Source organism: Phocoena sinus, chromosome 12, assembly GCF_008692025.1.
Source record: "Phocoena sinus isolate mPhoSin1 chromosome 12, mPhoSin1.pri, whole genome shotgun sequence".
NCBI lineage: Eukaryota > Metazoa > Chordata > Mammalia > Artiodactyla > Phocoenidae > Phocoena > Phocoena sinus.
In genome coordinates this window covers 53653079-53941436 of record NC_045774.1, presented here as the reverse complement: position 1 = coordinate 53941436, position 288358 = coordinate 53653079, and the positions used below count along the sequence as shown (strand labels likewise).

The window sequence follows — 288358 nt, the reverse complement described above, 5'->3', positions numbered from 1 at the left end:
AAGACAGCTTCTTCAATAAACGGTGTTGGGAAAACTGGGCAACTACATGCAAAAGAATCAAACTAGACCACTTTCCTACACCATATAAAAAAAAAACTAAAAATGGATTATAGACTTAAATGTAAGACCTGAAATCATAAAAATCCTAGAAGAAAACATAGGCAGTATGCTCTTTGACATAGGTCTTAGCAATGTTTTAAAAAATCTGTCTCCTTAGGCAAGAGCAGCAGAAGCAAAAATAAACAAATGGCACTGCATCAAACTGAAAAGCTTTTGCACAGCAAAGGAAACCATCAACAAAACAAAAAGGCAACCTACTGAATGGGAGAAGATATTTGCAAATAATATGCCCTGTAAGGATTTCGTATTCAAAATATATAAAGAAGTCATACAGTTCAATATAAAAACCCAAATAATCCAATTTAAAAATGGGCAGAAGAGGACTTCCCTGGTGGCGCAGTGGTTGAGAGTCTGCCTGCCAATGCAGGGGAAACGGGTTCATGCCCCGGTCCGGGAGGATCCCACATGCCGCAGAGCAGCTGGGCCCGTGAGCCATGGTCGCTGAGCCTGCGCGTCCGGAGCCTGTGCTCCGCAATGGGAGAGGCCACAAGAGTGAGAGGCCCGCGTACCGCAAAAAAAAAAAAAAAAAAAAAAGGGCAGAAGAGCTGAATAGACATTTTTCTAAAGAAGACATACAGATGGCCAACAGGCACATGAAAAGATGCTCAACATCACTAATCATAAGAAAAATGCAAATCAAAACCACAATGAGATATCACCTCACACCTAATAGAATAGCTATTATCAAAAGAAAAGAAATCACAAATGTTGGCAAGATTGTGGAGAAAAGGGCACCCTCATGCATTGTTGGAGGGATATAAGTAGGTACAGCCACTATGAAAGGCAGTGTGGAGGTTTCTCAAAAAATTAAAAATAGAACTACCATATGATCCTGAAGTTTCAGTTCTGGGTATTTATCTGAAGAAAACGAAAACAGTGATTTGAAAAGTTATATGCACCCCCAATGTTCACTGCAGCATTATTTATTACATACAGTAGCCAAGATGTGAAAGAAACCTAAGTGTCCATAGATAGATGAATAAATAAAGAAGATGTGAGATATATATATGTATATATATATATATATATATATATATATATACACACAATGGAATATTACTCAGCCATAAAAAGAATGAAATCCTGCCATTGCAACAACATGGATAGACCTGGAGGATATTATGCTAAGTGAAATAAGTCAGAAAGAGAAAAACAAATGCCATATGATTTCACTAATATATGGGGGAAGAAAACAAAACAAACAGAAAACATAAATAGACTCATAGATACAGGTAACAGGCTGGTGGTTTCCAGATTGAAGGGGGTAGAGGGTTGGGCAAAATAGATGAAGAGGATGAGAGGTACAGACACTCAGCTATAAAATAAATAAGACCTGGGGATATAATATACAGCATAGGCAATACAGTCAATAATACTGTACTAACTTTGTATGGTGACAGATGATAACTAGACTTATCATGGTGATCATTTTGTAATGCATGAAAATATCGAATCACTATGCTATACACCTGAAACTAACATAATATTGTAAGTCATTTATACTTCAATAAAAAAATAAATAAAAATAAAAAGTACTTGAAGTGTCTTCAAAGATAAAAGATAGATATGAGAAGTATCTAAATTATCTAAGAAGTTGTATTAAATTTACGTTGGCAATGCTGAATTCACTTTTTAATTTTTTAATTAACTATGGAATACATCAAAAATTTTATAAAATATTTGTCATCCCTGAGAACTTAAAAAATTCTGTTATGAAATATACACAAAAATTAAGAGAAAGATATGATGAAATCCTATACCTACCACCCAACTCCATCAATTATCAACACATGGTCAGTCTTGTTTCATGTAATCCTTATGTACACCATTATTTCAAAGGAAGTTAGAGTTCATATCATTTCATCCATAAATACTTAAAAATGTACTTCTAAAAGATAAGGACTTGTTTTAAACTTAATACCAAGGTCATATCTAAAATTAATAATATTTCTTTAGTATCATTAAGTATTTACCTAGAGCCCTTTATAACAAATATAGTTGCTGCTGTGGTTATCTATTGCTGTGCAACAAACTACCCCAAAACCTAGAGGCTTTAAAGGAGAACCCATTATTCTCTCTCATGTAGGAAGGTTTTTAGTCATTAAGTCAATTTCTTTGGGAGGGTTCAGATATTTCATTTCTTCTTGAGTTAGTTTTGGTAAGTTTTAATTTTCTAGGAATTTGTCTATTTCATCTAAGTTTTAAAATTAACTCTCATAGAATTGTTCATATCTTTTTATAATGTCTATAGTATCTGTAGTTATGTTTACTTTTTCATTTCTAATATTGTTTATTTGTACCTCTTCTCTTTTTTTCTTTATTAGTTTCATTAGAGGCCTGTCAATTTTATTAATCATCTCAAAGGACCACATTTTGTTAATTTTCACTATTGTAAGTTTGTTTCCTGATTTTTAATTTCTGCTTTTATCTTTATTATTTCTTATCTCCATCTCTCTTTGGATTTATTTTGCTGTTCTTTTCCTAATTTCTTAAACTGGAATTCTTTGTTCAATAATGTGTAGCCTTTTTTCACTCCTAATCTGTGCAACAAAAGCTGTATATCTCTCTAATTATTGTTTTAGCTGCATGCCAAAAGCTTTGATATGTAGAATTTTCATTATTGTTTAGTTCTAAATTTCTAATTTCTTAATTTCTGTTATAATTTCTTCTTTGAATAATTGATTCTTTAGAAGTATAGTTCTTTATTTTCAACTATGGGATATTTCTGGTTATTATTTTGTTGTTGGTTTCTAAGCTATGTGGTCTGTCTAATACCATTCCTTTGAAATTTGTTGAGATTTATGGACTAGTATGGGGTTATTTTTTATTACACTTTTTTTTCTTCTTTCACGCATTGGCAATTGTCTTTGCCATCCCCTGGGAGATAGGGGTTATTCTAGTTCATCCTTCCATTGAGAGTGTACACTTTGGGTCCTAGCTCTGCTGTCTGTTCAGGCCCTGGGTTTTATCTCCTCTACCCCAGCCCCAGCAGGCTGTGCATATCAAAGCTCCTGTTCATCCAATTCAGTGCCTGCCCTCAAGATGGAAGCAACATCAGTGTTCTCTCCTCCCTGCATGCTCTGCTTTTTTTTTTTTTTTATTGAAGCATGGTTGATTTACAATGTTGTGTTAATTTCTGCTGTACAGCAAAGTGAGTCAGTTATACATATATATACATTCTTCTTTATATTCTTTTCCATTATGGTATATCCCAGGACATTAAATATAGTTCACTGTACTACACAGTAAGACCTTGTTGTCCATCTATTCTATTCCCTTTTAGTTTTTGACCTGAGTATTCCTTACAGTCTATTCTAACCAGTTTGTCAATGCATTTAAGAAGATTTAAAAAAAATAAATATTATCCATCACTTTTCATTAGTTGTGAACCTAGCCTGCATACATCCATCAGCAGACGCCTATACTGACATCTTATTTGACTACTGTTGAATTCCTGTAACATGTAGTAAGTAACATGTTCAAAGAGGTCAAGGCTTGGACATTTCTTGACGCAATCACTAGAAATACTGTTAGGGAAAAATTTAACAGGATAGGTAGAGCGAATGTTCACAAGTATTAACCAAACATCGAATAAAAAAATACACACTGAAAAGAGAAAAATGATGTATTTTTAAGTTCCATTCAGAGTCCTCAAAACTACAGCCAATAAATCTGAATAATTCTGAAATGACCCTCATATGTTTGCTAAAACGATACATAGGAGTGTTCATAGCAGCATCTCTCCTGTCAAAAACTGAAGAAAAAACAGCAAATACCTATCAATGGTAGGATAGATAAATAAGTTGTGGAATGCTTTATAGCAATGAGAATGAACAAACTACAGCCCCATGCAACTATATATACGAATTTCATAAATATAGTGTTGAATGAGAGAAGCTCAATACAATAATATATAAATTTGTATGATTCTATTTATATAAAGTTCAAAAACAGACCAAACGAATCTATTGAGTTATAATTCAAGGTGGTTGTTACCTTTGAGAGAAAATTAGTGAAAGGGATGGGCACACGAGGACTTCTAAAGATCTAGTCATGTTCAATTTCTTAATCTGAAAGCTTGTTACATAGGTGTGCTCATTTTGTGAAAATTAGTTGAAATGTACACTTTTCATGTATGCATTTTCTGTATAGATACATCAATAAAATTTTACATTACAAAAAATCCAAAGTGAGAGATAAAAGCCATGAATTTATTTAAGAAATGAAACATCCACCTGATGCTGCTTTTGATTTTTTACAAAAGGATTGTGCTAGTAAAGTGTTAACATAATGACATTGTAGCTGTTTAATGACTTCTGGAAAGCTGGGGACCTTGATCTTGAGAAGTAAGAATAGGAAAAATGGAGATATTTTTCTTCTAAGTGTAGGAAAACACTGCTTTCCCCAGACTGAGTTATACTGTAGAATTGTGACGAGTTTTTCCTTTTTTTTTTCTGTTAAAAATTTTTTTTATTGAAGTATAGTTAATCTTCAATGTTGTGTTAGTTTCAGGTGTACAGCAAAGTGATTCAGTTATTTATACATATATATATATATATAAATACACACACATATCCATGTTCTTTTTCAGATTCTTTTCCATTGTAGGTTATTACAAGATATTGACTATAGTTCCCTGTGCTATACAGTTTTAGAGTGGTTATGTTTACTGATCACCTGCAAATTCTTGGAAATTTAAAAATCTGTTCTTGTGAGCTAGTACAGAAAGGCTCCAGCACAGAAATCCCTTTTCTACCCCTGAGCAGCTTTGTGTGACCTTAAAGAAATTACTTTACTTATGGAGCTTTAGTTTTCTCATCTCAAATATAGTGAGAATATATTAGGCTATTGAAAGGATAAAATATTTATGACCATGCCCAACAGATGGTTAGATCTCTTAGATGGTTAGATGGTTAGGGCTCTTCTTAGTACATCAGAGATCTGAGCCATGTATTAATCTTCTTCTTTGACAGTTGTCCTCATTCTATACTCTAAGCCTGTTTCTTCAGGTGTAGAAAGAGAATACATGCCTAGCACTCTGACACCTGGTAAGTAATCTTTTGATTATTAATAATATTATTAGAATATTGTCAAATAGCAAGTTTGGTTCTAGTTGTCTTTCTTAATTTCTGCAGTGACTTATCATCTGAGTGCAGTTATTTCTGTGGGAACCCTAAATTATTCCTCTGTGTCTACCACAAAGAAAAATCTAAGTGGCTTCCATTTTCTGCCCTTGCCCTCTCTGTAAAATCTTCTTTGCCACCAGTAAAGCATCATTATCTTACTAAGAAATGCAGTGGGTCATTTCATTCTAGATCTATGGTTTGCCTTGAGCTAGAGAAATATTCCAAGTTCTCTAAGGAAGAATTTCAGCTCAGCTTACTTGCCAAAACTTGTCAGTAGATTCGTGGATTCTTTACGAGCAGAATCTTGGTTCCTCACTTTACTTTGTGCCCTAAATTTAAACATAGATTATCACTTATTCTGTTGTTTGTCAGGATTCCTACATTTTTCATGTTAACCTCATTTTCTGCATTGTAGTTTTCCATTCTGAGATGGAGATAAATCATATTGTCCCAACCTGTTTGTAGTGTATTAATCATCCAGTTCTCTTCAATGGGCTTTTCACATGGTTGCCCATTTTACATCTGTTCATTCCTTTCTTTTTTTAGTTTTAATTTTTTTAACATCTTTATTGGAGTATAACTGCTTTACAATGGTTTAGTTTCTGCTTTATAACAAAGTGAATCAGCTATACATATACATATGTTCCCATATCTCTTCCCTCTTGCATCTCCCTTCCTCCCACCCTCCCTATCCCACCTCTCTAGGTGGTCACAAAGCACTGAGCTGATCTCCCTGTGCTATGCGGCTGATTCCCACTAGCTATCTATTTTGCATTTGGTATTGTATATATGTCCATGCCACTCTCTCACTTTGTCCCATCTTACCCTTCCCCCTCCCCATATCCTCAAGTCCATTCTCTAGTAGGTCTGTGTCTTTATTCCCATCTTGCCCTGAGGTTCTTCATGACCATTTTGTTTGTTTTTTAGATTCCATATATATATGTTAGCATACGGTATTTGTCTTTCTCTTTCTGACTTACTTCACTCTTTATGTCAGACTCTAGGTCCATCCACCTCACTACAAATAACTCAATTCCGTTTCTTTTTATGGCTGAGTAATATTCCATTGTATATATGTGCCACATCTTCTTTATCCATTCATCTGTCGATGGACACTTAGGTAGCTTCCATGTCCTGGCTATTGTAAATAGAGCTGCAATGAACATTGTGGTACGTGACTCTTTTTGAATTATGGTTTTGTCAGGGTATATGCCCAGTAGTGGGATTGCTGGGTCATATGGTAGTTTTATTTTTCGTTTTTTAAGGAACCTCCATACTGTTCTCCATAGTGGCTGTATCAATTTACATTCCTACCAACAGTGCAAGAGGGTTCCCTTTTCTCCACACCCTCTCCAGGATTTATTGTTTCTAGATTTTTTGATGATGGCCATTCTGACCAGTGTGAGATGATATCTCATTGTAGTTTTGGTTTGCATTTCTCTAATGATTAATGATGTTGAGCAATCTTTCATGTGCTTCTTGGCCATCTGCATGTCTTCTTTGGAGAAATGTCTATTTAGGTCTTCTGCCTATTTTTGGATTGGGTTGTTTGTTTCTTTTTGATATTGAGCTGCATGAGCTGCTTGTAAATTTTGGAGATTAATCCTCTGTCAGTTGCTTCATTTGCAAATACTTTCTCCCATTCTGAGGGTTGTCTTTTCATCTTGTTTATGGTTTCCTTTGCTCTGCAAAAGCTTTGAAGTTTCATTAGGTCCCATTTGTTTCCTTTTGGTTTTATTTCCATTTCTCTAGGAGGTGAGTCAAAAAGATCTTACTGTGATTTATGTCACAGAGTGTTCTGCCTGTGTTTTTCTCTAAGGGTTTGATAGTGTCTGGCCTTACATTTAGGTCTGTAATCCATTTTGAGTTTATTTTTGTGTATGTTGTTAGGGAGTGTTCTGATTTCATTCTTTTACATGTACCTGTCCAGTTTTCCCAGCACCACTTATTGAAGAGGCTGTCTTTTCTCCACTCTATATTCTTGCCTCCTTTATCAAAGATAAGGTGACCGTATGTGCGTGGGTTTATCTCTGGGCTTTCTATCCTGTCCCATTGATCTATATTTCTGTTTTTGTGCCAGTGCCATACTGTCATGATTACTGTAGCTTTGTAGTATAGTCTGAAGTCAGGGAGCCTGATTCCTCCAGCTCCGTTTTTCTTTCTCAAGATTGCTTTGGCTATTCGGGGTCTTCTGTGTTTCCATACAAATTGTGAAATTTTTTGTTCTAGTTCTGTTAAAAATGCCAGTGGTAGTTTGATAGGGATTGCATTGAATCTGTAGATTGCTTTGGGTAGTATAGTCATTTTCACAATGTTGATTCTTCCAATCCAAGAACATGGTATATCTCTCCATCTATTTGTATCATCTTTAATTTCTTTCATCAGGTCTTTTGTCTCCTTAGGTCGGTTTGTTCCTAGGTAGTTTACTCTTTTTGTTGCAATGGTAAATGGGAGTGTTTTCTTAATTTGACTTTCAGATTCTTCATCATTAGTATATAGGAATGCAAGAGATTTCTGTGCATTAATTTTGTATCCTGCTACTTTACCAAATTCATTGATTACGTTCATTCCTTTCTCATACAAGATGCACAGCCTACTTTTATTTCTATTTCTTTATAAAATCTGATGTAAAATAGTGTATTTTTCCCCAGTACATTTCCATTGGTTGAAGATTTATCAGAAATTATTTGACTCCATAAGTTCTATTTACATTATTTCTTTGCATTTCATGGTATTTTCACCTCCCAAACCCCTAAAGGAAAGCAGCACCAGCAATGACCTCTCAAACTGATTTTCTCAAGTCTTCCTTCTTAGAGCTTAGGCAGGTCTCACATTTCTTCAGGGCAGAGATTACCTGTTTTATTTATCATCTAATTCGTAGGTAAACCTAGTGATTCTTTTGCTATGGTAGGATATAGAGAGGAATTTATTTGCAAGGCAAATAAGAAAATACTGAACTTTTATACTCTTAAGACTGGACGTTGGAAGAAACTTATTCTTCAAAAATATATATCTTTTCTGAAGACTCAGCTATTCCTGAAGTGAACATAAATTATAATTTTTACTTTAAAAGTAGAGTGAAGATAAAAAAAAACATTACTAAAGTCTTGTATATACATTCTGCTACTGCCAATTACATTACTTTAGTCATATGATAGTAACCATGACATCATCGGTATAATCTAGTATTCCTTTGCATTTGGGGTTATGTTTTGACAGTGACCTCTATCATTTTTGAAAAGATAGATAAAAAATTGCTGCATTTTCCCCCACAAGCATTTGAAGGCGATTACTGGTATATTTCAACACATATTGGTATATATGTTGTCATTGAAGTAGACGGTGAAATTAGAAAACTAACTTTCAAGTGCTCCCAAACAGTATATCTGTGTTTCACATGGCTGGGATTCTTAATTTTCTCTGCTCTTTCTCTTTCCCTGGTTCTCCAACTTTCCTCTTAAATGTCAGTGTTCCCAGGGTTCCATCTTTGGTCCTTTTTCTTCTCATGTTATACACTCTGCCGTGCCTACAATCATCACCACCACCCACACTCCTCAACTCCCACATTTCCATCTCCATCTCACTTCTAAGCCTCCCTTTCTCTATCTTCAACTGCTGGCTAGCCCTGGAAGATGTTTCCCCTTGGATCTCAGTATCCAGGAATGGGTGGTTCTCGGAAGCCACCGACTTGCTTTTAACTTAGGGTCTCAATGAAACGTGTGCTCGATTGTGTTTCTCTCTGTTTTGCCACTAGGAAGCTCAGGGCAGATCTGGTGGCCTATCCGTAGTTGTTGTTTAGGGTCTGCCTTTTACTTTTTGTGTATTAACCTCACCTCTGTCTTAATTCTCTTCACCTCAATTTTTCACCTAGTTATTTTTATCCTGCTATAATGTATGTATTTATATAGCCTTGGTTTGGAATAGTCAAGGTAAAGTAATATGATGTGATTATATATATAAATATATCCTTTCTGAATATCTCCACCTTGATGGTCCATGTGGGTATAACAATGTCAACATGTTAGAAATATATACTCCTCCTAACATTCTCTGTCATGAACTAATCCAACTAGTTTCCCAAACTAGCAGTAATCCCCCAACTTAATCTTTTTTTTTTTTTGTGGTACGTGGGCCTCTCACTGTTGTGGCCTCTCCCGTTGTGGAGCACAGGCTCCAGACGCGCAGGCTCAGCGGCCATGGCCCACGGGCGCAGCCACTCCGCGTCATGTGGGATCTTCCCGGAACGGGGCACGAACCCGTGTCCCCTGCATCGGCAGGCGGACTCTCAACCACTGCGCCACCATGGAAGCCCCCAACTTAATCTTTGACTCTTTCTCTCTTTCCCATCATCACCTCCAATTAGTCACCAAAGGCTCCCAATTTATCAAGAGATTTCCTCTTCATCCCCACAGTCACTGTCCGACTGGACTATTGCAATGGTTTCTTGCCACTCCAGTTTGTTCTGTGTTCTGCTCCCAGAACAACCTTCCTAAAATATATATCAGATCCTATTAGCGCCCTATTTAAAACCCTTCACTGTGTCCCCATGGCCCATAAGATAAATTCCAAACCACTTTGTATGATGAACAAGGCCCTTCATGATTTGAACAGTGAACTCTTTCCTCTCCATAGTGGGAGCTTATTCTCCTTTCTAGAGGTCCACGACTCTCTGTGTCACCATTTGATCCATGTTGGATTCCCCTGGAAGCAGACTCTGAGACACATAGAATTGGAGTGCAGGAGTTTGACCAGGCCATGGTCTTGGGATTACCAAGATAAGAAGGGAAAAAAGCAGAAAGGGGCTGAGAGACAAGTCGGGCTGTGACAAGTGATATGCTGGAGCCAGCTTGCGTGGAAATCGGCAGATGCTGTAAATCAGGGCTTTCCCTCCTCCCCCCAGAGAACCCGCTTACCAGCTCACCTCTGGTTGCAGTGCAATTGCAAAAGGCCTCGGCTGAACCCACAAAGTGTTTGAAAGCTGGGAAGGCCCTTCAGGGTTGTCCTAAACTTGAGGTGAGGGAGCTGGGCATCTATACCCCTCTGTTATCAGTCACTGGATGTGGACTTTCTCTGGAAGGGGACATGACCTTGGGAAAACTCTCTTCAGCTGAGGCAGTTCCGAAAGAGGGCTGACAGCTGAAGGCTGTCTGTAGGCACCTCCCCGGCAGCTGGAGCAGCAAGTCCTTCAAGAGAAGCTTGCCACAAGTTCCCTACGGCCTCCGCATTTGCAGCTCTCTGAGCACCACTGGCTCTGCTGGGTGGGGAGGCAGGTGGCAGAGCGAGGCTCACGTTTAAGATTGGCCTTTGGCTCTCATAGCCTGGCAGCTGTAACAGGTAGAGGAGTCTTTTGACAAAGTCGATGGAGCCCCTGGTTTTCTCTCCAACCTTTGAATTAGGAATTTAAGAATTATGGATTGTCTCCTTCCTTTATTAAGCTATCCACCCCCCAAAGTCCTTTAGTTCATCAGCTTCTTCATGTTCTTTTACGGCAGTGGTTCTCAACTGGGGACAGGTTTGCCATCCAAAATTATACCACAAAGTTGGTCTGGTGAGGACACTGCCACTGGCACCCTGAACGTTGACCTGTACACCTTGCGTCTTGGACAGGGTGCTCCATCTCTGGCGCTGAGTAGCTGCGGCCCCTTAGCACTGGGTGCTGCTGACACTGCTGTGGTGTTCAAGAAAATCTCCTTGCTTGTCCTGCTCCTCTCTGTCCCCTGTTTCAAGGTCTGGAGCCGGTATATCGAACCTTTGAGGCCTGAGATGTTAACTGCAAATGATGCTGTGACAGTGGGTATCTGGCAGCTTCAGCTTGGATGGTGGGAGGTGGCCTTTACCTGTGGTCAAAACTCACCAGGAGGGCAATTTCCCAGACAGAGAAAGTGTGTAGATGCTGGAGAGCAAACTCCCGACTTTTAGGTGAAAAAGGTGTTAATTCCTCCTGACATTTGCATCTATTTCAGGCCATTTTATCATAAACATCTCCAACAGCAAAACACTTGGATGTGTATAGCTCTCTGTATTTTTCCAGTGCATTACCTCAGGTTAATTTGTAGGTTTCTGACCCTGCCATAACTGCTGTTTACTTGATTACACACACACACACTCCTACCTTGGTATGATAGCCTGATTATTATAATTACTTTCTCAGTATAAAAATAGGTGTATGTCCTCTGAAGATCTTACCTTTGTTATTCAAATTCATTTCATCATGTGTTCGCAGTGCCAGAATAAACAATGCTGGAAACAATTTCCTAATGAAGTAAAGCTAGACAGCGTGACTTTTCATTTCTGTCTTTGATTAATTGTGTGCTCGTCTCCTCTTTTATGCAAGATAAATCCACATGTAAAGCTGTATCGAGGCAGAAAAACAAAGTCTCTTTTTTAAGAGTTCTTAGTTCTAGTGTGACTTTTTTTTTTTTTCTTATTGTCACTTGATGGATCTTTTCATTCACCTTTTCTGACAACATCCAAGATGAAAAGTTCTGTGCTTCATAGATGAGCTGATGATCCCCTGACAGGGCTCTGCAAAAGTTTCTGGTTAGCCTGTCGCATAAAATACCAGTATTGTCTGGAAGACTCAGAGATTGCCAGTGCAGTAGGGCAATTTCTTAAAGTAAATTTAATGAGACATTCTAAAGGAAGGATCCAGAGGCAGGTCCATTTTGACTTTCACATAAAGACTAGGGGCAGCCAATTTGCCTGTCACTGTTGGAGATGTTTAGGGATGTTGGTAAGAGCTCATTTTACAAGTTAGCATACCCAAACATAAGATTGCTGCTTAAGGTGTCTCTCCATACTGTCATCTGTCATCATTCCGGGTTTATAGGTGGAGAAACTGACTAGGAAAAGCAGACCACAGACTCAGAATTAAAAGTCAAATATGAAAACAAATGATCAAATAAAAACCCAAGGCTCTTCCAGTGCAGGAAGGAAGGAGGGGAATCCTTCCCAGTCAGAGGCGGGCTGTCATAATCCCCAGTTTCTTAACTCATCAGAATGGTACACTTTTTTTGTCTCTTTTTTTTTTAAATAAACTTTTAATTTTAGAATAGTTTTAAATTTACAGAAAAATTGGAAAGACAATACAGAGAGTTCCTATTTGCCCCACCCCTGGTTTCCCCTGTTGTTAACATCTTATATTAGTATGGTACATTTGTCACAGTTAATGAGCCAGTACTGATATATTATTATTAACTAAAGTCCATATAGTTTATTCAGATTTCCTTAGTTTTTTAAAAAATATAATTGATGTATACGATTATATTCGTTTCAGGCATACAACATAATGATTTGATATTTGATATACTGCAAAACAGTCACAATGAGTTTAGTTAACATCCATCACCATACATTTTTTTCTTGTGGCGAGAACGTTTAAGATCTACTTTTTAGCAGCTGTCAAATATACAGTACAGTATTCTTCACTATAGTCACAACACTGTACACTACATCCCCATGACTTACTATTTTATAACCAGATGGTTGTGCCTTTAGACCCCCTTCACCCATTTCACCATTCCCCCCCGCTGCCCCTTGCAACCACCAGTCTGTTCTCTGTATCTCTGAACTTGTTTGTTTTTTCCAGATTCCACGAGGGAGATCATTTGGTGTTTGTCTCTGTCTATTTCACTTAGCATAATGCCCTCAAGGTCCATCCATATTGTCACAAATGGTAGGATTTCCTTCTTTTTTAATGGCTGAATAATATTCCATTGCGTGTGTGTATTATATTTTCTTTATCCATTCATCCATCAGTTGACACTTAGGGTGTTTCCATGTCTTGGCTATTTTAAATACTGCTGCAGTGAGTATGGGGGCATGTATATCTTTTCCAGTTAGTATTTTCATTTTCTTCACATAAATATGCAAAAGTGGAATTTCTGGATCATATAGTAGTTCTGTTTTGAATTTTTAGCTTGATTTAGTCCTACTGGTTTATTTTTGCTTTTGTTATCTTTGCTTTTGGTTTCAAATCCAAAAAAAATCATTGCCAAGACTGATGTCAAGTAGCTTACTGCCTATGTTTTCTGGTTTCAGGTCTTAATTTTTGTGTACAGTATAAGATAGTGGTCCAGTTTCATTCTTTTGTGTGTGCCTGTCCAGTTTTCCAACACCATTGTATATTCTTGGCTCCTTTGTCATAAATTAATTGACCATGTATGCATGAGTTTATTTCTGGGCTTTTTATTCTGTTCTACTCATCTATGTGTCTGTTTTTTTATGCTAATACTGTAATGTTTTGATTACTATAGCATTGTAATATAGTTTGAAATCAGGGAGTATGATGCCTCCAGCTTTGTTTTTCTTTCTCAAGATTGCTTTGACTATTCAGAGTTTTTTGTGGTTCATTACAAATTTTAGGATTGTTTATATTTCTGTGAAAAATGCCATTGGAATTTTGGCAGGAATTGCATTGAATCTGTAGATTGCTTTGGGTAGTATGGACATTTTAACAACTTAATTCTTTTAATTATGCTTTTTGTATTATGTATGAAACAAATCATCACACTCTAATTCATGTACATTGTCTCCCATGAAGAAATGTAAAGCAGGGTCAGAGGATAGAGTGACAGGGGCCATTCTAGGTAGGGCGATCAGGAAAGGGCTCTCTGAGGAAGTGAGGTGAGACCTCTATGAAGATCTGGGAGAGAAAATACCAAGCAGAGGGAAGAGAGGGCAGAAGCAGTTTATTTCTGAATGTAGCATATGTGATTCTTAGCAGCTATGGTCCAGTCAGGTTTGGATTATGGATTCTCCAAATAATTGAACATAACATATAATCAGACTATAGCTGCACGTGCCCACGCGCACTCACGCGCACACACACGTGCATGCAGGCACACTCCTCTGTCAAGATGCCAACAAGTAACACGAATTAGCTAAATGGTTCTCAAACTCTAATATAAGTGAGAGTCACCTGGGAATCCAGGTGAAAATGAAAAGTGAACACTGCAGGACGGCTGGCAGGCTGCCAGGCATTCGGTTCGCTCTCACTTTTCCTTGTAGTCATCAGGCTTCAACTTTCTCTGAGCTTAGTTTTAACTTTTTCAGTAAAGGATAGTTTGCTGCTGTGGATCCAGGAAGCAGAGGGTTATCACGAAAAGAGCAAAGGGTCTCTTCCAGCTGGAAAGAGCAGATGAAGTCATTGGAACAATTTCTCCACTGAAGAAAACTACAAAATCTGGATGAAACTTTTTAAAAATGTTAAAGCATCATAGAGATAAATGATTGTAAGGATTTACTAGGCCAGATTTTTGGAGAGGAAAGTGGAGCCTCTTCAACTCTCAGTCTTCTGTCCTCAGTCTGGAAGAAACCACTAAAAATGATCTTATGACAGCAGCGAGATGGTGGGAAGGAGTATCAAAAATTTGAGTCTAGTACCTACCAGCATTAGAAGCTGCTGACCCCCTCCCCCAGGCCCCGGGTTGGGACTGCAAAGGGCTACACCATGGAAGTGCAGCTATACATGGCAGTCCATAGACTACTAGCAGCCTCGGGGGCTGGCAGAAGTGCTTTCTGGAGGAACAAAACATCACTGTAGGTCCAAAGTAGTTTTGTAACTATTTTTTTTTAACACAGTGCCCTGCAAGACACAAAACAAACCAAAATCATGGTCAATCCAACCATCTGGACATTTTTATACTGATGATACTTGGGTGCATCTAATCAGAATTCAGCAGCTGACTGTTAATAGAGTAGGAACTACTAAGATTACTACATTGTATTACAAGTCAAAACAGGAACTGGTCAAACAAATAAATTTTGTCCAATGGACGGTAACTTGACAATGAAAAAGAACTATTTTTTCATGCAAAAACATGGATGACTCTCAGAAAGATTAAGCTGAGCAAGAGAAGGCAGTCAGGTACTGTACCTACGTGTGGTGCCATTTATACGGCATTCTAGATAATGCAAAAATAACCTATAGTGGCAGAAATCAGATTACTGGTCACCTGGCGCCAGGGGGAAGGGGGGACTAAATGCAAAAGGGCATGAGGAATATTTTGGGGTGATGGAAATGTTTTATATCTTGATTGTGGTGATTGTCACATGAGTGTATGTGTTTGTCAAACTCATCAAATTTTACACTTAAAATGGATGCATTTTATTTTATGTAAATTATACCTTAACAAAGTTGATTTGGAAAAGATATTAAGTCCATCTCCCCTAAAACTTTTATTCTGTGTACTTTTCTCATCTAAACAATTCCAAGACTCATTTAATATAACGATGATTATTGCAATATTTGTTAAAAATGTGCTCTTATTGACTATGTGTGGTAGTACACCCAATAATGATAATAATATTATTAGCCTTATTTTATTAAACTGTTCCTCACGTTATTTAGTAAATGTCTTCTTTAGGATCTGCCTGATATGAGTATCCACACCTAAACATATGCTCCTGAAAGCCTTCCAACAAAACTTTCTCATTGGTTTACGTTTCTTGCTAAGAAACAATAGAGAGATGTGATAAGTTTCATAATTTTAATACACTATGAAATATACAAATGTATATTTAAATGTGCATTAAAGGAGTCGGGCAGATTGGTGAATGTTGATTTCCATTCAGCATTGGTTGGTTATTATTACAAATGGTAACTTATTGAACGTTAAGTTCTTTTTCTTATTACAGCTAGGATTAGAATTACATTAACAAAATAGGACTAATAAGGGAAAAAAATGGATAGTAAAAGCCCAAATTAAAGTATTTATATTATGAATCTCATAGTAAGAAATAAAGTATGAAACAAACTTGGCATTTCTGAGACGTCTTGGGAATCACAATCCATGCTAGCTGATTCTCTCGCTCCTGTTAACAAGCCAGTCACCTTCTGCACTCAGATTGAGAAAGTCATTATTTTTCTTTGCGGGCTGTAATTCTGCTAATGCTGGTGCTCTTGTTATAGCAGTCCTGTAACTCAGTTGGCTAGGATGGATTTATAGACTCTGGGTCTTTACTGATAACCTTTACTGACCTTGTAAGATTCACAGATCCTTATTATGGCAGAAGTCCAAAGTGCTTCATGAATCAAAATGTTTTGGCACAAACATGTGATTCTGAGTACACTAGACTGAAAAGAGCTTGCCATGCAATGAGAGACCACGCTACTTAAACCAACAATTTTCCTTGAAAAGCCCGGTGTTAAATACGCACATGAATGTTTGTTCTCCAGCAGGGCACATCTAGCTCCCTACTCGGCATCCTTTGTACTCCAAGGAAATTAAGGCATGGCTTGAATTGTGATGATGCCTGAGTCAACACAAAAAACACTAACTTTTATACATATCTGTGTTGACATAAATTGAGATCCTTTCCAGCTCTCATAGCAAAATTGAATCCCTGCATAAGAGAATTGTATGCAATGAGATGTAATCCCTTAAATATTTTACCGAGGGTTTCTTAGCATTCATTTAGGAGAATTATGTTTGGGGAATGTGAATATGTCAGTGAAGAAAATAATGTTATAAAACCCAGAGAAGCAGCTTTTTATTGGCATTCATAAAACCAAATCCTTATTTCTTGGAAGACCAAAGCTAATGATGACATTCCCTATAGTAACTTCATCAGTTAGTTCATAAATTTCCTTGAGTGTCCACCCATGGTATTGCAAAGCCTGTTTTATATACTCTGGAGCCCTAGGAGAGGAAACACTGGAGGAGGTGTTTTGCCCTCAAGTTATGTAAATTTTAATTAGTATTAAATGAGAAACATAAAAGAACACAATGTGTGTGTATACACACATATCTACATTATCTATCTATCTATCTATCTTCATCATCATCTATCTTCTGCAGCTAAAAACAGAGATTAACTAGGGGTGGTGGTTGTGTTTGGGACAACGGGGAAGTAAGTGCAATTAACACAATAAAAAAAAAAATCTCAGGCTTCCCTGGTGGTGCAGTGGTTAAGAATCTGCCTGCCAGTGCAGGGGACACGGCTTCGATCCCTGGTCCGGGAAGATCCCACATGCCGCGGAGCAACTAAGCCCATGTGCCACAACTGCTGAGCCTGCGCTCTAGAGCCCGCGAGCCACAACTACTGAGCCCGCACGCTCTAGGGCCTCCGTGCTGCAGCTACCGAGCCCGCGTGCCTAGAGCCAGTGCTCTGCAACAAGAGAAGCCACCGCAATGAGAAGCCCGTGCACCACAACGAAGAGTAGCCCCCGCTCGTCGCAACTAGAGAAAGTCTGTGTGCAGCAACGAAAACCCAACACAGCCAAAAAAAAAATTAAAAAAAAAAAAAAAAAAATCTCTGCTAGTACTGCCATAGTCGTCTCCTTCTTCCTTTTTAAATAAGGGGCTTAATTTGATCCTGTGTTAGACATTGACAGGTAACTCCTCCTGCAACAAGAATATAGAAAGAACTTGTTATATGTGAGTCCCAAAGGGCTCACATGGATCTTCAGTATTCCCCACCAAACTTTTAATTTTAGAAGAACCATAGTCTGAAGTTGACATAAGCAAAAGAATTTAGGATATCTTTTAGTGTACTTGTTCGTTTTTGTCAAGGCCCGTTACCAGTCAGGGTCTGAGGACCAAGCTGATATCCCAAGGAGGGCCCTCTGGCACTTGGTACTCGCCGTCTGTCTTCATAGGGCCATCTTACAGGAGACTTGTAACCCTTCTCTGCCTCCTAGTCCTCATCAGGAATATCCCAGGCCATCTGTACATGTCTCCAGAATCTTGAACCTTGAAAAAATAGGACTGAGGTCTCAATCTTTTCCCTCCAGAAGACTTCTTATCTCCTATGAAAATAACCACCTCTTTTAAAAAAACTTCAGGCCCACGGAAAAGAATATAAAAAAGAATGTATATATGTGATAACTTGAGTATATGTGTGTATAACTTTGCTGTACAGCAGAAATTAACACAGCATTGTAAATCAACTACACTTCAATTAAAAAAAAAAAAAAAAACCGTCAAGCCCCATGTAATAATAGCAGTGGAGAGGTCTATTACATGAAGATACCTGCATACTCACCAGACCCTTACCAAACCAGAGACATGTTAAATCTGCTCATCTAGATCCCCTCCACCTCGCTCAAACAGGGAGTATAACTCAGGGAAGTAGAGGATCAAAATTTAAAGCTGCCTGCTACATATTTTACCTGAAAAAAAAATTAACTAAGATATGCACTCAAGCGCATATATATTCTCATTTACCATTAAAATACTCTTTAAAAATTTGTTTACTCTCTCAAATATGTAAGTAAAATTGACAGCTTAGGAAAGGCCCTATGTTTACTCTGTGGTTTTGCCTAAATCCTCATCCATTGTCAATGTGAGTATAAATACTTAAGTTTGAAGAACATGGAAGTGATCATTGACTTGCAAAAAGTACAGAGCAAGTGCTTTAGAAACTCATAGGAGGAAAAAGTAATTTCTGTTTGGAGAATATTCAAGGTAAACTTGATGGAAAAGTTTTCTTTTTTTTTTGGCTGCGTTGGGTCTTTGTTGTTGCGTGCAGGCTTTCTCTAGTTGCAATGAGCGGGAGCTACTCTTCATTGCAGTGCGCGGTCTTCTCATTGTGGTGGCTTCTCTTGTTGCAGGGCACCGGCTCTAGGCGCGCGGGCTTCAGTAGTTGCAGCACACAGGCGCGGTAGCTATGGCACTCAGGCCCTAGAGCGTGCGGGCTCAGTAGTTGTGGCTCGCGGGCACTAGAGCGCAGGCTCAGTAGTTGTGGCTCACGGGCTTAGTTGCTCTGCGGCATGTGGGATCTTCCTGGACCAGGGATCGAACCTGTCCCCTACATTGGCAGACAGATTCTCAACCATTGCGCCACCAGGGAAGTCCGATGGAGGAGTTATTTTCCATCGTGGCATCAATGGCATAGACTTGAGCCAGCCACGCACACATATGTTTGATCTGTGTAATGCTTTTCCCTTCCCAATCCTTCTGCATACGTTTCAAGATGGCAGCTTGAGTTTTCAAAGAAGGTCAAGGGATGGATATGAAGAAGGGTGAGTTGTTGAAAAAGAGCAAGTTGTATTTGTAGAATCGGAGACTGTTTGGGCTGAATTATGTCAGGTTTATGATGTCAGGTTAAAGGAGGGGTGACTCTCAGATGTCAAGGGCACAGATGATAGAAACTCTCCTATCACGCGAGTCTCTGTGAGAAGAAAGACCCTTTCTCCCACCACAGAAATCAGAGTGCAGACCTTCTTTCTGCTTGCTTTCATAACGAGAATACAATATCTGCTTATCTCTCTTGTGATATTGTCAGCAATTGATAGGTATAAAATAATGGGTCCATTATTTTATAAGAGATTGTGAAATGGTGATATTCTAGTTCTATAATTTCTTCATCATGTTTTAATTTACATAATGTCATTTTTTGTGCTTCTTCATCCATTTGGTTACCCTATGAATTAACTTTGCTCCCTGGAAGGCAAAGCTTGAGGCAAAGTTTGCATGCTGGAGTTTTATTGGGAGATGCAATTCCAGGACAGCACAATTGAAGGAGAAAGGGAAGTGAGGCAGGAAAAACAACTGCAAAGTGGCATGTTCTAGAGCTGGCATAGCCTCACAAAAATACATGACTGGTTGTTTGATCACATAGGACGTCTGCCAGAGAGCAGTGTGAAGCACTACATCTTGGAACAGTCCATAGGGGAGAAAGGGAGGCAAACCTATCTGCTGATGGTTTCCCAAATCCTGTCTCTCGCTGGTCAGAGTTCAAAGTTCACTTCAAGGGGCGTTAGCTCCTCTAGCCTTCCAGGCTGACCTATCAGACTGCCCAAGGCAGTGTTTGGGGAAGCCAGATGCCATACACTAATGTTTAACACAGTATCTGGGTCCAGAAGCAGTGGGAGGAGCCAGCCTCTTTATGCCCATCCCCTCAAGTTGGACCTGGGCATCAGAGCTGCTGCTGCCCCCACAGCAGCAGGCATGACAGCTGCCGTGCTCAGAGCCCAGCTCTTATCTCAGGGGAGGCTGAGACAGTTAGCGGTGTTAGGAGAGCATGCAACAGTGGTAGTAGTGGGGACGTCCACCGAAGAAGTGGCCAAATCTCAGGGGCAGGTGGGCTGTGCACATACGGGGAGGTGCGTGAACTCAGTTTTGTATGCTCTGAGGCCTACTTCATACAAACAAGGCAGAATAAATGCTTGAAGTTTTCCTTTTCAAATCATTTTTAGAGTAGTGACTTGGTTCCGTAGATCCTCCAAGGGTGATCAGTGAGGATTGCACATTTTGTTTTGGTTTTTAGGAGGGTGGGCATATTATTACAAATCCACGGATTTTTAAAAAACTGAGTTGATTTACTTCAATCCATTGAGAGTTCCTTTGCTTTCCCGTGTGACCAGGTATCTTGTGCATTTCCTGCCTCAGACCTGGAATCAGCCGTGCCTGCAAGGAGCCCCGGTTCATATTTGTGGGAATAATATTCAGAGCCACACTCTGGACACTAAGGATAAAGTAGCAGAATATGGAAGGTAAATATAAGTGTTAGGAAAATTTTATTAAATAAAAAGCGTCAAAAAATAGAAAAATTAGATTCTCAACAGGAAAACTAAATTTTTGACAAATGCAAGTAATGGAAATGTATGTATATTTCAAATCTAGAGGAAAATTCAAAATTTTACTTCAGTGACTTGGCAGACTCCTATTTAAAGACTCATTAAGGAAAACCTTTCATTCAGTTAATCAAACAAACATTATTTGGGTACTTTCTGTTGCAAATTTTTGAATGCTCATAGGTTTTTAAAAACTGCACCTTGTCCTGAGAATGGAAGCTTGAAACTAGCCAGGGACCTGTGTATGTACATTTTACAAAGGAAGCTCTCTTAAATATAATGGTTAAGTATAAATGGGACCAGGGAGAATGGGGTGGGGGGAGCAGAGAGAATTAATTTATTTAGGAAACATCCATTTACCTTCTATGTGCTAAGCTCTGCCATTGAGAATTCAAAGGTGAATTTAAATATAAGATTTAGCCCTTTAGGTATTTCCAGATAATTTGAAACTAAAAGAAGAAAATAACTAATTAAAATACCATGTTCTAACTAGTAACTGAGCTACTAACTTCCATAGACTGAGAGGGAGAGACCTACAGCCAAGACAGAGTTGGGGGAAAGCTTCTAGGAGCAAGAAGCATTAAACTTGGGCTTGAAGAATGACTTCGCCAGATAGAGAAAGGTTGTGGAAAAAGAACATTCAGGCTGTAGAAAAAAGCATGTGCAAAGCCAAAGAGGTGGGTAAGGGAATGGTCCCAATGGAATGGCAAGATGTTCTGTGTGTCAAAAACAGAAGAGAATGTGGAGTAAGCCTGCAATGAAGAGAGCAGAGGGAATTGAGTCTGGAGTTGTATATAAATAGTCAGATCGAGAACGGGTTATACATCATGCTAAGCATTTGAACTGTTTAGTTAATTACACAAGTTTGTGTGAGATGTATCATTTCAGAATACAGTTTTGTCATCTCCTTCATAGATAAGATGTTGACCTTAAAACAAGTTTCAAGCTTACCTGGAGAGAGCAAAGACCACAGTGTTCTGAGCATGCCAGCGGGCATTGGGAGGACAGGGGCTCAGGTTGAGGGTATGGGGAATGTAGGTGGGAGGTGGCTGCTCAGACAGCCAGGAGGGTCCCAGAGCGCCTTACTGTAGCTCTAATTTCATGACTGCAATTCCTCTCGACTTCCAGTCTTGACCCCGTAGTGACTTTTCATTAGTCACTTTTCTTTCTTTCTTCGTTCCTGACTTTGCTGATGATTTTCGAGTGGCTGAATCCTCTAAGGACAGGGATCTCTAGTTAGTAGTGGGAACTATCTTTGGGTCCTGCACTCTCACCTGGTAGATTCTAAGTTAATAAGAGTGCAGGGTCCTGACAGGGTTTATACATTGATCTATTTGGGGATAGGAACTTCCATGGGAGTTTGAAATAGGGTCTGACAAATGAGACCCTGTGGATAGTGTCACACTACTTGTATTAGGATAAATCTAAACTTCTGTAATAAAGACACTCCACAATACCATGACTTTAATAGCGATAGTAATGATAATAACAATAATAAAATTTCTTTCTCTCTCTCACTAGTAGTTTCAAAGTGAGTGTCGTAGGTCAGTGGGATCACTGTTCTCAAGTGAGGACCCAGGTTCCTTCCAAGTCATGGCTCTGCCATCTCTTGGCCAGTGTGCCTCAGACTTTAATGTGCATATGAGTTCCCTGGGGATCTTGTTAAAATGAAGATTCCATTTCAGTAGGTCTGGCGTGGGACCTGAGATTCTAAGTTTCTAACAGTTCCTAGATGATGCAATGCTGCTGTTCCCTGACCATACTGGAGTAGCCAGACCCTAGGGTGTTATCATTGTCTGCGTGGTCAACGCTGAGTCACTGCCACAGTCAGGGTCTAACCTGCCCTGAAAAGGAGATGCGGGGGGAGGGTGGAGGCTCCCTTGATGACCTGGAGGTGGCACACAGCACTTCTGCTCACGTTTCCTGGATAAAATCTTAGTTACGTGGCCACACCTAATGGCAAGGATGTCTTGGAAATGTAACCTTGCTGGGCAGCCATGTACCCAGCCACAGTTCTTACTTCTGGAGAGCGGGAAGCAGATGTTGGCAGACAACTCCCAGTCCCTGCCACATTCCGCTATCTAAAGTCCCCTCGTGCACCTCTCAGAGGCTTCTGGTGGTCGCCCAGTAACGTGAGGTGTACTCAGGGAAGTGTCCGTGATGCTTTCCAGACAGCACTTCACAGCATTCTTTCCTCCGGCACATTCTTGAGATATCCTGCTCTCGGAATTTCCTGGGTACAGAGGTTCTCTTTCTACCTTCATGACTTTGGAAGTGAACAAGATGACCAAATTATACCTCTTCAAGATCTACTTGTTTAAGGCTTCCTGTTTTTGTGAGGATAAATTGATGCTTCAAACCCAGTATCACACATTATACCAGCAAAGACGATCTTGCTGGGCTGGATCAACTGCGCTGCAGGCTTTCCCATCTGATGAGTGAGATACGATAATAAATGAGTGGAGGCCACTGGCGAGATGCATAGGCAGCCTCAGAGTGAATCATAACCACAGTACATTTATAATAAAGCCCCAGTTCATATGCAAGCAGACAGCAACATTAGATGGTCAAATAGCTCAAGGATACTGAACGAAGAACTTACCGTTCATGAGTGATAATATTTGCCCTTCTGTTTTTTTGTTTTTTTTTTTTTTTTCAGTACGCGGGCCTCTCACTGTTGTGGCCTCTCCCGTTGCGGAGCACAGGCTCCGGACGCGCAGGCTCAGCGGCCATGGCCCACAGGCCCAGCCGCTCCGCGGCATGTGGGATCTTCCCGGACCGGGGCACGAACCCGTGTCCCCTGCATCGGCAGGCGGACTCTCAACCACTGCGCCACCAGGGAAGCCCTGCCCTTCTGTTTTTAGTTACCTGATTGAAAAGTATCTGGCTTATTCACTGAAAGAAATTTTTGCTTCCTGACACTCATCTCAATATTCAAGCAAGTGAAATAGAATTAACTGTTTTAGCCGAAAGGCTAGAAGGGCAAAGAATGATTGAGTAAGCACTCCGTAGCTGCTTTACCGTGTCCTTAATAAGCGGCCTTAATAAATGTGTAGGAAGAGATACTAAGCTGCCTCTCTGAAAAAAAAAAAAATTTAAATGTGTATATTCTCCCCTCAAAACACAGGCCTAGAGAACAATGAGCCCTTAGTTGAATTTTCTCCTCAGCATGACATTCCTCTGTTATCGTTCATTGAAATGAAAAATTCCAAAGTGAGGAAAAAAATACCCGAAATATTATTCTCGAAATCAAATAAGGCTACCATGTCCTTCCATTAGCCCCAAGAGTTGCTTCCAATTATTGTAAGCAGATTTTCTCATTGGTGCTTTTTAGAGAAACAATATTTGAATTTCAGGAGGAGAGCTGAGCATTGAATCATGTTATATACATGCTCAAGACGGTAGCAGCAGTCCAGAAGAGAAGGAAGAATTCTCCCTGGATTCTGAGTCAAAATATAAAGATTTAAACCCTAGCCGTCTAGTTTTCAAATAATCGTGATAATGATGAAAATAGTGATGACAAAGGTGATGATGATGATGATAGCCAGCATCTGTGGAGTGCTGACTGCAAACATGGCACTGTTCCAACGCTTTCCATGTATTAACTCACTTAATCCTCGTAAAAACTCTTTGAGGCAGGTCGTATTATAATCCCCACTTTACAGTTGAGAAAAATGAGGCACAGAGATGCTAAATAATCTCCCGCGGTCACACAGCTACTGTAGCAGACACGGTTCACCCAAGATCTGTTTCTTCTTTCTGGGCACGTAGCCAGCTGACATTTCCCAGCCTCTTTGCAGGAAGATTGGCCACTGGACCAAGTACCAGCTGATGGAGTATGAGTGATGTGTGCCATTTCTAGACTAAAGCTTTTTAGAAGCAGGAGTGCCCCCTCCATGCTCTTTTACCATTTGCCTCCTGGATGACGACTATGCTGAGGCACTGGGGGTTGGCAGAGCCAAAAGTAGAAGGGGACCGAATCACTCCCACCAGTCAGGAACACCCTCCTTGGAGCATCGCAGAGACGAAAAACAAGCTTTTACTCTGTCTGAATCATTACACCTTTGAGCGTCTACTTGTTACTACAATATAGTCAGCCCCAGTTAACACCCCAAAAAGTGGTGGAATCTGGATTTGAATCCAGGCAGGCTGGCTGCATCATCGCCCTTGGTTAAATCACTTAACTTCTTAATTTGAAAAATGGGAATGCTTGTTGCAACCTGTCTCTCTTAGCTTCTGAGCTAGTGTCCTGCAGTCTCCAGTAGAAGACTGAGTTCTGTGTAGCTCCTGAGGAAATCTGGGACAGAGTCAGCAGTACCCTAGGCAAGGTGTTCTGCTTGGTTTTGGTTAATAGTCTACCCAGGATCAAGCCTTGTCATAGCTAGGGCCAGGATACTCTTTCTGTGGACCTTAGTCGTCAGCTGGGCTTCTGTAGGCTCCATGAGGCTCTTTCTGTTGTGCACCATCTCCAGATGAGATGTCTTCTGGTCCAGAGCAGACCCAGTCCATCTCTTCTCTGCAATGTGCGCTGTGGCTCTCCCTCTAGGGGGTTTGCCTTTTAACAATGCCAGTTCTCCGAATTCCAGTCCCTCTTACTGTAGCCTGTTTCTATTTCCCACCTGTCTGCCACGGAGATCCCAGTGTGACATAAACCAACTTGCCTAACTTTTCACCCTGATAGTATATGCCCTGCCTTGCCTGACAGAGTTATTGTAAGGATGAATTTAAGTGTATAAAATTGTGTTTCAAACGTGTGGTATAAAATTAGGTATTATTATTAACATGTTTAAATCTTTAATTATCAAGTGAAATAAGCAATTTTATTTTGTTCAACTAGATATTAGTTGAAGAAATGGCCTAAATATTTTTTAAACAATAGTTAAAATTTTTTTATTGAAGTATAGTTGATTTACAATATTACATTAGTTTCAGGTATATAGCATAGTGATTCGGTATATTTACAGATTATACTCCATTAAAAGTTATTACAGGGTTTCCCTGGTGGTGCAGTGGTTGAGAGTCAGCCTGCCGATGCAGGGGACACGCGTTCGTGCCCCGGTCCAGGAAGATCCCACATGCCGCGGAGCGGCTGGGCCTGTGAGCCACGGCCGCTGAGCCTGTGCGTCCGGAGCCTGTGCTCCGCAATGGGAGAGGCCACAACAGTGAGAGGCCCGCGTACCGCAAAAAACAAAAACAACAACAACAAAAAAAACCAAAAAAACCAAACAAACAAAAAAAGTTATTACAAGACAATAGCTATAATTCCCTGTGCTATACAATATGCCCTTGTTATTTATCTATTTTATACATAGTAGTTTGTATCTCTTAATCTCATGCCCCTGATTTGCCCCCCACCCCTTTCCTCTCCCCTTTAGTAACCACTAGTTTGTTTTCTATACCTGTAAGTCTCTTTCTGTTTTGCATATACATTCATTTGTATTATGTTTTAGATTCCACATATAAGTAATATCATACAGTATTTGTCTTTATCTGACTTACTTCACTAAGCATAATATTCTCTAGGTCCATCCATGTTGCCACAAATGGCAGGATTTCATTCTTTTTATGACTAGTATTCCATTGTACATGTAGACCACGTCTTCTTTATCCATTCATCTGTTTTTTGTTTTTGTTTTTGTTGGCCATGCTGCACGGCTTGTGGAATCTTAGTTCCCTGACTAGGGATTGAACCCCAGGCCCTCAGCAGTGAGAGTGCAGAGTCCTAATCACTGTACCGCCAGGGGATTCCCTCTCCATTCATCTGTTGATAGGCATTTGAGTTGCTTCCATGTCTTGGCTATTGAAACTAGTCCTGCCATGAACACTGGGGTGCATGTATCTTTTTGAATTCATGTTTTTTTTTTTTTTTCCCCAAATATATACCCAAGGAGTGGGATTGCTGGACCATAGTTCTATTTTTAGTTTTTTTAAGGAACCTCCATACTGTTTTCCATAGTGGCTGCACCAATTTACATTCCCACCAACAGTATACAAGGGTTCTCTTTTCTCCATATCCTCTTCAACATTTGTTATTTGTACACTGTTGGGGTTTTTTTTTTGGTTTTTGGGGGGTTTTTTTGCGATACGCGGGCTTCTCACTGTTGTGGCCTCTACCGTTGCGGAGCACAGGCTCCGGACGCGCAGGCTCAGCGGCCATGGCTCATGGGCCCAGCCGCTCCGTGGCATGTGGGATCCTCCTGGACCGGGGCACGAACCCACATCCCCCGCATCGGCAGGCGGACTCCCGACCACTGCGCCACCAGGGAAGCCCTGTAGACTGTTTGATGGTAGCCATTCTAGCCAGTGTGAGGTGATACCTCATTGTGGTTTTGATTTGCATTTCTCTAATAATTGGCCATGTTGAGCATCTTTTCATATGCCTGTTAGCCATCTGTATGTCTTCTTTGGAAGAATGTCTATTCAGGTCTTCTGTCTTTTTTTAAAATAAATTTATTTATTCATTTAATTTTGGCTGCGTTGGATCTTCGTTGCTGCACACAGGCTTTCTCTAGTTGTGGTGAGCAGGGGCTACTCTTCCTTGCGGTGCAAGGGCTTCTCATTGTGGTGGCTTCTCTTGTTGTGGGGCACAGGCTCTAGACACGTGGGCTTCAGTAGTTGTGGTGCATGGGCTTAGTTGCTCCGCAGCATGTGGGATCTTCCCGGACCAGGGCTCAAACCCGTGTCCCCTACACTGGCAGGCGGATTCTTTACCACTGTGCCACCAGGGAAGCCCTTCTGCCGTTTTTTGATTGGGTTGTTTGGGTTTTTTTGATATTGAGTAGTATGAACTGTTTGTATATTTTGGATATTAACCCCTTGTTGGTCATGTCATTTGCAAATATTTTCTCCCATTCAGTAGGTTGTCTTCTCATTGTGTCAGTGGTTTCCTTTGCTGTGCAAAAGCTTTTAAGTTTAATTAGGTCCCATTTGTTTATTTTTCCTTTTATTTCTTTTTCCTTAGGAGACAGATCCAAAAAAATACTGCTATGATTTATATCAAAGAGTGTTCTTCCTGTGTTTTCTTCTAGGAGTTTTATGGTTTTGGGTCTACATTTAGATCTTTAAACCATTTTGATTTGTTTTTTATATGGTGTGAGAAAATGTTCTAATCTCATTATTTTATGTATAGCTGTCCAGTTTTCCTAGCACCACTTCTTGAAGAGACTGTCTTTTCTCCATTGTATATTCTTGCCTTCTTTGTCATAGATTAATTAACCATAAGTGCATGGGTTTATTTCTGGGCTCTCTATTCTGTTCCATTGATGTATGTGTCTATTTTTGTGCCAGTACCATGCTGTTTTATTTACTGTAGCTTTGTAGTATAGTGTGAAGTCTGGGAGAGTTATACCTTCAGCTTCTGCATCCCAAGGTGAAGTCTTTCCCTTGGTCCTTGCAGCCCCAGATCCAGTGCCATGCAGTGGTGTAGAATGAGCTGGGCTTGAGTGTTTGCTCATCTTGGGCTAGGGTGCACATTGAGGTGGTTGCAGAAAACCTGGCAGCTGCTGGGGTGGACCTCTCTCCATCCTGCACTGGGGGCAAGTCAGCACCTGTGCACTCCTCACAGGAGTCCAGGCTTCTCCAACCTTTCTGTCTGTCACAGTGGTCCTCTTAGCAGCCAAGGGGGTTTGTCTCCTCTGCATAGGACTCTAGGACTGGTATGCCCAGTCTGTGGCTTGACCTGCTCACACCTGAGGATGGGTGTCCACCAGTGCAATCTCCCTTTTCCTCTGAGTCCCCTCCCAGAGGCACAGGTCCCAACCTCATCATTTTTCTTCCCTTCCTACCTGATAATGTGTATATCTTTTTTACAGCCTTGGTTGTACAGGAGTCCTTCTGCTAGTTTCCAGTTAGTATTCAGTGAGAATTGTTCCACATGTAGATGTGTTTTTGATATGTTTGTGGGGGAGGTAGAGCTCCGTGTCCTCTTACTCCACCATCTTGATCTCCACCTCTAGTTTTTAGAATTTGATTTTGCAGGTAAAATTATTCACAATAGGCTATGTGTTGTAAGAGAGTTTTAGAAAAAATTAGAGTGAAAAATGAAGGTGGTGTTGGAGAATGGAAGTAATTACCAAAGATCACAATTGAGAAGTGTTAATAGCTGCAAATAATACATTCATTAGCAATTCTTAATGGCAAAGACTGCTGGTTCCTTTGTGGTTTCTTTTATGCTGAATTATGGCACTGAAGAAAACTGTTAATTTCAAAAGGCCTTCTCATATAGCCTTCTCAGCGCTGACCTGTAACTTTTATTTGCTCACCTTTGGCAGATGCTGTCCCAGGGCGTCACAAGCTCTGCCCATGGAGATGAAGTATTTCTATAATATTTATTTTAGTTGTTGAAGAGAAGGCTCTCTTCCAGATCCAGTCACCCTGATCGATTTCAAGGAATCAGGTTTCAGCTTCCAGGCAAAGCAAATTCAGAATAAATGAAATAAAAGCAGCAGGATGTAGAAGACATTTTTATTTGCTTGAGTCAGTACCCAATACATTATATATACTATATATTTGTGTGTGTGTATATATGTATAAAACAATTTTAGATTTATGGAAAATTGCAAATGTAGAACAGAGAGCTCTTATACTCTTCAGCAGCTTCTCCTAATATTAACGTCTTATATAGCCACAATATATTTGTCAAACTAAGAAAGTAACACTGGAATACCATTAACTAAAGGCTTTATTCAGATTTCATTAGCTTTCCCACTATTATCCTTTTTCTGGTCCAGGGTCCTATCCAAGATATCACACTGCCTGTAGTTGTAATGTCTCCTTAAGTAGTTGTAATGTTTCCTTAATCTCCTCTGGCATGTGACAGTTTCTTAGTCATCCTTTGCGTTTCATGACCTTGATAATTTTAAAGAGTACTGGTCAGATATTATTTGTAGATCGTCCCTCAATTTTTTGTTTGTCTGATACTTTTTCATCACTAGACTGGGGTTAGGGGTTTGGAGGACAAATACTACAGAAGCAAAGTGCCATTCTCATCACATCACATCAAGGAGTGTATATGATGAACTTGACTTATATCTGGTGATGTTAACCTTGATCATCTTGAGGCAGGAGATAGATGGGCTCCAGGCTAGACATTTACAACTGGCCTCCTGTTCACACTTCCTGGGGTGAGAAGAAGATGGACTCCAGGCTGGACAGTCATTACCAGCCCCCTGTTTACATTTCCTGAGGCAAGAATCAAACAGGCTCTGGACTATGTATTTATGACCGGACTCCTGTCTATATTTTGAGATCTGTACTTCGATATAAGAAACAACAACAGGAATAGGGTAGATAACCAGACACTGGACACATTAATGGCAGGGACAGAGAGGGGCTAAACCCTGTTAAAAGGTCAAGAGGTCATACATTTCCCATCCTTGGGGCAAGGGAAACACTGCACATGTGCAGAAAGGTTCCTTGGGGGTCAAAAAGGAGGGGGGCACCCCCCCATAATATGTGATGCTAAGGCCATACCACAGGCCTCTGGGCTGGAATCCATCTTGGAAAAAACGTTGTGCACGTATGCTGGGGAGGGCCCTAGGGCAGGTCAGGTGTGGAAAAGGAAACCAGACAATTGGCCAAAGGTAAACAAAGACCCGGAAGAACTGCCCTATATAAAGGGCTTCACCGCTTCTTTACTGCACTCCTCCTCATCAGGGGGGATGCCCACACCCTTTCTCTCCGTGTGCATCTCTGCCTTGCTTCTCTTGTAACTAAACAAACTGTTTCTCTGTGTGCTCTCCCACTTGTTGTTGTGCTATGTCTCTAATAATAAACTTTGTACCTCTTTTTACAGTTCTTGCCTCCCTGAGAAATGCATTTTTCATTGGGGGCCAGAGCCAGGGGGTGTGGTGGTTAGGATTCCTGGTTTTCATCCAGGCTACCCAGGTTCAATGCCTGGGCAGAGAATTAAGATCTCGCTTCACTCACTGCTGCCTCTCCGAGATCAGTCTGGCCAAAGTACTGTTTGCTAGGTTGCTCCTCTGTAAAGTAACTCTCCCCACCTTGCCCTAGTCTATCCTTTGGAAGCAGGCTGCTAAATCAGGGAGGAAAGGACACCTGCTTGAGGATGGAATATCTACATAAATTATTTGTAATTATTTGTAAGGGGGATTTGTCTCTTCTCCCACATTTATTCCTTCAATCATTTATTTATACCAGTAGGGACTTGTGGATTATAATCCACATTATTATAATCCAATGCTGTATTATTTCTTTCATTGCTCAAATTGTTCCAGCTTTGTCCATTGGGAGCTGTCAGGTTTACTCTTGAATCCCTTTGACATTCCCTGTCTTTTTTACTTTTATTTATTTATTTTTTTTGAGCAACTCCATCTTTTCTGGCACTAAAAGAATCATCCCAGCTTATCTTGTATTTTCACATGCCCTACAACCAGCCATTTATTCAAGAAGCTCTGCTGTCTTTTACTGGAGGATCATATCTTGCATTTAATACTAGTCTGGAAGTTTTAGCAGTGTTCTCTGTGCAGAAAACTTTGGCACAAAGTGGACCGACCTTGGGCCCAGACTGAAAATTAAAGTACAGTATTATCGGGACTTCTCTGGTGGTCCAGTGGTTAAGAATCCACCTTCCAATGCAGGGGACGCAGGTTCGATCCCTGGTCGGGGAACTAAGATCCCACATGCTGCGGTGCAACTAAGCCCGCGTGCTCCAACTACTGAGCTCGCGTGCCTCAACGAGAGAGAGAAAACCCGCAAGCCACAACTAGAGAGAAGCCTGCACGCAGCAAAGAAAGATCCTGCATGCCTCAACGGAGATCCCGTGTGCTGCAGCTAAGGCCCGATGCAGCCAAAAAATAAACAAAATAACTAAATAATGAATAAATCTTTAAAATAAAGAAAAAATAAAGTACAGTACTATCAAGTGACCCTACAAGGGACTTCTGAACATGGATCCAGAAGATTGGATATCATGGGTGAGGTGACAGGGATACCTGTTCTTGGCCTTTCAGATTTAATGCAGAGAAAATTGAATCCTTTTGCCCGGTCTCTCAACAGGAATTGGGATGCCTAAGTCAAATATATCTATATGCCTTTGTCGTTGTGATCTATGATTGTTAGTCTTCCAGAATTCACCTTAATGCCTCTATTGCCAACAGTTGTTTCACTTAGAAATCTCTTTGCTCAGTCGTAAATAGTTGTTGGAAGTTGTTGTCTATGGATGTTATAAACAAAAAATAGACTGGAGATGTCCTTTGCAGATTGTGTATTAGAGAAAAGTTGAGTAATAGTGAATTGTCTTTTAGTAGCAGAGAGATGATACTGAAGAAAAATTGCTGACTGGTATTAATAAGTAAATGACTTTGGTCAGAATGTTCCTTAAAAAAAGCCAAACTTACCACTTTTGTAGCAGGATAACCTACTGATTTTTATGCTTTATTCATACTGTTGTAGAAGGTTCGAAGAATCAAAGACTAATTCCCACTCACCCTCCCCTGATATTGTGATATGATAAGAAATATACATTAGGTCTTTGTGCTCAGTCCCAGGCACAGAGCTCCTAAAACCCTTGGAATTTCCTGAGTGATACGGCGAGAAGAGTGTCTTTTGTTATTTATAATAAGCCCCTTTCAACCACACCAGAGTTTATGCTAATGAGGTGGCTCCTGGAGGGTGACAGCTGGTCGTCAGAGATGCCAAGCAGGCTGTTGGAGAGATAGAACTTTCCGTCCCATCCCCTGACCGCTCAGGAGGGGAGAGGAGCCAGAGACTGACTGAATCACCAGTGGCCAAGGATTTAATCAATCATGCCTATGTGATGAGACTCCCACTGAAAACCTAAAGGACGGGGTTTGGAGAGCGTGCAGCTCCATGAACACATCCACGTGCTGAGAGGTTGACACAACGCACCTTCACAAGGATGGAGGCTTCTGAGCTCAGGACCCCTTCTGGAGCTCACCTTGTGTACCTCTTATCTTAGCTGTTCATCCATATATCCTTTATAATAAACTAGTAATAGTAAGCAGAGTGTTCCCTTGAGTTCTGTGAGCCATTATATGAAATTATTGAGCCTGAGGAGGAGGCTGTGGGAACCCCTGACTTGTAGCCGAGGTGGTCAGAAGTACCAGAGGACTAAGACTGGTGATTGGCATCTGAACTGGGGCCACTCTTGTGGGACTGAGCCCCCGACATGTAGGGTCTGATGCTAACTCCAGACGGTTGGTGTCAGAATTTAGTTACATTGTAGGACATCCAGTTGGTGTCCAGAGAGTTGGAGAATTGGTTGGTGTGGGTAAGACAAAACAAAAACAAAACTCACACATTCGGTATCAGAGTGTTGTGAGTAAAGAAACAGTTTTTCTTTAATCCCCCATTCTTCTCTCTACTTATTTAACACATACACATACACATGTACACACACACACACACACACACACACACACACACACACACATTCTCACCCCCATTTATTAGATATTAGATCTTTGCTCTTGTTCTCTGGCATCTGTAGCCCCTGGAAGGGATGAACGGTTATTAGGGACTCAAGACCAAACTCTGAGGAGCAGGGATTTCATCTAATTGTCTGAAATGGGGAGGGAGGGTATTCCCTTCAAGAAAGAAGAGGCTGGGATGGAATCTCTAGAAACTATATTTTTCTGGAGTTGTCTGAACTTTGGCACAGGGAGTGGGAGGGAGGGAGTGGAATGTCCATCTCTCATCTCGTGGACGGCAGGAAGCACCACTGAGAGTGACACCACCGAAAAGCGCCTGGGCCACAGGATAAGAAGCAGTAGTGAAATCGCAGCCGCCACAGAATGAGAGCTTCTTTCAGGGCTCTTTCATAATTCTAGGGAGAGCAAGGAAGCTCAAAAACGACAACATATATCAGCCTTGGTGAATGATGGATGTGGACCAGAATCGCTTTGATAAGAAAAGTGAGGAAAAATTATGTCATCTGAACTGTAAGAATGGCTATCATGACTCACAGGGTTCAGCCCATAGTTGTGCTCACGACTGTGATTTACTACAGCAAAAGGATATCAAGCACAATCCGCAAAGTGAAAAAGCGCATGAGGCAAATCCTGGGAGACCAGGTGCGAGCTTCCAAGGGTCCTCCCCAGTGGCACCAAATAGCATGTGCTTCGTTCTCCCAGCAGTGGGTTGAGACAGCACATGGGAAATGTTGCAAACCAGGGAAGCTCACTAGAGACTCAGTGTCCAGGGTTTTTAATGGGGACACTCTCTGCCTGGCAGATACTCAAATCCAGACTCCCAGAAGGAACGTATGTGTTCATCATAGACCACATTGTTTGTACAAATCGTTTAGACACGGTGAGACACTCACTGTTATTAACTGATAAAGTTAATGGTGGGAACCCTCCTGAAATCTAACTTTCCCAAACAGCAGCCAAGGGCCAGCTTTGTAAGCAGACCTTTCAAAAGGTATCATCAGGTCTGCTACATGAACTCTTCTCTGCACAGCATAGTTTTAGATTCTGTTTAGGTAGGACAAGTTGATAGAAGACCCTTCCTTCAAAATGTATGGATACCATTGGTGGTTTTGACTGGCCCTTTGTCTCACTTGTACCCACAGGATTTTTAATTTATGGAGGTCACTGAGTGACAACACAGAGAGGCTAATGCCATTGAAAGAAGAATTTTTAGGGAATTCCCTGGTGGTCCAGCGGTTAGGACTCAGTGCTTTCACTGCCTTGGGCCCGGGGTCTATCCCTGGTCGGGGAACTAAGATCCTGCAAGCCACGTGGTACAGCCTAAATAAATAAATAAATTTAAAAAAAGAAAGAAGGAAGAATTTTTACAGTTCCCAAGAGAAGGGGGCAGAGGGGCATGCCATTCCATGCAGGGCCACATGGAGAAGTACCAGGTCTGGTCAGGAGGCAGGAAGAGTGAAAAGAAAGCATGGCCCAGAGCTTTTTTTGTGTTTCCTACAGGAAAGGCATGGCAGGGTGGGCACAACAGCTTAGGATTAGCTAGTTTGGGTAATGTCAGTGGGCTCTGGGCTCTGGGTTGGTCTCCGGTTTTCTGGTACCTGGTCCTGGATTGATTTAGAGAAGGGGAAATCTTGGCTTGGTGTATCAGTTAGATAAAGGTGGTTGTTGGGGATATGGACTTGGGATTGGTTGGTTTGTATATGAAAGGCATGTTTGCAGGTGAGTTATTCATTATCTCTAGGAATTAGCTAACCCTAGGAGGGAACATTCTCTCCCCAGCCAGCAAGCCCCCTAAGATGTCAAAACATCATAAAATTAAAAAAAAAAAAACATGATTAACTACACCCTTATTCCAAGTTCTTACTCACACAACAACCATGAGATCATTTACAGTTAGCCCCATCTATCTCTATTGATCAAGTTTCCACAAATAGGCAGACCAAAAGCATTGTTGGTACAGTTTGTGACAACTGGGACTTGTCACAGACTCTTAAGGAAAATGATTTATGAACATCCAAGGAAATGTTCTAGGAACATTTGAGAAGATTGTTGGCAAGAGAGAAACAGAGACATTCTAACTGGGTAGAAGATCTATTTTATGAGAATGGGAAAGTCATATGTGAATACTGATTAACTGTTTGGTTTGCATGAACCGGAGTATAGATTGAGATAAATCCAGATGAGTTGGGGCTGGGGGGAGGGGGTTGTCACTGGTTGTTCTTAGATGTGTGAATTGAGAAGCAACTGGAAATTACCTTTTGAGTTGGAAGATGAAGTGTTCAAAATCGTATGTGAGAAAGAGGAGTCTGAAGGTGAGGTATTGAGAATGATTAAAGAAGCCTAGGGGTAGCTTGTAGGTGGGAAGGTCAGTAACGAGGCTTATAGGGAAACAAGCCAGGAACAAATAGGGGCTGGATGTTAAGAATAAAGAAAAGGTAGACAAATCCTCCAGTCTTGGCAATGTAAAGGCTGGATGACAAGATGGAAACAACCCAAGTGTCCATCAGCAGATGAATGAATAAACAAAATGTGGTATATACATACAGTGGAATATTATTCAGCCATAAAAAGAATGAAAGTCCGATAAATACTACAACATGAATACAACTTGAAGACATCATGCTAAGAAATAAACCAGACACACAAAGGACAAATGGCGTATGATACCACTTCCATGAGGTAACTAGAATAGGCAAATTCCTGGAGACACAAAGCAGAATAGTGGTTACCATGGGGCTGGTGGAGCGGAGGGAAAGGGGAGTTATTTTTAATGGATACAGAGTTTCTGTTGGGATGGTTAAAAAGTTCTGGAGAGAGATAGTGGTAATGGTTATACAACATGTGAATATACTTAATGACACTGAATTGTACACTTAAAAATGCTTAAAATGGTAAATTTTAGGTTATGTATATTTTACCACGTTAAAAAAAAGAAAAGAAAAAAAAGAAGCGCAATGGAATGAATGGCATTTGAAGAGTGACTCTTGAGATGAGAAGCACAGGGAACAAAATGGGTCGTGGTAACTCTGCGAGACTTGGGAATTTGATGGTTGGTAGAGCTGATACCCGGGTCATAGACTCTGTATCCATATGGATCTATCAGCTTTCTCTAGTGCCTGGGCACTGAATGCCCCATTACGCCTGTGTGAATGAGTACTGTGTGAATGAGTGGTTTGGGTCCAACGAAGATGGGAGGGAGTACTGATAGAACAATGTAACTTTATCAGAGCTACTGAAAAATAAAATAAATGCCTTATGACAGTGAATCAGGAGATTGGTCTGTGTGTGTGTGTGTGTGTGTGTGTGTGTGTGTGTGTGTGTGTGCACGCACGTCTGTCTAACAGAAATACTACCATTTATGGTAGTAATAAAACCACGGGGTATCACTTGAAGAACAATAAATCAAAGGACTGGCTGTTTTTTTGGAAAGAGCTCTAGATCAGCCATCCAGATCTGTGAGTGCTAGTTTCTCTCTCTGTCTTAACTGCTTGACCTTGGACAAGTCACTTGCCCTCTCTGAATTTCAGTTTCCTAAATTGTCCTTCATTTCCATCCAAAATAAGGAAGTTATTCACTTTATTTATATTTTTTAGTAGCTATTATTAAAAATTTTCATTTATACTGTTAATTCGGTCTAAAACTAATCAGAATCTCCACCTTTGGGGTTGGCACTGTTGATAGCCAACCCAAAGGCTTATTTTCGTATCTTACTTGTCATAGAGTTTGGCTCCCACTAAGCTGTTGAAAATACTAGATGCTTACTCTGCCAGCCTACCTCCCATCAAGAACATGAGCACGTGACCGAATTCTTGCCATGGGACTGAAGGGAATCCTGCTGTGTGGGAAAGGTTTCCTACCTGGAAACAAGAGACATGTGAAGAGCAATGTTGCTATCCCTCATCCATGCCACTCTTCTTCAGTCAGATACTGTTACCTCTGCAGCAGCCATCCTACAATCCTGAAGAGACAAGTTGAAGCAAGTCAATACCCTGAGGACTGCAAATGGAAATTTGGAAAGAGTCTGGATCCTTGGAGTCACCCTTGAGCTACTGAAAATAACCTGGGACTGTCTTCCTTGGAACTTCTTGTAATGATCCCCTTTATTTAAGCCACTTTGGGTTGGATATTATGCTTTTTCCAGAAAGTATTCTACATGATACAATCTACTTCCTGAAAAATATAAGAACCTTATAAAATGGAAGCTGTTCAAATAACGACTTCAATACAGCCCCATTAAGTCTACCAATCTGCTCCTCTGTGTACCCACTCCCTGCTTCCCATCTGTTACAGTGGATGAGCTGTCCTTGCTCCTGTAGAAAGACTACCCCTTCATCTGTATATGGATCCCATCCTCTTCTGCTTACTCAAGGACATCAGTCTCTTTCCTCATTGTCAATTTTTTCCTCTCTTCTAGGTTATTCCTGTCGACATACAAATATCTCCCATTCAAAACAAAAACGAAACAAAACACAACAACCACCTGCTTGACTCTGTCTCCCAGGACAGTCTCTACTCCATTTCCTTACTTACCATTACGCCAGCATTCTTTGAAATATTTCTCTATACTTCACATTCTCCACTTACGCTCCTCTCTTGAGACCACTCCATTCAGGCTTTTGTCTCTGCCACTCTTCAGAGGGACTTACCAAAGTCACCAAAGACCTCTGTGTTACCAAATCCAATGGCCAGTTTCTCAGTTCACGTGTTTTTTTTTGTGGTACTGTTTTGTTTTTTGTGGTACGCGGGCCTCTCACTGTTGTGGCCTCTCCCGTTGCGGAGCACAGGCTCCGGACGCGCAGGCTCAGCGGCCATGGCTCACGGGCCCAGCCGCTCCACAGCATGTGGGATCTTCCCGGACCGGGGCACGAACCCGTGTCCCCTGCATCGGCAGGCGGACTCTCAACCACTGTGCCACCAGGGAAGCCCCAGTTCACGTGTTTTTTAACCCAGCAGGAGCATTTGATACAATTGTCTCTCTTTGAAAGATTTTATTCACTTTTGGCTTTCATGGTTTTCTTCTCTTTTGTTTGTCTTCCTACATCCTGGGACTCCTCCTCAATCTCCTTTGAGGGTTCTTTTCAACTTCACGACCACTAAATGTTGGAGGGCTCAGGGCTCAGTCTTCAAAACTCTTCTGCTTCTATCTATATCCCCCAAGCGATTTTATTTAATTACACATATACTACAACTACATATCTCAACTCAGAAAGACAGCTCAGTATACCCAACTGTCTAGTAGACATTTAGGTTTGGTTGTCTAAAGGTCATTTCAAATTTAACATTGTTTAATACTATACTCTTTATTTTCCTCTTAAAAATGCTTTTTTCCATTCCTTTTCCATTTCAGTAAATGGTCTGGCCAAAATCTGAGAGTCATCCTTGACGCTTTTTAAATTATTTATTTATTTATTTATTTATTTGCGGTATGCGGGCCTCTCACTGTTGTGGCCTCTCCTGTTGCGGAGCACAGGCTCCGGATGTGCAGGCTCAGCGACCATGGCTCACGGGCCCAGCGGCTCCGCGGCATGTGGGATCTTCCCGGACCGGGGCACGAACCCGTGTCCCCTGCATCGGCAGGCGGACTCTCAGCCACTGCACCACCAGGGAATCCCTTGACACTTTTTTTTTAAAAGAAAAGCAATATCCAATCAATCAGCAAATGCCTCTTGGTTCCACTTCTTCTGCTACCATCTTTGTCCAATCTACTATCAATTCTCACCCATATTATTGCAACAGATTCTAAGTCAGTTAAGATTGAATCTGTCTGTGAGCAAGTTGTTCACAAAAGTACTCCTTTCTTGGACTAGGATTGTTCAGGTAGTAAAGGGTACTTAATGCCGAATCAGCTGGATGTAAGATCTCTTTCCCAGCATAATCACAATAAGGATTTTTTTTAAGCCTGTCACTAGGAAAGTTTTCTTTTTCTTTTCTTTTGTTATTGAAGTGCAGTTGACCTACAGTGTTGTGTTAGACAACAAGGATTTTTTTTTTGGCGGGGGGGCTGCGCTGTGAGGCTTGTGGGTTCTTACTTCCCCAACCAGGGATTGAACCCAGGCCAAGGCAGTGAAAGCGCGGAGTCCTAACCGCTGGACCGCCAGGGAATTCCCCAACAAGGATTTTTGATTGCTTCTCTTTCCTAACTCTATTCTTCTTTCTCACCTTTGTGAAATAAGGGAAAGAAATGCTAGGCCTACTCCTCATTTTTCCTGAAGGACTGTGCCTAATTCTTAACCTTGCTTCACCAGGACAGGACTGTGACCTCCCATTTTTCTTTCCAGGTATACAGTGCTACAAAGGGTGCTGCTGAAAAAGGTCTTGGTTTGACCCTGCTATTTCCCACCTTTAATAAACCCTAGGGGAGCTGAAATTGCAGGGAGCAGCAGGCAGTCATAGCCTGACCCTTGCTTGGCCCCTCTCAGAGCTGAATACTGTGGCACTCATTAAATATTCAGCAATCTATTCCCAGTTTAAAACAAAAAGAGGTGATGTTTTCAAACCATCTAGTGGGTCTGCATTACAACTGACGAATGACTTTCCTGCTCATTAAACATTTAGGCTCTTCCTTGGCTTGGTGCGTCTGCCTGTAATCCTGACAGCAGATAGAGTACAGCCATGTAGACTCCTTCTTAATGCAGGAAAACTCCTGTCGTATTCTTATTGATGATTTTTGGCAAAGATGACAGGAAGGAGGATGGAAACATCAGGAAGATAAATAAGTCCTCTAGGGCTTCCCTGGTGGTGCAGTGGTTGAGAGTCCGCCTGCCGATGCGGGGGACATGGGTTTGTGCCGCGGTCCGGGAAGATCCCACATGCTGTGGAGCGGCTGGGCCCGTGAGCCATGGCCGCTGAGCCTGCGCGTCCGGAGCCTGTGCTCCGCAACGGGAGAGGCCACAACAGTGAGAGGCCCGCGTACCGCAAGAAAAAAAAAAAAAAGTCCTCTAAATCCCAGAAAGTTGGCACGTGTTCTCAAGAAACAAGTGTTAGAGCTATTTAATATGTAGGTCATTTGATAATCGCATTATTACCATTTATTTCACTTTTGAAAGGCATCTTCTCTCTCTGTAATCTTGATGAAAGCATGAGGGACTTCTAAGAGCTTCGATAAAACCATTCATATGCTTACGCTAATACTCATAATGATGACCTAAAAGACACTAAAAATTTAAGCTCTTCTGGTACCTTCAACTTGCTCCTTTGCATTTGGAGCTGTTTGGCCCTCCTAAATTTTACCATCATTCTTTGAAGATTATTATTTTGTCGTATAATTATTTTAAGAGCCTATCTGTGATTTTAGTTGTAAACTGCTGCTTTTGTAGCATGTATTCAACGTCCCCAAAGAAATGCTAGGTGCGCTGGGATTTCAAAGAGCCTGTATTCCCTCTGAACTAGTTATATAATAATGAAAATAGTAACTGCTGTATATTTGTGAATTGCTTTAAAATTGTGCTCACAACTTTTTTTTAATTTATGAGACAACTTTGCATTTCTTCTTCCACCCCTAAAACCAATGAAAATTTAAAAGATGTTAAAGTATGAAGGAACTCATGTTAAATGTAAGGTCTCAAATTATTTTGTTTCTTTTTCACTTTCTTTCCCTTCCATCAACTTTTTCTTGCACTATAGCCTCTTCCTCACGATCCCGTAGAGCCAGCTTCAAAAAGGCTTTGTGCGTATATCAAACTCAAATGGAGTTTGAGCTCCATTGTTTGCTCAAACTCTACCTTGGAGAGGGGGTTTCTTTATTGGTTTAATGCAGTTTGTTATAGAAGGCATTTCATGGGATAACTCAGCTTTGGCCTAATTTTTCTGCTTTCTGCTGATTCTTTTTTTTTTTTTGCGGTACGCGGGCCTCTCACTGTTGTGGCCTCTCCCGTTGCGGAGCACAGGCTCCAGACGCGCAGGCTCAGCGGCCACGGCTCACGGGCCCAGCCGCTCCGCGGCATGTGGGATCTTCCCAGACCGGGGCACGAACCCGTGTCCCCTGCATCGGCAGGCGGACTCTCAACCACTGCGCCACCAGGGAAGCCCTCTGCTGATTCTTAAATATCATTTAGTAATGACATTTTCAGGCTGAACCTGATCTCAGAGGTTTTCTAATCTAACTTCCCTATTTTATAGATGTGAATCTGAGGTCTAAATAGGCGACGTGCACTGCCTGGGGATTGTTTCAAGTACTTCTTAATTTTCTCAATCTATTCTCTGTCCCATGGGATAAGAGTTTCTTATTTGTCCTCAGCTCCCTGGCCTTTATGAAGCTCCACTTTACTCCACTTACCATGACCTTTTCAAGGGCATGCCTTTCTGGGTTGTACATGTCTTTCTCCCCTTCCATGGTATCTCTCCAGCTCCATCCCTTTGTGTCTGGTGTGGGCCGGTGGGGGATGGAAGTTTGATCCTTGACAACCAGATCTTGTCATCTGCCTTAAACAAATTTATTAAACCGAGAAGAAATCATGTATAAACAATTCCCCACTTCCTCTGATGGTAGAGTAAAGAAATGTTTTCTGAGTCTCTGTCCTTATTTCACTGAGCTGGTGACGATTTTCCATCCATCAAATCTCCATACCTTGTTCTGGTGAGCCACATAAAACTAACACACAGAAATTTGGTGCTAAGAAATTGCCTAGTTTGTTTTGTTCTGCTTCCTTCAGTTAATGTCCAAAGTCACCATTTAGATGCTATCCTTTCTACTTCAGTTTTATGCCACAGATTTTATTTTTCATGTTCTTTCTATTTAAAGCCTGTGGCAAGAATTTTCACTGGCCCAGCTCCCATGCATACATCTTCAATGAAGTTCCATTTCTCCACTTTCTTTCATGGTCTTTTATTCTGCTTTGTTGACTCTTGCTTTACATTCTCTGGGTTATAGGATCCGAATGGCAAACCAGAACACCAAAGTATTCTTTTGCATGGAGACATAAAACACCCAGAATCAGCATCCTCTTCCCTGGACAGGGCTGGCTAACCCTCTTGGCGTGCCTTTTCTAGACTTTGGGCCGAACAACAGTTTCCTAAGCATGGTACTCCTCACTGTCAGATTATGGTTCAGTGGAGTAAAGTACATTGGCCACATTCCAGGCCCAGAATTGTGCCCTGGTCACTGTGATAGGGCATTGCCAGCTCCCAGCACATGATGTGAAACAAGAGACCCTTAGGTATTTGTTTAAGTGGATCTATTTTAATTTCCAAGGACTCAGAAAAAAATTTCCCAGTGATATTAGGGTTGCTTATTCTATCTTTTGCTTGATTTCTCCTATTTTTTTTATTAGCTTCCCTCTGAAGGGGCCTTTTCTAGTTCTTGACTCCCTCGTCTCCTCCTTTAAAGAATTTACCCCAAGCTTATCAAATACAACAACGATTTCTGGATCTAATATTTACGAATGTCAGTGGTCTTTGGTGCTTAATATCCTCCTTCTTTACTTTTACAGCTAACTCTTGCCAGCTCTCCTCGCTCCATTGTGCTCGTCTTTTGGTCACTGCTTTGTGGGGACCCCTCTCTACCTTCCATCTGGATGAATTCTGGGGAGAAGGAGTGTGGTCTCAAGTTTCACAGCACAACAGTAACCCTACCTGCCGCTCATCTGGTTTCCAAAGCACGTGTCCTCTCTCAGTCAGCAACGTAGAATAACACAGAGAACGTCAGCAGATTCCAATGCTAGCCATTGCCGTCTCTTCCTGGCCCCTGTCCACCATCCAGCTTCTAACAGAGCTTGGCGTAGAGAAGGGCCATTTAGTCTGAGGGCCTTGCTAGCACTTTAGCCTCCTCCACTTGATCAGAAGCCAATGGACTTGAACCATGATGGTTTGGTTCGAGGTGGTTTTATTAGTGGTCATAAGGAGAACTCAGTTTCATGGAGGCCACTTCTGCCTTGGCTGTAAGACTTTAAGGGCTTTTTCCAGCACATGACTCACTGTCACGTAGATGAGGTCCGTGTGAGGAGTATCCTTTAGGATGCACTATTAGCACTTCCATGGCATTTAGTTTTCCATTGTTTCACAGCTAGTTATGTAGTTGCTCAGCTCCCCTCTCTGCTCCCTCACTAGACTGTAAATTCCTGGCATGCGCCCCTGAATTACTCATCTCTGCATTGCCTACAGCCTTGTGCCTAGAAGGAGTTGAATAAAGTATCCGTATAGGGCGTTTCACAAAATATTTCCTAGAACTGTGATTGAGAATGTGCAGAATCTTTTAGGGGTGGTGATGAATTGTCAGGGTAGCAAAAGACCTTCCTGCAGCTGTCAGAGGTTTGAAAATCTGTTCTGAAGTTCTTACAGCAAGGGATGCATCGTCATTTGAAATAGTATTTAAAGGAAAGGAGCCTATGTGCTTTGATCCAGTTGTCTTGGGGTGTACACATGACCAAAGAGCAGGGGTTGATGTGGTAAAACAAAAAGCCACATGGCTTTCTTTACCCTCAACTCACCCTTTTCCCTCCGTGTTTTCCCCCCAGGTTCCCAGTTTAAGCTAGTCTTCTTAGGGAGGCTTTTCAGCCCTGTTTAGTCAGGAGAAAGGAAATGTGAAATGGAGAGAGAAACTGTCACAGGGAGAGGTGTGGCTTTCTGAGGAAAGTGTGTGTACTCTGAAAAAATTAAAGTGCAGATTTGCATTTTCTGACCAGAAATATCTGGTTTGCCTTGAGGGAGGATTAGGAGTGCACAGCAGGGATACAAAGAGGAAGATTCAATATCCAGCCTTTGACATCTAGAGCAGGACTTCTGGGTCTGCAGAATAACATTTGTTTTGAAAGGCAATCATTGTGGTGAATTTCTTTAGCACCTACCAAGAGCCGTCTTGTGGACTAGATCATAAGAAAAGGCAGGGGTGGAGAGGAGTCAATGTGTGACATAGGGTAGGAGGCACGAGTAAAAGAGGAAGGGGAGGGCTTCCCTGGTGGCGCAGTGGTTGGGAGTCCGCCTGCCGATGCAGGGGACACAGGTTCGTGCCCTGGTCTGGGACGATCCCACGTGCCGCGGAGCGGCTGGGCCCGTGAGCCATGGCCGCTGAGCCTGCGCGTCCGGAGCCTGTGCTCCGCAATGGGAGAGGCCACAATAGTGAGAGGCCTGCGTACTGCAAAAAAAAAAGAGGAAGGGGAAGATAGAGAGAGAGGAAGCAGGCAGTGAGACACATGTGTCCCAACCACCCCCTCTTCGAGCTGATGTCCAGGAGCCACGGTAAATAGGTGGACACAAAAGCAAAGACAAAACAAAGGGCTTTGTGCTCTGCACCCCTTTGGGTCCCCAGGAGGCTGGCAAGATCCCCTGGTTGGCACTTCCTCCACGGTGCAGCCCTGAAGGAGAAGTTGGCTTGATGGATGGGCCCAGGGCAGCTCCCAGCTCTTCATGGCCTGCAAGAGGTGTGCAGGGAGCCTGAGGTCCTAAGTGGCCCACTGAAGAATTCAGAGATTCTGGGAGGACAGAGCCTAGGGTCAGGATGAAGAAGCTGCAGAGTAAGGGGGGAAGTGGCCAGCATGCTGAAGCCAGGGGGTGGGTGACAGAATGCTGTCCCCAGTTGTCCTGCTGAGCCTCAGCTGTCACCAGTGGAGGGCACGAGCGGGACATTACTGTGTCACAGAGGCCCAGACCCCAGGAGGAGGCTGGAGAGAGACCAGCTAGAGGAAGACCGTCATTAGTCAGGGAAGGCATTCGCCTGTTGAATCCATGTGTATATTGAGCTAAACAGTATTTTTATTTTATGGCTGAAGAAGCCGTAGCTCCTGAAGTTTAGGGTCATTTCCCCCAGTTCGTCCAGGGCCCGGCAGACTCAGGACTAAACTCAGGGCTCAGCTCCCGCAGTTCATGCAGGTGCTCAACATCGCTTTCTCTGCTCCTTGGAAGCGTTTTATGTTTTCTGGTTTCTCCTCTTAGATGCCTTATTTAATTTTGAAAGATGCCCAGAGTTCTTCCAAGATCCACACTCCAAACAAATAAAATGCAGTGTGGTTTGGTGCTGTGGTAATGACTCAGTCCATTACCTTTTCATAAAAATGCTGTCATCATCCCAAGTGAAAAATTCCACACAGGATAAAAGTGGCTACCGGAGAAACTTCTGATTAATTCTCCCAGTTGATTTTATGACTTGCCCATTTGAAGCTTATTGGGTTTACATTTTAGACTGCAAACTCAAAAGGAGATAGTTAAACATAGCAGAATACTGAATTTTCAAGGCATCACACTTCATGCATTTTCCATTTTTCTGTGTTTCGCGTACGGCCAGAGTCTGATAAAGCTGTATCTCAGTACCTATATTTTCCTCATTAACCAAAAGAGAAAATATTACCCAAAGATACTCCATTCCTTAATCAAGGTTTTGTCATAGTTTACGTCAAGTTTTTCTTGCACGTTAAAAGATGTATACTTTTGTCACAAGAAAAAACTAACAAAGGAAGAGTTGGTGAAGGAATTAGCACTCTGCCTGGAAGGAGGCACATTCTGTGTGGTTCTGACTCAACTTAGGGAACTGGGTGGTTACAGCCCATCACAGGCCGATACAGACCACCTCTTGGCTTCCTGTCTCCTCTCTCTCTGCCAGCATTTCCCCACCACCACCAAGTTCAACTGCAAAACCCTTCCAGAAGTGGAGGGAGGTACATGTAGACTATAAAAACAGTCCAACTAAATGCCACTCCTCTTATTTTGTTATGAGATAAAATATGTGCTCACATTATATATTTAATCGGACTTTGTCCCATTGGTATAATATGTATTTTGCTTAAAAATGAGGTTAGGGATTACTGTTGGGAATGATGCTGGGGCTTACATAAGTCTGATATAGGGTTTTGGAATGTCTCAATCCGTTTAAAAGTATAGTAAACTTGATATAAATAATTACTTGCTTGGGTTTTTGAAATTGCTCAATTTTTATTTAAATTAGAAAATCTTTGGAATGACTAAAAAGACATTATTTAGTACTGGAACTGACCGTCTTTGTCTTTCAAACCTCAGGTGCCAACATGACACATAGTTGGCACCTAGGGTGCCACAGCCAGGCACTCTGCCCAGCCAGAGTTTTAAAATATGGGGACCAAAGCTTGGTACATGCCTTTGCTGGACACTAGCAGTGGTTGGGATCTTTAAAATAGGACAATAAGACTTCATATCATGACCTCAAAAGGGTTATATCTATACCGCTAGGGAGTTCAATTTAATGAGTCTTAGGAAATAAAATGATCACCTTTTAAAGTAAGAATTACAACATCCTTGTAATATGTACAAATCTGACAGAAGTTGGACTACGCCAGAAGTTCTTATTTGGCAGACTTTTTAATTTAGAGTAATTTAAAATAAATTTAGGTGCATTTAATAATTACAGCAGGATTGCAAGAGCATTACAGAAATTTAGAAATTAGAGAAAATTTTTCTTGTAGCTCCCCCTAAGAACGAGTGTCATTTTGGTCCTCAGCTGACCTCCTATCTGGATCACCTGGGAAGCTTGTTACAGTGCAAATCCCAGGTTCCTCCTCTGAGTCAGAATCTCTGTGGGTAGGAGCCTGTGGATTTGTATTTTTAACAAGCTCCCCACTGGATTCTGATCTGCAGCTAGGAGATTAACTTGTTCAGCTACCCAGGGGATCATTTTATCTGCAGTTCATCCAGAGGACCCATTCCAGGCTTTGCTACTCAGATCATCTCTGCTTTAGGGCAGTGGGAAGCCACGAAAGGCCCAAAGCAGGAGGTGACCTGATCTTATTTGCTTTTGAAAGCTCACTCTGGAGTTAGTGAGTAGATAGAATTTGAGAGGATCAAGACTTGGAGTCAGGGAGACAAATTAGGAAACATGGTGAGAATGGAGAGAAGCGGACACAGCTGAGGCCGTATTTAGAAGATAGAATTGGTAGAACCTGGAGATGACTGGCTTTATGAAGGTAATATCAAGACCTCTTGCAGGTTTAGGAAACAGAAAAGAGCTATTCTTTGAGATAGGACACGCAAGAATCTTATTTGTATATATCTTTTATTATAATTTGTCTCAAATACTTTTCTGAAAGGTGGCATTTAAATATGTATTTTAATTTAGGTAAAATATAACTGTCATTAAATTATAAGGTAATCTTCAAGATGGAGAAGTGGTTAACTTTACAATGGAGAAACCAGGTAGACACCACCTTAACCAAGCCATCCAAATGAATGTCACCAGGAATAAGACATATCCACACCATGTACCCCCGATATCATGCACTGAGAAGTTACAGCATCATATCTGGGGCATTCTTGCCAAAAATGCATAACTTCACTCTATGAGAAAAGATCAGACAAACTAAAAATGAGGGACATTCTACAAATAACTGGCCAGTCCTTTTCCAAGGTGTCAAGGTGATTGAAAGGCAAGGAAAAACTGAGGCACTCTCAGGCCAAAGGAGACTAAGGGGACATGACAACTAAATACAATGTGAGACTGGGGCGGAAAAAAAGACATTTAGTGGAAACACTGACAAAATTTAAATAGGGTGTGTAGGTTGGTTAATAGTACTATAATCAGTGATTGTTTCCAGGTTTTGATAATTGTACTGATTATGGAAGATGATAACATTAGGAAAATCTGGAGGAAGGACATATGGGTTCTCCCTGTACCATTTTAGCAATTTTTCTGTGCATCTAAATTACAAATAGAAAAAAATTACAGGCAACATTTATTTTTGCAATAATTTTAAACTATTAGTAAAATATACTTTTTCTCAAAGTTAGGCAGCTTCTGGGATAAAAGGCACTGGTGCTTGAGACTGTATATAAGGTGGCCAGTATCTATGTGAATTAATTCTGGTTCCTGTGTGTCTAATAATTTTCCTTCACCAGTTTGGACCGGTTCAGGCTGCAAAACCTCTGTATAGTTGACCCTTGAACAACGTTGGGGTGAAGGGCATCGACAATCCGCCCAGTTGAAAATCCACGTATAACTTATAGTTGCCCTGCCGGATACATTGTTCCTTGGTTTCCAAAGTGCCACACCTGTGGATTCAACAGATTGTTGTAGTACTGTAGTATTTATTGAAAAAATATCTGGGTACAAGTGGACCCATGCACTTCCAACCTATTTTGTTCAAGGATCAATTGTATTTTTACCTCCTTGATCATTGCTCTCAGCTGAGCCTCTACACCTCGTGGGATTGGGGCGGGGATAAACTCCATGACAGGTGACGCTGAGTAGCAGCACTCCTGGGCTGAGACCCAGGAGCAAGAGTGAGAGGTAGGCAAACTCTGCAATATCTGTTACCTAATTTCCCTTCTGGAATCGTCCCTTCCCAGAACCTACCACCATATTCTGACCATTCTCTCCCTTGCCAAGTAAACCTGAAACCCACTTCCACCCACATGCAGGCACAGCCTTGCTGTTCACTAGGAAATAGCAAAATCAACTCAGAAGTTCAGGTGTTAACAACTGACGAAGCCCCTCCCACTCACCTTCCCTCCCCAAGACATTCCCATTTAACAGTTCTCTAGGAGGAGTTAGACGGAATTTTACGCTGAGGCAAAACCAGAGCGGTGGCAGAGCTGGGGAGTTCCTGGTGTCCCTGGAGTTATCAGGTATGTGCAACTTCTGGGGATTGAGGTTGAGGGTAAACCCAGCGCTCTGGAAAAGACCATTTGCGGGCCTGGCAGCTGAATGTCCTGGGAGAGGTAACAGGGTGTTACTTGTGTAAACTTCCATCATTGCCCCCAGAATTTTGGGTTATGTTTTGATGCTGATCTTGCTTTCAGGTTAACCTCAGTTTGACTCCCTCTTCAAAGTGACTGTAAGCTCTTGCCGTTGATACTTATCAAACCCTTTAATACTTCGGGACCAGAGAACAGTAATATATTTTCATTGTCCACTAAATGCAAATCACTTTCTAAATCACATATGACCACGTAGGTGGTTTGTTTACAATTCGTAAGGTTGGTTGGCATTAATAACTCCCATAAATGGCCACCAAGACACTTTCTCTTGAACAATAGAGAAAACGATAGCTTTCTCAGGCGTTCACCCAGCATTGAACAGAGCCTGCGTGCCTTTGTGTCTGTCTGCCTTCAGCTGCTGCAGAAATGAGTCTGCAGGAGGCCCTGAGTTCCTGAGGGAAGTGGATTCAGGGCATGATTCGCAAGACATGGTGTCAGCAGTCTGATCTACAGAACCAGGCTCAGTAGAGGGGAGAGGGACAGCTCTGCCTTGTGGGGTGAACTCTGCCATAAGGACCCTGCTCAAAACCGTCTTCCTCCTCCTCGGCCAAACCTGATGAACAAGCTTTAATTTCAGTTGCTCCCATCACCTGCCTTTCCTACGTGACCTTGCAGTCCTCCAGGTGGCTATCCCTGATAGTGCTCATCCAGAGGTTCATTTGTTCCTTTTTTTTTTTTTTTTTTTTTTTTTTTTTGCGTTACACGGGCCTCTCACTGTTGCGGCCTCTCCCGTTGCGGAGCACAGGCTCCGGACGCGCATGCTCAGCGGCCATGGCTCACGGGCCCAGCCGCTCCGCGGCATGTGGGATCTTCCCGGACCGGGGCACGAACCCGTGTCCCCTGCATCTTTGTAAGTTTACTGGGCTGTGCAACCATTACTGTAATACAGTTTTAGAACATTTTCATCACCCCAATAAGATCCTTCATACCCAATTAGTTATGCCCCATTTCCACTCCCAACTAGAGGCAACCTCTTACCTATGTTCTCCTGTCTTTATAGTTTTGCCTAGTCTGGACACACCATGCAGGACGTGGTCGTCTATGTCTGGCTTCTTTCACTTCGCATAATGTTTCTGAGGTTCATCCGTGAGGTCGCAGGTCAGAGTTATTTTTGTGATGGTGGGTTCCCGCTGCCCCAACCCCCAAATTCCTTAAAGATGCTTAGACCACCTGTCCTTCTGTGGTCCTCCTGCTTCTGTTCATGCCCCCTGCAGTCAGCATTCCACGTGGTTGTTGGATCTGACCCTGTTCTTTCCCTGCTCAGCACCTCGGATGGCCTCACCTGCGCTGAACCATCTAGTCTACTCCAGTCTGTCCTGCCAGGTTCAGGCCTTTGTTCAAATGCTAATTCCCTTAAGTCCTTGCTGAACTCCTTGACTAAAATGGCATCCTTTGTCATGGCCTGTTCACTTGCCCCGCTCTGTTTCTTCAGTTTATTCTTGAAATATATTTTCTGCTTAGTATCTTTATTTTAATTAAAACATTATTTTATGTTGGAGTATACTTGATTTACAGTGTTGTGTTAGTTTCAGGTGTACAGCAAAGTGATTCAGTTATATATATATCCATTCTTTTTCAGATTCTTTTTCCACATAAGTTATTACAGAGTATTGAGTAGGTCGTTGTTGATTATCTATTTTATATATAGCAGTGTGTATATGTTACTTCCAACTCCTAATTTATCCACCCTGCACATTTCTGTTTTGGTAACCATAAGTTTGTTTTGTTAGTCTGTGAATCAGTTTCTGTTTTGTCAATAAGTTTGTTTGTATCATTCTTTTAGATTCCACATAGACGTGATATCATATGATGTTTGTCTTTCTCTGACTTACTGCACTTAATATGATAATCTCCATGTTGTTGCAAATGGCATTATTTCATTCTTTTTTATGGCTGAGTAATATCCCATTGTATATATGTACCACTTCTTTATCCATTCATCTGTCGATGGACACTTAGGTTGCTTCTATGTCTTGGCTATTGTAAACAGTGCTGCAATGAATATTGGAGTGCATGTATCTTTTTGAATTATGTTTTTTTTCTGGGTATATGTGCAGGAGTGCGATTGCTGGTCCATACAGTAGTTCTATTTTTAGTTTTCTAAGGAGCCTCCATACTGTTCCGCATAATGGTTGTACCAGTTTACATTCCCACCAACAGTACAGGAGGGATCCCTTTCTCCACACCCTCTCCAGCATTTATTTGTAGACTTTTTTTTCCTAACATATTTATTGGAGTATAATTGCTTTACAGTGGTGTGTGAGTTTCTGCTTTATAACAAAGTGAATCAGCTATACATATGCATATATCCCCATATCTCCTCCCTCTTGCGTCTCCCTCCCACCCTCCCTATCCCACCTCACTAGGTGTTCACAAAGCACCGAGCTCATCTCCCTATGTTATGCACCTGCATCCCACTAGCTGTCTATTTCACATTTGGTAGTGTATGTATATGCATGCCACTCTCTCACATCGTCCCAGCTTACCCTTCCCCCTCCCAGTATCCTCAAGTCCATTCTCTACATCTGTGTCTTTATTCCTGTCCTACCCCCAGGTTCTTCAGAACAATTTTTTTTTTAGATTCCATATATATGTGTTAGCATATGGTATTTGTTTTTCTCTTTCTGACTACACTCTGTATGACAGACTCGATGTCCATCCACCTCACTACAAATAACTCAATTTCATTTCTTTTTATGGCTGAGTAATATTCCATTGTATATATGTGCCACATCTTCTTTTTTTTTTTTTTTTTTTTTTTTTGTGTGTGTGTGTGCGGTGCGCGGGCCTCTCACTGTTGTGGCCTCTCCCGTTGCGGAGCACAGGCTCTGGATGCACAGGCTCAGCGGCCACGGCTCACGGACCCAGCCGCTCCACGGCATATGGGATCTTCCCGGGCCGGGGCACGAACCCGTGTCCCCTGCATTGGCAGGCAGACTCCCAACAACTGTGCCACCAGGGAAACCCTTGTTTCTTCTTTATCCATTCATCTGTCAATGAACACTTAGGTTGATTCCATGTCCTGGCTATTGTAAATAGAGCTGCAGTGAACACTGTGGTACATGACTCTTTTTGAATTATGGTTTTCTCGGGGTATATGCCCAGTAGTGGGATTGCTGGGTTGTATGGTAGTTCTATTTTTAGTTTATTAATGAACCTCCATACTGTTCTCCATAGTGGCTGTATCAATTTACATTCCCACCAACAGTGCAAGAGGGTTCCCTTTTCTCCACACCCTCTCCAGCATTTATTGTTTCTAGATTTTTTGAAGATGGCCATTCTGATTGGTGTGAGATGATATCTCATTGTAGTTTTGATTTGCATTTCTCTAATGATTAGTGATGTTGAGCATTCTTGTATGTGTTTGTTGGCAGTCTGCATATCTTCTTTGGAGAAATGTCTGTTTAGGTCTTCTGCCCATTTTTGGATTGGGTTGTTTGTTTTTTTTGATATTGAGCTGCATGAGCTGCTTGTAACTTTTGGAGATTAATCCTGTCAGTTGCTTCATTTGCAAATACTTTCTCCCATTCTGAGGGTTGTCTTTTCATCTTGTTTATGGTTTCCTTTGATGTGCAAAAGCTTTTAAGTTTCATTAGGTCCCATTTATTTGTTTTTATTTCCATTTCTCTAGGAGGTGGGTCAAAAAGGATCTTGCTGTAATTTATATCATAGGGTGTTCTGCCTATGTTTTCCTCTGAGAGTTTTATAGTGTCTGGGCATACATTTAGGTTTTTAATCCATTTTGAGTTTATTTTTGTGTTTGCTGTTAGGGAGTGTTCTAATTTCATTCTTTTACATGTAGCTGTCCAGTTTTCCCAGCACCACTTATTGAAGAGGCTGTCTTTTCTCCATTGTATATTCTTGCCTCCATTATCAAAAATAAGGTGTCAAAGATGATATATGTGTGTGGGTTTATCTCTGGGCTTTCTATCCTGTTCCATTGATCTATATTTCTGTTTTTGTGCCAGTACCATACTGCCTTGATTACTGTAGCTTTGTAGTAACCAGGCGCCTGCTTACTCCAGCTCCGTTTTTCTTTCTCAAGATTGCTTTGGCTATTCAGGGTCTTTTGTGTTTCCATACAAATTGTGAAATTTTTTTTCTAGTTCTGGGAAAAATGCCATTGGTGGTTTGATAGGGATGGCATTGAATGTGTAGATTGCTTTGGGTAGTATAGTCATTTTCACAGTGTTGATTCTTCCAATCCAAGAACATGGTATATCTCTCCATGTGTTTGTATCATGTTTAATTTCTTTCATCAGCGTCTTATAGTTTTCTGCATACAGGTCTTTTGTCTCCTTAGGTAGGTTTATTCCTAGGTATTTTATTCTTTTTGTCGCAATGGTAAATGGGAGTGTTTCCTTAATTTCTCTTTCAGATTTTTCATCATTAGTGTATAGGAATGCAAGAGATTTCTGTGCATTAATTTTATATCCTGCTACTTTACCAAATTCATTGATTAGCTGTAGTAGTTTTCTGGTAGCATCTTTGGGTTCTCTAGGTATAGTATTATGTCATCTGCAAACAGTGACAGCTGTACTTCTTCTTTTCCAATTTGGATTCCTTTTATTTCTTTTTCTTCTCTGATTGCTGTGACTAAAACTTCCAAAACGATGTTGAATAATAGTGTTGAGAGTGGACACCATTGTTTTTTTTCCTGGTCTGAGTGGAAATGGTTTCAGAGTTTCACCATTGAGAACGATGTTGTCTGTGGGTTTCTCATATATGGCCTTTTTTATGTTGAGGTAATTTCCCTCTATGCCTGCTTTCTGGAGGGTTTTTATTGTAAATAGGTGTTGAATTTTGTCAAAAGCTTTTTCTGCATCTTTTGAGATGATTATATGGTTTTTCTTCTTTAATTATTTAATGTGGTATATCACATTGATTGATTTGCATATGTTGAAGAATCCTTGCATTCCTGGGATAAACCCCACTTGATCATGGTGTATGATCCTTTTAGCGTGCTGTTGGATTCTGTTTGCTAGTATTCTGTTGAGGATTTTTGCATCTATGTTCATCAGTGATATTGGCCTGTAGTTTTCTTTCTTTGTGACATCCTTGTCTGGTTTTGCTATCAGGGTGATGGTGGCCTCGTAGAATGAGTTTGGGAGTGTTCCTCCCTCTGCTGTATTTTGGAAGAGTTTGAGAAGGATAGGTGTCAGCTCTTCTCTAAATGTTTGATAGAATTCGCCTGTGAAGCCATCTGGTCCTGGGCTCTTTTTTTGGTGGAAGATTTTTAATCACAGTCTCAATATCAGTGCTTGTGATTGGTCTGTTTATATTTTCTATTTCTTCCTGGTTCAGTGTCAGAAGACTGTGCTTTTTAAAGAATTTGTCCATTTCTTCCAGGTTGTCCATTTTATTGGCATAGAGTTGCTTGTAGTAATCTCTCATGATCCTTTGTATTTCTGCAGTGTCAGTTGTTACTTCTTTTTCATTTCTAATTCTATTGATTTGCGTCTTCTCCCTTTTCTCTTGATGAGTCTGGCTAATGGTTTATCAATTTTGTTTATTTTCTCAAAGAACCAGCTTTTAGTTTTATTGATCTTTGCTATTGTTTTCTTCATTTCTTTTTCATTTATTTCTGATCTGATCTTTATGATTTCTTTCCTTCTGCTAACTTTGGGTTTTTTTTGTTCTCCTTTCTCTAATTGCTTTAGGTGTAAGTTCCGGTTGTTTATTTGAGATGTTTCTTGTTTCCTGAGGCAGGATTGTATAGCTATAAACTTCCCTCTTAGAACTGCTCTTGCTGCATCCCAAAGGTTTTGGGTCATCGTGTTTTCATTGTGATTTGTTTCTAGGTATTTTTTGACTTCCTCTTTGATTTCTTCAGTGATCTCTTGGTTATTTAGTAGTGTATTGTTTAGCCTCCATGTGTTTGTATTTTTTACAGATTTTTTTTCCATAATTGATACCTAGGCTAATATTGTAGTGGTTGGAAAAGATACTTGATACGATTTCAGTTTTCTTAAGTTTACCAAGGCTTGATTTGTAACTCAAGATATGATCTATCCTGGAGGATGTTCCGTGAGCACTTGAGAAAAAAGTGTATTCTGTTGTTTTTGGATGGAATGTCCTATAAATATCAATTAAGTTCATCTTGTTTAATGTGTCATTCAAAGCTTGTGTTTCCTTATTTATTTTCATTTTGGATGATCTGTCCATTGGTGAAAGTGGGGTGTTTAAGTCCCCTACTATGATTGTGTTACTGTCGATTTCCCCTTTTATGGCTGTTAGCATTTGCCTTATGTATTGAGGTGCTGCTATGTTGGGTGCATAAATATTTACAATTGTTGTATCTTCTTGGATTCACCTTTGATCATTAGGTAGTGTCCTTCTTTGTCTCTTGGAATAGTCTTTATTTTAAAGTCCATTTTGTGTGATATGAGAATTGGTACTCCAGCTTTCTTTGATTTCCATTTGCATGGAATATCTTTTTCCATCCCCTCACTTTCAGTCTATATGTGTCCCTAGGTCTGAAGTGGGTCTCTTGTAGACAGCATATATATGGGTCTTGTTTTTGTATCCATTCAGCCAGTCTATGTCTTTTGGTTGGAGCAGTTAATCCATTTACATTTAAGGTAATTATTGATATGTATGTCCCTATTACCATTTTCTTAATTCTTTTGGGTTTGTTATCATAGGTCTTTTCCTTCTCTTGTGTATCCTGCCTAGAGATTTCCTTTAGCATTTGTTGTAAAGCTGTTTTGGTGGTGCTGATTTCTCTTAGCTTTTGCTTGTCTGTAAAGCTTTTAATTTCTCTGTCAAATCTGAATGAGATCCTTGCTGGGTAGAGCAATCTTGGTTGCGGGTTCTGCCCTTTCATCCCTTTAAATATGTCCTGCTACACCCTTCTGACTTGCAGAGTTTCTGCTGAAAGATCAGCTCTTACTTTATGGGGATTCCCTTGTATGTTATTTGTTGCTTTTCCCTTGCTGCTTTTAATATTTTTTTCTTTATGTTTAATTTTTGATAGTTTGATTAATATATGTCTTGGCGTGTTTCTCCTTGGATTTCTCCTGTATGGGACTCTCTGCACTTCCTGGACTTGATTGGCTATTTCCTTTCCCATGTTAGGGAAGTTTTCAACTATATTCTCTTCAAATATTTTCTCAGTCCCTTTCTTTTTCTCTTCTGGGACCCCTATAATTCGAATGTTGGTGCATTTAATGTTGTCCCAGAGGTCTCTGAGACTGTCCTTAATTCTTTTCATTCTTTTTTCTTTATTCTGCTCCTTAGTAATTATTTCCACTGTTTTATCTTCCAGGTCACTTGTCTGTTCTTCTGCCTCAGTTGTTCTGCCATTGATTCCTAGAGAATTTTTAATTTCATTTATTGTGTTGTTCATCATTGTTTGTTTGCTCTTCAGTTCTTCTAGGTCCTTGGTAAACGTTTCTTGTAGTTTCTCTGTTCTATTTCCAAGATTTTGGATCATCTTTACTATCATTACTCTGAATTCTTTTTCAGGTAGACTGCCTATTTCCTCTTCATTTGTTTGGTCTGCTGGGTTTTTACCTTGCTCCTTCATCTGCTGTGTGTTTCTGTGTCTTCTCATTTTGCTTATCTTACTGTGTTTGGGGTCTCCTTTTCGCAGGTTGCAGGTTCATAATTCCTGTTGTTTTTGGTGTCTGCCCCCAGTGGCTATGGTTGGTTCAGTGGGTTGTGTAGGCTTCCTGGTGGAGGGGACTGGTGCCTGTGTTCTGGAGGATGAGGCTGGATCTTGTCTTTCTGGTGGGCAGGACCATGTCCAGTGGTGTGTTTTGGGGTGTCTGCAACCTTATTATGATTTTAGGCAGTGTCTCTGCTAATGGGTGGGGTTGTGTTCCTGACTTGCTAGTTGTTTGGCATAGGATGTCCAGCATGTAGCTTGCTGGTCATTGAGTGGAGCTTGTTCTTAGCATTGAGATGGAGATCTCTTGGAGAGCTTTCACTGTTTGATATTACATGGAGCCGGGAGGTCTCTGGTGGACCAATTTCTTGAACTCGGCTCTCCCACCTCAGAGGCACAGGCCTGACACCTGGCCGAAGCACCAAGACCCTGTCAGCCACACGGCTCAGAAGAAAAGGGAGAAAAAAAAAAAAAGAAAGAAAAAGTTATTAAAATAAAAAAAAATCGTTAAAAATAAAAAGATTAAAACGTAATAAAAGAGAGAAAGAAAGAAATAAGAGAGCAACCAAATCAAAAAACAAATCCACCGATAGCAAGCACTAAAAACTATACAGAAAACAAATAAACATAAAATGGACAGACAGAACCCTAGGAGAAATGGTAAAGCAGTGCTATACAGACAAAAATCATACAAAGAAGCATACACATACACACTCAAAAAAAGAGAAAAAGGAAAAAATATATATCTATACATTAAAAAAAGAGAGCAACCAAATTAATAAATCTACCAATGATAATAAACTCTAAATACTAAACTAAGATAAACATAAGATCAGAAACAAATTAGATGCAGAGAGCAGACCCCAAGTCTACAGTTCCCAAAGTCCACTGCCTCAATTTTGGGATGATTTGTTGTCTATTCAGGTATTCCAGAGATTCAGGGTACATCAAGTTGATTGTGGAGCTTTAATCCGCTGCTTCTGAGGCTGCTGGGATAGATTTCCCTTTCTCTTCTTTGTTCGCACAGCTCCTGGGGTTCAGCTTCGGATTGGCCCCACCTCTACGTGTAGGTCGCCTGAGGGCGTCTGTTCTTCACTCAGACAGGATGGGGTTAAAGGAGCCGCTGATTCGGGGGCTCTGCCTCAGTCAGGGCGGGGTGGGGTGGGAGGGAGGGGCACGGAGTGTGGGGCGAGCCTGCAGCGGCAGAGGCCAGCGTGACGTTGCACCAGCCTGAGGCCCGCCGTGCGTTCTTCTGGGAGAGTTGTCCCTGGATCCCGGAACCCTGGCAGTGGTGGGCTGCACAGGCTCCCGGGAGGGGATGTGTGGATAGTGACCTGTGCTTGCACACAGGCTTCTTGGGGGCTGCAGCAGCAGCCTTAGTGTTTCATGCCCGTCTCTGGGGCCTGAGCTATAGCTGCGGCTCGCGCCTGTCTCTGGAGCTTGTTTAGGCAGTGCTCTGAATCCTCTCATGCACCCCGAAACAATGTTGTCTTGCCTCTTAGGCAGGTCCAGATTTTTTCCCCGACTCCCTCCCGGCTAGCTGTGGTGCACTAGCCCCCTTCAGGCTGTGTTCACGCAGCCAACCCCAGTCCTCTCCCTGGGCTCTGACCTCCCAAGCCTGAGCCTCAGCTCCCAGCCCCCACCTGCCCCAGCAGATGAGCAGACAGGCCTCCCGGGCTGGTGAGTGCTGGTCGGCACTGATCCTCTGTGCAGGAATCTCTCTGCTTTGCCCTCTGCAGCCCTATTGCTGTGCTATCCTCTGTGGCTCTGAAGCTTCTCCCCCGCCACCCCCCCGCCATCTCCTCCAGTGAAGGGACTTCCTAGTGTGTGGAAACTTTTCCTCCTTCACAGCTCCCTCCCAGAGGTGCAGGTCCCGTCCCTATTTTTTTGTCTGTCTTTTCTTTTGCCGTACCCAGGTACGTGTGGGAGTTTCCTGACTTTGGGGATGTCTGAGGTCTTCTGCCAGCATTCAGTAGGTGTTCTGTAGGAGTTGTTCCACATGTAGATGTATTTCTGATGTATTTGTGGGGAGGAAGGTGATCTCCACATCTTACTCCTCCGCTATCTGGAAGGTCTCCCTGTTTGTACACTTTTTGATGATGGCCATTCTCACTGGTGTGAGGTCATAACCTCATTGTAGTTTTGATTTACATTTCTGATAATTAGTGATGTTGAGCAATTTTCATATGCTTTTTGGCCATCTGTATGTCTTCTTTGGAGAAGTGTCTATTTAGATCTTCCACCCATTTTTTGATTGAGTTGTTTGGTTTTTTGATATTGAATTGCATGAGTTGTTTGTATATTTTGGAAATCAAGCCGTTGTCAGTTGCATCGTTTGCAAATATTGTCTCCCATTCTGTAGGTTGACTTTTAGTTTTGTTTATGGTTTCCTTTGCTGTGCAAAAGCTTTTAAGTTTCATTAGGTCCCATTTATTTATTTTTGTTTTTATTTTCATTAGGAGGTGGCTCCAAAGAGATAATGCTGCTATTTATGTCGGAGAGTGTTCTGCCTATGTTTTCCTCTAACAGTTTTATAATATTCAGTCTTACATTTAGATCTTTAACCTTTTTTGAGTTTATTTTTGTGTATGGTGTTAGGGAGTGTTCTAATTTCATTCTTTTACATGTAGCTGTCCAGTTTTCCCAGCACCACTTATTGAAGAGACTGTCTTTTCTCCACTGTATATTCTTGCCTTCTTTGTCATAGATCAGTTGACCATAGGTGCGTGAGTTTAGCTCTGGAGTTTCTATCCTGTTCCATTGACCTATATTCCTGTTTTTGTGCCACTACCATACTGTTTTGATTACTGTAGATTTGTAATATAGAGTGAAGTCAGGGAGCCTGATTACTCCAGCTGCATTTTTCTTTTTCAAGATTGGTTGACTATTCGGGGTCTTTTGTGTTCCCATATAAATGGTAAAATTTTTTTGTTCCAGTGTGTGAAAAATGCCATTGGTAGTTTGATAGGGATTGCATTGAACCTATATATTGCTTTGGGTAGTATAGTCATTTTCACAATATTGAGTATTCTGATCCAAGAACATGGTATATCTATCCATCTGTTTGTGTCATCTTCAATTTCTTTCATCAGGGTCTTATAGTTTTCTGAGTCCAGGTCTTTTGCTTCCTTAGGTATGTTTATTCCTAGGTATTTTATTCTCTTTGATGCAATGGTAAATGGGATTGTTTCCTTAATTTCTCTTTCTGATCTTTCATTTTTAGGGTATAGGAATGCAAGAGATTTTCTGTGTATTAATTTTGTATATTGCAACTTTACTGAATTCATTGATGAGCTCTAGTAGTTTTCTGGTAGCATCTTGAGGATTTTGTATGTATAGTATCATATCATCTGTAAAAGGTGATAGTTTTACTTCTTCCTTTCCAATTTGGATTCCTTTTATTTCTTTTTCTTCTCTAATTACTGTGGCTAGGACTTCCAAAACTATGTTGAATGAAAGTGGTGATGGGACTTCCCTGGTGGCTCAGTGGTTAAGAACCCACCTGCCAATACAGGGGACACGGGTTTGCACCCTGGTCCAGGAAGATTCCACATGCCATGGAGCAGCTAAGCCCATGAACCACAACTACTGAACCTGTGCTCTAGCGCCTGTGAGCCACAACTACTGAGCCCGCACCACAACTACTGAAGCCCGCATGCCTAGAGCCTGTGCTGTGTAACAAGAGAAACCGCCACAATGAGCCTGCACACCACAACAAAGAGTAGTCCCCGCTTGCCACAACTGGAGAAAGTCTGCGTGCAGTAACAAAGACCCAACGCAGCCAAAAAACCCCCAAAAAGATGGTGAGAGTGGACACCCTTGTCTTGTTCCTGATCTTTAGAGGAAATACTTTCAGCTTTTCACCATTGAGAATGATGTTGGCTGTGGGTTTGTCATATATGGCCTTTATTATGTTGAGGTATGTTCCCTCTATGCCCACTTTCTGGAGAGTTTTTATCATAAATTGGTGTTGAACTTTGTCAAAAGCTTTTCATACATCTATTGAGATGATCATATGGTTTTTATTCTTTACTTTGCTAATGTGGTGTATTACACTGATTGGTTTACGGATATTGAAAAATCCTTGCATCCCTGGGGTAAATCTCACTTGATCATGGTGTATGGTCCTTTTAATGTATTTTTGGATTTGGTTTGCTAGTAGTTTTTGAGGATTTTTGCATCTATGTTCCTCAGTGATATTGGCCTGTAATTTTCTTTTTTTTGTGGTATCTTTGTCTGCTTTTGGTATCAGGGTGATAGTGGCCTCATAGAATGAGTTTGGGAGTGTTCCTTCCTCTGCAGTTATTATTTTTTTTTTAAATAAATTTATTTATTTACTTATTTTTGGCTGCATTGGGTCTTCGTTGCTGCATGCAGGCTTTCTCTAGTTGCGGCGAGCACGGGCTACTCTTTGTTGTAGTGCACAGGCTTCTCGCTGTGGTGGCTTCTCTTGTTGCAGAGCATGGGCTCTGGAGAGCAGGCTCGGTAGTTGTGGTGCACAGGCTTAGTTGCTCCGCGGCATGTGGGATCTTCCCGGATCAGGGCTCAAACACGTGTCTCCTGCATTGGCAGGTGGATTCTTAACCACTGTGCCACCAGGGGAGCCCCCCTCTGCAGTTTTTTAGAAGAGTTTCAGAAGGATATGTGTTAGCTCTTCTCTAAATGTTTGATAAATATCACCTGTGAAGCCATCTGGTCCTGGACTTGTTTGTTGGAAGTTTTTATTTTTAAAAAATTTTTCCAATTTTTTTTAAATAATCAATTTTATTTGTTTATTTTTGGCTGTGTTGGGTCTTCATTGCTGCCCGCGGGCTTTCTCTAATTGTGTTGAGTGGGGGCTACTCTTTGTTGAGGTGCATGGGCTTCTCATTGTGGTGGCTTCTCTTGTTGCAGAGCATGGGCTCTAGGTGTGCAGGCTTCAGTAATTGTGGCATGTAGGCTCGGTAGTTGTGGCTCATGGGCTCTAGAGTGCAGGCTCAGATATTTGTGGCACACGGGCTTAGTTGCTTCACAGCATGTGGGATCTTCCTGGACCAGGGCTTGAACCCGTGTACCCTGAATTGGCCGGTGGATTGTTAACCACTGCACCACCAGGGAAGTCCCTGTTGGAAGTTCTTAAATCACAGTTTCAATTTCAGTACTTGTGATTGGTCTCTTCATGTTTTCTATTTCTTCCTGGTTTAGTCTTGGAAGGATGTATGTTTCTAAGAATTTGTCCAGGGTTGCTTGTAGTAGTCTCTTACGATGCTTTTTATTTCTGTGGTGTCAGTTGTAACTTCTCCTTTTTCATCTCTGACTTTATTGATTTGAGCCCTCTCCCTTTTTTTCTTGATGAGCCTGGATAAAGGTTTGTGAATTTTGTTTATCTTTTCAAAGAACCAGCTTTTAGTTTCACTTATCTTTTCGATTGTTTTCTGCATCTCTATTTCATTTATTTCCACTCTGATCTTTATGATTTCTTTCCTTCTACTAACTTTGGGTTTTGTTTGCTCTTCTTTCTCTAGTTTCTTTAGGTATAGGGTTAGCTTGTTTCTTTGAGATTTTTCTTGTTTCCTGAGATAATATTGTATTGCTGTAAACTTCCTTACTAGAACTGCTTTTGCTGTGTCCCGTAGATTTTGGATCATCACGTTTCATTTTCATTTGTCTCTAGGTATTTTTTTGATTTTCTCTTTGATTTCTTTGGTGATCCATTGGTTGTTTAGTAGTAGTATTGTTTTAGTCTCCACGTGTTTGTGTTTTTTACATTCTTTTTCCTGTAATTTATTTCTAACCTCATAGTGTTTTGGTCCGAAAAGATCCTTGATATGATTTCAGTTTTCTTAAATTTACTGAGGCTTGATTTGTGACCCAATATTTGATCTGTCCTGGAGAATGTTCCGTGTCCACTTAAGAAGGATATGTATTCTGCTGCTTTGGGAATGTATGCTCTATAAATATCAATTAAGTCCATCTGGCTTAATATGTCATTTAAGGCCTGTGTTTCCTTATTGATTTTTCTGTCTGATGTGTCCATTGGTGAAAGCAGGTTGTTAAAGTGCCCCACTATCATTGTGTTACTGTCAGTTTCCCCTTTTATGGCTGTTAGGAGCACCTCAGTACATAAGGCAAACACTGTGTTGGGTGCATATATATTTGGTGAGCATCTTTATGATTGTATCTTTGAACTCTTTACTAGGTAAATTTTCACTTACCTCTGTTTCATTCAGGGTTTTTCTGAGGTTTTATCTTGTTCTTTTGTTTGGAACATATTCCTTTTGTTTATTCATTTTCCTTGACAGTCTGTGTTATTTTTCTATGCATTAGCTGAAACAGTCACCTCTCCCAGTCTTAAAGAAGCAGCCTTGTGTAGGAGGTGAACCTTATTGTTCCACCCTGCTCTAGCTCTTGGTTGTCTCAAATCTTTGTGATTGTTCAAGTAGCCTGCTTTATTCTTAGTGGCTTCTGGTAGCTGAGGGTGTGCAAAGACCTGTTGGTGTCCCAAAAAGGGTGGATCTCAGTCAGCACCTAGGTGCAGGCTAATTGAAAGCTAGGCCCTCAGGCAGCAGCTTTTCAAATGTGCAAACATAGCTCTTTCAGGGGCAGATGGGCATTTCTGTCTGCTCTCTTTGCACTGAGCCCTGAGGTAACAGCTAGTTAAGTTTCTTTGTTTGCAGCTGTCCCATTAACACAAGAACACAAGCCCCATGAACACAGGCCTTGCTGGCCACCAGACTCAGGCTATCAAGGGATGTAGCACAGCCACAAAAGTTGGGGCACCACACGTATACACAAGCTCTTTTCCTGGAGATGCTGGTGATGTCGGGCAGGACAGAGGGGGAGTGTGAGGATGACACCCACTGGCCTCCGTGATCTCTGGAGAGGATTATAATCAGCCCTTAGATGTGTTTAGTTAGGAGTCCGCTTCTCAGGCCACAGCTATGAAGATAAGCTAATAGGTCTCTTTCACAGGAAGTCTGGGGGTGCATTTCCGTCTGCTGTCTCTGTGCTGTGCCCTGGGGTGGTTAGCCAGTTAAGAACTGTTTGTCCATTTGCTACAGCCCTACAGGACCCACTGGCCACTAGAGCCACGTGATCAGTGGGTGTCACAGAAACCAGGGCACTAGGTGTGTGCACAGGGTCTTTCTGGGAGATATTAGTGACCTGGGGTGAGGTGGAGGGAGAGTGCGAATATGGCCCCACCAGCCTCTGTGGACTTTGGAGGGTGTTTCCGTAGGCTTCTAGATGTGTGTTCAGTTAGAATCTTGCCCCTCGGGCCAAAGCTTTAAGATGAGCAGGTAGGTGTCTTTCACAGAAAGACTGGGCACTTTTCAGGCAGAGGACTCTCTGCTGGACCCTGGGGGGTAGCCAGATGAGTCTGCGTGAGCCCTTTTAAGAACTGTTTTTTGGGTGGTTAAATTGACTGAAGGTGGTCAAAGGTACAGACTTCCAGTTATAAATAAGTTCTGGGAGTGTAATGTACAGTATGGTGACTATAGTTAATAATACTGTATTGTATATTTGAAACTTAGTAGATCTTTTTTATTTTTTAAATTTTAAAAAATATTTATTTTATTTTTTTGGCTGAGTTGGGTCTTTGTTGAGGCACGCAGGTTTTCTCTCTAGTTGTGGCGTGTGGGCTCCAGGGAGCGTGGGCTCTGTAGTTTGTGGCACGTGGGCTCTCTCGTTGAGGCGCAAGAGCTCAGTAGTTGTGGCCCCAGGGCTTAGTTGCCCCGCGGCATGTGGGATCTTAGTTCCCCGACCAGGGATTGAACCTGTGTCCCCTAAATTGGAAGGCGGATTCTTTACCACTAGACCACCAGGGAAGTCCCTATGTAGATCTTTAAAAAATTTTTTAAATTATTTAATTGAAGTATCATTGATTTACAATGTCGTGTTAGTTTCAGGTGTACAGAACAGTGATTCAGTTATACATACATACATATACATGTTCCTTTTCAGATTCTTTTCCCTTATAGCTTATTGAAAAATATTGAGTAGAGTTCCCTGTGCTATTCAGTAGGTCCTTGTTGTTTATCTATTTTATATATAGTAGTGTGTATATGTTAATCCCAACCTCCTAATTTATCCCTCTCTCCCCTCCCCTCCCTCCCCTTTGATAACAGTAAGTTTGTTTTTTATGTCTGGAAATCTCTTTCTGTTTTGTAAATAAGTTCATCTGTATCTTTTTTTCCTTTCTAAGATTCCATGTATAAGTGATATTATGTGGTATTTATCTCTGTCTGGCTTACTTCACTGTCTGGCTTATGGTAATCTCTAGGTCAATCCATGTTGCTGCAAATGGCATTCTTTGTGGTTTAGTAACATTCCTGTGTGTGTGTGTGTGTGTGTGTGTGTGTGTGTGTGTGTGTATACACATCTTTATCCATTCATCTGTCAGACATTTAGGTTGCTTCCATGTCTTGGCTATTGTAAATAGTGCTCCTGTGAACATTGGGGTGCATGTGTCTTTTCAAATTAGAGTTTTTGTCTTTTCTGGATATATGCCCAGGAGTGGGATTGTAGGATCATATGGTAGCTCTATTTTTAGTTTAAGGAACCTCCATACTGTTTTCCATAGTAGCTGCACCAATTTACATTCCCACCAACAGTGTAGGAGGGTTCCCTTTTCTCCACACCCTCTCCAGCATTTATTATTTGTAGACTTTTTGATGATGGCCATTCTGACTGGTGTGAGGTATTTTTTAATATATTAAACTTTTCTTTAAATTAAAAACGTGACTAGAGAGAAAAAACAAAACAAATTAAAAAAATTGTTTCTTTGCTATATCTTGGTGGGTCTCATGGATGCAAGCTAAATATTTTGGAGGCTCGTCTCTTAGATGCAAGTCTTAAAAGCTGGCGTGCCAGATGTGAAGTCCAAACCCTTTGCTCCTCATGGAGAAGCTCGGAGTTGTGGGTTCCCGCCTGACTGTGGGTGGCTGTGTCAGGGGTGGGGTGTATCGTGAGATTGTGTCTCAGCCTCTTCTACCCGGTTCCATGTGGGTTTCTTCTCTTTCACCTCATGTGTAGGAGTTGCTCATCTAGTTTTTGGGTTTCTTTCAAAGCGCATTGTTCTGTATGCAGCTGTCAATTAGCTGTGTCCATGAGAGGAGGTAAGTTCAGGACCCTCCTAGTCGCCATCTTGAATGGGAAGCCACTTGCTTTTTTGTCTTACTAGACTAGTGGGTAAGAGTGCCGTCTCCAGGGTCCTGCTGCCAGGGTTAACTGCCCTGCCTGCTTATTTCCCAGCTGGTGAACTTGGGCCTTTGCCAAATGGGGATAAGGGTAGCACATGGTTTATAAGGTTGCTTGAGGACAAACATATCCACACACACAGAAAGCTTAGAGCACAGGGGACCGAGGACATAGTTTATCGCCTGTTTCCTCCCCCTGGAGTCTCAACTTCATCAGGGCAGGACTTTTTCTCTTTGCACTCCCAGCCCCTAGCATATGAATGGATGCAAAATACAGCTAAATGGTCCTTATTCATTGGCCTCAGCCCTCATCCCACCGGCCTTCCTGACTACCCCCTTATAGTCTGACCTTCTCTTTTTTTTTTACAGCCCCCCTTACACCTTTCCAGTCTGGCCTTAACTCATCTTTGAGGCTCTGTAAGCCTTCTGGGCACTGGCTATGCAACCTGCCCAGGGAAATCCCTGAGGCTGGTAAAATTATCTGATAAATATGGAGAATTTGGTGACAGACTTTCTTAGCTGAAATGTAACCTTTCATACTGGCAGCACCATTTGGGTGTAACTGCCTAAGCTTTAGTGGGAGTATTATGAAACATGACTAATTGCAAAGTTTTACAATATTCCAGGTGTGTACATATTAAACATCATAAATGTGACTTTATCTTACTAAGGGAGCAAACGCTCTGTGGCGTGTTTGCAAGGCCCTGTGACAAGGCAGACCACCTGGCCACCATATGAAGCTTTTTTCCTCAGAACACCAGAGAGCAACGTAAGACAGAGCAGAGGGGCAGAGCACAGGATACAGAGGAGGGTGGCATCTAGTAAGAAAGACACTCTGACATCTGGGGAGGAGCCCAACCTCTAAGTCATCCAATGATTAAGGTGTGAAAAAGCTACCTTCAGTCTGTGCGCTCAGTTGTCCAGCTAAAATCTCGATATGAAAATTAGCTTGGGAAAGAAAACTCCCAATTGGAGTCCAATTATATGCTAGGCGCGTGTAAGTATATTAGCTTGTTTATTCCTCATAATCACCAGTTACTAATTGACAGTTGGGATTTGAACCTGGTCCTGATTTCTCTTGAAGCTGAGACTCTACACACTGTACTTCCACTTTCTGCTGCTAAGTAGAAAACCTCAGTGGGAAAGTGTAGCCGGATTCCGTGCAAACTTGCAAATGCTCTGGACTGAATGGGTACAACTCAGCTGTCTGCACCTTAAATGACCCAGCTGGTCTAGGATAAAGGCTGCCTTTGCCTTATCTATACAAATACATTTTTTTTCCTTCCTGTCATGCTGGTCAGCAGTTACATGGCAGTTAGCTAGTGTTAGCATCTCTCCAGGTAGATGGTGATGATGTCAACCCCTGCATGCACTGCTAGCTAGTGGCATACTTTTTCTCCAGGGATTGGGTGGAGGGGCTCATAATGAATCCTATGTTCAATGACAGCTGCATTATATACAGTGCTTATTTAAACAGAGATAGAAAACATAACTGTAGAAAAGCCAAACCATGTATCCACCTTTCAACTGAGCTTGTATGTAGTGATAAGCTGGACAGAAAATAGTGTGTCTAACTTTAGACTACAATTTGAGAGGTAGAGATCTCAAGAGAAGCACAAACATGTATGATTTGGAAAATAGCACTTACCTGGAAAAGAACAAGCTATTAGATTAATGAAGTAATCTTCTAATTTTTTTTTTTTTTTTTTTTTTTTGTGGTACGCAGGCCTCTCGCTCTTGTGGCCTCTCCCGTTGCGGAGCACAGGCTCCGGACGCGCAGGCTCAGCGGCCATGGCTCACGGGCCCAGCCGCTCTGCAGCATGTGGGATCTTTCCTGACCGCCGTGCCACCAGGGAAACCCTTAAACTAATTTTTTTAAGGTTAAAATACTTTATACAAAATAGTAATTTTTGTGATATCTCATGAAGCAAGACAAAGCAGCAGCTGTTTTTTTCTCATAAATTAGATCACCACCTCCCAAACTGATACCCAAAGGAATAGTATTTCATGAAATGTTAAACCAAATGCCTTAATTTTTTTTTTTTCTTATGGACAAGTTTGAGGAATGATATATTTTCAGGCTGGGGAGACACACTTTTTAAAGTATGACTATTTTTATTTCCAGGAAGTGGTCTATGGGGGGAAGAACTGCTTGGCAAATGCTGAAATTTCTAATCGTAAGATAAATTTGGAGAGTTCACTCATGTGGTCTCTTAGTTTTAGAATCCCAGGTACTCTGATTTCCACAAATACTTTGTAACCAAATGGACAGACAGACAAATAGGTGAATAATCTGAAGCTTCGGGTCCACTGATTTTTAGGAGGCATCCAAACCGAAAGAGCCCCGGACGATATGACCAGCTGGCTGAGTGGTTAATATGTAAGACAGTAAGCCACCCCTAATAGCTTCCTCACCATAAACAAGGGAGCTAGATGGACGTACTCCGCCTCCGTGCAGCGCTTACAGTCTATGACTTCATTGCTTATTCCCATAGACAAATGACAGGACGCAGTGCAGGATGACTGCGCTTCTGGGGTTGCTCCTCAACACAAAGGAACCAGAAATAAAGCCTCTCATTCTTAAATAACATTTATTATTGTGGCAAAGAAGTCTCTTTCAGGAGAACAAGTCTCACATTTATGTAATGGTGTATTGGTTATAGTTATAGAAGCAAATTTCACTGAGGTGCTCTATATGAAGTATGCCTGACCATGACTCTGAATCCAGCAATCTAATATTCACAACGTGTTGGCTGCCATTAGCTATTTATCCGAACATGCCTTTTGTTCCTTTTAAAATATGTGCCTGCACAGGGTGGGAAAAAGAAACGCCAAGGGCCTGCTAAAAAGGAGAAGCCTAGAAAAGATAAAATCCCCACGGCAGTTCTGTTCAGCTGCAGTCCGCGAGTGCAGGAACAGTGTTCGTGTGGGGAGGCATTACGCCCAGTGGTTTCTCGGTTTTAACGGTGTGGGAGCCCTTGAGGCTTTCCGCGGCCGTCGGAGGCAGTGGGAAATGCCATTTACTGAATCCAGTCAATGTTCAGGCAGCGCGCTATGAACGCAAACATGTCTGACACTTCTTCTATTACTTTGGCCGTGGGCTTCCCAGCCCCGTGGCCCGCCTTGGTGTCCACGTGGATAAGCAGGGGATTGTTCTGCTTCCGACTGCGGCCCACCAGGTACTGAAGGGTGGCAATGAACTTCAGGGAATGAAGCGGGACCACGCGGTCGTCATGGTCCGCAGTGAGGAGAAGCATGGACGGGTACTGGATGTCGTCTGCCTCTGGTAGCTTCACGTTGTGCAGTGGAGAGTATCTGAAAGGCAAAGGCACTTTCATGAGGCCGGATATCAAAATGAGAGTTGTGTGTCCACTAGGATAATCACGGGGACCGGTGGGCACAGTGACTTGCGTCATCTACCCGCCTACCGTCACCAGCAGTGAGGACTGCAGCCAACTGGTCCATGGGTGACCACTGCAGACTAAGTTACATCACCTCACCGTTTGGGCTGTGACTGGCCAGGGCTATTGGAAGCTGGGGAGCTGTGTCGTTTATTTCGCTCCCACTTTGGAAGCCTGTGTAAGAAAGAAACAGGGCTGTTGAAACAACCCAAAGTATGTGCCTACTGACTGTCTTGAGGTGAATATTTTCATATTCTTCAGACTGACTTTTTCACTGCTACAAAGTGGACTGACTGTCCCTTTGTATTCTACATGGAAAGATTTTAATTGAGGTATAGTAGATTTACAATATTAGTTTCAGGTGATTCAATATTTTTATAGATTATACTCCATTTAAAGTTATTATAAAATATTGGCTATATTCTCTGTGCTGTACAACATATCCTTGTTGCTTCTTTTTTTTTTTTTTTTTTTTTTTGTGGTACGCGGGCCTCTCACTGCTGTGGCCTCTCCCATTGCGGCGCACAGGTTCTGGACGCGCAGGCTCAGCGGCCATGGCTCACGGGCCCAGCCGCTCCGCGGCATGTGGGATCTTCCCGGACCGGGGCACGAACCCGTGTCCCCTGCATCGGCAGGCGGACTCTCAACCACTGCACCACCAGGGAAGCCCTGATTGTTCTTTTAAATCACTGATTGTGAATAGAATGGGTGCAAGCCTTTCTTTTGTTGAAGAACTTGAAATCCAGTGTACAGCAGCTTTTTGCCTGTTTAGTATCTATAAAACCTTTATTCTGAGCTCAGCTTGGCAGTCTTAGGAAGACCACGTGTCCCCTCTGGGCCTAGCTTCCTGTCTGAAACCAGGGAACCTAAGCCGCTGACCCCCTGCTGGCTCACAGTCCAGCAGAAAGAAACTGACTTTGGCCAATGGTGAGAAAGTTAGTGGAGGAGACACCTTCTGAAGCACAAGATAAGTTTCCAGTTAACAAAAAGGTTTTTAAGAACATAAGTACAATCAAATTAAACAGCGATTGATTAATAGTTAAGCCATCTCTGGATACTTTTTCTTTACGTTTTAGTCCATATGGGTGTCATGTTTTCCAAAGTGTTCAGTATTAATGAATTAAACTATTTTAGTCGAGTTTTATTTTGGAGGGTAAATAGGCAAAAATAGTAAAATTTCTACTCAGTTAACCAAGCTAAGACTAAAACCTTCTGGGGTTTAGTCTCCTAATAGATAAGATGGGGGTACCAATGGGTCTGTTTTCTGCTCTCATTGCAGAGCATTTCTGGATCAACCCCAGTCCTCCAGATAAGGGTTAGTTCTATGGGAAAACAAGTCTGGAAACTGCCTACTAATAATGCCTCTCCCCACCTCAAGGTTCATGTGCCGCATTTATACATTCAAGACTGAGAAGTTCTGTAGAAAAAAAGTCTGTTAGGCTTTATTTTTCCCAGCCATTCACAAACTTGGAAATTTAAATTTTGGGGGTCGTGGGGGGACCCCTTCAATATATTGGATTGAGCTCTCTGTTCACTGGGAGTAGCAAGTAAGAGGAAAATACAGCTCTGTGGGTGCTAGGTTAAAAAATTAAAGTCTGAAATAGGAATATCACACACATCTTGAGAGAAAAAATATTTAGAACTCTTTTTTTGCTTTCAAATTAATTTTAGAAGTATCAGGTTCCAGCAAATATTTTTGCCTTCAATATACAATTAACTCAGTATTTTCAACTGAGTTTAAATGGGACTTATCCTCCCCAAGTGCATATTTTCTTAAAGGTAATTGGAACTATGGCTTCTTCAAATATTCAGCTTTCACCAGGATGTGTCAGTGAGGCTACCTGTGTATTTTAAAAGCTAAACTTTCCCCCTCCTACAGGACAGAATTGAATAGTTTAAAAGTATTCAATTAAAAAAATTCAAGTCATTTTAGCTGAATTTCTAAGTGGAGAGCTAACCATACAAAGCACATCAAATGAAGGAAAAAAACCTGACTTGAGAAATTACTGTATCAAAATACAGTGGGGAGAGGGGACATAGGCTGCTGGTGCTATTCCAAGAGTAATTCCTAAATACTGCTGGTAAAAATCCAAAAACCCCTACATGTGGGAAGCAAAGAGTGAAGAGCCAAAAAAGAATGTAGCCTGCAGTCTGGAGAATCTAAATGTTTGCCATTTTCTCACTGTTTTCGCCAAAGTGTTGAGGGATACGAATATTTCAGTAATGCAACTTGTAGTTTCAAATATATGTGGTAATACTGAGAGCACAAAAAAAGTTTAACTTTTCTTGCATATATTCCTTTTTTCTTTCTTTTTTTGTGGTACGCGAGCCTCTCACTGTTGTGGTCTCTCCCGTTGCGGAGCACAGGCTCCGGATGCGCAGGCTCAGCGGCCATGGCTCTCGGGCCCAGCCGCTCTGCGGCATGTGGGATCTTCCTGGACCGGGGCACGAACCCGTGTCCCCTGCATCGGCAGGCGGACTCTCAACCACTGTGCCACCAGGGAAGCCCTTTATCTCTTAATTTAGAAAAAGAAATCCCATATATATGTAAGTTATAATGACTTTTTTTTTAAATTATTTTTTAATTGCTGCATTAACAAATTACCACAAATTTGGCAGCTTTTAAAAACAACATGGATTTCTTATCTCACAGTTCTATAAGTCAGAAGTCTAGCTTGGCTCAACTGGGTTCTCTGGCTCTCAAGGCTGAAATCAAAGTGTTGGCTAGCTGGGCACTTATCCAGAAGTTCTAGAAAAAAATCTACTTCCAGACTCATTCCAGCTGTTGGCAGAATGCATTCAGTTCCATGTGGCTGTAGGACTGAGGTCCTTGTTTCTTTGACGGTTGTTGGTTGGGGTTGATCTCAGGTCGAACAGCCCCCCTTCCTTCAGTTTCAAAGCCAGCAATGGTGGCTTTAGTCCTCCTGCCCTCCTCATGCGTCCAATCTCTCTCATCTCCCTTTCTGCTGCATCCCCAACTCCCACCAGAGAAAATGCTCTGCCTTTAAGGGTTTGTCATTAGATTGGGCCCACTCGATAATCCAGGATAATCTCCTTATCCTGGTCAGCTGATTAGTAACCTTAATTTAATCCGCAAAGTCCCTTCACAGAAGTACCTAGATTAGTGGTTGACCGAAGAACCAGGGGACAGGAATCCTGGAGGACCACCTTTAAAATTTTGCCCATCACATCTTTGTAGTTTGTTGTTTTTGTTAAAGACCAGGTCAAAACCAGGAAGACAGGTATTCCCACCACTTGCCCTACTTTTGCAGTAAATTACACGCAAATATGAGACATTGAAGGGCATGGAGTCAAACGTTTATCCTTTTGACTATGTTCAGTATTCTGGTATCAAATTGTTAGCAACACAAATATGTCATATGAATTAAAACCTTACTTGATGAGCCATTCAAAGTGTTGTTTGTTGTCTGAGCACCCATAATCAGTGGTCCAGGCGTGACCAATAGTGTATTTATGGAACTTCAGCATGTCCATTACTCCAACTTGGGCAATGACACAACCAAAGAGGTCAGGACGCTGATTTGCACATGCAGCTAAAAATCAAGATAGAAAAGGGAGGTGGTCCATCATTAAACATCTATGTAATAAGCAAAACCAAAACATAACAAAACAATACTTAAATGCTTTCAGAACCCTGGTTGTCTTTTTTCCAAGAGCACAGAAAGAAACCATCAGAAATCACTTGCCCAACAGCCCACAAGCTTTTCCTCCTCCTTCCAACATATCGGAGGGGTGGGTATTGTCATCAGTAGTAGAGATTTACTCCTCAAAGTGAATCTCAATGGGAGAACACATGAAAACCTCTAGGGCTTTCTGTAAAACCTGTGTCCCCTCCTCCCATCCCCAGCTGCTTTCACAGGTAATGCAGGAGGTTAACGAACTTGTTCAGGATCTGAAAACTAGCCTGTGATATCGTGACACAATAAGAAATACCTGTTTATTCTTTGTCCCCAGTTCCTAGAACAGATCTCCTAAAACTCTTGGAATTTCCTGAGTGACAAGGTGAGAGGAATGTCTCTCTTAATTCATAACTAACCCCTTTCAACCGTCTCTGAGTCCATGCTAATGAGATGGGTCTTGGTGGGTCCCCAGATAGCTTCAGGATGGGGGCTGGCTGCCCAAGGAACCAACCATGTGATTAGAGGATTGGATCTTCTGGTCCCACCCCTGACCTCTGGGCAGAGGAGAGGGGGTGGAGATCAAGTTAGTGATTAATGGCTACTTATTTAATCAATCTTGCCTGCATAATAGACCTTCCATAACATCCACCAAACAATGAAATTTGGAGCTTCTAGGGTGGTGAACACAGGGAGGTGCTGGGATGGTGGTGTGCTAACAGGGAGTATGGAGGCTCTGCATGCACCGCCCATACCTTATCCTATACATCTCTTCCATCTGACTGTTGCTGAGTTCTATCCCTTATAACAAACTGGTAAATGTAAGGAAAGAGGAGGGGGACATGGGAACCCCCAATTTATAGCTGTGAGTCAGAAGTATGGGAGGTCCAGAACTTGTGGTTGGTGTCTGCAGTGGGGGCAGTCCTATGGGACTGAGCCCTCACCCTTTTGGGTCTGTGCTAACTCTGGGTAGTGTCAGAACTGCACTGAATTGTAAGACACCCAGTTGGTGTATGGAGAGTTGGAGAATTGGTTGGCGTGGTATGCCCCCCTTCCCACATTTGGCATCAGAAATGTTGTGAGCAGAAACGGCTCATACAGCCCAAAGCAGAATAGCGCCTAAAACCCAGCTCAGAGCTCTAACCGATGTTAACACACCTGCTTGTCCTGTTGTAAGAATATTCTTCTTTGTACACTTAAAAACTTATTTTTTGGAAAATTCAATAAATGTTTATTGAACACCTGCCGTGTGCCTGGCACTACGCCTGGGCATATGTCAGTGAATAATTTAGTGGGAAAGATAAAGAAGTGAACAGGCAATTATAGTGTGGCAGTCACTACTGTTGAGAAAATACGGGTGCTATGGAAGTAGGGCGTAGGCCAGAGTACGGAAGTTGGGGAGGCTTTGGGAGGAAGTAAGATCAAAGCTGGCACGACTAGGAGTCAGTCAAGGGATGTGAACTTCTGCTGCCTCTGAAGACAAACTGTTCCCACCCCAGCTCTGATTTCGGTGCTTATTCATGACACTGAAACCTGAGTCCCACCCCTGCAGATCCTTTCCTCCCACTCAGAGGTGGGAGGTGCAGGAATCTGGAAACTGTTCTTTTTAATAAGCATCTCGGCATCCTGATGGAGGAACTCCATCTCTGAAGGTCCCTTAAAGGACTTAGTTTGTTAAAAGGCATAAATGAATTCCTGAATATAAAACTCCAAAAATAAAATGGAGTTTTATTGGATGAACCAGTAAGTTACAACACAATTCTCCCACTACTGAAATCGGATGGTATTTTCAACGTCCTTTCCCATTAAAAATTTTAGATTCACCCTTAGTTCTTCTTTTTTTAACACTTCATATTTAATTCATATGCAAATTCAGTTGGCTCAAATTCAAAATATGCCCAGAATCAGACCACTTCTCACTACTTCCATCGCCACACCCAAGTCCAAGCCACCATTTTCTCTCCCTGGGACAGAAGCCACCTACCTGGGCTCCTGCTTTTCTGCCCTTGCCTCCCCTTCTGTCTACCCTAACACAGTAACGGGATCAATGCATGATCCCGATTTAAAAAAAACATGTCAAATCATGACACTCCTCTGCTCAAAACTCCCCCAAAGGCTCTCATTTCACAGAGTAAACCATGCTCTCTGCACGGGCCACGAGGACCTGCCTGCTCTGGCCTCCCCCCACCCCTAACCGCTCCCATCTCTCTCCTCTGCTCTCTGTGCCCAGCCACAGACATGGGCCTCCGGGGCCCATTGCTGGCCTGGGGCATATTGTCTGCCTCCTCTGACTGGAACAAAAGCTCCAAGAAGGCAGAGCTGTTGTCTCTTTCGTTTGCTGACATATGCCCAGTATCTGGAAAAATGCCCAGCACTTCTTGGTGCTCTATAAATATGTGTCGAGTGAACAAATCAAATCTGTAGTTATTCGGTATTTAAGAATATTATCCATCTCCTTTCTCAATTTCTTTCCACAAGCCACACGACTTGTGGAATCTTAGTGCCCCGACCAGAGCAGGGATGGAACCCAGGCCCCTGGCAGTGGAAGTGCAGAGTCCTAACCACTGGACTCCATTTCTTTCTTTCTTCTTTTTTTAAATTGAAGTATACCTGACTTAAAACTGACTTAAAACTTATTAGTCTCAGGTGTAAATCAGTGATTCGGTATTTTTATACATCACAAAGTGATCACCATGATAAGTCTATTTACCATCTGTCATCACACAAAATTATTAAATATTATTGACTATATTCCCTATGTTATCTGTACATTATATCTCTGTGATATATATATATGTGTATATATATATATTTTTTGTGGTACGCGGGCCTCTCACTGCTGTGGCCTCTCCCGTTGCGGAGCACAGGCTCTGGATGCGTAGGCTCAGCGACCATGGCTCACAGGCCCACCTGCTCCGCGGCATGTGGGACCTTCCGGGACCGGGGCACGAACCCGTGTCCCCTGCATCGGCAGGCGGACTCTCAACCACTGCGCCACCAGGGAAGCCCTGTGATATTTTTTTAACAGAGTTTGGACCTCTCAATCACCCTCATCTGTTTCACTCATCTCCCCACCCCACTCCCCTCTGGCAACCACTAGTTTGTTTTCTGTATCTATGAGTCTGTTTATGTTTGTTCAATTGTTTTGTTTCTTAGATTCCTCATATAAGCGAAATCATATGGTATCTGTCTTTCTCTGTCTGACTTACTTCACTTAGCAAAACACCCTCTAGGTCCATTCGTGTTCTTGCAAATGGCAAGATTTCATTCTTTTTTTATATGGCTGAGTAATATTCTACTGTATGTATTATTATACACCTCCTTTATCCATTAATTTATCAATAGACACTTAGGTTGCTTTCATATCTTAGCAACTGTGAATAATGCTGCAGTGGACATAGGGGTACCTACCTTTTTGAATTAGTGGTTTTGATTTCTTTGGGAAAAAACTCAGAAGTTGAATTGATGAATCATACAGTAGTTCTATTTTTCACTTTTAAGGAAACTTCATACTGCTTTCCATAGTGGCTGTAACCAATTTATATTCCCACCAGTGCATGAGGGTTCCCTTTCATCTGCATCCTTGTCAACACTTGTTATTTGATGTCCTTTTGATACTAGGCATACTGACAGGTGTGAGGTGGTATCACTGTGGTTTTGATTTGCATTTCCTTGATGATTAGTGATGTTCAGCATATTTTCATGTGTCTATTGGCCATGTGTATGTCCCCTCTGGAAAAATGTCTATTCAGGTCCTCTGCTCATTTCTTTTTTTTGGGGGGTATGTGGGCCTCTCACTGTTGTGACCTCTCCCGTTGCAGAGCACAGGCTCCGGACGCTCAGGCTCAACGGCCATGGCTCACGGGCCCAGCCGCTCCGTGGCATGTGGGATCCTCCCGGACCAGGGCACGAACCCGTGTCCCCTGCAATGGCAGGCGGACTCTCAACCACTGCGCCACCAGCGAAGCCCTCATTTTTTAGTTGCGTTTGTTTTTGATGTTGAGTTGTATGGGTTCTTTGGATACTTTGGACATGAACCTCTTATCAGATAGATTGTTTGTAAATACCTTCTCACATTCAGTAGGTTGTCTTTTAATTTTGTTGATAGTTTTCTTCACTGTGCAGAAGCTTTTTAGGTTGTTATAGTCCCATTTGTTTTTTGCTTTTGTTTCCCTTGCCTGAGGAGACATACCCAAGAGAAGTTTGTGAAGACCAATGTCAAAGAGTGTACTGTGTTTTCTTAGGGTTTTATGGTTTCAGTTCTTACAGTTAAATATTTTTTTGAGTTTATTTTCACATATGATGTGAGAAAGCAGTACAGTTTGACTCTTTTGCATGGAGCTGTCCAGGTTTCCCAACACCATTTACTGAAGAGGCTGTCTTTTCCCCACTGTATATTCTTCCTTCCTCTGTTTTAGACTGACCATGTATGTGTGGGTTTATTTTTGGGTTCTCTATTCTGTTGCATTGATCTATATGTCTGTTTTTGTGCCAGTACCATACTATTTCGGTTACTAGAGTTTGTAGTATAGTTTGAAATCAATGAGCATGATACCTCCAGCTTTGTTCTTCTTTCTCAAGACTGTTTTGGCTATTTGGGGTCTTTTGTGTTTCCAAATAAATTTTAGAATTGTTTGTTCTAGTTCTGTGAAAAATGCCATTGGTATTTTGATAGGGACTGCACTGAATCTTGTACATTGCCTTGGGTAGTAGGGTGATTTTAACAATATTAATTCTTCAAATCCATGAGCATGGCACCATCTTTTAATTTGTGTCATCTTCAATTTCATCAGTGTCTTACAGTTTCCATTGTACAGGTCTTCCACCTCCTTGGTGAGATTTATTCCTAGGTATTTTATTCTTTTTGATACAATTTTAAATGGGATTGTTTTCTTAATTTCTCCTTCTGATAGTTTAAGGTACAGAAATCCAGATTTCCGTATATTAATTTTGTATGCTGCAACTTTACTGAATTCATTTATTAGTTCTTTGGTGGCATCTTTAGGATTTTCTATACATAGTATGTCATCTGCAAACAGTGGCAGTTTTACTTCTTTTCCAATTTGAATTCCTTTTATTTCTTTTTCTTGTCTGATTGCTGGGGCTAAGACTCCCAATACAATGTTAATAGAAGTGGTGAGAGTGAGCGTCCTTGTCTTGTTCCTCACCTTAGAGGAAATGCTTTTGGCTTTTCACTGTTGAGTATGATGTTAGTGGTGGGCTTGTCATACACGGCGTTTCTTATGTTGAGGTATGTCCCTCTATACCCACTTTGCTAGGAGTTTTTAATCACAAATGGATGTTGAATTTTGTCAAAAGCTTTTTCCACATCTATTGATATGACCATATGGTTTTTATTCTTCAATTTGTTAATGTGGCTTATCACACTGATTGACTTACAGATATTGAACCATCCTTATATCCCTGGGATAAATCCTACTTGATCGTAGTGTATGATCCTTTTAATGTGCTGTCGAATTTGGTTTGCTAATACGTTGAAGATTTTAACATCTGTGTTCACCAGTGATAATGGCCTGTAATTTCCTTTTTTTGTGATGTCTTTGTCTGGTTTTTGTATCAGGGTGATGCTGCTGGCCTTGTAAAGTGAGTTCAAATGTGCTCCTTTCTCTTCAGTTTTCCAGGAGAGTTTGAGAAGATATGTGTTAGCTCTTCTCTAAATGTTCCGTAGAATTCATCTGTGAAGACATCTGGTCCTGGACTTTTCGTTTGCTGGGAGTTTTTTTTTTTTTTTTTTAATATTACTGATTCAACTTCATTACTGGTAATTGGTCTGTTCATACATTCTATTTCTGCCTGATTCAGTCTTGGGAGATTGTAAGTTTCTAGGAATTTATCCATTTCTTCTAGATTGTCCACTTTATTCTGTATAATTAGTCACAGTAATCTCGTATGATCCTTTGCATTTTTGTGGTGTTTGATGTAACTTCTTCTTTTTCATTTCTGATTTTCTTTGGGCCCTCTCTCTGTTTTTCTTGGTGAGTCTGGTAAAAGGTTTATCTTTTTATCTTCTCAAACAACCAGCTCTTAGTTTTATCGATCTTTTCTATTGTTTTTTAGTCTCTATTATTGCTCTGATCTTTATTATTTTAATTACTTTAGGTGTTAGGTTAGATTGAGATTTTTCTTGTTTCCTGAGGCAGGCTTATAATGCTATAAACTTCCCTCTTAGAACTCCTTTGGCTGCATCCCATTGATTTTGGATCATTTTTTCCATTTTCATTTGTCTCCAGGTATTTTAAAATTTCCTCTTTAACAGTGACCCCCCCACCCCGTTGTTTAGTAGCATATTGTTTAGCCTCCATGTGTTTGTTTTTTGCAGTTTTTTTTCTTGTAGTTGGTGTCTAATCTCATACTGTTGTGGTTGGAAAAGATGCTTGATGTGATTTTAATCTTCTTAAATTTAGTCAGACGTGTTTTGTGGCTTAGCATGCTCTATCCCGGAGAATGTTCCATGTGCACCTGAAAAGGATGTGTATTCTGCTGCTTTTGGGTGGAATGTTCTTGAAGTCCATCTGATCTAATGTGTCATTTAAAGCCAGTATTTCCTTAATGATTTTCTGTCTGGAATATCTATCCACTAATGTAAGTAGAGTTATTAAAGTTCCCTGTTATTGTTTTACTCTTGACTTCTCCCTTATGTCTGTCAATATTTGCCGTGTACATTTAGGTGCTCCTATGTTGGGTGCATAAATAACTTTAAAATTTTTATTTTATATTATAGTTGATTTACAGTGTTAGTCCCAGGTGTACAGCAAAGTGATTCATTTATACATATACATATATCCATTCTTTTTCAGATTGTTTTCCCATATAAGTTATTACAGAATATGAGTAGAGTTTCCTGTGCTATACATTAGGTCCTTGTTGATTATCTATTTTACATATAGTAGTGTGTATTTGTTAATCCCAAACTTCTAATTTATCCCTGCCACCACACACCTTTCCCCTCTGGTAACCATAAGTTTGATTTTGAGATCTGTGAATCTGCTTCTGTTTTGTAAACAAGTTCATTTGTATCATTTTTGGGGGGTTCCACATATGAGTGATATCATATTGATATTTGTCTGACTTACTGCACTGACAATCTGTAGGTCCATCCATGTTGCTGCAAATGGCATTATTTCATTCTTTTTTTATGGATGAGTAATATTCCATTGTATATATGTACCACATCGTCTTTATCCATTCCTCTGTGGATGGACAACTAGGTTGCTTCTGTGCTTTGGCTATTGTAAGTAGTGCCACAGTGAACACTGGGGTGCATGTATCTCTTCGAAGTATGGTTCTCTCCAGACATATGCCCAGGAGTGTAATTGCTGGATCATATCATAGTTCTATTTTAGTTTTTTAAGGAACCTCCATACTGATCTCCATGGTGGTTGTACAATTTATATTCCCACCAACAGTGTAGGAGGGTTCCCTTTTCTCCTGGGTGCATAAATATTTATGAATGTTATATCCTCTTCTTGTATTGACCCCTTTATCATATGTAATGCTCTTCTTTGTCTTTTGTTACAAACTTTGTCTAAGTCTCTTTTGTCTGAGTATTGCTACCCCAGCTTCCTTTTTGTTTCCATTTGCATAGAATATCCTTTTCCATCCCCTTACTTTCAGTTTGTGTCTGTCTTTGGATCTGAAGTGAGTCTCTTGTAGGCAGCATATAGTTGGGTCTTATTTTATTATCCATTCAGCCATTCTATCTTTTGATTGGACCATTTGGTCCATTTACGTTTAAATTAATTGTTGATAGGTATGTACTTACTACCATTAAAAAAAACTGTTTTATGTAGTTTTTGTAGTTCTTTTTTGTTCCTTCTTTTTTGCTCTCTTCCCTTGTGATGTAGTGACTATATTTAGTGTTATGTTTGGATTACTTTCTCTTTTTTACTTGTGTATCTACTATTGATTTTTGGGTTTGGTTATCAGGAGGCTCATACATAACCACCTATATATCTTTGCGATTAAGATGATGATCTCTTAAGTTTGAACGCTTTCTAATAATCTTGCATTTATATTCCCCCTGCCATATTTAATGTTTTGATGTCATATTTTAAAACTTTTTGTTTTGTGTATCAACTTAACTACTGTTGTGAATATAGATGATTTTACTACTTTGTCTTTTAAACTTCTTACTGACTTTGTAAGTAGCTGATCTACTATCTTTAGGTTTACCTTTACTAATGAGTTTTTTTTCCTTTCATAATTTTCATCTTTCTGGTTGTGGTCTTTTTTTTTCCACTGAGAGAAGGCCTTTTAACATTGCTTCTAGAGCCAGGGAAGTTCCTTTATAAGTAACTAGTTGCTTTTCTCTTGCTCTTTTTAAGAGTCTCTGTGTCTGGGTGTGGACCTCTTTGGGTTCATCTTATTTGGGACTCTCTGTGTTTCCTCAACCTAGATGTTTGTTTCCTTTCCCAGGTTAGGGAAGTTTTCAGCTGTTTATTCAGATAAGTTCTCTGCCCCTCTCTCTGTTCTCCTTCTTGGTCCCCTAAAATGTGAATATTAGTCTGCTTAATGTTGTCTCAGAGGTCTCTTAAGCATCCTCATTTTTTAGAATTGTTTTTTCTGTTCAGCTTGGATGATTTTCACTATTCTGTTTTCCAGGTCTCTGATCCATTCCTCTGTATCATCTAATCTATTGTTGATTCCTACTAGTACATTTCTTCTTTCAGTTATTGTATTCTTCACCTCTTTTTGGCTCTTCTTTATATTTTCTTTCTGTTAAATGTCTCATTGTCTTCATCCATTCTTCTCCTGAGTTTGTTGAGCATCTTTGTAATCATTACCTGAACTCTTTACTGGATAAGATTACTTATCTCCACTTTGCTTAGTTCTTTTTCTGGGGTTTTATCTTGCTCCTTAGTTTAAGACATAGTTCTGTCGTCTAATTTTGCCTAATTCTCTGTGTTTATTTCTGTGTATTAGGTAGGTTGGTTATGTTTTCTGAGCTTGGATAAGTATCCTTAATATAGGTGATATCCTGTAGGGCCCAGCAGCAGACTTCCCTCTGGTGACCAGAGTTACATGCTCTAGGGGTGCCTCCTATGTAGGCTGCACGGGCCCTTGTGTTGTGGCAGGGCCAACTACTTTGGGCATGCTGACAGGCAAGGTCTGATCTCTGCATGACCAGAGCTGGTGCCAGTCTGCTGGTGGTGGAGTGCTAACAGCCAGAGAGAGGATCCAGAATGGTGCCTGTCAGCACCAGTGTCCCTGTGGTAGAACGAGTTCCCCAAAATGTCTGCCACCAGCACCTGTGTCCCCAGTAGGAGTCCCAGTTGCCTCCTGCCCCTCCGGGAGGCTCTTCAAGGTTAGCAAGGGAATCTGACCAGGCTCCTTTCAAATGACTGCCTCTGTGCCAGGACTCAGAGCATGTGAGATTTTGTGTGCACCCTTTGAGAGTGGAGTCTCTCTTTCCCACAGCCCTCTGGCTCTCATCAAAGTAAGCCCCGCTGGCCTTCAGAGCCAGATGTTCTAGGGGCTCATTTTCCTGGTGTAGGACCTCTGGACTGGGGAGGCTGATGTGGGTCTCAAACCCCTCTCTCCTTGGGAAGGAACTCAGCGATTGTGATTATCCTCCCGTTTGTGGTTTGCCTGCCCGAGGTTGTGGGTCTACCCCTCCTTACCCATCTCATTGTGGTTCCTTCTTTATATCTTTGGTTGTGGAGAATCTTTTCTATTAGCCTTCAGGTTGTTCTCATACATAGCTGTTCTGTAAATAGTTGTAATTTGGGTGTGCCCGTGGAAGGAGGTGAGCTCAGGGGTTTTCCTACTTTGCCATCTCGGCCACATCTCTACCCTTTCCAAATTTAAACAAATTATTTGGACATATATATATTTTACCTCCCTGGGAAAATGTTTTTTCCAAGACTATATTCCATTGGGGTAAAGAAGTAATAAGGACAGGAATTCAGGTTTTGACACAAGTCAGTAAATTTCAAAGACAAGGAAACAGAGTGAATGTGACAAGATCCCCTGACAACAGTGGATTGAAAGCTAAAAATGGTCACATGTGCTTTTTAGGTTGAGTCTATTTGTGCTCTTCTCCATTTGTACAATGGCCCCTCATCCTAATGACACTGGATGTAGGACCCAGCAAGCAAAGTTCAGGACCACTATAAATGTTCATTACAATGTTAAGTACTGTTGAGAGACGAAAAGAAAAGTAAAAATTCATTAACTGCCAAAAATGAGGAAAATCCACTTAGAGGCAGTGCCACATAGAGATTAAAAGAGTAGAATCTAAAGCCACGGTGCTAAGCATCAATCCCAGCACTACCATCACACTAGCAAGCTACTCAACCTCTCAGTGCCCCAGTGTCCTCCTCTGTAAAATGGGGATAATACCTGTCCCCATCTCCCAGGCCATGTGCATGTCAAGGGCTCAGCACTGAGCCTGGCAAGGTGCTCAGCAAGGGTGAACATTACTGTGAACTATTTCATGACTATGAAGCTGTGGATCCATCTTTGCATGTACCTCATTTTCCTTCATGACTTATTTCTCTGAACCCACAGCATCTAGCATCCCATGGCATAGGTATTCAGCAAGTGTTTAGTGGTGATCACAGCTTACAAGTTCTGGGTAACACAGTCAGAGGTGTGTTATTAGGCTCAGTCATGTGCTGACTGAACCCTAGAGACCTGTGGGTCCAGTCTGTGGGGAGCGGGAGAGGGAAGGGTAAGAATTGCGGTCCAGTCCGATAGAGCTCAGAACAGGGAGGAGGAAGGGCTTTTCAGGCTATGATGAGTTGAGTCAGTAGTTGTGTCTTCAAATGTCATTAATTAGATGCCCAAATACAAATGGGTTTTGCTTTTTCTGTACCACTGCTCCCATCCATGAGCCAAAGTATCTGAAAACTCCAAGAGTTAACTAGTAAAGTACAATGAATAAAAAACCCAGTTCTCACCTACTAAGAGGCCCCCATTTGAACCTCCATTAATAGTCAGCCTCTTGGGAGACGTGTAACCTTCCTTGATAAGATATTCAGCAGCACACTGGAAGTCATCAAAGCAGTTTTGTTTGTTGGCCAAGATACCACCTACAATGTGCCAAAGTGAAAGACAGTTAATTAACAAAAGAGAAAAAAAAATCACATTTTAACCTAAGGGGAATTCAAATGATGATAGGGCATAGTTTCAACTACTGATCAACTTAAACACAATGGACTACCACTACATTTAGAAAAATGCCTCAATTTAAATTTTGTTACGCATTGTGGAGATCCATCATCAGTACCACAACTGCTAATCCATATGGTGCCTTTGTATTTTTCAAAAAAGGCAAATGCCCCAAAGGGAAGAGATGATCTGTTACGACGTCAGACGACCATGAGAATGAAAATGTGAAAGCATGTCAACAAAAAGAACCTGTGTCTTGGGAGGAGCTGGACTCAAAACTGACCCAAGACCCAGAGCAGAGTCCAGTCCTCGAGTTCCACACAGCATGTTACAATGGGGATGAGTGCACTGCCCCCTCCCTGGGAAGATGAAAGTGCTCTGCGCGGACTTCCCTGGTGGTGCAGTGGTTAAGAATCTGCCTGCCAGTTCAGGGGACACGGGTTCGATCCCTGGCCCAGGAAGATCCCACATGCTGCAGAGCAACTAAGCCCGTGCTCCACAACTACTGAGCTTGCGCTCTAGAGCCCAAGCCACAACTACTGAAGTCTGCGCTCCGCGACAAGAGAAGCCACCGCAATGAGCAGCCCGCACACCGCCACGAAGAGTAGCCCCTGCTCACCAGAACTAGAGAAAAGCCCGTGCGCAGCAACGAAGACTCAACGCAGCCAAAAATAAAATTAATTAATAAAAAAAAAAGGAAGTGCTCTGTGCAGAGAGGTGCACTTCTCACCCCTCCTCTCTGCCGGAGTCTGAGGTGGGGACGTGATTACGAGAAGGGAGCTCTCTGACTTTGCCCACGGGTACTTAATGAACTTAGGTAAATTAGGTGGGGACGAGGTGCTGCACAGAGCAGCCCATTAGTTTCTCTAAGCTTGAAGAGGATCTCAAGCATCTCCTCAGAGAATCTGGGCTCTCTCATCTAGAAGCCATTCCAGTGTAGAGCCAAACAAAGAAACTACTTAAAGAGGGGAACATTTGTAAGGCCTTGTAAAAGTAAAGGCCAAAAGTCAAAGTCATGCCCGCAAAGGAACAGATGTCTGAAATAACTGCCGATGAAATGAACAAAAAGCAGACATAGATCTAATTAGATATTTGAGATTAACCATTTTTGCAGAAATTCAATTAAAGATGAAGCAGCGCTACTGAAGAAACTTTTTCATATCAAAACATGTCATTAAGATTTTAATAAGAAAGTATTGGTGAATTAAGATGGCTAGGATTACTTCGTTTCCAGGAATAATAATATTTTGAAGAGCATTACATTTTAAACTCAATTAACAGAATGAAATCTAGATTTATCGAGGTTCAGTATGCTAGGGTCTAACTAGAAAAGTTCCATTTCAGGCCCTTTCACTGCCTAAATTAGGAGAAAGTTTATGATCAGTCTAAACAGAGGTAATCAACTTTTAGCTTCCTACCCCCCAAGACTTCTGGATAATAACTTGGTTATAATTAATACAGAGATGAGAGAGATGACCAAGACCAAGGGCACTCTTCCCTACCAGAGCATGGTGGACACCTGAGGACCAGAGGAATTCTATGGCGAAGAACTTGGGTTCTTTGAGGAGAAGGCCGCTGGGTCAGGAGTCCGTGCAGGTGGGTGTTTAAGTGTGTACATTAAACATTTTTAACCAGGAAATTGGGTGAGTCAAGGGGTCCAGACTTAGCATATGGATTTGGGATGTACATCCAACATAAGGTGTGTAGAGAGTTTACTTTTATTCCCCCTTTCTTAGTCATCTCTTACTATCACAGTAAGATATCACTATGATTTTAGTGTAATTAAACTCTAATATCAGGTCCAGGTCAAAATTATACAATGAATTCTATGCTGTTTCAAATACAGTGACAATCAATAAAGCCTCCAAGGATGACACCGGCAGCAGCTGGCCCAACGACGGCTGGCAGGCTGGGGGCCCACGTGTTCATTAGGGACACTCACTCTCGCTAAGATGCTCAAATAGTTTGCTGTCTGACATCAGTCCTTGGGGTGCATGCTGAAGACCGAGGATTTAGGCTTGGGCCTTTCCTGCCTCCCGACATCTAACAGGTGCTTATGAAAAAAGCTCTTTACAGATCTACCCTCATCTTTGCTGATCTGATCGATGCAGAAAACCAGAGCCTTGGCCTTAGGAGGTAGAGAAGAACAAGTGGGTGTACGGATCCCAAGGGTGGTCTCGGATGCTCCTGCTGTGGGAGAAGAGCCTCCTCGCCACGTGCTGCTGGCCAAGCCTGAGCCCTGGGGGCCGCCCTCGTGCCCGCAGACTGTCTTACACAGGACGCCTGATGTTGAGAGGGGAGAAGCAGGGAGCCGGTGGGAGTGAAGGGGCTTCCCACACCCTCCTCCCACAAACACAGGAATAAGGTAAGGGAAGAATATCTTCTTCAAGTTATTGGTTAGTCTATGCATTCCAGATACACAAAAGCCTGGGAGACGGGGTGTGCTCCATATAGAGAGAAAAGGAAGAGATGGGGCTTTAAAAATAAAGATTGCCGTAATTTTTTTTTAAAGAATGATAATCTGGGGAATAAAGTTGAATATAGGACCAGTTTCCTCAATCAACTAGAATACATGCTTCAGGAGGCCAGAGAACAGGGAAACCGTTAAAACCAGAAAAGAAAAATGACTGTGTTCTTGTGTTTATCTAGCACGTGCAGGTTTTATTAGGGTCCCAGCAGCAACACTAGGAGGATGCTATTTCTTAGCAACGTTGGGAAGATCAGAGAAAACAAGCAAAAGATGCCCGAACTGGGACTAGGAAAGCTCTGTTTTGGAGTGCTCTTTTCTTTTAAGAGAAAATGGCCTGTTTTTGCAGTCTGTTTTGAGATAGCCAGTAATGCTAAACAGTAAAAGCCAGGCTAACAGGAGAAGGAGACACAATAAATACCAAAAGTATCCCCCAGACTCACTTCTGACAGTGATAAATAAAAATGTACCCTATACATTGCTAAAAAAAAAAACAAAAAAACAAAAAAACCTGATTATGGTATGTAGGAGATGCATCTGAAAGAGGTATCCTTCATTAAAACAGACTGCAAAGGAAAATAAACTGAAAAGACTGAGCTGTTTAAATTGAAAGGGGGAATGGTGTCTGCAATGTGTTTGGAAGCATCCTTTTCTGCCCCTAATCCCCTCGGCTTGGGCTATGCCATATTTGCGTTTCTGCAGAGAAAATACCTCACCTTTATGCCACGTCTCTCCGTACTCCCCACCTCCTCTGATGTTGGCCACTGCAAGGACACCACCCATGTGTCTCACAAAGATGAGCCTGGACACACTGAGAAATGGTAAAAACAGTTAACCTGCCACTACCTGTGCCCAGTGAGGGCCGCTGTCCTCCTCCACCACACCCGCACCTGCCCACATAGCCCTGAAGATGCTCCGCACGTGCTGTCATCTACATGGAAGCCCAGTACTTTTACATTGCTCGGTTTAAGTGAAATGTTATAACTTCTGACTAGTGAGTAACTGCAAAGCTCGTACATTTTCAGGAGCATTCAGTATACCTCATTTTAAACAACTGTCTTGGCAACCAAAATACTGCCACCCACGTGACACAGCCCTGGTATGAATGGTGCTGTGCTTGTTACACACCCGGTAAAAGCCCCTGCTACCATCTCTCCCAGTATCTCTCTCCAAATTGTTCAAGTTGGAAAAGAGAAAGTTCCTTCTGAAATATGGAAAAAAGGAAGTTCCTTCTGAAATATGAATTTTAAACAGATTTTACAGAAATTTAGACGTCGAAACTAGGTGTGAGAGAGGTAGAGGAGATCAGGCACACAGACCAGAAAATAAGAATGGAGTGCCCAGGGCTAGAGAATGTTTTCTAGAAATAAACAGAAGAAACTATAGCACAAAGCTTCTTTAGAAAGTTTGGCTTTTATGTTTCTTCCTTCTCGTTCCACTCTGACCCTAACAGTACTGAGTGAGGTTATTTTTCCGTTTGCTGTTAACTAAAATTAATTTTGCTTTGAGAACTATGTCTGAAATTTATTCACTCTTCCTTTTAGTAACTGGGGAAACTGTGGGCTTCTGCAACCTGAGGCTCAAGATGGTCTGGCTGCTGATTTCCTGGATGTTGAAGATCGGAGGAAAGGAGAGTTTGAGGTAGGTAATCAGACCATACACCCATGTGGTCCTCTCTTCAACATTTTTCCTATACCTCGGATGGTCTCTACTGAAACTACCAGCATATCCACTGGTTCAGGGACGAAAATGGTGTAAGGACACTTCCTTACTCGTCTCACTTCTCAACACAGAGCAGGCTTAACGAATACTCGTTGCACAAATGAACAAAGGTAAGATCTGCTCAGGAATCAGTGTTGTTTTGATCCAGGTTCCCCTGTGGGGGCCAAGGGGATGGGGCTCCGGTGCAGAGGCAGTAGACCAGTCTCTGGTTTCTCCTCACTGTCTGGAGAAGATCAGATGCACGCTGAAGTTCCGAGGTGCCACGCTTACCTGTAGTTGGGTGTGATAGATATGTTGAAGCCGCCGTAGCCATATAGGAAAGCGGGATGAGAGGCATCCAATTTTATGCCCTTTTTATGCACGATGAACATTGGAATCTTTGTACCATCCTTGCTAGGGTAGAAAATCTAGAACAAAAGAAAGCAGAACAGCTAGATTTAGCATTCCTGAGTAAACACTTGCATGCTTTTACATGGGAAAAAGACAGGTAGTAAATGCTTCAAGCTGTTGAGTAGCACAGTGAAAATCCAGTACCACTAAGGGGCTAGTTGATGGTGAAGCATATTTCACTTTTTATGGAGACAGTGTGGAGTAGTGAATACAGGGAGACTTGACTTTGAATACTTCTTCCACTCTCAGAAGCTAGGTGACCCCTGGCAAGTCTGTCCTCACTCAGCTTTAGTTTTTTTTTTTGTTTGTTTGTTTTTTGTGGTACGCGGGCCTCTCACTGTTGTGGCCTCTCCCGCTGCGGAGCACAGACTCCGGACGCGCAGGCTCAGCGGCCATGGCTCACGGGCCCAGCCGCTCCGCGGCATGTGGGATCTTCCCAGACCGGGGCACGAACCCGTGTCCCCTGCATCGGCAGGCGGACTCTCAACCACTGCGCCACCAGGGAAGCCCCTCAGCTTTAGTTCTTTATCCCTAAAATGTGGCCACCGTGCCCACCTCTTAGGGTCTCCACGAGGCCCATATAAGAGAACAGGCATTCAGTTCTCTGCTCCCGAGCACCCCTCCCAGCAGCGGAAACTCAGATCTGGCTCTTCTGCCAAACAATCCAATCTAGGAAGACTTTTTCTAGGAAAGGCATTTCATATTCAACTTCCTCTCTAAATGTAAAGACACTCAATCCCTCTTCATTTTCCTAGGTTCAACTATTAATTAAATGTTAGCAACAACAAAACGTATCTTAGCTTTAGAGAGTAGATAAGGAGTAACATAGAAATCCTATTGTTTCTGATTAAACAAAGACATTTTCTCCAGGATTGATAATTAAGGCTCATCAAACCTTCCTGAATCTGGTAAGTTCAGTTCACATTTCTAGATTCATTACTTTTTGGATAAAAGGAATAAGAGAAAAAGGATTAGAAAGAGAACATGAAATGTTATTCAAACGGTAAGCCACAGAATAAGCACCAAGTCACCCAAAGCTGATAATGGCTTCTTCCAGACAATCTGTAAATAGCTTTCTCTGGTCAAACGTGGTATCTTTTTTTTTTTTTTTTTTTTTGTGGTACGCGGGCCTCTCACTGTTGTGGCCGCTCCCATTGCGGAGCACAGGCTCCGGACGCACAGGCTCAGCAGCCATGGTTCACAGGCCTAGCCGCTCCGCGGCATGTGGGATCTTCCCGGACCGGGGCACGAACCCGTGTCCCCTGCATCGGCAGGCGGACTCTCAACCACTGCGCCACCAGGGAAGCCCCAAACGTGGTATCTTTATCCCAAATGACACCTGGAAAGTGCCCCAGCTTAGAAATGTCTTGCTGACCTCACACGTCAGTCAGGGACATAAACCTCTCCAGGTAGTGTGACTCGGAGCCATATTCTATCCAAAGCTTTTTAAGGTAGCAGTTCTATCGTGGAAAGTGTCCACAGAGTCCTTGGGAATCAACAGTGGGGGGCGGGCAGGGGAGAGTGGGGAGGCGAGGCAGATTTGGAGAAAGGCACTACATGGCCATCATTAATGCCTGCGAGTCTGGTCGTTTTTTGAAACCTCCCAAGGAACAGTATAACAAGCATTTGCTTCTGACTTGGAGAGAAATACTGAGATACATGTAAAGTTGGCTGTTTAGGAATTATGGAGAATACATGGCAGAGTTCAAAGTTATCAGAGGAGACAGGGTAAATTAGTTAAAGTTATTTAGTGCCGGTTAGGAGCCACTAATAGAGAGTAACTGTGCGGGCGGTACAAGCAAATGCAGAGTAAGAGGTACAGGCGACGGCTGGGGCTAATGAGCTAAAACCCAGGCCCTCAGGTAGGCGCGTTCTAACCACAGAGGAGACAGCGTAGGGGCGGCTGGGCAGGGGAGCAAACTGTCTCACACGATTCTGCCCTAACTGAATCATCTGCTTAAAAAATAGCGTCCCCCCCCTCCGCCACCTCCCGACTTCCCACCTATCCTCAAATCCCAGCCCCGGCACCTAATCCCTCTCCAGCCCGGCTGAGCCCTCCTCAGGCAACTCCCCTTCTGCGTCCTACTCTTCACCCGGTCAGCTGGACTGGTGCACTTCTGTCCCTACTAAGCTGACCCTCAGAGCCTTCTGTTTGCAAAGTGCTCTGTCTTCTTGCTTCGGGGCAACGTGGCTTCCTCCTCTGGCACTGCTTTGCTTGCTACCACCACCTGTAGGATTTCCAGTGCCTGCACCTCGGTCTGCAATGCTCCCATCTGGCTCCAGGACAGAGAGGTATCCTTGTGGAATACAGTCAAAAAAGCACAAAGGCCCCCTTATGCCCATAGCTGCAAAAATATACCCAAGTTTTAAGTTGGTACAGTTGAGATGTTAAAATAACAACACCGTGAACGCTGTCCGGCAGTGAAAGGGCACTGTGAGCATGACTACAATAGGATCATCTTCAGGACAACTCCTTAAAAGAAGGCTATTTCAGACTTGAAAATAAACATACACACGTAACATATATAAAGACTTTATCAAATCTCCATATATACGCACAGAGCCGTGTTTACGCCACTTCCATCGATCGAGTGGCAACTGATGGCAATAAACCTTAACCTGCCCGCAACAGCAGGGCAGACTGACTCCTGGGTCTTTTGATACCTATGGAAGGAATCCATGTGGACAGTTTGGAAACAGACATTAAGAACAGCCCAGCTAGTTCCCACTATGCTCTTTCCATTCCTTTGACTTTGCTGAAACTGATTTCCTCTTGAAGCCACTTCTTCAAGACTTTTCTTTGAGAGGCTTGTGGGTAAGTTTCTTTCTAGATTGCCTGGTAAGGAAGAAAGGTCAGCACACCCGTTCTTTCCACTTGCTTCCCAAACCTGGCCAAACCAAAAAGCTCCACTTCATCGTCTACACGAGTGCTTCTTGAACCTTATGGGTTGGGCCTAAGCATCTGTGATAAACATGTTAACGATGCAGTTTCCTAGGCTTCATTCCCAGAAATTCCGATCCCACAAGTAGGAGGTGGATGACCAAACCTTCAGATTTAGCACATCTCCTAGCTGTTTCCATTGTTTTCCATTTTCTTCCATTCCCAACACCACCCACCTGCATCCCCTACTCTTTGTATCTGGCCTTTCCTATCTTCATGGGGGTCACCTGCTTGGAGTTCTGGAAAAGCCTTCTGCCAACTTCACTCGCCCTCTGAACCCCAGAGAAAGAAGGATCATTCATTTCTTACTAAGTCCACTACTACCACACTCTTCTGATTACCACAAACTTTTTCTTTTTGTATTGTCTCCCTTTCCTTGGCGTACAAACAGACTCAAATTTCTCCTATCCTACATAACAACAACAACGCCCCAAATCTTTTGTACCGCCACGCCTGTCCCTCAAACTAAATTTCCACCTCCTGCTTCCTTCCCGATCAAACATATCCACAGTTACCTACACCCAGAGCTCACACTTGCCTGCCTCGTTCAGTCCTATCCTCACCACTGCCCTTTCAAAGGGCAGTGATGAATTTTCTTGTCTTTGCCCCTCCATCCCTACCTCTACCCTGGTGGTATAGATCCTTCCAAACTTTTCCGCATGCTTATAGAGACACATCTGTTTACACGTATTCACATACACAGGTTATTATTAAAAGGCAATACACAGAATCAGGCCAATATTGGGATAAAACTTAGTCGGCTTCTCCCCACTCAGCTACTTAATGTGGAATTCCTTCCAGGTAAAGATACCCAGATTTACCTCATTTAACAAAGTGGCTGCCTCATACTTCATCGTATGAAAGTACACAAACTTTTTTTTTTTTTTTTTTGCGGTACGCGGGCCTCTCACTGTTGTGGCCTCTCCCGCCGTGGAGCACAGGCTCCGGATGCGCAGGCCCAGCGGCCATGGCTCACGGGCCCAGCCGCTCTGCGGCACGTGGGATCCTTCCGGACCGGGGCACGAACCCATGTCCCCTGCATCGGCAGGCGGACTCTCAACCACTGCGCCACCAGGGAAGCCCGAAAGTACACAAACTTAACTATTTGCTCACCAAAGGCTATTCAGACTACTCTTTTTCTGTTATCAACAATGACTGATGGAATAAATCCCTTTTACACAAATCTTATATACTCATGCCATGATTTCTGTAGGATATGTTCTTAGACATGAGATTGCTAAATCAAAGTGTATGTGCATTTAAAAATTCAACAGAGGCGTTAGAGCCAAGATGGCAGAATAGGAGGATGTGGAGTTCACCTCTCCCCACAAGTACATCAAGAACACATCTACAAATGAAACGATTCTCACAGAGCACCTGCTGAACACTAGCAGAGGACCTCAGACACCTAAAAGGACAAGAAAAATCCCCACACAACTGGGTAGGATGAAAGAAAAAAAAGAGGAAACGGGATGTGACCTGCACCCCTGGCGGGAGGGAACTATAGGAGAGGAAAGGTTCCTGCACTCAGGGAAGCCCCCTCCCCGGTGGCAGGGGGATCAGCTGGGACAGAGAGGGAGCTTCTGGGATTCGGAGGAGTGCAGGAAGCAGTCTGTGGCAGGCAAGACAGAGTAAGACCCACGTGGATGGTCCGTACTGTACAGATGGCCAAAAAGCACATGAAAAGATGCTCAACATCACTAATTATTAGAGAAATGCAAATCAAAACTACAATGAGGTATCCACCTCATTGGTAGGAATGTAAATTGGTACAACCATCATGGAGAACAGTATGGAGGTTCCTTAAAAAACTAAAAACAGAGCTACCATATGACCCAGTAATCCCACTCCTGGGCATATATCTGGAGAAAACCATAATTCGAAAAGATACGTGCACCCCAGAATTCACTGCAACACTATTTACAATAGCTAGGACATGGAAGCAACTTAAGTGCCCATCGACAGAGGAATGGATAAAGAAGATGTGCCACATATATACAATAGAATACTACTCAGCCATAAAAACGAATGAAATAATGCCATCTGCAGCAACACGGATGGACCAAGAGATTGTCACACTGAGTGAAAGCAGACAGAGAAGGACAAATGTCATGCTATTGCTTATATGTGAAATCTAAAAAAACGGTACAAATGAACTTATTTATAAATAAAAGTAGAGTTACAGATGTAGAAAACAATCTTATGGTTACGGGGGGGGGGAACAGGGAGGAGGGATGAATTGGGAGATTGGGAATGACCTATACACACTACTATATATAAAATAGATAATGAATAAGGACCTAGTGTCTAGCACAGGGAACCACTCAATACTATGTAATGACATATGGGAAAGTCTAAAAAAGAGTGGTTATATGTATAACTGATTCACTGTGCTACACAGCAGAAAGTAATGTAACACTGTAAATCAACTATACTCCAATAAAAAAATTCAATAGATTCTGACAAATAATTCTCTAAAAATGGTGTATCAACTTAAGCTCCTAATGACAGTATTACCTCAGTGTCAGTTTCTTATTAGCAGTGGGTATTAAGATGGATTTTAATTTCTGCCAGTGTCATAGGCAAACATTACCACCTCACCAGTTTTAAGACTCAGTTTTTAAATTAGCCAAGATTTTCATCTGTTAATTGGTCATTTTATATCTCTTCCTCAGAAAACAAAGTGTGCCCACGCTTTCAGTGTGTTTTACCTTTCTGATTAGTTAACAGAAACGCTTCTTACATTAAGGACACTTACCTTTCTTTCTGTCATGTATTTTGTTTGTATTGCCTCCCAGCCTGTTTTTAAACTTTCTTTTGTGGTATCTTGAATATATTTACATAGCACGTATACAGATAGGACTCCCTCACCCCAAGTTGTAAAAATATTTGTCTATATTTTCATTTTGAATTTTTACATTTATGGTTATCCAAATGAAGTTTCTTTTTACATATGATCTGGTATCTAACTACTTTTCCCCAAATAGCCAACTATTATACACCATTTACTAAAGAATAATTCTTTTTCCCATTTTTCAGAAATGCCATTTTTGAATTGGTTTCTTCCCAGGCCTCATCTGTTTCGATCCCCATCTCGCAGCTGCTTCTTTGGCTTCCTGGGTGCAGTATTTCTCTAATTCTCTTTCAACCTTCCTAATTGATCCATTACTAGCTCTTCTTCCTGCTGCCAAATGCTACTGTTTTGCAGTTTTCTATACTTGGTCTTCTCTTTTCTCTCTGCAAATGCCCCATTTGCCATCTCAGAGAGTTCCAATAAACTACTCCGTGCTAAGGACCTTCACGCCCACATTTGCAGGTCCCTGTTGAGGGGCTGGTTAGAAAGCCCCTCAGGTTGCTCCACTCTGAGGGCTGTGATGTCACACGGTGGGTGGCCCGTCTACATCTGCAAGCCAACGTGCTCTAGGTGTACCTTGTACAGGCTCCCTGACTTCACTCTCTCCTCAGCCACCCAACTGCCAACTCTCAGAGTCACATCTTGTGCCAAGGACCCCACGCCCAGGCATCACTCGGCCACTTCAATTCTCAGGCCTCTCCTCGCGCATGTGTGCTGGTGACCCTGCTCAGGACTCTCTGCCACACTAGCCTCAAACCCACCTGGTCTCCCTGACTCCTCTCACTGGCTAAAGTGAAGCGGTGGTAGGAGCAGTGGCGCCTCAAACTATTATTAGTAACACACAACAACCATAATATATTTTATCTATTTATATGATACGGAAGCCGTTACTGCTTGATGAGGAGGCGACTGCTGAAGCTTGAACCCATGGGCTGTTTTCAATAGTTTATTGCTACACCACCACCCAGGTTCAAGCTAAAAAGCAAAAAGACTTTTCGCCCTCATAATTGTGACCAATTGAGAGCGAGCTGACAATATACATCCGTTCATTTTGAGTGTCCACTGTAGGCACAGACCTTTGATGGGATGCCAAAGCCTTTATTGGGACCCTTAACCGACATGACAACAAAGTGCTCCCATGGGATCCAGCAGGCACCCACTTGAGTAACAGAAAAAGTCTGTCCGTCACCTAGGTCCAACAGCTCATCATGTGAGGCTGACGGGCCCCGTCTACCCCATTCCCGTCAGCAGCAGAGCAAACGGTCCGTGCGATAGGTCCAGTCCAACCAGGAGCCTGTGACACCAGTGTCACCACCAGGTCTTTCCCCCGGCACGCCTGTCCACCTTCACCGACACAAGCACCACTGAAGAATTTAAGACAGCGCGTCTTTGGAAGCACCCGTGAGACCACATGAGAGGGACTATTTTATCGTGTTTTGATATGGAACCTTCATCAGGGACACCACAGATGAAAAATAAACATCACAACGGCGATTCAAAGCCTCAGTTAGTTCTAGACATTAGTAAGCCAACCAGAGATTGATCAAACACTGACTTTAGAATGTTTCCTGCCTTAATTCCGTGTTCCTCCCCTTTAAAACTTAGGTACTTCATTTTGTAGACTCTCACAGCAGCATAACAATGTGAGTCCACATTCAGCACAACAAGGCGATCAGGAAGCACACCCTCTGGGAAGCCCACGCTGTATCTCCAGAGAGGACAGAGATGGGTATTTTCAAGTAGTTGTGAGACTGTTCCACCTGGGAAAGAAAGCTGGTGTCAGCTCTTTCTCAGCCCTGGGGAATCAAGATGATCATCCCAAATTCTGGGTATTTAAAATGTTTCAGGGATTTCCCTGGTGGCCCAGTGGTTAAGAATCTGCCTGCCAATGCAGGGGACATGGGTTCGAGTCCTGGTCTGGGAAGAACCCACATGCCGTGGAGCAACTAAGCCCGTGCGCCACAACTACTGAGCATGTGCTCTAGAGCCTGCGAGCCACGACTACAGAGCCCACGTGCCGCAAATACTGAAGCCCACGCACCTAGAGACCATGCTCTGCAAGAAGACAAGCCACTGCAATGAGAAGCCTGCGAACCGCAACAGCATAGCCCCCGCTCGCTGCAACTAGAGAAAGCCCGTGTGCAGCAATGAAGACCCAATGCGCAAAAAATAAAAATAAAGATACAAGGAGAGAATGTCACTCTGGGACCTCACCTAGCTGGTCACCCTCTCTTATTTTAGAAACGAGAAACCCAAGATCCATAAAGGTAACTGCCAGGTAACACTGCTAGCTTACATAAAATTAACACCAAGCCCCTGGTCCAGAGTTTTTTCTACCCTATTAGAAAGTGATTCACTTCAAGCTGTTACTTCCTTGTAAGCATCTTTACTGGGTGTAATTATGCAAAATTTTGCAAACGTTAGAAACTTTGACATAGATTTAATATATTCTCCCCACCCCCACCCCAAGACAATGATCACTGGCCTCTAGGGCATCCAGGGCACAAGTATTCTGGCCAAGATACTACGCTTTCTTCTTCGCTTTTTTGTTTTCGTTACCCTCTTGAAAAGGAGACTCATTCAAGCATGTCAAAAGCCATATTCCGGATACAGGAGTTATTACTTATCATTATTTCTTAAAGCAGAATGGGTCTGCTTAGAAAGATGATCCTTCTCTAAACAGTCATCAGTGTTTCCACCTCGAGGACAGATTATTAAAAGAATAATAAAAATCCCACTATATCCTGCCATGCCATTCTACTAAAAAAATTCAGTTTCAATAGTATTCTTAAAAGGCACCATTCACTTCAGAAATGAAACAAAAAATGCTTGAGAGAATCATAAGAAAAACTAACCCCAACTTGATAAGTAATCAGTTTAAAGCAGCTTCTAATTTTGCACATTTAAGACCATTATTCTAACAAATGACTGACAGATAAGAGCTCACCGATCCCTGATCTGCATCCTTTAAATTAAAAAACTCTTGAGGAAAAGAGAGAAAAGGTTTATGTAAGTCCAAAATGACCATCCCTATCGTCCGCGTGACTGTGCCGAGGCATCACCAAATATCAAGTGGTCTTTCTCTGGATATGCTTGTATATCTGTATGCACGTCCAGCTGATCTGTATGCATGTTCAGCTGTCATGTGAACCTGGCTTCATACAGATGAAATAAAAACGTCTTCCTTTATGGGCTTCCCTGGTGGCGCAGTGGTTGAGAGTCCGCCTGCCGATGCAGGGGACACGGGCTCGTGCCCCCGTCCGCGAAGATCCCACATGCCGCGGAGCGGCTGGGCCCGTGAGCCATGGCCGCTGAGCCTGCGCGTCCGAAGCCTGTGCTCCGCAACGGGAGAGGCCACAACAGTGAGAGGCCTGTGTACCGCAAAAAAAAAAAAAAAATCTTCCTTTAAAGGAAAAAGAGGAGCAAGTGAACATAACAAACCAAGGGAACATTACTGTCCTTCGAGAGAATGACATCAGTTATGAAAAGATCAGCTCTCTCTGCTGAAATGATTACTTCTCTGGAGATAATAATACATTTAGTAATAAAATCAATTTTGCTAACACATTTGAACATGTGAGACCATTTAAGTTCCCCAAACAAACAATCTTCAGCCCCACAGTTAATCTGATTCAGACTTGGTGCTCTCTGAGGCAAACGCCAGGACTCTCGTTATCACGGGTAACGGGATGTGCTCATCCACGCAAGGTGAAGAAAAATGGTAAGGGCAAGCCCTTTGCAGAGAGGAATGTCTGGTGAGGGCGACTCCTGCCTAATTTTAGAGCCTGACGGGTTGAAAGGAGAATGTTCATAAAGGGCGCTGAGCTTCCCTTCCCATCAGACTTGACAGAGCCCCTTGTGTGGCCTGTGCTAAGGATGGCAGACACATGTGACGAGGAGCAGAACTGCTCAGAAATTCCGTGCTCAATGCAAACAAGGAACAGGACATTCCATCACCCACAGAACTGGGCAGAAGGCAACCTCTGTGCCCCCATTAGCTCGTAAAACAAGTATACGAAGAACTTCGGGAGGCGCTGCACATTTCTGAGCTGTGCTTACGTTAAAAATACTAGCCTGTTTCACATACAAGGAAGGTTGTAACCCTATCTCTTTTCTAGACTTTTAACTTTGGAGGAGTGGGGGAGAGTTTAAGGGTCACCTTTGGGCAGAAAATATAAAGGGAAGTGTTTATTTCAGATTGTTTTAGTCTGCTTTCCAAAGGATGGCTGGACAGTTCTGTAACACTGGAGATTTAAAAAACTCCTGTGGGGCACCTCAATGACAGCAAAGTCGGTCTATTTAAAAAATCTGTTTTAATTTTTGGGACATTTCTTGAGCACCAACGATGTGCTAAGTGCTATATGCATAGTCTCTGCAGAAATGCACTGGCTCTCAAAGGCTCAGCCATCTGTTCTTTGGAATAATAAACCTATTCCCGGTCTCAAACTGTGCAGCAAGAAGTGAAATAGAAAGTGGAAGGTTCTGAACATGAGGAAAGAAAGCCAGTGGTACAGACACAAGTGGAACATGGCACTTTGATGAGTTTTTAGAGTTTAGAGGTATTCATGTATTTTAAGGTAGAAAGACATAAGGGGCTGTGATGAATAAATTATGACTTGATTGTGAAACATAAAAGCCACCGTCAGTTCCACTGCCCCGATTTCCTTGTGGTCAAGGCAAACACACAATCAGACATTTTCATAAAAGTGAAGGACCTACTTACTATATGCAGAGGTTCAGAGAAAGCAGTTTTTGTTTCTTAACAGGCATTGTTTCTGAGGTGCTCTCTAAGAATGCATACAGTGCCCCGTAATGAGGCTCCCCACAGTGGGCTTTGAGGCTGCACGTGGAATGCACGTGTGTCTGTTTTGTTCTTCATGAAAACAGCATGACGAGTCCAACCTCAGGTCACTATGAGCCCTGCACTGTGTGCATTCAGGAAACATTTGTGTATGGATTTATTTGTTGACTGAATAAATGAGTTAGAATTACATATTAAACACTCTCTTTCCGATCCCACAAATTCCTATACACCAGCCAGCCTCGGTTCCTGAGGCTCAGAGTCATCTTGGATGCCTCTCACATGTCATCTTATCTAGCCCTGCCTATCCACATGGTGGCCTTGTCTCCTAACAGGACTCTTGCTTCCAATCTTTGGATACTTGTTACCAGATTAATCTCCCCGCAATCAAAAAAAACATCTTCCTTTTAATCTAGGTCATTCCCCTACTGAAAACATGCAATGCCTCCCCATTTTCTACAAAATGAAGTCCACGTTTGAGACCAGCAATTGAGACTCTACTCTCCGCCTTCAACATCTGTGAATCCTTCCCAACTACCTTCTCCAGTGAAACTGCCATTTCACATCTCCAGACCCTGGCTCCCATGTCACATGCCTGAATAAAGTATGACTGAAAAGAAAAATCATCGGCCCTTAGGAATGCACTTGTTTGACCCCCATCTACTCCTACCCAATGCAGGCATCCCCAGAGCTACATCTCAGGCAGGTTCAACCTTTGCTTGGATATTTCTAGTAATGAGAAAGAAATTTACAACAAGACAAATGGCAGGTCATTTCATTTCGGAACTTCCCTAATTGTTACAAAGTTCTTTTTTACCTGAAAAAGTCAAAGTAACTGAAAATACAGAGAACAAAAGTTATCCAAGGCTCTGGAGACAGAACCTAGTAATAGTAAATTCCTATATAAGTTAACTATCGACTAAAGTTTCCATACATTTAAAAACAAATATTAAAATGCCTGCCAGTTAGTTTCTATGTTTTTCACAATAGAGTTTTCCTTAGTCCTTACTTTGGTCACAATATACAGTATTTATTTTACTTGATTTGTTTAAAACACTTACATAGTTTTTCCCATGTACCAAATACTACTCTAAGAGCGTTATAAATATTCCCTCATTTTAATTCACACTTTATACCATGAATACTGCCATTTTTTAGGGAAGTCACTTTGACACAGAAAAGTAACTAGTCCAAAACATATATCTCTTAAGTGAGAGTCAGGATTTGAACCTGGGCTGTCTGACTCCAGAATCCATGCTGTTAGCCCCTGTAAACAAGGGATCAGCAAATCCTCTGGCCCCTCCCCCAGGGGCTCCTCTTGAACCCTCAATGGCACAACTATTGCACCATCATGCATCTCCCTCTTGGGGCCGTGCATCAATTTACATCTATACCTAATACAGTGCCCAGAGGACAGTAGGCACTTAGAAAATGAATGCTGGACAAATGCAGAAGTGAATGCTCAAACTGGACCCCATGCTTCAATCAAACATAAGAAAAAGTATTTTAAGTGGCAGTTCATTAAAAGAAATCCTCAACAAAATATTACCAAACCAAATCCAACAATATATTGAATTGGAATTTATTCTAGGGATGCAAGGATGGTTCAACACCCACAAATCAGTCAACGTGATATACCACATTAACAAAATGAAGGGTTAAAAATCTTATGCAGAAAAAGCACTTGACAAAATTCAACATGTATTTATGATAAAAACTCTCAACAAAGCAGGTATAGAGGGAACATACCTCAACATAATAAAGGCTATATACGATAAGCCTAGAGCTAACAACATACTCAATGGGGAAAAGCTGAAAGCCCTTCTCTAAGGTCAGGAACAAGACAAGGATATCCTCTCTTGCCACTAATTACTCACCACAGTATTGCAAGTCCTAGCCTGAGCAATTAGGCAAGAAAAAGGAGTAAGTATCCATATTGGAAAGGAAGAAGTAAAACTGTCACTATTTGCAGAAGACACGATATCATATATATAAAAACCCTAAAGACTCCACCAAAACATTGTTAGAACTAATCCACAAGTTCAGTAAAGTGGCAGGATACAAAATCAGTATGCAAAAATCGGTTGCATTTCTTTACACTAATAATGAACTATGAGAAAGAGAAATTAAAATAGTCCCACTTATAATTGCATCAAAAAGAATACAAGACATAGGAATAAATTTAACCAAGGAGATGAAAGACCTATATATTGAAAACTACAGGACATTAATGAAAGAAATTGAAGAAGACACAAATAAATGGAAAGACATCCCATGCTCATGGATTGGAAGAATTAATATTGTTAAAATATCCATATTTCCCAAAGCAATATAGAGATTCAATGCAATCCTTATCAAAATTGCAATGGTATTTTTCACAGAAATAGAAAAAAAAATCCTAAAATTTGTATGGATCCACAAAAGACCCTGAACAGCCAAAGCAACCTTGTGAAAGAACAAAGCTGGAGGCAATCATGTGTCCGGATTTCAAACTATGTTATAAACCAAGAGTAATCAAAACACTATGGTACTGGCACGAAAACAGACACATAGATCAGTGTAACAGGATAGGGAACCCGGAAATAAACTCATGCTCATATGGTCAACTAATTTACAACAAAGGAACCAAGAATATACAATAGGGAAAGGACAGTCTCTTCAATAAATGGTGTTGGGAGAACTGGACAGCCACACGCAGAAAAATGAAAATGGACCACTATCTTACACTATACACCAGAATTAACTCAAAATAGATTAAAGACTTGACCATAACACCTGAAACCATAAGACTCCTAGAAGAAAACATAGATGGTAAGTTTCTTGACATGGGTCTTGATGATTTTTTGAATCTGACACCAAGAGCAAAAGGAACAAAAGCAAAAATAAATAAGTGGGACTACATCAAACCAAAAAACTTCTGCAGAGCAAAGGAAACCTTCAATAAAGTGAAAAGGCAACCTACTGAATAGGGGAAAATAATCGCAAATCATGCATCTGGTAAGGGGCTACTCTCCAAAATATATAAAGAACTCATACAACTCAATAGCAAAGACCAAATAATCCAATTAAAAAATGGGCAAAAGATCTGGATAGATATTTTTTCAGAGAAGACATACAGATGGCCAACAGGTACATGAAAAGATGCTCAACACCATTAATCACCAGGGAAATGAAAATCAAAACAATGAGACAGGGCTCCCCTGGTGGCGCAGTGGTTGAGAATCTGCCTGCCAATGCAGGGGACACGGGTTCGAGCCCTGGTCTGGGAAGATCCCACATGCCGCGGAGCAACTAGGCCCGTGAGCCACAACTACTGAGCCTGCGCGTCTGGAGCCTGTGCTCCGCAACAAGAGAGGCCGCAACAGTGAGAGGCCCGCGCACTGCGACGAAGAGTAGCCCACGCTCGCCACAACTAGGGAAAGCCCTCGCACAGAAACGAAGACCCAACACACCCAAAAATAAATAAATAAATTTATAAAACAAAAAACAATGAGATATCACTTTACCTGTTAAAATGGCTATTATCAAAAAGACATGAAGTAACAAGTGTTGGCAAGAATGTGGAGAAAAGGAAACTCTTGTGCACTGTCGGTGGGAGTGTAAATTGGTGCAGCCACTATGGAAAATGGTGATGGAGGTTCCTCAAAAGATATTAAAAATAGAACCACCACATGATCTAGCCATTCCACTTCTGGGTATTTATCTGAAGAAAGTGAAAACACTAATTTAAAAAGATATATGTACCCCTATGTTTATTGCAGCAGTATTTAAAATAGCCAAGATATGGAAACAACTAAGTGTCCATCAATAGACAAATGGATCAAAAAAATTGTGATACACACACACACACACACACACACACACACACACAGGAATATTACTCAGCCATAAAAAGGAATGAATCCTGCCACTTGCCACAACGTGGATGGACCTGGAGGGCATTGTGCTGAGTGAGATTGAGTCAGACAGAGAAAGGCACATACCATATGCTCTCTCTTATATGCGGAATCTAAGAAAACGAAACAAAAACAAAAACTAAGCTCATAGATTCAGAGGACAGAGTGGTGGCTGCCAGAGGTGGGGGGTGGGAGAAATGGGTGAACTATTTTGTTTTTAGTTTAAATAAATTGAATAAAATTTTTTTAAATCCATACAAACACAGCCATCTAGAGTCTGGCAACACAGTGCTTGTAAGCTGAAAAGTAAAAAAAATATAAATTAACTCTGGTTGAGGTACCTAAGAGGCTGTATAAGCATGGATAAGGGATCCCAAACTTCCAACTTATTACTAATGAAAAATATTTAACATCTGACATTTTCCTGTGTGTAGCTGTTAATCTATTAATTTAGCAGTGCCACGGTGGATGAGCTTTATGGCTCTTGCACTGTTTGGTTCTGGTAATTGACTCATGAGATTGCAACTGCATCATAAACACCCAATAAGAACGCTCGAAGGGCTTCCCTGGTGGCGCAGTGGTTGAGAGTCCGCCTGCCGATGCAGGGGACAGGGGTTCGTGCCCTAGGCCAGGAGGATCCCACGTGCCGCGGAGCGGCTGGGCCCGTGAGCCATGGCCGCTGAGCCTGCGCTCCGCAACGGGAGAGGCCACAGCAGTGAGAGGCCCGCGTACCGCAAAAAAAAAAAAAAAAAAAAAGAATGCTTGAAATCCATTTCAAATCCTCATTAACTCACAACCTACATCAGACCACTTATTTATTTTATTGCACTAGAAAAATTAAATAACCAATGTTGAAAAGAGAAACTCTAGCCAGACTGTTCAGTAACAGAACAGAAGAGAACTTTGCAGCTTAACCATTTGTGGCTGGCTGTTATGCATTCTTAAGAGTGTGAACTATTAAAGAGAGACAGATGTTAAAAGAGGAGAAAGGGGAGCGGTGTTTCTGCAATCAAGCAGTTCGCAGCCGTGGGGTGGGGGATGGAATAACCTGCACAAAGCCAAGGGTGGCCCCGAATCAAGGACAGCATTGGCAAAAGCCTCCGAACCAGGAAGCTGGCACAACTGTCCAAGTACCACTTTTCATTTGTACCTCCAAGGGGAAACTGAGATGCAGCAAAACACTGCGAGAAGCAAATGCACACAAAATAATTTTGTTGTAGAAAAATGAATGACTGGAATACCGAAAAGGTGAATTTGCAAGTAAAATTCAGAGGCACAAAGACATTCATGTGGGTTTCTGTTGGACACATCCAATGCTGCTATTACCCTCTGATCTACTTCTACCTAGAGTCTCTCAGACAATACAAATGCAAACCATCAAAACAGACCCCTCAGGTGAGTAAGAGGCAAAACAAGAAACCCACCATAGATGATTTCATGTTGCTTAAAAAAACAATCATTAGGAAGCTCATGAGCACACAGTGCATTTCACTCCCCCACTGGGACGCATGGGGCCAGAAGTAGACTCCTGCTGGCGAGGGCAGGCTGCAAAGAGATGGTCCGTTAGAAGGGACAGAACAGAGGCTTAGAGGAGCATCACAAACAGCTACTGGGAGGCAACTCACCGGGGGGCGGAAAAGAGAACGGGGGGCGGGGGGGGGGGGGGGGATGAAGGCAAATCACAAAGTTCAGAAATCCTACTGTGATTCTTCTTTGCTTTCTGTTCTAAGCTTGGCTGTGTGAATGTTTTATATTTGTGCAGTAGAATAACAGTAGCAAAAATCTCATCAATGAAACCATATATAATTTTTTTTGATGGCTACGAAATGCCTCCCACTACCTTGTCTACCCCCGCACTATCATGGACGGACGATCTTGTCTATTCATTTAAAAATGTTTTAAAATGTGGAAATAATATACTTTTGATTACACACACACACCTTTTTATTATCACCTGTAATCAAGGCAGCGTTAAGGCAGTGAAGATCAAATTCTAAGAAAAATGAAAGCTTAAGATGAATAATCGAATCATGTTCATGGAAGATCTAGAAAAGAACATTGTGCTGTAGTGATGATAGATGGCATTCAGGATGGTGGACGGAGAACATCTGATGCTTATGAAGCATCAAGGCTGTGTGTGCAGAAAAGCTGGCTACAAAGCCAGCGTGCTGAGTTCCAAAGGTTTTATTTAGCGAGTTTTGTGTAATACCTCTACTGCCTAGGAATTAACACACAAAGCCCAGGACTGTAAGGAGACCCCCCCACCTCACTCCATTAAAGCGGCCAGGCTCACAGGCTCCACTCACAGCCTTTTCAGTCCACTGCTGCCAGACTTTGGCTGGCTGCTCTCACCACCAAATGCTCACGGGCAATCCCAACACTGCCCAACCCACAGCCGCTGTGACTTCCCTGCAAGACCATGGAATTTCTTGGAACAAGAGGTTCCAAGTCCTTGGAACTTCTCCCCCGCTGATGCAAGCTTTCCTGGTTCCTCTTCCCCACCTCTTCAACCCTCCTGTCCCTTAAACCTTGAAGCTCCCTTGAGGCTTTGTTCCTCTTGCCCCTTCTATGCACACCACTGAGGTGCTCAAGCTGTGCCCATGGGTTCATTCACCACCACCCCTGCCACTCCTCATGACTCTGCCTGACTCCTGACCCTAATTCTCTGAGTACCTGGCAGATGCCCCATGTATATCTGGCACAGGTCCTTTCAAGGGCTCCCCACTGTATACAGGGTAAAAACCTCACCCCGTTTGGGTGTACACTAGACCCTTAGGGTTTGGACCCGTCTCCCTTTCCAGGCCCATCTCTTGCCACTAGGCTCCAGCTGTGGTGCTGAGGACACCTCTGCTGTATAGGAGCTCTCCTCCCTCCAGCGCCCTTCCCCGTCTGCCCAGAGCTCCTTTCCAGGAAGCCCTTCTTCCCAGGAACAGTCTTAGATGCTCCTCTTCCTCTGGGGTCCCGTAAGACCTGTGATCAACTGAAAGCAAACTGCTAAAAATCTTTGATTATATCCCCATTTCCCTAGTAAACTCTATCCTCCCTTATGTTCCCAGCACTGCCAGATACAAGGTAGTTGCTTAATAAATGTTTGTGAAACAATTATTTTTATTTACTTAAGCAATCTTTTCACCCAGTCATTCCTAGATACTCACTGGAATTCCTCACTTGAAAATTCCATTTTATTTAAATCAGTATTAATTAGTAAAACTGACTTAGGCATCCTTTGGCTTCTCTCTTGGGCACAGGGTCTTCTGGGGCCTCACATAGACTAACACAGTGTGGAAAGACCTTATAAAAAACCATATACACAAATCAATAAAGATGTTGAAAAGTGAGAAGGAAAGTGAAACTGAATGCATGAAAATAAGAGGCTGCTTTCGAAAACAGTTAGATTTCCAAAATCTGGGAAAAGTAATAAAAAAAAACCAAAGTAATGGTCACAGACTCTCATAACACACAACAAGGAATGAATGGGTCAACTGAATTTACATGTTAGTGGAACTGCTTTTTTTATTGCTCAACTTGTCTAAAAGATTTGCAAACATTTGTAAGCAGGTAACAACAACAATAAATGTGTGCAAGGAAAATATAAAGAAAAATTTACTTTGATGCTCTAAAAGGGAGAAGTCGTGCTATTTCCTACTTTTGTCAGCCCACGACCCAAAATAGTCTTAAAGATTAGATCACGCAGAAAATTTCACAGCAGTTCAAATGGTGGTAAACATTCATTTTCTGACATTATTTGTTGGTTTTGAATGGACAGAACCAATTATCAGAACAGAGGGAGATGGTCTGACACAGAAATTTTACAGAAAGGAAACGGTCCATTTGTATAGGTTTCTGGCAATGATAACTAGACAATGTAACACTGCTTCATCTATTGTGGCCTCTCTCATTCATTTGTTAAGTATTTATACGTATCTACTCTGGGCTCTGGGGACATAGCGGTGGGCAAAAACCACTCTCTAAAGGGAAGAGGAATGAACACATAAACAGATGAGAAGATAATGTCAGCTAGGGATAAGTGCAGTGGGGAAGCAATAAAGCTGGATGTGGGACTGGGATGCAGAGGGCTGCTCTCTCACACAGGATGGAGAGAGACAGGGTCTCTCATCCGTGCAGTGAGAGTGAGTGAAGGGGTGGGCGAGGGGGGCGGCAGACATTCCAGGCAGAGTGGGGAGAGGAGGGGATGCTGGGGGGCGGGGAGTGTGAGTGCGTACATGCAAACAAAGTGGGGCGGCCACTCTGTAGCTGAGTGGACGAGGGGGAGAGGGCAGGGGCCAGACCGTGCGGGTCCGTGGGCATTTCTCAAGGCTGGTCAAATAAGGGATGTGCTATTTAATAAGAAGCCACACTAGCCTATGAAACAACGGCAAACAGTCACTGCCTTTTGACCACCCATCTCAGAACTGGCTGCCCTACCTGCTCACACTGACCCCAGCCAGGAGCCTGCCCGCTACTGTATCAATAACAACATCAGTCGTTCACCCAAGCTGACATCGCCCCAAACCCTCAATACTGTGGGCTACAGAGGACTGTAACTCACCGACATCACCCCAAGGCAAGACTCTGGCTAGATCACACGTGTATTCTCCCATTGATGGAAGAGTGCCACATTAGGGGCAGTCAAGCAGAGCATGCCAGTTTCATCTCCCAGAGACTCGCCCTGCTGTTGGCCAGCCCTGTGGCCGTGGAGGACAGAGCAGCCACGGAGGGGATCCAGCTCTTGGAGGGGTTGGGGAGAGAGGGAGGAGGCCTGAGGGGTAAGACAAAAAGCAGGGGGCAAGGAGGGGCTGGAGTGGACGGATGGAAAAATTAAGGAGAATGCGGACAGGCCAGCGGCCGGCTAGGCTGCGATGCAGCTGGGGGGTCACGAGTGGCTGCAAGCCCCTGGTCTGCTTCCCTGCCTCTAGCATCATCCTGCCCTCCTCTCGCAGACCCGTGGCATCCGAGAACCGTGGGCCCAATCCCAGCTCCTGGATCCAGATGGGTCCACAGAGGAGTAATGGAGGTCCGAGAGCTATGGGCAGAATGTGGAGAAGCCCAATGGGAAGCAGACCTGTAAGACGAGGCTGCACAGATCAGACTGCAGTTATCAGCAGCTCGGGCTGTGCAGCTGATCGGCAGTTCTATGTGTTCTCTATTAAGTAAAGTAGGAAAATAAACATTACTTTAAAAACACTGCGTTCAGGATACAAACTCTCCTACAGCTTCGAGTTCACCAGAGAAAATAATAAAGGTCCTTGGAGAAAAAAGAAACGTTGACTATTCACTAGGTTTTCCAGAGCGGTTTGTATTTCTGAAGAAAATACCTGGAAAAATGAAAGCTTAAAACTAACAGAATGGATTTGTAGTGACAGAATTTTAGATGATGTGGTCAGAGGAGGAGGCTGGGTGCAGAGGCAACCCTACACTCCACGGAGGCCCTCTCTGGGGAGGGGTGTGCGGTGTCCGCAGGGCGAGCCCCCCAGTGCTGTTCTCTCTCCTCCCGGCACGTGGAGGGCTGCCCACTCCAAGGCTGGTCTGTCCCCAGGACATGGTGTTGGCCAACGATGTGTGGCTGGGTTGGGAGGTGACACTTGTACAGAAAAGGAATTCATCACAGCAAGTGTGTGATACACTTTCCCTCTGCAGCACAGGGACAGGCCATGCTTGGGTGGAGAGGCTCCTTGGGCAGGGCCTGGAGGGAGCCCAGGCTGATGGCCCACAGACAGCATGAGATACAAGCTTTCCTGAGATTTTAGAGGTGCTTGTTAACCCTAATGGCCTAGCCTATCCTGACTGATAGAAATGAGCAATTAGGAAGGAACCCATTCGTAGTGAGTAGAAAATCCTAACACTCGATATTTGAGTCTTCCCACTCCTAAACTGAGTACATAACAAAATGTATGTATTTCAAAATTTCAAAACTACAGGTTTTTTTTTAACGTTTTTATTGGAGTATAACTGCTTTACAATGGTGTGTTAGTTTCTGCTTTATAACAAAGTGAATCAGCTATACATGTACATATGTTCCCATATCTCTTCCCTCTTGCGTCTCCCTCCCTTCCACCCTTCCTATCCCTCCCTTCTAGGTGGTCACAAAGCACCGAGCTGATCTCCCTGTGCTACGCGGCTGCTTCCCACTAGCTAGCTATTTTACATTTGGTAGTGTATATATGTCCATGCCACTCTCTCACTTCGTCCCAGGTTACCCTTCCCCCTCTCCGTGTCTTCAAGTCCATTCTCTAGTAGGTCTGTGTCTTTATTCCCGTCTTGCCCCTAGGTTCTTCATGACCTTTTTTTTTCTTTTTTCCAAACTACTTTTTGATTTTGAGTTGAAACTCAAAATTGTTTGGAAAAAAAAAAAAAAAAAAAAAGGTGAGAAGACAGAGAATTCAGGGCCTAGGGAGTTTCACAGAAGGAAAGTGGGGAGCCGGTACTTGGAGATGCCACTCTGAGGCCCCCAGGCGCTCTCGCACACACATTCTCTTCCTTCCCTCCTGGTGGAGTGGAGGAGACGTCCCTCCACCAGGGCTTGAGATCCCCTCACATTCTCAAGAACTCGGCTACTATGTGGTTCCCTTCCTTCTGGAACCAACCCATCGACACACCAAAACAATCTGGTTTCTCCCACCTTAGTAACATGCCACTGGACTTCTCAAAAGCCTGTGTGCATATACATGGTTCTCCATTTCCTCTTCTCTCAGACCTTCTCCCTGAACTCACGGCCATGAAAGCTGTGGAAGGCTCCATTTATAAATGTCTTATAAAATTAAAACCTATTTTTTTGGATTGATTTGCTTTTTTAGCACAGCTATACAAGTTATTCTACAGGAAGAAAATGACAAATTTGAAAAGTAGTCTGGAGAAGGAGGAAGAGAGTGTGAAGTATAAACCACAGCTGTTAAAAGTCAGAGATGTTCAGTTAACCTATGGGGGATTATTTTTTCTAAAAAAACTTTTTAAACAATGAAAATGTAAGCCTTTCAGATTACAGCATTAATAGAAGATTGTTGCAATTAGGAAAATAAGGCAATACAAAATAATATGAGAGCAAAGCTAATCCCCCAATCCCTCAATAACACCCACCCATAAGAAAACAATACTTAAGTCTTTTTCGACTTACAATGGGGCTACATCCTGATAAACCCATCATAAGTTGAAAATATCTAAGTCGAAATGCATTTAATACACCTAACCCACCGAACATCATAGCTTAGCCTGACCTACCTTAAATGTGCTCAGAGCACTTACATCAGCCTACACTTGGGCAAAATCGTCCAACACAAAGCCTATTTTATAATAAAGTATTGAATAACTCATGTAATTTATTGACTACTGTACTGAAAGTGGAAAACAGAATGGTTGTATGGGAAGAGAATGGTTGTAAGTGTATCAGTCGTTTACCCCCTTGATCGCACGGCTGCCTGGGAGCTGAGGCTCAATGCCACTGCCCAGCATCACGGGAAAGTATCTTACTGCATGTTGCTAGCCCCAGGAAAAGCTCAAAATTCAAAATTCGAAGTACAGTTTTTACGGAATGTGTATCTCTTTCACATCATCATATAGTTGAACCATCACAAGTCAAGCCTTCGTAAGCCGGGAACCGTCTATATATGAACCCCATCTACACCCTCCCACCTCTTTCTCAGTATACCCTGTTCAGCCACCACTCTGCCCCCACTGCTCACTGCAAGTGTCCTTGTCAAGATCATCAATGACCCCACCTTGTCAAATCCAAGAACTCCTCTTTCTTCCTTACTGACCAACCAAACACACTGAGTGTCATCTGCCACTCCCTCCTTTTCATACACCGTTCTTGGCTTCCTGGTCTACCCGGCCTGCGGTTTGCTGGTTTTCCTTGCATCTCTCTGGCTGCTTCTTCTCCAGCTCTTTGCTGGCTCTTCCTCTTCCAACTAACCCCTAGACTAGATATGGGGCTCCTCAGAGCTCAGCCTTGAGCCTTCTCCACTCTTACGTGTTCCTCCGTGTGACTCTGTTCCTGCCCCTGGATGTAAACAGCACACTAATGCTGAAGATGCCCACATTTATCACTCCAACCCTTAGACCATAAGACCCAAATGTCTAACTCCATACTTGACATCATTGCCTGGGTGAAAATGTAACAGGCACCACAAACTTGACAGGTCCAAAACATTTTTCCTCTCAAACCCATCCTCCCCAACCCACTGCTGACAACTTGATACATGCTGACAACTTGATACGTGATACCAGCTACTCAGATTCAAAATCTTAGAGTCATCCTTGATGTGTCCCTTCCCCTGCACGTTCAATCCCTTACTCTATCCTGCTTACTCTACCTCCCAGGTGTATTCCAAACACGCTTTTCCCCACGTCCAAAGGCTACACTTTAGTCCAGGCCACCCTATCTCTTACCTGGTCTGTTGTTACAGATGTATATCAGCTCTCTCCATGTCCATACCTGCCCTTTAAATCTATTCTCCACAAAACGGACGACGGTTTTCTTAAATCAGAACATGTCACTTTCCAGTAAAGACCCTGTAGGGACTCCCACCACACTTGGGATCCCGAACAAACTCCTAACATGGCCACAAAACCCTGCCATCCCCCCCACCCAGCCCCCATTCTCCTCCACTCACCATTTCCCAGTCTTCTCTCCGATCCTCTCTGAAGCCAAGCACTTTATACTCGGGGCCTTTGCTCTAACATGCTGGGCTCTTCTTCCCTCATTTTCACGTGGTTCGTTCCCTCTTAGCTTTTAAGTTTCCACTTAAATGAAATCTCAAGGGAACTTTTGTTGACGACTGGCTCAATTCACACTGGGCCCCTCTGTCATTCCCAGCAACAGTCATTGTTTTCTTCATTCACAGCCCTTGTTCCAACTTGCAATGTTCACATTTATTTTCGGTTCATTTGCTTTTGCCCATATTCCTCATAAGAGCAAAGACCACGTCTCTCTAGGTCACTGCTACATTCCCAGTGTTTAGCCCAACGCTTGGCACAAAGTACATTTTTAATACGTACAGGGACTGCATAAATGCAGTGGTTCTTCCCCATCCCACCTCCACCAATCAGTGCAGACCAGGAATTTCTGATGCAAGGTGAGGAGGAGAAGGGGACCAGCTGGCAGTCGTAAATGAACTTGAACAAGGTGTCAAAGTCTAGATGGGTGAGTGGAGGCAGCTCTGGCAATGCCCCGTAACACTCGCCTGTCCTTCCTATCTCCGAAGATTCTGAGCAACGTATCAAAGTCAGTGCTTCCGACACAGCCAGACCTGCACATTCTCAAACACACCAGCCACAGTTTAGAGCATTTATACTTTTCTCTAATCTCTTCCAAATATTTACATTAGCTATATTCACATTAAATTTTAGAGTTGAACTAGACATATCCTTTGCAAAACACAGAGAAGCGGAGGGTCCAGATGTAGGCAGCATAAAATGATATTTATATAATGATTTTTACTTGCACCCTCGACGGTTTTCTGTTTGAGATTCAGTTTCAGAATTACCCACTACCTTAACTGGGATCAAAGAGTATATTCTGTTAAAAACATGTCTGTATGCATATTAATATTTATGTTTATATACATATGTATACAAACGAAGGCAGCTGGAGGCAAGGAGGACACAAGGCATCATGCATTACTTAGCAGACTTGACTAGCAGATGATTTTAAATGCACAAGAATCTGGGCTGCATTTATCAATACAGCCTGAGTAGATGACTTACAGTTGTTTCTTTTGAGACACTGACCAAGGTCAATGGTGAAGCTTTCTCTACAGTCTTAATAAAACCACAATGTCTTATGTTGATTTCTACACGGAGACCTAGAACTACCGACCTCAGGGCACTTGACTGCTGAGTTGTGGCAGCCCGATCAGGGAGGTGGGCACAGCTGCTCAGATACTCAAGCGCACTGCAGAATCAGAGACCTGGCTTACGCACCGGTTATGCCACGGTGTGACTTGGGGCAACTCATCTAACTTCCCTACACCGCAGGCTCCTCATCCAGAAAACTGAGATCACAAGAGTATAGATCTCCAGGGATGGTTCTTCTCTAAAGCAATGAGATAATGCAGAGAACCCTGGCACGGAGGCTGGCATATTATGTGTACACACCCATGCTATGTTTTCAAGCACCAGCTGAATATTCCCTCTCCCTGTGTTTTGCTTTTGACTGAGTTCCCAAGGGCAAGAACAAGAAGAGTTATCTATGCAGGAGCTGGGACTTGGCTGAATACTGAAAGACGTGCGGCGTTTCAGAGAACGAAGTAAAGGAGACAAGCAGTGCCAGCACGGAGCACAGAGGAAGGAGAGCCAAGCAGAGGCGAGTCTGGGCATGGTGGTCAAGGGTCGTATAGGAGCTGAGCCTGGGTGGTGTGCAGTGTTTGGGGTGGGGACTCAGGGTGGTGAGGCGGTACCTCTGTGGGGTGGATGAAGCATGGCACCAAGAGTTGGTAGAGGAGCTCACACTTGACACTGACAGTGACCAGGAGCCTGCGTGTGTCCCTGCTTAACACCCTCGTGATGCCTTCCACTTCGTGATACTGTACCATCACGTTTATCATTGTTACAACATTTCTAATCTACTCTGTACATTGAGTCAGCAATGGGAGTGCACAGGGAAGGATCAAGTCGGCTTCGCTAAACCCATGTCAGGGCACACCTGATCCACATCAAAAGATTATACTTAGGGAAAGAATTTCCTCCCTTCTTCACAGACCAGTGATAGGCCAGAAATGGCTTTTCCTCCAGGGAGGTAACGGACTACCCACAGGGCTTGGTATTCCTGCCATCATCCACTGACCATCCGTGCAGCTCCAGGCAAAGGCAGAAGGCAGGGAGGAAACTGTGTGGCAAGTAAAGAGCCCACACTATGGTCTCTTCTCTCCTTTTGCCCTAAAGGTCGAGCAGAGCAGGAAACCAGAGAACACTTGTCTAGCTGGCAACCTACATAAAATGTACCCTGGGGCTAGGAGTGATACTGTCACAGAAAACCCGGAGAAAGATAAGCCCCAACTCTCTCCTGCTGAGCCTTCTCAATGCAGAGGAAATCTGAACAGTTATCAGATTTCTAGACACCCTCCCAATTCTATTAATTCTTTGTCTAACTTCACCCATGGAGAAGGCAGAAATCTGCAGACAGACACTGGAATGGATGCCCCTCTCTAAGGAAAAGCCATAGAGAAGGTCTCCTGCTCCGGCCATTGAAGTTGCTTTCCAGGCTCACTGCATAAGAAGCAAACATCTCAGGCTAGAGTTTCCAAAATAAATCTGTGAATATTCTTCTGATTTTGAATCAGAGGCAACCGAGTGCCAGAATTAGCATTACTGCCAACCTTCCCCCAATAATAGCTTGGGGGAAGTCCAGCAAAGGTGACAAAAGCAAAAACATAAATACTTACAAGTTTTTTACTTCTGAACATACTTTAAAATGGAGTTTCAAGTTGCCACGTGGTGACCAACATTTAAGACTTAAAGCCCCTCTGTATATTTTAATACATTAAAATATAAATGTATAAATGTTTATGTGTATAATATATATGACATAAATAAATGGATAATGCAATGAGGACCTCCATTAAAATGCAACAAGGAGACTGGAAGTGAATATTTAAATAAATCATAACAGTATTTATAAGTCATTAAAAAATGAACTTATGGGCCCTTCTTGCCTTTCCTTTCACACAGAGAGTATTTTTTATTATTTAATAGGTCCCATAAAATTCTACAAAGTACTCACTAGATCTTTACATGATGTAGAAACATACTTTTAGAGGTAAGGAAGCTTAGGGATTTAGAGGCTTTTAGGCTAAATTGTTTATTTTAAAGGTGGAAAAAATGAAAACCAAATCCCAACCGAGTATAGAGAGAGCAAATAACTTGTCCTCATAACAAAACGCACAGGGTTAGCACAGCTCTGGAGCTCTGTGTTCTAGTCTTGGCTCTGTCAATTACTGATGGTGTGACCTTTGTTAAAACACTGAGCAGACGGAGCCTTAGTTTCCTCATCTTTAAAATGAGAGGGTTCAAACAGACGAACCCTAATGTATGTGCAATTTGTCCAGAGCCCCAAACCATTAGTGGAAAAACATACCATCTGGAGAAAAGCAAGAGGCGGCTATGAAATTCGGGACCTAACACCTGCCCAAAGGCTGATTCGTGCCATGCTTCCATTCCAAGGAGCAGGCTCTTGAGGATGGCCTGTGTCCACATCCTCTGCAGGGAAAGGGCAGGGGGTGTGGTTGGGAGTTGCTACCCCAGGCAGGAAGATGACGCTAGCACAGAACAAAACACCTGGACAGCCATCTGGACACTGCTTACCTGGCCTCCTCATCATGTCAGAGATAGCCCCTCAGTTCATCTTGATTTTAACGCTCAAATAGTCGCATATACTCTTGGATCACTTCTGCTAAAGTCAGGACAAGTGTTCGGGAAGAGCGAATACTCATGTCCTAGAGGAAATATTAAATGCCTTTCTTCTTGGGACAGGAGAGCCTCTTTAAAGGGTGCTTCTGTCTTTGTAGTGTGTGACTTCTGCTGTTCACAATGATAATATTTGAAAATTCAACTCTTTTGGAGTCTTAGTTTTTCCAGTGGGAAACCGAGATTTAGAAACCTGGCCACCAGGTGGCGTCTGGATTCCTTGGTTTCAGGGTCCCCACCAAGTTTTTGCTGAAGGCCTGTTTTGCTTTCTGCGGCCGATTGCTAGCTGTCCGCCAATATCCATTCCCATTTCCTTGATAATAAGGCCCTAATTTTTAGCTGGTACATTTTTTCTGGGAATAAAACTACATCTAATTTGTAGTTGCTAGTATACGGGTTTTGCCATTCAGAGACCATGTTCTCAGAACATTAATTCGTGTTTTGATACTCATTAACTTCTGTGCTGAGCGCACGGCAACAGCACTACATCTCTAAACCTCCTTCTGCCAAGCATGGCCACGTGAGTACGTTTTTGCCAATAAGGTGAAAGCAGACATAATACATGTCACCTTTGGCAAACAGGGCAAACACCTGCCCTTCCCTCTTCTTCCCTATTGCTGCCTTCATGCTGGCTGGAAGGTGGATATAAAATGGCTGGAACCCCTGCAGCCTTCTAGGACCATGAAGTGATGGCGGGAATGGAAGCCACGTACGGATAAAGCAGCAAGAGAGAAGGAGCTTGGATTCCTTACACCTTAGACACCAAGTTGTTCCTGGACGGATGTCCCCTGCACTTCTTTTATGTGAGAGGGAAAAATAAACATCTCTTTCCTTTAAGCCATGGTTATTTTTGACTTTTTCTTCTGTTGCTCACAGGAGAAATCTAATCTAATCTGAATAACACACCTTGAGATTCAGACTCATTTCTAAAACCAGAAATAATTATTAAAATGGCAAAAGACAAGCGCCATTAGCACGTACTATTCATAGATGACAACTACACTATGATTCAGTACTAATAAGAGGGAAGTGAGTTTCTACTTTGTTTTTATAGGATAATGAAACAGAACTTTCTTTTTCCCAGGATAGTTTTCTAGCAAGGAGCTAGAGCTAGTTGTTAGCTGTGAGTAACCTGAAATCTACTGACCTCAGTATCAGCAAAGCTCAGCAACCCGCAGCTTTTATGGATTTCAACAGCCATGACTCTTGGAAAAATGTAAACAAAAACTGAATATACTTAAGTGGGCACTATTTAAGTGCCTCAAGCTGTTTTCCACCTTCCAACAAGGAAGCCCGCAGGAGACTCAAGGAATCTCCCCAGGCCTATCGTTCCGGGGACTTGGTTGCTCAATTCTCAAGGCAACCTTGTGATTTTTACTCTAAGTGGGTTACTTATTCTCAGGTTGCTGCAAAGCAATGTCCTTTTTCAAAACATGGAAGAGGATTTCTTTATGGTATGGAAACTGCACCAACCACGCACTTGGGCCCCATAACCTATTTGGGCCCCATAACCTTAGCAAGAAAACCAAGACTCTTTCTTATCATCTTTTTTTTTTTTTTTTGCAGTACGTGGGCGTCTCACTGTTGTGGCCTCTCCCGTTGCGGAGCACAGGCTCCGGATGCACAGGCTCAGCGGCCATGGCTCACGTGCCCAGCCGCTCCGCGGCATGTGGGATCTTCCCGGACCGGGGCACGAACCCATGTCCCCTGCCTCGGCAGGCGGACTCTCAACCACTGCGCCACCAGGGAAGCCCTCTTATCATCTTTTACAGTCAAATTATTTTAACACAGTTGCTATCTGAAGAGGAAACAGGTACAAACATATGCCCTCTGAGTATGAATATTATGCTGTCAATCTACAATGGCTGGGCGACAAGGAGAATTCTAAAGAAAGGCAGGAATCTGCTTATGCAAGAATATGTCACTGCGACGCGTACTATAAAAAATAACATGAATGCTTAGGCACAAGTCGTCAAGAACAACTGATTCAGTTTAAGGCCATTTCCTAATCATATGTAAGTACTGTATCCTCTCAAAACGTTCTTTTTGAAAACATTCCCCCATTCACTCTTCACTAACATTTTCTGAAGATTTCTGACCTATTCCTAACTGTGAGAACACAGCGCTGCAGAAAAACATTATCGTTAGTTCCAACAGTCAGCTCACAAAGGATGCAGATGAGTCCAAAATTGCATATGCCATGCACTCAGCACAGAAGTTAATGAGTATTAAAACACTAATTAGCGTTCTGAGAACATGTTCTCCGAATGGCGAAACCCGTATGCTAGCAACTACAAATTAGATATCGCCAAGGTTAGAAAAAAATCTAAAGAAAGAAAATGCCACTCTGTCTATGCCAAGGCATCTTGGTAAACCCAAAGAATCATCTAATTTTAGCATTTCTGGTCGGCTACAATGCAAACTGCCTTTGGGATGTTCTTGATGTCTCACATGCATTACTGCAGGTAAACCTCAGAAGGTAACATTCCTCAGTTCAAGAGGACAGGAATCAAGATACTAAAATCTGTGTTAAATACATATAATTCTTACTATTTCTATACTCTATTGCCTTAGGTTTGCTATCGCCCCGTAGAACTGAATCTTCCTTCTACTGTATTCTTTTATAAAATGTGGAAACTGTTGTTAAGGGAGTTGATTCAGAGTACACTGTTCTTTTTCAGGTCTATAAATTTTGTCTTTCATTTTGGGAGGAGAAAATCCAATCTCTCAGCTGGCTGAACAAAAATGAGACAATGAGAAACCAAAAACTGCATTTCTGCTACACTACATCCTTTGTCATGCCACGTTCAACCACAGTGCAAACACTATTCCATCCGCAAAAGACAGCTGCCCAAGGCAACCCTACCTGCCTAGGATGTTGAGGGCGTGATTCCTTTCTTCTCGAACTTCCTGTGAAATTATGAAAATCCTGCTACAAAAAGGCAGAGGCAGTCTCTGAATGAAGGGTTGTGGTAAAATTCTTCAGGAGTCCCAGTAAGGACCTGGGAATTACGGAAGCAGCCATCCCTCAAAGCCCTGCCCAGTTTCCACCTCTCCTGGGAAGACTCCCTCCACGACCCTGACCAGGACATGGCCTTGCTGATGGAAGCTTTCACCTTTCCCTTGATCACTAGGATAACATCCTTGGGGGTGTCTGACCTTTCAGATCTCTGTGTCTCAACTTTCCAGACTGACTATAAATTTCCCAGGGACAGTGCCTCTGTCTGGAACTCCTCTGTCTTCAAACAGTACCACCTGGCATTGCATGTCACATCATAAATATTTGTTGATAGACTACATTTCTCTATTCCTTCGCTTCTGTTTAAAATGAAACATATTACTGATTATAAATGTAGACAGATTTTTCAGGTAAATCACTCATCACCAAACCTGTGTTATTAATGTAATTTCTAATGCTCAGTATTTCAACTTCCTTTTAAAGACACGGGCACAGATGTTCTAACCAATATTACGTGGTCATGTCAATTCACAATAAAAGGAGAAAAACGATCAGTCAATTGCAGATTTGATAAACCTATCCAAAACTAAATTCTTATGTGTACCCCAGATTGGAAGAGAAACAGTTTTCCAGGATCAGATTTTCAAAATTGTATTTCCGATACAGATCAATTTTCTACCCACAGCTGCAGTCAGGACTGGATAACGATTACACAGACAGTAGCTCTGTTCTGTGTCCAGCAGCAGTCTAGAACACTCCCACCTCCTATCCCACCACCATTCGAGATGCTCTGGGTCCTAAATGAAAGAACAGCCCTCTGTGGCTTCTTTAGCCATGTGTTTCTTCGAGCCTCCTCTTTTTCTCTCCTTGGCTTGGTCCACCTGACCAGCTATACCCCCAGGTAGATGGTATGGCTGTGACCACCATTAATTGTACTGTCTCACCATGCAGGGTAATCTGTTCTGCAGTATTTGCCTCAAAACGATAATGTGCCTCACAGAATGTAAGAAGGAACGACGACTAGCCCAGGGGATTTTATTTTAAAATCACTTACAGAATAAATATAAACACCAGAGTCAAGCGGAATCAAAAGCATCATTACCCTGAAGTAACTGAAAACAAAGAGAGTATCTTTTTTTTTCCCCTCAAAAATGCTGTGGTGGGCTTCCCTGGTGGCGCAGTGGTTGAGAGTCCGCCTGCCGATGCAGGGGACACGGGTTCGTGCCCCCGTCCGGGAAGATCCCACATGCCCCAGAGCGGCTGGGCCCGTGAGCCATGGCTGCTGAGCCTGCGCGTCTGGAGCCTGTGCTCCGCAGCGGGAGAGGCCACAACGGTGAGAGGCCCGCGTACCGCAAAAAAAAAAAAAAAAAAAAATGCTGTGGTTTCTATTACATACTATAAGGAATTTTTTCCATTCATGCCCAGATTCCTCTCTAGGGTCTGCTTTTACAGTTTGGTCATTGCTGGCAACACCACTGACAGCCTGATCAAATTGTGAGCACATCTGTCACGCTCACATGTCCTGTCAAAGCTCTGCTGTGTACACCTGAGCTAAACCACTGCAAAGTGGATTTTAAGTTGACGGTGTTGTGACATCACGGCACATTCCAAAGGCACCTTACACAAAGAAAGAATTCTATTTAAATAACTCAGTGCAATATGTGTGATGTATATAATCAACCGATTAAAATCTTCTATTGACATTATACTAGAGAGGCTATGCTCTGCCCCAGGCATACCTCCTTAATATCTATAAAACCAATGTGTTCTGTCCAGTTACTATCTCCTTAAATATTTACCATGAATCTTTTAATCTTTTTGTCCTCCTATTGCAGCAGTACAAATAAAAGGTTGTAAGCATTTCAGTAGCTCAACGTCAGAGAAGTGGAGAGCCAGACACAGAGGAGTTCAGTGAGTTTTCCAACGGCATAGCAACTGGCATCACCCAAGCACGCCTCCTCCCCAGTTTAATCTGGAAATTTCAGGCTGCTATGCACACGGCTGAGGGATTTCTACTCCATACAAGCACATGCTCAGCTGTAAAGTTTTATCTTTTCATTTATAAATGAAAACAATACATATTAGGTTGTAAGTAGTTTCTTGGTGTATCATCTGTGAAGAACAAAAAAAAACAGCTACCTGATAGGAAAAACAACTCCACCATCCTCACTGAGAAATAAAGGTCACTTCCCTAGAAGAGGTTGCCTCGCTGGAAGCTGTCATGATTACAGGTCCCCCTCCCTGCCCCAAACTCCAAAGGTAATTGCTCACTTTGGCAGGAATTGTGGGAAGCAGAAAAAAATGAGAATAATGTTTTTTGAAAGTATACACCAGAGGGGCTGCACAGTAGAGATGAGAAGAAGACGGGGGTTGGGATGGGGGGTGTCTCTCATGGACAACTCTGCCCAATCCTAGGGCAGCCAAGGCTGTACCCTTGAGGGCAGAAGGCAGGGACAGTCACTGGTTGCTGGGCGTCCTTTGCATTACTGATGTGAGAGGCAGTGGCGTGCATCACACACACACACACACACACACACACACACACATGCGCGCGCACACCTGAGGATGCCCAGGCAAGGACTAGAAGTAGTTCCTGAGAAGGTCAAATGTTACAGTTGATAGGGACATATTTTTTACACATGGAGAAAACGGAAAACAGCAAAGAATGACAGCCTACAAGTGATTTTAAAAGTCTAATGCAGGACTATGGTGAATTAACGAACCATATAAGCACCAGACAGGGGCTACTGCCCCTGTAGATACCTCTACAGGCAATGGCTCACCCTGAAAATGAAAGAAGCCAAAATAGCTATGGAAAACTAAAAGTCTGCTGAATTTATTTCTAACACTGATTATATTCTATGTGCCAGACACTTAATATTGGGCATACCTTGGAGGTATTGCAGGTTCAGTTCCAGACCACCACGATAAACCAAGTATCAGAAAAAAGCCAGTCACATGAATTTTCTGGTTTCCCAGTGCAAAGAAAAGTTACATTTGCGCTATACTGTAGTCTATTCAGTGTGCAATAGCATGAAGTCTAAAAAACAATGTACGTATCTTTTTTTTTTTTTTTTTTTTTTTTTGCGGTACGCGGGCGTCTCACTGTTGTGGCCTCTCCCGTTGCGGAGCACAGGCTCCAGACGCGCAGGCTCAGCGGCCGTGGCTCATGGGCCTAGCCGCTCCATGTCATGTGGGATCTTCCCGGACCGGGGCACGAACCCGTGTCCCCTGCATCGGCAGGCGGACTCTCAACCACTGCGCCACCAGGGAAGCCCAACAATGTACATATCTTAAAGAACACTTTATTGCTGGAAAATGCTAACCAGCACCTGAGCCTTCAGTGAGTCATAATCTTTTTTGCAATAGTAACATCAAAGATCACTGATCACAGATCACAACAAATATAATTATAAAAATGAAAAAGTTTGAAATTTTGCAAGAATTACCAAAATACGACACAGAGACATGAAGTGGGCAAACGCTGTTGGAAAAATGGCACCAACACAGATTTGCTCGACACACGGTTGCCACAAACCTTCGATCCGTAAAAAAATACAGTATCTGCAAAGTGCAATAAAGCGAAGCACAATAAAACAAGGTATGCCTGTACGTATCATCTCCTAGAATCCTGCAGGAGTGCTGCAAAACACGCACCAACTCTGTGTTACAGCTGAAAAAACTGTGGCAGGAAAGTTAAATGATTCACCCCAATGTCACCCAAGAGGTACATGTAGATTTCAGGCCTGACAGAGCTTCAAGACAAAGGCTCTGTATGTCTACTGAGAACACTCTGATTTTATAAATACTATTTCTACAGACTAAGGATCAGAAAACTTTGTCTTAGAGGGCCAAATACTAAGTGCTTTAGCCTTTGTGGGCCAGGCAGTCTCTGTTGCAGTTAAAGCACTAAGGCAGCCACAGACACTGTGTGAACAAACAGGTGTGGTCGCTCTCCAATAAAACCGGAGGCCAGTGTGTTCACCTCTGATATAGAAGAGGGGTTGGCAAACTGCAGCCCGCGGCCAGATCCAGTCCGCCATTGGTTTTGTAAACAAAGTTTTATTTACCGGGAAAAAAGCCTGGATCTGCCTAAGAGGCAAGAGACCATTGTTTTGGGGTGCGTGAGGAGAGGGGATTCAGAGCACCGCCTAAACGAACTCCAGACACCGGCGCGAGCCGCGGCTATCACTGTGGACCCATAGACGGGCATGAGATGCTAAGGCTGCTGCTGCAGCCACCAAGAAGCCTGTGTGCAAGCACAGGTCACTCTCCACACCTCCTCTCCCGGGAGCTTCTGCAGCCTGCCACTGCCAGGGTCCCGGGATCCAGGGACAACTTCCCCCGGAGAACGCACGGCGCGCTTCAGGCTGTTGCAATGTCATGCTGGCCTCTGCCGCGCAGGCTCACCACGCATCCATACCCCTCCCTCCCCCCCGTCCTGAGTGAGCCAGAGCCCCCGAATCAGCTGCTCCTTTAACCCCGTCCTGTCTGAGCGAAGAACAGACGCCCTCAGGTGACCTACATGCAGAGGCAGGGCCAATCCAAAGCTGAACCCCAGGAGCTGTGGGAACAGAAAAGAGAAAGGGAAATCTCTCCCAGCAGCCTCAGGAGCAGCAGATTAAATCTCCACAATCAACCTGATGTAGCCTGCATCTGTGGAATACCTGAATAGACAACGAGTCATCCCAAACAGAGAAGGTGGATATTGGGAGCAATGATATATATATATTTTTCCCTTTTCTCGTTTTGTGAGTGCATATGTATATGCTTCTGTGTGTGATTTTGTCTGTATAGCTTGGCTTTTACCATTTGTCCTAGGGTTCTGTTTTGTTTTTTTTTAGTATAGTTTTTAGCGCTTGTTATCATTGGTGGATTTGTTTTTTGGTTTGGTTCCTCTCTTCTTTCTTTCTTTTTTTATTACTTTAAAATTTTTTTATTTTTAATAATTTTTATTGTTTATTTTAATAAGATTATTTTATTTTATTTTTTTCTATCTTCCTTCCTTTCTTTTTTCTCCCTTTTCTTCTGAGCTGTGTGGCTGCCAGGGTCTTGGTGCTCTGGCTGAGTCTCAGGCCTGAGCCTCTGAGGTGGGAGAGCCGAGTTCAAGACATTGGTCCACCAGAGACCTCCTGGCTCCACGTAATACCAAACGGCAAAAGCTCTCCCAGGGATCACCATCTCAACCCTAAGACCCAGCTCCACTCAATGACCAGCAAGCTACAGTGCAGGACACCCTATGCCCAACAACCACCAAGACAGGAACACAATGCCAGCCATTAGCAGAGAGGCTGCCTAAAATCATAATAAGGTCACAGACACCCCAAAACATACCACTGGACACGGTCCTGCCCACCAGAAAGATGAAATCCAGCCTCATCCACCAGAACACAGGCACCAGTCCCCTCCATCAGGAAGCCTATACAACCCACTGAACCAACCTTACCCACTGGGGGCAGACACCAAAAACAATGGGAAATGAGAACCTGCAGCCTGCAAAAACGAGACCCCAAACACAGTAAGTTAAGCAAAAGGAGAAGACAGAGAAACACACAGCAGATGAAGGAGCAAGGTAAAAACCCAGCAGACCAAACAAATGAAGAAATAGGCAGTCTACCTGCAAAAGAATTCAGAGTAATGATAGTAAAGATGATCCAAAATCTTGGAAATAGAATGGAGAAAATATAAGAAACGTTTACCAAGGACCTAGAAGAACTGAAGAGCAAACAAACAATGAGGAACAACACAATAAATGAAATTTAAAATTCTCTAGAAGTAATCAATAGCAGAATAACTGAGGCAGAAGAACGGATAAGTGACCTGGAAGATAAAACAGTGGAAATAACTACTGCAGAGCAGAATACAGAAAAAAGAATGAAAAGAATTGAGGACAGTGGCAGAGACTTCTGGGACAACATTAAATGCACCAACATTCGAATTATGGGGGTCCCAGAAGAAGAAGAGAAAAACAAAGCGACTGAGAAAATATTTGAAGAGATTATACTTGAAAACTTCCCTAACATGGGAAAGGAAATAATCAATCAAGTCCAGGAAGCTCAGAGTCCCATACAGGATAAATCCAAGGAGAAACACGCCAAGACACATACTAATCAAACTATCAAAATTTAAATACAAAGAAAACATATTAAAAGCAACAAGGGAAAAATAACAAATAACATACAAGGGAATCCCCATAAGGTTAACAGCCGATCTTTCAGCAGAAACTGTGCAAGCCAGAAGGGAGTGGCAGGACACACTGTGGCAGGACATATTTAAAGTGATGAAAGGGCAGAACCTACAACCAAGATTACTCTACCTGGCAAGGATCTCATTCAGATTTGACAGAGAAATTAAAAGCTTTGCAGACAAGCAAAAGCTAAGAGAAATCAGCACCACCAAACCAGCTTTACAACAAATGCTAAAGGAACTTTTCTAGGCAGGAAACACAAGAGAAGGAAAAGACCTACAATAACAAACCCAAAACAATTAAGAAAATGGTAATAGGAACATAAATATCAATAATTACCTTAAATGTAAATGGACTAAATGCTCCAACCAAAAGACATAGACTAGCTAAATGGATACAAAAACAAGACCCATATGTATGCTACCTGCAAGAGACGCACTTCAGAGCTAGGGACACCAACAGACTGAAAGTGAGGGGATGGAAAAATATATTCCATGCAAATGGAAATCAAGAGAAAGCTGAAGTAGCAATTCTTATATCACACAAAATAGACTTTAAATTAAATACTTACAAGAGACAAAGAAGGACACTACATAATGATCAAAGGATCAATCCAAGAAGAAGATATAACAACTGTAAATATTTATACACCCAACATAGGAGCACCTCAATACATAAGGCAAATGCTAACAGCCATAAAAAGGGAAACTGACAGTAACACAATCAGAGTAGGGGACTTTAACACCCCACTTTCGCCAATGGACAGATCATCCAAAATGAAAATAAATAAGGAAACATAAGCTTTAAATGACACATTAAAAAAGATGGACTTAATTGATATTTATAGGACATTCCATCCAAAAACAATAGAATACACTTTTTTCTCAAGTGCTCATGGAACATTCTCCAGGATAGATCATATCTTGGGTCACAAATCAAGCCTTGGTAAATTTAAGAAAACTGAAATCACATCAAGTATCGTTTCTGACCACAACACGATGAGACTAGATATCAATTACAGGAATAAATCTGTAAGAAATACAAACACATGGAGACTAAACAATACACTACTAAATAACCAAGAGATCACTGAAGAAACCAAAGAGGAAATCAAAAAATACCTAGAAACAAATGACAATGAAAACACAATGACCCAAAACCTATGGGATGCAGCAAGAGCAGTTCTAAGAGGGAAGTTTATAGCAATACAGTCCTACCTCAGGAAACAAGAAACATCTCAAATAAACAACCGGAACTTACACCTAAAGCAATTAGAGAAAGAAGAAAAAAAAAACAACCCCAAAGTTAGCAGAAGGAAATAAATCATAAAGATCAGATCAGAAATAAATGAAAAGGAAATGAAGGAAACAATAGCAAAGATCAATAAAACTAAAAGCTGGTTCTTTGAGAAAATAAACAAAATTGATAAACCATTAGCCAGACTCATCAAGAAAAAAGGGAGAAGACACAAATCAATAGAATTAGAAATGAAAAAGGAGAAGTAACAACTGACACTACAGAAATACAAAGGATCATGAGAGACTACTACAAGCAACTCTATGCCAATAAAATGGACAACCTGGAAGAAATGGACAAATTCTTAGAAAAGCACAGTCTTCTGAACCTGAACCAGGAAGAAATAGAAAATATAAACAGACCAATCACAAGCAGTGATATTGAGACTGTGATTAAAAATCTTCCAACAAACAAAAGCCTAGGACCAAATGGAATCTCAGATGAATTCTATCAAACATTTAGAGAAGAGCTAACACCTACCCTTCTCAAACTCTTCCAAAATATAGCAGAGAGGAACACTGCTGAACTAACTGTACGAGGCCACTACCACCCTGATACCAAAACCAGACAAAGATGTCACAAAGAAAGAAAACTACAGGCCATTACCACTGATGAACATAGATGCAAAAATCCTCAACAAAATACTAGGAAACAGTATCCAACAACACATTAAAAGGACCATACATCAAGATCAAGTAGGGTTTATCCCAGTAATGCAAGGATTCTTCAATATACGCAAATCAATCAATGTGATACACCATATTAACAAATTCAAGGAGAAAATCCATATGATCATCTCAATAGATGCAGAAAAAGCTTTTGACAAAATTCAACACCCATTTATGATAAAAACCCTCCAGAAAGTAGGCATAGAGGGAACTTTCCTCAACATAATAAAGGCCACAGAAGACAAACCCACAGACAACATCGTTCTCAATGGTGAAACTCTGAAACCATTTCCACTAAGATCAGGAACAAGACACGGTCAGCATTATTATTCAACAAAGTTTTGGAAGTTTTAGCCACAGCAATCAGAGAAGAAAAAGAAATAAAAGGAATCCAAATCAGAAAAGAAGAAGTAAAGCTGTCACTGTTTGCAGATGACATGATAGTATACATAGAGAATCTTAAAGATGCTACCAGAAAACTACTAGAGCTAATCAATGAATTTGGTAAAGTAGCAGGATACAAAATTAATGCACAGAAATCTCTTGCATTCCTATATAATAATGATGAAAAATCTGAAAGAGAAATTAAGGAAACACTCCCATTTACCAGTATGAGAAAAAGAATAAAATACCTAGGAATAAACCTACCTAAGGAGACAAAAGACCTGTATGCAGAAAACTATAAGACACTGATGAAAGAAATCAAAGATGATACAAACAGATGGATTGGATTGGATTACCATGTTCTTGGATTGGAAGAATCAACATTGTGAAAATGACTATAGTACCCAAAGCAGTCTACAGATTCAATGCAATCCCTATCAAACTACCACTGGCATTTTTCACTGAACTATATCAAAAAATTTCACAATTTGTATGGAAACACAAAAGACCCCGAATAGCCAAAGCAATCTTAAAAAGAAAAACGGAGCTGGAGGAATCAGGCTCCCTGACTTCAGACTATACTACAAAGCTACAGTAATCAAGACAGTATGGTACTGGCACAGAAACAGAAATATAGATCAATGGAACAGGATAGAAAGCCCAGAGATAAACCCATGCACATATGTCACCTTATTTTTGATAACAGAGGCAAATATACAATGGAGAAAAGACAGCATCTTCAGTAAGTGGTGCTGGGAAAACTGGACAGCTACTTGTAAAAGAATGAAATTAGAACACTCCCTAACACCATACACAAAAATAAACTCAAAATGGATTAAAGACCTAAACGTAAAGCCAGACAATATCAAATTCTTAGAGGAAAACAGAGGCAGAACACTCTATGACATAAATCACAGCAAGATCCTTTTTGACCCACCTCCTAGAGAAATGGAAATAAAACCAAAAATAAACAAATGGGACCTAATGAAACTTAAAAGCTTTTGCACATCAAAGGAAACCATAAAGAAGAACAAAAGACAACCCTCAGAATGGGAGAAAATATTCGCAAATGAAGCAACTGACAAAGGATTAATCTCCAAAATTTACAAGCAGCTCATGCAGCTCATCAAAAAAACAAACAGCCCAATCCAAAAATGGGCAGACGTAAACAGACATTTCTCCAAAGAATATATACAGATTGAGAACAAACACATGAAAGAATGCTCAACATCACTCATCATTACAGAAATGCAAATCAAAACTACAGTGAGGTATCACCTCACACCAGTCAGAATGGCCATCATCAAAAAATCTACAAACAATAAATGCTGGAGAGGGTGTTGAGGAAAGGGAACCCTCTTGCACTGTTGGTGGGAATGCAAATTGATACAGCCACTATGGAGGCTCATTAATAAACGAAAAATAGAACTACCATACGACCCAGCAATCCCACTACTGGGCATATACCCTGAGAAAACCATAATTCAAAAAGAGTCATGTACCACAATGTTCACTGCAGCTTTATTTACAATAGCCAGGACATGGAAGCCATCTCGGTGTCCATCGACAGATGAACGGATAAAGAAGATGTGGCACATATATACAATGGAATATTACTCAGCCGTAAAAAGAAACAAAACTGAGTTATTTGTAGTGAGGTGGATGGACCTAGAGTCTGTCATACAGAGTGAAGTAAGTCAGAAAGAGAAAAACAAACAACGTGTGCTAACACATGTATACGGAATCAAAAAAAAGGAAAAAAAAAAAGGTTCTAAAGAACCTCGGGGCAGGACAGGAATAAAGATGCAGATGTAGAGAATGAACTTGAAGACATGGGGAGGGGGAAAGGTAAGCTGGGATGAAGTGAGAGAGTGGCACGGACTTACATATACTACCCAAATGTAAAATAGATAGCTAGTGGGAAGCAGCCGCATAACACAGGGAGATCAGCTCGGTGCTTTGTCACCACCTAGAGGGGTGGGATAGGGAGGGTGGGAGGGAGACGCAAGAGGGAGGGGATATGGGGATATATGTATACGTATAGCTGATTCACTTTGTTATGAAGCAGAAACTAACACACCATTTTAAAGCCATTATACTCCAATAAGGATGCTAAAAAAAATAAAAATAAATAAATAAAAAGCATAATTCATAAAAAGAAAAAAAAGGTTTTGTTTATTTTTGAACCAGATCTAGCCCATCATCTAGACTACTCCTAGACAGGTGAAGGGCAATTCGCTGAGGCAAAATGATGCCCTAGTTTCACAGAAACATCTCGGGGGCATCAGTGCTCTTTTTTCTAACTTTCCTTCACAAACAACAGTCTGATTCTTAATCTGTGGTCTCTGTGGTCCAGCCCCCTGGTGGGAGAGCCCTGACAAACACCTGGTACCTGACAGGTGACCTCTCACTGCAAAGGAACAGAGTCATCCTGCATCATTGATCAGTAAGTGATTCCGTTTCTGGGAAACTCAGTACAGTTGGGGCGCTAAGAAAACAAAACTGGAGATTCTTAACCTGAAAGGATGGTGACCAGAGACTGAACTGGTGGTGCCATGACAATTAAACAGCTAATTCATCCATTCTAATATTTTATGGCGTGCTCACCCTGTGCCAGCCAGACATACAGACGAATTTCAGACTGAAAAGGCTGGCTCCTAGCACTTGAGTATTTTATGTAGAGCAGATCTATGTTGTTATTTATGACACCACGAGACCTGAGCCAGAAAACAACCCACTTTCAAGCAAGCAGACAAACTGTGTTGCCCTGAGCACCCAGACAAGGGGCTCTGGCTTCGTGTCAAGAGTAGCAGTGTCGGGAGCAGAACCTTTAAACTCTGGGAGGACAGGGACCACGCCTGGCTCAATGCCCAGAAACAGCAGGAGTTCCCCCAATATCTGTTGCCCGTATTGTTGTGGATTACCTCCACGGCTCCTGACAAAGTGGGGTGTGCAGGGCCCGAAAGTCAGATTTTTCTGACTCACATTGTCAGGATCAAATGCTCCATACCTGGACTGTCTGGTAATCGGAAGCATCGATTCCTTTCACAGTCACCTCTCGGAAGACTCTGGGCTCCAGTTCCTCTTTGGTCAGATCACAGTGATAAATGATACCTAGAAGGAAGTGGAAGTCTTAAGTTCAGTCCACAAACTCACTAGATACAAGGGGGGGCAAAGATCACAAAGCACAGTCAGCAGTGCCGCGTAAGGTCACTGTAGCAAGAGAGCCCACAACGGTCAGGCGTGTGGAGTACCTGACTTCTTCATCACCATGTCATCATCACCAGTTCACACTTCATCATCACCATCGTGTTCGGCCTTCCTTTTTACAAGTTACCTGGGTATTCATTTTAGAAGATTCTAATGCATTCTGTGACCATGAGAATAGTTAAACCTAACTGCAGAAACTTAACAGGTCTTCCCCACGCCAGGTCACTTAGGAGAACAGGTCAAAGAAGATGGGAAACTTCATGTAGGGCCGTTTTACCTGAGAAGTGATTAAGACGGAAAACTCAAATGACTTGCCCAAAGTCAACAGCCATTCAGGGATCTCTTGATGGGAACTCGGGGGCGCCTGTTACCTGCTACCCACCCATCTGTGGACACACATGTGGATAGCAATCAAGGACCAAAGACAGCCTTTTAGGGTAGCCTTTTGGAGTTGCCTTTAAAATTCTGATTATCCCAGTAATTGTGCATAACACAGATTGATGAACACACACCACAACATTTTAGCTTATTTTAACCACTAATGAAAACTCTATTTCCTTAACTTAACGCTACTACACTCTAACATTCAAGAACTAAACCAAAGAAACAGTAACTAAGACGAATCGTTACTGTTTGAAAACAACAACATTGCCATAGTTTAGGAAACAGAATTAGTCATCTGGAGTGGCTGGTGTGGAAACAGCCCTCCCACAGAATACTTTAAACATATGCTGTCAAGTATATGAAAAATCAATTTAGAGATCCTGATACTTGCTGGAAAACCAGAAACTAAGCGGTACTCCCACAGGGCACATTCAAATTGATTGATCATGTGTTAAAATGGCAGCTTGCTTTCTTTTCAACTCCTCTGTGTACGTATGAACTTCACTAACAGCTGAGAAACAGCACTCTGCCCCCCACTGGCAAAGAGTAATACATTCAGATTCCTTAACAGCAGGACTGCTAATCCCTATGAATGTTATCTCACTTCTCATGCTTACAAATTATTTTAAGGTTTATAATAGGGAATATGATTAACACTGACAGTGGGGAGATGTGTAACATGACCGAAGTCCTGGCTTTCTTAGTTTAAGTTACAGTTGGATGTTTGTTGGAATATGACTTTATATATAAAATACTTCCAGACTACACTCTGGGCATACATTCTAAATTACCAGATACACTGAATACTGTACTTGCCCAGATACATGTAATCTTGAGGGCAAATTGCTATCTTCACATGTATGTTAATTTTTGAAGAGCTTCTTCATTAGTACCTGCCCCACTCCATCCAAACACAAAAAGCATCTGAATCCTTGGGGAAAGAACTCCAAACGACGACGACAACAAGAGATTGCAGAACAAGCATATGTGCCATTCGAGCATCAGACTCACCCCGGCATCACTGCTACCTGTACTACAGTGAACGACGAAGGACCCTGGAGCCAGGATTCCCAGCTCTGACCAGTTACTGGGGCAGTGACCCCAGTGAAAGACAGTGAGTGGGAAACACACTCTAAATGCCTGTTTATCTAGAATAACTGAGACATCAAAGCCTCCAATAGCAGAATGAAATAAGTATAGGACACGGGCTGGCTACTGTTGGGAGAAAGGGTGCCGAGTGCCTGACTTTAATTCTTCTGTTTGGGGCAGAAGTGGCACCTTGGGGGAGGCTGGGTTAAACCTAAAGGTACTGGTACTTAATATATTTGATGGATACTTTCTATTTATAGATCCATCGGGGTCAGTCCAGGTTAGCCCACTGCATATTCACACTGTAACATGAATTCCTATAGTCTAATGATGCTTTGTGTCCTGTCTGAATTGGTTTGCTTAAGTACAAGGAGCGGGGAAGGGACTGGAGAAACCATCCTGGAGTCATGAATCAGAGAGGACTGGTCAGGTGATCTCTGGGGAATAATTTCAAAGTTTAAGGGCAAAAGAGAACTGAATTATGGAATTCCCTTAAGACCACACGAGGTGTCTGCACTTGAGATGGGTCTCCTGATGAAACAGTGTTTTAACAAGGCTATTCTAGCAATAGGAAAGAGGCAGGGACGATCAGCTCGAATATTCCTGCTATATATAATCTGAATAAATGTAAGGAGGTGAAAGAAATGGGAGTTAGGAGGAAGGGGCAACCCTAGAGGTTGCTAAAGAATCATCAGAGGAATCTGGAAAATCGGATATGCAAAAAGAAGGCAAAAGAAATTTGTGAAGATGACCCATGTAGATACTGTTTCATCCGATTATAGGTTGGGTTTTAAGGTTATTAAAAGAAAAAAACCCCACAAACTAGAACAAGTCTCTCAAAAATTGTTTGCACCCCTTGGTTATTTACCCAATGGAGTCGAAAACATGTCCACACAAGAACCTGTACACAGATGTTTACAGCAGCTTTATTAATGATTGCCAAAAGCTGGAAGCAACCAAGATGTCCTTCAGTAGGTGAATGTGTAAATAAACTGCGGGACATCCAAGCAATGGAATATTACTCAGTGCTAAAAAGAAATAAGCCATCAAGCCATGGAACAACCTTAAACTCATATTACTAAGTGAAGGAGCCAACCTGAAAAGGCTACATAATCTATGAGTCCACTACATGACATTCTGGAAAAGGCAAAGCTATGGAGATAGTGAAAGATCAGTGGTTGTTAGGGGCTTGGCGGGGGGAAGGGATGAAAAGGGCCGAGCACAGAGGCTTTTTAAGGGCACTGAAAATACTCTGCATGGTATCATAATGATGGATACACGTGATCATACATTTCTCCAAACTTAGAATGTACAGCACCAAGAGTGACTCCTAAGGTAAGTCATGGACTTCAGGCAACTATGATGTGTGTCCATGCAGGTTCATCAGCTGTCACAGGGGATGTGCCCTGTAGCAGGGATGCTGATGACGGCAAAGGTAGTGCATGTGTGGGGCAGAGAGTGCATAGGAAATCTCTGTACCAGCCCTTCAGGTTTGCTGTGGACCTAAAACTGCTCTAAAAAAATAAAGTCTTGAAACATTTTTATGCCTTTCCCAAAGAGCCTGGGAAAGGTTCTTTGATTTCTTCTCCCTGTCTCTCAGAGCCATGCAACTGGGACGCCTATACTGGATTATTACAACACACGCAAGTCTGGAGTGAGCCTTAGAAATCCCTCCAAGGTTCCGTGAGTACAGAATCAGTCGGCTCGACCGCTAAGTGGTTTGAGCCACAGGGAATAAGTGTACCGTGCTCCGAACTGCCCTGGCTGCCTCTTTTCTTCCAAGTGCGACTCAAGGTACAAATGGCTTGGCTCAAGACGTGTCTTCACTATGTACCTCCATGGGAAACAGGCAGCTGGTGTTCACCTGCCAGACGTACCACGTGTCCACAGCAGCTGGCACTGCAGGTATTTTTGGCCCCAGGGCTTTATTTATAATTTAGTGTCTCTGCTGTTTACTGCAGTAGTGGACAGCCAATCTTCAGAGATCAGCGCCAGACAGCCTTTGAGCGGACATGCATGTATGTGGGAGTGTATATGTACACACTGCCATTCCTGCTTTCAAGGAATCTAGTTTAATTGTCTGATGGCCATTTTTACATTTGGATAAGAAGGCCTGAGTCTGGAAGCCCCGTTCTCCGGTTTTAGATATCAAATTACATGAAGGAGAGAAAAGAAAAAGCAGGAGGCAAAATGAATAAGAAAAGACAAAGGAGAAGAACAAAGCACTGCAGCAGAAAATTAAAGCTTGCTCAGGAGCTGCCTGTCCATACAGCACTAACACACTTCTCTTCCCAAACTGCACAGCCACGGTCACGGATAGTATTTCACTGCTTGGTACAGAACTCATCATTTTATGCTGGGACAGTGAGCCCTTTCATCCCTGGGTAATGATGAACTTGTTCCTGAAATAAATGGCCACATGGGGTCACTGAAGGTGGTTTACAGGCCTTTGGGGACTCTGGCTTTTATGAAAAGCAGGTGAGTCAGCGCTGCTCTGTTCTCCTCATTGCCCTTTATCCACTATCACTGTTTAAAGGCTATGAAGTTTTCCAAAGTAAAATTTCTGGAACCAGTGTAAGCTGAGGAAATAAAGTGTGGATCCCACGGCAGTGGTTGAGAATGGCTCTCTGGAGGAAAGCTACTTCTCTTGGTTCCTGTCCACTGGCTGCCACTGTCCCCCAAGCCCCAGGGGAAGAGGGGTGAGGCTCGAGACACCCTGATGTGAGGTTCTTGACCTGTCAGTTCCAGACTCCTGGCCCTGGGCATGGTTTCCACATCTCTTTGAGATCCTCTGAAAGGCACATGGGCAAGTAAAGCTTGCTAGGTGTTCCAGATGTACCATCAGCCCTACGTACAGAGCATCATTCTTTTGGTTTTAATAACCCTGACGGCAACCTGTCACGACGATAAGATTCCTTAAAGACTGCCTGCTCTGTGACTCAGAGGCACGAAAAAAAAAAGTGGATCAGGCATCACTGTCATCTGCCAAACCCCAGGAGGACAAGGCCACTTCTGCACCTGCTGGGCTCTCCACTACGTCTGCTTTATTTGCTGAGGACCAAACTGTTGCAACAAAACTGGGTAGGACAAAAAGGACGATGAAGGAGCCCAAAAAACAAACAAGGAAAGTGCAGACATCTTTTCAGCCAGATTGCTTTCAGGATAGGGTCTACCCAGTCAACTGTACACTGCCAACTGAGTCAGGCTCCTGGGATAAATCAGGGTATGTGTTATGGCTTCAGCTGTAACAGAAACACTGCAGCCAAGTGGAGAAACGGGAAAAAACCAAAACAAGCAAAATGAGTGTGACCAACTTGAAAACAACAAGTTATACAGAAAGCTATCTTTAGTTTGGGGAAAATTAACTGATACCGTAAAACTGCAATTTACAAGTGTTTCCTTTTCTACTCGAACCAAGTAACAAATTCCGCCCCCCCATATGATGTAAGACTAAACTTTCACAATTATATTTTAATCCAGTTTAACAAGAGCAGAATTTCTTCTCAGTTTTAAAACAATTTATTAACGTCAGATGTGACTACAGATTTTTATATAACACTTTTAGTTATTTGCACTGTGTGTGTTTTGTAGACCAAAGGTTGACTCTAAGGTTATACTTGTTCATACTAATTTTTCACATCAGCCTAGAACAACAGATGGTCCTGTCCCTGGAAGAGAGACTCAGGATATACGATTCATGAGAGTGCAGTTTTAGGCGTTCGTGTTTCCCTTTGTTCTGAGCGTCTGTTTTACTGTTTTATTCCCACTAAGTGCTTTTGGCTGTAATACAGCATATGTGATTTTCGCTAACACAGCATTGTATTTCGATTTCTCAAAAGCAACCCAAACGTGAGTCTGATTTTTAAATTGGACAACATTGGTGGAAAGACTCTCACCTGGAGATAAAAAGGAAGTAAACTGATAGAAGATTTCGGTGTCCTTCCTCTGACCGCTGTACCCCACGACGCTGCCGACCTCAAGCGGGAAGGTCTTGAGGAGAGCACCGGTGGCTAGGTCGTGAAGCTGCAGGCTGTTCTTCACGTTATGGAGGTAGCATAACACCAAAAAGTTGGACCTGACGCAAGCTACCCACTCTGAAAAGATAACAACAGATAAAGCATAATGTGCTTTTGAAAATTAGCCCAAGACATACTCATTTCACCGAACAACAGTTCTTGAGGCCCACACTGTGCTCTGCGGCAGTGAGACTTGCAAGTGATTTTATACCGGGTGTTAATCATGCATCACGTTTTCAGCGTATCCCTTTAATAAATCACTGCCACTGTCATCTCCAGAGGTAACAAGATAGTCTCCACCTGGGGCCAGGAGCTTTTGATGATCTAGATAACGTGTGTAATACAAATAACCCTGCTTACCTATTTTGTGGCCAATATCACGCTACAGGAGGTATAAGAAGGAAAACAGCAAAGCCCAAATCACGATCCACATCTGTGAGGATCGTTTATTCAACAAACTGTATTAAATGTAAATGTATGTGCCGGATACCCTACAGGGTGCTGGACGGACCAGCAAGAAGATGAGGTCATTTCTGTCCTTGAGACACAATCGCGTAAAAATACAAGTAGTAACTTGTAAACAAGGGTGAGTGAGTGGTTGGCTGGGACCCCAAATAAGAGAGAGCCCTTGAGCAAATGCTGAATTATGTCTGGAGGGCAGGGGTGTGAAGGCGGGGGGCCTGGTGGTGTCGGGAACAGGACAGCTCTCTGGGGGACGAGAAGGTGGGAAAACATGACTCAAGGAATGAAGGCCAGAGCTGGGGATGAGGAGAGAGAAAAGGAACATGAATGAACCAACAGCAGGAAGGAAGGGAGCGAGGGAAGGAGACTGGGAGAAAGAACGAGGTAGAGATCCATTTTCAAGAAGAAGAAAACCGGGCTTCCCTGGTGGCGCAGTGGTTGGGAGTCCGCCTGCAGATGCAGGGGACACGGGATCGTGCCCCGGTCCGGGAGGATCCCACATGCCGCGGAGCGGCTGGGCCCGTGAGCCATGGCCGCTGAGCCTGCGCGTCCGAAGCCTGTGTCCGCAACGGGAGAGGCCACAGCAGTGAGAGGCAAAAAAAAAGAAGAAGAAGAAAAGCCGCTGTTCCATTCGGGGGTGGGCAGGGGCAGTAGTGGTGGTTTGATGGGGGACTGGGTGAGCCAGGTAGGGGCGAGTTTAGGCCTTTCTGACTCAGCCTTTACTGAGGAGCTACTGTTGGAGAGAAGGGTGACACACATAAAGATGGCATCAGATGTATGCGTCCGACGACTGACCAGAGAACAACAGAGGTGCACAGAGGGCGGAGGGGAGGCCCGAACACACAACTGTAAGAAGCCGGGCAGAACACCATATCAAGCTGGGGATAAAGTCTGGAGGAGGGGGGCAAAGAAACAAAAGGCATCTCCCAGGAAGACTCACCAGGACGTGGCAAGTGTGGGGACAGGAAAGTGAGGCAGAGACAGGAGGCCCCTTGGTGTCCAGGGCTGCAGCTTCAGTGATGGTACCGTCCGAGACGGAGCCGGGACAGCGGAGGTGAGTGAGCAGAGGAGGAAAGGAGAAAGCAGGGGGGCAGGCACCAAGCACAATCCGTCGTGCTCTGGACGAGACGGGCCAGCACTACGGACAGGCCATCCAGAGGGAGAGATGCTTTAGTAAATGGAAGCAAGGACAGGGCTGTAGGGAACAGCTCTAGCGCGTGGAAAAGAAAAGCCTTTCTTGGGTCTCATGGTGGGATGCAGGGCAAGGGGCTCTTGACACTGCTTATTTTTAAACCCAAGAAACTACTAGTTCACGCATATAACGTTATGAATGATCAACAAGACACAGGCCAGAGGGAGCTCTGAGGATCCCCAGGGGCCTCAGTCTCGTCGGGTGGTTTCGATTACTACGGCAAACTTTTCCTCAAGTCAGGATATAAGGAAGAACTCTTACACCTGAAAGTAATTTGCTCATCCAATACGACTTTTTAAGTGCTTCAATCAAGCAATATATTTCATGTGGCTTTAATATTTTAAGGAAAGTAAGGGGAAAAAAACTGAAGTAAATTATTTCTGTCCAAAAATAATCAATCTGTGTTAACTACGAGTACATCAGAATTCTAAAACAGACAAAGTGAATAAGAAAAGGACAAGGTGATTTGTAGACTGTCGTTAATAAAAGCTCTGACTTTACAGCTGTACTTTATGACTCATCTCTAGTTTTTATTCTCAATAGGGCATTCTGTGCTAATGACACACTGCAAATTCAACTGTGCTTCTCTTTGAATTGATGAGTTCTGTGAATATTGAAGGTTTCCCCTTTCCAGTCTAAAGAACTTATAACCTTTTAGAGGAAAGTTTATAAAAATATAACCTTGATTTGCATTTCATTAGTTCTGCAAGTGAGATAGGATGTCACCTTAAGGTACAGTTAAAACTGCTTTAGGGGGGCTTTAAAAGGCAGAAAATTCACACGCCTTGGGAAATATTTGTATCTCTGATGCTTCCCTACATGAGAATCGCTGTTCCAACCTGACTCGAACCTGAAAAACACCCAGGGCACTCACTCTTCAGGAAGACGTGTGCCACCAAGTCTCCCTTGGACCCACCAAGGCCTGAGGGCCCCTCCTGTGGCACTTAGGAAGCACTCACTAAATGCTGGCTCTTACCACCCTTAGGGGGGGACATTCTGTCTCAGTTTGGACAGAAGTCATCAGGTTACCAAAGTCGCATGAAGGTGTTCATGGAAAAGGCAGAAAACCTGTTCTAGGATTCGTGGGTCCCTCAACCAAATATACGAGGGTCAGAGACTGAATGGAAGGTTTTGAGGACACAGGTGAAGCGATTTCCTTGGAAAGAGCCCCTGTCATGCTGTAAGTCCCCCTCCCCGCCATGCTGTAAGTCCCCCTCCCCGCTGGGGAAAACCCCAGCCTGAGAGAGACAGAGCACGGTTGCCTAATCCAAAGCTGAGAAGCACGTATGGACTGTGGACTGTGGAGGAGCCCGGGATGGGCTGCTGCCCTGGGGCTGCAAATGGGGGTTGTGTAGGAAAGAGCATGGGTGGGGCTGCCTTGGGTCCTGCCTGACAGAACTGCCTGAGGTGTTGCAGACCTCTTTACAGAAGCAGGCGGAGGGATGAGCCAGAAGCCCAGGGGTGAAGGGGATCCCAGGCAAACACCCAGAGCAGCGCTTCCTCCAGGGCCAAGGGAACTGCCCAAGCAAGGGCCCGGCGGGAGCACCCTCGGGAAGCGCTCAGAGACTCAGCTGTAATCATCTGACCACCTTCCGCTCTACCCGCTAAGCAAGGCCAGGCTGAAATAACTGCAGGCACAGAGCACACTGCCTTGAGCCAGTGAGGAAGACGTCCTTACTTTTCCAGGATGTGCACCTGGATCTGACTCCAATACCTGTGCCTTAATTCACTGAAAAACCCATGTCAGGACTGCTTTATGTGACAATGGGCCACTCTGCAGCTCTCAAAAGGAATTATTTTCCTAATTATATGCACCTTATACCTTCCCATTTGGGGATGGCCCTAGATTTTTATCCCCATTCAACCCATCAGCAGAAGTTCACCTCCACAAGCAAACTCTTCACTGGCTTGAACGTACTCGACTCTCCTTTTGTGTCAAAAAGTGTAACAAAATTAGAGTCTCATTTTAAATCCAGCTTTCAGGCAAGAAGTAACTTATAAAGCAGTATATTATTTTTGGAAAATCACTGAGAAAATCAGTAATGGGAACTTAAAGGAACGCTGAAACATGACAGATAAAGAATTGAGGCTCTCAAGAGGTTACTGTAGCGCAGTGCACACAGCATCAAGTGCAATGTATTTCAATTAACTCTGACAAAAGTCTCTTCTCTTTTCCGGTAAGAGGACTGTAAATCCACCCTAAGATCTACAATAGGTGTACTATGAACGGCCAAAGGTTATTCAGAAGCTAAAAGCTAAGGATTCTGAATCCAACTGATTTAAAAAAAAACTAAACATTAGTGATTATCAGACAATAACTACACAAAGACAGCCGATATTTTTTTTTTAATAAAAGAAAAGCACTACCTTTGAAGGTCTGGATTCACACCTTCACAATTTTTTGAAGACCCCACACAGTATTGTACTAACTACAAAGATGTCACACAGTAAACACCTAGTTGCGCTGGTGAGACACTTCACAATTAGAGGTTGAAGGTTCTTCACCTTGTAACCGGTCACCGGAGAATGAGAGATGCACCAACTTCCTGACGTTCTTACCAGAAACAAAAGCACAACTTCCAAGCGGCACGTACTCTTACCTAAGACGTCTTTCTCGTGCTCAGGAACAAGCACCTTCCACCTGGACTCCTCGGGATCTGTGAAGTCAATGTTGATCAGGCGGTAGTTGGGAGAATGGCGATTTGTCTTGAACGTGAACACTGTGCCCTCGTTGGTTACATAGTCATATTCCCCTTCGAAGTTGTCGATCAGTTTCACCCACTTCAGGATTCCTGGTGAGAGACCAAGCACCTCTGTCACCTCTCAGGGTTTGAAATGGTGTGGTTTGTACGTAGGGGCAGGGGGGGGGGTGGATCTTTTCTGTCTACAGAACACAAAGCAGACACAATATTTGGAAGACCTAAGGCATGAGAAAGAGCAAGGGCGAATGTGGGTGAATTTTAAGGTTTCCAAATAACGCAAAGGAAGTTTTTCCAGAAAAACCTGGCAATGAAGGAGAGTGGAGAATTCTCTCAGCCCATTACCCCACATAATCCGGCACTTCCCCTTCTACCTGACAGGGTCTCAAATCTGAGCACGTCTTTCTACCTCTACTGCCATCACTCCACCCCAAGTCTTTATTTCCCTCTGGTTATGAGCAGTGGCTCACAATTGGGGATGATCTCACCCCCACCAGCGGACTTCTGGAAATATCTGCAGACCTTTTGGTTGTTACAACTTGGCAAGTGAGAGGAGGGCTACTGCGAGCATCTAGAGGGAAGAGGCCAGAGATGCTGCTTCAAGGCACAGGATACCCCTTTGACAAAGAGTCAGCTAGCCCCAGATGTCCGTACGTGGCTGGGAAACCCTGGTGTGCAGCATCAGCTTCCCACCTGCTCTGCCCACTGCCACTCTTGTTCTTCTCGGTAGCAGCCACCACCATGTCTTAATATCCTAAACTGGTCCCTGTTGGTACCCTTCCTAGAAATTTCCCCACTGCTCTTTGAATCAAATCCAAATTCCTTCTTTCGGTCTCCATGGTCCTGCATGTTATAGTCCTTGCCCACTCAGCTAACCTCAGATGTTCCAACTTTTGCCTCACTCCCTGTCCTCTGGCAACAGTGGCCTTTGTTAGGTTCCTTAAGACATGCTTCACTTCAGGGCCTTGTCACAAGCTGTTTCCCTTGCCTACCCCACTCTCAAATGGCTAGGTACCTCTCACCTGCACCCAGATCATTTCTTCACAGCACTTCTCTCAAGATATATACACCTGAGCCTTGAACAACATGGGTTTGAATTGCGTGGGTGCCCTTATAGGGGGTTATTTTCAATAGTAAATACCGCAGTAGTACCTCATCTGCAGTTGGTTGAATCCATGGATGCAGAGGGACCATGTATCCAGGGGGCCCACTGTAACCTCCAAGTGGTTCAAGGGTCAACTGTACCTAATTTGCTTGTTTATAATTTGTCTTTTTTATTCACTACTTAATACTCAGCACCCAGACAGAGTGGCACCTTCAAAGGTGCAAAATAAAATTGGTGTTGAATGCAAGGACGAACGCTTTCCAGTCCTTCTGCTCTAAGAACTAGTCTGGAGAAGGTCAACACTACAAAGAGATCTTAAATGTGTCCCCCATCATCATCATTTAAACGGCTCACTAAATGTCACTATTAATATTAAAAAAAAAAACCCACTGGGAAGACATCTGGTTCATAACGTATCAGACATAAATGTTTAGAGGACATCTCAAAAATCTTATAAACGAAAAAGCTCTATGACTTCTAAACTGCTCAAAGGCAATGCCAGATCTCAGCTATTCTCCAATTAATCTCCTACCTTCGATTTCACAATGAAATTGCTACATTAATTTAGATCGTTCATTTATATTCCTGGCGAGTTTACATTCATTGTCTCATTCATCTCTATAACATAATATCTTTATATAATTTGTTGTTGAATTAAATTAATCAGGGAAAATATAATCCCATGGTAGAGTTTTTCAGTTAGATATAACTGAATTAAAACCCCAGCTCCAACGACAATTTAGCTGTGTGACCTTGAACAATCTCTTTATACCCTGCTGAGCCTCATTTTCTCAACTGTAGACGAGAAACAGCAAGTAAATGTGAAAATTATAAAGTGACTAATACCTACCCTACAACAAAAACCTCAACAAATATTATTTTAAAATAAACGGCTGGAATTAAAACTAATAATAAGATAGGCAGTTAAAAAAAATCTACAGCTTTTCCACATGTTAGCAATACCAGTTGGAAAACATGGTGGGGACAGGGGACCTCATTTATATTAGCAGTAAAATTAATGAATACTTAAGAATGTGCTTAACAAGAAATGTGGACTCTATGAGAAAAGCTCTAAAATTTTTCTAAGGAATCTTAAAAAACAACAACAAACAAAACCTGGATAACTGGAAACACATACCATATCCCTAGATAGGAAGACTCAGTATTTCAAAGGTGCAAATAATTCCAGAAGAAATCTACAAATTTAACACAATTCCAATTCCAAAATCCAAATGAGCTTTTTAGGGAATCTGACAACATCATTCTGAAGTTCATCTGGAAGAATAAGCACTTAAGGACAGTTGATATATTTTTGATGACAGAACAAGAAGGAACTTCTTGTGCTGTGATGCTCTGAACAAGCCCCCTCCCTCCTGAAGGAAATTATCACCCTTTTATGATAATCATTTTCTTATTTTTCTTTGTTCGTTTTCTGCCTTAACATGCAGCCACAAACACTATAGTCTAATTCTGCCTCATTTTTGAACTTCTAATAGAATAAAACCATACCACATTATTCTTTTGTGTCTGATTTCTTTCTGTTCTTGATATCTGACCTTACATTATGTTTGTGAGATTATTCATCCTCCGGTTATTGTTACTGACTTCTGGTTAAATCTTACTGTATACAAAGAACATACTCTGTATGATTTCAATCTTTTAAAATCTGTTGAGAAAAGCTTTGTGGCCTAATTTTTTTTTTCTTAAATAATTTTAAAATGTTCCTGCATGTGACCAAAAAGAACGTGTATTTTGCAGACCTTCCCTGTGATATGCTAAGAATGTCTACTAAGTAATTTGTTAATCTTTTGTTCAAATCTATATATTTACTGATTTAGAGGGTCATTTTTTCTATCAGTCAAAGAAAAGGTCTGTTAAAATGTTTCTCTATGATTGTAGATTTGTCCATTATTATTTGTATTTCTGTTAACTTTTACTCTCTGTATTTTGAAATCATGCTCTTAGATATATAGTTAGAATTATTATATCTAAATAAAACTGAGTTGAACCTTTTATGATTATAGAGTTTTATCTCTAGTAATGCATTTTGCTTTGAAGTCTACTTGGATATTAAGACAGCTACATCATTTTCATTTTTACATCTTTGGCCAGTTGTCTTCTGCAGACTGGATGGCCCCAATTTGCTCTTCTCTGTGTCTCTTAACCATTCATATGCTTTCCACCTCTTGGTGGGCTGCATTCTATGTAATTTCTTTTAATATTCATTTCACTAATTCTCTCTTCAGCTATGTCTAATCTCTTCTTTAATCTAATAACTTAATTTTTAATGTTAATCATTTTTCTATTTTTAGAAGTTCTACTTCATCCTCTTCCAAATAGGTTTGGTCATTATTGACAATATCTTGTTTCTTGCTTATGTTTCCAAGCTTCTCATTTATTTTTTTTAAAAAGCAGCATCACTATTTTAAAAAGTGTATTTACACACTTATTTTACATTAGAAATCTGATAATTCCACTCTGGTGTGACTCTGCTGGCTCTGCTTCTCATGCTGGTGAATTTCTTCATCTGATCTGTGATTTCTGATTGTGAACTGACTTCCCTTGGAACACTATCTGTGAGAATTCTTGAAGGCCTGGGTTGAAGTGACACTATTTCAGACAAGATTTGTATATGGCTTCTGTTTGCGTCTTGGGAGGCAACCAACTTGGGAGCACTTTAAATTCTTGGCATGAGGATTTTTGGACCTCATCGAGACAATCAATTCAACTTGCATCCACGTGAAGGTCAGCCCTTCTCATGTTTTAGGAGAATTCACAACCTGCCTCCAAGGTAGAGACAAACCTCCAAGGCAGGTTTCCTTACTATACCCTGCCTCTCCCCTCCTCCCTGGCTCCAACACTGGTGGGTTTATTTCTCAATAATCCTCACACCACCACCAAAGGGAAGCTCAGCCTCAAGGCCCAGCAGAAACATTCTGGGACAATCCAGCTTACATCCCAGGACTCCTGCTTTCATTTTGTCTTTGGTCTTTACGATTTCTCTTCCTTTGTGCCAATTAGCAATATACTTAGTAAGATGCTTTATTAACTTTTTCAAACATTTCAGTTGTTTCAACTGGGAGATTATTCAGAGTGTATCATCTGCTACACTCCTACAAACAGAAATCCTTACAATTAATTTCCATAAACAATTAAGTTCTGCATCTGAGCCAAACATTTTCTTTTCCAGTGACAAACTGCTAACCTCAAAAGCAGGTGATCCATTCAAAGAAAACTGCATCTTAGTTTACATAAAACAATACTTTAAAAGGAAAAGAAACCCAAAGACTATTCCTTATAAGAATAAGCTAAAAAATTAGTTGGTAATGCAAAATTTGCAGATAGAACGCTACATTTGTTTATAATAAGAATGATGAAACGCAATTTTCTGGACTGTGACATTTGTAGACACAGAGTCTTGGTTCAGGGAAATGTCAGATTCTTTAAGTGTTCCCCTGACAATAAAACATCTTCTGATGTGAAACCTTTATTTCTCAAAGTAACCATCTTATGGTTTCTGCCGAAAAGGTCTTTCAGCCATTGCAGTGGTATTTATTATGACCCTACCTCCCCCTGCCTGCAAAAAAGTCACTGAAACATGCACCAAAGGCAAAACACAGCAGAAATTTCCTTCAGTACCTCTGTATAGTCAGGTGAGCCTGAAGATGTGGTGCACTTGTTTTAAATAACCCAGCTCCAAAGAGCACCAAAACAATAAAAAAGTTTGTGGCCATTATCTGCCACCAATTTCTGAAGCATTAACTTTAGTCATAAATACACACAAGTCATATATTCATGCAGACTTAGGAATGTGGCTGGATTTTTACAAATCCATTAAAATCTGAAAAGCTGTTCAAAGTACAGGCTCACAGGGCAGCATGTTTAAAATGAGGACTCATGAAAGAAATCCTTTGGCTCTCCGGAAACCCTTGCTCCTCAGGGTTTGGCCACGAGATAATTTAAGAGAAAAGGTATTCCAGTTGAACAACGGGGCTCATTCAGTTTTGCTATTCACACATTAAAACACTGTTGATTTAATGGGAAATAGGAAAGGTACTTAAAAAAAAGAGATGTGGCTAGACTCTCCAACCATCTCACTTTTTGCCCACTTTTTCTGAGGTCTTTTTGTCTGTAAGTGGTATTCTTCCCTCTGAAGCCAACAGAATTCGATTCCCAAACTTTTCCACATTCAAGTTAAGTTAAAATTACTTTTTCTTTGGCGGTACGCGGGCCTCTCGCTGTTGTGGCCTCTCCCGCTGCGGAGCACAGGCTCCGGACGCGCAGGCTCCGCGGCATGTGGGATCTTCCGGGACCGGGGCACGAACCCATGTCCCCTGCATCAGCAGGGCTCTCAACCACTGCGCCACCAGGGAAGCCCTAAAACTACTTTTTACAAACCTGCTTCTTGGTGGGGGAATGATTTGTTTACTGAGTGAAGGTGAGCTTAAGATAAGTAATCTAAAGCTTTCCATAGAGCAAAGTCGTTACTTGTATTGCTTTCTTTGAAAATCAATGGTATTAACGACATCGCTTAGAAAACGTTTTGTAAGCTCTCATGTGATAGGAGCTAAAAAGTGCGCTTACATTTGACAAAACAGAGGGTCTGGCCTCTAACCACAGTAACTGATGCAGGGCATGCACAGCTCACGCTCTAGGGCTGAGGAGAGCAGAAGTCTGCTGTCCTCTCTGGCCTGATGCCTTCATTCTGCCACAACGGCCACACGGTGATGGTTAGAGCACGGGCGTGGAATTCAACTGACCTGGGTCTGAATCTTACAATGGCATCAGGAAAGCTAACTGGCCTCACCAGCCTCAGTTTCCTCGGGATAACAACATGTGCTCCTCAGAGGTTGTTAAGAAGACAGTGAAATATGTACACGCATAGCTCAGAACACACAGGAAGTGCTAAATAAACAATACTCACTACCATCCCAAATAACCCCAGCATTCTTCAAGTGACAAAAATAAGCTGAACGTGGCTTCTGATCAGCACTGTTTGCTAACGGCGGACTAATAAAATCTAGTTTCCATCTCTCAGGGCACATAGCCATTTTCCTAGAAAAAGCCTTTATAATCACTAACTTAAAAATTAGTAAAATTATTACTTTTATCACTAGTACTTCATATTTTACTTCAAAATTCATGTTTTGCTTCTTATTTTTATACTGTCTTTCGACGTTCCAATTCTTTTGGGTTGTTGGCATTCCCACTCTGAAACAGACTTATTTTCTGATAATTCCCTGCCTTTCACAGAAGCCCTCCTCCCCTGTTGGTCTGACTTTTAACACCCCGAGGACTTTGCTAAACTTTAGACAACTCATCTGTTTCAAGCTTCTGAAATGTTTATCTCCTCCTTTCCTCTCCATCTCCAAAAGATGTCCAGCCCCACCAGGCATGAACATGGGAGTCACAATTGTCCCAGCTACCTAGAAACAAGAGGTCATCTGCCTCGTAATGCCAGAGATGGCTGAGTGAACCATTTAAGTGTCTGATAAACCCTGAGCTTCCTTTTGTAGTTCTATGTTAGCATGTAGGGTAGATTGATTTCTCATGCAGGAGAAAGCCAGTTTTCTTTAAAGACATGAAAGCATTAAAATGAACACATGGTGAGTGCTGAAAATGATCAAACTTTCAGCAAAAAAGGAAAAAGCTGAGAGACAGGTTAGTGAAAGTCTGGGTGAAGTATAGGATAAACTGCTATTTCCTTATAAAAATCAGTATGTCAGTATCACCCATCTTTTCCCCCTAAACCCTTCATAAATGCCGTGACATGAGCAAAGACCATTTCAGGTCCGTTTTAAGGATAGCTACACTGGAAAAGAAGGGTGTTAAATTACCAACAACAAGGATTTTAGACATTTATAGTTCTTTGCACATAACAATTACTTCCTACGGATTCTATTTAAAAACCTGATATAGTTGTACGTTAATTCAGAATAGGGCCAAATGGTCAGTGTCTCTTGCTGCTGACTATCCTATAAAATAGAGAATAAAGCATCTGACCTTCTACAGAAAAATGAAAGAACCCAAAAGAAAAGAGAACGAACAAGAGACAACAGAGGGACTTTCACGGTGGTCCAGTGGTTAAGAATCCGCCTACCAGTGTAGGGGAGGCAGGTTCAATCTCTGGTCAGGGAACTAAGATCCCACATGCTGCGGGGCAACTGAGCCTGCGTGCTACAACTACTGAGCCTGTGCGCCACAACTAGAGAGAAGCCCGTGTGCTGAAACAAAAGATCCTGCATGCCGCAACGAAAATCCCATGTGCCTCAACTAAGACCTGATGCAGCCATATAAATAAATATTAAAAAAAAAAAAAAAGACAACAGAGAGAAGTGAGTCTAGAGTTTCCAAACTCCAGAGAGGTCCTAACTCTGAGCCTGGGCATGTATGCTTGATGACAGCACAACTGATAAGACCTGATGCTGTGCACTGGCCGTCTCATGGCCACCGTCCAGCCGACGGGGAGCACACACCCGGCAGGGATGGGCTGTCATCACTGCCATCACCCAACACAGCGCCTGGCACAAAGTGGGCACCAATTAATGTCTGCTTCATGACTAAATATAACATTCACACAATCCTACATTTCAGACTGAACCTTACATACACTTCTTGATAATGTAAAGACAACAGAAGTAACCAAATTTAAAAGAAGTTAGTAGTGTCTTCCACTTTTTCAATAAGAATAGTTAGAAATTAATACACTAAGCTAAATATGTGTAAGTGTTGAAAACCATCTTTTATATTTTTAGGGTATAAATTAACTTTTCTTTCTTTTCATTTTTTTTAAAATGAAACTTTATTAGGTACATTGATTTGGAACTCAGAAACTTTTGAACTGTAGCTCTTCCTCAAAGTATTTATTTATTTATTTAATATATATATTTGTGGGCTGCACTGTGTAGCATGTGGGATCTCAGTTCCTTGACCCGCGCCCCCTGCATTAGAAGTATGGAGTGTTAACCACTGGACCACCAGGAAGTCCCTAAGTTAAGTTTTCATTAAAAATTTTAGAAGCCCACATATTGGAGTGAAAACAGACAACTCTGAGGCCTGATATTTAACTGTAACGTAAAAAATACATGAAAATTTATTCTAAATTTAGTCTACATGAAGCAACTCTATGTATTCAAAATATTTATAAGAAATTTAGGAAACAAAGTGTGTGTGTATGTGTATGTGTGTGTGTGTGTGTATATATATGTGTGTATACATATATATATATATATATATATATATCTCAAAAGAAATAGTAGTCTTGATTTAGAAAGGTACAGAAAATATAACTAAGAAAATCCAGACAAAATCATTTTCTTGCAAGGTTCAGGATGATTAATTTCAACTAATCTGCATGCGTGAATCACATTAAGAATCACAGGAGTCAAGACACAGCTGTCTTTTCCATTGTAGAACTCATAAAATGTCATGCCTCCCCGGTGTCCTAAGTGATACCTTGATACCTTTTTACTTTCTATTTTAAATAAGAGAAGCAGAAATCTTCTGCTCATATAATACACAGGACTGGAGAAACATGGTCTGTACTTTTTGATTGTTCTCAGGGTTAAATAAAGGACAAAAGTTTAATTTAAAACAGCGTGGAGGCCAGAAGGGTAAAGATTCAAAATACAAGTAAATTAACAGTTACAGATGGAGGATGGCTTCTCAAGCAGGGCCACCTGAGCACGGGATCCTCAAGGGGTGAGGGAAGTTGCTGGAGACAAGCTGGTGCCCACCTACTATGAGTCTGTGTTAAAGAAAAGTTACTCTGACACTTGTAAAAAGGTAAAGAAGACTTTATTCAGGACTGTTGTGATAGGTGTCAAGACCACTGCAATTAGGGACAGAGGTCAGGCTGAACTCAAATACAGAAAAGACAGCTGGAGATTATAGCCAATGTGCAGAATGAGGGGATTGGTGATCAAAATTTACTAAGAGAAGATATCAGGGTAGGGGGATTCTTGTTGAAGGCAGGTCAAGCATGTGGGGAATGGACAGGGGAATGAGGAATTTGATCAGATATCAGGGGTAAGGGACTGTCTTTAAACTGACTTAGCAGGATTCTCACAACAACTGGGCTATGTAGGCCAAGCAAGGAGGGTGGCGGGCAAGGAACTAAGGCTGAGACCTAAGAGGCTCAGAGGAGCCTGACTAAAGTCTGGTCAAGGAGAGAATCTTTGTTGTCATCAGGCACTGTTCTAGGTGCTGGGGACTCCAAGAAGCCAAGACAGACAAGATCCCTGATCTCATGCAGCTCAAAAATACTCACACGGTATTTTTATATGGAGAGAAAAAGAAATCAGAATAGGGGAAAGGGGAAGAAGGGCCAACTACAGAGGGAAAAGTATCAACCAAAAGCATGAGGAAGCATGGTAACTTCTAGGGCAGAAGTCCCTCTTCTCCCAGAGAAAGCTGATAGTGACTTGGAACACGTCTCTGGCTGCCAGCGCAAAAGAGGGTGCGATATTCTTTGGAGGGGCCTGCTTAGCCGTTTTGAACACGTGGTCAATTATGCAGATTTCTAATGCCCAGATGATGGGCCTAGTGCCATTTCCATACAGTGGCGAGTGAAGTGAGTCAGGGGAGTTACCTGTTCAGACAGGTAAGGACAGGAGCAGCTACAGGAACTGCAGTTCCTGTGGAAATGCTAGGGCCCATTGTTTGCAAGAAATGCGTTCGTATTACTACTAAGTAAAAATACTGCAAATGTAAATGGCAGAAATGAGGTTCTCCGCAGAGAGGCAAAGGGTAACAGGAGAGAGATTAAGCTCACAGAGCAGCACGTAGTAAGAAGGTCAGTCCTTGAACAGAAAATCAAACTGACATGATGAATGTAATTCATAATCAGAGAGAACACTTTTAATTCTCAACATTCTAAGATTTTTTTCCATTCTGTATTTATGTAGTTTTGTTCTCCTTTTATCTTTTTCTATGGTATTAAGTAGCCAGTGTTTTCCTTTTATCTTTTCCTATGGTATTAAGTAGCCAGTGGCCACTTTTTTGCGCTTCTTATTTTAAACTGCACACAGGCTGAAAGGTTTCCTGGGAGACAAAGATGATGGAAATGTTATAAAAGAGCGTAAGTGAAATTATTTAGTTCTCCAGACAGGCAATTTAGTGGTCTCCTAATAAATAAAAAATTAATGTACAGTAAAATACTGATAAATCTCCCTGACTTTAAGGTAAAAATGATTCAAATTATAACAGAAAGACCTGAGGTTATCAAAAGGGATATCAATTTCAGCAATACAACAATAACGATTTTGTAACACTGGATTTAGTTTTCAGTCACCAGCTATTCAGGTTTAACTCACCTACTATTTCAGTTAACTAGTGTATTTAGCATTTAACTTGAATGTTAATTATTCTTCTCCTTAGTTTAAACAGGGAAACAAAAATGGGGGAGCAGTAAGGAAACAAGCAAGAAAAAGATCCTAGGTGGCAGTCACAGTCACCAACTGGGCCTATGCCCCCTGGAATTTTCAGTCATCAACCTGCAAAATTAAACACATCTCCCATGAGAGGCACACCTCTTCATGTTTTCTTTGATGTAAGGCCTCTTTTCTGATTATGAATCGGGTTTTACAGAAAACAAGTCAAAATCAAGATCTGTGTTTGGAGCAGCTTCAATACTGAAGATAAATTATTTTTAGGGCATCTTCAATCTATTTTAATCCACTACCTAAAACCACTGTATAGTGATTCCAAATATTCCCCTTTCAGTCAAAAAACAAAAGGATAAAGAAGGCATACTTGAGAGCCCACCATATGCCAGGAACCCTGCTAGGCCCTTTTCTATGCATTTTCATTATTCCTCACAATTCCTCATGAAGTAGGTATCACTGCCTCATTTGTAGTTGTGGAAATATTAAGAGAAAAGGATAACTTTCCCAAGGTCACCAATTATTTAGAGGTGGAGCTGAGATTAAAATTCACATCTGATTTGAAAGTCTTAAGGTTACTGTCTCAATGTACTCAACTGTAATTAATAAGAACTCCTTAAAAAATTTTAATGATTATGATATCCATCTGCTATGTCTCCCGTTATAAACCAAATATACTTAGTGTCTTCAACAGTTAAACTCACACACAGTACTTGTTTTTTTAATCAGTTATAATCATATTATTAACTCATAATGAAGCAGCAATCAGTTAAAAAAACGAAAAGACCCAAGATCTCTCTAATCTTGACCTACACAATTGACTTTTGAACCCATGGATGGAAACTGATTTCCAGTTCATCTTCCTAGTACTGGTCAGTCATTGCAAACGTTGAGAGCTTTCAGAATCCCACGACCACCATCCAAAAGAAGAGCTCCTCTGAGGTTTATGTTACCCATGAGTTTAATACTAATAAAGCAATAATTTAAAAAAGGTTACAGGCCCAGCGTTACACCCAGAATCTAGCAGCTATCACTGGGAACACTCTCCAAACTGATCCTAACCCATCTGTGTGCAACTCAACAGCTTAAATTCACCTACCGTACTCACTTAAACTCTGCTTTCTTGTCAACAGTATATTATGTATTTTTCTGAATGATGCAATGAACTCCACATACTGGTCAGTTTAGTAACCTTCTTATAAAATGACATCAGGTTAGTATCATAACACTTATTTGCTCTATTGTCTTCCATGTGGTTCTCCACGAGCTCACTGGGATGGTCTTTTTGTTACTTCAACTTGTCTAGGCTGATGTCCTGAGTTAATGGATCAAACTTTAATCTAGGTGTGACCGTGAAGGTATTCTATGGATATGATTAGAGACCATAATCAGTTGACTTTAACTAAAGGAGATTATCCTAGATAATCTAGGTAGGCCTGAGCCTTCCAGCAGAGCTGAGGCTTCCACGAATAAGAAGAAATTCCACTTGTGGACGGCAGCCTGCCCTTCCTAATGGCCTGCCCTACTGGTTTCAGACTTACTTAGCCAGCCCCATAATCATGTAAGCCAATTCTTTGCAATAAATCTCTTAATAGGTATATCCTACAGGTTCTGCTTCTCTGGTTAAACCTTGAAGATACTTTCACAAACCATCAATATTTCACAAACGAAAAACACCCAGAAATACCTTTAGTAAGAAAGATGTAGCTCCTATGCAACTCAGAGATACAGTCCCAAATAAATTTATAGATTTACACACAGCTCTAGTCAAACATAGCTGGATTTTGTTCAGATCATGGCAAAATAATCTTAAAGTTCCTCTGTAAGAATTTTTAGAGAAAAGGAGAACAATTTGGACAAGAAGAACTGCTAACGTTTACTGAGTGCTTACTCTGTGCTGGGCTCTTCATCTAAGCTACACAAAACCATCTAAGAAACAGAAAAGACAATGGTCACATAAGCTAAGGAAATACCAAGTCAGGAAGGGAGGCCAGGACCTGGCTTATGTGGTAAATAATGCCTTCCAATCTGAATGCATCATAGCCAGTGGGTTTCCTGATGTACTTGGGAGGAGCGGCAGATTCTGCGTCCTCTTATCCCACCATCTGGACTCCTCCCCGGCCACTAGGACTTCTTAGATGCTTCCCTGTTTTTCTCTCATGCACCTCTAGTGCACCTGTGCACCTCTGTACTGCCTTCCTTCTGGAATCCCAATCTCTGGGTATCACACCCTCTTCTCTAATTCCTCACGAGTGCTGAAAAAGTGGTGGGGGGGAGAGGTAGTGAAAAAAAAAAAGGTAAGGACCAAGAGGTGAGGGAGAAAACAGAGGCACCAGCAGTTGCTAAGTCTCATTCAAAGTAATACCATCTATTAAGCAGTTCAGTATATGAATAGGTGGATGAAACTGTTTAATTTCCTCCAGCTGCAGAGAAGACAATTTGTGCACCTTTTAAAAACTAGCTTACCTAATAATTTAAAGATATAATGAAGTAATAAAGACAAAATGAAAGCGGCACTCTCTGGAGGAAGAACACTGTAACTGAAATTTTTAATAAACTGGAGAAAGGCCAAGTCCCTTCCACCATCCCAGACCCACAGAGGAACACTGGGCAGGACAGCAGCACAGTAACTGCTGTTCGCTTTTTCAGATTTGACCTTCCACGCTCAGCTCTATGCAGGCCTAGACTTGCAACTCAAGTGAGCAATTCTCGGGCGGTGGTGTGCTCCTCTCAGAGAATGTGAAAACTGATGCGGTGGATCCAATTTTCTTGAGATCAAAATGGGTGTACCTTTTTTTTTTTTTCCAAACAGAAAAAAAAAATGTAGCTTTATTCAATGGATATATATTTAATATTAGAAGAGAGATGCCTTCATCCTGCTGTATGTGTGAATGGTGCTCTGTAACAGCTAAGAATGTTAGGATACAGACCTTGCTCAGAGAAGTTTAAAAATGATGCAGCGTCCAATCGATAATAAAAAAAAGGTAGGGCTTCCCTGGTGGCACAGTGGTTGAGAGTCCGCCTGCCGATGCAGGGGACACGGGTTCGTGCCCCGGTCCGGGAGGATCCCACATGCCGTGGAGCGGCTGGGCCCACGAGCCATGGCCGCTGAGCCTGCGCGTCCGGAGCCTGTGCTCCGCGACGGGAGAGGTCACAACAGTGAGAGGCCCGCGTACCGCAAAAAAAAAAAAAAAAAAGGTATATATTTTCTGATCATAATGTAATATAGATTAGATACTAATAATGAGGTAATCTAATCAACAATTAGAAATGTGCTCAATATTGTATATTCTGAAAATTTGTGGCAACTATCTCTAAAATATATTTATTTTACATTAAGCAGACCATGGGGTAATGGTATCCTTGTCTGAGTGTTAGTGTATCCCTGAGAGAGTTTTGGGGTCTGAGAATTTTCAGCATAGTAAATAGTGCAGCTGAAAAGCTTTAATGCTTGATGATGGTGCTAGTATGATAATAAATGTTGGAAGAAAACAACATTTAAGATGAGCCACGTCTAGAACTTGTAACTGGCTGGTCCTATGCTTACTATCTTGATACATAGGGTTTCAGGAAGCAAAATCAGGCTGACATTGTACGTGTGTTCAGTACTGAGCAGTTGTCCTGTGATCATCTTTTAACCCAATAAATGGTCACTGGTGTCCTCTTTCCTGTGACAGTTTGCACGATTACATCTAGACAGTCATAATGCTTTACAGACCAAAGGGTCAGTTTCCCCCAAACACTCTTCATGTGCAATGTGGACAGGAAACTTTCACACTCATAAGCATGCAAAAAATATGGTTAGCCTCAATCTACAGAGAAAATGCTAAAGCCAACGAAGAGCTTCATTCAATTTCTTTTCATTTTAAGGAATAATATCGAAAGAAAAAATCATGAACTGAGATGACGTGGTTAAATGGAAGAAGGTTTCTTGGGAAATCAATTAGAAGACCAACATAATTGCTTTTTAATGGAGCTTCCTGGAGTAAGCATCCATGTTTGAAAGACAGCTTACCGGTGATGCCACTGGGTTCCTGCTGGAGGTCACAATACCAGAGTCGGTTTACGGGATCACACCCCTCCCTTATCGACAACAAGACGTAGCGACCGTCGTCAGATAACTATGAAGGGAACAAAAACAGCACACGGGGCTGATTAGAATATATTTTTTCGTGAGAACACTGTCAAATATTAAGTAAAAAAGAAAGGTTCACCGCAAATGCAGTATCTTTACCCCAAACAGTTGGATTGGATAAGAAAGTTATCGGAAGAAAAGGTGAACATCAATTTTTTAACTTATTTCACTGTTAATCACAGTTTAACAAAACACAGTGAAATATTTCAGTTGAAAATATTTATATATAACTGAATGTCATGACTCAGTGTGACTTTTACTTAAAGTCTATTCTTTACAGTCAATAATATTGTAATAATTTTGTATGGTGACAGATGGTTACTGGACTTGTCACGGTGATCGTCTGTAACGCATTTGTTGGATCGCTATGTTATGCACCTGAAACTAACACAATATTCTATGTCAGTTACACTTAAATTTTTTTAAAGTTAAAAAAAATAGTCTTTTCTTTAACTGAAAAATACACGCAATCTGTCATTTTGAATATAAATGTCCCTGAATTTGAAATTTTGTCACAGGTTACACATTTTAAAAGCTGTTCTAAATGAGTAAGAATTAGCAAAATGGGCACAGATGCACAAACGTTCATTTGTGGTTTCACACTGGTCACATTAGCAAGTTTCTACTGAACAACTAAACAACTTTTGATGCGTATCTTTAGTCCCCTATATATCACAAGGCAGCAGAGATAAAAGACCTGTGCTTCAGTGGATTTCTTTTAAAATATTAAACAGGAGAACCTTAGGTAGTAAAAAGAATCTTGATAAAAAACGAATGCAACAAATAATACATTATGGTTTTGAGTTGTCAAAATTGATATAAGTAGTATCAGACTATTATATATACCCTTTTGCAACTTTTTCCATTCAATTTAAAAAATTAATCTATGTTGATACATGTATATTTGCTTCACTTATTTTAACTGCTGTAAAATATTCCAATCTAGGAATACATCACAACTAATTGATCCATTTTCCTACCACACAATTAGATTATTTCCATTTTCTTCCTTTGTGGTTTTTGTCCTTATTACAAGCAATACTTTAAAAGATTTCTGAACATGTTTATCGTGGCCTCATATACATGTTTCCCGGGGTACATAACTACAAGTAAAACTGCTCAGTGGTATGATATGCACATACTCAACTTTACTAGATGTTGCCAAATTATTTTCCTAACTGGTTGTATTGACTTACACTCACATATCGGCTGTCCTGTTTTCCACATCCTACACTGAAGGTGAATTTTATGTGTCATCTTGGCTAGGCCACAGGACCTATATATTTGGTTTATTCTAGATGTTTCTGTGAAGGTGTTTGTTTTTTGGATGAGGTTAACATTTAAATTGGTGGACTCTGAGTAAAGCTGACTACTCTCCATAATGTGGGTCAATCTCAACCAATCAGTTGAAGGCCTTCATAGAAAAAGACTGACCTCCCCTGGCCAGAAGGAATTCTGCCAGCACATGGCCCTCGGACTCAAGCTGAAACTCCTCCCTGGGTTTCCAGCCTGTCAGCCTACCCTGTAGATTTTGAAAGTATCAAGCCCCTACAATCATGTTAGCCAATTCCTTTAAACAAGTTTCTCTCTCTATATATATATTATATATACATATATTCCATTGGTTCTGTTTCTCTGGAGAACCCTGACGAATGCACTTACCAACAACTGCTATTCCTTCATTTATTCATTCAATAAATAGCTTCTAAGCAGCTAATATGTGCAAGACATTTTCCTAGATGCTAAAGATAAATCAGTGAATAAATCAAGGGGGAAAAGTTACACCCTAGTGGAGGAGACATGTCCATAAATATGGAGTAACGTAGTCTATTATAAAATGCTAAATGCTGTACAGAACATGAACAGGTCTGGGTAAGGGAGGCAGGATGTGTGGGGAGGGACTGCAGTTTTAAATATGGCAGTCAAGGAAGGCTTCATAAGAAGGTGTCTTGCCAACTGATGGGAACATGCTGTACAGCACAGGGAACTCTACCTAAATGGGAGGGTAGTCCAAAAGGGAGGGGATATCTGTATGCGTATGGCTGATTCATTTTGTTGTGCAGTGGAGGCCAATACAACATTGTAAAGCAACCATACTCCAATAAAAACTTAAAAAAAAAAAAAGGTGTCCTTCCACTGTCTTCTGACTTGCATTGTTTCAGATGAGAAGTCATTCATGTTTTTCTCCCTATGTACAATGTAATGTGTTTTCCTACCTGGCTGCTTTTTAATTTTTCTTATTATCTTTGGTCTTCTATGAAGTGATTATAATGGGCTTTGCTGTAGTAGCCTCTCTCAGATTTGTTGAGCTTCTTGAATCTGTAGGTTTGTCTATTTTACCGAATTCATCACATTTTTGGCTGTTTTTTTCCTCGTATGAATTTTGTGTCCCCTCACCCCTACCCTAGGACTTCAAATACATAATGTTAGATCACTTAGTATTGTTCTACAGTTCGGTGAGACTGTGTTCATTTTTTTTTTTGTTTGTTTTTTTGTTTTTGCTTTTGCGGTATGCGGGCCCCCCACTGCTGTGGCCTCTCCCGTTGCGGAGTACACGCAGGCTCAGTGGCCATGGCTCACCGGCGCAGCCGCTCCGCGGCATGTGGGATCCTCCCAGACAGGGGCACGAACCCGTGTCCCCTGCCTCGGCAGGCGGACTCTCAACCACTGCGCCACCAGGGAAGCCCCTGTGTTCATTTTTGTTTCAGTTTTTTTCTGTGGCTTAGTTTCAACTTGCTGTCTTCAAATTCAGGTATTTTCTTTTATAGTATCTAAACTGCTATTAAACACATGCAGAGAATTTTTCGATTCAGATAGTTTATTTTTCATCTCCAGAAGAATATTTGGTTGTTTTTATGTTTCCTATTTCTTTGTTCATTTATAATTCATTAACATTTCCTAAAATCCTTTAAAAATTATTTTCATAATTGCTTTCAAAAAGTCTATGTCTGCTAATTGTACTTACCTGTAATTTCTAGATCTGTTTTATTGACTAGTTTTTCTCCTGGTTATAAGTCATATTTTCCTGCTTCTTTACATATTGAGGGCTTTTTTTAAATTGGATTTTGAACACTTTTAATGCTATTTGGGTTTGCTATTTTTTTTTTTTTTTTTTTTTTTTTGGTCTTTCTTTAAAATGTTTTGAGGAAGTTAATTTGGTGGATCAGCGTGATCCATCTAAGATTTATTTTCAAACTTTGCTGGGGAAGGTCTACAGCGCTCCTGCAAAGGCATGGATGGCCTTTCTGGGCTCTCTGCTGAATACCCTGGGTGTTCACAAGGCCCTTCTACTTTAACGGTTAGAATGTGAAGGTCTCCCAGACTTGTTAAACCTCTGGTAGTTAACAGCTTGCAAGTCGCTGGTGGTTGTTCTCAGCTTGAATCATGGAGCCTCATCCTATGCATGCACTGCTCAATAGTCAGCCTAAGATGCAGGGGAATGCCAAGAAGATTTCTGGGACCCTTAGGGGGTGGTCCCCCCTTCGGGCACCGTGCCTGCAAATTCCAGTGGCTTCAGTCTTCCTGAATTCCAATCTTTGGAGCCTTAGTTCAGTGAGACTGTAATATTCTGGGGGCTCCTCCTTCTTGTGCCAGAGTTCAGAAAATTCCTCCAGGCAGAAAGCTGGGGCAATCATATGACATCGCTTTCACGCACCACAGTCGTATGACATCTGCAGGCCAATATCGGCAAATGGATGCTCTGTCTACTTTGGATAGTTTTCTAGCTGTTTACGGGAGGAGGGTTAGTCCAGTATCAGTTACACATCATGGCCAGAAGCAAAAACTTGTCGTTATACTTTTATTTGTTTAACTCATTTTTAATTCTTTATTGGATAATTATAATTTTAGGGTATAGTATTATGTGTGTTTAAAATACAGAGATGTAAGAATTAAGAATGTAATATAAAACTAATTAAAAAGATAGTATTTATGATTAATAAAAAACGTAACAACGATATAGTTTCTTTTGTCATATTACATAGTAGGCTATTTTTAGGGTTTTACTTACTAGCAGCATCGAGTTTTTAGGCTTGGAGGAATTAGATTCCAGCTCTTCAGAAATGCCCATCCACTTTCTATCAGCAGATTTGTTTTGGTAAACCAGCTGTCTGTCAATCGGGCTCTCTGCATTTGTAAACTCGTCACAATAGCTGTGTGTGTCTACAACATCCAGTATGTTTAAGAACTTGGCAGCACACTGGATGTGAAACATCTCTTTCTCAGAACAATTATTTTAAAGCACAGAGGTAATGTGTATTTGTGAAATAGAAGTGGGATTCCAACTAAGTACAGTTTTATAAAAGATTCTAGAAAAGTCCCGTTTAATTTGGCTGTTCTTTCATTTTTTTTTTTTTTTTTTTTGCGGTATGCGGGAGAGGTTGTGGCCTCTCCCGTTGCGGAGCACAGGCTCCGGATGCGCAGGCCCTGCGGCCATGGCTCACGGGCCCAGCCGCTCTGCGGCATGTGGGATCTTCCCGGACCGGGGCACGAACCCGTGTCCCCTGCATCGGCAGGCGGACTCTCAACCACTGCGCCACCAGGGAAGCCCTGGCTGTTCTTTCTTGGTGACATTTTTTCTGAGTTCTGAAGTTGTCTCCTTTCCAAAAAATGAATATTTTGCTGTATGAGTTCTGGTCACAAACTACACGTGACACTGAACTACTCAGGTGCACTCTCTTCATCTCTTTCCAGGCTTCTTCTAGTCTTTTCAAAGACTGTCAAATGGTTTTGGAGAAACTGCACATACATTTATGATTTCCATGTATTATTTTCTCCATTCTCATCCTCAATGTATTTCCGAAAATTACCTATCATTACATTTTAAGTGGGTTTCTTAAAAATGAACATCTGGCTTGACGGAGTTTAAAAATTCAGTCTAAGAACCCATATTTCGTCTTTATTAATTGTTACTGCTTCCACATCTTAATTTTGAACATTCTAGTCACCTTGCTTTTCCCTTCTCCTTTTCTCTTTACACTGTATTAATATAAATTTCTTTATAAACTTTTTCCCTTCATTGACCGCACTGGGAGTTATATACTCTATTTCTAGTCTTTTATACATTTTCCTTAAGCTTTTCATATACATAGCTAATAAACCAGTGTCTAGAAATTCAGTTCCACCTCATTTTTAAACCATCCTATACTAAGAATATCATTAGCAACCTCACAATTATAACTTTATTAAATGTAATGGAAAGCAGCCTCATTAATAATACTTCATACTTTTGTCCTTTAAATAAAGACAGACTCTTTATAGCTTAGTGCTCAGAGTCATGCTACATCAATCATAAATGATGGCTAATTCAGTTGCAGTGATTCAGCCAACGGGATAGGGCAGTAAAACACTGCAAGAACCACACCAAACCTTCGATGACAGCTGTCTCGAGCACATCTAATGAGTTTTTCTCAGTATTTCTGCCTGCACCAAATGGTTGCAGTTTATATTTAATCTAAGGCAGGAAGTCCCAAGGGAATTGCTGTTGGCATGCCAATTAAGTCAGTCTTTTTCTCTGTAACTCTTTTCATCACAGCCCAGAGATATTCCATAGCCACTGAACAAATCTGCGAACCTGCAAACAACTCTGAATTTCAAATGCTCAAGGTCTCAAATTTCAAAATCATTTATAAGTCACTGTTGCCCTAAAATATATAGTTCAGAAATATACCTTTGTCCACTAAAATGTAATCAGTAACAATGTATATTCAACCACGGCCTCACATTCAGACTATTTCAAGACAATTTAAAAAACGAATTTTGGGAATCACTGGGAGGGGAAGACAAAAATGATGATGAGGAGGCTTAAATCTTAACAAAAGAAAGTGACTTTCCTGAAATCCAGATAAAAGGAAGATAGAAAAGCAGGAGAGCCAAGGGTCTCTTCAGGCCTTCATGAACAGTATAAATTCCAGTTCACAAAACATTGTTCTTCTTTAAACAATAAGACATAGGCTAGAAAAACCGTGTTCTCTAGAAGCAATCTCATTGAAAAGCACTGACTTTTCACAACAGGGTTGCAATAATGCTAGACTGACCAATTATGAAATTTGTAATTCTTAAATCACAGCTTCCTTTTACTTTATGCCTATATTAAACAAATCTTCCTTAAGTCAAAATGATTTTATTTCATGAAATCTCCCTTTTATGTAAATAAATATTAACAGAAACAAAATTCTAAGAACTACTGTAAATAGAATATTGACACTTGCTGATATTAAGTCCACTGATTGCATTTCAAACAATACCAACAGGATGAAAGTTAAAACTCTTTACCATTCTTACTACTGACAATTTTTAAAAAAAGTATTTCCCTTTAGACACAAGTTACTTTGACAATCTAATTGTGTGAAGTCATTTGCTGAATTACATTTAGAGTACTGCTTAAATATCTTTAGAAAATGTTAATTAAGGGAGACAGGAATAACATCTGTATTGATAGAAGTATCTGGAAAGAGAAAAAATTCAAATGTACCAAGAATGTGGTATTCACTGATAGGCTACATAAAATTTGAAATCTGCTGGTACTTAGCTATTCATTATCCATAACCAGATAAAAAACAAAGCCAAAAGCCACCCTCCCTTGCTCCTGGGGTAGATGAAGTTGGAGATAAAACTGTCACAAAAGGTGGCTGGTTTTAAACAGGAGAATCTGCCGCCAGCCAACTTTCCATCTCCTTTACCAGAGACACAATTTAACATGTGCCACCAAACACAGCCGTCCACTCTCTGGGGGAGTCAGAGCTGAGGCTGTTTATTCGACCAACGTTTACTGAGAATCTGCTGCAGCTGGACCAGGTTCTGGAGCACACAGATCAACAGGACAGGGCATTCAAGACCTTATGCTGAGGTGGGAGAGTTGGACACTCAGACACACACACGAAGTTATACTGTAAACATTCATAGTGAGAAATACAAAGAATTGACGTGAGTGCCAGAGAGGAGCACCTAACAGGGAAGCGAGTTGGGAGGAAGAGTGAGATCTGAGAAGGCTCTTCCCTGGCGGTTCAGAGGTTCACACTCCACGCTTCCACTGCAGGGGGCGTGGGTTGGATCCCTGGTTGGGGGACTAGGATCCTGCGTGCTGTCCTGCACAGCCAAAATAAATAACTAAATTTAAAAAATTCATTTGAGAAGGCTCTTGGGAATGGATGGTCCCTAACTGATTTTTAAAAGGGAAGCAGAATTCCTCTAAAAGTGATTGCTTGACTCTTTCCATTCTTATAGCTGCTATGCTGGCGTAGGTATCTGGTTCAGAGGGCTATGTCTAACACACACTCAAGCTACACAGACACTCATGCTCAAGTATACATCTCACCGACAAGACAGCGCGAGTAGCGAACACTGGGGTCTGCTGAAGCGCGCGCTCCCCCAGCTGCCGGGCACCGGGAGCAGGCAGCTCTCAGCTGAGCACCTTGGGGCCTTGTCCTCCCCGGTAAAGAGAGCCACCCCTCCCAAGGTCACACATTCTCTTTGGTTCATCCCACGTGCAATGACTGATTAATGCATAAAGGTATAAAGGCCCAGGCCCCTCACCCCTAGTTAGGAAAAGGTTGAAGGGCTAACCCAGCTCAAGAGCTCCCTGGAGGACCGGCTGAGGCCCTTGTCATGATTTCATTCAACTTGTCCCCCTTCTGCCTTCTCTCCCCAGCACAGGCGAAGGTTTTGAAAGCGCCCCCGTTGAACTTCTGGAGGCTGCTCCCCAGGGAACCTGACCTGTGACGGCATGCAAGGCATCATGCCACCTGGTTTCTCATCTTGGCGTAATTTACGCTAACTGAAGGAAACCTTTTTAAGTGGTGGTTTCTAGTTTTGAAGAGGGGCACCCAAAAACGGCTGCCATGTGCATTTACAGTTATCAAAAGGTAGGGCATAAGGTATGGGGTTATCAGACTTTATACTTTCATTAAAGAAGCCACATTAGTTCACTGAGCAATTTTACCTGTGCGTATTGCGGTATTAAGCCTCCCTGGGATGGTAATATTTACCAGGGAAACCTTTGACAGACATCATGCAAACTATTCGACTTCGACAGTGTATATATTTTATACTTTATTCTGTTAAGATTCACATGTGCTGCTCCAACACACACATGACTCAGCACGTTCAGGAATGTAACCCTCACAAACCCAGAAACCATCAAACACGAAATTTAGAGATAAGAAGCAACCAGAGCAAATCTCTGGGGAATCTACTCCCAAATAATATGCTTTTATGAAATTTCTTCTGTTAATGCCTCATGTAGGTGTGACCATGATCCATTCAGACCAGCGTCTGGGTCCAGCTGCACCGTGTTCACAAGAGGTCACTGGCTCCACCATCAGCTCATTGGAGGCTTTTTAAAAAAATATGAATTGACAAATAAGTGTGAAACAGAACATACGTTCTATGTTGATAGAACATAAATAATAAATATGTTGATAACAGTAATTTCTCTAGAGAATGGGATCTTTGTATGTGATTCTATTTATTTTTTTAAATTTAATTTATTTATTTATGATTATTATTTTTTGGCTGCGTTGGGTCTTTGTTGCTGCACTCGGGCTTTCTCTAGTTGCGGTGAGCAGGGGCTACTCTTCATTGCAGTGTGCAGGCTTCTCATTGCGGTGGCTTCTCTTGTGGAGCACAGGCTCTAGGCTCACGGGCTTCAGTAGTTGTGGCACATGGGCTCAGTAGTTGTGGCTCGCGGGCTCTAGAGCACAGGCTCAGTAGTTGTGGCGCACAGGCTTAGTTGCCCTGCGGCATGTGGGATCTTCCCGGACTAGGGCTTGAACCCATGTCCCCTGCATTGGCAGGTGGATTCTTAACCACTGTGCCACCAGGGAAGTCCCTTGTATGTTATTTTAAACAATAAATGTATTTATTATTACTAGCATAAAAATTTTAAAGTAGATGAATCTGGCTATTTTTAGTCTCAACACTATGTAGTAAAAACAGGTGGGCTTTCCAGCTGACCTGAATAAGCTAGCTTTTCTTCATGCATCTCATATTGAGAAAATTAACAGAAGATCACTTTATTAAAGTTTTAAATTCTCAACCATTTAACTATCTAAAAAGTTGTCTTTCAAAACGTTGCGACCCATAACTAATATTTACATATACATAGAATACGTGGACTTTCATCAAACTTATCCTTTTCAAAAGAAAAGCTCATAAGCTGTTTTATGCTAGAGCTACTAGACTCCATGGTTACATGGTCTTGTGTTAACAACCAAAGCTTCACGAACATGAAATTTCTTTAATATATATAATTTTTTCCACTTAGAACCCAACAAGAAGAGGGTGGCTAAAGTCTTTTCGTAATTTGAAAGTACATGCACTTCTTCAAATCGAGGAAACTACTTTCTTTTATATATTATGACAAAATAATTCATTGTGTGTATAAAATAGTATACTAAAAAGCACTGAGACGTAAAGTTGCCTGGGAAATTAACAAAAGGTGTGAAAATGGATTTTAATAGCTTTGAGAGTTAATCATTTTCCTCTCAGAGCAGGAAACTCTTATCAGTTTTATCTCACAGACTCTTGTGGATTCCTTTCATAACAGTTGTGAATCATGACAACATCTCTTTACTAAGTATGTTTCCAAAACATAATCTAGGAAAACTTTTAAATGTCAAACTAATCACCTACAGTGATGGCTTTTCATTTATGGGGCTCATTATGGATTTGTAATAAAAACAGGAGACTGTCAGGAGCAGAAGCACGGGATAGTCTAAGCAATACGATGTGCACTGACATAAACATTTCTAATAGGTAGTCCTTAAATCAGCTCTCCCAATACTGTGTGCTACTACAGCAATGCGCGAGAAAGGACATCAACCCCAGTACTCTATGATGTGTTGCTTGGTATGCCAGAAACAGATATACCAGAAAATTCTAGGAAAAGAAAACCCATTCAAAGTAAAAGTAGTAACGGAGGTCTCGACATGCTATAACCACTCTTGTTTCTCATCTACCTGATTGTTTCTCTGGCACATAAGCTCGGTTATTTCAGAATCGACTGTTTGTTTTCTTTTTTCCCCCACTGAGCAGTTAAGAGGGGTAGCTGAGAAAAGTGACTGACCAGCAAATCCAACTTCAACCACAAAACCAACCCTCTCCTATCAGGAGCTGTTTTATGAATTCAGAGCAGCGCTACCCGCAGCCTTGCTCACATCCAGGTCTTTAGTTCGGCTTCCTGACTTTCTGCCTTCCCCACCAGGCTCTGAGATGTCCCTGCGTGCCCATCAGCCTGATGGAGATTATCACTTCATGCAGTGCTGGTGAAAGAGAGGACGTGGGCCGTGAGCCTCGGACACACACAGTCCAGGGAAGAGTCCCCCTGGGACTGATATAAGGACTGCCACTCCTGTGATGAACAGAAGGAATCAGCCTCCAAGAGCCAGTGAAAGTGCAGGACCCCCTGGGACAGCACGGTGAAGGGTCACCAATCAGAACACATGCTGGCAGCCTCAGGTTCAAGTACCGAAGTTAAGGTCAAGAGGACAACGGTGTCTTTAGAATGAAACACAAACTGAACGTGGTGGGAATTCTGTCATGGGTCCCCAAGCCTCTATGTATGACTTAAAAATGTTTATATAGGGCTTCCCTGGTGGTGCAGTGGTTGAGAGTCCCGCCTGCTGATGCAGGGGACCCGGGTTCGTGCCCCGAGCCTGTGCTCCGCAACGGGAGAGGCCACAACAGTGACAGGCCCGCGTACCACACACACAAAAAAATGTTTATATAAAATAGTTTACTACAGCCAAAACATCAGGGCCAGAGCCTGCCCATCTCTGCTCCTGAGTACCACCTGGCCCCGGCACAGTGGTGGACCCAAGGTAATAAGGGCTTCCAGGTATTTGGGGAGTAAACACATGAACTGTGCTGACCAGGAAGGGGGCTGCCGGCCGAACAGTACCGCTCAAGCGGAAACCATCCAACAAGAAAGGGGCAGGTGAGGCAGAGTTTCCTGAGGAACATCTGACTTTACTCTGTATGCTCTGTAAGGCAACGCTGGATGCACCAGCGTCTGTCTACAGGGTCGTTGTGTGTGTGAACCTCAGCAGGGGAAGGGGGAGTACAGATATTTACATTCTGAGTGCCCACCATGAGTCAAGCATTAGGTAATGTTCATATATATGAAATATACATAAATGTGTACAAGTTCATATATATATGTAATATACGTAAATGTGTACCCACAGTTGACCCTTGAACAACTTGGGTCCACTTACACACAGATTTTTTTTCAGTAGGAAATGCTACAGGTCCAGAATTGGTTGAACCTGTGGATGTGGAATAGTGGACACGGAGGAACCGCATATATAAAGGGATGATAAGTTATAAGCACCCCTAACCCCTGCATTGTTCAAGAGTCAGCTGTATATACATATTTTAATTACTAGGGAACACAGTGAACATGTAAAGATGGTTTATGGGGATATGGGATACCTGTTAAGATCAAGATTACCTTTGTACAATAAAATTAGGTTCTCAATGTAGGATTCAGCTAGATAATCACAAAGAGGCCGGGCATTTTCTTCTTAAGCCTTTCTCAAGGGACTTGATACATTTTCAGAATCTATACTCTAGAGCACCCTCTGCTGGGAAAAGTGCCTCAACATGCTTGCTTTGTGGGTTTTTTTTCCTCCAAACGCTCTACAAGTCACCCGTGTCCCCTGCATAGGCAGGAGGACTATTAACCACTGCGCCAACCAGGGAAGCCCTACGAGTCACTTTAAAATAGACTTTTTTTTGTCCAAAAGAACCTTCTAAAACATGATTATTTCTATCCTCCCACAATCCTGCCCTCCATGTGAAACCTCACAGTCTATCTTACATAATAAGTGACATCACTGTGCCTCCAAGCCAAATGCCAGGTATGTGTTTCATGTTACCCCCAGGGTCACAGCAGCTGGAGGTGCAGGAGGGACCAAGGGCAGGAGGCCCTGGGCTGGCAGGTGAGGGCAGTGGTGAACACTGCCTGCACGTCCAGGATGGAGCGACCCATGGACGTGGCTTCCCCTGGAACAAGAGGCACCAGGAAGGTAGCTGGACTCCAGTCATCTGGAAAGGAGCCTGCTGAAAAAGGATGGAAAAGGGGGTGCCAGAGAGGCATGAACCTCAAGGGAATCCTGCTGGGAGCAGAAGCTGGGAGCGGAAGGGAGGACGATGCAAAAGGTCCACACGAGGGAACGACAAAGTACACAGGTTCCCAGAATCGAGGGGATCTCACTGCAAAAGGATCACAAAGAGCTGGTACCTAGAAACCCCTCATGACCGCAAGCTGCCAGGAGACATATGGACAAACAGCTCCGGAAGAGCAAAAACCCTGTTCCCCTTCTCCAACTCCTCCCCCTGCACGGCCACTGTAGAAACTAAAGCACGATGAATGGCTGAGGGGAGGGAACAGGCAATCTTGTCACTGCTCAGAATGGCCACTCCCCTGCCCCCGCCACCGCTCCCCCCGCAAAACTTAAATTCTGACGTTTCAGTCTGACCATCCGCCAGTTGCCTCCTGCCCCTTTATATTCCCTCCTTCCTGTTCCCATCCCCCAATTCTCAAGCAACCACTGATCTGCTTTGTGCCATTATAGACTACTTTGCATTTTCTAGAGTGTAATATAAATGGAATCAAATACTGTGTACTCTTTCCTTTCTAGCTTCTTTCACAGAGCATAATTACTCTGAGATTCATCCCTCTTGTTCAGTGTATCAATAGTTCATTCCCATAGTGGTGCAGCCACTATGGAAAACAGTATGAAAGTTCCTCAAAAAAACTAAAAACAGGATTGCCTTATGATCCAGCAATCACACTCCTGGCCATATAGTCAGACAAAACTAGAATCTGAAAAGATACATGCACCCCAATGTTCATAGCAGCACTATTTACAATAGCCAAGACATGGAAGCAACCTAAATGTCTGACAGATGAATGGCTAAAGATGTGGTGTATATATACAATGTAATATTATTCAACCATAACAAAGAATGAAATAATGCCATTTGCAGCTACATGGATGGACCTAGTGATTACCCTACTAAGTGAAGTCAAAAAGAGAAAGACAAATACCATATGATATCACTTATATGTGGAATCTAAAACATGACACAAATGAAATTTTCTACAAAACAGAAACAGATTACAGACCTAGAGAACAGACTTGTGGCTGCCAGGGGGAAGGGAGGGGAGGGGAGGAATGGATTGGGAGTTTGGGATTAGCATATGCAAACTATTATATATGTACATATAACTGAATCATTTTTGCTGTACACCAGAAACTAACACAACATTGTAAATCAACTTTACTTCAATAAAATAAACTTAAAAAAACAAGTTCATTCCTTTTTATTGCTGACTAGTATTCCATCATAGGGATGCACCACAGTTTATTCACTCATGCACTTGTTAATGGATACTTGGGGTGTGTCCAGTTTGGGGCTATCATGAACAAAGCCACTATGACTACTCGTGTCCAAGTCTAGGGAACAAACATTACCTACCCCACCTGCTAGTCCCCCACGTGCTCACGAAAGCTGAGCTGGGGAGAGGGAAGAAGCAAGTAAGTTGGAGAGTTGATATTTTGTTTTGAGCTGCAATGGACCTTTAGTAACAGTTCAAATACTCTAAAGTGTCCAGAAAGCTATGGGTTCCGCCGGGTGGATGCTGTCCTAGGCCACAGTGGGGAAACTAAAGCTGCTTCGTGATAGTAACTTGACGGGCGGCTCAAGGCAAGAAGGACCTGTCCATGTAGGAAGGCAGAGGAGGTATCTGTGAAGGAAGGAGATGAGTCACGAGGAGATAGCATCTAGGATATAAAGCGCAGTCCTCGGTGAACCTGGACTGCAGCAGCCAAAAGGGAGGAGGAGGGCAGCGCACCAAAGAAATTCAGAGACATCCACTCACTCAGCCACACCCACAAAGCCCAAGCCTCCAGGGTCTATGAAATGCTGTGATAAATCCTCCATCCACAGACTGAAAAAGGCGCTGAAGGAAACTTAGGTAAACAGACTTGGAGAGATGATGTGACTTGCCCAAGGTCACACAGACAGGACTAGAATTAAAATCTCCTGATTCGTGCTCCAGTACACCCCCATCATGATGGTGCTGGCCCTCCATTCAGAGACACTGCTGAGTGAGTGTATTCACGAAATACCAGATTCAAAATGACGATCCTAAAAGCAACCACTTGAAAAATAAAAGCAACAACCGCAGCACGTGCATTTGCTGTGCGGTTATGGTCAGGACTACTGCTTTTCTCTAAGGTGTGGGTCACTAAATAAAGCCCGTTAGGAAACCGTCTGCTTCACTTCCAGTGAACGCCCTGAGCGCTCATTCGTACACCAGGCATGGGTGCTTCTGGTCCAGCCAGCTGACAGCCCACCAGCTTCTTGGACCCCCATGGGCTTTATCACACTTCCTTGACAGGTACAAGAAACTCGTACATCACGACTTTTTGCATGACCTAGGTTTTTCTGACTTGGAACTGCATCAACTTCAGGGCATACCTGAGGCTTCTGAAGGCTCAGAACTATAGCACCCGTGTTTAAGTGACAAAGTTGCTCTTCCACATAGCAAGAAGGTCCTCTCAACGGAACCTGCCCACCTAGCCCTGGGCACTGGAAGGGTGACGTCTAACAAGTCCCCCTAAGCAGCTGGAATACAGCTTAATGAAATCTATACCCAGTCTGTGTCTACTAAGCCTGCTGGTTTGCTTACAGACTTCCTCTGCATAATTTGCTCATCGGGGCCCTGATCTAGTATAAAGTTCCTTAGGACTCACCGTACACATCCCATTAGCTTTTTTTTTTTTTAACAACTTCATTTATTGCCTCTGTGCAATACAGATGCACCTCTTCATTTACTGCCGTTCTGTACACGGTCCTTCCTGCTGTGTTTGTACAACTTCTTACCTTTTGACGAGGGAGGCAGAGTGCTGGAGGTTAAGAAGATACAGGCTGTGGGTCTAACACACCCAGCAGGCAGTTCCAGCCATGGACCTGCAAGTTAATCATCCTCACAGGTACTTTACTTTGTCCATGCAATGGAATGATCACCGCCCTCCCATGGTTATGGTAAAGATATTAGACAAGTCACATAGAGTGAATATCTACTGAGTGAATGGTGAAAGGATCATCCAAGCTATTTAAATTTGCTTTTCTTTTCAGTTGCCTAGTAGCAGAATTGAGTATAAATACATATATATATATATATTTTTTTATTTTTTTTTTTTTTTTTTTTTTTTTTTTTTGCGGTACGCGGGCCTCTCACTGCTGTGGCCTCTCCCGTTGCGGAGCACAGGCTCCGGATGCGCAGGCTCAGCGGCCATGGCTCACGGGCCCAGCCGCTCCGCAGCACGTGGGATCTTCCCGGACCGGGACACGAACCCATGTCCCCTACATCAGCAGGCAGACTCTCAACCACTGCGCCGCCAGGGAAGCCCAGAATATACATATATTTTAAATGCATATAAGGTATGTTTCCACTGTATTTTAAAAAACTGGCGGCTCATAGCAGCATTATTCACAATGATGCTGTGGAAACACCCCAAGTGTCCATTGACGGATGACTGGATAAACAAAATGTATATGCACACAATGGAATATTATTCAATTTTTAAAAGGAAGGGAATTCTGACACATGGTACAACGTGGAAATAAACCTTGAAGATGTCATGCTAAGTGAAATAGTCACAAAAGGACAAATACTCTATAATGACATTTACATGAGGTACCTAGAACAGTCAAATACAGAGACAGAAAGTAGAATGTGGTTACCAGGAACTGGGTGGAAGAGGGGATGCAGTTATCACTTAACGGGTTCAGAGCTTCAGTTTCTCAAGATGAAAAAAGTTCTGGAGACAGATGGGGGTGATGCTCGTACAATAATGTGAACGTACTTAATGCCACTGAACTCTATAAATGATTAAACTCATAAACTTTATGTTGACAATTAAAGGGATACGTTTTATGTTAGCTATATTTTACCATGATTTTAAGAAGTAAAAAGAAAAAAAAAGAAACTAGCTGTTTCAACCAAATGCTAATGAAGAGATGTGAGCAACTAGTTACATGCGTATTCTACTGTGAAGCTTGTTTCCTTCTGGACTAATATGCTAAAATACATCAGTTATTCTAGCACTTATTTTCAGTTGTATTTCATTTTATCAACCATATAATTTTACCTTGATTAAAACAGGTCTGCTGTAATGTTTCCCCATCAACACCTCTCCCCCCAAAAAGGTGAAAAGAAACACATGACCTAACATTACAAAATGTTTTTGGTAGCATATTTACCTCCCTAATTGCTTCACTCAGATCAAGGTAAAAATGTGTATTATTTTATAAATAAATACCTACTATCTGCAGAATGCAGAAGCCTTAGGTATGAGAAGTTGGACTAAGAAGAAAACTTAGTAGAAACAATCTACAAATAAAGTCAGAAAAGCCATTAAAAACGAATGTGAGAAAATTGACAACAGTAACTACATAAGAAATGCTTGTAGGGTAGGGAAGAAGTATGAAAAAAGGGCACAGTTTCAAACAGGCAATAATATGCAAGTCTTATAAATTCACTTTTAACATACTGCATTAAAGTCTGGCAAACCTCTTCTATTAAGGGCCAGAAAGTAAATATTTTCAGCTTTCAGGGCCTCCTTCTGTGGCAACTAGTCAAGTCTGCTCTGGCAACTTGAAAGCAGCCACAGACAAGTAAACAAATGGGCGTGACTGTGCTCCAGCAAAACCCAATCTACAAAAGCAGGCAGCTGGCCAGATTTCGGCTGAGGGCAGTAGGCTGCCAACTATGGTTCCAGAGAATCAAAATAAATAAAAGGACAATTTGGAATAAGGTGTATTAACGCACGTGGACTAAAAAACCGTGGATTCATATTCTATCCCCCAATGAATCAGACCCACGCACAGAAGTTCAAATCTAAAATACCCCTTTCTTACCAAAGTTCTAATTGTATCCCCGAGAAGGGGTAAGAGGCTCAATGAGCTACAAAGTTTCTAGTGGATTCCTCATTCCCACTAAAATGGGATGATAGTCCACCTATATGAAAACATTCAGAATGCTTTTCTTTCTTAAAAAAAAAAAATATATATATATATATATATATATATATATATCTTAGTACCCAGAAATGAGCTAACAAGAGTCCAATTCTTTCTCTAAGCACCTCTAAGTTATTTCACAGGCGATTTGCAAGATACAGGATAAAATCTGGGACAGTAACTACAAAGACATATCACTTCAACAGAGGTTGGTTATTATCAAGACCCCTAAGGAATGTATGAACCACCTATGAGATGCATAAATATCCAAAGGATACATATTTTAATGTAAAAACAAGAGAAGAAGAGGCATGAAGAGCACAGTTGTGTAAAAAAGAAACACACACACACTCTCTCTCCCCCTACATTCTCACCTGTGTATACAAAGAAAAGTTTGGGAAGGAAACTCTCCTCACCTCTGAGAATCAGGATTCCAAGTTTTGAAATGTTCATGTTTTACTTTACGTTATTTTGTACTTTTACAATTTTACCATAAGCATGTATTACTTTTAGTATTAAGATTTTTATGTTGAGATTACAGTTAAAAAGATTTTTCGCCTTCATTATTAAGAGTCCATTTGAGTACTAATATTTTTAACAAAAGAATATTCACTCAAAGGACTTCCACCATCTGGAAAGATCGCCACATAAGAAGAATATTTATATACACAATCCAAGAGAGATGGTGTTTGTGGGTAAAATCTCACGGTAGAACAATACCTCAGCTCCACCCATCCACTTAGGCTCATCAGGAAACTCAGCACACAAGATATCTTCTGACTGATCAGTCCCCAAGACGTGGTAGCAGAGCTTTTGGTGGAGATTGGTGGATGTTTCTGTGCCTAAAGGAATTAACAACATACACTGAAATGCAGCTGACAATTTTAAGAAAATCTATTCCTCCCATACTGTACAATGCTAGAAATATTTAAAAAGCTAAGTGTCTGGTTGCGGGACTGTAGGACACAAGGTTAATATACAAAAGTTAATCACTTTCCTATATACTAACAATGAACAAGTGGAATTTGAAACTAAAAACACAGTACCATTTACGTTAGCAGCCCCCAAAATGAAATACTTAGGTATAAATCTAAGAAAATATGTATAAGGTCTATAGGAGAACTACAAAACTGATGAAAGAAATCAAAGAATAACTAAATAAATGGAAAGATATACTCAATATATTATGGACAGAAATACTCAATATTGTCAGGATGACAGTTCTTTTCAAGTTAGCCTACAGATGCAATGCAATCCCAATCAAAATCCCAGCAAGTTATTTTGTGGATATGGACAAACTGATCCTAAAGTTTATGTGGAGAAGCAAAAAACCCAGAAGAGCCAACACAATACTGAAGGAAGAAAACAAAGGTGGACAACTGATACTGCCTGGCTTCAAGATTTATTATAAATAATCAAGACAGTGTGGTATTAGCAAAATAGACAAATGGATCAAGGGAACAGAGTAGAGAGCCCAGAAACAGACCCACATAAATACAGTCAGCTGATCTTTGATAAAGGAACAAAGGCAATACGACGTAGAAAAGACAGTCTTTTCAACAAATGGTTCTGGAACAACTGGGCAACCCCATGCAAAAGATGAATCAAGACACAGACCTTATACACTTCACAAAAATTAACCCAAAATGGATCACAGACCTAAAAATGTAAATGCAATTATAAAACTCCTAGAAGATAACACAGGAGAAAATCTAGATGACCTGGGATTTGGTGATGACTTTTTAGATACAACACCGAAAGCATAATCCATGAAAGAAATAACGGATAAGCCAAACTTCATTACAATTAAACCCTTCGGCTCCACGAAAAGACACTGTCAAGAGAATGTCAAGACAAGCAAATATTTGATAAAGGACTGTTATCCAAAATATACAAAGAATTTCTAAAACTCAACAATAAGAAAGTGAAGAATCAAATTAAAAACATGGGCCAGAGACCTTAACAGATCTTAACCTCACCGAAGAAGAAATACGAATGGAAAATAAGCACGTGAAAAGATGCCCCTCAGCATATGTCATCAAGGAACTGCAAATTAAAACAATGAGATACCACTACACACTTATTAGAATGGCCGAAACCCAGAACACTCAAAACACCAAATGCTGGCCAAGATGTGGAACAACAGGAACTCTCATTCATTGCTGGTGGGAGTGCAAATGGTACAGCCACTTTGGAAGACAGTTTGGCAGGTTCTTACAAAACTAAACATACCGTTATGATATAGGAACTGTGCTCCTTGGTATTTACCCAAATGAGTTGAAAACTGACATCCACACAAAAACCTGTACACGGATGTTAACAGCAGCTTTACTCATAATTGCCAAAATTTGGAAGCAACCAAGATGTCCTTCAGAGTTGAACGGATAAACAAACTATAGTACATCTAGACAATGGAATATTATTTAATGCTGAAATAATGTTTTTTAGTGTTTTTATCAAGCCATAAAAACACATGGAAAAAACTTAAATGCACATCATTAAGTGAAAGAAGCCAATCTGAAAGGCTATATACCGTATGATTCCAACTAACATGACATTCTGGAAAAGGCAAAACTATAGAGAGAGTAAAAAAGATCAGTGGTTGCCAGGGGCTGGCAGGGGAGGGAAGGATGTATAGGTGGAACACAGGATTATTAAGGCAGTGAAAACACTCTTTGATACTACAATGGTAGATATATATCATTATATGTTTGCCCAAACCCATGGAATGTACACCACCACGAGTGAACTCTAATGTAAACTGTGGATTTGGGGTGATTATGATGTGTCCGTGCAGGCTCATCTACTGTACCCTCTGATGGGGATGCTGGTAATGGGGGAGGCCATGCATGTGTGAGGGGCAGAGGGTATATGGGAAATCTTGGTACCTTATGCTCAGTTTTGCTGTGAACCTGAAACTGCTCTAAAAGAGTAAATCTATTAAAAGAAAAAGAGAGAGGGCTTCCCTGGTGGCGCAGTGGTTGAGAGTCCACCTGTCGATGCAGGGGACACGGGTTTGTGCCCCGGTCCGGGAAGATCCCACATGCCGTGGAGCGGCTGGGCCCGTGAGCCATGGCCGCTGAGCCTGCGTGTCCAGAGCCTGTGCTCTGCAACGGGAGAGGCCACAACAGTGAAAGGCCAGCGTACCGCAAAAAAAAAAAAAAAAAAAAAAATTTAAAAAAAAAAAAAAAAAAAAGAAAAAGAGAGAGTTAAGTATCAGTTGGGTATCACCCTGGAAATAACCACATATATTTGCTGATTTTGGAGGCTGATTTTCTTCAGGACAATGAAGAAAAAAAGGAAGATAATACCATAACATTAAAAAAAAAAAGCTTAACTTGGTGATTTTCCATGGGTTTTCCAGGAACACTGGTAACAAGCACATAGCCAGATTTGCTTAGCCTCGTTCGTAAGTCCTCCACCACACAACCTGAAAGGCTGCTGAGGTCTTCCGAACAAAAGGACAGCAAAATTACAGCTGGGAGAAGATGCTGGCTCTCTTAAATCAACCACAATTACTAATTATTACTATTTCTGGGGCTTCCCTGGTGGCACAGTGGTTGGGAGTCCGCCTGCCGATACAGGGGACACGGGTTCGTGCCCCGGTCCGGGAAGATCCCGCATGCCGCGGTGTGGCTGGGCCCGTGAGCCACGGCCGCTGAGCCTGCGCGTCCGGAGCCTGTACTCCGCGACAGGAGAGGCCAAAACAGTGGGAGGCCCGCGTACCGCAAAAAAAAAAAAAAAAAAAAAGATATTACTATTTCTGTGGAAATTAAGGCTAAATAATAATTTCCATGTTTTTCACAAGTTAACTTAATAACACTGTTCTCTAACAAGAAATGGCCAGTTATATACTTTTTTGGTCTCCTAGAACTTGGAAACAGCCCACACTTTCTAACTCAGCAGCACTCTTCATACAGGAAGCTAATTCAGTGTACAGAGCAGAGAGGTCTTTCTTTAGCCAACATCCCTGAATACAAAGCCTACTCTTAGCTCCTCTTGTAGCTCATTGGTGAATGAAGAAAAAGGTACTACAGTAATCTAATCAAAGGCAGCAAAAGCTATTGATAAATGCAGCTGAAAGAGATGAAAAGTATTATAGCCTTATTCCCAATTCAATCGGGGGGAAAAGAGAATAGAAAGCCTATCTAAAGATGACAAAGATACAGCAATTCATGATAAGGGGACAGCATGTGCAGGAGAAAGCACTGGACTAGCCGTGCTTCCTGCCAGCTCTAGGCCCGGCAACAAGTAACTGAGACTCTGCACCCCAGCTCCAAAACTCCAGCAAAGGGATGGTAACCCACCTGTAAAGATCAAGACAACATGAAAATGCTGTACACCACATGGAAATATGGAGTAGCGTAAAGAAGATGATGTCGACAGCTTGTACCAGCAAGGTACAAGCTACAGGGCCCTTCCTGCCTGGGAAGGTGAGAGGTGAAGGAAGAAAGAGGGACCACTTGCACACAACAGGATCTTTGTGCAACTGAAGCGGAGAACAAAGGTGGGTCCTGGTAGTTAACGAGGACAAAAGTGTCAAGACAAGTGTGACCGACAGGTGACCTGTAACTTCTGAGCAGAGAAAGAGATGTGATTCCTGCAAAATTTTACCATCACTCGACATCATTAAATAAGTTGGTTTTGTTAAAAAAAAAAAAAATCCATCTTCTCCATGATCCCCTTGGGAGAAAGAATGCATATGTGAAGAACGGACGGCAACAAAAATGGCCCCAATTTTTCACAGTTCCCTGTATCTCTCTCCCAACCCCTTGAATAGCAGTTGGTCCTGTGACTTGCTTTGGCCCAAAGAATGCAGTGAAATGATGTCCCAGTAGCAAGCCCAGGCATCAAAGAGGTCGTGCCTTTCAGCTCTCCCCCTTGGAATCCTGCAGAGCTGCCATGTGAACAAGCCTGGACTGGCCGGCTAGAGAATGAGAGACCACATGGAGCAGAAGGGATGCCCCAGACACGTGAAAATGTCACGCTAAGATCAGTCAACTGACCAGCAGCTCATCTCACATACATGACAGAATTCAGCTAAGCCCAGAAGAACTGCCTGGCCAAGCTGCAGACTCACGGCGCAAATGAATGGTCGTTACTCTGAACCACAAAGTTTTGGCAGGAACTGTTACACAACTATGCTAACAGATACAACGTCCTTCGAGGAAACACGATTCTAGACCAAGCAACCTCTATGTGGGGTTTAGCTTCTTTCTTTAAGTCATGTGAAGTCACACTTCATTTCATGAAAGAGGTGCTTCATCCGAAGTCTCAACCTACCATCACTTTTCCCATCCTGTTGTGGGTATGCGTTGTAGAACATTCCCTTCCCATCGTGGGTCCAGGCCATACAGCTGAACTTGACTCTTTCGAGCACATCCGGAAGCTCTTTGGCACCATCGACTTTCATGAACTTGATCGTCACCCAATCTGAGCCACTGGCACTCAGGCCATAGGCAAAATATTCACCATCTTCACTGAATGCATAGCCTAAGGGACACATGAGAAATTGTCAGATGGTGAACATGCGGACACCACTCCCAGCCTTGCCTGCTGCCCACTGAGCTGTCTGACAAAGCTCTCTGTCACACACGGAAGCAGAATGTGGCAACAGGAGGAGCAGGCAACTGGTTGTGAGGAATTCTGGGGGCTCACCCAGGTCTCCCAGGAATTTGCCTTATGACCTTGGACAAGTTTCTTAACCTTTCCAGGCCTTAGTTTCTTCGTCTGTAAAATGAAGTAATAGATTATATGACCACTAAGATGCTTCCATTAAAAAATGTTCTATAATTCAATAAGCAGTTCATTTAAAAGCAGAACTCATCTGGGTTTATACTTGGAAGGAGGGGGGAAAGGAGTAAGGAAACTGCTTTTAGAGTAATGACTGAATGTAACAGAACTAAACCGGAGCCATTACATAATTTTTGGAATGGACTCCAAACTACTTGAAATCCCTCTTTACAAAACCTCGTTTTCTGAGCGTTGCTGGCACTCCAGGATTAATGTCCACACCATCCGACAACTAAAAGCCCAGGTAAATGAAGCCTGAGGGTTTGCAATGAAAACTCATGCAGTGCACATTCCAAAAGTGACCGTGAAAAAATAAGGAAAGCAACACCACTGATGGACTAATGCACTGTCCCCCATTCTTTGGGGCCATCACAGACAGAATGTTCTAACCACTGTGGAATGTTTCTTGACAAATATTTATATGTTTCTATTAGCTTTATGATTATAAGGAATGTGTAGTGTTTGGTACCAGATACCAACACCAGAGATCTCCTCTTATGATGTCTGTTAAACTTCACTGGGGGTTAAAAATTATCCTAAGAAACACAACTATTTTCACGGGTTTCCTACTACTTTACATGAACTTCTACTAGTGAAAAATAAGGTTAAAATTTCATAAAACCTTCTTATTAATCACTTATAATTCCTATAAAATATCCAGGCTCAAACGTATATAAATGCAGAAGAGAGTCAAGAATGTGATGAGGAGTAAATATTCACTTTTTATTCTACATAAATTATATATAATTTTAAAAATTTCAGGAAAAATGTAAATAAAACACTTGGACTTGAAATATATGTTTAAAAAATCATATACTATCAAAAGAATCTGAATGTCTACCTATACTGTGACTTCCCTATAATATCATTTTCAGAAAACTCAAAGACTGAGACCAAGTCCCATGTCTAATTTACCTTGTCATCCATCAGGGTCCATACATGACAAGCATTACATAAAAATGTTACTGGAATGAATTATCAGAGTGAGAGGTGAGACCCTGTTATAATGAAGTCCTCTGGATGAGTTGCAAGACAGACCTTGGTTAAAATGAAATGAACTTCTATTTAGGGTATATTACTGCACAGAATCAGTGTATTAGATTCACTCACAACTGGGCTTCATTTCCAAGACCAAATTCATGGAAGAATACTGACAATAAGCTGGCTGGCAACTTATTTCCAATACTGATTACTCTCAATACTAATGAGATTAAAGATCATCGTGTACATAAACAGCCTATTGGGGGAGAGGAGGAGGGAAGTGCTAAATGACTGAATGCCTTTATAAAAGGGTCTTCTCACACAGATCTGCTGGAACAGGCCTCTTTAATTCCAACCTAATCAGTTACAGGACTTCAGCGTTCCAACTGCTCAATTCTGTAGGGCTAAACCTACACTTGTGCTTTTTCTACAAAAGAGAAGATGCTACGGAGGAAATGCTGAGCCAACTTAACTGAAAACATCTAGAATACTAGCCAGAGATGATTCTCAGAGTGTACAATTTTTAAACCACAGAACCAGAGTGTAGACAACTTCCTTACCCTACAAGTGGTGCTTATGGCACAAACCTGGGGTAATCTCATGGCCCGTAGAGGAGGTTATCTCGGGGGAAGTTATTTAGGAGACATACGGCAAGTGCATACATATTTTTGCATACAGCAAAACATACTTATTCAGCTTTTAAACTTGCATCCTCTGGGGACAAGGTACCAAGTTGTCTAATTTCTACAAGACTGTGTTTTATACTTTTAATTCTAACACACTAACAATTAACTAAATTTGAAAACATCACTTTTTCCCCTCAAGGAAGCAGATTTCATAAATATTCTTTCCTGCTTTATATTTATAGTTAAAACATTCTTTGTACAACTTAAATTTCTTACAGAAGAGAATTAATTTTTTTCCAAACATAGACAGGTCTCAGAGAAGCTACAGAAAGTGATGATGATACTTCAAGATCCCAGAAGCCCTAGAAGCTAATTTAGGTCCAGTGTGAATTATTCTCTGGTCCTGCTTCATGCCATCAGAAGGAGATGTGACTACCCATGTGTTCTGAATTTACCGTGCATAAATCAGCTTTCCTGACACTGCGTGTGCGTCTGTTCTACAATAACGGTCCACACTCTGTCTGGTCTTTCAGAGCTGCGAGCGAGGGCCCCGGGACTCCCGTGGGCCTGGCTGTGTAGCTCTCACCTCGGAGCGCCACCGTGCCGTCATCGGAGAGTATGTTGGGGTCAAGGAACACTCTGGCTTCACCCTCTAAGGAATCCTGTACATATAATACTCGTTGGTTCTGCAAACCTGTATTGTAAAAATAGAAATACCTGGGGGACAGAGATGGTCTTTATTCAGCTATGGAGTTTTCTATTGGTGGAGAAAAATCAAATACACACAAACAAATAGAAAAAGGAAAACAACATACAAAGGTACAACTGCAAACAGGCCGTGCCAGGGACGTGGGGACTAGGGTGGAAGGTAGCTATAGAGTTTGTTCCCTGAATTGCTTTAGGAATTCAAATAATATATTGTAATTCTACACATTAGCTAAATAAAGCCTGCTTTATTTCCTAAAATGAAAACTGATATTCAAATAAAGCAGTAACTTTTTCTTTTCAACGGAGAAGACAGCAGATTTGCTAAGATGAAGTGCTGGTTCCCATCCCTAGCCAGGGTGCTAGGGTAGGGGGTGGGCAAACCTTTTCTGTAACGGGCAAGACTGCAAATTAATTAAGCTTTGTGCACCATACAGACTCTGATGCTGCTGCTCAACTCTGCAGTTGTACGAAAGCAGCCGTGAATAACACACCAACAGCGGGCGTGGCTGTGTGCCATTTAAACTTTATTTACAAAACAGGGGGTAGGCAGGGCTTGGCATGCAGATCATACTTTGCGGATCCCTATGTATGTGAAGTCTAACAAACTCTAAAGTAAATTTGTGGTGGTGGTTCCAAAGAGAGTTAAAAAGCAAACAAGAGACTTATGTTTTAAGCGGGTGTCAGAGGGCAAGGAACAAGAGAGGTGAATTAAGGGGTGCTGCATCTTGGCCCATTTCCATTCCTGGATGGAAGAAATGCATATAATAAGGTCTTTTCAAGTAGTATAAGCTAAAGAGAATTAATTTCAGAGGCAAACAAATTCCACTGCTGTCTATGAATCCTGCTATCTCACCAATTACTAGCCACGAGACAACAATCATTTCCTACAATCTAGATTTCGTCCTAGGACACATCTCTGCTAAATTTCTTGGTCCTTCTTTTAAGAAAGTGGTCAACAGACCAAAAAATATTATTCTCATATTCCAGCATAGAAGTGAATTGATTTTATAATGAATTACGTTTATAAACTGATAAGTTATTCCGAATTTGTACTGTAAAATTTAAGAATGTATTAGATCAGAAAAGTAAAAAGAAAATTAAATGAAAGCAACTTCACATACCTTTTCCCTTTCTTGAAGTGGCAACTATACTTGGGATAGTCATACAATTCAGTCATTCTCTCTTTGTATAAACCTCTGATAGGACACTGCTCAAGAAATGGTACAGTAATCTTGTTCTGGGCCTCCACAAAAGCCTGGAGAGAAAATTTAAATGAACAAAGCAAGTCAGATATAAAGTTTTCCATGGGGAGTGTTATCCATTAATATGTATCAGCAAGATTCAGCAATTTTACTCCTGGGAATATATCCTAAGGAAACAAAAACACTATGTCGAAGAGATAACTGCACCCCCATGCTCACGGCAGCATTATTTACAATAGTCATGACGTGGAAACAACCGAAGTGTCCACTGGTGGATAAATGAGTAAAGAAGAGGTGTGGAATATATATAGACAATCAAATATTATTCAGTCATAAAAAAGTAGGAAATTCTGCCATTTGGGACAATATGGATGGACCTTGAGGACGTTACGTTAAGTTGAACGGAGAAAGACGAATACTGTATGATCTCACTCGTATGTGGATTCTTAAAATACAAAACAAAACAAAAGCCCCAAACTCACAGAAAAATCCGATCTGTGGTTATCAGAGGCAGGGGATAAAGGGAGTAGAACTGGATGAAGGTGGTCAAAAGACACAAACTTCCAGTTATAAGATAAATAAGTACTAGAGATGTAATGCACAGCGTGATGACTACAATTAACACTGCGATATGATATATATGAAAGTTGTTAAAAGAGAATAAACCCTAAGAGTTCTAATCACAAGGAAAAAAATATTTTTTTTCTTTCTTTTGATATCGGTAGGAGATGACGGATGTCAACTAAACTTGTCCTGGTAATCATTTCATGACACACGTAAGTCAAATCATTATGTTCAACACCTTAAACTTATACAGTGTTGTACATCAATCATATCTCAATGAAACCTGGAAAAAAAGGATTTAAAAAATGTATCAGTGAAAGCATATTTTCCCTCAATAAATAACGACAACTAATACTTCCATGGCACTAAGTCTGCACCAAGCAGGTATTAACTCATTTAGGACTCATAATCCCATACAGAAGGTTCTGTTTTAGCCCAGCTTTCTGGATGGGGAGACTGAGTCTTAGAGTGGTCAAAAAGGTGCCGAATATCGCGCGGCTGCGAGTGGCAGAGCTGGCTCCCAAATCTACGCTCTAACCAAACACAGTATCAGCTACTCAGATCACGCACTGTCAAGACACTGCACTCACCCTGTGCAAGGCTCCACGCCCCTCAGCAGCTGGTGAGCCCCAAACATCAGAGTTAAAGAAACCAAGTTAGAGATACCTAGGTACTACTTTATCAACTTTTGTTTTTGGCCGCGTTGGGTCTTTGTTGCTGTGCACGGGCTTTCTCTAGTTGCGGCGAGCGGGGGCTTCTCATTGCGGTGGCTTCTCTTGTTGCGGAGCACGGGCCCTAGGCGCGTGGGCTTCAGTAGTTGTGGCACCCGGGCTCAGTGGTCGCGGCTCACGGGCTCTAGAGCGCAGGCTCAGTAGTTGTGGCACACGGGCCCAGTTGCTCCGCGGCATGTGGGATCTTCCTAGACTAGGGCTCGAACCCGGGTCCCCTGCATTGGCAGGCGGATTCCTAACCACTGCACTGCCGGGGAAGTCCCATATCAATTTTGTTTTTGACAATCTTTCTAAGACCTTCTACCTTTGTCAACTCCAGAGAACTTTGCTAAATGCTGAAACTAAAGAATATTTAAAACAAAATTGGAAAGTGAATTGAATAAGTATGTCAACAATAATGGTTTATAAGATGAGCAAGAGATGGCCTGCAGGCCATCAGGAGACCCTGGCAGCAAAAGCAGGGGAAGGAGCAGTTTTTACAACAGATCAGTTGTATCCAAGCATAACCTATCTATAACTAAGCAGTTAGAAAATTTATAATACTATAATAATACTATAAAAACTTGGCTTCTGGGCTTCCCTGGTGGCGCAGTGGTTGGGAGTCCGCCTGCCGATGCAGGGGACGCGGGTTCGTGCCCCGGTCCGGGAGGATCCCGCGTGCCGCGGAGCGGCTGGGCCCGTGGGCCAGGGCCGCTGGGCCTGCGCGTCTGGAGCCTGCGCTCTGCGGCGGGAGAGGCCGCGGCAGTGAGAGGCCCGCGTACCGCAAAAAAAAAAAAAAAAAAAAAAAAAAACTTGGCTTCATAATAATTCACATCTGGCTATTAGAAATGAAACAAGAATAAATGTTTCAGCTCTAAATTCGATCGAAGGTTTAATCAGATGTCTATACAAAGGTAAAACCCTTTTGATAGGAGAAAACTTCAGGAAATTAACAACTTGCTATACTTGGAATGGCAGGCAAAAATGCGTTATTATCAGAGTTCATCCAGATCTAAGGGCCGACCCCAGCTCCAAACGGTTTCTAAACGGGCTCTCCTACACAAACCACTGACCCCACCCTGGAGAACCACGATTGTATGCTGAGAGAAAGCTGTTCTAAAATTCGAAGTTTACAATGCACTTGAAAACAAGTGAGAAAGGGTGTGAGGTATGACTACAATGATGAATAACAGCTTTGCAAGAGGATACGTTCAAGAGAAATGAAACTGTTATGGGTCACATTTCTTATTTCATTCAAACAGAAAATAACATTGACTGAGTCCCACAGAAATACAACTCCAACTGCTTATCACGAGGGCCTGGCAAACCTCGCCCTGGCCTGCTTTCCTATGGCACTCAAGCTTAGAATAGTTTTTATATTTTTAACTGTTGGGCAGGTGGGTGGGGGGGAGGGGCGGGCTGCAAACCCAGCAGTGACCTAGGTGGCTCACATCTACAATATTTCCTGTGTGGCCCTTGACAGGAAAAGTTTGCTGACCCCACTCTATCTCATTAAAAAGTGTCGACAAGGAGATTAACTCTTGTTTTTTAGTTACAAAGTCAATGCACAGCTGCGGAGCCACGCAGGGGCAGCGTTCTGGAGATGGCTCAGCGTGTACAACAGCATCACCTGGTTTCACGGGCGAAGGAAATGCCAGGCCTCCTTTACAGACGTGGAAAGGGAGGCAGGAGGCACGGAAGGCACTCGGCCAGCACCACACAGCGAGGGGGCGATACTACTGAAGCGGAATCGTGTTCTTCCAGTCACTGTAACAGTGACCGAGGCCGACTCCTTGCCTGATACCGGATGTGGAGACAAAGCAGACCCACTGGGGAGAAGGCAGGCAGCCTGGGCTTCCTCTGATCTCCTCCCGCTTGGGCTGGGCAGCCCAATCAGGGTGCTGGAGTGTCGACAAGGATTTAATGTGAACCTAGTGTGCGTCAGTACCGATCCTGGCATGGTGGGTGGAGGGGTGAGAAGTCCAAGACAAGATCCCTGCCATTGTGGAGCGAACGTTCTACCGGGGGAGACAAGACACAAGCCAGAGGGTTACAGAGAACTGTCAGTCCTAAGGACGCACGCAGGGTAGCCGTGGGGCGAAGCTCCTACTCGAAGTAGCATCCACGAGGCGCGCAGCTCCTGAACCGCTACTGCCAGCCCACGGCGAGCGCAGGGACCGGGAGGGGGCGCCACGGCAATGTGACGCTGCTGTGACATCTCCGTTACATTTCACAAAAATATAAAGCTCCCACGGAAATTTGAAAACCATCTTTCAACAGCAATCCTGGGCAACACTGGGATGGGGGTGTCCTTACTTCTAGCAGGATGGCCAGGGAGGCTCTTCTGAGGCTCTGAACTGAGATCTAATAGGCAAGACGGAGCAGCTCTGTAAAGACGGGAAGAGCGTTCCAGACCAAGGAAACTGCAGGTGCCGGGCCCTGGGCGGAGGAGCTTGGCAGGTGAGAAGAGTAGGGAGGTCTGGGAGGCTGGGGATGAGTGAGAGAGACTGAGACCCAGGCAGGAGCTAGATCCCGTGGGCCCTGGTGGGCAGATGTGAAGTTTGAGTCTTCATTCCAAATGCAAACAAGCTATGACTGGGTGAGGAGACAGTTACATAGTCTGCTTTACCTTTTCAAAGGACTACTCCTGCTCTGGGCGGAAAACAGACTATAGGGGAGCAAAAGGAGAAATAGGGAAGCCGGTTAGGAAGCCGGGCAGCGGTCCAGTGAGAGACAAGGGTCAAGTGGAATGGCTGGTCTCTAAAGGAGCAGGAACGACCACTGTAATGGGAGTAGGGACAGAGAAGATGGGCACAGTTCATGCTCACGTCTAGATTTGATGGCTATTTCCCAGAAGGGCCTCGCCAGAACATTCTAGCTGCTTAGGGCTCCCACCCTGAGGCCCCAGCAGACTGAGGGTCTTGGCTGGCCCCTTCCCCTTCCACTGGGGGTCCTCTGAGGAGGGAGCCCTGCAGACTTCGTTTCCCTAATCCGTCTGATTTGTGTTTGTACGAGGCTGCATCTAGGCCTTATACCCTGGATCTTGGAGGACCACGGCGGGTGCATGAGTCATAGATCCTCAGTTCATTTTCCCTGGAAAGGTGGAACTGCACCCTCCCACCGTTTCTCTATCTTGCTTTGCTTCTCAGCTACAGTTACAACTGCTGCAACAGAACCCATCTCACACCAAAGCAGGCACACTGGCTTTTCTCACTCAATGTTCAGAAGACCATTAAGCCAGCCGTCGGAATGCTACTAAATAACTAGGCTCATTACATACAATCTTGCTACCTCTCACCCACAAATGTTAGTCAATTACTTTAACTAGAGCAATATTTAAAGATTGCACCCTTCCAGTCCAGTATCTAGATGCAAACAGTGTTTCAAGTTCTTAAAAGTCTAAGTTCTGTCATAGTGTTACATATTTATAATTTGGGCAAGTCCTTTTCATGAAGGCGGGTACAAATTTTCTGTAAAGGGGCTTTGTGAAATGCGGGGTTCCAAAGAATGCCAGTAATGCCTTCTTGGTCATTTATGGATTTAATAGTCTGGCTTCTGGGTCTGAAAATTAGAACAAATTTGGGGGAAAGGGAAAAGAGGTATAAGGATAAAGAAAAGAAAAACTGGAGGAATTGCAGAACGGTAAAGAAGCAGGGTGAGGGGAATGAAATTCTCCTTGTCCCTCACGAGTCTCAGCATCGAAAGTCACACTCCAGGATATTATTAAAATCACTGAAACCTGAAAGCCCATGAAATGACACCAGCGGCCGAGCCTTTAAAGGGGATCACCAGTTTAGAGTTCATAGCTACGGGTGAGTCTGAAAATAATGTTCTAAGAACAGCTGCTCAAAGCTAAGAAATCCAATTCACATTTCATTTTGCCTTGACTATCAGAAATCTTCAAAGCAAAGTTCCAGTTATGCAAGACGATTAAATCTGAGCGCTCCGCTGTGTAACACTGTGCCTGTAGTTAACGATGTCATACCGCACACGTTAACGCCTTAAACGCCGTTCAGGGGGCAGATCTCACGTTGAACGTTCTTACCATAACCTACAAAAAACAACAACAAAACAAAGCTACCTGGCAAAGGGTGGCTCGGTTTGGGAGCTGGAGGTGCCTTTACCTTCACTGTCTTCAGAAAGAATTTTTTTCAAGTTGTCCTCATATGTACTATGCTTTAATCCACAAAATATCTCAAGTCCTTCTACAAGCACAATTTTTACATATAGGAATAAAAAGGATGCGTACAGCTCCTCATTAAATAGCTATGTATACAGAACATCACGACGGGCAACACAGGACTAAACAGATGAATCACATGGATGAGATAAGAGCTACAGGAGAACAAATGAAGGGGAAACTACTGCTGGGATAGGGTGGTGTAGGCCTTGGGGAGTGGGGCAGGCAGGCAGTCCAATGCCCAGGAGGGACTTCCAGGTGGGAGACCCACTCCATCACAGGTACCACCCAGGTGAAACCAGGGATGGTGCTATCTACAACCCACAAACTTAGAGGAGTTTCTGTTGCAAATTATATGTAGGTGTGTGTAAATATATTATTTATTTAAATATATAGATACACACACACAAAGACACGCACATATGAATGAGCTGGTTAAAGCAAGTGGTTGGTGCCACAGCACGGCCTGGCAGAAAACCCCGATCGTAGTCATGTGTGAAGGGCTGAGAGCATCCTGGAGGCCAGAGGAGGAAGCACACCTGGATCCCCTCTCCCTGCTGGGAGCGTAGCAGAATTCGGAAATGACTCTCCAAGTGCAGGGATATGCCCATAAATGAGAAGGCAAGAGATGGCAAAGCTCACCCCGGAGGCTGCAGGAGGACCCAGGGCCAGGAGGGCTGGACGGTCCCATGGAAAACCAGAGGCATGCCAAACAGAGAATGAGAGGCAGCTGCTGCAGGAGACAGCTTTAGAAGCGGAGACTATGGAGGAATGGGGTAACGTACAGGACAGATTTAGGAACCTACACCCAAAAGAGAGAAGAGTGTCCCTTATTTTCTAGTGCGCTCCGAACTTTCAAACACTAGCAGTCCATCAGACGACAAAGAAAAGCTTGCTCGGGTCACGGTGGTAACTACAATGCCATTACCTCAACCCAGAGAGGGGCATTTCTCTTCCTGGTCCCACAAACCCCTCTAAACCCCAAGGACGAGTCACGTCAAATCCGACGGGCGAGAGCCCAAAACCCACGGGGCTTGTCCTTGAACATTAAAAGCCCAGAGTGGGTCCCTCTCTTCTCTCTGGGACCATCTGCTCTCAGGTCAGGAAGGCTCCCACTAAGCTTCCCGCTGCATGTGGGTAACAGACCAGGTGGGGCCTTCCAGAAGCCCTGCCAGGACTCTTTCCACCTTCTCTGCCTGTCCCGCTGAAGGCAAATCAACTTGTTCCCTCACTGGGCTAGTTACTGTCAATCAAGGGGGAAGGAAACAGAAAGTCTCATTTCATCCTTAGATTCAAGCCTTGTTCTCAGATCTCGCCATCACCAGGGCGCCCCTTCAAAGTCGGAACACTAACCCTTTTGGGCTCCGTTCTTCGGTGTACACACTACTGACCAGAAGCCTGGCAAGGGCAGACGTGATCTGCACATCAAATCCAAACCTAACTAAAAATCCCACCGGGAGGAAGGTAAACACGTACAAATCCTTTCTTGAATAATTCTTGTATCAGTGAGGGAATCCAAACTATAACAAGAGTATTTGAAAAATAAGAAAAACTAAAACATTAAGAATTAAAGTTCTTAACGCAAATCACAACTACAATGAGGTATCACCTCACACCAGTCAGAATGGCCATCATCAAAAAATCTACAAACAATGAATGCTGGAGGGCTTCCCTGGTGGCGCAGTGGTTGAGAATCTGCCTGCTAATGCAGGGGCAACGCATTCGAGCCCTGGTCTGGGAGGATCCCACATACAGCAGAGCAACTAGGCCCGTGAGCCACAACTACTGAGCCTGCGCGTCTGGAGACTGTGCTCCACAGCAAGAGAGGCCGCGATACAGAGGCCCCCGCTTGCCACAACTACAGAAAGCCCTCGCACAGAAATGAAGACCCAACACAGCAAAAATAAATAAATAAATTAATAAACTCCTACCCCCAACATCTTCTAAATAAATAAATGCTGGAGAGGGTGTGGAGAAAAGGGAACCCTCTTGCACTGTTGGTGGGGATGTAAATTGATAAAGCCACTATGGAGACCAGTATGGAGGTTCCTTAAAAAGCTAAAAATAGAGCTACCATAGGACCCAGCAATCCCACTACTGGGCATATACCCTGAGAAAACCATAATTCAAAAAGACACATGCACCACAATGTTCATTGCAGCTCTATTTACAATACCCAGGACATGGAAGCAACCTAAGTGTCCATCGACAGATGAACGGATAAAGAAGATGTGGCACATATATACAATGGAATATTACTCAGCCATGAAAGGAAACGAAATTGAGTTATTTGCAGTGAGGTGAATGGACCTAAAGTCTGTCATACAGAGTGAAGTAAGCCAGAAAGAGAAAAACAAATACTGTATGCTAACACATATATATGGAATCTAAAAAAAAAAAAAACTGGTTCTGAAGACACTAGGGCAGGACAGGAATAAAGACGCAGACACAGAGATTGGACTTGAGGACACAGGGAGGGGGAAGGGTAAGCTGGGACGAAGTGAGAGTGGCATGGGCATATATACACTACCAAACGTAAAATAGATAGCTAGTGGGAAGCAGCCGCATAGCACAGGGAGATCAGCTCGGTGCTTTGTGACCACCTAGAGGGGTGTGATAGGGAGGGTGGGAGGGAGGGAGACGCAAGAGGGAGGAGATATGGGGATATATGTATACATATAGCTGATTCACTTTGTTATACAGCAGAAACTAACACACCATTGTAAAGCAACTATACTGCAATAAAGATGTTAAAAAAAAAAAGAATTGAAGTTCTTAGAATGTGGTAAAAACACTTCGAGTTGACATCTGTTTCTTTTCGGTACCTTTAGGAAGCCCCACTGATAGACTGGGGGTGGAGTGGCTGAGGTGTGACCTCTGCTAGCCATCAGAGTACCCCCTCCCCGAGATCCAGGGATTGATCCAGAGCCGGGCAGGACATCCACGCAGGATGAGGCTCGAGGCTGATCTAAGGGCTTTGTTTCATGAATCCCACAGACATCAGGTCAGCTGACCTGATCTAGTCCACAGTACAGATTCAGGAGTGTACCTGGAACAGGCTCGGGGGATGGTGTTGGTGCCTGGGTGTGCCATATGCTGAAGGACAGCGCCCACACTGTGATTGATGAGGTACATCTGGCCCAGGGGAGGTGCTCTGTACCCAAATAAAAAGGCTGGGCCTGGAAAATGAGTTATGACTTTGGGAAGTTTGGGGTTTACCCTCTCTCTCGATCAGATTTTATCATTTCTGGGTGCTGGCAGCTCACGCTGAATGTCACAGATAATGTTAGCGATACCTCTATGTTCTAACTATGCTAACTCCTTTCTACATTCTTCACATAAGTAAACCCTGTTCATTTTCATAAGCAGAGTCTTTCGGCAATTCTTCTCTACATGTAACAGTCAATAAAGTAGCTATGAACCCAGGCTAAGTAACCAGAATCCTTTTTCAGGGACTGAGGTGAACACCGGAAGGAGAAGTAATCTTATGAGGTTTGGGGTTGTCAGGACTGTGTAAAACCTGAAGGGGCAAGGCCCATCTTTCCCTACCATGTGGGAGAGGCTGCTAGAAAACAAAACAATCAGAGAAAACCAGATGACCTAAGAGACAAAGAGAGACAGGTTTCCAGAAATGTCATGTGCAGTCCCGGCTCAGGCTGTGCCTAAAGGCATGTACTGATCTTCAATTACGTGAGCCACTCATCTCCTTTTTTTTTATACGAGCTAGAGCGAGCTGGCTTTCAGGTGCTGCTCGTCAAGAGTCCTGACTGATACAGCTCTTCCAGGAGCCGCTCAGCTGGCCGAGCATGGGCAGGCTAGGAGAGGAGGAATCCACCAGAAGCTTGCCCAAGGGCTGGATAGGGAAGCCTGGAAAAGGTGATCCACCAATGAGAAAGAGTGAAATTTAACTGAACGTTCAAACCAAAAAGTTTTAAAGTAACAAAGCGAAATAAAAAGAAATGAATGAGCTAGAAAATTAAAGAGTACAACTTATAAGGCCTAGAACCATTTCTTTCTAAAAAGACAAACAGCAACCAAAAAACTCCCATGCATTCAACCAAAGTGCTGGCTAAACCAATCAAAAAAGGGAGAGAACTTACAGATGCTGGAAATTTGAAATAATAAAGAAAGAGAGACAGGGACTTCCCTGGTGGTGCAGTGGTTAAGAATCCGCCTGCCAATGCAGGGGACACGGGTTTGATCCCTGGTCCGGGAAGATCCCACATGCTGCGGAGCAACTAAGCCCGTGCGCCACAACTACTGAGCCTGCGCTCTAGAGCCCACGAGCCACAACTACCAAGCCTGCGGGCCACAACTACCGAAGCCCACGTGCCTAGAGCCCGTGCTCTGCAACAAGAGAAGCCACCGCAATGAGAACCCTGTGCACCGCTACGAAGAGTACCCCTGGTCGCTGGAACTAGAGAAGGCCTGCACGCATCAATAAAGACCCAGCACAGCCAAAAAAAACCCCAAAAAACAAATAGAGACACAAACAAGGAGAGTAAAGTCATTATAAGAACTATTTCACATAATCCCCTGTTAGTAAATTTTAAAATCTCAATGACATGGACAATTTTCTAGGAAATACAGATGACTAAAATTGATCCAAAAAGAAAGGAGATCTAAACAGAGCCCAAGAAATAACTGCAGTAAAAGAATTTGTCCCAAATAGCTCTAAAGATGAGGCCTTTTAAATTATCAAGCAGCTGGTTCCTGTGCTATTTAAACTATTTAATAATAAATGCAATGGCAAGCATTTATTAAGCACTTACTTGTGTCGACCACTCTGCTCCACGGTTCAAAAACATTATCACTTAATTTTACCCACAACCATACACAGTAGTTTTCTCCAGATTATAAATCAGAAAATTGAAGCTTAGGGGCTTCCCTGGTGGCACAGTGGTTAGGAGTCCGCCTGCCAACGCAGGGGACACGGGTTATGGCCCTGGTCTGGGAAGATCCCACATGCCGCGGAGCAACTAAGCCTGTGCGCCACAACTACTGAGCTTGCGCTCTAGAGCCCGAGAACCACAACTACTGAAGCCCGCGCACCTAGAGCCCACACTCCACAACGGGAGAGGCCACCGCAATGAGAAGCCCACGCACCGCAACGAAGAGTAGCCCCTGCTCGACGCAACTAGAGAAAGACCACGCACAGCAATGAAGACCCAATGCAGCCAAAAAACAATTTTTAAAAAACTGAAGCTCAGAGAGGTTAATAAGCATGACCAATGTCACAACTCTGATAAAATTGTGGAGTTAAGATTCAAACCTGTCTTTCTACCTCTAAAGCTGTTCATTAAATGAATATACACTACTGCTTTCCCATGAATAAACAGGTTCCAAGATTTTAAGGGTTCTCCTCAGCTGCTGGGGAGAACAGGGTAGAAAAAAATTCTGGAAGAAGGGAGACAAGTTAGGAAGCTACTGAACGCCTAGCTCAGTGGCAATGCATGCCTGAACCAGGCAGTGCCAGCAGGGATAAAAACAAGAAGGGTATGAGATTTTACACAGGCAGAACTGGAGCTCCAGAGAATGGTGTGCTTGATTAAATAGAGAGCTGACCCAAAAGGTCAGAGTGCCATCCAATGTTATACAGGAGAGACCCAGAAGTCTATATTGTGACACATGCCTTGTTTTCCCCCAATGAGAAAATGAGAATCACAAACACTGTCCCTCTAATTTACAAAGACGCTATGAACAAATGAGGCATCTATGAGGACCTTAACTCCTTGAAAGTGCGCTATATAAATCAAAGGTGTTATTACTGTTCTCTAATCATGTCTAAGCTTTCTCTAGGGCAGTTTTCCCAAGCCTTCTGGATCTTAAGAATTACCTGGTGAGGTGATTGGGAAATAGATTTCTACCCAAATCAGATGCTACAGAAGTAGAGCTTGGGCATGTCTATTTTTAACAAATACCCAGGTGATTTTTATGACTGAATGCTTTCCCCCTGGACATGGCAGCATGGGCTGGTGAATGGATTCCAGATACCCAAGAGAAAAGAAAGAGGCTCAGAAAAGTCAGTTATCTTTGTTCTTTAATAACTGTTTTCCCAAAGATACCATGTCTGATATCAGCATTTCTCATTGAGGACATGTAGATTACTGGAACCAAAGCCGAGTAGCTGCCTACGGGGAAAATATTAATGTCAAATGTACACAAGCACCTTAAGAATTTCATCAGTGGTTTGGGGTCTGCTTTTCTAAAACGGAGCTTTCCCTGGTGGTGAACAAAGGGGGCAAGACTCCCAGCCTCTACTCAAGATGTGGCTCAGCCTCCTTTCGGCACTGACCTCTAGCAGCTCAAAGGTTAAGTGGTTCGCCCAGCTCCAATCTCTGGTCTCCTAGGCTGATGTGTGAGTCCAGGCCAGCATGAGCCACATCTGTCTTGCTCATGACAACACATCCCTCTCCTCACCCCCATTTAACCCAATGCTTGGTGCAGTGGGCACACTGGTAAACCCAGGACAGGGGAAGAAGGGGAGGGCATGAGCACATATGGAGAAGGAAGGGGAATGAAACCAGTGGACCTATGGCATTAGGGCCAGCCAGCATTCATTCTCCTCCCCAGGGCTCTACCCTGCGTAGTGAGATACTAACTTCACATAGCTGTCCTGCCACTACAGAAGCCAATGAGGGCCCCTAAGGCTTTTACCAAATCTTTTTTCATTGTCACAGTACAGCCAAGGAGTGAGCACACATCTGGAGCTTGGCCAATCAAAACTCCCTCCCCTGGGATGCAGTCACTTGAACAAGTGACAGAGGGCCAAATCACTGTAATCACTGATGCCATCAGCAGTGCTGGGTGAAAAGTGGAAATTCCCACCACGGAGTCCCACAACTGTCTGGTTCCTGCCTGCTCTAAGCCTGGCCCTCAGTGCATGCCAGGAGCTGGCCTCATATCCTTGCTATGACTTCCTTATTCGCCTAACATGGCCAGAATTCATTTCTACTGCTTGCCTCAAAAACCTCATTACAGAAAGCAAGAGAAAGAAGACAGAAAAAGACAAGCGAAAGCACTGCTTAGAAAAGAGGATGGCCCAGGACCGGCAAATTCTATCATACTTTTGACAATTACCCCATGCACAGATCAAAAGGATGTCGTTCTCTAAATACATATTTCAACTGTGGATTTATCAGAAGTATGTTTGCGAACATACATAAGGCTAAACCTTTCTGTAGGAGGTGGTGAGACCTTTAAGACCTGAGACGCCTTGCAGATTGAGATGATATGTGGTAACGGATTTACCTAGAGCATTTCCTGTTTCCCCTAGAGGAGGAACAACACAGTAGTAATTCTCAATCCAGGTCCTTACATGAAACATTAATGAATGGATGGCAGGGCGTTTCACAGGCCAGCTTTGCCAGTGGGTTCAGAAAACACCAGTTAAAAGAGGCACTACCAAATAGCTTTAAGGTAATGTTTGGCCTAGTTCCGTCGTCGTCCTTTAGAACAACTAAGCCATACTTAGATGCCACAGTTCCGTTGGCGGAGGTGTGGGGAATTCAGTGCTTAGAATTTAAGTATCTTTTTCTAAAAGACTAGAATTCAAAAGGAAAATCCTGCTTCATTTTGTGGATGAAAATAAAAAGACAGAGGCGTCTTTAAAGTTCAACATTCTGAGTAAGCAAATAAGAGGACTAGAGGCTGAAGGTCTACATCTCAAAACACTGAAGCAGCAGTGCCCAGGATGTATCATCTTTGTACAGAGCTCTGCTGTGGGGGGAAAATGAATTTTTACATGCATTTTCTCAGCTGGGTGTCATTAAAACCTTGGAGCTAGATGAATTGAGTGTGACTATATTCATTTTATAGATGAAGAAAAGGAATCCCAGGTAAGGTAGCTGGCTGTGCTCAAAGGCCAAGAAAATGAAAGACCAAGGGCTATGACTTCTATTCCCATCTGGCAAATATTCTGTTTCTCCACCCTGCCTCCCAACAGAGGTGACATGGGAAACACCTGGAAACTCACAGGATGAAGGAACTACTTAAAAAGAGGATATTCACAGTTTGTCCTGAAGTCTTTGAAAGAACACCATAAACCAAACCCAAAACCTAAAGTCTCCTATGCTGTTGATTATATCCAGTATTCCTCAGTTCCCAGTCAGCTTCATCTGCTGTCTGTTGGCTTAGAGACACTGAACTGGCCCTTCATGTTAGTGGAAGTCCTGGGAGCAGGCCTCTGCGGCCTGACAGCCTGAGGGGGAAACGCAAGTGGACAAAAGGATCGTGGCTCACCCAGCTTCCCACCAGTTTTTGCCCACGCTGGCTCTGCCCCACTTTAGGAAAGCACACCGCCCAGGGAGATCTAGGCCAGACTGATACCAGCACAGAGCAGCAACTCCTCACGCTACCTGCTTTTAGGGTTAACCTCAAAGAACAAAAACAAAAGCAAGCAAGCAAAGAAGAAAACCACATATTAGGATAGGCAGAAAGGATCCCAGGGAAAGGTGCTGACTGCCCTCAACTTTGTTCTCCACCGACCTCTGTGACATTAAAATACCTACACAGAAATCCTAGGCTATTTAAATACCCTAGAGATGATCAGAAGTCCTTTGAGATTTAAATCTTTCCTGCCAAGGAAGGGAACAGTGCGGGCAGAAAGGGGACGTTTCCAGCCTCTTTATCTGTGAGACTGAGGGACTGTTCTGTTCATTACCTTCACAGTCCCTTGTCAGCAGGTGTAATGGGCGACCCCCAACTACTCAGACAAATGGGGTGTGGGGGAAAGACCTAATTCTGTATTCCTTTGATCCTCTCTGAAACAAATGGTGATGTACGTTTTTAGAAGGACTGAACATAAAAACAATTTTTTTTTCTTTTTTTTTTTTTGCTGGTTCCTATTAAGAGTTCTTCTCTCATGATCCACAAGGGATGGAGCTGTTGTTACTGTCCTTTTGCCTGAGGCAGCTCTCAGAGAGGGAAAAATAAATTAGTCATTTGATATCTGCAGCCGGTATTCTACATTTGCTTACCTCCTGTACCAAAGCCCCAGGACAGAGCTTCTGTGGAAGCCGGACTTGACGACTAGTTACAATGACAGCAGCTATCCCATGAAAGGTGTAAATTTTTCCTTTCTGTATCTCCCCTTCACTAACTCAGTAACAAGTTCTGGAATATTCAACCAAGAGGCCTGAAGCCACAATACGATGGAGTAAAATGGGGAGACTCTTCAAAAGGCTACAAGGACATTGCTTCTATCTGGACTTTAGGGCTGCAAAACCAAGCCCAGGGATGCAGAGAATTTCTCACTATCAGGAAGGGGCGCAGATGGTGCCACGTGGACTGACTGCACCACGATGGACGGGGAGGCCAGGGGAAAGAAATACGCATTCGGTACTCTCACAGGGACCTGACAGCGAGACGGCTGCTTCCGTAAACTGCAAGGGACTGAGAGGCAATGCAAAGCTGAGGGGGCACAGCAGTCCCCTTGCTGGTGACATAAAAGTCTCTACTATTCCCCAGGACGTGTGGTCCACCTGCACAGTGAAGAACACAGGACCATGGTAAGGTCACTGGATTGGGCAATGGGGCTGCCGCTGATCACGAAGAGAATGGTTTATATTGATGGGAGACAGGACAAAGGAAGAAGGGCTATCAGCTGCATGGAGGGGCATGCAGAGTGGCTTATCGACAGGAAAAGAGGAGATGGCCCGTGATAGTATCTGAAATGAGATCTGAACAGGGCACACCCCAAGGGGCCAGGACATCAACTGAGAGGAAGAAAAGAGGCTGCAAGAGCTCAGGCCGAGTGTGGGGTTTGGGGTTCACTTGTGTCCCACAGGAAACTTAGGAAGTTGAAGATTAGGAAGTGAATCACACGCACATTACTGTCAGTGGGTGGGGGATGGGTGTCTTGTTATTAGTAGTCTGGAGGCTCAAGTTACCTCGGTGTCAAAATATCGGGGTGCATCAAGGCTGCTACACACTTCCTTCCATGACCTGCAAAGGGACAAGCTTTTTTTTTTTTTTTTTTTTTTAAATAGATTTATTTATGTTTATTTTTGGCTGCGTTGGCTCTTCCTTGCTATGCGCGGGCTTTCTCTAGTTGCGGTGCGCGGGCTTCTCATTGTGATGGCTTCTCTTTGTTGCTGAGCACGGGGTCTAGGTGTGTGGGCTTCAGTAGTTGTGGCTTGTGGGCACTAGAGCGCAGGCTCAGTAGTTGTGGCGCATGGTCTTAGTTGCTCCGCGGCACGTGGGATCTTCCCGGACCAGGGCTCAAACCCGTGTCCCCTGCACTGGCAGGCAGATTCTTAACCACTGCTCCACCAGGGAAGAGCCTGCTGAATGGGAAGTATGGACTGACCACCTGTTGGGACCTGCCTATCTGTCTTCAAATCCTTTTTAATGACTGCAAACCTCCCGCTCTGCCATCTCACACTGAAAACTTCCAAGGTTACCCTGGTGTCCCATTTACCCCAGTGAGATTTCACTATGGTTCAGACACCTCAAGAGTATATCACACTTACGAGATGTCTAAAGGGCTTTTAACCCAGAGCCTTCCCTTTATCTTATTACTGTTTAGGTTGTATTTCCATACAGATGCTCCTAGAATTACACACATACTTTATAAAGTTGTAATCACTGGGAGCACTACAATCTTGCATCCTTCTCCCACTTCACATTCTACCTTAAGCACTTTTTCACTTAGAAAGCAATCTTTACAGCCCAACATTTTAATAGAGGCATGTACTATTTCATTAAGCGGATCCACCAGATTTGACTTAAATACTAAACTATTGTTGGAAATGGCGATTTCCAATTTTTCCCTATTAAAAATAATGCCCCAGGAGCTTCCCTGGTGGCGCAGTGGTTGAGAGTCCGCCTGCCGATGCAGGGGATGCGGGTTCGTGCCCTTGGTCCGGGAAGATCCCACATGGCGCGGAGCGGCTGGGCCCGTGAGCCGTGGCCACTGAGCCTGCGCGTCCGGAGCCTGTGCTCCGCAATGGGAGAGGCCACAACAGTGAGAGGCCCACGTACTGAAAAAATAAAATAAAAAAAATAATGCCCCAAACTGGCCCTTTTCTAGATCTCCCTATTTCTGAAGTGACACTATTACTCTCCCAGTAGGCCTGAAAACTCTTCTTCCTTAGGTATTTGCTTTTTGCTATCAGATGGGTTGATTTCTCATCATTGCTATTGATTTTACGTTTCTTTGGTACATACTCACGTCACTTGAACGCATTAATTCTAAAAAGTTTTCAGTTGTTTCCCTGAGGTTTTCTAGACACATAATCACAGAATCTATAATTAATGATAATTTTATTTTCGCCTGTACAAATTTCAGTTCACGTTCTATCGCACTGGTCAAAGCTTTGCAAACATACAAAAATAGTAGTGACAGAGATATTCCAGCCTAGCGCTTAGGTTGTTTTGAATATTTATCTTATTAAAGTTATTTCTATTTTTAGCTTTGGATTTTCTTTAATTCTTAAAATATTAACTAGGTTAATTATAGAATATAGATTTACTTAATCTATGAATGTAATAATATTAAATTGTTCTTGAATTCCTGTGACAAATTCTGCTTTTTTTTTTTTAACCTGCTAACATTATTTATAGTGTTTACATCTATATTCACAAGAAAGGTTGGTCCCTATCTTCACTGTCCAAAATGGTAGCCACTAGCCACATGTAGCAAATGAGCAACTGATCACGTGGCTGGTCTGAACTGATATGTGCTATAAGTATAAAATATACACTGGATTTTGAAACCTTACTTTAAAAAAAAAGAATGTAAAATATCTTAACAGTATTTTATATTCATTACATGTTGCGATGTTAATGTTTTGAGTATACTAGATTAAATTATTACAATTAATTTCATCTGTTTCTTTTTACGTAATGTGGCTACTAGAAAACTTTGAATTATCTACGTGGCTTACATTATATCATCTATTGGGCAGTGCTAAAAACACTGTTTCCTCTTTACAAAGGCTGAATTGACCTCAAAGAAACAACTGAGTTGTGTAGGATCTTCTACAAACTGGAACATTTGCTATAAAATAGGGTTACGTGGGCCTTCACAGCTTGAAAGAATTCACCCAGATTCAAGTCCCCACCACCACTGTCTTTGAGAATTTTCTAAGTTACAAGTCTGCTCTGAGATTCTTTTATAAAGTATAAAGCCTCAAATGCCAGGAACTCTCAGAGTTGGATAACCTACATTAAATACTAGATTAAATCAAAGACTTAACGACAGCATTTCAGATCTTAGTATAAATGAGCTATCAATGTTCCTCACTTCCGGGCTGGTTTTTTATTGAAAATGTAACAAGCAGTTTTTCTTTGATTTAGAGGTTACGTGAAGATTTTCCTTTACACCAAGGTATGTCTAATACACCTGTGTGTACGTGCCTCTCACTGTGAGTAGAAAATGTTCCTGCTGCTCTTCTGAGCGTTAGAAAAACACACTCTGTCTTTTCAGTCTGAGACCGAAATTTCACTCATCAGATCTCAGATGACAACTAGCTCGCGTCAATAACGAAGCTGTTTATGGGGGGACTGGGCAAGGTGTGTATGGAGAATGCAGGGGGAAGGCACGAGCTGCAAAGCCCTCTGACACCTGAGGTACACCGTCTGAAAAGGTCAGTGTTGGGGGGGGGGGTGGGGGGAAGCCAAGGGTACCTGCAGGAGGACATAGAGAGTCCCACAGCAAGCACAGACATGAATATATCCCTATAGCTTGCATTTCCAAAGCTATTACACCCAGAGTCTTTGATCTTTTATCATTTCTTTAATGTGGACTGCCTGGGTTCCACTGGACTGCTTGGGTTCCACTCTTACTAGCTACGTGAACTTGGACATGTTACTTAATCACTCTAACTCAATTTCTTCATCTGTGAAATGGGAAAAATAAAAAGGCCTATGTCAGAGTTTGAGAACTGAATGGGATAGGGTATGCAAAACTACCAGTGAAGTGCCCTGTACATAGTAAACAACCAATCAATGTATACCACAAAAATAAGTGTATACGTCAGTGTCATTAGCGTCTATCCAGTATTGACTGCAAGATCACCAATTAGCAAAGTTTCATCTACTAGTAAGTGGCTCGTCAACCACAGGACCAGCCATCATCAATTAAGGAACAGCAAAGTATGCATCCATTAACACGTAAACAAAAACTGAGTCGTTCCAACACAGCTGCATCACTCAATCACCATCAAAGGCTGAAGGAATCCAGGTTGTACCCAATACCTCAGACAAAGTAACTGTCATAGAGACAGTCCTCGGGGACAGTTTTCCAGCGATGCACAGGAAGTTCGTCTCCTTCCCCCCATTACAGGCTGTGAAGCTGCCTGTGACTCTCCATTCCCAGGCTCAATCCCTGTCTCAGCTCAGCCCAAAGCTGGACGGTCAAGGTCATCTGTGGCAGAGTGGAGGCGAGGAGGCGGCCCACACCTGCTCCCTGCTCCGCTTAGCCTACCTGCGGAGCTGGAGCCTTTGCCTGCCCCTCAAGTGACCCATTTGTTTCTCACCTGGGGATGGCTACCCATCAACCTCTATAACCCACTGCTTCACCAAAGGAAAATGAAAACCCAAATACCAATCATTCTCACCCATGAGACCTCTGTCTTTCTTGAAGGGAATCAGGAAAGGGTGAGAATGAGGGAGTACAGACAGAAGTAAAAACCATTAGAAAATCTCAAAATGGTGGTGTGCTTACTTCAAGGGAAAGGACAGGGAAGAAGTTTTAAGAGTTTCTGCAGTGGGCAGAGGAGGAGAAAAATGCTAGCCACGAAGAACAGCTGAGAGCAGCAGAAAGGAAAGCAGGCAGGCCAGGGCTTCGGAAATGAAGAAAGACTTGATTCCTGCCTCTACTTTCTCCTCTTCCATGTATCATCATGCCTGGCTAAGCCCTTCCCTCCACTCCGTTCCTGGTGAAGCTTTTCCCTAAGGACATGAAGGTGGTAGAGTCTGCAACCCCACTGAGCAGGGAGTGTGAAAGGGTTGGGGATGGGGGATGGGCAAGGAGAGAATCCCGATTCCACTAGCCAGGTCCACATCAGAAGGGAATGCCTTCCTGGAAATTCTGAATTGCCTTGGAAATCTGAGTTCAGTTCTCCAGAGAACACTGGTATATACGGTGGCAAGGGACCACAAGATATAAGAGCAGCTAAGACATAGGCTTTTAGAAGCTGGCCTAGAGAACTACTCAGCATGCATTAACATTTTTTTTTTTAATGGGAAATGTACTCTGGGATTCTAAAGAAGCTCAAATAAACTTCTGGAATGCTGAGCACATTAGAAATTGTATACATATTTTTACATACTGAGTTAGCATGGCTATAAATAAGAGAGTCAAGGAACTCAGAGTGGACTGGAGAAACACTATTCCCTCAACCAAGCAAACTTAACCACATAGAGTATATGTAAATAATGAATCTCAAATGACAAGTCTTGGGCTCTCCAAGGAGGAAAAAATATCCATGGGACATGGCACTTAGAGGTAAGCTTCGTTAACGAAATGAGACTTCAGCTCAAAATACTACGTTTCTCCAAAAGAATAGGAAAGCTTCATATTTTTACACAGAGTAGAAAATTCTCCCCCCACCCCCTTATAAAATATAAGAAGATGCTTAGAATTTAGTTCTCTTATAATTTTATTGTTGTTGCATTAAAACCAATAAGTAAGCTATATGACCAGCATTCAGTTTTCAGGACCTGGTACTTCTTAAATATATACGATTTTCTTTCCTTTGGAGAAAATGTATTAGGCAATTTTTTCCTTCACATAATTTTTCTGTAGGTTTTCATTTTCCTTTGGTAAAATTCTGTTTTCCTTCTTTCAAATATTTTCATTTCAAATAGTTGGTTCATTAGTGTCCCTATAAACCATGAACATTATTCAAAACAGTTACATGATCTTCTATGGGACTAAAAATGCTTTCACCTCTTTCCCATGAATCATTTCACAGAAAAGTGGTAGTACCAACATGTCTATTCACCCTCTCACTGCAGACAACACAGGATGATACCAGAAGGGAAACGCCACGGTTATTGATGTCTAGGGTTTGGTCTGAGCTACAAAGGCCGCCTTATGTTTATTATTATTGTTTTTTACATCTTTATTGGAGTATAATTGCTTTACAATGGTGTGTTAGTTTCTGCTTTCTAACAAAGTGAATCAGTTATACATATACATATGTTCCCACATCTCTTCCCTCTTGCGTCTCCCTCCCTCCCACCCTCCCTATCCCACCCCTCTAGGCGGTCACAAAGCACCCAGCTGATCTTGCTATGCTATGCAGCTGCTTCCCACTAGCTATCTACCTTACGTTTCGTAGTGTATATATGTCCATGCCTCTCTCTCGCTTTGTCACAGCTTACCCTTCCCCGCCTTATCTTTAATGATAAACCCTAATTTACCTTTGTCTGCTCGCTGTCTGGGTCTTCAAGCCAAGCGTAAGGGTCACAGATTTTATGCCCATGATAATCCTGTACCTGCAAAAGACAAAATATGGTGTTAGATAACTAGTGTCTAATCCCAATTAAGTTACTACTTTCTGAATGTGGTGCAGAGACAGGAAAGGGGCAGTCAGAAACAGCCCAATTGGCTCACTGGCAACGTGTCTGCCCAAATTACCACATGAACCAAAGCTGGCAGGTTCTCAAAGGTGTCAAGCCACCCTTCATGAAAAGAGCGTTTTAGCTAGAGAGGGAAGAAAGATGAAAGGTCAGAATAGGAACCGCTCCATCTGTACAACACAAAACAAAGGCCTGCCGCTGTGCTAAAGAAACTTGAAAACGTGTTGTCGTAGCAAAGCACAGAATTACACAATGCAGTGGGGATGCCGGAAGGGCACGCTTGGGAGGGAGCCACCACACACGAGTGCATTGCCCTATTCTTGCTAAGCTGACCGATGATTAGAAAATCTCCCTACAATGTACGATATGATCCGTTGTGCCTTTAAGTCTGAACTGCCAAAAAGCAAGTTAACTAATGTGCAATGATACTAAGTGACGTCAGCTGAGAAAGCTGACTTACATGCCATAAAAGAACGTTTCTAAAACTGAAGCTTTTCTTCCGTTTAGTGCACTGTTATGAAATGCTTTCTTTCACTGTGCAGAAAAGGAGGCACAAAGGCCTCACGCATTGGGACTACCCTGATATTTGATGAATAAAATTGCCGAGTGCAAGAAGGGCCTGACTGAGGGGACACTTCCAGGAGCGCTCACAGGAGCTGATCTTCAGAACCACGTGGGAGCTTCTGAAAAACCAAATTCCTGGGCCTGCCCTCAGAGATGGAAGGAGACCAGAAGAAGGACAGGGAGTCGCCACTCCCCAGGTGATGACGCCTAAAGAAACCATCCACAGGTAAATGTCACTGCAGAACCTCTCCATTTCATACTCACGTGATTAATCTAATCAAATGAAACCACATGGACAACGTCTTTCCAGTCAAGTCTCTCTCAACAACTCATTAACATTCCGGCTAAGGCTTCTTATATGAGGTTGTCCAGAAGACTACCAGTGCCTCCAATGAGTTTTGCATCTGTCTCCTTGTTTTGTTCTATAATACCAAAATGTAAGGGCTATTTCCGAAGGAAAGAGAACACTCTCCTGGAAAAGGAAAACCTGCTGTTTCTACTGCTGGTCAAAGTTTCAGCGTGGCTGCTGGCCAACTGAGAAGAATGTCCCCCAAGCCTCAAACCTCAGGCTTTCTGCAAGGGGTCAGCATCTGTCCTCATCTGGTGCCAGAGGAGAGCACCTGGGGAAATGCACACCTGGAAGAACGGGCAGTTCGGGTGGAACACAGGAACTGTTCTCAGCAAACAATGACTGACAAGTGCAACTGACAAAATCAGATGAAAGCCTTCCAGATGAGTCTTCCTAAAATTACCAATTTTCAATCCTTACCAAAAGCCTCTCTAAATTTTAGCTGATTATCATCGCTGAAGAAAAGCTTTCTGTCTTTTCTTCTCATCAGCAAGTGTCTTACATTTTACACACCTTGGAATGGTTACAAAATATGCTTACAGTAACAACCATCTTTTTCTCTGTCAATAAGGAATCAAAAAAATTTAAAGTTGTGAAAGATCTTCCAATCCAGTATTTTTAGGAGCGATGTCAGGCACAAGATGGCAACACGCCCAGGGCCATACCACACGCCCAGGGCCATACCGAGTTCAGAATCAGCGCTGTGACTCCAAACAAGCTGCCAACAGCTTTTCCCCAAATATTCCTTGGAGGGGACAGACCGGACACTTAAAAAATGTTCCTCGATTATGATGCTGTTAGAACTCAGACATATCCAAAGACTTAACTTTTCATAAAGAAGGGGAGAAGATGAACTGCAAGTCATCTTAGTATTATGGCTAAGTGAAGGTGTTGCCAAGTGCTAGACCCAAAGCAATGAACATTTGCTGAATATCCATATTGTTGTACCTGATGCTTTAAAGCAACCCTGTAAGAGAGCTGATGATATTCCTATTTTCCAGACTACAGAATGCAATTCACAGAGACCGGAAGGCCACAGATTTACCGTGAGCTAAACACTGCGCCATAGCCACGTTATCTGATTTGCTCCTCACTGGGAGGTTATTAACCAACTCATTTTTCCAGATGAGGAAACTGAAGCTGGAGAGAATTAAAGCAATTGACAAGGGTCAGACTGTTAATAAGTGGGAGGGAGGACTGTGACCCACCCTGAGCCGACCTCAGAGCCTGTGGACTCAACCTTTGGCTAATGAAGCAGGCCAGTTCTGAACTGGCAGGTGCACAGCTGGACCTTGACTCAGAACCCAGTGTATCCTACACTGGACTGCCTCCTGAATGGTGTTTACCTCTGAGCAAACAGCCCCATCGCCATCTAAAGCAGACTGAAGTTAGTTATCAAGCAGACATTTTTAACCAGGACAAGAAACTGATTCTCTCCAGGAGAATCCCAGGAGCCAAGTGCCCTCCCTCCATCCCGCCCACTCCCTACATTTTTCTTTTACAAGATGATACCCTACAAATGGGGTGATCTCATAGCTACATCCCCTGAACTCAAGTTGTGCAGTATCTGATTCTCCCATCTGATTTAAGTTTGCAAACCCTGCCTTATTTTCCCGAGAGGCTTTAAAAATAGAGTCCTGATAAGACACTGTTACTGTTCGACATTTCACTTGTATTGTTCAACAGCTCACCTGCTGCCTTCAGGATGAAGTGCAGGCTTGTACACACAGCACGCAGAGCCCATCAAACCTGGCCCCATTTTCTTTTTTTTCCCTTTCCAGCCCCCTTCCAAGCTCATCCACCCACGGATATTCTGGCCTTCCTGCCATCCTAAAACAAATGCAATTCCATGACTGTACAGCCCTACATAACGATGACTTTAAGTCACACGCCAGAAATGTCCTTTCTACCTTACTTAACCAACTGGCCAACTTCCAGGCTCAATTCACATACTGTCTCTTCCTACTGATGGAAATTAATCTCATCCTCCTCTGTGTTCTCCACTCACCCTATACATTCTCCTAACTGCTGTAGCAGGCCCGAATTCCCTGAGGGCAACACTCTCCGGGGGGGGGATGGGCAACGGCATTACAGTGGAATGGCAAGGTTTCCAAAACTCTGCTCCCTAAAGCAGAAATCCACCACAAAGGGTTGCATGCTCCAACCCCACAGTTCAGCAGGAGACTGTGCAGTACGTAGCTGGAAGATGCTCAAGGGAGAGAGACAGAGAGCTACAGCAATCTCTAGCACCTGCCGGAGAGAAACGAACCCATCCTAGAAATCAAGACTACAATTTGAGCAAATGCATAAGTCAAGCCTAGGGTTAGTAATCAGGACTCTGTCACAGGAAAAAGATACTCCATGCAGGCTATCAGGGCTGGGATAAATACACTGGGATCCGCAGAGCAGGGTCCAGGCTGGACCAGAACCACATTTCCTTGGCCTTGAGATCGATCATGAGTGCTTTGATGAAAAGGAACCGGAGAGTATTAAAATCCACGGTATACTCTTTCAAGTTAATTGTTCAGAAGCTTTCTGATGTCTTCAAAAAATCCTCACTTAACCCTTTCCAGAACTGTAAAACACAGAGAAGTGAACTGTAGGATTCTGGTAACCCGAAAAGGGAAAAAACTAAGCAAGAAGCAACCCCACCTTTAAAAATAAAACAAAACAAATCTAAAACAGCGCTTATCAAGCCACATAATAGTTCTTTATAATTTTAATCTCTCCTGAAAACTCAAGGATTCTCAAGAACCAAACTGAGATATTCATGTCTTCCTATTACTAAAGTCCGTTACACTGCAGGGCTGGACCATCGTGTGAATGAATGAATGAATGATGATATTCTTACTACAGCAGCAAGTAAGCTCTGTGATCAGCCAAGCCGGCCCTAATAGTTCATATATGGGAGATAAGGCCTGTAACAGGTAAGTGATCTGCCAAAGAGCATCCAGCGAGTGAGTGACGGAACCAGAACTAGCGCTCAGTTCTTCTTACTTGGTCTCTCCTCTTTTCCATTCTGGCTGGATCACTTTACTCCCAGACACAAAGGAAACAACTCTCTGAACCACAGGGACAGAGCTTCTTGGGCGTCAGAGTAAATTTAATAAGCAAGCAGCTGAACCGGCTGAGAAAACATGGTTACCAGATGACCACAGGTCAAAGAAACCATGGATGCATCAGTGTCACTTGGGAATCTTAATTTAAAACAATACGTCCTTTACTCTAAAGCCCCAGTACCCTTTATCCCCAAATGAGACTGCTTTAAAGTACAGACTTTCTGGCATAAATCGGGTCAAAGCAAACAGAAAAAAACCTAGAACTGTATCATACAAAAATCTTTTTTATTTGGATTCCATTTTAAGTAATCTGAAGAATTTGGCTATTCCTACCAGAATCATGCCCACAACACTTGGATTTACTCCAGTTCTTAAAATGCCAAACTAATTTTTACACACACAAAAAGTGTTTGCCCAGAATTCCACCCTGGGGACCTCAACAGTGACCCTGAGGTCATCTACAGCTGAAGGAAACGGTGGCTAACCCCTGCACTAGGCAAAACTTCATTCTTTAAAAGGCCATCCTCTCCCCTTCGAAGACCTCGTCTCGCCCCCACCAACTCCTGTTCTAGTTTAGGAACACTCGGATCAACACTGCCACAGCTCGGGGCCCTGCTCCACCTTCCCCAGGACTCTACCTCGGCCCGGCCCTGCATCCCCAGCGCCCGTCGCCCAGCGCTCGGCCAAGGGCAGGGGAAGCGCTCGATACACGTTTTAAAATCGAATGAATGAACTTCAACTCTAAGTATTTTTAATTTGTGAGTTGAAAAAGTTTGCTTTTGTTTTATAATTGGACATCACCTACACGCATACACACTTTTTCCTACCACCATATTTAAGCCAGAGCCTCCTCCGGTCAAAAAGCAGTGACACGTTCTGTCTCCCCACTCCCTTAAGATGCCCATTACCACCTGGGCGTCTGCCCTTGACCCCGCTGATCTCCTTAGGAAGCGGCCCAGCGGCGGCTGACCACCGACTCCGCCGCCAGCAGGCGGAGGGTGGCCGCCACCAGGGCCCCCTCGGCTAGGGAGGAGCCCGGCGCCCCCCGCCCGGCCTTGCAAACAAAGGCCGAGGGGGAGGGGAGGGCAGGAGGGGAGGGCAGGGGGCGGCGGGGGTACTCACGGCGGTCTCATCGCGGTACACGTCGGGGTACTGGAAGGACAGCATGGCCGGGGGCGCGGGGGCGGCGCGGGCTCCGGAGCGGTCGCGAGGTGGCCGGGCGGGCCGCGGGGAGAGGCGGGGGCGCAGGCCGGGCGGCGGCGGCGGCGGCGGCGGCGGCGGCGGCGGCGTGCAGCTCTTAGCCGGGACTCACGACTGGACCTGCGGCGCGGCGGCGAGGACTTGCGGGAAGCAGGAAGGAGCTGTCGGCGAGGCCGGCAGCCCCTCCCCGGCGGGCGGGCCCAGCGGCAGCGACAAGAGGAAGGGGGCGGCGCCGTGCGTGAGCCAGGCCGGGCGCACAGCTCCCTCTGCTGGAGCGCCGGCCGCGCCCGCGCCGCCCGGGCCCAAGGACTACTGTTCCCGGCGCGTGGCGCACCCACGCAGGGACCACCGCCCCAGGCATCCCCGCCACACCCACAATGCCACGGAGCCGGCCACACGCCGGCCCCGGCCACCGCGCCGGGCACACGTGCGGTCACGCCGGCGGGGGCCACCACGCCTCCTGCCCCCTCCCGCCCTCCCCGAAGTCCCCTCGCTGGCCGCTTCGCCATTGCCGCGCTCGCAGGGCCTCCCTCGAGCAGAATGAACCGCAGGGTTTGCGTATTGATTCCCCCATCTTCCTGTTTCCGGACTGGGTAGGGGCGGCGAGGAGAGACCGGGCCTCTCCTCAGCCTTGAGAGCGAAGGGCTTGAGGTGACCTAATTTACACTGCCTGTGACCCTAGACTTGGGAAGGAAGGAATAATGGATCATGAAGACCATAAAGGAAACACACCTCTTTTCTCAACCCCCCTTGTGGACGCTGTGTGGTTGGGCAGCTGGATTATTTAGGTGCGATGAGGTGTGAGTAAGACAATGGATGAGCCCTTGAGATTTACCAGTTGAGAGGGGACCAAGGTGGGAGGACTGGAAATCATCTAGGGTCTTTTCTTCATCCTGCCGGTTCCTTTATCGGCATCTCTTTTCTGCCAGTGTGTTTGTTTATTGAGCATCTTTTATGGGGGGGGGGGTGCGGGGGTGTATTAGATGCTTGACCTCAAACCCATGAAATTTTAATAGTTATATTTATTCGTCCTCGGGCTAGTGATAACGTGTTCTGGCCTTGCTTTCCGGACCATCAGGAAGAAGCTTTATAGCCCCAGTTATCAGAGCTATGGTGTGTGCCCAATGTGTTTTGTACTCCTGGCTTCTTAAAAGTCCTGGGAGGAGGGCATGGGTGTGACCAGAAAGTCCTTCACGTCCTGAATTCCAGGAGGGCACGGTAACTATTGTAAACTTGTGTCTTCTGTTTCATTTTTATTACCATCCCAATTCCGTGCCTCACCCACAGTTCAGCGTTTCTGTTAGTGGTGGGATGTTTGATAATCATGTTTTGCATCTGTTTCCGGACCCATCCTCCTTGGGCAACCTGAGAGTCCTCAGTTCTGGTAGAGCTCACGCTACTGATGCCAACTTTGTGCAAACAAACACAGAGGCTTAGCACTCTGCAGCCCAGTCATCACCTCCTGCCTTGCCTGCCTGTCACCTGGCCCAGGGGCCACCAGGCATTACCTTATGCTTCTGCCGCTTGTGGTTGTTTTTTGAGGGCAACCTAGGAACACCTGTCCCAGCAGATTCCCTAACAACAACAACAACAATAGTTAATGCTTATTAACTGCTTCTGATATGCCAGGAAATTACCTTATTTAAACTTTATGAGATAAGAACTAATAATATCCCAATTTTGCAATTGAGGAAAACGGGCTGTCTTTAGCCCGGGACTTCACAAATAATGGGAAAAAAAAAAAAAAAGATTCAAAATTCCCAGATTGCTCTGATGCCAACACTCATTCTTAACCACTCTGATGGTCTCCCTCTTCACAAATAAGTAGCATTCTGTGGTCTAACGCACACCTGTTAATAGGTGGAACTTCCCTAGGACTTCATTTTATCAGGACCTGAGGTAGAAATTATAGGAATTGTGGTACCCAAAGGACAAATCACAACTCAAGTAACATCCTCTGTTTCCCTCCAGGCAGTTATCCTGGTGCCCAGCTCCTCTGGTCCCTGAAAGCCAAAGGTTTGTACGTGGCCCAGGCAGTGCAGTGAGCTGCCAGCAATAGATAGTCTGCACCTGCAGTGAGGTGGCAAGGAGAGGAAGACTGGATAGCCCTATCCCGCCCCCTGCTGGCCTGGCTGATCGTACACTACCTACATTTGCCATGTACTTGATATGTGTTGTCTGCTTTCATCCTCCTAACAAAGACATTTTGCAGATGAGGAAAAGGAATCTCAGTAGCTTTAAAGGAAATTGTCCGATGTCATCACACAGCTAAGACAGAGCCAAGATTCAAATTCAAATCCGTCACTTGACTGCAAAGTCCCTGCTCTACCTTGACCATAGAAAATGGAGAGAAGGGAAGTATTTGGGCCATCTCAGAAATGGAAGTGCTACCTCCAGAATAAATCTCAGAGTGCCGTTTGACACCCGTCACTGCACACCATTTGCAGGGGAATTACAGAATTCACACTGTGACAACTCATGCTCTAACCTAGAACTCATTCCCGCAGCACAAGGCCTTTTGGGGACGGGCACTAGCAGAGATACAGAAAGACCTCCAGGGAAGCCGGCAGCCCCTTTTCTAGTGCCTGACCTCAAACTTTGCAACCCACTCAGTTAACCAGAGTCACCCTCCTAGGGAGGCAGGCTAGTGATCATTTACTGCTGCTTGGCTATTTCAACCCCACTCCAAGTTCTTGTCAAAGTATTCCTCCCCACCAACCAGAGGTGATTTCTGGTAAATGCACAAGGATGCTTAGTCAATGGGGTAAGTGTAGACTGAAATCCACCTCACCCTCCACTTGCCACTCTGCGTACACAGGCTGCATTCACCCGGAGGAAGGGCTGTCTTTATCATCTCATAAAGGTCCGCCAGCAAGGGGCTGCATCTGCCCCGGGGGAAGTCTATTTCTCTGATACACACCAAGAGTGCCGTCTTGTTAGCTAGCACCCCTTAAAGCCTGATACCTCGTGTGCTTGCCCCGATGAGCCATCCTTTAATTTGACTTCTGGTTTCCAGGTAAGTAGCTAATTACCCTGACTGATTGGTGGAGTGCAGTCATTTACGACTGCTTTCCCCCGAAGATTTATATTACGTTTTCCAATGTGACTCAATGGAAGTTCGTGTATATTCCTAGATGCAAAGCATCATGCAGCGTGAAATAGCACCTGGAATAAGAGTGAGGTTCTCTTTTTGGCCCTGCCGCTGTTTCGCTGGCTTTGAATGAGTCCTTACATCATCACTGTTTTTAATCTACAACAGGAGAGAATTGGATCAGGTGATTTCAAAGAATTCTTTTTTTTTTTTTTTTTTTTTGCGGTACGCAGGCCTCTCACTGCTGTGGCCTCTCCCATCATGGAGCACAGGCTCCGAACGCGCAGGCTCAGCGGCCATGGCTCACGGGCCCAGCCGCTCCGCGGCATGTGGGATCTTCCCGAACCGGGGCACGAACCAGTGTCCCCTGCATCGGCAGGCGGACTCTCAACCACTGCTGCCACCAGGGAAGCCCTCAAAGAATTCTAAGATTCTTTAGTTCTAATTAAGAACCCAAATGAAGATGTAGGAGCCTCACAACTAACTCAGGAATTAAGAATGAAGCTGCCCTGGGGGAGTGCTGGCCATACCCTGTGGACAGATGAACGTAATTGTCTATCTACTGAAAGGGCTTTCTCTGTAGTTTTCTCCTGTTTTCAAACCATCCACAACTGCAGATTTGGCTCAGAGGCCATTGCTGGGCCTGTGGTTCTTACTAAATTCACAGATCTGATCTTTTTAGGAACTGTAGCTGTTCCCTTCTAATACTCTTCTCTCAATATAGCCATGTGGTTAAAAGGTTATGTGAGGTGTCTGGAATTACAGCTGTGAAGTCTCCACTCCCTCCTCCCCTTCTCAACTTAATGCCTAACTGAATTAAATACCAGAATGAGAGGAGAGGGCTGAATTAAATCCAGATAAAATTGGATGGAGAACGTGGATCAAGAATGAATCTGGTGGGCTTCCCTGGTGGCGCAGTGGTTGAGAGTCCGCCTGCCGATGCAGGGGACACAGGTTCGTGCCCCGGTCCAGGAAGATCCCACATGCTGCGGAGCGGCTGGGCCCGTGAGCCACGGCCGCTGAGCCTGCACATCCGGAGCCTGTGTTCCGCAATGGGAGGGGCCACAACAGTGAGAGGCCCGCGTACCCCGCCCCCCCCCCCAAAAAAAAAACCTTAGGTGAAGAATGAATCTGGAGTATTTTTCCACTTCAGCTTATGGAACTTATTTATACCATTTCTAATGAGGTTCCCAAGTTAGGTGTGTTTCCAAATCAGGAGAGAGAAATCTTTTTTCCTATTCTGTTATTAGGAGAAAAATCAGGTGTGGCCCCTACATGTAAAATGAACTTGTTTCATTTAAGCAAAGAAAGATGATCTATTCATCTGTTTTAAATTTAGAACTTAATACCTTTCAGCAAATACAACATGCAATACAAAAATGTGCCTGTTCAAAATTCTTGGCTATAAAAGTGGAGATAGGGGATTAGGAAAGAACAGAGAGGAAAAGAAAATGAGATAGACAAAGCAAGATGGAGAGACAGCATCCCAGATATGATATGAAGGTAAAAATAAGCACAAAAAGATAAAATGGAGACACAATAAACACAGGACAACACATGCAGAAAACCAGAGCTGGACACACAGAGAGCCTTTCACAGAACACCACCTCATTATATGACATTTAGAAAATTAACGTTAAAAGTTTTAAGTTCTGTTGGAACTTTTACAACTCTGGATAGCAATGATGGACCTGTTGGTGTTTTTCCTCATTAATCGACACTAAGCAGTGTATCTAACCTGTGCACTAGAGGTTCTCCTAGTGCAGTTCAGTACCTCTGAGTCTCTCTGGGCTTACTGAGTAGCAACCAGACTGTTTTCCCATATACTACTGCTTCTCTCATGCAGTTCTTACAGGTATCATCTTGAATTAGCTAATTCTGAAGAATTAAATCTACATTCAAGTTCACTGTGCATTGTATTATGGCCTCTAATATATAATTAGCACTGGGAAACATTGGTCTTCAGCCCATTACTCTCTGCACCTCTGGAGTTTCAGGGTCCTATAAAACCGGAAGAGTTTGGCACCCAGCTGGTTTAGAGGTTGCCTCCTTCCCTAGGGCAATCTAAGTTCTCGAAGCCCTGTCTTGCTGATAGCTCACGTTCCATGAAAAGGTAGCTGACAGATTTCCCAACTGTGTACTGGCCTTACCATTTCCCTCCTTATCTGTGGGGGAACGGGGAAAGAAAATCTCTGGTCTTTATAAAAGTACTACATGGAGACTTCTAGTTTGGGCGATAGGGTACACTAGATAGTTTCTGCTAAAGAAAGGATTGTTAATGCATCTCCAGGCTCCCAGGGACACCTTGCTCACTCCCTCCAAACAGACTGGCCATTAAAAAAATATGAGCAAAAACAGGAGAGTGTGAAGCAATAGAGTCACCAGGATAAAGAATTGCAAGGGGCATCATTTGCACTACATTCTATGTATACGTTACTCTCTGGAATTCTGCAATTTAGTTTCCATGTACAGACTCCAGAAAGATTGCCCTCAAAGCAAATGACTATCTGAATTGTCTGTTAAAAGGGGTCATCTTTGAAGGAAAGCATGCTAACGTAGGCCCAGAGGTTTTCTACTCATTAACTCAACCACGATTTAACTCACAGTCACAGATCATGCAAGGAAACGATATTGGCTTTAGTCTGTTAGCATTCAGCAACATTTTCACATTCCTTTAAAATCCTTTGCATTGTTAGAGGCTGTGAACCTACATGCATTTCCTACATGCCCTCGTCAGGTGGTTCCTGGCTAGGTTCTATCAATGGAAGAAAACGGAGATGAGAAGGGGTAGGAGGAGAGACACTACTTTTCTCTTTTCTCTTAGGTGCTGGTAATGGCAGGCACCTGCAGGTCACTGAAGATTGCTGGAGCTGCAGCATAGTTGGATGTGTCGTAGGGAACCTTCAGCGCCTAAGGGGTCAGCAGCAAATTCATTAATATCAAAGGCACTGTGGACTCCCAGGCTCTTGCAGCATCCGTGGGAGTGCAGGCTGTGGCTTCCTATGGAGAAGTGGCAGTAACCAGTGACGGTGTGGTTGGTGTAGCACCACAGGGTCTGCATGACACCACTTCACCCTTTGCTCTCCCAACCTTAGGAGAAAGAGTGGCTTGTGACAGTTATTAATCTCCAGGTAACATCACCTTTCCTTTTTCAATTCTCCAGGCCTATCCTACTTGCATAACAAATTACTTGTATTAAATTCCCCATTGGAATTATCTAGAGTGATTTTTTTTTCTATCTAGACATTTTTTAAACCATAAATAAAAGAACAAGCAACATGTTTAGACTCTCTGAGGGTTTTAGGTATTGGAAAGATCAAATACATAATGTAGAATGCCAAGATATGAAGTGTTTCAAGAAAAAAATGTCATCCCCTGAATAGTAAGTTGTAAGAAAGTATTAAAATGACCAACTGGATTTGGAAAAAACAACATAAAGCTTTTAGAAATGAAAAATAAGTTGGTGAAATAAAAAAGTCATGGATAGATTAAATATCAAATTAGAAAGTTAATTAGTGAACTGAAAGGTAGCTCTGAGGAAATGACACTAAATGCAATACAGAGAGACAAAGAGATGGAAAATATGAAAGAAAAGGACAAGTATTAAATATGATAGAAAGTAGAAAAACCATTTGATCATCTCTATATGTTAAGAGAACAAAATTCCATACTCATTCATGAATCAAATCTCAAGGAAAAGTAGGCATAGAAGAGAATGGCCTTAACCTGATTTAGGTAACTATAAAAAACAAAAATAAAGACCAAAAAACCTAACCCCTAAAACCACAATCATTTAGAATATGGAAACATTAGAAGTAGTCCATGTATAATCTCAAAAGAAGAATAAGCATGCTGCAATACCCACTTCTACTCTACATTGCACTGAAGGATTAGAAAAGAGAAAATAAAACCGTCATTATCTTTATACGGTATAATTGTTTACTTAGAGAACAAAAATACTGCCAAAAAATTATTCAAGATAAGAGAGTGGCTCACTGTGGCTGGATATATGATCAATGTGCTAAAGTCAACTGTGTTTCTAGGTACATTAACAAACAAATAGAAAAATTAATTTTAAAAAGACCCACTTAGCAACAGAAAGTATAAAGGAGCCGCGAATAAATCTGAAAAAAGATGTGCAAGATTGGGCCATAGAGAAACAGAATACCTTCTTAAAAGACATGAAAGAAAACCTAAATAAATGGAGAAATAGCCCATGTTCATGGCTTGCTATATTTAATATTGAAAAGGTGTCAACTGTCCACAAGTTGATTTGTAGATACAATGCAACTGTAGTTAAAATCTCAATACTTCTACTTTTTTTTTTTGGTGGAACTTGACAAGCTGATTCTATAATTTATACAGAAGAGTAAAAGTGTAAGAACTGTCAAAACACTTCTGAGGAAGGAATGGAAGCTTTTCCTATCAAGAATTAATATAAAGCTACATTAATTGAGATAGGATGCTATATGAACAGGGATAGAAAAATGGAATAGGCTAGAATAGCCACAAACAATCGCACAAATACAGGGAACTTTGATATGTGACCCTGGTGCTATTGTATATTAGTGGAGAATGGAGGAACCACAGATGATCCTTGAACAACATGGGTGTGAACTACACTAGTCCACTTATATGTGAATATTTTTCAATAAATATATTGGAAAATATTTTTGAGATTTGTGCTAATTAAAAAAAAACAGATGAACCAAGTAGCCTAAAAATATCAAAAAAATTAAGAAAAAGTATGTCATGAATGCATAAAATATATGTAGATAGTGGTCTATCCTTACATAGGCATAAGGTAAGTAATATTTAATAAAACATTAATCATGTGTTAGCTTTCTTACTGTTTTATAACTTTGCTTTCAAAGAATCACATTACTGTAGGGTATACCTCTCTCATAGGTGGACAAACTGCATATCAGTCTATTATCACAGGTAAGTGGTTTAAAAAAAAGGTAACAATGTTTCTAACTCATAATCATATGACTGCAATACTGTATGTCAAAAATTTTATAATGACTCATTCATTAATGAGTAGCCTGCTGTGAAGCAATCACACTGCTTACACTAGGCTATCACATTGAAGCTTTTTCATTATCAGTGCATGAATTGTGAACCTGTAAATAAATATGAATTTCTTTTTCATATTATCTCTTCATTTTTGATGCCTAGTGTTTGTAATATGTATAACATCTACAGTATCTTGTGTCATATAAGACAATATTGATGTAGGTACTGACAAACAGATGATTCATCTTGCAAACAAATGATGTAAACTTATGGTATCGATAAATACACTACAGTATTGTAAAGGTATTTTCTCTTCCTTATGATTTTCTTAATAACATTTTCTTTTTCTCTAGCTAACTTTATTGTAAGAATACAGTATATATAATACATATAGCATACGAAATATGTGTTAATTGACTGTTTATGTTATTGGTAAGGCTTCCAGTCAACAGTAGGCTATTAGTAAATTTGGGGGGAGTCAAAAGTTATACATGGATTTTTTTTTTTTTTTTTTTTTTTTTTCGGTACGCGGGCCTCTCACTGCTGTGGCCCCTCCCACCGCGGAGCACAGGCTCCGGAAGCGCAGGCTCAGCGGCCGTGGCTCACGGGCTCACGGGCTCACGGGCTCACGGGCTCACGGGCTCAGCCGCTCCGCGGCACGCGGCATCCTCCCGGACCGGGGCACGAACCCGCGTCCCCTGCATTGGCAGGCGGACTCCCAACCACTGCGCCACCAGGGAAGCCCTACATGGATTTTTTTATTGCATGGGGTCAGTGTCCCTCGCCCCTATGTTGTTCAAGGGTCAACTGTATTTAATAAACAGAGTCAGAATAAATGTTTATCTATGAGGAAAAAATAAAATTATTTTTCTACCTCATATCATACTGAAATAAACTCCAAAAATAAACCAAACAATAAAAATACCCCAAAATAAACTCCAAAAGGATTAAAGCCTAAATTTCAAAAACAAGATGTTAAGACTTTTAAACAAAAACACCGAGAAATTTCCTTCTTAACTGGGGCCAGAAAAAGTTTTCTTAAATATGGCACACAAAAAGATCACCGTAAAGGACATATTGATTGATTTGACTGCATTAAAATAAAGAACTTCTAGACATCAAAGGACGCTTTGAAGAGAGTGAAAAGGCAAGACACAAACAGAGAAAAGATATTTGCTACACATAAAAATAACTTCCTCTTGGATTGAAAAATGAACAAACAATAGAAAAATGGATAAAAGATACAAATCAGATACAAATTCTGATACAAATCAGAAGGTTAGGGACAGAATGGTAACACATATGGTCAATAAACACTCAGAGCTGAACAATAGTATTAATAATCAGAGAAACAGAAATCATGATCACAACGAAGTCTCATTTTATACCCATTCAATTATCAAAATATAACAAATGTGACAGTACTAAATATAGAAGAGGATGTAGATTCTTAAACAATGCTGGTGGTATGAGCATACAATAAAAACCTCATACTACCCTAAAATATAAAGCAAATATTAACAGAACAATAAACAGGAACAAATTCACAATCAAAACAGGAGTTTTAAAATATTTCTTAGTAATTAAAGAGCAAGTAGAGTCAGTAAAAACACAGAAGAATTGAACATAATGATTGACAAATCTGATGTACTGTTTTTTTTGCTTTTCCCCAGAATGTAAATTTTATGCTCAGTGAAAATTAATCAGCAATGCTGAATTTTCTCTCCTTTGAGAGCCTATTAGCACTGGGGGATTACCTACTTGCCCAACCAGCCAGTCAGCACCAGTCCTGGGATGCCCAATGTTGAGCAGCCAGCTGTGTGGGGACCCAGCCCCACCCACCAGTGGGCCAGCACCAGCACTGGGCTCCCCCACCCCGCCCCATCCCCAAGCAATGCCCAAGGACTCAGCTCTGCCCACCAGCATGCTAGCAGACTTCGCATGAGGCAGAGCCTGGCAGCCAAGTGGCCAGGGGCCCGTCCCACCTTCCAGCACACCCACAGTAGTCAGCCCCAGCACAACAGAAGAGCTCATGCAGCCCATGTAGAGGAAACCCCTATAGCATGTAGCTCTGGTGGCCAGAGCAGAGTGTGCTGCTGGGCCCCATAGGACATCTCCTACGTGAGGCCACTTCTTCAAGATCAGGAAACATAACCAACCTACCTAATACACAGAAATAAAAACTCAGAGTTAGGCAAAATGAGGAGACAGAGGAACATATTCCAAATTAAGGAACAAGATAAAACCAGATGAAGAACTAAGTGAAGTGGAGATTAGCAATCTACTCGATAAAGAGTTCAAGATAGTGATCATAAAGCTACTCAATGAACTTGGGAGAAGAATGGATGAATACAATGAGAAGTTTAACAAAGAGTTAGAAAATACAAAAAAGAACCAAAAAGAGCTGAAGAATATGATACCTGAAATTAAAAACATACCAGAAGGAATCAACAGTAGACTATATGATATAGAGGAAAAGACAGGTGAACAGATTTCAAACTATACTACAAAGCTACAGTAATCAAAATAGTATAGTACTGGCCCAAAAACAGACACACAGATTAATGGAAGAGAACTGGGCTATTTGCTAACACCATACACAAAAATCAACTCAAAATGGATTAAAGACTCAAATGTAAAACCAGAAACCATAAAACTTCTAGAAAAAAACAGACACAGAATGTTCTTTGACATTGGTTTTAGCAATATTTTTTTGGATATGTCTCCTCAGGCAAGGGAAATAAAACCAAAAATGAACAAACGGGACTACATCAAACTACAAAGCTTTTGCACAGTGAAGGAAACAACTAACAAAATGAAGAGGCAGCCTACTGAATAGAAGATATTTGCAAGCAATATATCTGATAAGGGGTTGATATCCAAAATATACAAAGAATTCATATAACTCAACATCAAAACAAATAACATAAATAAAAACATCAAAACAAAATAACATCAAAACCAGCAGCAACCCAATTAAAAAGAAGGGCAGAGGATCTGAATAGACATTTCTCCAAAGAAGATATACAGCTGGCAACAGACACATGAAAAGATGCTCAACATTATTAATCATCAGGGAAATGCAAATCAAAACCACAGTCAGATACCACCTCACACCTGTAAGAATGACTATTATCATAAAGGCAACAAATAACAAGAGTCGTCAAGGCTGTGGAGAAGGGAAACCTCGTGCACTGTTGGTGGGAATGTAAGTTGGTGCAGCCACCACAGAAAAAAGTATGGAGGTTCCTAAAAAAATTAAAAATATCAGTACTATACAATCCAGTAATTTCACTTCTGGGTATTTTTCCAAAGAAAACAAAAACGCTAATTTGAAAAGATATATGCTCCCCTATGTTCACTGCAGCATTATTTATAATAGCCATGAGATGGTAGCAACTTAAGTGTCCATTGATAGATGAATGGATACATAAAAAGTGGTACATCTATATACAATGTAATATTCTTCACTCATAAAAAATAATAAAATCTTGCCATTTGCGACAACATGGATAAACCTAGAGGTTATTATGGTAAGTGAAATAAATAAGACAAATACCATATGATTTCACTTATATGTGGAATCTGAAAAACAAAACCAATGAACAAGCATAACAAAACAGAAACAGAGTCATAGATACAGAGAACAAACAGGTGGTTGCCAGAGGATAAGGGAATCTGGTGATAGTGAAATAGATGAGGGAGATTAAGAAGTACAAACTTCCAGTTACAAAATAAATAAGTCATGGAGATGAGATATATGGTGTGGGGAATATAGCTAATAATATTGTAATAACTTTGTATGATGACAGTTGGTAACTAGAATTATCACGGTTATCTTTTTGCAATGCCTAAAAATGTAGAATCACCATTGTGCACCTGGAACTAATAGAATTTTTTTGGTCAATTATACTTCAATTGAAAAAATAAATAATTAAAATTAAAACCACTAAACCGGGACTTCCCCGGTGGTCCAGTGGGTAAGACTCTGTGCTCCCAGTGCAGGGGGCCTGGGTTTGATCCCTGATCGGGGAACTAGATCCCACATGCTGCACCTAAGAGTTCGCATGCCACAACTAAAGATCCTGCATGCCACAATGAAGTCCCGTTGCAGCCAAAATAAATAAAATATTAAAAAAAAAAAAAAAACCACTAAACTGTACATCCCCCCCAAAAATTCAAAAAAGTCAGTTAATAAAATTTGCCACATTAGAATAACAAATAAGAAAAGTCATGTGATTATTTTAAGTTTATAGAAACATACTGATTGAAATTCAACATCCATTCATGAGTTATATAGTATGACTACATATGTATATAATTTTTAAAAAATCTATGCATAAATTATTAGAATTAATAGAATTTAGGGAACTGCGGGTTACAAAATGGATATATAAAAACCAATTGTATTCTTAGAATACAATTGGTTTTTATATAATAAATGATGCTAAAACATGAAATATAATAAACGATGCTGAAACAATCATCTTAATATAGAAATTTTAAATTTGGACTTATAGCTCATATTATACATAAAAATAAATTCCAGGTAGATTAAAGACCTACCACGAAAGAAAGAGCAATAATCTTTTTAAGACAGAACAGGGAAAAAAATCCCCTTAGTTTTAGGATAGGGAAGGATTTCTTAAACAGAAGTGCTAACCGTAAAGGAAAAGAATGATAATTCTAATTACATCAAAATTAAGAACCACATTCATCAAAATACACCATAAAGAGAGTGAAAGGAAATGTCTACATTAAAGACAATCATATCTATAGCACGCATAGCTATCAAAATCTAGTATGCAGAATATATTTTAAATGTTCTGAGAAATCAACAAGAAAGCATTGATCAGGTCAGTAGAAAATGGACAAAATGTTTAAATAGGCTCTTCATAAAGGAAGAAGTCCAAATCACCAACTAACACACAGAATGGTGCTTAACTTCACTAGTAATCGGGGAAATGCAAATTAAAACCACAGTGAGGTACCATGACAAACCCAATATATTAGAAAAATTAATTCTGAAAACATCAAGTGAAAGAGAGGATGTAGAGCAAGGGGAACTCTGCTCATGTACTACTTGAGGGGGTCAGAGGGGGCTGGTGGCAGGGGTGAAGCACAGATTTGTAAAACCATTTTGGAAAACAATTTGGCTTCACCTGGTAAGGGTGAACTTGCACATACACTACAACTGGCGATTCCATTAAAATTCCAGTAACGTTCTCCATTCTTTAGAGAAATGTTTACATGCGCACCAGGATACATGTACAATCATGTTTATAGCTGTATTTGAGCATAATAGCGCCAACCTATTAGAAACAAAACATGTCCATTAACAGTAGATTGAATAAACTTTGGTGTCTGCACACAATAGATTATACAATACATATTGCTTTAAAATAAATTTTAAAAATTAATATTTGCTTGACTTTAACAGAAGCAAGAGAAATTGAAGTAAAACTGATGGTATTGCTGAAACGCAGGTAGACATTTCTTTAAAACTGGAGATAGTTCTCAAAAGAGCCCTTGGAAGTTAAGGGGGTAATATGAAAAAATGAACAGACCTGCATCTCCTCCCGCGCCCCCCACTTTTTGCAGAGGCAGCAGTTGAATAAATAATTCATTACAGTTTGAAAAATCAAGATGTCATAGTCTTTATGGAGTGTGCTTGTTGTGTGTGTGTGTGTGTGTGTGTGTGTGTGTGTTCTTGACTACAAGAGTAAATCTCAGACAGTATTTATTGATTTCTTATTCTCCATCCATTCAGTTGAAGTCATTGTGGAAACTGATGGTTTTAAATTCATGTTTAACTGATCTTGAATTTCCCGGCATAACCCTGGTATCAAAGACACTAGTGGCCTAAGACTACTCTTTGGGCTTGTTTTGTCAACTTACTTGTCAGATTATGGAGGGAATCTCTTCACCAGATAGCCCACGAAGCTGGTGCCAACTCACAGTTTCCTTTGTGAGCTTTGGGGACCAGAGACTGACCGGATTGTCACATAAGCACAGGGAAGGAGTGGAGCCCTCCTCTGGGCCAATGGGTGCCCCTCAGGTAGGATAAAGTGGTGGACAAACCGCAAAGCCACTCTATGGGATCAAGATCCAAGAATGGGGTTAAGAGTTTGAAGTCTGCTGAATCTGAGCCATCCAAAGGCAGACATCAAAGTGAAGGCATGAGACCCAGAGTTTGGGGCCAGGGAGATCAGAGCTTGTGTGAGTCTGAGCTGTTAGGATACAGAGAGGGGCGGGAGGGCCTTGGAGAAGGTCTTGCCTGATTGATTACTGCTCACAGTAGCCAGGGAATTCACTATGTGGTTTATTTAAGGGCCAGCAAGAAAGCAGGGCCTGGGTGTTTCCACAAGATGTAAAAGCCCAGGGGTGAAACACTAGTAAGCACACTGATCCCAGTGTAATGTCAGGAAGTCTCCATTTTTATAACCAGTATTCAATAAGCTGCCAGTAGGAAAGCTATGGAGCAGTGGCTCAGAGCCGCAGGAAGTCTTTCTGCATGCATTTCTTCTTAAGAGCTCGTCGCTCTCCAGGGAGGCTTCTGGGTTTATACTGGAGTACCTGCGTCCCCTCTCAACCCTTTCTACCCACCGAGTCCAAGGACAGCAACTCTGGCTGCTCCTAGGACCTCTTTTCACATTTTAGACTGGGTACTGGGCTCAAAAATAAACTTTCATAGTAAATATAGCTCACTTGTCCTCTCTTTCCAACCCACCTATGGGGGCTCAAACCAAACTGATCTCTGATAACACATGAACTTCTTTTTAAGGTAGAAGCCTAATGATTTGGAATCCAGTAGGTAAAGAAGGAAGCAGTATCTTCATCCTCTTCGCGCCTTGGGGCAAGGTAGGATATCCTCCCATCCAGGTGGCTGGCAGTAGATGGGGAGTAAGGGTTTTTTGAGGTCCGAGGTGCCACTGTGCAGGCCTCCTGCCTATCCTACGTCAAGAGGGAGTGTGCAAGAGAGAGCAGAGTGGCAGGATCTCCCCCGGGGCCAGAAGGACCTGGGGTGCCCGTTGCAGATTCCTGGAAGAGTGTCTGGGGCACAGTTTGCTGTGGTCCTTTTCTCCTGTCTCTGGCGTTAGAAACAGGAGCCAACTGCTTACTGGTCCATATTCTTTGACGTGAAGTAGAGACTAATTCGTAACTGCACACTTCTAAAGTCTACTCCTCAGAAGTCTGGGCTCAGTCCTGATGGTTTCTTTATGTTGCCAAGGCAGCCCCAATTTCACAGGCAATCCCCTACCCCGTATTCACTCTCAGGCTCCCGTTCACGCTCGCATCTGCCCAACTCTAAGCCCAGGTCACCGGGTTTCAAGGTTCACTGCTCTGCCCTCTGCTGGCCTGACTCAGAGTTGGCAGCTCTGCTTTTAATTCAAGCTGGGGCAGCTCTTGCAGTGAAGTATTAGACTTCTTATCTGGGGAAGCTTCCAATTTATAGAGAACTTGGAAATGCTTATGCTCTGGTACAGTTTCTGCGAATGTTGCATGAGGCTCTCGGGAGACTTCCCTTAAGTCTTCTCACCGGTTAATGGCTTAATGCTTCTGGGGAACGTTTTCTTCCAAGGCCAACTTCTGAGACTACTTTCTAAGCTACCGATCCTCTCTTAGTTCTCAAGTACATTGTCCAATACTTCACCTAGCTCCTTAGAGTTAGATATCCCTTCCCTGAGGTACTAAACCCAGGAGGTTTGCAGTGATACCAATTGCTTCCATCTATTCTGGTTAAGACCATTCCCATGGAAACACATGTGCATGTCACCTACAACTCCCAAGAACACTCAGCCTGTGTGTACAGCCCAGGACTGCCTGCCTTTAATCTGCTCTAGAAAGAATGTACAAATATTAAAAATATATTATCTACTATAGTGTGCAAAAATTAAAAATATATTATCTACTATAAGGTAATCTCTCATCATGATCAGAACAAACACAAAGTGTGTTATTGAGAATTTACCTGGAAAATCAAAATTTGCCATAATAATTCAAAACTTTAACAAGGATAGGAAGCAAAAAAAAAAAATCCTATCCATTCTCTTAGAATACTTGAATGTGTGGGTGCATTCCATCATTGAAATCAGCTTCTCTTCAACAGACTTTCACAAGTCTAAGAGTTCCTGATTCGATTTTTATTTGTTGGTGTAGAGGATTTGACAAGCCACTAAAATCTTCTATCCTTCAGATTAACACCTTAGCCTCAATTCTAAACTTGACCTGATGTGTTGCTCTATTTACCTAAAGTATTTCTTTTGCATTTGTGTCAGTTATTAGGGACATCCACTCCTCACATATACTTCATTGTTTCAATTGTTATACTGATCCTTCCGGAATTTTTCCAGTTATCATTTAGGAAACATTTTACTTCTTATGCATACGGAAGTACAACTAGGAAAATGGATAAAAGTCATTTATAGGATAAAATGCAAATATTGGGTCAGGCACCAACATTTTGCCCAGTTTTCCCTTAAATAAAAAATACGAGTCCTCTAAGGCAATTATAGTCCAATAAAGATGTTAAAAAACAAAAAACAAACAAACAAACAAACAAAAAATACGAGTCTTTCTCCGAGAAGATAATCACTTAGGTATGTACAGGCAACATCCATGTACAAGGGGTTGAATTAAGCAATGGAATTATAAAAAGATGTCATATATATTGTCTCATTCTCAAACATTATCTCAGATTATTATATCAGGATTTTGATGGCCACTTCAGGAGTAAGTTTTTCATTTAATAAATATTTATTGAGTGTGTACCACATTCCAGGCGCCATGCTAAGATCCGAAGGTTCAGTTATGAATATGACACAGTTCATGTTCTCATGGAGCCTAGATTCTGGAAGGGAGATGAGTGCAGTAGGACCTACAGGATAGGGGGCTGTGAGAATGCAGAGGGCACCTAACTCAGTCTTGGAGGGAACAAGAAGGGTTCCCCAAGGTAGTAATGGCCAAGTTGCAATCGGAAGATTGAGTAGGAATTAACCAGGTACAGATCAGGAGGGAGGAGGTGGGGTGGGAGGGATAGGTGAAGAGTGTTTCAGGGAGCATCCTATGGAAATGCTGAGAGCTGAGGAACAGAGATGCATGTGAGGGAGCATGGGAGTTCAGTAAGGTTGAAGCACATATGACAATGTGGGGCATGAGGAGAGATGAAGCTGGAGAAGAAAACTGGTCAAACCAGGCAGGTCTCCTATATTCATGGTTGATAGGGAACTAGGAGAATCGTGCACTGGATTGATAGTAAATAATAGTGTGTGAGTCAGGTCATATCATGGATGTGATAAAAATGATAAGAGCCAGCTGCAGCAACAAAGAAGTCCTAAAAAATCAGTGGCTTAGAGAACGACTTAGAGTTTCTTTCTCACTTTACAGGACTGAGTAGTTTCAAGTTAGCAGGTAGAGGTAGGAAAGGGAGAAGGTGGGCTCTACTCCTGGCAGAGATCCAGGCTGATCGCAGAGATGCTGTTATGAACGCATGGCTTCCAATGTCACCACCACAGGCAGCTAGAAGGGGAGAAGGGGACTGTGAGTAGGCGGGCCAGGCCTGACAGTTGCACATGGCGCTTCCTCTCACATTCCGTTAGTCAGAGCCCAGTCACATGGCTACACCAACTGCAAGGAACCAGGAAGATGGAGCTCAGCTACATGGCGGGAAGAAGAGGATTCGTGGGGAACAGCTGGCGGTCTCTGCCACAGTGATGGCGGGAAGAGCTGGTGGACGGTGAATCAGAACTATGGCTCACGTCTTCCCTCAAAGCCCTTTGTCTGCTTGCCTCTGACCATCTCACAGTCCTTGTCTTCTTTCATTTCCTAATTCCCTCCTGCAGATGTACCTTGGTCCCCTTGGATTATTTATCTCAACTCTAACCACCAGTCTATCCTCAACTACATCCCATACTTTGATCAATCCCCTCCGACTCTCAGCATGACAGGTCGTTTGCTTGCCCAGCTCACCCTGTTTGAAGGAAAGAGTCCAGCCCTGCTGGTCACTTGGAGTAACCAGAAATGCTGGTCGGTGAATCAGTAGGTGGCACTATGGGTCAGCAAGACACAAATTCCAAGGCAACACACACATAATGAGGGCAAGGATGTAGCCACGCTCAGGGGAGCACGACAACAGTGGCTCACTTGACCTACTTCCTCAAGACTCAACTTTCAAAAGGAGCGACCACACCCAGACTGACCAGTGGATTGTTACAAACAGGGATGTCAACATGCTCTGGACTGACAGCCAACAAAAATATTTCTTTGGTGTGGATGCTTTCTTCCTCTTGCGCTCAGGAAGGGCAGAGAAGTTCGACCTGTCTGGGTTGGAGAGCGCTGTGAGCTGCTCTCCTCGAGGCTTCTTAGGAAGGCAGAGAAAGAGGCGTGTGTGTTGTTTTAATGGGAGCTGCAGCTGCTGCTTTCATAACCACTGATTCGTCCTATTTGCTATTAGGAAATCCTCAGGCTCCGCATCAAAGGCCTCATTGTTGGGTTATTTCTTTCTTTCACTTGTGTCACCCTGGTGAGGTATCCTTTCACTCAGCAATGTCTTCTGGGTCATTTTTCATAACACTGTGAAGGTGTGGACAGAAGTGGTATAATAGAGATTTGGAGATACCTTTCCCCACTGAGAGTTTAAAACTGACATTCAGCAGAGATAAGCAGGGACGGAAATTTTGTTTGTGAAGAATTTGTTGTTATCTGTTTATGTCTCTTGGAGCTGTCTCCTTTTTGTCCAGATTCAGATATTTAAAGATCATGTATCTGTGCTCCTATTCATAGAGACCGCCACTGGCATGATAGATAAAAAAAGGTGCTACCTAGAAAAAAGATGTCTGTGTGTCAGGCTTTTTATTTTTCTCTTCATTTAATAGACAAGCCTCAAAGAAATGCAGGCAAAGAATTAATTTTCCTTAAAGCCAGTTCAGGTATTATAGTGTATGAGCGATTAGTATTGGATTCTGTCTAAAAACATCACATCGTTATTATCGACCATCTGATTCCTAGCCATATTTCAAATTAAGCTAGCCATAGGCACAGGATAATTCTTTCATTAGTAATGCTTCTCTCTTATTCTGTTAGACTTTTTTTAAAAACCTCTCCCTAAAATATCTCTTCCAGGAAGCCCTCCTTCAGTCACCTCCACTTGACTCATACTGTTTCTTTATATTTTACATTTGTATCCCAGATATGGGATAGGCCCAGGGATCAGTCAGGATAGACCAGGTAGTGTTGAGGTAGTAATCCCCAAATCTCAGTGACTTAAATCAACAAAAGTTTCTTGCTCACACGCCACGTCCAGTATGGACCAGTAGGGGGCTTTGTTCATGTGTAGTACTCATGGACCCCATCCAGACTGATAGAGGCTCCATCCTAATGGGTGTTCCATAATCCTCAGGTTAGGGTGACAAGAATATAGTGAAATACACACTGGCTTTTAAAGCTTCTGTCTGGAAGCGGTGGGTCACTTCAGTTTATATTTTATTGGCCAAAGGAAGTCACATGGTCACAATTAACTGCAAATCAATAAGAAGCAAGGATAGGTTAAATTAACAAACACTGCCTTCCATTTGAATAAGTCTTACAACTTTAAAGCACTTTCTCAGACATCTCAGGCAAGTAGAAAGGGTTGGTTAATAACTTTCTCATTTTACATATGAGGAAACCAAGTCTTAGAGAGATTAAATAATTTATTTTAAGGTCAAACGCCTTTCCTTTAGATTAGGTTAGCGTGACTGCTAGGGTTTTTTTGTGTTTTTTTAAATTAACTCCCCACAATTTCATATTTATAACGTTTGAGTGAACAAGTGTCAGTGCTGTGGCACTAGCCTGGTGCTCAGAGTAAAATAAATCAAACAGCATCTCTCTAGCTATGCTGCCGATAGTAATCAAGAGAACTCCAAGTCCTTAAAAGTCTCCCCTCTTAACTAATTATAGGAGTTGCAGGGGATATTTACTCTGTGCTCATAAATCTGGTCAGACAGGGGCCATGTGGTCCTCTGCCCTTGCCCTGACTCTCCATGGTGACAGTTCCTGCAAGCACAGGATGCCTGTGTTGAAGAATGCACGCCCCTCCCCTAGAGATGATGGTGCCTGTGAAATGGGCTGAAGACCCAGGGGAGCTGTCTCCTTCCACGAGGAAGCCAGCGCCCACAGTGTGAAGAACTCTTTCAGGTTTTACTAACTCTTTTGTTTCAGCTCTTTCTCTTTCAGACTCACACACGAGCCTTTAGCCACTTTGGGACACACCCAGGGTCTCACGTCCTCTTGGGTCAGACTCTCAGCTCTCTTCTCTCAGAAAGAAGGACTCTTTCCCAGAAGGCCCTTCGGTCACTCCTGCAGACAGCTGGTGAGTCCACTTTACCACCCCATCCACACATGCCCATCCTGGGTTGAATGTCAGATCCAATGGACCTACTTGCTACAATATATATATTTTTAAATTTATTTATTTACTTTTGGCTGCTTTGGTTCTTCGTTGTTGTGCACAGGCTTTCTCTAGTTGCGGCGAGCGGGGGCTACTCTTCGGTGCAGCGCACGGGCTTCTCATTGCGGTGGCTTCTCTCGTTGCAGAGCACGGGCTCTAGGTGCGCGGGCTTCAGTAGTTGTGGCTCACGGGCTTAGTCGTACCGCGTCACGTGGGATCTTCCCAGACCAGGGCTCGAACCCGTGTCCCCTGCATTGGCAGGCAGATTCTTAACCACTGCGCCACCGGGGAAGCCCTTGCTACAATATTTTAAAGAGACATAGACTTGTTCCTCCATATGGCAAAAAATATTACTAGTTAATGTAACGGATTGAAGCACATCAGTATTTCAGGAAGCGTGCGGAGGACCATGCATTTCAGGTGCTCTGTTACCTCAACAAGTGAGAATAAATGGTACAGGAAAATCAACACGGAACTCCAAGGCCCAAACCTACGGTCTACTCTCAGGTCTGCCCCCTTGGAGTGACCTTGGGAAAATCACTTAACCCTTCTGAGCCCTTTCATTGTTCATAAAATGAAGTAGTGGAGATGGATTTCTAAGGACTTTTTCAACTCTGGAATTTCGTGATTTGTGGAGACGAGATTTATTATTTGCAATTATCGTCAACAGGTGGCAGCAAAAATTCAATCTTTAGTGACTTGAAAAGAAAGCTAGCTGCCTTTGACTTAGCCTCAGAATTTCAGAGAACATTTACTTGATTTTTTTCATTTTCAACATGACGAGAAAATCGAAGCTCCACATTTTACGACTCTGGGATAGAAAGAAAATATGGACAGTATTTGTCGTAAAATGAATGGAAAAGTAGGGCTTTAGAAATGAATATGTCTTGTAAACAACTGAATTTAGTAATTTCTTCCAGTCACTTTGAATGTGGCCGTGGCTAAAGGTTTTAGGATACTAAAACTGCCATATAAAGTAAAATTCAGATGGGTCTTTTATATCTTTATTTTTAACATAGATATAGAAGGATGGACTAACATCTGTAAGAGTTTCTTTTTGCATGTTGTATAAGTTTGGCATTTTTGTATTAGGTGTGTTGGAAAAGTTAATATATATGACAACATACAATGTCATTACATTTTACATTTTACCATAGCTCAGATCTCATCAAAATGAATCCCAATTATTAAAAATGTAAAGCCTTTTTCATTTATTAAAATTTTGCTGATTTTAACAGCTTGAAGTGAATGGATCAGGGTAAACACTAGTCTAAGTATAACAAAATACATGTGAAGTTTGAAGAGTATGGGGCTTTGTGCCATCGTATCACCATTAAACTCTTCAGCTGTAAACTAGGAACTTATGGCTCATCAGAGAAGGATGTACTTCAACAGAAGTTGGAGCATTTTTCAGAATTTTATATGAATCATGTATTCCTAATCCTAACAAGGATTATACCTTGCATTTTTTTTCGGTCTTCCTCTGTCTATTGGGTGCTCTGTCATCTTGATGGTCAACATGATGAGGGCTGATTAAAACTAATGTGTTTTTTTAATACAAAGAATTTTATAAAGATTCAAACACTGCTAATACATAATGTAATCAAATCTCCCAATCAAGGTACCTGATTATCTAAGTCACTTGAAGTTACATGTTCACATTAAATTCTGTTTTGTCCATCCTCAGCCTAAGTAGAGATGTCAAGTGGGCAGTTGAAGGTACAAGTCTACAATTCAGGAAGGGCTCAAGACTATAGTTTGTATACCCTCTCTTCAATTTTCAGAGTAACATACTATCTAAATATTCACATTATTAAAATTATAAATTCCTTTGAGAGACTGTCTACGAAATAGCTCCTATTTTCAAGAGTTTTTTCCATAGCATTTTACCCAGTTCCATATATCATTGTTTTCTTAACAATATTAAATGAAATGGAATCAAGTGGCATAAATACATACATTCATAGGATTAGGAATACGTGATTCATATAAAATTCTGAAAAATACTCAGACTTCTATTGAAGTTCATCCTTCTCTGTTGAGCCATAAGTTCCTATTTTACAGCTGAAGAGATTTAATGATGAAATGATGGGCACAAAGCCCCATATTCTCCAAACACGACTGTTTACCCTGATCCATCTGCCATAATACTTTTACTTCTTCCAGAGAGGATATAATGTAGTGTCTGTAGCTACACTGCCCAATGAGGTACGCACTAGGTACACGTGGCTACTTAATGTAAATTAAACACAATTAAAATTTAGTTCCTCAGTCACACCAGCCACATTTCAAGTACTCAGTATCCACATCTGGCTATTGGACAATATAGCACAAATAGAGAATATTTCCATCATTACAGAAAGTTCTGCTGGATTGCACTGGTCTAGGATGGGGAACACTGTGGTCCTTTACATGTGTAGGTATCATTTTTCCTGCATATAATGCCCAACTTTTACAACTGGCAAAATACAAAATACACCTTGGAAGGAAATCACACACTTGCTTTGAAATTACTCTCCTCAAAAAATGATTTCTCTCTGTTTGGTGAAGTTGACGTTAATTATTGCTCGGCTGGAGTGTGTCACAAGAAATAAAATATCGTAACATCTTTAAAAGTTAATGTCTCAATGAAATCCTCTTCTAAGGTAACTTTATATTATCTAATACAGGAGAATTTTTTCTTCTATCTAGAAGGTCTTCTCTTTCGGACCTGATAAACTGTATCTATCTAGCTGTTACTGGACAGTTGTGCCACCAAATAGAAAAGTTAGACAGTAGTTGAATAGGTTGCCCTTTGACCCAGTTCATCTGGGACTGTCTTGACTGTCTGCATTTCAGAAGTGCAGGCCCAGGACATTTAATTATAGCAGATGCTGTGATATCTCCTTCTCGATCTATGAGTGAATCTTATCAATGTGACTACTAATTCTACTTTAGAATAGTTGCGTTATAGAGAATAGACTTGTGGTTGCCAAGAGGAAGCAGGTGGGGGAGGGACGGATTGAGAGTTTGGGACTAGCAGATGCAAACTATTATATATAGGATGGGTAAACAACAAGGTCCTATTGTATAGCACAGGGAACTATATTCAATATCCTGCGATAACCCATAATGGAAAAGAATATGAAAAAGAATGTATACATATGTACAACCGAATCACTTTGCCGTACAGCAGAAATTAGCACACATTGTAAACCATCTATACCTCAGTAAAATAAATGTAAAAAAAAAGAATAGTTGTGTTGAATCAGCCAACTCAAACAGCTACTTATTCTCCTTTGGGACCTGGAGTTGTGGAAACAGTTAAATTGAAGTGTTTTCTCCACTGGAAATATCTACCACATTATTTTGGGTTGGCATGATATTTTAGAATAATACTTCACAACACTATTGTCCCCGTTTTCCAGGTGAAAATAACTCCGAGAGAGGCTCTTAGTAAGGATGAATACATCTTTGCTGGATGGCAGAATAGTTCTACTATTTCAGATGCAGTGCATGGTGAACATATTCACAGAAAATCAGACTGGTCTCTAGCATGGATTCACTGGGCTCTTGAGCTGAGGTGCTATAAAATCTAGTAACCTTGCCTGAGCACCGGGATGTCTATGCCTCTTTGGGAGAGTAGGAGGGGTTTAAAAAGCTTTCTGGACATACAAAATTATGAAGGAATATCAGAGGCAACCTCCTGCATGTATTTTTTAAAAAAAATAATAAACTTATCAGAGCAATCACTATCTAACAGGGTGTTACCTGCATGTTGGAAAAGGTAGATAGCAAAGAGCTTTAGAGATCATAAGAGTTAAAGGAAATATAAACACCTGGGCCTCTTCTCATTTTAAACATCAACTCAGATTCACGACTGGCTTGGTGTCAATCCAAAGCAGGGCAGTTGTGTTTGGCTGTGCTCATTGTACAAGGGACAGTCTACACAATCATAACAGATGGCCTCGATGAATGCATTTTAGTTACATCCTCAGAGATCCTAGGCCACTCCAAGAGGTAATGGGAAAAGAAAGAAGAAGGTTCTTTCCCTGAAGCTAGTGTCTCACATCCCTTTGGGGTCACCGAGGTGGGACACACAGGGCTGAAAGGTACGGTAAGCCCCTTCTCGCTCGGGGATGTTCCTGGATATAAGTTGAAAACTTGCTCAAACTTTGAGCAGTAGAAGTCTGAATACACCGGCTGTGATACTCCAGGGCTATAGAGCAGCTTTAAAGCAAATCAAGAAATATCAGTGATTTTTAAAGTACTCTATTCAGCTATGCCACTATCTGGATCACTTTAAATTCTAAGTTACTGGGAAACATTGGGAAATTATACCAAATTTCAGCCTGCGAGACTGAAATTCCTAGTCTCTTCTTAGGAACTAACTGATCAACAGCAGGGGCAGATTGCGAGCTGACTGCTAGATACCTGAGAGATAGACTAATTGTGTTCAGTTGGCATTTTGTTGGGTTGGGGTTCTCCATAGTTTGGGGGCTTGGAGTTCGGGGACTTGCCCTCTGGCTCTGCCTCTCAGTCCTGTACTCGCTCACTCATAAAAGGGTTTGGGTGAGAATACTTCCAACGTCTCTTCCAACCTTCCGATATGACTCTTTTTTTGTTTTATTCAAATGCATTGAAAGGGTGAGTCATAAAAGAACATTTTTAGATTAACACTAACCCACAAAGACTGGCTTACATTTCTCAGACAATCAGAACGTTCATGCTTGAAGAAGTCTTTAATTTCTAACATTGGTATATTAAATTGCTTCTCCCTTTTCCCTACTTTATTTATTTTTTAAAATTAAAGCTTTTATTTTAGAATAGTTTTAGATTTACAGAAAAGTTGTAAAGATGCTACAGAGAGAGCCCACGTACTTTGCTCCCGGGTTCCCCTATCGTTACCATATTACATTACTATGGCTCACTTGTTATTGTTATTTAATCACAGACCTTCACTAAAACTCTTACTATATTCAGATTTCCTTAGTTTTTACCTAATATCTTTTTCTATTACAGGAAAGATCCCATCCAGGGCAATACATTACAGTTAGTTGTCATGTCTCCCTAGGCAACTCTTGGTTGTTTCTTAGAGTTTCCTTGCTTTTAATGACCTTGACAAATTTGTGGAATACTGGTGAAGTATTTTATATTGATAGAATGTTCCTCAATTGGGATTTGTCTGATGTTTTTCTCATGATTATATTGGAATTAGGGGTTGGGGGAAGAGGGACCACAGAAGTAAAGTGCCCACCTCATCACACTATCTCAAGGGTACATGCTATCAGCAAGACTTATCATAGTTGCTGTTGATCTCGATCACCTGCGTGAGGTAATGTTTGCCAGACGTCTCCTCTATGAAGTTACTCTTCCTCCCCCTGTCTTTGGAAGAAAATCACTTTGCCCAGCCCACTCGTAAGGGGATTTAACTCAGTTTCAAGTTGCCATAAGTTGAATATTAGAGTAAAATCTCCTCAGTGTTGAGCCACAGTTCTGAGACCATTAGGTAACTTTGGCAGCCAACAGTCTTGTAAGTTCTTACTAACCCTGAACAAAATTGCTGGGGGGAAGAGAAGGGCTATGACTTGTCCTTTAATATTTTTTTCCTCCTTCCTCCCTTCTCCTGAGGGGAGTTGTACTCACTCTCAAGAAGTGCAAAACAACATGGTTCCCTGCCCCTGTCCCCACCCAAGGTCTAGTGATAATAAACTACTACTTTATTTATTTAATTTATTTTTGTCTGCGTTGGGTCTTCGTTGCTGCGCGCGGGCTTTCTCTAGTTGCAGCGAGACGGGTCTACTCTTTGTTGCAGTGTGCAGGCTTCTCACTGCGGTGGCCTCTCTTATTGCAGAGCACAGGCTCTTGGTGCACAGCTTTCAGTAGCTGCAGCACGCGGGCTCAGTAATTGTGGCACGCGGGCCCAGTATGTGCGGCATGCGGGCCCTAGAGCACGCGGGCTTTGGTAGTTGTGGCGCATGGGCTCAGTAGTTGAGGTGTGTGGGCTCTAGGGCACACAACCTCCAGTAGTTGTGGCACGTGGGCTTCAGTAGTTGTGACACGTGGGCTCAGTGGTTGTGGCTCATGGGCTCTAGAGTGCAGGCTCAGTAGTTGTGGCACACGGGCTTAGTTGCCCCGCGGCATGTGGGATCTTCCCGGACCAGGGCTTGAACCCGTGTCCCCTGCATTGGCAGGCAGATTCTTAACCACTGAGCCACCAGGGAAGTCCCTAAACTATTACTTTAAAGGTGGAGGAAAATGTGCTTCTTTTTCATTGCTTTAGCAAAGGATTGGGGAGATCTGGGTCAGCAGCATTTTTCTAAGGTCTAGCTATGTGAATCTTAACATTTACATTAAACAGTTTCTGTGCTTCAGCACCCTTGACACTTCCTTTTGTTTCCACCCCTGCAGGAACAACAAATTCCTAAAGTGTGAATGTTCTTGCCCAAACCAAACATTTTCAGTCTGCCATTTTGTCCTTTTTTTTATGTTACAGAAGTAATATATGTTTTTAATAATAAAAAATTAAAACAATCCAGAAGTATACAAAATATAAAAGTAGAAGTCTCTGGCTCTGCATATGGTAGAATTTACTCTATTAATAAACGATGAATTCTTTTTGGCTTTTAATCAAAGATGCTGGTGTTGTTTTATTAAACAGTACACAGACAATTAAAAGAGGAAAAAGATCTAAAATTTGGCTTGGCCTGTTCGTTCGTTACTTATTTAAGCAAGTTTTTTTTTTTTGCAGTACGCGGGCCTCTCACTGTTGTGGCCTCTCCCGTTGCGGAGCACAGGCTCCGGACGGGCAGGCTCAGCGGCCATGGCTCACGGGCCCAGCCGCTCCGCGGCATGTGGGATCCTCCCGGACTGGGGCACGAACCCGTGTCCCCTGCATCGGCAGGCGGACTCTCAACCACTGCGCCACCAGGGCAGCCCCTAAGCAAGTATTTTTTGAACAGCAATCATGTGCTAGATGTGCTGGCACATCTGGGGGGGTATAAATGATGCGAAAGGAAATTATCTGTCCTTAAAGGAGCTTCCAACCAAGAGTGAGAGGCAGACTTCCGTAACCGACAAGGAAGTCAATAAACATCTTCATGCAAGCACATCTGTCACCCAGAGAACTTTAAGAAACTAAGTTTTGCTTTGTTAATAAGATCATGCTCTATTCACAATATATTTATTAGTTTATTTAGTTTGGTGAATATGGAACACTATTAAAGGCTCTTGAGCTGATTTAAAAAATGAGTGAGAACTGATTCTGTTCAACTATATGAGGCACTTTCACTGTTTTTCTGAAACTGCATGGAGTAATTCTGTGTTGGGTTTTTTTTTCAAGATGATGAAAAAAGATATTTTCCGCTGATCATGCCATGAAGGGAGGATGGTGAATCCAACATTTTAATCTTTTCAAGTATATCGAGTATACCACACTTAAAACCTTTGATGATGAAAGTATTTCTATGGCATTCTAGGGTAACTAACCTCCTAACAGCCCTTTGTCTATAATGATATAAGAAAATGTACCCTTGGCAAGAGTGAAACTCACTAAACATGAATTAATCTTATTTTATTAAAATATTATATTAAAGTTTACTGTGATAAAAAATATTTTGCTGATTAAATCAGCTTTGAACTATTTCATCAAGAAATTCTAGGGCTTCCCTGGTGGCGCAGTGGTTGGGAGTCTGCCTGCCGATGCGGGGGACGTGGGTTCGTGCCCCAGTCCGGGAGGATCCCACGTGCCGCGGAGCGGCTGGGCCCGTGAGCCGTGGCCGCTGAGCCTGTGCGTCCGGAGCCTGTGCTCCGCAATGGGAGAGGCCGCAGCAGTGAGGGGCCCGCCTACCGCAAAAAAAAAAAAAAAAGAAAGAAATTCTAAAAGATATAAAAAAGAATCCCATAGAAGTAATTTCCATTTATTTACAGACCCTTTCAATGTACATAAAAATTATTTCATGATTGTAGTCTTTCATACATACAGAATTTTACATTAGTTTTTACTTTATGTTTCATAAGTATTGTTCCCTGTCTGCCCATCATACTTATTATTTTCATAGTTGCCTAATATTCACAGTATTGATATTTTATTATTTGATTAGCCTCTTTTGTCAGAAAGTTAAAGTCTTTCCAGTTTTGGGCAGTATAGGTAATGCTGCTCTAAGCATACCTCTTTATTTAGGGATACTTTCCAATAATATGCTTTTCTCCTCTTAGATTGTTTTCTTAAGATGTATTTCCAAAAATAGGATATTATTTTGTCTGGTATTTGATATGCATTTGTCAAGTTGTTCTCCAAAAGAAACGTTACCTATTCACAAAGTCTAGAGCAATAAACGGACAAAATTATTTTTCTGTAGCCCTGGCAATACTATAACGATGAAATTCCATTAGTGCTATGCAACAAAACTCAGATTTATTTCTTATTTTACCGGTAAATCTTGGAGTTATTTGGAAATCGCTCTTTGCTAATGTAAGACACGTGACATCAATGCATAGATCATGCTCCCACCTATAGGGCTGTCCACAGGGAGCAGGACCCACCGCAGGCCACCTGGGAACCTCCACTGAGACTAGCCCTAGTATCTCCTTCCCGCCCTACCCCCCGCCTCTCTTGCTTTCTTCCTAAATTAGATTCTGAACTGCTGACAGGAGAACAGGACCAACACAAGTGAAATAGAATAGTGAGCACCAAAGTCACATGACCTCAAAGGGCCTCTGAGTCCCTGAGACTAGCCTGTAGTTTTTGGTTTTCTACAGGGAAGCAGAGAGGATGGCACCGTCTTCCAACCCTGGAAACCTTGGCTAATGAGAAGAGTGAATGATCCTTTTCTGGGGGAAATCTTGTACAGTCATTTGTGTCTCTCATAAAGAGAATCAAACTAATACAAAGGGAAAAAGAGTTCCAGGATATATGGTGAGCAAAACAAATTGCTTAATAAAGTATCAGCAGTATCAGCTCAGATAGCCTGGGACATTCCATTGCTACTCAAATCCAAGAAGGCTTCCTTTTCAGATGTAGCTTTCTGAAGAGAGCTCCGAAGCGAGCACTAGGTCCCACAGTCTGAACTTTGACAATTATGTGAAATAAAGAACAAAGAAAGGGTTATCGATAATAATAATTTATCAATGGGAGTGTGTTCTCTACCTTTCAATGTGTCTTGAACCCTTCAAATGGCACCATTGTTTCCTTGGATGAAGTGAGCCAGGCAACCCCCCCCGCCCCATCACCGGGGAATCTTTGTTGCCTTCCTTGAAAAACATTTAAAACAAACAAGCCCCTTTCTCTTGCCATAGACAGTACAAGCAATATTAATGGTTATCTACCTGTGATAAGCACAACAGTCTCATTTTACCTGACTTGAAAGGGTCATCTGTACTGTCAAGCCCAATTAACTTGTCTTACTCTCACACAAAGAAGGAAGGTTACCGAAAGGCCACATCTTGCCCTGTATCTTGGCTGCTCTGGTACAATGGCCTGATCAAAGGCCATCAAAGCATCAGGTCAATAAAGGCAGACCCTGCTTTTGGAGGATACTGGCATAGTGCCACATGGAAGCCTGTGGGTTCTTACTGGAAGGCCCAGACACCAAGACAGGATTTTATACGTACAGGGCCTCCCAGAGGTTGAGAGGCCCTGGGCCACTTCTCAATTTTATAACAGGATTATAAATAATTGTGGTACATTTTAAATGTTTATGGTTAATAAATTAATGCTTTTCATACAAAAGCAGTACAATATAATTTGGCTTTCCATAAGATGATTACAGGATTTATAAAAAATACTTAATTTTAAGTGTACTATAGGTGGCATATCTGTAATGGGACAGAAGCTTAAATTTGAATGATGAACATCTTTTGTAAATCAAAGACCTCCTTTAGGGAAAAAGAACCCAAAGTCCACATTTGAAGCCCTGGGTGAATGAAAAGTCTGAGTCAATTGCATGTCAAGGGCTCCCTTGGCTCCCCCGAGACCTGTGTGTGTATAATTCAAGCAGGTCCCAAGACTCACATTACTTGTCTGGTTGACAAAGCCTATGTCAGGTCTGAAAATCTATTGGACACTCAAATATCTGTTGGTATATGTGGTTCCGTTTCATAGATTTCTACTGCTAATAGGAAGTAAATTAAAAACTCACTTATTTATTCTCTGCTTCTAGGAAAGCTTGGCTTTATGTCATCCTAGCTGTTTAGCTACAGTGTGGTTCTTACTTCCTTTAATGGCTCTTTTCAGTGTTTATACATTTGAATTTCTGAAGAAAAATTAAATGGAACTGAGATTATTTGATCTGGAAAAAAGGGGAATTTGGTAGGGTTTCCAGATGTCCCATATGGCTGGAACAGACGCACACACACACACATGTGCCGTCACTCACATGCACTTACACACACAATGTCTGAGTCCAGATTAGACAGCACAGGGTTAGCATAATTCTTGTCAAAATATGTACCATATTCTCCAACTTTAGATCTGGCAAAACTAGCAAGGAGGAACATTGATAAGAGTCTTTAAGTATCTAAATATTTTCTGTATAAAGTTGAAAACCAGATTTTTTTACACTTCAACTAAGAATATAAAAGAATAAGTGGATTTAAATTAGTCTGGACCAGGAACACATTCTGGATAGGAGAACTGTTAAACTTCAGAATATATTGACAAGAAAATTTGTGGAGCTGTGTCCTCCTCTGGTGGAATGAAGATCTTAAAAACAAAACAAGATAATTTCCTTTGATGTAAGTGGTTCGACCCTTACTCTGGTACAGAAGAGGAATGAATGAAGAGAAAGCATTCACGGTCTCTCAGAACTTTAAAAATATTTTAAGGTACAATTTAAAAATTAAATTTAATTGTCCTGGAATATCTCTAATACCTTCTTTTGGCTACTCCTTTCTGATGATCGCAACTCAGTTGGAGAGACTGAGTCATGACTGGAACTTTAAAAATATAACTGAACGTATGACTTTTAATCAGATCAGAGTTGGAGTTCTGTTGTCCTGAGGCATTTTGGAAATGAAGTTCAATACCTAGGAAGGATGGAAGGCCAACAAGAGATGAACCTGGGATTATTATGACCCACTTTTAGCTGAAGTTAGGAGATGGTAGGTGGGCACGGTAGAGCTTCAACAGAACTTTGTGTAGAAGCTCCTGGTGTGTGATCCTTGGAGTGTGAGATGATGGTCCGTTTGAGCAAGGGAGGCTCTCAGTGCATGTAATAAAGACGGACAAAAGGTTGGGTGACAGGAACTGAGCTTAGGACATAGCGCCTCGACTCTCTTTGTCTTCCTTCCTTGTCTCTCTCCAAGTTAGCAGGCAGAGCGGCTGTTCCAGGTAAGTGCCGACACCAAGGTGTCCACGTCTAGTAGGCTTAACAATTTTAGTAGATGTTTTTGGACAAAAGAGAGGCTTATAACCTAACTACTCAGTGGATCTGTTGAACAAATCGTTCTGAGGATGTCTTTTGGCACCAGTGTCTACTCTGGTAGGCAGGTGGTTTATGGTTCCCCAAAGATGTCCGTGTCCTAATCACTAAAGCCTATGAATATGTTACCTTACATGGAAAAACGAAATGAAGGTTGCAGATGAAATTAAGGTTGCTAATCTACTGACCTTAAAAATAGAGATTATCCAGGTGGGCCCAATGTAATCACAAGGGTCCTTATAAATGGAAGAGAGAGGCAGTAGAATAGGTCAGAGTGATGTGGTATGAGACCAACTAAACCTACTTTTGCTGGCTTTGGGGAGAGAGACAGAGGACCAAAGCCAAGGAGTTTGGGCAGCCTTTAGACACTGAAAAGGCAAGGAACCGAGTTTTGCCCTTGAGCTTTCAGAAAGGGATGCAGCCCTGTCAACATCTTGATTTTAGCCCAATGAGACCCACGTTGGACTTCTGCTCTATACAACAGCAAAATAATTAAATCTGCATCGTTTCAAACCACTAAGTTAGTGGTAATTTGTTACTGGAGCCAGAGAAAACTAATACACCTATGCTGAAATTCCCAATGACATTCCCCCACCACACTAAGCAGTCCTTCGAGGAAGAAAAGCAGAACCATGATTATTTAGTGACCTGTACGCAGGTACCACTCACTCAGCGCGATGAAGACGATTTGTGATGCTCCATTCTCCCACCCCAAAATAGAGACACTGATCAACCTCAGAGCAAGATATACTCACCTCTCCCATCTCTCCAACAAAAGCCCTCCTCACTGGCCCCTAAATCATGATTTCATCTTTCTTTCTGTCCAGAGCACACTTGATAGAAAGCTTTCACACACATTTTGCTGGGGATGCTCAAGGTTAAGATCAAGTCCTTGTCAGTATGTGGTGACTCCAATCATACCCCTTACGCCTAATTCAGGAATGGGGACACAGTGAGAGCTGAGTGTGACAGAAACAGCCGCTCTAATCTAAACAAAATGCCAATCATGCACAACAAATACCCCAAACTTGCATTTCAAGATGGAAAGTAAATGGCAGTTGAGGCCAGTTAAGAAGTTGATATATTTTCCTCTCCTACTGTTTTTTTTTTTTTGTGTGTGTGTGTGGGCCGTTTAGGTTCCTTGAACTCACTAACATTCAACAGTGAGAATTTAAATTATCTCTGTGGAAGGGATAAGGGGTTTATCCACCAGATGGTTCCTCAGTTTCCTTTCCTGTAAAACGAGAGTGAAATTAGAATCATCTTGTGCTTTAGCACAAGGAACTGGTGGCAAGGCTAAGAATGCTTTTTTTTTTTTTCCTCGGTATGCGGGCCCCTCACTGTTGTGGCCTCTCCCGTTGCGGAGCACAGGCTCCGGACGCACAGGCTCAGGGGCCATGGCTCACGGACCCAGCCACTCCGCGGCATGTGGGATCCTCCCGGACCGGGGCACGAACCCGTGTCCCCTGCATCGGCAGGTGGACTCTCAACCACTGCGCCACCAGGGAAGCCCTAAGAATGCTTTTGAATCATGTCCTTGGGAAATAGAAAACTGAGATATGAGTTAGGAATACCCCCATCCACTCTTTATTCTAACTAAAGGCATTTTTGGTGCTATGATAACTAATGTTTATGGTGTGTTTACATGAATAGTTACATTTAATCCTCTCATGTTACAGATGAGAAAATGAAGCAAAAAGGGATGAAGGAAATTGCCCAGGAGGATACAGTTAGTACGTGGTGAATCCAGGATTTAAATCTAGACTTCAGGAACTTCATAGCCCTAGTTCTTAACCATGGCACTTTATCATGCCTCCAAGGATGGGTGCCCTCTACCATGAGAAGATACAGGCTTAACATGTGATGAGTTTGCACAACATACATCCACATAGGCAGGTCCCCTCACACCAGGAATGTTTCTAACTTTCTTCTCCACCTGCCCAAACCCTACTTAACAATCAGAGCCCAAATCTTTCCATTTCCTCCCCAAGACCTTTCTCCTTACCTCGTAAGCAGGTCTTTGGGAGTGGAGTACCCATCCTAGTATCCTTTGCAACACTCGGCACAGGGCTTTGCATGTAGTAGGCAGCTGCTGGGGAGTGGAAGTGCCCCTGGTCTTCGTCTCAGAAGAGCCAGACTTGAATCTGCTTTCCCACTTATTGGTAGTGTGGCTGGAGATTGTGACCTCATCTGTAAAGAAAATAAGGAAAGAAAAGAAAAATAAGAAATATTTATCTCACAGATTTGTGATCCAGATAAAATGAGCTCTTGTTCATAAAAGTATTTTGTAAATTAAAGGACCATTCCAGTAAGAGGGATAATAGGATTATCAAGTAGGATTGTCAAGTAAATTTTGTGTTGCATTTCTTGCACTAGTCCTGAGACTGCAGAACTGTGACCAATTTTAAACATGAGCACATTGTCACGAATGCATTATACTGCCATTGAGGAAGGCTGTGAGGTCAGGATTATTTACCCTGGGAAAGAGACGCAAGTTTTCAAAACAAACTCCAAGTGTTTGTCTATTCAATAGACAATTGTGAGCATCTCCACAGAGTCTCTGGCCTCAAATTAGAGCAAAAAGGGATTTGGGGCTTCCCTGGTGGTGCAGTGGTTGAGAGTCCGCCTGCCGATGCAGGGGACACGGGTTCGTGCCCTGGTCCGGGAGGATCCCACGTGCCTCGGAGCGGCTGGGCCCGTGAGCCACGGCCGCTGGGCCTGCGCGTCCGGAGCCTGTGCTCCGCAACGGGAGAGGCCACTGCAGTGACAGGCCAGCGTACCGCAAAAAAAAAAAAAGGGATTTGGTCCAGACATAAGGAAATGCTTCATGAATATAGAGACTGTGAAACCTACTATTAAGGGAAATTGTGGAGACAAATAACAGCCACAAATAAGTGACTTCATGCTGCCAAATTGACCAAGGAGAAAAAGAAACATGTTTAGTTTTCAAAATATGCATGCTCTGAAGCAATTAAATCTCTTCCCTCACTAAATTGACATATTTTTGGTCTTAACGGCACTATAAAATTAAATCCTTTAAAAGAGATTTAAAATATAAGAGATGTCATCTCTTCTGGAGAAGAAGGGAAAACAAAATGAAGAAACTCTTAAAAACAAAATTATTCAAGAATACATATCGCAGACTACCATAAAAACTTACTTAAAGATAATAAAGCCTCCAAGAAATGGTCTCAATGAAATTAAAACCATCCCACATAGATCCCGTCTCTTTCCCCCCTCAGATTGTCTCCCCTACCTCCTGCCACAATCACTCTTTCTACGTGAGCACCCACCACTATTATGCTCAGATTGGGGACCACAGCCCCCTACTTGGCTTGGTAAGTGGTCAGTGTTGAGAAGGTAGAGTGGCTTTCAATACCTATACGGATGTTACACAAAACAGGTGAAAACCTAATGCCACTAAAGACGTGGTTCCTATCTAGTTCTACTTCGTATGTGTCTTTCAAAAGGATGGGACCATTTCTGTGACGACTGAACACTGACAGCAAATGTAATCTGAGTCCAGTTAAAGGTCACTGACCGTGCTCCACGCTCTGCAATAAGCTTATCAGGACATCTCTTGAAATAATAGTCACTTCCCGGTCTCCTTCATCTTCTTTGCTCTTTGCCTTCCTCCCTCCTCCCCCAGCAGTGCCCACCCTTCCCTTTCAGGCATGTATCCTTCAGCAAGGTTCTCTCTTTTCTTGGGCTTTTCCTGTTGCCATCACAAAGCTCTCAATGTCCTGTACGGGGTATCTTCATCTAACCTGGAGTCAAAGGCCCTTCTTGCCTCAGGAAAAAAAGGAAAAAAGAAAATCCCATAATTTAAATGTCTTCCTTAAAAAAGAAGGGGATGTAGTTTTAAAATAAACACTAAATGAATATATACTGAAGAAAACTTCTACGCGAAGCAATGCCATTTCATAATTTTCTTAGAGAATCTGAGAGTGAAAAGTGTTTCTATCAACACGTGGAATCTGTCATGCAGGCAGCATTCCTTTGCATTTCCTGGGTCATTGACTCAAGACTCAATTTTCCTAAAACACAGAAGTAGATTATTTAACAAATGCTTCGAAGGAGTCTGCCAAAGCGATTACTAAAATAGACAGGTGCCATCGCTGCTCCAGGTCTCAGGACATTTCAGGCACTTATTATCTTGAGCGGTTGCCTGCCAAGTTCCAAGATCAGCAATTATGTGGAAATAAGAATGATTAGTCTTTTATTGTAGCAAATGTAACTAGTTGATTGACAAAGATAAGCTCATTTGTGCAGAGAATTGCCAAAATCTCTAAGTAAACCTGACACAGGTATTTTGCATGGCTGGGGATACCTAATGTGCCTGTCTAGAGTTTATTCCAGGGTAGTTTATTTGCAGATATGAACCAGTTTCTTTGCATAGTGTCTACAGTGTGAAAGTGCCACAGGGGCCTTGGCGTGAGTGAGACCCAAGCCCTGGGCTCAGTGACCGGGAACTATTCTGAGAGCACTGAATCTGGGTCCTTCACTATAAAGTACAAGGCCATTGTCATCCAGTGCCTGACCCTGTCTCTGCCCACATCTCCACTGACTTTCATCCTGCCTTGCTACACTCCCGCCACACCAGCTTCCTTTCTGTTCCTGAAACTTTCCAAGTAAGCCCCTGCTCAGTGCCAGGCAGGTGGAGCCTCAGTCCTAGATGCTCTGCCTGCCTGTCACTCCCAGATATATATCCACAGGGCTCCCTCCTCACTTCATTCAAGTTTCCTGTTCAGATATGCCCTCCTCAGAGAGCCTCCCTTATCATCCTACCTGAGAACACGCCTGTCACTCATCATCTCCTATCCTTGCTTTAATTTTCTTTTTTTTTTTTGAATGAATGAATTCAACCATTTAAAGAAAATTTTATTTTAGATTTTTTATACAGCAGGTTCTTATTAGTCATTTATTTTATACATATTAGTGTACACATGTCAATCCCAATCTCCCAATTCATCCCACCACCACCAGCAACCTGCTTTCCCCCCTTGGTGTCAATATATTTGTTCTCTACATCTGTGTCTCTCTTTCCGCCTTGCAAACTGGTTCATCTGCACCATTTTTCTAGATTCCACATATATGCGTTAATATACAATATTTGTTTTTCTCTTTCTGACTTACTTCACTCTATATGACAGTCTCTAGGTCTATCCACGTCTCTACAATGACCCAATTTCGTTCCTTTTTAGGGCTGAGTAATATTCCATTGTATATATGTGGCACACCTTCTTTGTCCATTCGTCTGTCAGTGGACATTTAGGTTGCTTCCATGACCTGGCTATTGTAAATAGTGCTGCAGTGAACACTGGGGTCCATGTGTCTTTTTGAATTATGGTTTTCTATGGGTATATGTCCAGTAGTGGGATTGCTGGGTCATATGGTAATTCTATTTTTAGTTTTTTAGGGAACCTCCATACTGTTCTCCACAGTGGCTGTATCAATTTACATTCCCACTGACAGTGCAAGAGGGTTCCCTTTTCTCCACACCCTCTCTAGCATTTGTTGTTTGTAGATTTTCTGATGCTGCCCCTTCGAAACGGTGTGAGGTGATACCTCATTGTAGTTTTGATTTGCATTTCTCTAATGATTAATGATGTTGAGCATTCTTTCATGTGTTTGTTGGCAATCTGTATACCTTCTTTGGAGAAATGTCTATTTAGGCCTTCTGCCCATTTTTTGATTGAGTTGTTTTCTTAATATTGAGCTGCATGAGCTACTTATATATTTTGGAGATTAATCCTTTGTCCATTGTTTCGTTTGCAAATATTTTCTCCCATTCTGAGGATTGTCTTTTCATCCTGTTTATGGTTTCCTTTGCTGTGCAAAAGCTTTTAAGTTTCATTAGGTCCCATTTGTTTATTTTTGTTTTTATTTCATTTACTCTAGGAGGTGGGTCAAAAAAGATCTTGCTGTGATTTATGTCAAAGAGTATTCTTCCTATGTTTTCCTCTAAGAGTTTTACAGTGTCTGGTCTTACATTTAGGTCTTTAATCCATTTTGAGTTTATTTTTGTGTATGGTGTTAGGGAGTGTTCTAATTTCATTCTTTTACATGTAGCTATCCAGTTTTCCCAGCACCACTTATTGAAGAGACTGTCTTTTCTCCATTGCATATCCTTGCCTCCTTTATCATAGATTAGTTGACCATGGGTACGTGGGTTTATCTCTGGGCTTCCTATCCTGTTCCATTGATCTATAGTTCTGTTTTTGTGCCAGTACCATATTGTCTTGATTATTGTAGCTTTGTAGTATAGTCTGAAGTCAGGGAGTCTGATCCCTCCAGCTCCATTTTTTATCCCTTAAGATTACTTTGGCTATTCAGGGCCTTTTGTGTCTCCAAACAAATTTTAAGATTTTTTGTTCTAGTTCTGTAAAAAAATGCCATTGGTAGTTTGATAGGGATTGCACTGAATCTGTAGATTGTCTTGGGTAGTATAGTCATTTTCACAATATTGATTCTTCTAATCCAAGAACATGGTATATCTCTCCATCTGTTTGTGTCATCTTTGATTTCTTTCATCAGTGTCTTATAGTTTTCTGAGTACAGGTCTTTGACCTCCTTAGGTAGGTTTATTCCTAGGTATTTTATTCTTTTTATTGCAATGGTGAATAGAATTTTTCCCTTAATTTCTCTTTCTGATCTTTTAATGTATAGGAATGCAAGAGATTTCTGTGCATTAATTTTGTATCCTGAAACATTACCAAATTCATTGAATAGCTCTAGTAGTTTTCTGGTGCCATCTTCAGGATTATCTATGTATAGTAGCATGTCATCTGCAAACAGTGACAACTTTACTTCTTTTCCAATTTGTATTCCTTTTACTTCTTTTTCTTTTCTGATTCCCGTGACTAGGACTTCCAAAACTATGTTGAATAATAGTGGTGAGAGTGGACATCCTTGTCTTGTTCGGGATCTTAGAGGAAATGCTTTCAGTTTTTCACCATTGAGAACGATGTGGGCTGTGGGTTTGTCTTATATGGCCTTCATTATGTTGAGGTAGGTTCCTTCTATGCCCACTTTCTGGAGAGGTTTTATCATAAACGGTATTGAATTTTGTCAAAAGCTTTTTCGGCATCTATTGAGATGATCATATGGTTTTTATTCTTCAATTTGTTAATATGGTGTATCACATTGATTTGCATATATTGAAGAATCCCTGCATTCTTGGGATAAATCCCACTTGATTATGGCTTATGATCCTTCTAATGTGTTGTTGGATTCTGTTTGCTAGTATTTTGTTGAGGATTTTTGCATCTATATTCATCAGTGATATTGGTCTATAATTTTCTTTTTTTGTAGTATCTCTGTCTGGTTTTGGCATCAGGGTGACGATGGCCTCATAAAATGAGTTTGGGAGTGTCCCTTCCTCTGCAAATTTTGGAAGAGTTTGAGAAGGATGGGTGTTAGCTCTTCTCTAAATGTTTGATAGAATTCACCTGTGAAGCCATCTGGTCCTGGACTTTTGTTTGTTGGAAGATTTTTTAATCACAGCTTCAATTTCATTACTTGTGATTGGTCTGTTCATGTTTTCTATTTCTTCCTGGTTCAGTCTTGGAAGCTTATACCTTTCTAAGAATTTGTCCATTTCTTCCAGGTTGTCCATTTTATTGGCATAGAGTTGTTTGTAGTAGTCTTTTATGATGCTATTTCTGTGGTGTCCGTTGTCACTTCTCCTTTTTCATTTCTAATTTTATTGATTTGAGTCCTCTCCCTCTTTTTCTTGATGAGTCTAGCTAAGGGTTTATCAATTATGTTTATCTTCTCAAAGAAACAGCTTTTAGTTTTATTGATCTTTGCTATTGTTTTCTTTGTTTCTATTTCATTTATTTCTGCTCTGCTCTTTATGATTTCTTTCCTTCTACTAACTTTGGGTTTTCTTTGTTCTTCTTTCTCTAGTTCCTTTGGATTATTTGCGATTTTTTTTTTTTCTTGAGGTAGGATTGTACTGCTATAAACTTCCCTCCTAGAAGTGCTTTTGCTGCATCCCATAGGTTTTGGATCATTGTATTTTCATTGCCATTTGTCTCTAGGTATTTTTTGATTTCCTCTTTGATTTCTTCAGTGATCTCTTGGTTATTTAATAACATATTGTTTAGCCTCCATGTGTTTGTGTTTTTATGTTTTTTTTCCCTGTAATTGATTTCTAATCTCATAACATTCTGGTCAGAAAGATGCTTGATACGATTTCAATTTTCTTAAACTTACTGAGGCTTGATTTGTGACCAAATATGTGATCTATCCTGGAGAATGTTCTGTGTGCACTTGAGAAGAACGTGTAATCTGCTGTTTTCGGACAGAATGTCCTATAAATATCAATTAAGTCCATTATGTTTAATGTATCATTTAAAGCTTGTGTTCCCTTATTAATTTTCTGTCTGAATGATCTGTCTGTTGGTGTAAGTGAGGTGTTAAAGCCCCCAACTTTTATTGTGTTACTGTGGATTTCCTCTTTTAGAGCTGTTAGCATCTGCCTTACGTATTGAGGTGCTCCTATGTTGGGTGCATATATATTTAAAATTGCTCTATATTTCCCTGGATTGATCCCGTGATCTTTATGTAGTGTCCTTCCTTGTCTCTTGTAACACACCTTATTTTAAAGTCTATTTTATCTGATATGAGTATTGCTACTCCAGCCTTTCTTTTGATTTGGATTTGCATGGAATATCTTTTTCCATCCCCTCACTTTCAGTCTGTATGTGTCCCTAGGTCTGAAGTGGATCTCTGGTAGACAGCATATGTATGGGTCTTGTTTCTGTATCCATTCAGCAAGCCTGTACCTTTTGGTTGGAGCATTTAATCCATTCACATTTAAGGTAATTATCGATATGTATGTTCTGATTACCATATTCTTAAATGTTTTGGGTTTGTTTTTATAGGTCCTTTTCTTCTCTTGTGTTTCCCACTGAGAGAAGTTCCTTTAGCATTTGTTGTAAAGCTGGTTTGGTGGGGCTGAATTCTCTTAGCTTTTGCTTGTCTGTAAAGCTTTTGATTTCTCAGTCGAATCTGAATGAGATCCTTGCCGGGTAGAGTAATCCTGGTTGTAGGTTCTTCCCTTTCATCACTTTAAGTATATCAGGCCACTCCCTTCTGGCTTGTAGAGTTTCTGCTGAGAAATCAGCTGTTAACCTTATGGGAGTTTCCTTGTATGTTATTTGTCATTTTCCCCTTGCTGCTTTTAATAATTTTTCTTTGTCTTTAATTTTTGTCAGTTTGATTATTATGTCTCTCTGTGTGTTTCTCCTTGGGTTTATCCTTCCGGGTACTCTCTGCACTTCCTGGACTTGGGTGGCTATTTTCTTTCCCATGTTAGGGAAATTTTAAACTATAATCTCTTCAAATATTTCCTCGGATCCTTTCTCTCTCTCTTCTCCTTCTGGGACCCCTATAATGCGAATATTGTTGTGTTTAATTGTTGTCCCAGAGGTCTCTTAGGCTGTCTTCATTTCTTTTCATTCTTTTTTCTTTATTTGTTACACAGTAGTGAATTCCACCATTCTGTCTTACAGGTCACTTATCTGTTCTTCTGCCTCAGTTATTCTGCTATTGATTCCTTCTCGTGTATTTTTCATTTCAGTTATTGTATTGTTCATCTCTGTTTGTTTGTTCTTTAATTCTTCTAGGTGTTTGTTCTTTAATTCTTCTAGGTGTTTGTTAAACGTTTCTTGTATCTTCTTGATCTTTGCCTCTATTCTTTTTCTGAGGTCCTGCATCATCTTCACTATCATTATTCTGAATTCTTTTTCTGGAATGTTGCCTATCTCCACTTCATTTAATTGTTTTTCTGGGGTTTTATCTTGTTCCTTCATCTAGTACATAGTCCTCTGCCTTTTCATCTTGTCTATCTTTCTGTGAATGTGTTTTTCGTTCCACAGGCTGCAGGATTGTAGTTCTTCTTGCTTCTGCTGTCTGCCCTCTGGTGGATGAGGCTATCTAAAAGGCTTGTGCAAGTTTCCTTATGGGAGCAGCTGGTGATGTGTAGAGCTAGGTGTTGTCCTGGTGGGCAGAGCTCAGTAAAACTTTAATTCGCTTGTCTGCTGATGGGTGTGGCTGAGTTCCCTCCTGTTGGTTGTTTGGCCTAAGGTGACCCAGCACTGGAGGCTACAGGCTCTTTGGTGGGCTAATGGCAGACTCCAAGAGGGCTCATGCCAAGGAGTACTTCCCAGAACTTCTGCTGCCAGTGTCCTTGTCCCCGCATTGAGCCACAGCCACCCTCTGCCTCTGCAGGATACCCTCCAACACTAGCAGGTAGGTCTGGTTCAGTCTCCCCTGGGGTCACTGCTCCTTCCCCCGGGTCCTGGTGTGCACACTACTTTGTGTGTGCCCTCCAAGAGTGGAGTCTCTGTTTCCCCCAGTCCTGTCAGAGTCCTGCAGTCAAGTCCCGCTAGCCTTCAAAGTCTGATTCTTTAGGAATTCCTACTCCCACTGCTGGACCCCCAAATTGGGATGCCTGACATGTGGCTCAGAACCCTCATTCCAGTGGGTGGACTTCTGTGGTATAAATGTTCTCCAGTTTGTGAGTCACCCACGCAGCAGTTATGGGATTTGATTTTATTGTGATTGCGCCCCTTGTACCGTCTCATTGTGGCTTCTCCTCTGTCTTTGGACGTGGGGTATCTTTTTTGGTGAGTTCCAGTGTCCTCCTGTCGATGATCGTTCAGCAGTTAGTTGTGATTCCAGTGCTCTCACAAGAGGGAGTGAACGTATGCCCTTCTGCTCTATCTTGAACCAATCTCCCGCTTTAATTTTCTTTATATACCTTCTTTTGTTTCATTCACAGATATGTCTTCATTGCTTCCTACAGTATCTGGTAAATTGTTGGTGCTCAGTAAACATCACTAATCTAATGAATGAATGGATGGATGTTCAACCTAATGAGGGGACTGGACAGATTCACAGATAATTACAGTACAGTCATTGCTTGAAGCCACATCTTCTGTCCTTTGCTAGTTCCTTTTTATTCCCACTCTCTTTAACCTCCAAACTCCCCACTCCCCCATTCGTGCAACATTATATGCTCCCTGTGATGTTGTGAAATCTCCTTTTGCCACTAGCTTTATCTAAGCAAGGTGGGTTTTTTTCTCCCCTATGGATGGAAAACTCAGCAGTTTTCTTGGCTAGGGTCCATTGAAAGATCGCAGAAAGATTTCTTTCCAAAAATAATTCAAATGTAAACCAGGACCCCATCTTTGCAAGCATTCCACCTAAACAAGTTATATATTTTGGGAATATGTACAGTATATAATTGAACATTACATATATATATATATATATATATATATATACACACACACACACACACTCATATGGGGCAGGAGAGAAAGGGAGAGAGAGAGAGATTCAAGCGTAGTTCTCTGCTTTTACCTAAATTCTTATCTGAGTAAATTTAAGCTGGAACCTAGCTGTGACAACAATTTGGTAAATTTTCTTTGTGAGTATTTTTTAAAACATTCCCAAAGTCCACGTAAGGCCAATAATATTCCTTCAGGACACTCAGCTACCATGATTCCTGAGAAAGAAGGGTCAGAGAACTACCTAGCATTTATTAAGTGCTTACTATATTCCATGTACTGACCTGGAGTTTTACAACTTTGCTTAGGCCCACGGCAGGGTTCCTGTTTGTTATGCATTACTTGCTAAGGCAATCAGAACACCAGTAGCTTACGAGCCTACCTCTAGTACTTCAGGCATCTTAAGAGCTCCAGAAGCATATGTGATGTCTCTTGAATGACTAAGCTTATTAGATAGTGTGGAGCCTAAGCTGCTGTAACAGAAAGCCCATAGAATACATCACCTTAATAAGAGAAAAGTTATTTCTTTTCCATGTAACAGTCCAAAGGTGTTCTAATAGGGCTGAAAAGGCAGCACTGCCCTGCAAGTTCACCTAGGAACCACGCATGTGGGTTGGTTCTGACAACATCAACATATGCCTCTATATCTAGATTCAAAGTAGCTTGTCCAGTTGTTGCCATTTCTAAGCCAGAAGGAAGAAGAAAAGAGGAAGTGTAGACTGAGCACTTTCATCTTTAAGGAAAAGATGGAGGAGTTGCAAATGCTACCTCTTCCTTACATCCCACTGGTGAGAATTTAGTCACATGGTCATACTTGCAAAGGAGGCTGGGAAATGTAGTCTTTAGCTGGGTGGCCATGTGCCCAGGTAGACTTGGAGAGAGTTATATTACTAAGAAGAAGGGGAGTGAATGGTCCTGGGGGATGGTTGACAGTCTTTTACCAAACTAGGTTATTAACTGGTTGAATTTTAGGCCTGAGGAATAAACCCTCTGGATGATATAATGAACACTGGCATATTCTGCCTGACTAGAACCTTTGAACAACTTTCCTGAGTTTGGGGAATTTCCTGATGTCTCCCCATGAGCAAAGGCAATAGCTTATTCTTCCACCATCTCTGGCAGGTAGGGCCCAAGCATGTGCCCCAGTCTCTGCTGACCAGATACACTGTATGAGACTTCAGTTCAGAGGCAAGCAGCATAAGGAGACTTTCAGAATCCATTCTCTGGTGGGGGGTAGCAACAGAGACATTTGATTTGGGGACAGCAGTAGCATTGGTTCTGGTGTCAGTTATTTAAGCACAGATCACTCAGAAGAGGAAATTTGGCTGCTCTGGCCAATGAAAAGAGTTTCCTTCCCAATTCTGGACTTGGTTTGGGTTTCCTTTGCTTTAGACCTTGCAGTTGGAACACATATAGAAACTGTTTGTATGTTTATTATTCCTCTGAGGCTCTTCCTAGAGGTAAGAGTTCTAACTTGGGATAGAGATTTTGGTTAGCTTTTTAATCAGTTGTGTCCTGGTAATGGTTTTTGTGGGATAAAAGCTCTACTTGTATCTCAGTCATTATGGATAGTGAGTCAATTCAAGACTTTAAAGGTTTATTATCTTCAGAGATTAAGGCAGTAGTTTCTGAAGAAATTTTTAAAAAATTCTTGTTAATTAGAGAGCGTCACTGGATTGTGTTTGTCATCATCAGAGAGCCCTGCTGCTGGCTGCTATTTCCTGTGTCAAACTTCCTCTCATCCCTCAGGTTTGCACTTGTGACAATTAGAAGGGCTGTGTCTCAGCCACTGCCACCCACACCTCTTTCCCACTAGCACTGATTGGACGGAACGTCAAAGACAACTCAGAACACGTGACCTGGGTGGGAAGAACTAAGGGGTCTCGTTATGTTCTGTCTTGTTTCATTTATTTATGTCTCATCATAATCTATGCCAGCTATTCCCTTTGAATCTTCCATAGATTCCAGTCACAGGCCAGGCTCATAACTGGTCCAAATTAGTGGACATAAGAAGCATAAAAAGGCATTTAATAAATATCGGTTGAATTGAAGTAAATGAGATTAAAAAATGCCCCCACCGAGGTACAGGTCTCTTAGGGATTGTTTGGTTGAAAAAGCCAGAAACCCAGATGACCAGCTAAAGCCAAAAAGGGAAATTTATTGGAAGGATACATGGATTTCTTTATGAGAGAATGCACGAGAAGTGGAAACTCATCAGGGATGAAGGAGAATGCTCTTTAGGGTGGTGAGTTCCCTCATTTCTGAGAAATTGGTCTATTCTCTCTCTCTTATTTTCCCTTTTTCTCTGTCTCATTCTCTTTCTCTCATTTTCCAGACTGACTTAAAAATTTTTTAAAAATTTTATTGAAGTAGAATTGACCTACAACGCTATGTTACAGACTGACTTTTTTTTGACTTTTCAGAGTGTATGACAGAAAACTGCATCTCCAACCCCACATGAAGTCCACTTTGAAGTGCTCAGTATATGCCACTAGAGCCATTCTGTTCCCAACACGTGTAACACCTGGGCACTGGCTTTCTTTCATGTGTTGGACTGACATCATTGTCAAGCAGAATTCCTTCCCACTGACCTAGGATGTTACCTGACATTCTTTTTAATACAGAACTCCAGACAGCCATTACCAGTTGTTTGAAAATGCTCATCTCTGTTCTAATTCCTCTTTCACTGCACAGTCCTCCAAACATTTTAAGGTAGCTATGGAGTCTTCTGTGAGTGTGTTGCTCTAAGACTGAGAACCATTAATTTCTTGAGTTATATGACATGGTTTTGAGCCTCCCTTACTCTCCTGGTAACAGCAGAGTTGCATCAAAAGCTCATTTAACATCCAGAGATTCAGTGATATCTGTGTTATACCAAACCACAACAACAAAAGCTTTGGTGGGAAATCCCTTTATGCTACTCTTCCTATTTCACTCACCATTCCCACAGGATTCACAGTGAACCCAGGAAGGGGAGCCTTAGAAAACATACATAGGGAAAGAAAAGGAGATCATTCATGGCTTTTGACCTTTCTGTGACCCAGGTGCTGGCAATATAAAATCTACTTAAGGAATTTCCAAAGATAAAGTTGACTCTACATGATTTATAGTGTGGTGACTTTAGAACTTGTACCCCAACTAGAATGTGACTTCTATTCTTTGCTGAAGGTGGTCCTCTTTGCCCTCCTTTCACTTTAGATTTGGAAGCAGGACTCTCCATGTGGTCTCAGCAGCAGCAGAAGTTATCATCTTATCAGTTCTAGATGCCATAGTTCTACATATGCAGCAGCTTAGCAGCACAGGGCTTAGTGAAACCCAAAATCCTGCATCTGCAAACATGTACAATAAAACTCAAGGATGATGCACCCACCCATAGTGTGAATGCAAATAGAATAGTCAGCTCCCACCCAGCCCCATTGTCATTTACCTTGCATTATCTTACCCCACTAGGTAAAATCATACTCCAAGTGTGTGATTTAACTATCATTTACAAGATGACTCAAGCGAAAAGCACACTGAAGAGGATGCAGTACCAAGAAGATATTCAGTAAATGTTAGCCTCTTCTGACCTCAGCAGCTGCTCTATCCTGCACAGGTGCAGGCCTTTACCTGAATCGCTATTATTCTCACCTCATCACCTCATCAAGCCTGTCACGATGTTTCTAGTCCAGGGTCCCATGGCCCAGCGTATTTGCTGGTGTTCCCAAGTTTGCACGCTTCTGATTTGTCGACTGACTTTTGGACAGCATTTTCCTTTTTATGTGTTCAAACTGGGTGGGAGACAGTTGGCTCTGTATAACAGAGTGCCACCTGGTTAAAAATAATCTAAAACGTTATTTAATGATTTTCTAAAAATTACATATGTTGAAATAACTTTCTAGGCCCCAGATGGAGCTACTCCTGACTGGGGTGTCAGGTCAGCAAACCGAAACTTAGATGGCTTTCCTGCCCCTGTAAATGCTCCACTTGACTATAAACACAGCCTATCCAGTCAGCCAATCCCCAAATGCCAATCTCCAAGGCCCACCTCTGGGCCTTCTCACCCCAAACAAAGGTAACTATGTGGCCCTAGCAAATCCGATATTTTCTATTTTTCTCTTCCTTGTTCTTGGTGCTTCCTGCCTTCTGCTCCATTTTGCTGTTCTGGAAAAGGAGGTTGTCTGCTTCGTTTGTAACACCTAAATTGTCTTCTTTAATCATTTTTTTCTTACAATTTTATTTATTTATTATGATTCATTTAATTTATTTATGGGAATATAATTGCTTTACAATGCTGTGTTAGTTTCTGCTGTACGACAAAGTGAATCAGCTATATGCATACGTATATCCCCTCCCTCTTGGACCTCCCTCCCATCCTTCCCCCCACCCCCCCCATCCCGCCCATCAAGGTCATCACAGAGCACTGAGCTGAGCTTCCTGTGCTATACAGCAGGTTCCAACTAGCTATCTCTTTTACACGTGGTAGTGTATATATGTCAATTCCAATCTCCCAACTCATCCCACCCTCCCCTTTCCCGCCCTGTGAAACACATGTAGCAAGTTGAAACAATAGAGGGCAATCCCCAAGGCTGGTCTCCTGTTACATAGTAAAGATTCTCAAGTAGCAGAAGAGAAATAAAGGAACAAGAGATTTAATATTTTGTTGTTCATCCACTTTGTCTCAAGTTTAAGGTGCACTGAATTTAAGAATCTGCCCCCTCATGCTCCACCTTTGGCTCAGCTGCCAGCAGCTTTGGTTGTAGTAATGCCTGTACTAAGCCTGCAAATACAATAAAACAGGAAAGTACAAAAAATTCACCAAAGGCTGTCAGGAGATCCTCCAAATGATTAAGGATGACGATACTATAAAGAAAATGAAGCCATGTGAGAGATTTGAGATATCCTGAAGGAAGAGAAAGTTTACCTGTATTATTTCAGGGAGGCTTCTGATACCGTGTGATACCAAAGAACAATGCCCAAGTGCAGGACAGACAAGAAATGAAAGAGAAGAAACCGGTTTCTCAAAGAGGAGAGAAAGCTATAAAGAGAACCACGAACCTCTACAAACATCAGGCTTAAAGGGGTTAGATTTTCATATCGATCATCCAAAAAGAGAATATAGGATTGGCATACGAAGCTCCAATATGCCCCTCCCTCCTTGCAATTTCTAAAGGTGAAGGTGAGTATCCAACAAAACCACAGAGGTTAATAAAACACACACACACACACACACACACACACACACACACATTTGCCGATGCATAAATAATGTTTTATATATAAATAAAACATTATATACTTATAATGTTATAATTAATAATATTATAAATAAACATATATAAAACATTATAAAGGATCAAGATTAAAATATATCCTGATACTGTAAAAAAAATTATAGTAAGAAATATGGCTGAAAAACTAAGGACCCTGCATGATTAGGGATGAGTTTTGTGTCACTTGCTATGTATACACACACACACACACACACACACACACACACACACACACACACACACACATAATACAGCTTAAAATTTTTAGGCCTGATCTGTAATGTACAGGGGAGCAGTGTGCGATAGAAAACTGCTCTAGGATAGAGCATGGTGTCTGGAACTAGAATATCCCAGGTTTGAGTCCTGGCTTGGCCACTTGCTGTTTACTTTAACCAAAATTTTCTGATTCCCAGTTTTCTCATACTTAAAACTGACATAATAAGAGAGAAGTGACAACATGTTGTATTCTGTAACGTCTAGATGACATAATATCTTCTCCTTTCAAGTACTGAGTAGACAAGAAAAGAAGCATAAAGAAAAATTCCATTTTATTGAGCCAAGACTTCCTGGTTGTGCTGTCTGTGTTTATTCCACTGATTTTTCAATAATTAGGAAAACAGGAATAATGGAAGCACCAATAAAAATAACTCAACTTAGAAAAAGTAATGCGGCCAGAAAAACCCATTCTATTGTGTATTTTTATACATCAGAAAAAAAATTCATTTTGTAATGCTATATTGGGACCATCCCTAGAGGTCATCTGTCCTAGACAAATTGTATTAATTATCAGTCCAAGTTCAGAGCTGGAAATAGAAATACCTCCAGGTATTTTATGAAGAAAGAGATTTAACACAGAGAAATAGCAATTCAAGGAAAACAAATACCGCATGCTAACACAAATATATGGAATCTAAAAAAAAAAATAGAAAGAAAATGGTCAGAAGAACCTAGGGGCAAGACAGGAATAAAGATGCAGATCTACTAGAGAATGGACTTGAGGATATGGGGAAGGGGAAGGGGAAGCTGGGACAAAGTGAGAGAGTGGCATGGACGTATATACACTACCAAACGTAAAATAGATAGCTAGTGGGAAGCAGCCTCATAGCACAGGGAGATCAGCTCGGTGCTTTGTGACCACCTAGAGGGGTGGGATAGGGAGGGTGGGAGGGAGAAGACGGAAGAGGGAAGAGATATGGGAACATATGTATATGTATAACTGATTCACTTTGTTATACAGCAGAAACTAACACACCATTGTAAAGCAATTATACTCCAATAAAGATGTTGAAAAACAAAAAAGAAATAGCACTTCAAAAACTGCTTGAAGGGCTGGAGGTCACCACTGACATGGCTGAGCTCGAGAACAAACTGCTCCTACATCAGCAGCCTCTCTAACACCTCACCTCCTCTCGACAGCTTTGCTTGTCAGCAGGAAAGAAAACAATCACAGCTACAGATCATCTCTACTAACATTTGTAGAGAAAAAGATAGCCAATAAGAAATTTCAATGTGTTAGTTACTAAGAGCAAGTGTTCAGGGTCCACAGGGGCCATGCTTGTGATGGTTGGGTTTTCATTCCCGAGCCTGACAGTGGGATTTAGTGTTCTGGGTGGTCGGGAAGACACAGAGTCACTTTTTTCATTTATGAACTTTTTTTTTTTTTTTTTTTTTTTTTTCGGTACGCGGGCCTCTCACTGTTGTGGCCTCTCCCATTGCGGAGCACAGGCTCCGGGCGCACAGGCTCAGCGGCCATGGCTCACGGGCCCAGCCGCTCGGCGGCATGTGGGATTTTCCAGACGGGGGCTCGAACCCCCGTGTCCCCTGCATCGGCAGGCAGACTCTCAACCACCGCGCCACCAGGGAAGCCCCATTTATGAACCTTTTTCATGAGAGACACTCAAGTGTGATACAACCACTCTGCCTATTCAGTGCATAATTTTAAGAACAATAAAACCAATTTTAGAAACAGAGATAAAACAAAAATAATCTTTGCCGCTAGGAAGAGAAACAAAGAAAGAATTATTTAACTACCATTTCTCCCTTACATTATAAATTTCCAAACTAGCAATTTTGGTGGTCTTTAAAGTGAAGCTGAGGGAACTTCAGCTTCAGGGAACATAATTACCCGCACCCGAGACCGGAAAGTACCCTTAAGTCCTGTTCTGGGTAGCAGCTTATAGTGTCTGATGTGTGCAGCTTCAAGTAAGTTGAAATGGAAAGTTGGCTCTGAAATAACAAATTTTACAAAACGCAGAAGATTGAATCTTAAATGAAAGTAACAAAATTTTCTCTGTATTTTAAAAATTTAGGTGTCTTCTATGATTTTAATATCAAGGCATATGTACCGATACTGTTTTCTCACTGGTACCTTCTCCTCCAAAACTTGACCCTCTTGTACCCGATTTTCCTCCTGCAGTCCTAGGCAAATTGTAACTTTTTTTTTTTTCTTTTTCAGTTGACAGGCATTATTTGAACTGCCATCCTTACAGTAAGATTCAGGTGAGGGTAAGCTTGGGCAGGGAGGGAATCAGCGGGTATGTATAAATTCGCCATCTCCCCCTGTTCTTACTTCATACGCTCCTGAGACCTGGAAGGTCAGGCACACTCTCTGCATCTGCTGCATGGGTACCCGGTGTTCTCAGGGTGGTTTCTTTCTGACGGTTACAGCTGTCAGATCAACACTTATTTTTTTCTCAATGACTCAGATCTTTATGTTCTCTTGCTTTAGGGTAATACCTATGACAAATATTAGGACATGACTGTGCAGGGCTAGAAAGAGTGGACGTGACAACTAGCATTCACTTTAGGAAGTAGCATCTGAAGGTTATAACTCTCCAAGTCTGATGACTCAGCCGCCCAAGTCCCAGGTACTGACGTGTCATATTCCTATAAACACCCGATACTTCCCTCCATAACGTATTACTAGGTTAGAGACATAATAAAAGTCAAATTTGATGACAAAAGTCTTGGTGTCCAGAGACAGTGCTGGGACCAAGAGCAACAGCTGTGATCAATTCTAAGTATGGATGGCACAGTTATTAATTTCACAGGTCTGTTGAGACATTATATGCCAGGCACTTCCCCTCAGGTTTATGCGGGATGGCTCTGTGATTTAGGCACTATTATTATTCCCATTTTTACAACGGAAACTGACGCACAGAGGGGTGAAGTAATATGTTCAAGGTCACACAACAGTGGTAGCCTCAGAATCTAAATCCTAGCCTTCTGGATGAAATTCCTCCCTGGGGTCTCTGTTCATATTACTGTTATTATTCTGGTCACCCAGCCTCAAAATATCAGATCTGGGAGGGATCTTAGAAGTTATAGCGACCCATTCATTGTAGGGATGAGAAAAACAAAGCCATGAGAACTTTAAATGACTGTCTTGAGGATCCATATCTGGATGGTGGCAAAACCAAGAGTATAACCAATGTTGTTTTTCTCTATTACATCACACCTTGGCTTTTCTCTGCCATTGTTCTTCATTGCTAATGAATCACCAGGTCTTATCCACTTCCTTCCTAGCTTTTATGATCTCTGTCCCTTCATTCCTGTCCCCACTGCCGTCACCCAAATCCAGGCACTGGTTACCCTTTGCCTAGAAGAGTGTGGTTAACTCTGACCGGCCTCAGGACTGCCTGCCTCTCTTCCTTCAACTGGGTAGAAATGAGAACAGAATTAATTAGTAATTATACAATTGACCTTTCAAAAAATGTTGTGTCTATTCCATTCAGTCATTTTCTAAATGTTGTCAAATTTCTCCTTTGTGATTGCTAATTGTTATTTTTAAACATCTTTAAACATTATTAATGCTCAATTTCCCCTTGTAATTAGATGCAATTATTAAGTTTTCAAAATTGAAGTATAGTTGATTTACAACATTGTATTAGTTTCTGGTGTACAGCAAAGTGATTGATATATATACATATACAGTAAGACCTTGTTGTTTACCTGTTTTATATATAGTAGTTTGTATCTGCTAATCCCGAACTCCTCATTTATTCCCCTCCTTTCCCCTTTGGTAACCATAAGTTTGTTTTCTATGTTTGTGAGTCTGTTTCTGTTTCGTAAATAAGTTCATCTGTGAGGTATCTTAGATTCCACATATCAGTGATATCATATGGTATTTGTCTTTCTCTTTCTGACTTACTTCACTTAGTGTGATAATCTCTAGTTCCATCCATGTTGCTGCAAATGACATTATTTCATTCTTTTTTATGGGTGAGTAGTATTTCATTGTATGTATATGTGCGTATGTATGTAGATATGTATACGTGTATATATGTATATATGTGTATGTTTATATACCATATCTTCCTTTTATTTTTCTTGGCCATGCCATGCACCTTCTGGCATCTTAGGATCTTAGTTCCCCGACCAGGGATTGAACCTGGGCCCTTAGCAGTGACAGTGTGGAGTCCTAACTACTGGACCACCAGGAAATTCCCTATACCACATCTTCTTTATCCATCTGTCAATGGACATTTAGGTTGCTTCCATGTCTTAGCTATTGTAAATGGTGCTGCCATGAACACTGGGGTGCATGTGTCTTTTCAAATTATTGTTTTCTCTGGTTATATGCCCAGGAGTGGGATTGCTGGATCATATGGCACCTCAATTTTTAGTTTTTTTGAGGAAACTCCATACTGTTTTCCATAGTGGCTGCCCCAATTTACATTTCCACCAGCAGTGTAAGAGGGTTCCCTTTTCTTCACACCCTCTCCAGCATTTATTATTTGTAGACTTTTTCATGATGGCCATTCTGACTGGTGTGAGGTGATACCTCACTGTTGTTTTGAAATATACATTTGAGGTCAACAGCAGCATATAGATTTTTCTTTAAAGCTTTAATCTCTCCTCTAAAGTCCAAACTCATATCTGCTTACTCAACAACAAGCATCTCAAACCTAACATGTCTAAAGTGAGCTCCTGTCCTTCTCCCGCATACCACAACCAATTTCTCTCTTTTTTCCTAGACTCAACTATGTACTTCCAATAACTCAGACCAGAAACCTTAGAGTCATCCTTAACTCTTTTCTTTCTCTCACATAACACATTCAGTCAATCAGCAAACATTGTTGACTTTACCTTTAAAGCATGTTCAGGGACTTCCCTGGTGGTTCAGTGGTTAAGAATCCACCTTCCAACGCAGGGGACGTGGGTTCAATCCCTGGTCAGGGAACTAAGATCCCACATTCCGCGGGGTAACTAAGTCTGTGCCCCGCAACTACTGAGCCTGCATGCCTCAACTAGAGAGTCTGGGTGCTGCAAACTACAGAGCCCACGCGCTCTGGAGCCCGCATGCCACAACTAGAGATCCCACGTACCGCAACAAAGAGCTCACATGCCACAACGAAGATCCTGCAGGCTGCAACTAAGACCAGATGCAGAAAAAAAAAAAAGTTCAGAACATGACCACTTGTCACGCCTCCACCACTCTCACTTTGTCCAAGTCATCTCTTTTTTAAAAAATTTTATTGACATGTAGTTGATTTATAATGTGATAATTTCTTCTATACAGTAAAGTGACTCAGTTATACATATATATTTTTTTCATATTCTTTTCCATTATGGTTTATCACAGGATATTGAATATAGTTCCCTGTGCTATACAGTAGGACCTGTTGTTTATCTATTTTATATTTTGCATCTCAAGCCATCATCTCTTGCAACAGCTTCCTAACTGGTCTCCTTACTTTCCTACCATCTTTTCTTAATACAGCTACCACAGTGACCCTGTTAAAATCCAAGTCAGACCATGTCACTCCATCACTCAAAGCCTCCAATGTCTTCCACCTCACCCAAAGTCAGAGCTCTTACCCGGCTCACAGGGACCTAACAATCTGCACCCCACCCTCCAGCCCCGCCTCTTTGACCTCATCTCTCACTCACTTCCCTTTCTCACTCCACTTCAGACACTCTGGGTTTCTCAGAATCTCCAAGCAGGTGTCAGGACTTTTGTACTTGCTTCTGCTTGAACGCCTTTCTCCTAAATATTCTGATGTCTGCTCTCCCATCTCCTTCTATACTCAGAAACATACGTTCAGTGAAGCTTTCCTAATTTTTTCTAAAGTTGTCCATACATCCCCTAATACCCATTTCCTGCTTTATCTTCCTCTATAGCAAGTATACCATCTGTGTGTAGAGTACTGTAGTAAGTTCTCACTTCCCACCTCTACTAAACACAAGCTCCATGAGAGTAGGGATTTGTCTCTTTTTTTATTCATAGTTGTTCCATTGTCAAGAAGAGTGCCCAGCACACAGTAGATACTCAGCAGATATTTCTTGAATGAAGAGAGGTACTCTAGAGCTGGTAACACTTGACAACATGGATAACATCAAAAACATTATGCTCAGCTAAAGAAACCACACACAAAAACGTATATACTGTACGAATCCATTTATATAAAGCTCTAGAAAAGACAAAGCTGATCTATAATGACAGAAAGCAAATTAGCGGATGCCCAAGTCTGTGAGTTGGGTGAGAAAACTGACTGGGAGAAAACTTTGTGTCAGAAAACTGACACAAAGAAACTTTTGGGGGGTGATGAAAATGTTCTTTATGTTGGTTGTGCTGGTAGTTGCACAGGTACCTACTTTTGTCAAAACTCTTTGAATATTACATTTAAAAATGGACACATTTTATTGCAAATGATAAATGATACCTCATTTCACCAGGGTAAGTGAGAGAATGCCAGAAACAAAGAGTTAATTTATGTCTTCGGCATCATAAGATTCAAGGTGAATTTGAATGAGAAAAAAAAAGGATAAATCTCACAAATTGTTACCTATAATAAGCACAGTGTTTAGAGAATGGAACATAAATTATCCTTCCCTCATTGCCTATGTAAGAAACGAGTTATGTCTTTAGGAAATGTTAACAAAATATGTCATGCCTCAGGTTTAGCTCTTCAAATTTTTTTTTTCCCGGCAGGATTCATTCATTTCTCTTTCTTACCAAATAGAATGTTTAATTAAATTTCTATTAAAATTAAGCCAAAATAGGAGGAGGTGGACCAACGGGGATACAGTGCCCCCTATATCACTACAGGTCCTATCAGGAAATTCAAAATGGAAACTTAATACAGGAAAACAGCGCAAGCCCCAAACTATAAGCATAGGAAACATAACTGCTTTGGAGTACTTGAGGAGATGGCACTTTTTCATCTAGAATATTTCCAATAAATTTTCAGTTAGGTAGGTCCAGACTACATATATTTGTACACATTACATAAAAATAAATTTAACAAAAAATACACAGTAACTAAATAAAAATATTTCCATGGGACTTAAAAAGAGACTAATTGATGGATATACTATGATGTCTAAATGGGCCTATTCTCCCTAAATTAATCTATAAAGGAAAGAATTATTACAACAGTGTTATAGCAATGGCCTGACTGAATCTCCAGAGAATTAGGCTAAGTGAAAAAAGCCAATCCAGAAAGCTTACATACTATATGCTTGCATTTATATAACATTCTTGAAGTGACAGAATTATAGAAATGGAGAACAGACTAGTGGTTGCAAGGAGTTAAAAGGAGGCAGATGGGAGCAAGAGGGAAGTGGGTGTGGCCAAAAAAAGGCAACAGGAGGGATCCTTGTGGTCGTAGAAATGTTCTGTATCAATGTCAGTATCCTGGTTGAGACTGTACTATACTTTTACAAGATGTTACCCCTGGGGGAAACTGGATGAGGGGCACAGGGGATCTCTCTGTGTTATTTATTACAACTGCATATGCATCTACAGTTATCTCAAAATTAAAAGTTTAATTTTGAAAGACTGAATCAATTATTTAACCATTTGGGAAAAATTAAGTTATTCCTCTGTTTGTTTCTTGACATCAAAACGAATTCCAGAATCAAGAGTTAAATGTAATAGCAGCTCATAGCTCCCATTCATTGAGTAATTACTATGTGCCAGGTATGTTTGCATATATTCTCATTTTCTCCTTCCAACAAACTTGTAAGAGAGGTATGACTATCTACACTTTACCAAAGAGGAAACTAAGGTGTTTCCCAAAATTCATACTTTAAAAAAAGAAAAAATCTGCAGATAGAAGAGAAACAGTATTCAGCAATGTGCGAGCCTCGATTTGGATGAATATGATTCTAAGCATTTTAATTTATTTTCTTCTGTAATTATATGTTCTGGGTTGTCTGTAATGAACATGTTTTATATCTTTAAAAGTGTTAAGGTTGGGCAAAGGGAACAAAGTAAGAGTTTTTGTCAAGGACAAGGAACAAATTAGCAGGTGTTGATGGCTCACACGGCACAACACAAAAACTCCAGCTGACTATGAACTGTGTTGGATGGCCACTGAAGATGAATACACACACACACACACACACACACACACACACACACACACATATATATATATATACAATGGAATATTACTCAAATTAGCAGGTGTTGATGGCTCACACGGCACAATACAAAAACTCCAGCTGACTATAAACTGTGTTGGATGGCCACTGAAGATGAATACACACACACACACACACACACATATATATATATATATATATATATATATATATATATATATATATATATATATACGATGGAATATTACTCAGCCATTAAAAAGAATGAAATAATGCCATTGGCAGCAACATGGATGGACCTAGATGTTATTATACTAAGCGAAGCAGGTCAGAAAGAGAAAGATAAATACCATATGATATCACTCATATGTGGAATCTAAAATACAAATGAACATATCTATGAAACAAAAACAGACTTTTACAAGATATAGACAACAGATATAGACAACAGACTTGTGGTTGCCAAGGGGACGAGGGGTTGGGGAAGGAAAGACTGGGAGTTTGGGATTAACAGATGCAAACTATTATACATAGGATGGATAAACAACAAGGTCCTACCATAAAGCACAGGGAACTATATTCAATATCCTGTTATAAACCATAATGGACAAGAATATGAAAAAGAATATATATGTATAACTGAGTCACTTCACTGTACAGCAGAAATTAAACACAACATTGCAAATCAACTATACTTTAATAAAATAAAAAACAACAACAACAAAAAGGAGTGCCTACCACAATATGTACCAAGAATTATCCTAAATCTTTACTTACATTCCTTCACTTCATACTCACTGAAGTTTACGAGATACCTACTATTACCTCTTTTTCACAGATGAGGAAACTGAGGCTCAGAAAGTTTACCCAGCTCCACCTGACACCAAAACCATAATTTTAATCTTCTAATTTCTTTTTCCAAAAAATGTGTGGGTTTTGTGTAGAATAAAATGTACTAAAAAAGTTTAGAAATTTGTTTAATTTCTGCTTCTTAAGCAAGTGTTTATACATATTGATCATATATTATTTCTTTAGACAAAATTTGCTTAATGAGCAGCTGACATCACTTTTTCATTAGTTCAAACCTCATGGAGTTTTAATCCAATTAGGGATTCAAAGGGATTCTAGGAGTATTCACACAAAATACCCCCACACTCCATATACACACATAAAAGTTGTGCCCAATACTATACATAGAAAACCCTAAAGACTCCATCAAAGACTCCATCAAAAAACACTGTTAGAGCTAATAAGTGAATTTAGCAAAGTTGCAGGATACAAAGCCAAAATACAGAAATCTGTAGCACTTCTCTACACTAATAATGAACTATCAGAAAGAGAAATTAAGAAAACAATCCTGTTTACAATTACATCAAAAAGAATAAAATAATTAGGAATAAATTTAACCAGGTAGGTGAAAGACCTGTACACTGAAAACTATGAGACACTAATGAAAGAAATTGAAGAAGACATAAATAAATGGAAAGATATACCACGCTCACAGACTGGAAGAAGTATTGTTAAAATGTTCATACCACCCAAAGCAATCTACAGATTCAATTCTGATCAAAATTCCAATGGCATATTTCACAGAACTAGAACAAATAATTCTAAAATCTCTATAGAACTACAAAAGATCCTGAACAGCCAAAACAATCTTGAGAAAGAAGAACAAAGCTGGAGGTATCATGCTTCTTGATTTCAAACAATACTACAAAGTTATAGTAATCAAAATGGTATGATACTGGCAGAAAAACAAACAGGTCAATAGGAGAGAATCAAGAGCCCAGAAATATAAACACACATATATGGACAATTAATTTATGACAAAAGTGCAAAGAACATACAATGGAGAAAGGACAGTCTTTTCAATAAATGGTGTTGGGAAAACTGTACAGCCACATGCAAAAGAATGAAACCATTATCTTACATCATACACACAAAAATTAACTCAAAATGGATTAAAGACTGGAATGTAAGACCTGAAGCCATAAAATCCCCAGAAGAAAACATAGGTGATAACCTCACTGACATTGGTCTTAGCAATGTTTTTGTGGGTTTGACTACGAAGACAAGAAAAACAAAAGCAAAAATAAACAAATGGGACCAGATTAAACCAAAAAGCTTCTGCATAGCAAAGGAAACCATCATCAAAATAAAAAGGGCAACTTGCTGAATATATTTGCAAACCTTATGGCTGGTAAGGGGTTAATATCCAAAATAAGTAAAGAACTCATACAGCTCAACAAAAACAACCTGATTAAAAAATGGACAGAGCATCTGAATAGACATTTTTCCAAAGAAGACCTACAGATGACCAACAGGCATATGAAAAGATGTTCAACATCACTAATTATTAGGGAGATGCAATCAAAAACACACTGAGCTATCACCTCACACCTGTTAGAAGTACTATTATCAAAAGTACAAGAAATACATTTTGGCAAGGATGTGGAGAAAAGGGTACCCTCATACACAGCTTGTGGGATTGTAAATTGGTGCAGCTACAATGGAAAATAGTATGGAGATTCCTCAAAAAATTAAGAATAGAACTACCTTATGATCTAGCTATTCCACTTCTGGGTATTATCTGAAGAAAACAAAAACACTAATTTGAAAAGATATATGCACCTATGTGTTCATTGCAGAATTATTTACAACAGCCAAGATACGGAAACAACCTAAGTGTCCATTGGTGGATGAAAGTATAAAGAAATGTGGTATATATACACAATGAAATACTACTTAGCCATAAAAGGAATGAAATTTTGTCATATGAGACAATATGGATGGACCTTGAGGGTGTTATGCTAAGTGAAATAAGTCAGAAGGAAATAGACAAACACCATAGGATTTTATCCATATGTGGAATTCAGAAAAACAAAAACAAAACAAACAAACAAATCAAAACAACAAACTCATAGATACAGACAAAAGATTGTTGGTTACCAGAGGGAAGGGGGCTAGGGGCTGGGTGAGAGGGGTGAAGGGGGTCAATTGCATGATGATGGATGGTAACTAGACTTTTGGGGGTGATCATTTTGTAGTGTATACAGATGTCAAATTATAATATTGTATACCTGAAATGTATATATATATATAAAAGACTTCACTGTATTGACAATAATAAATAACCCCGATGGAGCCAGGAGGAAAAGAAAAAATCTTGTGCCCAAGTGCTGTTAGAGGAAATCTGAAAAAAATATTTTGTACTTAGTACATATCTACCTGTTCAAAAAATTACTATTATTACAGAGATAAAATAAAAATACAACTTCTCCTTGTACTCTTCTAAACAACACTCTTGTTTGTATTTCCCTATGACAAGTGTTCTTTTTTACTTTTAAACAAGAGAAACATTTTATGATAAAAGAACTAATACATGCAGTGTACAGTAGCCATAGACCTTTCCATACCAATCAACAGTACAACCAAATACACAGAAGAATATAATTTTTTAACATCTTTATAGGAGTATAATTGCTTTACAATGGTGTGTTAGTTTCTGCTGTATAACAAAGTGAATCAGTTATACATATACATATATCCCCATATCTCTTCCCTCTTGCGTCTCCCTCCCTCCCTCCTTCCCTATCCCACCCCTCTAGGTGGTCACAAAGCACCGAGCTGATCTCCCTGTGCTATGCGACTGCTTCCCACTAGCTATCTATTTTACATTGGGTAGTGTTTATACGTCCATGCCACTCTCTCACTTTGTCCCAGCTTACCCTTCCCCCTCCCTGTGTCCTCAAGTCCATTCTCTAAGTCTGCATCTTTATTCCTGTCCTGCCCCTAGGTTCTTCAGAACCTTTTTTTTTTTTTTAGATTCCATATATATGGGTTAGCATACAGTATTTTTTTTTCTCTTTCTGACTTACTTCACGCTGTATGACAGACTCTAGATCCATCCACCTCACTACAAATAACTCAATTTCGATTCTCTTTATGGCTGAGTAATATTCCATTGTATATATCACATCTTCTTTATCCATTCATCTGTCAATGGACACTTAGGTTGCTTCCATGTGACAAGTGTTTTTATTTAATCTATACAAGGTATTTTTAGAAAGTAAGGAACTGGAGAGAAATTTAGAACAGAAAATAAAAACCACATAAGTGCTTGGGTATGAATTCAATTTGCCTTGCATGGTCAAATAACTAATTCCATGGGGACACTTGTCAAACACAACTCAAGATCGCCATGATAACATCTTCATTTAAAAGGACCAAGAACCTAAAGTTCTGACAGACAAGGAAGGACACTTCATTTTAAAAGAGTCTCTCTGGCAATCTATTTCATCAAACCTTGGCTCAGATTCTACTTCCCCCTAAGAAATTTCCCTGACACACCGTATCCCACCCTGGTCACTCCCTTATGTGGTATTGATTCATATTTATGCCAAGTTTTTTGTGACATCAATCCACCCCATAATTTATGTTTCTTTAACTGAACCACAAACTTCTTGAGGTCAAAGACCCTACTTTTTTGTTATTATTTCTTTTTTAACTTTCTTGCCTTGATGCTAGGTATAATACTAGGTCATAGTTGGTGCTTGACTAATAAATAAGCATTGAACGAACTAATGAATGACTAATACATGGGGGGCTTGGATATATTCCTAACCATTAGGAAGACAGCGTAGGAAGACCATTGATCTTCTTGTTCAAATAAAAATGTATCCAGTTTCTCAACATGTAAAACAGATAAAAGGCTTTTGTTTTTTCAGAGGGAATTCAGAATGGGGTGTGGCACCCCTGTTTTGCTCCCCTGCAATGCTTCTTTTAGGTGGCCACAGAGGAGTTTCCTCAGGATAGAACTGAACAGCCCTGGTGGAGTGGGAAGACTCTGCCCTGGGAGGCTGAAGACTTGGGCTGAAGATCTGGTTCTGCTAGTAACTAGTTGTTCAACCTTGAACAAGACATTTAACCTCTATCTTTTTCCACTTACAAAACGGGGATAATAATACTGGTCCATTCCAGCTTTTGTGTGGGTTGTTAGGATCAAATGATCATGGAAACAAGTGCTTTACAAACAGTAAAAATCAGTATAAACATGAAAAATGCCTCATTGCACTTACAGATCAATAAATATTTATTTATGTAGACAGAACTTTGTAATCCAGGATAACTAAAAGTGCTCATTTACAACCTTTTTTGTGGGCTTCCCTGGTGGCGCAGTGGTTGAGAGTCCGCCTGCCGATACAGGGGACACGGGTTCGTGCCCTGGTCCGCGAAGATCCCACATGCCGCGGAGCGGCTGGGCCCGGAGCCTGTGCTCCGCAGCGGGAGAGGCCACAGCAGTGAGAGGCACGCGTACCACAAAAAGAAAAAGAAAAAAAAGAAACCTTTTTGTGGCTCTAGTAGTTTTGAAGTAGAATACGCATAAGAATAGTAAAATAGATGATGTTTTTATTATGCAGGGCAATGTCATCTAATGTTAGCAAGGGGATGTACCATTAGTTATGTGTTTGGCCCTAGAAATACCTTAAGACAAATCTATGGAAGTAAAGAGGGGGAAAAGTCTAGAATATAAGTGTAAACTGTGTACGCAGTAACAATAAATTCCATGAGCTCATGGGAAAAGGTCACTCGAATTAATTGGCATCACCATCAATCACAGGCTGTTGATTGCTCTAGGAACAGGGTGTAAATCCTGTGAAATGAAAAGTGGGGCTGCAAAATATCGATCTGCTTTAACCTGCTGTTAAGGAAGGAAATGAGTAGCACTGTCCAAATGTTGTATTTCCACTTGCCAAATTCAACCATCAGACCCACACTTTCATGAATTAACCTGCGAATTGAATAAATCTTCTCTTCCACAGTTTCGTGTCATTGGTTCAAACGGTGTAACGTTTCCTACTTAAGCAGGATAAATCATTAGGGAAAGTGGGGGGAATTTATTATACTCCAAGGCTGTTTTTAAACAGACCTCAGCTGTACTAGAACAAAAAGTAGCCTTGTGTTTAAGGATCGTGGATTTCAGGTTTGCAACAGGCATTGTAAGAAACCAACAAACCGTACGTGTATTTATTCCACCTCTCTTTACACTAAGAACTGTGCTACTTTGTGTTGGTATCTCACCTAATGCCTAGCAGTTTGTTCCCAGGAGAGGAGTGGAAAAAGACGTGTTCCCCAAGTCAGCCATTACAATTTAATTTTTTATTTTTCCAGTAAAATTTGTACTTTCTTAATTTCTACAACTGGGGTAAAAAAAAAAAAAAATCCGTAAGCTGACATACTATTTCTGTTGGCCACCTCAGAAAGTTCCTGAAAACACCTTTTGCAAGTTATATCATTTCCCTCCAATGTGCCAATTTTTCCTCCTTTTTCACTCTAGGGGCTGAAAAGAAGACCACTCCACCTTTTCCATAAATATCAACATTTCAGTGGAAAGCTGTTTATTTTCTTCCTGAAGCACGTTAATACTACCAACCAACAACGGCGGCTTTTCAAACTCAGAAAGCAAGACTGAAAGGGCCAGCATGACTCTCCGGCAGTGACAACCAACGCTTTTTCACCTCAGGCTGTTTGTGAGAAAGGATTTTCTATTTTTTCTTTTAGGGCCTCTTTTCCCATTCACTGATATTCTCCCCTAACCCTACTTCAGGGAGAGTAAAAAGGGCTCAGGAACACCTTAAAGTTGGTCTATTAGAAAATTTTTTAAATGTCAGATTGCAGAATAAGCAGTGGATACAGTGAGTTGAGGCTTTTCACATCAAAACAGATCAAGACATAGTTTCCCACAGCGCCCTTGATTGAGAGACTATTTTTTTTAAAGAAATTTAAATATATAAATTGAAATAAATTATTTTTTCTCATCAATGTTCTGGAATATGCAGGCTTTAGCTAGAAAACCTTGTGCCTCGTGCCTGAAAGTCCCAGCTTTTAAGGCAGGAGTTAACTTTTATCTCCAGGGAGCAAGTGACCTTAGCTATCTAACAATATATGTTCCTTAGCTATCCCAACAATCAGGGGTGCTGAATTAATAAAGATTAAGTCTCACACTGTGGGTTATGGCAGCAGCCAAGCAAAGCCAAACTGGACGTATGCTGGTCATTCCAAAAAAATGGAAGTCCTATCCTGGGCGGACGGGCAGTGCTTTCCATAGCAGCTCAATCTTTATGAATCCACCCTTCTTTACTACCCCAGTATCCGTAACAATTCCCATTGCCTTCCCTTATTTTTTAATTATTTTTTGGGATAATCTTCAATCCTTTTTTAAAATTTTCTTAATTTCTAGGGTGGTATTTTCCATCAGTTCCAGGATTGATGACAGTTTTTCATTAAGATTCTGAAAGGTATTCAGAAAACTCAGACTCATAAAACCAGCATGTTGCTAAAACTCAGAGCAATCAGAGAAGCGACCTGATCTTCCCAAGGATACACAACTAATTTTTGCCAAGATATTGGAAAAGCCCAGATTTCTGGACCATGCCAGGCTGTAAGATAATTTGTGTATGTAAAACTATAGTCTTTATAAATACAGACTTTTCTTCCTATATGTTACCTCTCTACTCTGGTCTCCTGTTCCATCAGGGTAGGGACCATAACTCATTCATCTTTTCATCCCAGCATCTGATATAGTATCTGACAGATATTGGGGGTTTGATAACGTTGGGTATCACTCCATTTACTATTTAATACTTGTCTAACTGGCTGACGAGTATGTCTCCCAACTTGATTAAAGCTCCTCAAGGGCATAAACTATGCCCTTTATTTTCATAACAGTCCTTATAGGAGGGATCAGAGGCAGGAGAAGTCAGAGCCAGAAGAGAAGGGGATGTGATGACGGAAGCTGGGAGAAGAGTGATGTGCTTTACAGATGGAGCGAGGTGGTCCCAAGAAGCTGAAAAAGACAAGGAAACTGATTTATCCTTCAGAGCCTCCAGAAGGTATCAACATCTCCAACACCTTGAGTTTAACCTAGTAAAATGATTTTGAACTTCTGGCCTCCAGAACTCTGAGAGAATAAATCTGTGGTACTTTGTTACAGCAAAATCACAGGAGACTGATACAGGTACCATGAAGGCAGTTTCTACAAACTGAAGGAAGTAAAACATACAACGGCACAGCTGACATACACACTGAACGATAAAATTGGAAGAGATTTTGAAAAATTATCCTTTCTGGTCACCTGGCCTGAGGCAAAAGACAGTCTGCAGGATAGATGCTGTATGTTTGTCCACTGCGTTTTTTAAGATCTCTACGAACAATGACTATATTTCATTTTATTTTGTTTTGTTTTTTCAGACTGGCAGAAAAAATTCTGCTTGCCTTTCATTCATGTGAAACACATATAACTTATTATTTGGTTTTTACCCAAAGAAGAAAAAAGGTGAGCTGTGTGGCTGGTAGGCAGGCAACTTTACCTCCAAAGTTTCTAATATAGATTTGAATCTGAAGATACAAGTAGTAGGAATCAAGCAAAACAATCCAATAAACAGATGGTTTTGGACACAAAATATCTAGTTTTCTTTAAGCCAACGCAATTCTGCTGTGGTCTAGCCCTGACCTCAATTCTACATTTTAATCCCACAATTTGTGGCTTGTGTGTGTGTGTGTGTGTGTGTGTGTGTGTGTGTGTTATTCATGTGAACTAAACTTACCCTTGGCTTATGAAACATGTGCATTGGAAAGCTGTTCTCAAAATGAGCTCCCTCCTGGAGGATTTCCCAAAGTTCAGCTTGCTTTAATTACTTAACCAAGAAGTTTTCAATGAACTGTTTTGAACCTGGCATTCACAATACACTTGCCTTGTGCTGAGCGATAGCTTAATGACAGGAAGCTTTCTTAGTTGGACCACCCGGGGAACGCTGCTTGAAGAGAATATGGCTGCCTGTCGACTAAGAATGTGGGCTCCTCTGGACGTGCCACACCTGTGTTCCCTTAGCTGCAGCCGCCCTCCTGCACCGCCCCGCTCCCCTTCATTTCCCATGTAATTCAAGGTGTTGAACTTAATCCATACAGCTTTGCATCAATAGCCTCATTTATGGGTCCTCCTCAGCCCCTGGCTATGTTAGAATCCTCTTCCCATGTAGTCCAAAGGTGCTGGAGGGCTTGTGCAGATTACGCATTCAAATGATGTCTGGGATATGACAGAACCGTGTTTATGCAACAGCTCCAAAATAGTTAGAGAGTATAATCTTTCGGATTCCCTAAATAGCCCACTTCAGTTTTGACTGATTTTTACCATCTTCACATTCAAAAGAAAATCAAAGTATTATCTAGGTCAAAAGAATCAAACTAATTTGAACACGACTTCTTTCTGATGGGGATTCCTATAATCTCAACCCATTTGATTATTATTTCAAAGAAATCAATAGTCTCAGCTTACCTCACCACACTACATTTGTTCTGGCAATACATCGTTTTTTTGGTGTAGAATCCACTCCTCCACCAGTTCTGTGGTAGGGTCCTAAGGGTAGAGCACATTAGCCAGATTTAAATTTTATTCCTTTAGTCACCAATGACTATTGGTTCAGGGGCGAATAGATGCTCTAAGATGGACCAATCAGAGAAAATTTTGGAGTTTTGCTAGGAGTGCTGGGACAAAGACGTTTGCTCCTTTAGATAGATTTACACCCAGAAAAATGTAGTCCTGGAAACTGCTGTCGGTCATTTGCAGCCATTTGTGACTTAAAGAATGGAGCCAGAACTGAGACAAGGAACCTAACAGTGGGAAATGAAAAACTGGTTCCTGGGGACATAGTTTGAGTCCTGATTTGAGTCTTTCCTGGATGGTTTAGTTACATAAGGCACTAAATTTCCTTTTTTGCTTTAGTGTTTTTGAGTTGGGTTTTTGTCTCTTGCAACTAAAGGAATAATAATTGTTATGACCATAGCATTATAATGATACTGAAAGTTTAGATATTGTTCAAATCCAGTGATTTAATGATGGCTGTGAAAGTGTGGTACTTGTATTGATTGAGTACCAAGTCCTTGAATTTCTAGTACTCTCTCAGAAATCAGGGAGGTGGAACTTTTGCTACTGTTAGCATACCTAAAAATATAAAAGCCATTTATTTGTTCCTGAAAACCTTTTCTTTATTCATATGTAAACACACAGTTAGCCTCCGTGGGAAAATGATTATAATGTTTGTTTAAGCAGGTCCCATTTCTTTATCAGATATATTGGATACAAAAGTACTGGAGACATTCCTGCTGGAAAATTCAAGTTGAGAAAAAGTAAAAATACATCGGTATCTATCATGGGCACTCCTGTGAGGATTAACATATAATATTTACACAAATGGTGAGATGTTAGAATAAAGTTATACAAAATTTTAATCTATTTTCATAATTATTGTTTGTTACTGAATATTAGATTAGCTTTTAGCAACAGAGATATGACCTGAAAATTTTTTTATTTTCCTTGTAGGAATCTGAAATTCTGAACTTTTGAATTTATCCTTAATTGAAAGGTTTATTTTGCCTCCCTCCCAATGGTGGCTAACAAGGACTTTTTCAAACAAATCTGCAGTATTGTTGCAATACTGTTTGGTTTTTTTTTAAAACAAATATGGTTTCATATATTTCAAACATTTTAGTAGATATAGGATGACTTAAAAATCAAATGAGTAAGAACAAATGATAGCATCATTCTGTTGTGATAAAAATGACTTTAGATGTTGATCGATATATTATGTTAACAAATTCTAAAAATTAGAATAGCAATGTTAACAAGGAAAATGTTTTACTTAAAATTTTATTTCCTCTTTATGTCTAGCTCCTATACAGCTTCCTTCCCTATCTTTTATTTGTTCTCCAGCTTTTTTGATACTTCTTTATTCTCTTTTCATTCCACTAATTTATTAATTTGGAACATATGAATTTGACATTTTTATAGGTAAAAGCGGTTGAATTTTTCAGTAATTTCATATAGTTCAACCTAATACAATGTACGTTTTAAAGGAAATTTTATAGTTTTTAAATGTCAACTTCCGGATTCTTCTTCCCACCATAGTCTTTATAAATGGATTCTATTTTTATCGGTATCGTGATGAAACTCTTCCTTTCTAGGACAAAAAACAAAAACCCAACAAGTTAGTTGTCTGAACTAAGATATGTCAGTTGTTAGGGGCTGAACTGTCCTCCCCACCCCTGCCAAAACAAGAGAGATGTTAACGTCCTAACCTCTAGCACCTCAGAATGTGAATTTGGAAAGAGTCTTCACAGAGATCATCAAATTAAAATGTGGTCATTAGCATGGGTCCTAATCCAATATGACTTGTGTCCTTATGAAAAGGGGAGATTTGGATGTGAGACAGCATGGAGGGAAGACTATGTGAAGACACATAGAGAGAAGATGGCCATGTGACTGGAGTGATGCATCTACAAGACAAGGAATGCCAAGGATTGTTGGCAAACACCAGAAGCTAGAAGAGGCAAGGAAAGATTCTGCCTTAGAGCAGTCAGAGAGAGCATGGCACAAATGACACCTCTATTTCAGCTTCCAGAACGGTTAAGAGTAGACATTTCTGTTGTTTTAGGCCACCTAGTTTTTGGTACTTTGTTATAGCAGCCCTAGGAAATGAATTAAAATATATATATATATATATATATAGGTACATGGGCTTGACAATGGTTTACTAGCTCTCAGATGAAAGATTGATATTATTAAGTATTGATAACAACTTCTTTTCTGTCTCCAGAAATTGGAGGAGAAATAGATGAATAGAAAAGTCCCTCTTGCTCAGTCCCCACAGATATTTCTTTTCAATATTGTTTGAAGGAATACAGAGTAGACTTCTAATGACTGTTCTTTTTTAGAAACTCTATTCACTGGCATAATATGTGGCCTGTAAAAAATATGAGACTGGTTTCATCAGACCAATTTTAGCCTAATACATATTTAAATGACTCTCAGTGTATAAGAAAGACTTTAGTAATAAAAAAAAATTATTTTAAAGAATCCCTGGGAATTCCCCGGTGGCCCAGCAGTTAGGACTCTGCGCTCTCATGGCCAAGGGCCCAGGTTCAATGCCTGGTGGGGGAAACAAAATCCTGTAAGCCGCGTGGTGTGGCCAGAAAAAAAAAAAAGAGAGAGAGATGCTGCCTGGTGTATGAATCATTGAATAAAGTCAATAAGATCTTAAAAAAAAAAAAAAAGAGGCCCTCGCTCCCTCACATCACAATAGACATAGAGCCTAATTCTATAGTTGCAGAAAAGTATCAAATTTTATAGGTTTTAAATTAAGAGATATTATATTATAACTATACTAACGGCTGAAATTTTTATATTAGACAAATATATGTCCATAACTACTCAAATTATACTATGTAGTGTATCTAGTCCAAAAACCTCAAGTAAGGAGCAATTTTTGATGGCTTCAAAATAATACCATGAAATTTAAAATGGAGATTTGACATATTTTTGGAAATAAATATGACTAGATACACATGTAAACCATTATTTTCTTTTTTCGCTTAGTGTAACTTTGCTTTAATGACGACAATAATATGGCTACAGACGTGAAATCATTTCTCTTCCTTTCCTCTCATTCTTTCCTTTAAAGGATTCATACTATTTTTTATTGATACCTGTGTTAACATTTTGGTATTCTTCCCAAGGATAGTGTAAAAAAATACATCATAAAAATTTTAATTGAAAAAATAAATGTAGGCTGTGGGCCAGAAAATAACGGCATATTCCTTTAAAACTAGGTATAAGGAGTACAGGACAGGTGGCCAACATTCTGGAGCTAGGAGCTTGACCTTAACAAAACATAACTGATATTTCCGCCTGCTGTGGGCTTGACACAGAGACTTACAAAGCCCAAGATAAATGCGTTTTTGGAGATGTAACTTGCCCTTCTATACTTGTACTTTTCTTGATAACTTGTTTAAACCAATCCTGTATTTTCTTTGTATGTTGGAATTGATTTGCTAAAAGATATCTACTAACAAAAAAGCCCAGCTAAAACTCAGAATTCTCAGGCCATGGGACTCGTTCAGAGCCAACTTTTATTTTCTTTCAAGATTTTGTACAAGTTGCAAGAGAGGAGCTACAAATTATCTTATGAATTCTAATGAAGTATAGATATACATTTTAAAGAAGTCTCAAGGGCCAAGTATATTGAAAAGATGAATTAAGACAAACTGTACTACATGAAAAGGCAATTTCTTAAAAAACTGTCACCAACTCAACCCTGATTTGTAAGTAGGAAAAGTGATCAATTATTTTAAAAGGATATAGTAATACTCCCAAGTATATACTTCCGCCACAAAGAAATTAAGAATATTTTACTTAGCACATTCAATCATTGTGGCAATCAATGAGAAAAATAACAGTGGAAAGCTATTTGAAAATGCCTGTAAGTTTAACCCGTCGTTAGGAAGGAATTGAGTAAGAGTAAAGAAGACAATAAAATGTTTGCATGGTCTCAACATCTTCGTATTGATCATATATTTGGTAAATATGCAAATACCTTAAACGTCTCAGACCATCTCTTCAGGCATTATCATTCAGCCCTCAGATTCTACCAAAGTGTGCTAAAATAGTACTATGAGATTAATGCATGCCAGAAGGTATACCAATTTGAAATGCATTCCAGAATCAATTAGAAATTAATGTTGGTTATAAGTGGCGGTGGGAACATAATTACAGTCAACTGAGAACTGACTGTGTACATACATGTGCTCAGACACCTTTGTACATGTTGATGCAATTCTGTGAGATGAAGGTAAACTCAAATTATCTGGCTGCTTCTGCTTTATTTTCTGTTGGATATTCAATTGACACAAGTTACGGTAGATGGGAGATGATGTTATTTGATGAAGTCTAGGCCTGCTGCTATCAGTGCACCTTGGCCTTCATGCTAGCGGAATGGCTGACGTCCAAAACCTGTCTCATGAGCGGACCTTGTTATTTTTGCCTGCATATCTCAACCTCTGTTGGGCTTAAAAGGTGACTATGGGGCTTCCCTGGTGGCACAGTGGTTAAGAATCCACCTACCAATGCAGGGGACACGGGTTTGAGCCCTGGTCCAGGAAGATCCCACATGCCGCGGAGCAACTAAGTCCGTGCATCACAACTACTGAGCCTGCGCTCTACAGCCCGTGAGCCACAACTACTGAAGCCCGCGTGCCACAACTACTAAAGCCCGCGAGCCTAGAGCCCGTGCTCCGCAACAAGAGAAGCCACCGCAATGAGAAGTCCGCGCACCGCAACGAAGAGTAGCCTCTGCTCGCCGCTACTAGAGAAAGCCCGCGCCCAGCAACGAAGACCCAACGCAGCCAAAAATAAATAGATAAATTTATTAAAAAAAAAAAAAAGTGACTCTCAACTGAAAGGAAATACAGATTTTTCTTTTTTCCTTTCTCTCCCCGCCCCCCACCACTTCTTTTCTTTTGTTTTCTGTGTGCATAAAATTCTCTTTGGATTATCTAAGCTCCACGCTGGACCTTGACAATACCTGAGGAAATACTAAATGCTTAGAACACAGGGAATACAAGTGCCCTCCTTTTATTCCTGGGCTGCTTGCGTTCTGGAGAAAGCATGGAAAACACCACTAGATCAGATGAATGGCCTCATTTTCACTAACTTTCACTTTGATATACCTATTTTTGCAAGCTTCCCCCCTTCTCTTCCATTTAAAAATTGGATGTGTCAAACATGCCCCGACTGCCTTAGCATTGCCTATCTGTCCCATGAAGTAGTGCTGGAAAATTTACATTTAAACAGCACCTCCAAGAGTTCTTAACGACTTGGTGCTGAAAGGCAGCTGGCTCAAGTCCAAGCCTGGGGTTTCACTGCTCTGGCAGGAAGGTCAGTTTAGTCCTGAGAGGAAGGAAAAGAAAAATACTATACTCTGTATATCCTGTGAGAGAAAAATTACAAATTCAGATGTAATATTGAAAATACTTCCTTTTTAATTTCAAAGTAACTGCTTGTAGTAGCCAGTGAACTCCCAGTGGTTAAATTATTAGCTTCAGACATTTTGCTTTAGTTTAGACAAAAACCTCTAAGTGGCCTACTTTCATTTTCATCTGGTTGAACAGTTTGTGGTTATAATATTTAAAATAACCTTTTAAAGTGATCCTGGTAAGGGGGGTAAAGGAGTTAAAAAAAAAAACAACAAACCACCAAACCTCAATTTTTGAAACTTTTTTCCTGAAGACCTCTGCCTAATTGTTCCAATAAGGACACAAAAATTTAAATCAATTATGCAAGTTTCTTAGCGTCTCAGAAGAAACAGAAAGCCAAAATAAATAAATTCAGGGAAGGTTTGCATTATTTCTTAGGTCAGCTATTCATCTTGCTTTTCATAAATTTTAGAAACACAGCCATGTCTACCTGAGGTGGAAAAAACAGGGGGTGTGCCTTAAACAGCTCAGTAGGAAAATCTGAGTGAAATAGAACCACATGCCAACTGACAGGAGGATTACTTGTAGATGATGTGTGTTCTCTAGTTATCCCTGAGACTCCCCTGGTGTGATTAACTGTCTGGTTGGGAGGTGAAGGCTAGGACAGACAGATTAATAGAACCACTTTTCTTCACAACTAAATCATTTGTTAAATAAAATCTATGGGAAAGCTGATGCCGTAAAAGAAGTTAGATAGCATCACCCTGGCGTTATCACTCTTGTTATCCTTGACCTCTAGAGACTTAATGATCTTCAAATAAGTCATATTTCAACAAATCCCTTTTCAAATGAAATCAAGGACTGGAGAGTTTATTTAATAACCACCACAAACATTAAGTGGTGTAAAAATTCTGCTTTCTTGACTTAACAATCAAATGTGCTGAGTAAGCCTCCAAGTTCTAAAGTGAAACACTTTTCCCCCTTACTTTCCACTACTTAATCTACTGAAAAAAACAATTGCTACTGCTTTTGGATTTTCAGGCATAAACCTTTTTGTTTAATGCAAACTGAAGAAAGCTGGTTAGCAGACGTCAAGCATCTCGGAAACTGCTCAAGGCCAGCATACACGTCATGTTGAGGTTTGAGGAGTTACCCTCTGCCATCACTCCAGTGCAAAATGCAGTAGGAAACTTCTTGTAACTTTCTGTCAAAGAGTCACTGCATGAAAAACAAGAAGGCTGACATCTGTTCTGTGATATACTGGAGTATTTTAATCTCTCTGCTTGGCCTCTCTTAAGAACAGATTTTATGAAGTCTGAGATCACTCTGAGGGGTATCCATTAAAATGTGACTGTTTTTTGTCGATGTGCAGATTCCTGAACAGTGATGTTCCTTATTCTTCTTTTGGGTTATGGACTCCTTTGAGAATCAGTAAGGGCTATAAAATCCAGAGAAAACACACACACACACACACACACACACACACACACACACACACACACTCACACACACAGAAGTTGCATATCTTGTTAGGGAGTTCCATGAAGTCCTTAAATCTTGTCCATGAACCCCTGTTGCACACAAATTATATTTTGTCTGATTGATGAATTCATCTTGCATTTTTATAACCTTTCCGGGCTGCCTGCATTTTATTAGTATGTTTTGGTAAGGGGAGCCAAGACTCCTTTAAATGTCGACACAAAAATAAGATTCCTTGAAATGGGGAGGTAACAAACAAACTAAGGACCCAACAACCCCAAAGATTCAACTCCTTCAGGAAAATCTGTGTCATCACTTTTCCAGGTGCTGCTATTTTATTTTTTTATGGTAGTGAGGTTCTGGTCCTTTCCTTCCCTTTGTGCCTCCATTCTCTCTTTTCCCTTCCCACTCACCCACCCCAACGTGGACACATTCTTATCTGTTCTGTTCTGAACTAGTGTGACACAATTGTAACTCATTTTATTTGGGAAACAGGGTCTTTTTCCTCCAGTGTGTACAATTTTGTGTCACAGAGTATCTTCCCCTTTTGAAAAGACATCTTCAAGAAGAATAAGTTCTGAACCCAAGAAATATTTTCCTTTCTCAAATTAGCTGTAGATTCAGCGCATTGACTCATTTCAAACATTAAGAGATTATACATGTTTTCATCAGTACCAGTTTGCCCTTTACCTCTTAAAAAACTAAGTCTAAGCTAGTTTCACACCTCTCTTTCCTCTTTGCACCTTATCCTTATCTCCACACTCCCAAAAGAGCGGCATTTGTAAGATCCTATGGACTCTTACCTGCAGGAAAACCAGTTCTTGTCTCCCATTTAATTTCTCTTTAAGTGCAATTTTCCAATTTTCCACTAGTTGGGGCTCTGTACAAAGGAAAGAAAACTAAGGGCCTCCTTTGGAATTATTTACTAACAAAACATTTTATATGGTTATCTCTAAACTATTTTCTGAGTCTCTGGAAAAACACTCACTAATTTTATTATTGTCCCCATATGCCAATCATGGGGTGGTATATTGTTGGATCAGTTGTGTTTGCTTTGTTTACCTGGGTTAGAGAAGTCTAAATTGAGCTTACTGCTTTTGGTATGATTTGCAGGAATCCAGTTCACCCAATGCAAAATTATTATAAAATGTGAAATTATAAAGTGCATTATTAATGGAACATGTGGTCCATAAGTAGCGAGATCATCTTCTTTGTCAATTTTTTTCCAGGACAGGGAAGTAGCCACTCATCTTTTAACCCCCATGGCACAAAGTCCTGCACAAATTAGACCCTTAATAAATGTGGCCTGATTTCTGCCTCTGCCTAAGGACCAGAGTTTGCACAACATTATCCAGTATCAGTTCTTTGGGAAGATCTTTGGGAAACTGTCTTGGTCTGTGCTAACTTCACATTTGCTTTCTCTCTTTTTCTCTCTCTCTCTCTCTCTCTCTCTCTCTCTCTCTCTCTCTCTCTCTCTCTCTCTCTCTCTCTGTTTTAATTAGTTTGTGTCAGGTTGAAAGATTACCTTGGGTAGTCACATATAATCAAGGTCTCCCAGCACTTTGCTTACACTTTTGTTTTGTTTTAGCTTTGTTTATCCTGTCTCTCTCCACCTCCCCGGAGATCCTTTGGCAAATCTGATAAACAATGCTTTTTTCTTGCTCAAGGCAGAAAAGTCCAATCGAATACAATGGGAGGCCAGACTTGGCTGAAATGCAGGCTGCAGGTGTGCTCGGCATTGTGTTCATCTAAACCAGATGCTGGGAGTTGAAGCACCTGCTTCCCTTCTCTGTCTACACTCTGGAGACCACCGCTCCTGGGTAACAGAGGCCAGAGAACCAGGCTGAAGAGAAGCATGTACATACCACAGCATCCTCCTGACAGATCAAATGAGTTGCCCTAGAAATAGTCTAACAAAGTTCCCCTGTAAGTCCTCAAACACATACAGTTTGATGTGTGTTCTCCTTCCCTTCCTTAATCTGACACCACCATCCTCTCAACGCACACACTTGACAACATCGACGACTAGAAACAGACACTCAGTGGCAACTTAGTTTTTCTCTGGATAATATTATCTAGAAAGACAAGGCTGGCCACAGACAAGAGGGTGATAATTTTTATGGTTCTGATAACAGGGGACGGATGCCAAAAGCCTTTGCACAGCCTCAGATTTTATGAACATTTCTATAGGTGCCGTCAATTTCTCAACAGTCCGGAAAGAACATTAAAACTTCTATCTTGAATGTTGATCATCAAATAAGAGATCAGGGGAGAAATTGGTCCCTATGGGGAGGTGACTTTGCTCTAAGCACTGGCTGCCAGAGAGGCCAGCTCTGGTATTTTTATTAAGCTGATTCTAAGTTGTATTATTTCAGCTCTAAATATTAGTAATAAATTGACTTCAAGCATGTGTATTCAAATCCTTAGTGCGAAACCTGTATGAGTTAAGTTCTTTAAATTGTTAATATTTTTATTTCCAATTTCAGTGCTGCTTTTTGTCATGAACGAATGCCCTTCTAGGACAGGGTTCATACTTTTCATTTATGGGGTCTATTTTCTCTGTATATCCTTGTGCTGTGTTCCTAAGAAGAGTCAAGCTTTTGCGCTGAAGAATGAAGCCCTGAACCCACTCCACTCTGGAGGTTTCCACGTAAATGCACACAGTGAGGGGGCCAGGGCCTCGGCCTGGAGGAGAGGCATGTACTGGGCCTGTATCCTTCTCAACACCACTAGCTCCTCCATCCAAGAGAAATCTGTCTCTTGTCTGTGAGCTCCTACTGATATCACAGCTTAAGGAAGCCCTTTACATTTGTTCCCTGTAGCTCTGTAATAAACAGATATATTTTTTGTTGCTGCATGCCCAGACCAAGTCTACGTGGGAAAGAATAATTCCCGAAATGAAAAATCAAGTCTGTGGTCACGAGAGGGGACAGAGGGCTGCAAGGGTAGAAGAGTGACAAATAAAACAAACTAGTGAAAAAAAAAAAAAAAAAACAAACTAGTGGAGTCGATTTGAAAGGAGGGATGTGTGATATTTAGTGAGAATTTTTTGAGATCACCCAAAGGGTTCACAACATGTTTCCAAAAAAAAGACTACTTCTCTTCATCTCATGGCCACATTCTTCTCTGTCAAAGCCTCATTAGAAGCGGCACCCAGACATAACACAACTAAGGAAAGAGAGAGGGTGGATCTGTAAGCAAGAAAGGGAACCCCAGACCCTAGAGTTACTCTGATCTGCAGATGTGCCTCTTGGAGTTTGGAATTCCCTGGGGGGCAGCTAATGGGGCTGGAGGGGGCTGCTTAGATGGAGATGAATATGGAAATGGAGATTAGATAAAGATAAACAATGCATCTTTTCTTTAATATCACTGGAACTGTTTTCACTTATCTGCGTGACTCTTTCTTTTGTGCCTCTTAATTTGTCCTTGAAGTTCTGTATCTAATCATTAGCTGAGCAACCAATAATTCTCCCTCAGTCCCCCACCCCTTTTTACAACCAACTTTAATCTTTCCACTCAGTGAAAAACATGTTTCCCCCATCATAACTGGTTTAACAAAAATCCTCTTTCAAGTTTAGATTGCTCAGATACAATGGCTTTCCTGCAGCTTCATGCTAGGGAAAGGAATTTACATTAGAAAAGAGAGATTTATGATAGCATTGAATTTCCATTTGAATATGGATAGTTAATATCATGCATATGTTTTTTTTATTATTATTATTTTAAGGTTTAAGCCGCCCCATAGGCAAAAAGAAAGCTGGAAACTGCGGACCTGGCGGGGCTCAATGAATAATTTAATCTGGATTTCATTCACAAACAGCAGACCAGTCTTAGGGAAAGGACCGGTGCTTTTCCCCAGATCGGAACTGGAGTAAGTGCCAGGATTTCCTGATTTGTTTACATTTCTCAACAAACTTTTTTCTCCCTGACCAGGACAGAATTAGACTTCCTTTTCCACTTTTGGCTGCTTCCAAGCTATTCTTGCTCAAGGTAATTCTCTCCCCTTTCCCTGCATTCTCCTTTGTTGAATTCTCAGCTGGGTTCTTTGTCTCAGGAAAACAGGGCGGAAGAAGAATGGTCCTCATGACAACAATAAGCCCACAGTAGCTGGCTTTTCCCGGACAGAGCAGAGTCTGTCCAACCCTTACATTTAAAACTTGTTGGTCTGTCTCTCACTGAGGCTTAGAAAGGATTCTGAGAGGCCAGGGTGTTATACATCAAGTGACTTTACCCAATTCCTAAAGCTATAAAAGGAGACATTGAAATCACCTTCATTCACATCAACCCTGCTGGTGACAAGACGTGTCATTCTGATGGCGAAACTTCAGCCAGATCTAAGCATGGGACACAAATGTTTTCTGTTTGGTGGCTAGGCTTCTAGGATCCGTGGCTAAGGGCCTCTGTTCTACCCTGTTATCTTCCCTGCCCTGTTTGGTTTCACTTTCAACATCTTGATCATCTGTAATTGTCACAATGGTTTGTTTTGAAAAGTTACTCTAAGTTTTTTGTTTATAAATGTTTGGCAATCGGGGATTAGTTCCTTTTCTTAACAAGGGAAATGTAGGCATTGGTCACTGGCCAATCTGCAAGGTTAAAAGGCTACCAGATCTTTTGGGGGACCCACTAACAAAGAATAAACCAGAGAAACACAGAAGCTGTTTGAGGGGATGGGGGCAGGTTCCTTAAAAGAGAGGTGTAACTCTCTGGTTTATTGACACTTCTATTTGTTTTTTCCTTCTCTCTTGTTTCTGAGGCTAAAGGCCCCTTTAAGTTTTATTAGTTAAGTCAACTCTGTTTTGAAACATGTCTGCCATTCTGACCCCAGGAATAATTGTGAAAACTACCTTGGAGCAACCCTACCCTCTCTGCTGGGACACCTTTCTCTTCACCTTGGGTTCCCTGGGGCAATCAGTGTCATCTGTCCTTTCTGCTTTCCTAGAAATCAAAGCCAACTCTTGGTCGAGAATCAGATAACTTTACTTGCACTTGGGGTATGGCTTTAAATACATCCACCATCCCAGGATTATTTGTATCATGACAGAAGAAGAAATCTAAGGTAAAGGAATGAGTCCCTAATGGTGGAATTTATGATATCAGTGGAGGTCCTTGAAGCAAAATATCATCCAAGTGCTCCTGAAATCATGTCATACTGAGGGTAGATTATGTTTAAAATATGGGTCAAGTTGTTTGTATCCCTATGTATATATTATAGAAGTCACAATATATATATGTATATCCCTATGTATATATATGTAGAAGTCACACGCAGAGAAACATAGTTTATTACAAAAATCCTGCTGTTGCTGCTGCTGAGGGCAGAAGGATGAATGATCACGAGCCTTTTCTCAACCATATATTACCATAGCCGAGTTGTGAAGCAAGACAATATTTAGTTATTCTGAAATGTCCTTTATAACAATCATTTACTCACTCAAGTCACTGTGGGAGTGCCTACCTCTTAAAAGGCCAAAATAGACTCTTCTACGACCTCCTGCAAAGTAAGGGTGGACAAATGGCCCCATTCTCACTATAATCTAAACATGCATCAAGGTGCACTCAGTAGACTGATGTGCAAGAAGAGTTTCAATGAACACTGTAGCACATTAGGACATCAAAAGAATAAAATTTTTCTTTTTTCCCCTACTGGTTTCAGAGAGAGTACTGTAGGCATAACTGTCACAAAAGAAACTGAGGTTTAACCTTGTGATGATTTGAAGGACCAAATCTTGCTTTGGATTATCTTCTATAACAGGTACTTGTGAAATGATCAGCTGACAAGTGTAAGTGAAGCACATGTTCTAGAATCACATGATATCCTCACTAGAGTATAGAGAAAGATATAAAATGAGTAATGACATGATGTCCAATGTGAAATATATCTTCTAAGGGGGGAAACCCCATAAACAAACACGTGTGATGGGAAGGAAAAAGAACAGATTTAGAACGTTAATAGAAAACCTAAAAATCATTTAAATCACATGAACAAAAATGTAAATTAGATGGTAGAGTACGTTACATTTTCTTTTATTACTTTTTAAACCACTTTATTGGGGTTCAACTGACACAGAAAAAGCTATACATATTTAATGTCTTGAACTCCCTGAGTGCGAAGGAGAATATGATACATTGTGTATTGCGTACGTAGGTACTGCAGATATCAGTATTTTCTAAAATACGTTTCATACAATGTTCTTAATTCCAGGTCTTTATGTCAAGAGAAGACCAGAGGTAGGCAGCTTACTTGAGAGGGTTTTCCCTACATGTATGAATACAGTAAATATTCTGGAAGACTTTCAGATTTCTCTAGTTGTAGCAAACAAGGTCAATTGGCTCATCTGAAGGGACCCTCAGGGGTCCAGCTAGCAGTGCTTGGAGGCTGACCCAGTGGTTCTTTTGGGCTTGTCCCCAGGGCGAACCTAGACTCCCGTAGAGAGGAAACACGCGTTAGCTCCGTGACAGCCCCAGTGTCCCAGGCACTGGGGGTGCTGAAGGTGGGATGGATTTCCATGTAGCAGGTTCATATACTGGTTTGCCTTATGGTCAGAGGCCGGAGCAGTAGAGAGTAGTCCGAGTCCTGGGAGACCGCATCACCGTTCTAGCCTGCTACTAAATGAGTTTTTCTCTCAGGCCAAAGGTGTGCTTGCCTTTCTCTGGGAGCTGGCAATGGAGAGGCTGCAAAGGCATTTTCTAGGCCTTGATTTCTGTCTTCTTACATACCATATTCTTAATTCAATAAGTACAAAGCTCTGTACATTGAATAAAAATATAGCAGTTTCCAGTCCTAGAAACACATTTTTAAAAAATAATCGCCATGCTTGCGTGACTTCAAATGTGTACATGGTGGACGAGTGGGTGAGAGCGGATTCTTGTACGTAAATGACTTCCTGTTCTTTTACGAGTCATTTTGTGCTTGGTCCCTGGAACGTCTCTAGTACATTGAGAGTCTTCCCTGAATCATCAGCTGGGTTCTCCTTGGCCTTTAGGGAGGTGCTGTAGACAAGTCTGCTGCTTTCTAGACTCCCAAAGGGGACTTAGAGGGAATGGTTGCTCGAAGCGGTGGTCTCTGGGTAGTTTTGGTGAGTAAGAGACCAGCAGGGCCTCTGGGAACATGGGCAGCAGTCAGGGTGAGGTAAGGTGAGGGCAACACAGAGGAAGTTAGCAGATCTAGGGAGCATATGCCCCACAGGTCCTGGCTCAGTCTGCATTTGGCTTTTGACTCTGAAGCCAGAGCCTGCTTGGGGCCAAATGCCAAGTCTTGGAGTCTGTGACCATGGGAGGTGGGCAGCGGGGTCCTTAGACCCACGGCCAAAAACTGGCAAACAGTCTTGGCTATGTCCAACATGGAGATTCGGCTTTCCTGGCAATCCCCCCACTCCACACATGGCAGATTATGTGAAGGTCTCTATTTCAGAGGAGAGAAAGCTGGGACACTTGGGGAAGGTGTGACCACTCAAGGCCACTTTATGATCCACCGACAGAACAAGATGAAATCACCCAGCTTCTGGTTGTGGGTCCCAGATAGACTCAGGCATGCTTTGAGTCAATGGCAGAACTCCCTTCCATACTTCCTTTGCCCAACCTCACCCCATGCAGCTCTGCTACCCCTTCTCAGCACTTAAGCTTAACACATTTAGCACCCCCTGGAGAGAAAGGGACCTTGGCTGGGACAGAGTCCACACCCACCACGCCCACCCCCACCCCCCCCTTGGGCAGCCTTCTTATCTCTCCTTGGAGTGTGATTTAGTTTCCACATGACACTAAGATATGATAACCTGAACTCTATTACCTTGGGAAAGACTACTGAGCAAAAATGCTGGTTGGAATAGCTCGGTTGATGATAGCTAGGAGGTGTTATCTTGGAAGAAGATGGAAAATAACCCAGAGCCAAGAGTTGTTTTGGATGGCTAAAGGGAATTCAAAAATAGATGAAGATCTGCCCACACTTTTAAGAAAATCCTCAAAGACATGACAACTGCCAAGGTTGCACTTCTTAGCAGTTATCACGTACTTTTTGTTTTCTGTTTCATCAGCTCTATAACCCTGAGAGTTTCATTATTAGGGTTTCCTGCTACACTTTTAATTTTCAGTTACAGATTGACTAGGGACTGCCAGTATGTCTGGCCTACTGATGTTTGCTGGTAGATTATCCTCGTAAAAGTTACTATTGTCGGGGTTCGTTTTGTAAAGGTAGTGAAGAATAGCAATTCACGTAAATTCCACAGCCTCATTGCTTGTGATGGTCCAACAAATAAGGACAAAAGAGAAAGACGGCCTCATTTTAAACAAACCTTCTTGTTTTAAATAACAAACTAAACAGACAAATAAGCCAACAAC

General features: G+C 41.9%; 1 protein-coding gene across 1 annotated transcript; it reads right to left on the bottom strand.

The window, feature by feature from the left end:
• Positions 1-68187: 68187 nt before the first annotated feature.
• On the bottom strand, positions 68188-207078 carry PREP (prolyl endopeptidase). The gene is made up of 15 exons (XM_032651355.1): positions 206844-207078; positions 201591-201665; positions 180684-180817; positions 179441-179571; positions 176738-176947; positions 172175-172296; positions 154301-154406; positions 139699-139890; positions 135325-135522; positions 129756-129859; positions 88244-88380; positions 86968-87062; positions 83574-83705; positions 72411-72567; positions 68188-68927 (listed from the first exon to the last, which is right to left on the bottom strand). The coding sequence occupies exons 1-15, from the start codon at positions 206886-206888 to the stop codon at positions 68633-68635; spliced, it is 2133 nt and encodes a 710-aa protein (XP_032507246.1). The 5' UTR covers positions 206889-207078; the 3' UTR covers positions 68188-68632.
• Between the last annotated feature and the right edge of the window lie 81280 nt (positions 207079-288358).

What these genes read in the sequence shown, in the direction of transcription:
- PREP (XM_032651355.1), bottom strand. Translation starts at nt 206,888, where the DNA reads ATGCTGTCCTTCCAGTACCCCGACGTGTACCGCGATGAGACCGCC. An exon ending in GGAACCCAGTGGCATCACCG is followed by an intron (nt 139,891 to 154,300) that starts GTAAGCTGTCTT and finishes GTCTCTCACCAG; the next exon opens with GAATCCTGAAGTGGGTGAAA. An exon ending in TACTTCCTTTTTATCTCCAG is followed by an intron (nt 129,860 to 135,324) that starts GTGAGAGTCTTT and finishes ACTTCCTTCTAG; the next exon opens with GTATCATTTATCACTGTGAT.